This window comes from Ambystoma mexicanum, chromosome 11 (genome assembly GCF_040938575.1).
Source record: "Ambystoma mexicanum isolate Mex_15411 chromosome 11, UKY_AmexF1_1, whole genome shotgun sequence".
Classification (NCBI taxonomy): Eukaryota; Metazoa; Chordata; class Amphibia; order Caudata; family Ambystomatidae; genus Ambystoma; species Ambystoma mexicanum.
In genome coordinates, this window is record NC_090934.1 from 140,065,162 (window position 1) to 140,353,519 (window position 288,358).

General features: G+C 46.7%; 1 protein-coding gene across 1 annotated transcript; it reads left to right on the top strand.

The window, feature by feature from the left end:
- The first annotated feature begins 60,431 nt into the window (after positions 1 to 60,431).
- Positions 60,432 to 227,579, top strand: UTP11 (UTP11 small subunit processome component). Its single transcript, XM_069622670.1, has 8 exons — positions 60,432 to 60,578; positions 64,801 to 64,862; positions 67,744 to 67,846; positions 111,385 to 111,498; positions 136,086 to 136,179; positions 149,074 to 149,204; positions 190,008 to 190,118; positions 227,430 to 227,579. Exons 1-8 carry the CDS (start codon positions 60,516 to 60,518, stop codon positions 227,511 to 227,513), a joined length of 762 nt encoding a protein of 253 aa, XP_069478771.1. The 5' UTR covers positions 60,432 to 60,515; the 3' UTR covers positions 227,514 to 227,579.
- The last annotated feature ends 60,779 nt before the right edge of the window (positions 227,580 to 288,358 follow it).

Here is a 288,358-nt window from a genome sequence, read left to right on the forward strand (position 1 = left end):
ATGTTTTGAATGCACTGACATAAGTGGTTATATTCTGGCAATGGTACAACAGAATGGAAAATCTGTGTGTGATAAGACAGCACAAAGATTTAGTGGGTTGTGGGTTCTTTTGAAAGATCGCACATTGCATTGGAGTGAGTTTGTGAAGCCAAACTACAAGGTCACGAGGAACAAGAAAAATGTATGCCTTTAAATGGGACATCAGTTTAAACAGGCTAAAAGACATTTTGCAAAATTACATGAAGTTGAATCTGATGACAAGAAAATGTGCCTCTTTTGAACATGGGAGTCTTGCTGTGCGGAGCTTGTGCCTTGAAGATAACTTGCACTGTCTTGGGCGAGGTGCGCGAAAAAAAAAAAAAAAAAACTGTTGAAGGAAGGCAGAAAAGAAAAATGCTGCACTCCTGTTCGGTGAAATGGTGTTTACCGAAGCTGGCAGATATGGGAGCTTTTCTGAGTTGCTGGAACAGTGCAGGAAAGAGTTAATCTGGGTGAACTGTCTGAAACGAGTGCCTTCCATTGAAGCCGCCACAGTTTAAGAGTTATAGAGTAAAGAGATAAGCTTGCTGTGCGAAAGATAAACAATGACATTCCTGCATTCCATCCCCTGTGAGAGACACCGTCAGTGTGAGCAAAAACTGAGGAGGGGGGTGCAATTACAGAATGCTGAAACTGAACTGAAGGCAATAATTGCTGTGAGTGAGAAGATGAAAAAGAGCGCAATCTACCTTACACATGATGATGTACGCAAGCAAGGAATCTGCCCAGTATCAAATGGCAGACTGGGCGCATCGCGCATATGAACATTTGGGGAAAACTGTGCATCTGTGAATGGGCTAAGAAAAAACACAGCTGCCCATTTAAAGAGACATTGCCGTGCAAGCTGCATCCCAGTACCCCATGTGATGTGAACTGCAGTAAAGCGCTGTGCACTGGAGAAGAAACCTCTAGGCGCTTTGTGAGTGAAAATACACAGCTGTCACACAGCCCGCAAAATGCAAGCTACATTGCCAGGGCTGGAGTAACTGACAAAGACATTATGGTGTTCCAGATGAAAAATAAAACTGACAAAGGTAGCCGTTTTGCAAGAGACAACATGCAGAGCGAGGCTTTGGAGTATAACATGAACACTGCACATTAGCCATGAACCAGAAGCCTCACGGCTTAGTGCAAGAAACAATGATTTGTTGAAGCAAATAAAGGAACTGACTTAGACTATCGCGCTCAAAGGGGTGGTCCAAGAAATCAGCAAACACCCTTTGGGAAAATGACAAGTGGAAAAACAGAGGCTTTAAAGACACTGCCTGTATGGAGAACTGGAGAGAAGATAAACAAAGCTGCTTGTGCAACTGCAAGCGGTATTGGACTAAAGGACTTTACCTATGAAAAAATGGAGTGATGCCAGCAGGGCAATCTAAATCAAGATCATGAAACACTGGAAGCAAGTGGGCGCCTGGTGCCTGGCATTTATGATTGCTTTGGTGACAAAGAATAGCATTGATCCATTGAGAAGTGCGACCTGGGTACTTATTATATGGCTTTTGTAAAATCACAGATCAGTCTGAGGAACCATTGACCAACTATGATCGCATTGCACAAATGAGTTTGTGAGTAGGCGGTTACACCCCATATGGTTGAGTGCAAATAAGCCCCCAGTAACATGCAGAAGGGTGGTGTTAAGGGAAGGGGTGGACAACGCTAATATTGAAGTTTTGATAACATCCTAATGTGGATAACACTGATAGTGTACCTTTTGATGAAATGTTAACCTTTCTGTTTGTATTTTGCCTAGGTAAATAACCAAGAGAGTAGCGTGCCATGATTGGGGGGTAGACGTGTGCAATTTGCGGGTGACACCGATCAGTCAAGCAGACGCATTCTCAGAGAAAGCGAGTCACTGCGAGCTATGTCAACTTTGAACCTGTCCTGCACCGCACTCAATGCTGCTAACGTGTGTGAAGAGTGAAAACATTTGTTCGGCAACCTGTGAGAAGTGTCCAACAAAGTAATAACTTTTGCTGAACTGTCACGGTGCGGACTTGGTATATTGTCAAACATTTGATGCTGCACATTCAAATGTTTCAGTCGACGGTTGTAATGACCTTGTTGATATGTTTTGCCTTTCTTGTCTAAAGAACTGTGGACAATGAGTTGTGGACTGTGACATCATGCACCACAAACAGCTGCGTGACACAGCACTTGAATGCCAACATGTTGAAACCTGATTCTTAAATGCATTTTGAGATTAATGTGTGAAAAAAAAAAAAAGAAACGAAATGTTTTGCCCTTCCAAGTGAATTGCCTTAACCAGAGATGTTTTGCCTTTTCCAAAATTACTACATTGCATGTAGCCAAGAAAATGATTCATGAATTGTTTGGGCAGCAGGGTTGGGGGAGCAGGAGCATAATATTTTGTGATACAAGGAATGCGCACACCAGAGTTAGCTGTGCGTATGTTTAGGCCTTTGATTTGTAGTAATGCTGCTAAGTGTGTGAGTTCTAATTAGAGATGGTTGACTTTGAAACAGGATGGCTCTTTCCATGTGGTAACATGTGCTTTGATTCGATTAGAACTAATGATGTTTCCTTTACACTCAGGATAACTCGAGGTAAAAGGTCAACTTTTGAATCTATGGGATTATCTCCTGACTGTGATTCACCTGTACATTTGCTATCAGAAGCTGAGGTTTAAGCATTAACCCTTTCATTAGTAGGTGTTTGGGGTTTAGCTGCTGTGGGGCTACAAATCTTTGATGAAATTTGCGTGTTTAGTGGTTAAGAGTTTTAATGCAGAACAGAGCTGCTGTTCATTATCTATTGCTGAAGCATAATTTAGGTTATAACGCAGTTGAAGGTATGTGTTGTTTCAATCTAAGTGACCATTCATAATCCATTGAAAGTCATATTCGAGGGTTCTCATTTTCTCAAGTATCCCAAGATCATATAGAAGCTGGTGGGATTGGTTATTTTCATGGGTTCCTGATATTGGAGGTACACTGCTTATGCTTTTGCTTGCATTTGTATTATATTAGCTATCATAATAGCTTGTTGCTGTTGTATTCAATGTATTCCCAACTTGGTTTTAACATTTCGTCGGTTTCAAAGACCGCCTCCTTTGCCACTGGGCTATGGAAAGTAAATATCCAAGGGTGGATTGTGATGGCTGAGCTAAAACATGGCGCTGGTGCGCAGTGCATTCTGGGAGCACTCAGAGCCATAATGGATATTTATCCATGCCTCAGTGGAAAGCTACACTTGCTCTGCTAAACAACATGTTTTCAACGTTATTCGCTGATGGGCTTGGAATGCAGGCCTTCCCAGCCAAGGACACGGCACTGGGAAAGCTAAGATCCGCAGGTGCCGGCTGGTACCTGATAGCGAAGTTTGTTTTGGTTTGCTATGCCTGTGCCAAGGTTTTGAGATGAGTTATGGAATTGTTTCCCGGGGCGTTTAGGAGAGAGAAGTGCTTTGCTCCTTGAGGTTACTGTCGGTTGACCCAGCTGGCAACCAACGGTCACCCATCAATGCGCAAGCGCATTGCCAGAAGGTTCGAGAAGTTGCCACCCCTTGTTGAGGAGGGCATATATGCGGAAGCCCTCAACGGTCAGACGGGATAAGCACAAAGACCTCAGTCGGAGGGGGGACGCTTCGGTCCGACAATCCTGTGGGTTGTTGTGCTCTTGGCCTGGCTGTTATCGGGGTCTTTCAGCCGCTTCTGGCGAGATGAAGTTCCATTAAGCTACGCCCACGGTGATGTATTTCTTTCTTTGACTTCTTTCTATGTCCATGTGAGTTGTATGAGTTATTTCTATGTACCTGTAAGCTTTGAATAAATAGCCGTAAAGAGCTGATTATCTTCTAAAGTGTGCGTGGCTGTGAATTATTGTGTCTGTTTTTGGGTTGAAGTATTTGCTCTATAATTGCACTGGTGATTTATGGTAGTTCCGTGCACTTTTCAGGGGAGAGCAATACAGATGGCCAAACGAGTTGGTACAGAATGCAGCAGACTGGAAACTATTGGACACAGAAGTAAAGGCCTTGGTGCAGAAAGCGGCCATAAAACAGGTTTCAGATCAAACAGAAAGCTTTGTGAGCAATATGTTTTTAGTGAGAGGGAGGCACAAGCTGAGAACAGTTATACATTTAAGAGAACTGAACGGCTTTGTACTATACAGACACTTCGAGATGGAGGGTATTCACCTCCTGAGAGACATATTGCACCAAGACGATTGGCTAGTAAGGATAGATCGCAGAATGCATACCTGACAGTACCAATTGCTGCGGAACAGAGAAAATACCTAAGATTCCGATGGAGTTGGCAGATATAGAATTTCACATGTTTGGCCTTAGGGCTAGTGTCAACCCCATGGTGATTCATGAAATTGATGAAACCAGTAGTGACATATTTAAGAGAACAGGGGATATGAATGATTATCTATTTAGACAACATTTGTATAATGAGCCAAGGCAGACAGACGATCAAGAAACAGGTAACTACTCTGGAGCTACTGTTGGGAAGGAAATGAACGTTTCCCACTCCCTGAGGCGCTTTAGAGTGAGGCGAGTGCCATAGACAGATGTGCGATGTGCCAGAGGGGAGAGGGCCATGCTAAGGAACCCAGTACAAACACAGTATTGCATGAATTACAGACGTATTGACTTAGTGTGCGCATATAAAGAGACGCCATCTTGTAGCTATGGTATATACATTCAGTCCTGCATGAGCATGTGGTAAACGTAGGCCCGATGAAGAAACCAGCACAGTCTCAGGTGCTGATAGTAGAAGGACCCACATTGCTAATTCCTATAGAAACTTCCCTTTGTTCCTTGACTGTTGCTTGTTATCCCGTAAAGGAATGTGCCCTGCAAGGCCATGAGACAACACCAGGCTCCTCGCTGCGCACATTCATCACAGCCAGGCCACCAGCAGACAGTGCTGTTGGCAGCGCAAGGCAAGGCATACAGGACTATTAATACAGCCCGCTCACCGTTTTCAGCGGGGCACATACAGTTAGAAGGGTGAGCAGTGGTTTGCAGACTACTGAAAGGGGTCAGACTGATTAGACCTCCCAAACTGAAATATGACCAGTTGTGGGATTTAGATAGAGTATTAAAGTTATTCACAACATAGCCGGACAATGATGAGTTATCCAGGATGGAGTTATCGGCTAAGGTTAAAATGCTATTATGTTTACTGTCATGCAAACGAGTATCTGACGTAAGAGCATTAGAGGTCGATAGAAAAACATTTACGTGCAGGGGTGCCATTTTACATTTCTAGGAGAACTAAAATAAATCTGAGAATAGTAGATTATGCCTCAATCACGAGTCAACCAAAGTTATGTATGGTAGGATGTGTACAGGCGTATATATTGCAAAAGACAAATGGCCCACAGGAGTACCTCAGCTACTCACTGCTCTGAGGATACCCTTCAAGGCAGTAGCGTCATCCATGCTGGCAAGATGGATATGATGGGTGATGAGTCAGGCAGGCATTGACATTACGTGTTATGGCGCTCACTCAGCGAGAGGAGCGATGGCGTCCAAGGCATTTAGTGTGGGCATCCGACTGGAGGATATCTTAAAGGCAGCAGATTGTACAAATGAGTCCACATTCAAGACATTTTATTTCAAGGCAGTCGAAAAGGTAATAACGTTGGTGGTAAGTAAGCTTTAAACAAGCATAATCCAAGCCTGCGGGATCTTGACATAGAATTCAAATGTTCAACACATTTGTTATAGAAAGTCATAATTCTATTAAAGGATTATCCCACTTCTTAATCATGAAATGTGTACTATGTCATATTTGATGATGCAATTATGTAATGTATTTTGTTTGATGCGACCAGATTACCGACCCAAGGAGATCAGAGATATGAGATGTTCTTTATATTTCAGGGGCCATGGGAGATAACAGATGGGAACATAATCTTCGGTCTGGGATTCGATAAAGTTTAAGCGTTTACTGGTTGGGGCGCAAAAAGGATAACCAGCAAAAGAAAGATGAGGAATGAAGATGGTGGACAGATTTTATGATGGACTGATGGACTATTGGAGGAATTAGGTCATGGGCCTCATTACGAGGCTGGCGGTAGCCGTGCCTGTATTACAGGCACGGCTGCCGCCGATATTCATTTTTTTCCGGCCCCAGAAAAGGGCAATTACCGGGTCATTACGACCTTGCCGGACCCGGTAGTTGGCCTTTTCTGGGTGCCGGAAAAAATTCTTCCCCATTCCCAAGGTGGTAGCACCGGTACCGTTAATAATGGCACCGGTGCTACAGTCCTGTTCTGCTCGCGGGTGCCAGTACGGCCACCAGGTCAGACCTGGTGGCTGCAAGGGCACCCGCGAGCAGAACACGTAGTATGGCTGTACAGTAGTAACGGTCTCGGTAGCGCTACCGGCACCGTTGAGGCCTTACCGCCGTACTAATAATGATGCCCCATGTGTTTGTTTAAGGACCAATATCAAAGAACAACTAACGACTCAAATTTCTTGGAGCATGTTGTTTTTTCTCACTTCATTGTTCAAATGGTTTGTTATTGTTGTGCTGCTCCAGATAGCAAGGTATAAGAGAAGCACAATCCTTCGCCTCAGTGTCTTTAATATTACTTTCTTTAACAAATGTGTTGAAAATCTGAATTATGATCGCTATGGCTGAGCTCTGAAATATAGGCATAACAGACCACAATGACTAAGCCAACAGATAGTCTAGATTGATCAGTATATCAGAGTATTTTGTACTTATTTTTTTTCAGCTGCATTTGATGAATATTTAAGTTATTCGGTTTGTATTTTAGGGTTTTGCCTAATAAATAGGAGCAATTGGTATAGTTGAAACCTTTTCTGGGAGGTTTGTGGACTTTTTCTGCAGGGAACGATGTGTGTCTAGCAGAATTGTAATGTCATTATATTGGTACCAGGGTGTTGGTATGCCTTTGTATATCGTGCTGAAATAATGTTTTAAAAGTCCTATTTTCTTTACCTTTATATTTACAAGAAGGCTTGTGGAGTTGGCTATAGGAGGATAGATACAGTGGTGCCTTGCCCTGGATAGTTTTGTGAACCAGGAGAACAAATGTAAACATGTCCCTGGTTGGCACCGTCAGCCGTCCAGCCTGGTGACAGTACAAGAAAGTGGGTGTGAAGGGAGGGAATTCCAAGAGAGTCCTGGTAGCAAAGTTAATGATCTTGTCCAGGGGACAGAAAGCATAGTTGGGGCAACCAAAGAGGATGCTGGCACCGTAGCCCTGTTTAGAGAAGACAACATTGGCTAACAATGTTGAAAGGAAGGAGGTGCCTGGTTTTTCTAAAATTGAGGAGGTTGAGGTGAGCCGACATTGCATTTTTGGAGATTAAAGTAGAGAAGGCTTATAAATGAGACCAAGTTTTCTAGCTGAATAAGAATATGGGAGAGTGACAGGTGGGAACAGGATATGCAGGCGAAGAGATGAGAGAGAGTATTTGGCAGGGCAGAAGAGCACCTCTGTTTTGGTAGAGTTTAACATCAGAGAGTGCAAAGCAATCCAATATTTAATGGCAAAAAGACAGTTGGAAACTTGGGTAGAGATCAGTGGAGAGTTCAGGAAAAGATAAGACTTGTGAAGAGTTGGTACGAGAACCCAAAGGAGGACATTAGTGCCTCAAGTGCAGAGGTGTAGAGTGTAAAGAGAAGAGGACACAAGACAGAGGCTTGTGGAACAGCAACAGTAAGAGGTGTGAGTTGAGAGGTGGCGCTCTAGGACACAGAGAATTGACGAGATGCAAGGTAGGATTCAACCCAGGCAATGGCCCGATCATGAATCCCAAGAAGAAAGAGAGTATTAAGGAGATCAGAGTGATCGACAGTGTCAAAGGCAGCAGACAGGCCAAGAAGAATTACGATAGAGGATTGGTGGAGTGCTTAGCAGAGGTGATGAAGTTGGAGAGATTCATGAGAGCAGTTTTCACGGAGTGACAGGAGCGGAAACCTGCTCGTAGGTGGGTCTCAAAGGCTGTAGATGTCTAAACAATTGGTAAGACAGTTAAGCACAACACTTTCAAGCACTTTCGAGTAGTGCGAAAAGAAAGACACATAGTGAAAGTTAGCAGGTAGGTTTGGGTCAGCCCCTTGCTTTTTTAGGAGTGGGATGGCCATTTTGGAAATAGAGGGAAGCAAGCAGAGCAAAAAGACAGGCTGAAGAGTTCAGCAAGGTAAAAGGCCACTAAAAAGGCTGAGGAGCAAAATGTTCTGATGGAGCAAAAGAGGGGTTAGTGTTATGTTCTAAAGGTGTTCCAAAACTGCCAGTGGTTCTGAAAAACGGTTGTCAGTTGAGGTGAAGCTCGGCAGAGGGGCCTACTGCTCTCTGTGCTCCTACTTCAATAAACCTGTTCCTGCCAAACTTACTGTGTTCATTGGTACGGTATACAACCCTTCAGTGGCCATGAGGTGGCGAGGTCTGGTCCGCACAAGGGAGTGGAGGAAAGAGCAGAGAGGCCCCTCCACATGGCAGCAGGCTCTGAGAGAAGCCGAAAAGCACCCGCCTCAATTACAAGGTGAGAGGGGGAGAAATAACATTGACAGAGACGTGCAGAGGTGGAGGAACGAGCAACAAACCCTAAAACTAAAAAGGGGGGATGACTCAAGACGTTACTCTCGTGAGCACCGTCCCCTCGCCTGGTCAGCACTGCGAGCATGACGCTATGCTCGCAAGCACCTCCCTCTCCCGGCCAGCATTGTGACGCGTTGCCTGAACATGGCAACACATCTCTTCATTAGCTGGTGTTTTCAGGATACAAAAACACGCAAGAGTACGTGCAAAGAAAAGGAAGAGGGATTAGGCAGTGTGCCACAAGGAAGAGATGAAGCACAGGAAGAAAGGAAAGCCAATGGCAAATGAATAGCATTTTTAAAGTACAGTTCATAAAGAATACAAAGAAAGGCTGATAGCATTTCAGTATGGCAAATGAATACAGTTTTTAAAAACTCAGTTCATAAAGCATACAAAGAAAGACTGATAGCATTTCAGCAATTGCAACAAAAAAAATCAGCCATGGCTTCAGCAGTAATACCTCCCTCACCCCCATTTCTAGATGAACCTGGGACACCACCAATAAGATGGGGGAGGTGGAAGAAGATGCTTGAAACATATTTTGTGGCCATGGGTGAAGGCAAGTTAAACCCCTCTAGGAAACAAGCCCTATTACTGCACAATCTGGACCCGGACAGCGCAGTGTATTTGATGGTCTTCTAGAACCGCAAAGTGAAGGAACAGGGGAGCTGGATGAATTCACCTTGGCTGTGAAGAAGACGGAGGAAAGTTTTGAGCCAAAGAAAAATTTGACTTTCGAAAGACACACATTTTCCAAAGGACATAAGACCCGATGGAACCAGTGGAAGGTTATGTGGCTGTGCTGAGGACATTGAGCTGTACTTGTGAATTTAGTGCCTTACAAATGCGCTGATTCGAGATCAACTGGTGAGATGCACCAACAACCCCAGTGTGCATGAAAAGTTACTAGCAAGGGACATGATCCTGTAACAGGCCGTGGAACTGACCAGGGGCATCGAGCAGACGACACAGTACATGAAGGAGATGAAAATAGAAAAGAACAGCCAGGAAGTATGTGCAGCGAGCCAGGGAAGACCCTATATCAAGAAAGGAGTGTATGGAACACAAGTGTTTCAGAAGTGGCAACCCAAGACATACAGCAACCAGTGTGTTCTGTCCGGCGAGGAATGTATAGTGCATTAAGTGCAGACGCAAAGGTCACTTTGCGTGCATGTGCAAGGAGAGTACCATGAATGCTGTGGAGCACAAGCAAACTCATTGTGAACATGAGAGTGTGCCGTCTCCTCAAAGTGGGGAAAACAAGCCTCAACACATATTCAAAATATCAGCAGTGTCTGGGGGAATGGGAGGCCCCGTGGACATTTTTCCTATTGATGGCTCAAAGATACCAATGAAGGTAGACATTGCTTCTCCATTATATCGAAGGACACTCTCACAGGAATTTTATCAAGAGAATTACAAGAATTGGCACCACCTCACATCCAGCCATGTGGCTACGGTGAGACTGAAAGAGAACTGTTAGGGAAGTTTTGAGGACTTGTTGGCTATAAAGGTAGGGAATGTGTGGCGAACATTGTTGTGAAAAAGAAAGGCTCATCCTTGCTGGGGTGGGAGGAGCAAAGGAACCTAGGGGTTCACATTCAGGCAAATGCACCTATTCCGGTGACAATAGCGGAAGTGGATTATAAATGGGCTTTGGAATTTCCAAAGGTGTTCACAGAGAATTTGGGGAAGCAAAGGGACTTCGAACACTGTATCAAGATGAAGGCAAAGGCATAGCCTGCGATGCACAAGGTGCTGCCACTCCCCCACAACATGAAGAAACAACTACATGAGGAGCTTGATGGACTCTTACAGAGAGGAGTGATAGAACATGTGCATGGCATGTTTGTTTGTTTATTTATTTGTAGTGCGCGCTGGACCCAAAGGTATCAGGGGGCAGAAAAGATACAAGAATATATTCAGATTATGGTTACACATACACAGTTATTATACAGGCAATATCTATATACAGTGCAAAAATAAAGAGTAGTACAGTGGGACAGTAGCTGGAAGGCATTAGTGGTCATTTTCTTTGAGCCAATTTATGACGTTGTGTCTAAAGTTCAGATAGGTTTGGTCCGCTCTCAGGGAGGGGTTAGGGAGTTCCAAAGCTGTGCAGCTTTAACTGGGAAGCTGATCCCACCAACTTTAATCAGTTTGAACCTTGGTACAATCAAACAGTTTGAGTTTGCAGTTCTAATGGGTCGTTTGGAGGATTTTCTATTGAATCTCTCTGTGAGATAACGGGGTGCAGCGTTGTTTAGGCACTTATTTAGGCATGGAATAGCTATATCCAGTGGTCCTAGAAGTAAAGATCAATGGGAAGATCTGTTTATGTATTGACATGAGTGAACTTAATAAGAACATCTTAGTGGGGAGACACCCTTTGCCAGTCATATCACAGGTTTTGGCTTTGTCGGTAAATTCAAGTTGGTTCACAGTCATGGATCTGTCAGCAGCTTATTACCAATTACCCTTGTCACAAGAATGTGAAGATGTAAGGGTGTTCATTACACCAGAAGGAACTTTCAAAAACCTTAGGATGCCCTTTGGCTTGGCATTGGCTGCGGCTGTCTTTCAGCGTGTGATGGAAAAAGTGTTAGAGGGTGTCAGTAATGTGAATGTGTTCCAGGATGACATTCTCATTTTTACTAATTGTATGGAGCAACATGATAAGGTATTGAGGAGTGTGTTAGACAAATTATGTGAAGCTGGATTAACAGTACAGCGCAGTAAATGTAAGATTGGAGTACGTGAGGTAGAGTATCGGGGGCACAAAATTTCCCCTCAAGGAATTTCTCCTAAGCACAGTCTAGTAGAAAGTATAAGTAAGGCTCCAGCACCGCAGGATAAGGATCAATTGAGGTCATTCATGGGAATGGCAGAGTTCTATCACAAGTTTGTCAACAATTGTGCTGTTATTTCGACACCGTTGAGAGAGTTACTAAAGCATGGTTCACCTTCCCGTCGTCAGATGAGTGTATGGAAGCGTTTCAGTTAATAAAGAAAGGAATTTCTAATGCACCTTCTTTAGGGGGGTTGTGAGTGGACAGAGGAAACTGTTAATAGTAGATGCTAGTTTATTGGGTCTGGGGGGTCCTTGTCACAATTGGACTGTGGGAAGGTGGAACATGAGATAGCGTCTAGACCATTAAGGGGTGCAGAAAAAAATATTCAGTTGTAGAGAGGGAAGCCTTGGCAGTGTTTTGGGCTGTTATGCATTTCAAATTCTTATTATGGGGCCAACGATTCAAAGTAAAGACAGGCCCACAGACCATTGGTACAGATATTGGCTGGTGGGAACTGGTCAAGGGGTCACCCAGAATTTCGGAATGGGGATTAGGATTGCAAAATGTTGATTTCCCGGTGTGTTATGTACCTGGCAAGGAGAATGTGGTAGCAGATTGTTTCTCTCGCCTACCAGTCGATTATGATAATGAAGTTGCAGGGAAGGAAGAAGAAGATATTATTGTTGCCAGTATTGAGCAAGGTGCTTTGAATGAAGAGGTATGGAGGGTAGCAGAGAGAGATGACACAGTACTTAGCAAGGTGAAGGAGTGGACGGTGGAAGGTTGTCCTTGTAGGAATGAAGTCGACAGGAAGTTTGATCGCTTTATGAGGTGAGGGATGAGTTGTGCTTGTCCGGAGGAAGGCTCAGGATGTGGCCTAAAGTGGTTTCCCCTGATGGTGTTAGGGACAAACCGATAGATATTGCTCAAAGTTACTGGTGGTCAGCAATGGATAGCAGAGTGGATAGGAAAATAAGGGAGTGTGACATTTGTTTACCGAGTGACAAGAGCAAAGTGGTGCGTGAGACACCACTTCGGCTTGTGCGAGCACCTTGGGAGCCATGGAAAAAGGTGGCTGTGGACCTAATGGATCCTATTCAGGGCCTGGGTGAGGGTCTCAAGTTCATTATGGTTTTGGTGGATTATCCCTCAAAATGGATAGAGTGGAAGAGAATAAGGGTGTGCAGTTCTGCTCAAAGACAATGAGGACATTTCTGATGCAGTTTGGTAGCCAACAAACGCGCACAGTGTTATATCATTCCAGGGCAAATGGCCTGGTAGAATGGGTAAATAGATTCCTTAAGGGTATCATTCAGTTGGCTATGAGCTCGAGGTTATGGTGGAGTGATGTTCTGAGAGAAATGGTGTGGAGTTATTGTTTTACACCCCACTCGGTCACAAGGGTGTCTCCTTTTGTCTCATTGAAGGGACGCCAACAGGGTAAAAAACTATGTCTGGGTCTCAAAATGCTCGGAACTGGTCTCAGGAGTTGAGTCAGTGCTATACTCCGAGCCACTAAAGGAATCAATATCCCCTTCCTCCTCCTCCTCCTCCTCACCAGAGGTAACAGTGTTGTCCGGTCTTCGTCCTTCTTTCTTCTTCTTGCTCCTAGACCTTCGATCGAAGAGAAAGGGTCTCCCTCGGTCGGAAGCCACTCTGCTGCCTTTCTGTGATGGCAAGCAGGAGGGGCCCCCTTCCGACGAAGTCCAACAAGAGGAAAAAAGGCCAGCCGGCAAAACAAAACCTCTTGAAGATGGCAGGTAAGGAATTTGCCGTGGATTGGCAGTGAAGGACTACGACTCCCAGAATGCAGCAGCAGTAGAAGTAAGTATGAACCAGGAGAGAAGGCTGATCGTGGAAACTTGCAAATGTCCAGAGGTATGGCTAAACCAAATGGGGAGACCCAAGGTGGAAGCCAAAAGGGGAAAAGGCTCCGGACAGAAAGCAGCCAAAGTAACCGCAAGCAGGTAACAAGGGCCGTGTGAACAGTAGAAAGCCGGGAGAAAAAAGGAACCAGAGAAAAGGACGGGAAGCGGCGCCAGTGGGAGCCGGAGGGAGGAATAAAGGGAAACCACAGAAGGAGCGGAAGGCAAGGAAAATGGAATACAGTAATACAGCGTCTGACTCACGAGGAAAGCAGTGGGTTGCAACGCAGTGTCAGCCCGGAAAGGTGGGGCTTAAGAGCAGAAGTAAACAAAGAAAGACTAGACCCGTACCCGCACCTGGAAGAAAGGGAAAGTGTTAACGAGAATACACTCGTCTGTGTGGCCAAATGCGCCAGGTGAGGCGGCGCATGACAGTATGCCCCTCTACCGGAGAGATACCACCCGGCTTGCCAGGGTGGGATCGATGGAATTTTCAGACCAAAACAGGGGCATGGACATGTGATGCCGGTTCCCAGGAGTCCTCTGAAAGGGGGAAACCCTTCCAATGAATGAGATATTCCAACCTGCCCCTTCTATATCTGGAATCTTGCACGGAAGCCACTTCATATTCTTCAGGGTTGGTGTCTTTGGAAGGCGTGATGGTCAGAATAGATCGAGCGAAGGGATCCGCCCTACATTCCTTGAGTAAAGAAGAATGGAATACAGGGTGAATATGTTTCATGTGATCAGGTAAGTGTAATCTGTAAGCAACATGGTTTATCCGTTTGGAGATTGAAAAAGGACCCAGATATCGGGGAGATAGCTTAGATCTCTTCAGCCAGCGGGGTAAGTACCTTGTAGAGAGCCATACCTTGGTCCCTTCCTGCCATGAGGGAGACTGGAGTCGATGGGGGTTGGTTTGGTCGCAGTATAGGCGACGAGCGTCAACAAGACTTTGATAGGCTGTCTTGTGCGTGTCAGCGATTTTGACGAGTAAATCGTCCACAGAAGGAATGGCAGTGGCTTGTAAATTGTCAGGAATAATAGCTTTGGTGTGAATCCCATAAGAACAGAAAAAAGGGCTAAGAGAAGTGGCACTATGACTGCTGTTGTTGTATGAGAATTCTGCCAATGGTAGCAATGCCACCCATTGTCCTGCTGGGAATTGATGTAGCATCGGAGGTATTGTTCTAACGTGGCATTGGTTCTCTCAGTTTCGCCGTTAGTCTGGGGGTGGAAGCCTGAAGATAACGCTCTTTGTACTCCCAATTTGTTGCAAAGTGCCTTCCAGAAATGTGAGGTGTACTGACTTCCCCGGTCCGATATTATCTTGACCGGAAGTCCATGCAGACGGAAGATATCACGGATGAAGACGGTAGCCATCTCGGATGCAGTGGGTATACCGGGTAGTGGGGTGAAATGTGTCATTTTGGTGAAAGTATCGACTGTGACCATGATACATGTACACCCTTCTGAAGGTGGTAATTCGACTATAAAGTATGTTGCTATCATGTTCCAATGTCTTTCGGAAATGGAATCGTGTTGTAACAGACCTATCGGTCTCCTGGTATCGTATTTAGATCTGCTGCAGATGGGGAAAGACTGTACATAACTCTGGACCTCCTTAAGCATACCGGGCCACCAAAAATGTCGTTGGAGTAGATCGATGGTTCCAGCGACACCCCGGTGTCCAGCCACCGGATTATCATGGCACCATCTCAAAGCCTGCAGCCTGGTAGACGAGTCAGGCAAGTATAATCTTTGTTTCTGAAACACCAAATCATCTCTGCTGGTGACATTGGGAGGCAAAGAGGCACAGGCGGCGGTATTTTGCCTAACCTTTTGAAGAAACGATGAGACTACACAAACCACTTGTTTGGGGGAGAACATGTATTCTGGCATGTTATGTGGAAGATTACCTGCAATAGGCATTCGTGAGAGAGCATCTGCCATGATATTCCTGGTTCCAGGCAAGTACATAATGATGAAGTCAAATTGGGAAAAATAATGTGCCCACCTGGCTTGTCTGGAGTTGACACACTCCATCTGTTGCAGGACTTTTAAATTTTTGTGATCCGTTCTTATAGTGAATGGACAAATTGAGCCTTGGAGTAAGTGACGCCATTCTTCACATGCCATTTTGATGGCTAATAGTTCCTTTTCAAGAACAGAATAGTTCCTTTGGCTAGGTATCAGTGTCTTGGATAGATAGGCCACCGGGTGTTCCAAGCCCTTATGTTCTTGCAAAAAGAACAGCGCCTAAAGCTGCCGCTGACGCATCAGTCTCCACAATGAAAGGTAGGGTCTGGTCGGGCTGTTGAAGAATGGGAGCCGAGCAAAAGGCTGATTTTAACTGGACGAAGGCTTGATTGGCTTGTTCCGTCCAGATAAATGGATGAACATCTTTCTTGAGAAGAGAGGTAATGGGTAGAACCGTCCTTGAAAACCCTGAAATAAACTTTCGGTAGAAATTACTTAGACCCAAGAATCTCTGCACTTCTTTCACTGAGGTGGGAACTGGCCATTCCGGGATAGCGGTAACCTTTCTGGGATCCATTTGGACTCCCTCATGGGACAAGAGAAAGCCCAAGTAAGGAACTACAGAGGCTTGAAAGATGCATTTGTGTGGATTAACTAACAGATGATGTTCTTGCAATCTTTGTATCACTTGTCGGAGATGGGTCTTGTGTTCTGACTCGGTGGCGGAAAATACTAAAATGTCATCCAGATATACAATGGTATTGAGAAAAAGAAGGTCTGAAAATATGCGGTCCATGAATCTTTGGAATGCTGCAGGGGCGTTCACCAAACCAAAAGTCATGACCCGGTATTCAAAAAGTCTGTAAGGAGTACGGAACGCAGTCTTCCATTCGTCTCCAGCACGGACTCGCAAAAGATGATATGCTCTTCGGAGATCCAGTTTAGAAAATACAACGGCACCTTGTACCGCTTCTAGTACATCCTTTATCAGTGGCATAGGGTAGCGGTCCCGTATGGTCACACTGTTGAGACCGCGAAAGTCTATGCTGGGACGAAGTTCATGGGTATCTTTTTTAGGGACAAAAAATAGCGAGGCCCCAGCCGGAGAACGGTAAGGTTGTATCAGGCCGTTTTCAAGGTTTTCATCGAGGTATGACCGCAGGACTTCCTTTTCCTTAAGAGAGAGGGAGAACATTCTTCCAAAAGGAACTAGAGCGTCCGGGATAAGATCAATAGAACAATCTTCTGGCCGGTGAGGAGGAAGTGCTTGTGGACCTTCACTGTTGAAAACTTCTTTGAGATCTTCCAGGTATACAGGAATGGGGAGAATCTCGGAAGCCGTCCTGACCACAGGGTCCGCAGTAGTTGTGTCAACTTTGGTATAGTGCCTTTTCTGTAGACAGGTCTGGCTACAATAGTCAGAAGAAAATGCCATTTGGTTCTTCATCCAGTCTATTACCGGATTGTGTCTGCGTAACCACGTGATTCCCAGTATGACTGGAAAATGTGCAGCCTTGATGAAATCGAATTGGATGGTTTCTTCGTGATGGGTAACTGTCATAATGATCGGGATGGTGGAATGGGTGATGAGGCCAGAACATAACGGCTTTCCATCCACACGCTCCACCTTTTGGTTCTCTTCCTTTTCTTGTGTTTCTATACCCATCCGTTTGGCCCAGGATATGTCCATGAAACAACCAGCCGCTCCACAATCCACTAGAGCTAACACCTCTAGCCTTTCTTTGTTGGATAATAGCTGTATTCCCATAACCATTAGCCGGTTGTCATCGGACGGTAAGATGGAAGTAACTGATAATGTTACGTAGGGACTTGTTGGTACACCTCGGAGCCTCGCCCCTTCTAGTTCCGAGGTTTCTCGTTTCCCTGGCGCCGTGGAGGAACAAGAGGGCAATCTCGTAGTATGTGTTTGTCGGAACCACAATACATACAAAGGTTGTTGTCTTTTCTCTTCTTTCTTTCTTCTGCAGTCAAAGGACCTCTTATGGTTCCAATCTGCATTGCTTCGTCGGGTACTGTGGAAGGTGAGGAGGGAATGGGGGTAGGAGATTCTAGCCGAAAAGGCAGAACACGATTCTTGCGCCGTTCACCTCGTCGTTCACTTAGTCGAAAATCGATCTGGAGAACCGTGGAGATCAAATCGGAAAAAGTAGCTGGCCTTAGGGACCGGGCCAACTCATCCTTGAGTTCTTCCCTGAGGCCCCTGCGGAAAATAGTGTATAGCGTCGTTTCTGGCCATCCAGTCTCTGCAGCCGTTCGTTTAAACAACGAAATGTAGGACAGTAGATCTGCCGTACCCTGTCGGATATCCAGCAATTCCTCACCGGCCACCTGGGCTGTCTCCTGTCTTTCGAACGTGGTTTTGAATAGGCGTTGAAGGCACCATAATCCTGGAGTAATGGGCTACCACTGGTTACCAGTGCTGCTGCCCATGCCAAAGCGTTGCCCGTTAGATTCGATAATAGAAAACCTATACGAGCCTTGTCGGACACATAAGTTTGAGGGCGAAAGGTAAAGTGAATTACACAGGCTTCCATAAAGTCTTTGTATCTCCGGGGGGATCCATCAAATTTACCGGATGTGAGTGGTAATGGAGGTTATTCAGTACATTGTAATTCACGAGTAGCCATAGATTGTCGAAGATCAGCATTTTCTTTTTTCAGAGTCTGCACCTAATGGGTAAGGCTCTGTAGGGCAGCCACAACCTCCTGCATCTGTTCGGCAGTAGCCATGATGATGTTTTGTGGGCGTTGCAATCTCTCAAAATGCTCGGAACTGGTCTCAGGAGTTGAGTCAGTGCTATACTCTGAGCCACTACAGGAATCAATATCCCCTTCCTCCTCCTCCTCCTCACCTGAGGTAACGGTGTTGTCCGGTCTTCGTCCTTCTTTCTTCTTCTTGCTCCTAGACCTTCGATCGAAGAGAAAGGGTCTCCCTCGGTCGGAAGCCACTCTGCTGCCTTTCTGTGATGGCAAGCAGGAGGGGCCCCCTTCCGACGAAGTCCAACAAGAGGAAAAAGACCAGCCGGCAAAAAAAACCTCTTGAAGATGGTAGGTAAGGAATTCGCCGTGGATTGGCGGTGAAGGACTATGACTCCCAGAATGCAGCAGTTGTAGAAGTAATTATGAACCAGGAGAGAAGGCTGATCGTGGAAACTTGCAAATGTCCAGAGGTATGGCTAAACCAAATGGGGAGACCCAAGGTGGAAGCCAAAAGGGGAAAAGGCTCCGGACAGAAAGCAGCCAAAGTAACCGCAAGCAGGTAACAAGGGCCGTGTGAACGGTAGAAAACAGGGAGAAAAGAGGAACCAGATAAAACGACGGGAAGCGGCGCCAGCGGGAGCCAGAGGGAGGAATAAAGGGAAACCACAGAAGGAACGAAAGGCAAGGAAAACGGAAGGTAAGAGGAAAGTAACACAGCGTCTGACTCACGAGGAAAGCAGTGAGTTGCAACACAGTGTCAGCCCGGAAAGGCGGGGCTTAGGAGCAGAAGTAAACAAAGAAAGACTAGACCCGTACCCGCACCCGGAAGAAAGGGAAAGTGCTAACGAGAATACACTCGTCTGTGTGGCCAAATGCGCCAGGTGAGGCGGCGCATGACACTGGGATGGATAGGGTTGGCTTGCAGTGTGAATGTCAATCGAAAGGAAGTGATGAGATTGGTGGAGGAGGCTCAGTGCCAATACAAGAGAGCATTTGATGAAAACCTCAATGTAAAGGAACGTGAATGGGTGGTTGGAGATCGGGTCCTTATAAAAAAAAACAGGTATGGTCTACAATGCTTGGAAAGTACATTTTTGGGACCAAAAAGGATTGCGGCAGTGAGGAATAGTGTGGTGGTGGTTGATGGTGGAGAAGTATGGTCAAAAGGTAGGCTGACATTAAGCAGGGAGGGATCCGCTCCTTTTAAGGATGTTGATGAGGGATTTGAGGATGTTAAGGGAGTGGAGGAAAGAAGTACGGTGCTGGATGGGGGACGTGTAAGTGAAAGAGTTAAGAAATCTCCTGTTAAATTTAAGGATTTTCTATGTGCTTAGATTTCAACATCAACCGTGTATTTGTGTTTATGTTTATTAAATGTCGTTATGGATCCTTCATTGTTCATTGTATAGTTGTTGTTTTTGCTGGGGGTGTATGTTGTGGTTTATTCATTGTTAAGGGGGGGAATATGTGTTATGTTCTGAAGGTGTTCCAGAACCGCCAGTGGTTCTGGAACATGGTTGTCAGTTGAGGTGACAACCCTTCAGTTAGTCCTCATCAGTAGAGAAAGGCCTTCTTCAGTATTAGTGTGACTAAAGTGGGAGATAGAGTTAGAGGATGATGGTAGAGTAGACAAGGCAGAGTATAGAACGTAGGAGGAGGGAGCATGAGGAAGGTCAGGAAAGAGTTTCCAATTTTGAAAGTTTTTGAAGCAAAGTATTCAACTAGGTTATTAGCTGTGAGAGTGGAGTTGATAGTCATAGGTTTAGGAAGAGTGAGGGGTAAGGTTAGGGTGCCTTGTATGAGGTGGAGGTGGTCGGTGTAAGAGTCAATGAGGGTGAGGTAGAATTGCCTTTTTGATCTATCAAGAGAGGACTTTAGAGAATTCAGGGCAAAGTAGTAGATTTGCAGGTCCTCACGCGAGTGGATATGCCTCCATTTGCTCAACAGCCCATGCATGCTTGTGCGGAGAGAGCCTCTGAATGGGGTGACCTATGGTTGAGGATGCTGAGACTAAGGGGTGAAAGTTAGTGGTGGGAACTGAGAGGAGAATTAATCAAATAGTAGGGATTGGAAGGCGGAGAAGCCAGTGTTAGTGGAAGAGGCACCAGATAGAAAGGGAGACATGGCAGAAGGTTTACATTTCCTTTTAGTAGTAGGTGAGGCACGTGGTGAGGAGAGGTCAGAGGATGGAAAGGAGATGGTGGTGGAAAAAATTGAGTGATCAGATAGGGATGGTGTGACAGTAGCATTAGTGGCTGAGGGAGAGGTGGGGCTATATAAGAGATCCAAAGAGTTACCCTCTGTGTGGGTAGGTAGTTTATGAATAGATAGAATGTGGTCACTAAAAAAAATGAAGTTCAGATTTCTGAGAAGTGGTTGGAAAGGGAAGGTTAAAGTCACCTAAGAGAATGAGGTGATGTTTAGTAGAAAGAGAATCAAGAAGTTGCCTGAGTTCATCAAACAATGATCCAGTGGGACCAGGCGAGCGATAGATGGAGAGGATGTAAACCGAGTGAGGTGGAGCAATAATAGAGATGGTGAATTCAAAAGAGGAAGGAGAGGATGTCGACCATCTCTATTGCTGCTACAAGTGCTCCACTCCTGGCGGAGCCTTGGCAGAGCGAGCAGGACATTTGGAAAGTGTACCCTACTTACTTTTTTCATGAGAACAGACCGCAGTCTGTCTACCATCTCTATTGCTGCTACAAGTGCTCCACTCCTGGCAGAGCCTCGGCAGCGTGAGATTGAGTGTTCTTTGTGGGCCGAATATGCCGGGTGCCATGGGGAATGCAACTTGCCAAGCTGGATAAAAGTCTTCTTCATTCCCCTTGCTGACAAGAATACAATTTCAAAGATGCCAGTCTGCCTTGTCCCACTTGAAATTTCAAAACTACTGTTGAGAACAATGTGACAACGGCGATGCCGGTGAAAATTCTCAAGTAAGTGGGAAGGGCGTAAGGGAAGGCTTGTCCAATACGTATGTTAAAATGCCGCCCTCTCAACTTGAGCTTCAGCACCTTCAGTGTGAGTCATCCACACTCACGTCTAATAATATAAACCTTAATGACGTGTTCCAAAAAGAAACAGTCTGTTGACTCTTTCTACCGCAACAGACGGCCTGCGCTAAATCTACATAAACACTTACCTTCCGGAAATGCGAAGGTGAAGGTGTCCACAGTTATGAAGCTCGTGTCTGAGCAGAATGGCATCGCCACTTGAGATCCATCAACCTCTGCTGTGGAGAGGGAGGAACCGAGCCGCGTCTGAGAATATAAACGTTAAGGGAGCAATGCTCTGCTTAGTGAGAAACTTCTGCAGATGCGTGTCTTGGCATGGCGTGTGGTCGAGCATGTGGTTGAGCGGAATGAGCTGCATGATAAACTGGTCAATGATAGAGGTGCTTTGGTGCGTGACGATAATGCTGATAAAGCAAATACTTGAGGTGCCATTCCTCAAGAGCTTGGAGAGTCACTAATTAATGTGGAACAACAATCTGTCAACTCTCCCTATAAAACTAAAAGCGTGCTCATGCCCCTTGCTCAGGGAGGGGGTAGAATTCTAATACACACACCACTAGTGGGATGCAATTGTAACTGCAGCGGCAGTCATTCTGGCAACGGCAATAAGTCCTGTGCCCTTAACGTGGCCTGTAATTTATGGCAAGGTCAAGATCACCTGGTAATACAGGCGCCAGAGAGAATGATGGAAATCACAGAACCACTAGAGGCAAATTTAACAACACTCTCATTGGAAAAGGAATTCCGAGCGGACAAGATTTTTGAGCACAGCTGTAGAGACCTGGCAAGTCGTTGAAGACTGCAAGATCTGTTTGCAGTAGGAGTACAAGAAGTCTGGAGCCCAAAAAGACGGCGCTACTCTCTAGCTGTTGCTGATAAACTCCTTAAAGATCTGACCCAGATGAACGAAAAATTCAATATGTCCAATACCGCCAAGAGCAGACATGGTACCTTTGAGAGCAGATCTAACACCCTTCAAAGAGACTTGGAGGAAATGATATAGCCGTTGGATGTGTAGTTTAGAGATCTGTGTAGTTTAGAGATCTAACAAACTGGCACAAGTGTGTCAATGCATATACCAAAAATCCAGGAAAACACTGCTACAAACGTAGAAGAGTTGATTCCAGTTCATCGTCAGAGTTATTCTGTTCTCAAAGAAGAATCAGTAGGGCTCCGACAAAAGACGTAACAAAAAGTGTGAAAAATGGCAGATGGCTAAAGAGTAAAGTTCTAAATTTCGCGAGGGATGAAACTTCTTACAACTCATCGGATTCTTCGTTCATTGAAGGAGACTTTCCAAAAATAAGGAGATCAATGCCGACACGTGGACCAACAAATACGAAAAGTATAATAAAAGAGATGGCCGACAAATTTTACCAAGAGATTGATTCAAAAATAATGGCGGCAATGACAATTTCCGTAACTCCTTTTATTAAAATGTATAAGCAATTGCATGACAACTCCAAAGACCAAAACACCTTGATAGCCCTAATGAATTCCAAAATGGTTAACAAATCGAAACAGGGGTAAATGCAGTGAAAACACAGATTCTTACCGATAATTAAAAACTTGAAACCTCTGCCCTCCTGTTAATAGAACAATTAAAAAAACAACCCAGACGATAAAAGATTGCTTGCTGAAGTCGCCAGAGAAGCTATGACTATATTTAAGAGGGAGCAGAGTGATCAAAATTGTAGCTGTGCAAAATCTGTTGGTGGCACTTTAGGTACTTTGCTGATTCTCAAACAGGCCGATGTGGTGACCCAATATGAGCCCCCCACAAGCAGCCATGATAAAAGCAGCCTATCTCAAAAAATCAATGAAACCGCTGATGTCACAACGGCTCCCATTCAGACAGAGCCAGCAAATTTGCTTGGCATCATTCAGTCAAACACTTGTAGTTCTAAGAAACAAAACAAAAATTGAACAACACGGCAACGATTTCTGAATCAGAGGAAACAGAGGCAAGACCTGCAACATTTGCAAATGCAGCGTGGTGTATTGGCAATCCTGCTACAGACGACCATACCACAGCAATTATTACAGATAATCGCAATAAAACCTGTGCGATATTCTGTCCTAAAAATAAAGGAACCTCCAAAATAAGTGGGAAAAAAGTGATTCAAGACAAAGAAAAGGCGAAAAATCTACCCAGAGCCAAGTATCATAATGGCAATAGATCGCATAAATTCTTGAGACACATAAAATCTCTAAACGTCACGATTTAATCTTCCACTCTACAAAATTTATCGGCGCAAGTGACAGAAACTGCAACTCTCATGCCCGCCAAAGTAACGGAATTAAAAAAGGGCACTGTGGCGCTCCCCACAAGTGCTCATCAACAGGAAGAAGCTGAACTATTGGCCGAGAGGCTAAATCCCTCTACACATGACACTGAGTCGGATGAGGACTCTGAAGATGAGGATCTGAAACAAGATGAAAAACAAACCATATGCATTGAATCGGATGACGAGTTGGTTCAGATGGAAAATGAACGCTTGAAATGACGTCAGCCCATCAAACGAGAGTGTGTACTATCATTACGAGTCCCGGCTCAAACTCATCCAGTGTAAGAGAGGCTCCTGAGGGAGGCACAGCTCAATATAACCTCTGTACGATTGACGAAAGGAGAGTGATAAGTGAATCCAAGAAAACAAACTTAATGGAAGTTTCACTAACAAAACAAAAGCAGCGACCTGCACCTCAAGCTACTATGAATGATCTGGAAGCAAGACCAAACTTCATGCTCCAGAGGGGAAATAAAGCAAGCTGCTCAGACTAATGAGGGCATGGAGGAGGAATGGACAGTTGGCAAACGTAAGCCCCCCCCCATATCTTTGACTAGCCTTAGTAATAAACAAAAAACAGAGACAATGCATTGCTTGCTTCTGGAGCGCATGATATTAACGCACAATGGTCTCATCTTAAATAGGAAAAATGTGCTGCATCTTCTTCCATCATATTCCATATCTGAGATAGATTTCATCAAATGACATAAACACAGTGGAATTCAGTGACGACACTACGTTTGATCGTGTCCTACTGCACCTTAAATCAAAGGCAGTGAGCGACTCGATCCTTAATTCAATGGCAGATATTCATCCATTGGGATTCGATGCTTTCATGGTTAGTGTGAATAATAGAGAAGAAAATCAAAAGAAATCATCCTGGCAGGACAAAAAGGATTGCTCTAAAAGTACTCATGAGGAAAGAACTGCAAGCATCCAGACTGCTTCCTCGAACTGTTACACCAAAAAACAGGTGCTATATTAAACACAGACAGAAGTTCAGACTCCCCCCACCCCCGCAGGAAGTACCAGCTCATACACAAAAACAAATCAAAATCACTTTTGTTTGTTATAGCGAAGATGGAAAACTTAGTGGCGATTGACAAATAACCAACACCGAATGGGAGGAAAATGACAAGTTGGCATGGATTGCCTTGCATCGCAATCAGCGTAGCTAATGTGAAGTTAACCTTGAAGAATCACCATTACTGATGGGTTCATGGAATATCTGTTTCATAACATATCTCAATCATTAAAATCCCTGGATATTCTGTGTCTTCAAGAAACGTGGCTACATACCTTGCCTTGTGTTGAAGGCTATGAGACTACAATCAATCCCACCATTAAACAAAAAAAGGGTCTCCCAATGGCTGGTTTGCTAACGCTAATAAAGAAACGAAGCGGATGTCGGTTACTGTATTTGCAGAATCAATCGCCATATATACAAGTAACTGCAATTGAATTCCCGGCTAGCACAACCAATGCTGTTCTTTGCTGATAACATTTGTGGTATGATTGATAGCATAATGTCTTCAGAATTGCATCCTAACATCATCATATGTGGGGATCTGAATATGGAATGTGTTCAGTTGGAATCAGTCAGAAAAAATAAAGGATAAAAAAAGCTTTACATCAAACCAAGGTCATATTGATGCAAGAAATGGAATGGAGATCCATGCATGTACTTAATGGCACTGTGCTGGGAGACATTCCTTCACTTGCAATGTGGAGTCGCGGACCATACCAATCTATCCTTGACTACTTTTTTGCATCAGATGAAATGACACAGAAAGCAACTAACCTACGAATTGTTAACATGTCTCAGAGTGACCATAACCTCATAGAAATTGGCTTCTGTGGATCACCACATCTTGCTGAAGAATCTTGGAAACAAAGTGTCCGTGTTATGCCTGGTCGAAATAGACTGAAACTCAACTCAACTAAAATTAATAACATCATGAAAATCTTGGAGAATGGGACAAACACTGAAGCCTCCAATAAAACGGAGTATTGTGCATAGTTGGAAAAACACATAGAAACATCTCAGGGAATGAATAAGCCGAAATTTAAGCAAATGGTGTGCGAGTGGAGACGCAGTCTGTGCAGTCCCCGTTTCTTTCATTTTCTGTGGGAAAATCTCTCTACACTGCCTATGCACTTAGGAGGAGGAGAATTCAAAAGCTGCAAAAGTCTGTGGAGCGGAGCGGAGTGGTGTGCGAGTGGAGACGCAGTCCGTGCTGTCGGCTGGGGGCCTGGTCAGGATCCCTTTTTTTTTAGTCCACTCTCCAGGTAAAGCCTCCTCAACTCCTCAAATTTAGCAACTTGCTATTGCTACTCTGGCTGACTCTGGCTGACTGTCTGTCTGTCTAAGATCTTTGTGAGCACACGCCGACTCTCGGTGCAGGAGAAGTCCCCTAGTCCGTGCATTTAATTTTGTCTTTTTGACTCTAAACTGCACCCTCAGCACGAGGGCTTGCCGAACGGTGCGGTGACTACAGGTCCTTGACCTTTGAGCCGCACATTCCCATTGTTTATTGACTGCACTGCAGAGCATGAAAGAGAAGTGCTTCCATTACGCGGCAAAAGACTGTTGGAACCAATTTCCTTTGATCCCACCACGTCTTAAGTAGACGCCACTTTGGAGCCACAGATATCAAATAACGTCAAAAATATTAAAAGCCCATGACTTTACATGTGGGTGCCACCAAGGCAATACAAAAGCCGAAATAAGGGAAACATCTTACCCATTGGCCAGCTGACATTGAAAGACAGAAGAGGCTATGAAGCTAAGAGCAATTCCATTCAGGACGACCTAAGAGCTCCAGAATGGGAGGAGCCTAAAACTGCTAGCAGTCCTCTTGCCGGTAGCATAGAGGTGCCCCCAGAAGTTGTTGGGAGGGACTTGTTACTTGCAGCCGGGAAACATCAGGTGCAAGCTCAGGTCCATGTGGAACACTCTCTTTCTACACTTGCAAGAATTACTGGATTGCAGGAAGAAGAAAATACTTGGGCAGAAAATTGGAAAAGAGGACTAGTATTCACAATCACAAGAACAAAAATACAAACAAAAATAGAAGATCACTTTGGTGAAAAAAGACTCTTAAGTGAAGTCAAACCCACCAGGGGAAGGGACTGTATGTTACATTTAAAGAAAAGACCCAGAGGTAACAGCTGCAAGTGATACAAGTGAACAATCGCTTGGAAAGTTGCATCTTTCTGGCACAGATACAAATCAAGAGTTGCTAAATATTGGTCAGGAAGGAGGACTGGCAGAACTACAAACATCCCTGGATACAAGTGACCACCAAGCAGGACTAGTCGAAGCTAGGGCACATCCAAATGAAAACACCCTGAGTGCACTTAACTATGTGCTAAACCCGTTAGTCTCAGTCTTCGAATTACTAAAGGGAGAAGTTCATTCGCAAACTGGCTCCCTATTGGAAATGACGAAGGAGGTGGCCTCTCTGGACGGGGCTGTAGTTGGCTGCTGCAATGCCATTAACACAGATGTCATGCATAAACTGCAGGAGCTGAAGATGGAATCAGTCAAGCAAGGCTTAGACGTCTCAGTGATGCAAAGGTCCTTGGCAGCCAACAATAAATTTGAAGACGCACACATGGCTGTGAAACAAGACATATTGACACAACTACAAATCTTGAACCAAAAAAAACTGGACATGGCCAAAAGGAACTGGAAGAGGAGGAACACTCACAGATGGATGACACCCTCCTCTCTGAGTCAGTACTAGAGGAGTTCTGGAGACTGGCTAATGTTGGTGAAGGTTTTCAAGATGAAGACACAACTAAAAAAAACACTGGGGTACTCCCCAAGACAAACGGGAAACCACGTGAAGGGTGAAAAAGAAACCTTTTAGCAAAATGCCCCTTTGGGTGGATAAAAAGAGAGAAAGAGGGAAGCAAGGAGGCAGAAAAGACTAAAAGAGAAAGCAGTAAAAAAAAAACAGGAAAAAAATCAAAGAATCAAAAGAAAGTGAAAAACAAGAACTCGGACACTAACTCATTCTTGAAGAAAATAGCCAACATACAAACACCAACAAAAGAGGTGGAACAGGAGATTGTTGAGCTAGACTCAGTGGATAGCCCACACAAAAAAAGTGGAAACAAAAAGGAAGACAAAAGAACAAGAGAAAGCCACCAAGGAAGCCGAAGAAGGCGGAAGAAAAACTGGTTAAAAAAAGAGGTCAATACTACTATGAAATCGAGAGGCTCACAAACTGAAAAAGTGAAGAGTGATCAGGCTTTGGATACAGCGTCATCAAATTCAAAGGGTGGCCTTAAAATAGCCCCTATATTCCTCAAGGCCAGGTCAAAGACAGGGGCAACGATACAACCTGTCAAGGATTCAAATACGGAAGAAGCCAAAACAAATCAGAAGATCGCCCCTATTTTTCTGAAAAGGTCGCAAGTACAGAAAAAAATCCCACATCAGGTGGAAGAAATAAAACTGGGAGAAGGCAAATGCAGGAGTCTTGGAGAAATCAGGACTGGAGCGGGAACATTTAAAGATTCAGAAGAGATATTGAACCTAGACTCTGGCACTCCACTTACAGAGGAAAAATTGGAAGTGCAAGAGGGTAAAGAAACCAAAACTATATCTCCATTTGCAATGCCGATTATTTGGTTAACACTCAACACAAACAAAAATCATACAAAATTTTTAAATCGTAGGGCAAATCTTTCAGTGTTAAAAAAAAGTACCTAGTCTTTTTCTAATCAACAGCAAAGATATAGAATTTGCATGGTTTCCAGACCCAAACAATCCCCTGACGGCAGAAGTGGGATGTGCTTCAAGAGAGGTGTTTGTGGCGATTGATGAAGCAAAAATGGACTTGAAGAAATTCAATTTGCTAGTATCAAAAAATCACCCAGATCTACTGCGGATGACAGGTCCAGATGGTGGGAAGAATGCCCAAAAACAGGGGGGGGGGAATTTGTCATCAAACTCGGGCTATGACTCCCGCAGGTCCTGGCGATCTACCGACAGACATTAATAAGGATAGCACTTTGGCTTTACTACTGAGCATTCTTATTAAAGTTCTCCAGAAATTTGGTCTAGGCCAACAATATCTTTAAAAATGAAGGGTAGAAGGTTATCTGTTCGAACACACGGGAGCCCAATAACTGTACATCAAGGGCAATGAAATATTATCTCTTTGGGGAGGGAGATGTCTTTCTGCTGCAGGAGACCTGGTTAGCTAATCAAATAGCAGTAGAGGGTTATCATATAGAGGTACCAGGGGCCTCTCAGAAAGCAAGAGGGAGGCCCAGTGGTCGGCTGCTCACGGCCTTTAAAAGCTCAAAATTCAAGGATGTTACCATTACAGAATCGAATACATAAGGCTTGCAAATATGTAAAGCAACACTTAGAAATAGTGAATGTGATCGGGTGATGTTGTTCTATAATGTTATTGGAATCCTGCAAGTTCAGAACTTCGTGCGTTCCTGGATCAGTTAGCAAAATCCTTGGGGGAAATGAAAACAGCATACCCAGGGGCAGATATAATTCTGTGGGGCGATTTGAATGCAAAATGTATCCAACTGTCAAGAGACCCAACAAAATCAATTGGGAGGAGAATTACTAAAAATGGTCAGTTATGGGTGGATTTTTTTAAATGACTGGGATCTTAAAAATGTCAAATGGTAATTTGCCAGGAGACATCCCAGCCAAACCCTCCAGGATCCAGGGCACCTCGGTCTCGACATTGGATTACCTTTTTCTTTCAGGTCACCTTTTCAAACATAAAGTCACCCTGAATATCAAAGAAGGGGGAGGCAGTGACCATCTTAGGCTAGAGTTCTTCCTCCCAGAATGAACATCAGAAACCCAGCTAATAAACACTGAGAGGATTGAAGCCAGGAAGGGAAGAGTTTGCTTACTTAAATATAAGGCAGGGGGAGCAAGTCTCAATGAGAGGTTGTTAGCATTGCCTGATCACATTCAAAAGGAGGATTGCTCCACCTCAGGCTTTATAAAGTTTATTTGGCTAACCTGTCCACCCAACACCAATGGGGACGGCCCTAAACAAGTTCATCGACATGTTTATGATGAAGAAACCATGGCAAAGAAAAAATAATTTAATAAGAACTTGAGATTGACAAACAAAACAATTCCAATGAGGAAGCCCAAAAGGTGGAAATAAGAATCCTAAAAAACTCTCATAAACGGTGGTCCATGGCGAGGAATATAAAAAAGATATCAACTGGACGGGGAACATATTCTAGAATTACTTGGCAAGAGGGATTCAAAGGGGTTTTGGGCTGTAATGCATGAGATGGAAGGGGCCAAAACAACCCAATAATGTAACTTGGTACCAGATAAAGAATGGATTAAGTATCTAAGTTCAGTCTTGGGTAAGCCCGAAAAACAATTTGCCACTATAACCCACAGGCCAACTGGCATCTAAATTTCAACGACTCAGATATTGAAGAACTCATTCTGAAAGGTTCCACCTCGAAAGCTGCAGGACCGAATGGTCTGACCTATCAGGTACTGACGAATAGCTTGGGCCTGTGGGCAAAATTGCTCAATTGCCATTTTAGGGCGATCATGGCAAAGAAACAACTGCCACCCTCATGGCAAACCGCCACGGTCATCCCGTTGTTTAAGGGGGGGCGATAGGGAGCTGGCAACAAACTACCGCCCTATCGCCCTCCTGGACATCGACAGCAAGATTTTTATGAAAATCTTGTTGGGGGAACTGGAATCATGGGAAAGTAGAGTCGGGGTGCTGTCCAAGTGTCAAACAGGCTTTAGGAGGGGGCTTTCAACTACAATAAATGGTATGGTGTTGAACTTTTTGAGTGAAAAAACACAGGAAAGGGGTGAAGAACAACTTTATGGAGCCTGGGTGGACTTCTCCAGAGCCTTCGATCAGGTAGACAGGGGAAGGCTCTGGCAGAAGTTAGGAGCCAAAGGCATACCGAGAGGCTCCTGGGGATGCTCGTGGAATTCCATAAAGAGAATGACATCAGAGTGAGATTAGATGCAGAGGGTCATATGTTCAACCCAGTCAGAGTGAACTGGGGGGTCAGGCAGGGCTGCCTAGGGGCCCCCTTATTCTTCAATTTGTATACAGCTGACATGGGTGACTTTTTAGCGCTGTATGCGTTGGCTAGCCCAGTAGCAGACGACGTGGTGGTCGTTGACTGAACGGCCATCGGTCTGCAATGATTGCTTAATGGCATACATCAATATGCGGATGAAAATGGGCTTTCTTTAAACCAAAATAAATCCATGGTTTTGGTCTTCAGGCAAAAAAACAAAAACATTGTATTCCCAAGGTGGTCATTGGGGGGGGGGAAATAACAAGGGTGGAGGACCTGGTGTATCTGGGGTACAAAATCTATGCAAATCTGACAATCTGTAAGGCGGAGCTGGACATTGAAGCAAAAATAAAACCCTTGGCAGCACAGATGAAAAGAATTCTGTGGAAATTTGGGAAATTCTCAGTCATCCCGGTATTAAAGTTCTATCAGGCCAAGGTAATTCCTGTCCTGTTATATGGTCTCTAAGCCAAACCACAGTTATGGAACACGTCTTGGCAAAAATAGGAAGGCATGTTGTGGAAGCATGCTTTGGGTCTCCCAATGAGCCTGTCGATGGACAATCTCAGATTCGATTTGGGTCTTAGATCCCTAAAATGTCAAGCGGGGTGGAAATTGATACTATTGCAACATCCTATTACCACAGCCCAAGACTACTCATTGTATGCAGACATGAGAAAACACCTGGAGGCGGGCACATCAAAATATCTAGGAAAGTTAAACTCACTGGTGAAAGAGCAGCTATTGGGGGTGGATATAGAGAGTGAACTGCTTGAGGAAAACCCAAAAAATGGGAGAACATGGATTGGATCCAGACTATTGGAAAGTAAGAGCAGGGCCTAATCCTAATACACTCCAAACATCAGAAAGAAAGTTGGGCTTTCTTAGCAAATATTTAATTAAGTTTCCAGACTGGAGATTGAGGAACACATTTCTTAGACTGAGATTAAACATTTTACACACAAGGGAAATCCTTGCTAGAAGAGGAATGGTGGATCTGGCTTTAAATCTGTGCCAGATATGTTCTAAGCCAGAAAATCAATCCATCAAACATCTGATGATGGAGTGTGAAGGTACAAGAGGGTCAGACAACAGTTCTTCAGCAAATTTGTCTCTGATTCAATGCACTGGGTTCAAGACCACTTATGGGAAACACTGATTGATGGTCAATCCCAGCAGAAATCAATAGCGGTGATACAGATGCTTGAGAACTGTAAATTAGGACTGTAAGCCATTGGTAAGAAGGGTGAGCCTCCTTCCTGGGGTATGGTAACATCTACGAATCAGTATATGGAAGGCTTTGTTGGTCTACAGTGCGATTATTGCTTGGCTTTTGGAAGGACTTGGAATTGTCAACAACCAATTATTTGCAAAAGTCCTCTTCCTTCTTTTAATGTTTTTAAGGATTTGGAAATTATTTAATCGTTATCTGATTTAATTTTACGTAAACTGTGTTCTTTTTTTTTCTTTTTCTCATGTTTTGTGGAAATATGATTTTGTTGTTTGCGAAAGGTTATTTTATAACCATATACAATAAAAAATAAAAAAAATTAAGCAAAAGCATGTCTATGACGCGGAAATCGTTCAAAAGAAGCGAAAATGCCAAAAAACCATCAGAGTTCTCATGAAGACAAGAAGCACACATTGTTTTGTTGAGAAGAAAACGGCCAAAATGAAATATAAAAATGCGATAACCTAACACAAAGCATTAATGGAGCAACGAGATGCAGAGCAGATCCTTGACACTGTTGCACGGAAAAGTTCACAAGACCTTTGGCCCATCATCAACAGCACTGAGGCCTCTCAGCAATCTACCTTATGTAACATGGTATCAGAGGCTCATTGGACCTCTCACTATACCAACTTGTTTATGAAAAACGGCCCCACCAAAGAACCAGGGTTCCCCCAGTTACAAAAGTGGGACAATGTCATCAGTGAAGACGATATTTTGAATATCCAAGCTTCTCCTCCTCGGAGACTTCAATATTCACCTTGACTCCCCTTGTGCAGCCTCTGACTCTTTTGCAACCTCTGTGACTCTCTTTCCCTCTCCATTTTTCCCTCTGGTCCGAAGCATTCAGCTGGACACGGATGCTCCCATCTCAGCAGACAACCCCATCTCCGGTCCTCTCACTACTCCTCTCTCCAGGTCTGAACATGGTCTCCTGTCTTCTCACCTGGGTCTCCTGAGTCCCCCAGCTAAGCCCCCTTCCACACCGCCAGTCTCCTTCTCCATCATTCGACCTGTGAAGCGAGTGTCAGTTGCAGCTTTTGCTGCCAACTTCATTCCCCCTCCCACTCCTGCCTATGACTCTCACCCTGACACAGCAGCCCTTACTAACCTTCAACTCTCCATCTCCAACACTCTGGACATCCTTGCCCCTGTCATGAGGATCTGCATAAAGCTGTATCCAAGAGCAACACCTGGTATGGCTCTGACCTAGCCTAGCTGAAATGTAAGTGCAGAGCTTCTGAGCAGATGTGGCAGGCTTTGAGTACATCCTCTGACAAACTGGCCTGCTGCCTGCTCCAAAGGCAATACACGCTTTCCATCCGCTCAAAGAAAGGGCACATATCGAAGCCAGTGTTAAGGAGGAGCCAAGTAACTCTAGCAAAAGTCCCACCGCCATGCCTATTTGTTGGGAACCGGAAATTGCGACATGCGCAGTACCTGTGAGAATGTCTATATCGCAAAGAATCCTTGAGACAAGGTATCCATTGAGAAAACCCTATATGCATGCACAAAGAAATAACGGTCTTCTGGAAGAAGTGTGAAAAATAACAAGAAAGAAGACTGGTGACGTCATGCGAAGTAGAACTGACGCACACAGAAAAGATACTAATGAAGACAAATATTGACACTCTATAGAATCTGATGATGAAGTATCGAAGATAGCAACATTTCGGAGCCGAAATGATGATTGCATGTGTGAAGAAGCATTGAAGAAAATGCAGTCATTTTACAATTGTACAGATGCTGCAATGCAAGTAGACAAAGTAATCCTGAGGCTGGCTACGTAGTGAAATAGACTGCAGGCGATGAGCCAATGTATATTCATAGGAATGTATAGAATCTGGATGTTCCACAATGCACTTTAGCAAACTTGAAACCCTGTGATTGGAGAGGGCTTAAAGCGTGGCCAGTTGAATAAAACAGCTGCTGGCGAAAGAGAATATGAGAAAGGCTGGCTGGCTCAGTGTCAAGATTTGGGGCCGAAGTGAGCCTGGTTGTCTGATCAAGAAAGCTACATGAACGTTTAGAAAGAAGCAAGCTCCTGTGTGAGGTGTAATGGAAAAACACTGAAGGTTCCAAGAGTTCATCATTTAATAGTATTTTATGCAACGAAAGAGCTCAAAACGTGGTCTACAGTCACACGGTCAGATGAAAATAGACTTTGGGTCAAGCTACACCAAAACCAGTAGATAAGACCATGCCACACTCCCTTTTATTCTCAGGCACAGTGAGTCTTGGCAAGGCCAAGTTCAAAGCCTTAATTGAATGGCAGACCGCAGGAGTGATGATGGATGAGGGCTAATTGGGTGGGAAGGCATGATCAGGCCCCCCCCCGCCCCCCCAGCACCTGGGGTACCAGCTTGCGTGCTGCTAGCAAGTGGAATATTCCAGAAGGGTACAAGCGTGCCAAACAATTGTAGAGGGCCACATAGTACAGAGCCCTATAGTTTGAGAATCCAATAGGGTGTCGAGTATTAGTGTGACAAGGAAGGTGACTTGCACTTGGGATGGCCTTAGTTGTCCACCTGACCTTAGAGACCCAATCACAACCCTGGATGTATAACACGTACACCTAGGTGTTCCCTGAAAGCCAATCACTTTCCCCACATAGGATGACGTCACGTAGGATGAATCTTTAGTATACGAAGGCTATTTTTTACGAAATGTGTTAAGATCATGCTGTGCAACATCCATTGATGTCCGTTGTAACTCCCTGTTTTAGATAATTGTTATAAAATCAGATCCAAGTTTTGCCAACTTCCTGAGTCGGTCGGATTATTGATGTATGAGTAAGATCTGCATCCCCATCCATCTCTAAGTACTGCTACCTCGTCTTAAAGGGCCGCAGGTCACAGGGTTCATGTGCTAGCAGAGTTGGATGGTTAGAGATCCGTACAGACGGGAAACCATGCAGCTTGATTATGTTTGTTAGGAAGACTTGTGCTAGGGTCCCAGTGTTCGGTAGTCCTTTCTTTGCAATGAAATGCGCCACTTTAGTCATATGATCAACGACTCCCAGAATAGTAGTATAGCCATTACACGGATGAAAATCAGTAATGAAATCCAGTGATATTGCATGCCACGGGGCAGGTGGTACTGGTTGGTCAAAGCAAGCCTTGCAATTTAGGTTTTGGGGTCTGATTCCATGCACAGACATTTCAGATTTTGGCATACTCGATGAGTTCTTTCTGCCAAGTAGGCCATCAGAAATGCTGTCAAATTTTTGCCATTGTTTTCATGATACCAGGATGACCAGCTGTGAGCGTGTAATTTTAGGCTCGAGGGACCTTTTGGTGTACACTGGTACTGGGTAGATACAAGCGTTGTTGGAAGTAGGGCATCCCATTGTGTTCAGTCAGCTGTGGATACTCGGACATCCAAGTTTGTAGCCGGTCTGGTTTCATGGATTTCTTTACTTCATCTTGCCATGTGTCCATAATAGATAAGGTGCTTTCTGTGTTGGTAAGTCCTAGCAACTTTTCTTCTGGAATGATGGCTACAGGTGTTGGTGAGCCCCGCAAGTCATCTGAAGGTAAGCGTTACAGGTAAACAATGCAACCAATTTTTCTTGGTGCTTTGCTGTGTCTTGGCTATGCACTCCTTTAGGAGTCGATTCAGGCATTCACAGACTCCATTTGCTTGCGGGTGGTACACACAGGCAAATTTATTCTAGATGCCTAGCAGGGTTGTGATGTGCTGAAACAGTTCGTTGGTGAAGTGAGGGCCGTTGTCAGATCTCAGGACCTCCACACGCCCCATCACAGAAAAACCTCCCTGACCAATAACTTGGCCTCTCTAAGGTTGTCAGCATGAGAACAGGGGCTGGCCTCGATCCACCTAGCGAATGGGCATACAACCACTATCATGAGGCTGTATTCTTGGCAAACTTGGATCATATCCACGTAATCAACGTGGAGATGCAGAAATGGGCCTACATGTTTTGGTATGGCTTCTCTCTCAACTCTTACAGTATGCCCTGCTGTAAACTGCTGGCAGGTCAAGCAGTTACTCACAAACTCAGCTAAACGTTCATTTAAATTTTGACAGAACCACGTTTCTCTGATGCGTGTAGCAATGACCTCCTTCCCTGTGTGTGTTGGATAGTGCAATTGTGCTAATGCTGTCTTCAATAATGCTAGTGGCATAACCACTTTCCCTGTGTTGTTCCGTCACTATAAGGCATCTGTCTGAGACATTGAGCACCCTCTCTTGACCCATACCTCTTTCTCCTCCTTGGGCACAGCTCCCTGCTGCTCCATAATCTGTGTTTCTGGTAATAGATTGTAACCCTCCTTCATTACTATGTTCCTCACCTTCCGTTGGGCCTTTTGTCTCTCCCGCAGTTCCCACAATTGCCCAAAGTATGCTGCTTCATTTCCTATTGAGATAGGGTCTTCCCCTTTGGTGTGGACCTGACACTTCACTAGTGCTACATGTTTTGGATAAGCAATCAACTCAATCAGTCTGTCCAATAATAGTGCATGTTGCACTGGGGTCCCGTCTGCTCTCCTGAACCCTCTCCTAACTCATTGCGTTAGTACTGAGTATATTGTTGACGTCACATAGGCAGAGTCAGAATAAATAATCACTTCTTTCTCTATACTGCTTTCCAGTGCTAATATGGGAACTAGTTCTGCTGCTTGTGCTGAATAATGGGATGTTAGCCGTGCACTTCCAAACACCTCACTTGTCCACTCCTCCTTCAGTCTTACCACTGCAGTCCCAGTATGTCTATTCCCATCAGTTTGATCAATTGTCAAACAATCTTCAATGTAGAGCATGTCTCTCCAGTCAAGTGCGTCCTCCTCTACCTTGCGTGTCTCACTGAACATCTCTATGTTCTTTGTGCAGTCATGTGCATAGTATCCTACCTGGACAACATCTGCCAAGAATGTCGCTGGGTTTACAGTCTTGCATCTTACTATCTTCAATCCTATATTCGATAGTATCATCTCGTACCCTGATGCTCTTCGTGTGGTCAATTTGCTCTTTGGCTTATGCAGTATCGCGGAGAGGGTGTGCTCTACGTACAAGGCGGTGGTGCTCCCCATTGTTACTGCTGATGACTTCTCTACTGCGAAGGCTGCAGCTGCCAGAGCTTGTTCACACGGATGATGTCCTCTCATCACTGGGTCAAGTTGTCCACTGTAGTAAGCAATTGGCTTATGGCCCGTGCTCGTCCTCTGTGTCAGTACTACCTTCATCACTACACCGTTAGTGTGCGAAAATAGGAAGAATTCCTTTTTGTAGTCTGAGGTCCCTAACACTGGGGCAGTGCTTATGGCTTCCCCCAGTTCCTCAAAGGCATCAGTCCTCTCTGTGGTTCATGTCAGTGTCTTGGCGCCCCTCTGTGCCTCTTTCAGGGCACACAGTAGTGGCCCTGTGTATGTGCTGTAGTCAAAGAATCATGCTCTGCAGTAATTACACAACCCCAAGAACTGTTGCATCTCCCTCACTGCCGTGGGTTGGTTTGTTTTGCGTATTGCCTCTGCCCTCTGTGGGGCAGTCTGTCGGCCGCCCTTGGACATCATCTGACTAATGTATAGCATTTCCTTCTGACAGCACTGTAATTTAGCCTTCTCCACCTTATATCCTTTGTCAGCTAACACTGTCAGGATGTGCAGTGAATCCCTCCTCCACTGATCTTCTGTGTCACTGCAAATCAAAATGGCATCTATATACTGTAAAACTGTGCTTTCCATCTGTATGTTGCTCTGGTCCATTTGTATCACTCTGTTAAAGATAGATGGTGACTCGCAGTACCCTTGTGGTAAACTAGTATGCTTCCACTTCTGGTTTCTATACATGAAACTGGTCAAATCTTGTGAGTCTGGGTGTAGTGGCACTAAGAAGAATGCATTCTTCAAATCAATGACTGTGAAGCAGGCAGCTTTCTCCGTAAAGCTGCACAAAATAGTCGCTGGGTTTGCAACTAGAGGATACTCTGCTTGTACAATATGGTTAAGAGGTCCTAAATCCTGAATAAAATGCCATTAACCACCATTTGCCTTGCTCACAGGGTACACTGCTGTGTTTCATGGGTACTCTGATGGTAACAGAATGCCTTTCTCAATCAGAGCTGTGATTGTGTCATACATGCTTTCATCTGCTTCCTCGGCTAGGGGTACTGTTTCACTCTTGGCAAAATCTCTCCTGGCTTTGGCTTGATCTTCACTCCCCCTATGCTCTTTATGAAGCCCACGTCATACAGACTTGTAGTCCATAGGCTGCTAGGTACTTTGGCACCTGTCCTCCTCCCAGAATGAGGGTGGCGCCTCCATTCTCTGGGGAACCTCTCTGTAGAGTATCTGTAACCAATAAGTTACACACATTTCGAAAACACCATCTCCATTTCCTATCTCTATCCTCCCTGAATAGTTCACTGTGGTCAACCTGCACCCCTCTGCAACTGCAATTATAGTTCTCCATGCCCTCCCTGTGTCACCCAGACTCCCAATTCAGTCACTTCACCATCGACACCATCAAAATACCTGTCTCAGACTCAGTCAAAACTCTTGGAGTCTATGTGGATTCCAACCTATCCATGGATAGTGAACGAGGTTGGCAGGGCTGGGGGAGGTGTGTTCAGACGGCCGAAAGGACCTAGGTGAGAGGAGAGAGTGGTTTGACCAGGAGAGTGGGGTGATCAGGGGGGAGGAGAGTGAACAGTCAGTGTGGATTAAGGCATCAAGAGTGTGTCCAGCTGAGTGGGTAGGACCAGAAGGGAGAATGGAGAGGGAGAGCGAGGTGTAGAGATCACAGAAGAGAGTGGATGCTGTGTTTAGAGGTAGTTGTGAGGAGAGAGGAAGAGAAATCAGCCCATTCAGAGAGGAACAGGGGGGTAGTGCCAAGTGGCATGTAGATGGTGGCAATGGTCAAAGATGAGGTGGGAGAGATGACTAGCTTGCAAACCAGGCACTCAAAGGAAGAGTAAGGCTAGGTGAGTATGAGGGAAGAGGGGACCCATTCAGGTAAGATAAGAGCAACCCCACCGCCTGCAAGGTTACGGCGAGGCTTGGAGATGATCTTATAGCCATCAGGGAGAAGGGAGTCAAAACCAATGACTGAGCGGACATTGAACCACGTCTCAATAAGCAATCAATGTATTTGTATAGCGCTCTATCACGCAAGGCATCATGGCGCTATAACAACTGTCAGGATAGATGTAAACAAAACCCAGGTGTCAAAGGGGGTAAGTATCTCTGAGCTTTACCTAAAGAGAAACGTTTTGAGATGCTTTTTTAAGGATAAGAAATCCTCAATTTTTCTCAAATTTTCAAGCAAAGAATTCCAAAGCCTGGGGCTGCCACTGAAAAGGCCCGGCCACCCAAACGTTCTTTCCTGTACTTGGGTATCTGAAGGAGTGCTGCATTTGAGGATCTCAAAGAACGCACCGGGCTATATATAACCAGTTTCTCCTGGATGGCTAAGCATCCATTTCCACCTAGTGCACGGTGCATAATGCAAAGCGCCTTAAACTGTACCCGAGCTTCTACCGGGAGTCAATGGAAAGATTGTCTAGCCTTCATTACTCCTGCTCTGGCTGGCAAGTGGGTAATCAAACGCACTTCTACATTTTGTAGCACCTGTAGGCGCTGCATAAGAAAGGCAGGCTGTGCCAGGTAAACAGCATTACAATGATCCAGACTCCCATTAACACAAGCTGCCACTACTTGAGCTTGAAATATATCTGAAATAAACAGGAGGATTTTCTTTAGCTGTTGGAGCTTAACAAAGCCTGCACCATACACTAAGTTAACCTGCGCCTCCATAGACAGGGATTCCAAAAGCTTTACACCTAAATTACGAAATGTCTTGGAACGCTTAGGTAACAGGCCCAATAATGCAAGCCAAAAAGCATCAGACCATCCATCAGCAGCCCCTGGCGGGCCCAAGATCAGAGTCTCTGTGTTCCTGCCTTTCAACTTGAGCCAATTTGACTCCATCGAGACTCGGATAGCTTCCAAGCAATTTATTATATCTTACATCACCCTGCTTGGTGTCTAGTCTAAACAACATCTAGGCAAGAGTAAGAGCAAGGATATCGAGATCAAGATCTTCAAGAAGGAGGCAAATGTCATCAGAGTGTTTGATGGCAGAAGAAGCATTAAGCGTGGCTAGATGCAAGAGGTCTCCACCTTTGAAGGTTTTCCCAGGAGGGGTACAGGGACATGGTACAACAGTCGGATTGGGGGACACATAGAGAATGGAAGAAGGAGTAGCAGGAGTGGGCAGGAAGTTAATCAGGGACGGCAGGCTGGAGGTTGGTTTGAGGGCCCCGACCCAAGATAGTGCCAGTGGGGTAGAGATTAATGATAGACCTGGATGATGCGAAGCCCGACAAGAGGAATTCCCGTTTAGTGCCACCATTAATGGGTGAGGATGTGAAAGGAGAGAGAAGAGAGATGAGAGATGAGATGAGGAGTCCATAGATCTGGAGATGGAACAGAAAAGAGGACATCAGTAAAGATTGTCTGGAAGTTGCGCTGACATGGATGTCTGCGATAGGTAGGGCAGAGTTAGTGGTCAGGATATCTTTTTTAAGCTTTTTTCTTCCCGACTTCGTGAGAGAGGGAGGATAGGTGATAGTGTTGCACTTGGAGAAGATAGAGGAGATGGTGCGCGCCATAGGGGCAGCAGAGGATATTAGGAAGAAAGGAGGGGCTGCACAGCACAGTTTGAGCACAGACGCACCCGGCTACCTAGTAGCCAAGGCAAACAAGAGAGCAGATGCAATGGGAATACTTTAGTACCTCAGATGGGTGCAGAGATGTTAAAAGCACACACCAGGCTTTGGATTTGCAAAAAGAGACACAAAGTGCAACGCAGAATGGGGTGCAAAGATGTGCAAAACACATACACCAGATTTTGAATTTGCAAAAAGAGACAACATGCAATGCAGCATGGAGTGCAGAGATGTTAAAAGCACAGACCAGGTTTTGAATTTGCAAAAGGAGACACAAAATGTGATGAAAGAAGGAATAAGTGAGAATAAGTAAGGCATGGAGGCAGAATGGTGTAGGCACACTTGGTTCAACAGTTGTTAGGGTTAGTGGCAAGGCAATGACAATGACCAGTCATCACTCTCTGGTATTCAGCAGGGTGCATAGAGTGGCAATATATGCATGGATATAGGGGACTGACAGAGTCCCACCAATCAGCTTTTGAAAGGGGTTAAAAAATGTTTCAAACTGAGTGTATGCAAATGATGTCATTTGTGTATAAAGGTTTTGCACGCAATGGGGGTGACGTTGACACTCCCCTTCTCTCAGTTCTGTTCCACAAGGCTGTTTGAACCATGCTTTCCCAGCTGTGTTCTGGGCCTAAATAAATTGCGTTACTTCCTGCTTGGTGTATGCTCCTTTTTGGATTACTTTGGTGTTCCTGTCGTTACTTGGCTTGGAGGACCCCTGATACAAAAGCCCAAATAGCACAGGAGATAGATGGCCATTTACACCTCTTAAAGTGGTGGCACGCTTGCTCAAGCATGCTGCATGCAACTATCTAGCAACATCCTGTGTTGCTATTTTTATCTGCACAGTTACTAATTTCCAACAGCTCAGTGACAAGATAGCTCTTTCCTGAATCCTAAAATCCCAAGTTGATTTCTGTAATTATCCACATCATGCTTACTAAAATGGTTAAATAGCATCAAGCAATATATGACAGCTGGTGATGTTGCTTGCCCACAGAATTCTGCATCAGAGGACCCTTACAAATAACATTCTAAGAATATATTCCAGTTTTACTACTTGAGTATAAGTGAAAAAATAAGGCTGATAGCAAGACAAATTTAATTCTGAAGGGGAGTGTAGTAAGATCGAAATGTGATAGAGCAACGCTTTGAATTAAACATTATCACTATCATCACTCTGGGCAACCTTTCATGCCATTATTCTTTAGTATGTCTGTGCCATTACAGAAGGGGACAAGCCATTAGCAAATTAATCTTGGTTCTGCCACCAAGAAGGTGCAGTTCAATCTTAACAGCTTGGACATGTTCCCACTGCACTGGAACACAAGCAACGGCAGGAATGTGTAGGCCTTGTGGTCTAGTAATTTGGGCAGGACGGCTCACATTAGTGGCATGGCCAAGGCTGATTTGCAAACAATAGTATTGAAGGCTGACTAGAGTAATGCCAGTGATTATGATTGATTCAGAGCCTTACATCTGTCATGTCTTAGTTTTGGATAAGAGGCGCAAGCCAGATCTCTCGCACTGGAACAGAAAGTAAAGAGTTGGCTGTGGGGAGGGACAAACATCCTAAAGGTATGTTTGGTCATATACCCACCCAATGGCTACCCATGGCTATGTTAATCCCTATGGCATTCCCTCCAACTGCCTGCCCCTCACCGCCAAAACATCCCCTTTTGGGAACTCTTGGAGCTAGCTCCATCACAAAGCAACATCAAGCTCTATGCTGCATAGGACCGCAGGGTTATATCTAAGCTTTCTTTTGATAGCCATCTCTGTGAAAGAGCTCGTGCTGCAATACAAATCCGTTAATACTGTGTGTATTCAGCCAGTTGATTTATAAACAGGCTTTCAGTTGAACCCGATAAACCACTGGAAAAATACCACTGGTTGAAAAAGTGCCTCCTCAGTTTAAACAGGGATACACTGCCCCCCACTAGTGGTGCTTTAGTGTGAGCAAGGGTGGGAGGAAGTTGGGAGAGGTAGAGACATGTCTGGAGAGGCGGTTTGGTAGACAATAGGAGACCTATACAACACACACCCCCGCCCCCATATGCCTGCATGCTTTCTCAATTGCTTCCTCTACTGTCCCCTGACCTTATTAAAAAACACTGATCATCCTATGTTACATTGTTTTCTTTATACATACATATAAATATATATATTTGGACGTGGTCAGGTAAAGGAAATGAAGACAAATTTGAGCCATTTTTTTGGCTGCCGATTAATGTCTCAAAATTGCCCAACATTTCTCAAAATAGCCATCGACCACTGATAACTATTTAACACAGATTTTTAAGTGTCTCTATTTGTGCCCAACAACCCTCTTTTTTTCTACTCCCTCGAATGTAGGGTGTGAATAAGACATTTATAAAGACCAAAAAATGTAGGCGTCATCCTTTTTTGTAAAAGAAAGTACTTGTCAGGTGATGATGCTTTGAGCAATTGTAGCCAATTTTGAGCCTTTTCATGTCACCATGAATTCATGCACCCTCAAAAATGAACGTATCTCAATATTTGCAACACTTCCTCATAATAGCGCCGACTAGTAACAAATATTTTTTTTTACAACTGAACGAGGGTGTAACATAGATTTTGCAGCCTACGTAGGATGTATATGTTTGTCGGAGAGGTTTATTATGACTTGCGTATAGAGTATTATTGAAAGACAAAAGTACATCATTCTGCCAACTAAAGCCTAGATTTATGTGGTGAAAATACTATGTTTCGAACTGGGCTGAAATCCCTGCATTACCACATAACTGAAATGTGTGATTTTAGGTCAATCATTTTATCTTTCTGTTACATATCCATAAAAGGGGGACTGATACTTTCCACATTGTATCCTAGAAATCAAATGTCCCACTCATTCTATTGCTCCATAATTGATAAAAGTGACCATTCATAGAGCGCCTGGAGACTACAAATATGCCAGCAGTGCACAGTATAAATCAACATAATATATATTGCACATCACAAATTGTGTTTACTTTTTGGTTTAATCATGACCATTTGTTTATATGTTGCTTCCCATTATGCCATCAAGTATTAAAGCTTCATGTTACATATATCCTGTAATATAATTTTCTGTAATTTCACACTGATGTCAGTACATATGCAAAATAGGACCCTCTGCACGTCCTTTGCCACACAGGTCTTCACCCATCATAGTATCTGCCCTCGATATTGATAAAGGGCATTATTCTGTACACAAAATTGCCTGCATCCTTTCCAGGGCAAGCGTCTCACTGACATCTGTTGCCGGCTTTCTCAGCAGCAGCGTGTTGGCTACCTTTTTTGACATACTGTTCCCTAAATAGCCTGTCCATTCAGAACATTGCATATCCCATGATATTTCTACTCCAAAAATAATGTAAATAAACACGTTTTTTCATATACACTGGAAAAACACTGTTGCTCTCCATTATCTTCTGCAAAACATGTATAAACATTGATATAAACAGATTTTTTAATTTGTTGAAAACACCACTGAAACTGACAAAACATAAACACTGAAAACCAGAAACCCGATTCATAAATAATATGAGTGTCCTCACATCTGTTCCTTGCACCAATGTCCTGTCTAAAACATGCAATCTCAAAGTCAACAGTTCTGGCTTGTGTATAGTGTGAGGGTCACCCCCTAACTCTCCAGAAATGTGAGACGAACACAAAGATATAGTTTTCTCAATGTTTGCTATTTATTAAATAATACGGGGTGAGATAAAACGCCTATCTTTCCCTATCCTAACAAGGATGTCCCTGCCTACCCAACTAAGACTAAAGAAAAATTACCTAGTTTCCACCAAATCTCTGACACTCACACTAATATATACAACAAAAATATACAAGGAAAATGTGTGGAACTGGACAAACGCTGTACACCAGAAAATACACGATCAGCAGACATGACATCTCTTTACTTTATTCGTTCTGTATTCAAAATTGTTATTTATCATCAATTGTCCTGCTCAGAGCGCCCCGGCCACTTCAGGCCAACTCATCAGTCTTATTTGGCGTCTCTGCTTAGTTGGTTGGTGTTGCGGCAGACCTCCTGCATCTTGAGCGCTCTGTTGCAGCTCCCATGTACCTTCGGTGGACTGCACAGCTCTTCCTTTGAGCTCTGACTGCTCTGTTGATCCTCTGCGACTTCTCGCTCACCACCGAAGCGCCACACGCTGGGTTTGGAGCATGTCTCCCACTCAGCTGGACTTCTATTCTCAACACCATTTACTGCTGTGCACACTCTACAATGTTGCACGCTTCCACTTCTCGCGTCGGCATCAGCTGGCATTCTTCCTTCGTGGCATTCACAGCACCCCAGACTGCCTCTGCCTCTACTACTCCTCCTGCATCTCTTCTTGCCAACTGCAACTCATTCCTATGTTTAAATGTCCAGCTTAGGTGACTAGACCGCACATTCTGGTCACTAGCACTTTCCATCCTCACTAACTCTGAGCCCATCTTCCTCATCCCAGTACCACAGGAATGATGGATCCTGAAGTCTATAGTGTTTCTTGTCCTTTTATATTTAGTTCGTTAGGGGGTGTCCTTAAAAGTGTTTGTGACTTAACATTGGAGGAAGGACTTCTACATAAGGCAGAATCATAACAATTAGAGAATATCCTCTTTAATTGCTGAACTCCCAAGGTGCAAACCTTACTCTGTTTACAGGACTTTGGATGGTATGTTCTTTGGGTATTTTCATGGGAGGGACATGTGCAATGACAGCATGATATTAGATATTCGGGAATTATAGGACTTTCATCCCCATAAGATGATGAATACCACGTCTCTCCCAAAGGAGTCATCACTTACCCTTGACAGCCATCTCCTCCCATGTGATCCTACCTCATGTTACTATGCCCAGCGTTAGGATCAGGTAGCGACTGCCTCCCCCCAGCCACATGGGAGGAGATCAGAGGCTGGGGTCTAGTGAAGACTCTGCAGGATTCCTCACAATAGGTATAAAACGGCAATGCCATCATAAACCCAGGTACTCAAACCGTTTTCTAGTTGTTCCCATCCTCTGGCCAATTGAGACCCTTATGGCAGTGTTCCGGAAAATGCCTATCCTATTTCTATGCAAAAATGTTGCCAATATGTTTTGCTTTCAATTTGGCTTCCTAAGTGACAGCGCAGACGCCCAGACGTGGAGGCCTTGCTTGCTAGGCATACGGTATCAAGCTACAATTCACAGAGTTGGTTCAGGAAGGCCCAACATGAAAATGTCAAGGCTAGGATAGCAAATGGAACAACTTTACCATTTTCTTCTCCTGAGTACTTACCAGTGGAGTTCTGACCGAAATAGAATGCATATTTGGCTTTGTAGAAGCATAGCCTGCACTGCCACTACTTTTCATGATTCATACTAATTAGTATCGACTTGAAAACCTCATTTAGTTAGAGAAACTATTAACACAGTTTATATGCACACAAAACACATCATGCAGATTCTGGGCCTTGTTTGGGAACTACGATGTAACTCCTGGGTGTTTAGACAGTGCTGGAAGTGGAAATCTCTTACTGTGAGGTCGTACCAGTGACAGGGGAGGGAGGTAGGAGGAGTGTTCCCTCTACCAATAACAGAAGATTAATCATGAACACCTGCAAAATTACCCAAGGAAAGATCGTTTACTATAATGCTGCTGGCAAAGTATAAAGGGAGCACACCTTGTAAACATAAAAAGCAATATTAAAATATTTCTTGTAAAGTGCAATCCTAACACGTAATTTCACATGCATCATGATCAGATGTTCATGTATTATTGTGGGTAACTGTCTCACCCCTGGTCATAGCAACCTGGGTTTGAATCCAGGTTTCTGCACCTTTTACAGCCCTCCGCTAAACTAAACCAATTGAAGGGTGCAAATGCCTTTTTACAGATCTAGAAAAACATGTTTGCCAGATCATGGATCTGGGAAAATCCGGTCCAATGATAGCACTGTGTTTAGGCTACTTCTACACCCAATGGTAGCTCGTCCATAACGGGCAAGGAGCCATTAGCACGCTAGTACCCTTGCGCATTATGGAAGAGCCGAGCCAGGCTAATATAAACAATAAGTGCTCCCTCAGCTGTTTTCTACAGCTGATGGGGCGCTTCACGACTGTCTTAATCTGTCAAAGGGAAACTTGGATATCCACAAATGGATTTACTGTGACCGCCACTTGGCCTTGCTTGCGCTGGTTCCGGACGTCAATATGGCAGAGGCTCGCCTCTGCCTAGCAGTCCCACTGCCCCCCGTAGGAGTCACTACCTGCTTTACGATCCGTCCACTTCTTATACACATTACAGATACAATTTGAACTGTGTCCTTCTTTGTTGAGCAGGGCTTTAGGTTGTGTTCAGCATTACTTGCAGCCAAGAGAGGTAAAGAAGGAGCTTTCTAAAATACTGTGGTTGCAGGAGATATACAAGTCTTTTCCATATTCATATATGCAGACATGGTGGTTTGAAAGGTGAGTTCCATTCTGGAACGGGAGTCCTTGTGCCCAGGAGGGGAGTCATTCCCAATAAGGTCCCACTTGCCCAGACCCCTAGGGAGGGTCTTGCGTCACTGGCTTACCTCCCTAGCCTCAAAGGGGGTGTCTCCCCTCTGGGGAGAAGGGACTAATTGTCTGGATTTGTTAAAGGTTTTATTCATTCTATACGCTGAACCCCTCAACACACTCCTGACTGACTTCTTAATACACCATTACACGGACAGCACTCAGAAATATGGTTCCCAGGACATCATACACTTAGCCACAGGCCTTACTGCCTCGTACTTGAAATGTAACCAGTGGTCGCAGTGTATGAAAAGAAGTAGTGGAACTATGTTCCCTGCTGGCCTGCCTCCGCTGCCCACAAACCTCATCGGCACGCCCCTACCATGCGCAGCCCAAACCTCCAAACAAACAGACCTGCTGTTTAAGGGAATATATTTAGGGCAATGAAGTGCAAGTTTCAACTTCTTCCTACACTTTTATTTTAAAGCTAAACCATTGCTGAACAGTTTTTTTTTTAAATGAAAGTATAGGAACAGTACACCTTTTTTTTTCTTTTTAAATGTAAAGGAGCACCGCTCCCACCCACTTTGACCACTGAATGTAACCCTACTAAGACATAATTCGTAACCTAGGCTCTCGCTCAAATGTGGTTAGACAGCATGAACTTGGACAGATTTACACTGTAACTCACTAACTTAGCAAAAGGCGCTCAGAGCCGTTGTGGAAATGAAACTATCCTTTCAACAACACATAGCTAAAAAGACCCAAATGGGCTGGCATCACATTACCCTACTTTGCAAGATCAAACTCTTCCTGCCAATCCAGGACTTCGGAGCAGTAGTGTAGGCTCTGTTGATAAAGTGATCAATTAGATGAGGAAATGCCCTTCTAGCAGGGCTCAAAGCAGGATAGGTAGCCCCCTCCTTAAGGAGACACACCACACAGTGGGTTGCCTCAATACCGTGGCATGCAAATTCAGACCCCACATCTCCTCCACTCCAGTTTCTTGGTTATCCCTTTCAAACCAGCCTACAGCAGACCCTATTTTTAGGTTTCTTGGTCATTAAGCGACTTGCTATGATTTTCACACAACATTGTTTATACTGTTGAAATACATTGTTTGTTTGGCAAATTTGAAGTAATATTTCGCAAAACCTTGCACAGGAAAACCAATACTGCACTATTGTATAGGCTTGTTGGCAGCACACCTCATGAATTTTGCAAATGTACCTTTTGAACCTTCAGTGCATTTCCAAAGGACACTTTAGAATTTAGTTTTCTATTGATTTAAAAATGCTAGATTCAGTGCCCGCCTGTCACCAATGAACATGTAACTTTAATCAATGTGTACTGAACATTTGAATTATATGTCATTTATATAACACAACATGTATATTTGGTGATATGTTTTACTTTCTATTTTCAATTCTTACAGGTGTTTCCTAATTAAAATAAAGGACACCGTAGTTTTTCTCCAGTATTTGGATCATAACCTTCTTCCAATAATGCATACTTATTTGGTGTATTATCACTAATGTGGAGGTCTGTTTAAATTATCACTGCAACAACTCATTGTAGTGCAAACGTTTGAGGACAGGACCACCCCTTTGTACAAAGAAAGTGCCTCAATACCGTGGCATGCAAATTCAGACCCCACATCTCCTGCACTCTTTGTGATCTGGCTGGACACCCTTGCCAGCTAGGATCCTGTTAAAAGATGCCTGTATCCCCTGCAAGGCTACCTCAATAGGTACACCAGCTTGTCTGCCTGCTAAGTTAAACACCTTAGGCCGATTGGGACACACTAGCAATCCAAACTTTGCCTGACTCGAGATTAGATGTGCCTACAAGGAGAAAACTAAGAAACAGCGATTCTCCTGCTACGCTGCTATTTATTTTTATTTATTTTTTATAACGCGCTTAATACCTCAGTTGGGTGTCTAAGCGCGGATACGGGATTCAAACCTCTGTTGGTCTGTGTGGTCTTGCTTCCAAAACCAGCACGTTGCCCCTGTGCTATCCTCCCTTCACTATGGAATTCTAGGAATTCTATGGAATTCTTTCCCAGCAGCAATACTGACGTTCCCTCTCTCCTCCTGATCTGTAAAGAACTGAAACCCTTCCTATTTCAGTCACACCTTGACATTACCTAGGCTTCACAACTAATCACCTGCCACAGAATGACTATCTGTAGCTAAACAGATTGCCACTGTGTTAATTGTTTCATTGCCACCCAATACTGCATTAATCTTTGAGCCTCAACACTATTGCCTTTTAAAGTTACCCTAATTCTACTGTACAGCTGTCTACTGCTTCTGAGCTAGGTCTGCGCTATATAAATATGATAATACAAATTCAAATAACATAACAACGTCACACTTCTGATTCCTGTGAAAATCCCCATCCTAACCACTGTGCAATGCTGCACCTCAACACCTGCCAAAGCCCTATCCAGAGGCACAAAGACACATCCAGATACCCTTTGTTTACAGCCTGATCCAGACACATCTATACACAACTCCCGTCTAGACCCCACTCTGCACAAACCCAGTCCATATACCTGTTTTCCCTGCCCTATTGAACCCTTTGTCTATAATGCCATCCACGCATCCATCAACAAAATCACTGTACAAACACACTCTTAAAAAGGTACATGAGTGCACCACTACAAAAGAGGTGCGCCCATGCCACATATAAAACTACATCCAAAACATATCCAACATAGTTCCATCCTGAGGCTCCTCTACCAAGCCCCACACAAAAAACTCTGAAAAGGTCAAATCCTGGTGTCTTCTACAAAGCCCCACCCAGAACTCCAATACAAATGTTCAATCCTGCCCCCACTCTGCAAAGCCATCCAAAAGCACTATGAAATGGTTTGATACAGGTGCCCTCTCTACAAAGCACCATCTGAAAGCATTCTGCAAAGATCCAAAGGTGATGCCTTCTCTATAAGTTCCATCCAAATCACCTCTAACAAAGTACCATCTTGATACATTCTTTGCAAAGCAACATCGAAAAGCAATGACAAGATTTAATTTGCCCCCCTTGCATTGCATCGTCCATGACATCTATAACAAGGTGTCATGTAGACCCCTCTGCTACAAAGCTCTATCCAGCTTCCCATCTTCAAATCTTACCATTAAACCATGTCAACACCCCTACAAATCCACATGCCCCTTTGTTGGAGGTAGTAAGAATTCACCTCTACAAGGACCACCCTGACCCTCCTTTATAAACACCATGGGCCTCATTACGAGTCCGGCGGTAACCGAGGCGGTAAAACTGCCTGGTTACCACCGGACTCGTATTACCATTCAGCCTCCTTGACTCCCGGAAATACTAGGGCATTACGAACCTGGTGTCCCGGGAATTCCGGAGGCGGAATTCGGTAAGTCCCCATTCCCATTGAGTCCTATAGGACTCAATGGGAATGGAGAAGTGGAAACATCGGCACCATCTTGTGATGGTGCTAGTGTTTCCACGTCTGCCTGCAGGCGGGAGGTGTTCAACCCGCCAGGTCAGACCTGGCGGGAACATCACCTCCCGCCTGCAGGACTCAGGATCGGGCGGTCTGGAATTAACAGTGGCGGCGGGTTTACTGCCACTGTTCATTCCGGACCGCCCGACCTGTAATGAGGCCCCATGTGCCCCCTTTACAAAGCCCAACACAGATGCTACACTTTCACATTTCAACTTACAAACTTGTTCGCAGTCCCATTGGGACTGCTCTTCACAGAACTCAAACCTAAACTATAACATGGTTTACTGGTTTAAAGCAATTCGCCTCTCTACACAAAATCATAGGAAAACCGACCCTCCGCACAGGTAACATCCACCACTGCGCACAGGACCGGAAAAGCCGAAACATGTCCCTCTCTCTGCACAGAACAAATAGCATCCACAACAGTTCTGCTGCACATGACAAACCTCCAAATAACCCTCTTTGCAGGTACATTTCATCCCACTCCCTGCATAGAGCAATTCCCAACTCTGTACCTTTGTAAAGTATACTTGTCCCTTGGTCAAATACCAAAATACCCACGTACTGTGCAAGACACCAAATCCCATAATTCTCTGTGTACAGGACAAATACCTAGGCTCACCAATGCAACAAAAACAAATATATCTCCTTCTGCTACACATTACAAATGGCCAAATACACCATATGCACAGGACAAACTACTCCTTCATACTGGAGCACTAGTAGGCCGCCATTATTCACTACCCAAATGTGCAATAGCACCTTGAAGTGTTTATTATGCGCAGAATGGAATTACCATACTAAATGACCCCAGACTCAAATAACCGTACAGACCCAAAGAGTATGGCAAAGTACTACTTTATTGTCCGTTCAAAATAAAGTAGGGCAATCTGGCAAACAACAAGCAGTAGTTCGCACACGATTTTAATTACACAAAGGCTCCATCCGCCATCCTATGCAGCAAACCTAAAACCTATTGAAGGGAGGGCTTGGTTAAGGGAACATATGTACGTGTTAGTAACGTCATTGGGTGTCTGTTATCTAGTAGGCACGCCTCCAACTACCTCTAAATAGTTTTAATACTGATTATAACATATTACAGGCGGATTGACCTGCTCAACTTTGTATAGCAGGTTGCAACGTGGACCCATATGATTGGTTGGCATTCTCTCCCAACCTTGGACATTCGGCTCGTTAGCAGCACATAAGCAAAATGAAACACAGATGCAGAGAACGTCAGATTACTACCCACTTGCTTCAATTAGTCCATCATCTCTCATCGTTCCCTTTGTAGTTGACCTTGCAGCCTGTTCTTTGCTCTGGGATCTTTGAGGGAGTGTGGGTACACCCTTATCTTTATCCGTAGCTTAATGAGCTTGTTTTCACTCAACGAGTCACGAGTGAGGAGACCACACATTTGTGCATTTCAACCTCTTATTTACTGCTATTTGATTTATTTGTGCTAGGTGCCATTACTCCTCTTGGTCTCTGCAGACTTGATCACTCCATCTCACATATGCTTTCTGCATTTTTAATTATCCAATACTGTGGACGTATTCTTCTTAGCTTAAACTAAGAGAAATATGTGTCATGTCCATGGCTTATCCTCTTGACTCCATTTTTGCCTTGTAATTATTCCTTGATCGACATCCTTGATCCCACGCCAAAAGGCTCCTCTCCATCCTTCACACAAAGCTATTTTTCCAGCGTCTCCCATTGCTGCAGCCTTTGTCTGTTTCTGAGGTAGCTCGGTTAGATTTAATACGAGTCCGACGTCTTTCTTTTCCCCCATGGCCGCTTTAGTCACATTATAGGTTCTATCGCAGCAAGCTTCTATATGTCTCCTCTATCTTAAGTTTCCGTGTATATATATATTTACTTTGCCTCTTCTCACTTGTTTCTTTGATACTTGTGACTTCTTCAGACTTGATTACATGTTTCTCTTATTGCTTCAGTTACATCTTTCATTCTTTTGAATATTCATGGATCGTTTCAGTGCATCATATGTCTTAAGTGCAAGAGGTCACTCTGCAGCTGTTAGATTTTCTTTACAGTTCTTCAATGTTCATTGCAGTAAGTCGACATCCGTCTACTGTCTGAGTGCGAGGATCCCTGCAATACGGTTGTCTGAGTGCATAACGTCTCTTGTACACTCGTTGCAGCATCAGGACAATGCTTGGTGTCACACATTCGACTCTTTCACTGTTATTACAACATGACGGAGGTGAGAGGGCGGAGCTTAACAATGACATATTTGTCAGCTCCTCTACACAAATTGTCTCTCTGCACAGGATAAATGCTCAATGATGTCCGTATTCATCAGCACTCAACCACAATGCTGTTTCAAGACCCTGCCTTCCCTCTTGTGCAATGATGCCAGGGTGCTAAACTGAAGAGTGCTGCAATTCTCAAGTATGTCCCACTGCACAAAACACATTTCCCCCTCTGCTGCACATATGAGATGAACAAAAATAACCCCCTCCCCCAGGCAGGCCAAATCGTACCTCTGCTGGACCAGACGACCCGATTTTGCCAGGACTGTCCCAGAATTGGGACCTCTTTCCTCGGCTCAAGAGTTTTGTAAAATTAAAAACCCATCCCGGTTTTAGAGAAAGGGAAGGGGAACACTGACAGTTCCATCGCAAAATGACTGAATATTGATTTTGGGCAACACTTAAATCAAACAAGCATTGGAATACTTTACCTATTTTCCTGTGTCACGTTAACCAGATCTCTGATATCATGTTCGTATGTATTTACTTCCCATGCATTCACTACGACATACATTTACTGAGACACATTTACTTTTTTATACCTCATTACATGGGGCGGCCCACTGTACTCCCCCTTTTTCATCCCATATTATACCCCCTGCTACCTCTTGACCCCAACCATAACCTTTAGCTAAGCTTAACCACATGCATCACCTGTAAAGATGCAGACTAAGTAAAGGCACAGAGATATGAATGTATTACAAAGTAAATGTCTTACAAAGTGCAGGTAGACTCAGTAAGTGTAGGGGAAGTTTTCTAGACGATGTAAAGAGGGGGATTCAGACATCACAGGGTGGGCTCAAACCCCCACCCTTTCAGGTACCTAGGTATCCATCACACGAATTACCTGATTGTGCCACAAAACCTGGTTACAAAACAAATACATGGGAAGGCCTGTAATATTAATTGGAGCAATCACAGCAAAAGCACCTTTATTAAAGCCATTCTTACATTATAAAGCAAAACTGCACATTTTATTTGCAGGATAGCACTTCTGTCCTAGAAATACTGGGTGATGGGGTGTTTAGTGCCCACCTTGATAGTCCTTTTTTTATATTTGTGGCCGTCCCAGTTTTTTTTCTTAAAAATCTGGTCACCCTACCCTTTGAACGAGAAAACAATAAAAAAAATAACTATCTGTCTTACTGCAAACTGTTATGCTGGACATTCGTACCCAAATGTGTGCCTCTGAACAGGATAAATAGTCAAGTATGTCTCACTGCATAAAACACATCTGCCTCCCTTGTTCCACATAACAAATTCACAAAGTACCCCTCTCCAGTGGTCAGGACAAAAAAGCCTCTCCACGAGAAAACAAAAATAAATAACTGTCTGCATTACTGCAAACTGGTATACTGAAAATGTGCATGGGAACGGAGGAATGCCTGTGCTCATCCCCAATGCATAAAAAACACCCCCTTCAACATAACAAATCCACAGAATACACAGGCATGCCAAATCGACTGCTCCATGTAGTATGGCATCTACACTTACATTGTACTATGCCACAAGACTGCTGTGCCGGGAGAGCAGTGGGGAGTTTGAGAGCGGAGCGCGAGGGAGAGGCGGTTGGAGTCGAGTGAGAGAAGGGAGAAATCGGCAGGGCTTTATATTCATAGATATCTTACCTAATGTATTCATAAATAAATAAATTCACGCACCGTCTCTGCATTACCTTTGTCTGTGAACGCTTCACTAAAATAACAACCAAAATGTCACGTTTCAACGTGGCTCGTACTACCCTCCCACATCGTTATGTGCGTGGCCTCTGTTTTGGGCCATAGTAACAGACACGGGACCTTGGGCTAGGGCTGGGGAATAGGGTCACGTGGGATCATGGTTTTGACAGTTGAACTGTAACTTGTGAGAAATAAAAAAGCGTTACAACATCCTCTGTGCGTTTGCATTTATGGCCCAGTTGGGGCCCAGCCTGCTAACCCTGTTTGAAGAGCCCTGTGCTGTGTCCGCAAGAAGGCTCTTACACAAGTATGCGATACCTTTAAGACTTACTGAACACCAAAGTCGCTTGCAGGGCCAGCTGATGATGTGTGACACCCTATTTCAATATGATGGTTGGGCCCCCCATCTGCTTATAGTGAAAGCAGTCGGGACAGCAATTTTGATTTGATTTTTGATTTTATTTTATTTATAAAGTGCAAAAAAACAGGCCCAGGGGCAACCGGGCGCATACTCTTAAACATGTTACAAAAAGCAGTAGTTACAGAAGTTACAAAAATATACAGCATATATACATGTACCGAAGGGTACCATTAACAGCGTATAATACAGGGACAGAGCAGAGAGAAAATGTATATTCAGTTCTGTACCCCACATGGAGTCTGGACTGTGTCAAGGTCTCATGAGATTTGGGAGAGCAGCCATGTTTTAGCATTGTTCTTGAAGGAGTGGAATGATGGTTCAATTCTGATAGGTGTGGGCAAGGTGTTCCAGGGTTTGGAGGCCAGGACGGGGAAGCTCACCCCACCAGCTTTTTGGAGTTTGCATCGAGGCACGATGAGGCTGTGAGTTTGGGCTGCTCTGGTAGGTCGAGTGGAGGTGTGGCGTGAGAAGCGAGTGGACAGGTAAGGTGGGGCGTTGTTGTTCAGACATTTGTGAGTCAAAGCTAGGGTTTTCAGGTCAATCTCTGTTTTACCGGGAGCCAGCTTAAGTCCAATCTGACGGAGGAGATATGAGAGCGTCTCGGGATGTTTAAGGCTGCCCTTAAGGCATTATTTTGTACAGTTTGCAATTTATTAAGGTTAGACTGACTGGTCCCTAGGTAGAGAGCACTACAGTAGTCGATTTTGCCCATAACAAGAGTTCTGGCGAGTATGATACAGTTGGTGGAGTTTAGGAAGGGTCTACAGGCAGTGATAAGTTTGCAGGTATAGGCCGAAGCTGACCTAACTGCATTTATTTGTCTGTTCAGAGAAAGCGAGGAGTCAAGATAGACCCCTAGCGCCTTAGTATCTTTGGAGACTTTAATGTCATTGCCGTCAATAATGAAGGACTTGTAGGTTTGGTCTAGCTTGTTGAGCCGATGATTTGATCCTAAAAGTAAGAGCTCAGTCTTATCATCGTTAAGGCAAAGTTCGTGCTGTGCCATCCAGGCCTGGATGACCAAGTAAACATCGTTGAGGGCTTTGGTGTCAGCTGTGTAGTCTCCTGTGATAGGGATGAGTATCTGGGTGTCGTCTGCGTAGTTAGTGTAGGAGACACCCAGATAGTCAAGCACATCAAAGAGGGGCTTGGTGAATAAATATACAACGTAGGGGATACACACGAGCCTTGAGGAACGCCACAGTGAATGGGGGAGGGATCCGCTGATGCCAGCGGTGAGAAGACCCTCATGGATCTATTGCTCAGGAATGAGTGGATCCAGGCATTGGCAGAGTCGGAGAAGTGGGCTGCGGATTTGAGATGCTGGCAGAGTATTTGGTGGTTGACCAGATCAAAAGCCGCGGAGAGATCGAGGAGAAGGAGAAGAGATAGCTTCCCATTGTCCTTCAGTTACTCCATCTGAGTTTTCAAGTCGATCAGAGCTGACTCCGTGCCATGTTTAGGGCGGAACCCTGATTGTCTTAAGCCCAGGAGATTTTTTAGTTCGAGGTAATCCTGAATCTGCAGGTAGGCTGCGCGGTCCAGGATCTTGAGCAGGAATGGGACCGTAGTGATAGGTCTGAAGTTAGTTGGGATATTAGGGTCAAGGGAGGGTTTTTTGAGGAGTGGGATAACCCATGCATCCTTTAGGTTGTTGGGGACAATACCCGTCTTGAAAGAAGCATTTATGAATGCTGTAATGAACGGGGCTAGCTCATGAGATGCTTCTTTGATAATAGGTGCTGGGCAGGGGTCGCCTTGGCAATTGGAAGGTTTTAAATTGTTTATGATGTTTTCTACTTCGAGAGTAGTGAGTGGGGAGAAGGAGAAAGGTTTATGCGGATAGGCTAAATGTGTATTAAGTGTAGGTGTGGTCGGTGGTTGGTCAAGCTGTAGGGATTTCTTTTTGTCCCTGATTTTAGATTGGAGGGTAGCAATTTTATCCAGGAGTGCTGACTGAATATTGGTGCACTAAGTGTTGTCTTTTGAGCAAGAGTCAGGGGGGGCTGCAGGTGTCTCGAGTTCCTTAAGGATATTAAAGAGTTCCTTAGTATTGGACTGGGCTGACATAATGCGGTTATTATAAGAATCTTTTTTTGCCTGGAGTACAGCTTCTTTATAGTTAAGGGTGGCTATCAGAAGACTGTCCTTGTGGGCGTCGGAGTGGTGACTTCTCCAGCGTGACTCTGCTGAGCGTTTCTCTTTGCGTAACACTCTGAGCTGGGGAGTAAACCACGAGTTAAGGTGTGCTCGTTGTTTGGGTTTCCTCAGTTTGAGCGGGGCGATAGAGTTGATGGCTGCGAGCAGTGACTGGTTATACATGTCGGCTAGGTTGGTGGGGTCTGAGGAAGTGTCAGGAGCGTTATTTAGTGTGGGAAGGATAAGGGGGAGTATTTTTTCTGTTGTAATGTTCTTTTTATTTCTAGTGAGGGTGGCTGGGGAGACCAAAGGCCTGGGTGGTGGGGCTGCTTCAATGCTGAAAGTGATGACATGGTGGTCAGACCACAAGGGGCGTTGGAGATTACGCTAATATTGCAATTGGTGTCACTAAGCCAGTCAAGGGATCGCCCTTTAATGTGGGTGGGTTCCTGTATGTGGTGAGTGAAACCTAAATCTGTTAAGGTATTAGCTAGGTCGAGGGCCGCAGGATCATTAGGGTCTTGGTGTCCTAGATTGAGGTCGCCAAGAATGATGGTTTGGGAGTTGGATTTAGCATTGTTGAGTACTAACGTATAGATATCATCCACAAAGGATGTGGGTGGACCAGGGGGTCTGTATATTAGGTGGATGGTAGCCGTTTGGTTAGCTGAGAGTCCAAGCTTGACAGAGAGTAACTCTGCAGTTTCCACCTTAGTGCTTGGGATGTTTCTAAGTCCTAATGAGTTTCTAGTGATGAAAGCAATTCCTCCACCTCTCGAGGTGCGATCACATCTGATGATGGAGTAATCAGTGGGGATGGCCAATGAGAGTGCCGGGCCGGAAGCTGCGTGCAGCCAGGTCTCGGTGATGGCGATGAAGTCGAGTTCCTGAGTTTTGATAAGATCAGCAATTTCTAGAGCGTGAGCAGCTAGGGATCTTGCGTTAATCAGGGCAGCTTTAATTAAACCAACGTTGCTTGATGAAGCTGTGATGGTTTGAGTGTGATGGGGCGTGGGTGAGGTGGCCGTTTGTGGAGGCGGGCTGTGCGTATGAGTTTTGAGGTATCAACTCAGGTACATGGGGTGTCCCTTCTTACCCATAAGTCTAGACCCTAATCTTAGGTTTCTAAGAGTGATAGGACATGGTTGGTTAGGTGAGGGTTTTTTGGCGAAATGGTCGAGCCATAGGGCTGGATCGTTGAGGTAGATGTTGTGGTATTGAGGTGCAGTACTTTGGTAGGTATCAGGAGATCTGTGAGAGAAGGCCATGGATGAGGTGTGCAAGGAGCTAGGTGCAGCTAAATCGGGAGGTGGTAGGTGTGATGACCTGGTAATTGACCACACTGAGAGTAGTACTTGTAATGAGGAGAGCAGTGACCTTAGGGTGGACCAGCGTGGTAGTATGTTACCGAGGTTAGAGAGGAAGGGCTGCTGGGTCTGTGAGGCAGTTATAGGTAAGCGTTACAGGCACTATTTGGCTAGGCAGTGCGTGCTCTGTACGAGCAATGCAGGCTAATGAGTTTAAGACAGGTTAAGTCTACTTATTCAGAGTCAAGCAATGGGGGTGCATCAGATCAGGGTACACAGGCAAAGCAAATACCAAAGCTTGCATATACATTAGCATGTTAGGCAGGGAACAATGCAGAATGCAAGAGGCGTGATCTAATTGTAATGGTGCAACAATTCAGGCAGAGAAGACATTCTAGTGTTGGCAGCAAGCATTGGCAAATCAGGTAAATGTCAAGTTGAAAGGCACGGCAGAGTAAGGCAGGTACCCTGGAGTTAGCTTAGATCATGTGGACATGTCTTACGCGGAGCGGTGCAACATATGCAGGCATAGATCAAAGTGTGGCGCAGCAAAATTGGGAATACACAATGAGCGTATCAGGCAGGCAGAGTAGCATATATCATGGAGCTAACAAGTGGGTCCAAGTTGCGGTTCTGAGCAAGAGTTCAATTATTTCAAAAGCGAGCATGGGGTTGATAGCATAGTAGTTTCAAGGCAAGCACAGGCGAACATAGCCGCAAATGAAAGCAGTGCCGTGGTCATGCAATGCGAAGGTATGGGCTGGGCGGCAATGAGAACAGACATAGGCGATGGAAGCAAATAAGGCGCTGAAATGGTGCGATTACTTGGGGTGTATACATTACAATGGCTACAAAGATACGGTTAAAAGTCGCCACTGCCGATTATCACGAAACGGCCAGCCAGTAGGGAGCTGTAACACTAAATGCCCAATGAAGAGCTATAGAGAGCTCGAAAGAGCAATCCAGAACCAAGGTGCAGAATTCCTGAGAGACATATTACACCTACATCACCCAACAAGAACTCTCAGATCAAGCAACGACATTCGCCTGGAACCAAAACCCTATAACAAGAGAAACCTCAGAGGATCCTCTTTCTCTCACCTCGCACCAAAAACATGGAACGACTTACTGGAGAATACACGCAACACAATAAACCACTTACTATTCAGGAAACTGCTCACATCGTGGCTCTTCACTGCAGAACTAGATGAACGCCCACAAGGGCACACACACACCTTATAACAAATGAGTGAAAACACTGATCACGGACCTCAACAATCTATCAACTACACTCAGAATCTAAGGAAGACAATCTACGATGTATCAAACTACAAACTGAGAGTTAGCCATAACAGGACACCACTAATGACCGAATACATAGCTAAACCAAGATGGAAGACGAAAGACGATTATCAATAGTACCCTTGCCAATCAATCCCAAGGCCAGCACACCACAGTCAAAATAGACAGCAGCCAACCCAAAGCACCAACACCAGAAGGGGAAGACTAGACATAACCAGCCCACCAACCTAAGATCCATACAACACAACCAGGAACGCACTGTGACATCTAATCCAACGGTTAGATGGCCAAGCAACGTAACCAGCTACTACGCGTACCCACAGGTATGCCACCTAAATAGAACAAGACCAGCGAGAACCAGGACATATAACCCACTAAACCCACTGCAAATCTCTACTTACCTAATTCACCCGAAAACCCACACAACCTTCTCTCGAACAGCAAACCGCAGACTTCACCACACCGCAACAACAAACAACACATAAACTGCATCAACAGCACACAAGGTCTTGTTCCGATCCGTACACCAAAGCTCAGCGCATGGTGAAAACTGAACTGAAGCTGCCAAGAGCAGACCACTCTTCTCACTTTCCTACTCCCTCTTGACCCCACTAACCTACCCCCAACCCGCTTGTTACAGATCCGCCTGGAGACCAACTCCGTTGGTGAGGGTGCGCGATAAATACCTTTAACAATTAAACCCTTCTTTTTAGGCAAGTGGTTTATGTGGAGGAACCAAGTGTTAAAAGGCAATGAAGAGATAATACTTCTGGATATCAGTGGGAAGAGAAAACGCAGCTTGGAAAGCAAGTGCTGCAAAGCTCACATTTTAAGATCCAGCACGAAAATAGAGAACTACATATATTGCTGTGTCACTAGACTGATGATTGGCTACATGGTGGAAGTTGCTGGGGCCCGCCTAGAAGCTCTTTTCATTTGAAAGGCCCTGATGCCGTCCCTTGTCACTTGGACAAGGAGGAATCGAATGGTCGTGTTTCTCAGATGCCTGCCACGATGCGCCACAAGCGGGACTGCTTGCGTCTGATGAAGCACGTGACTTGGGAGACACGTCCGAGCGTGCAACCCACGTGATCTAGGGGAGACGGAGCCTTGCTAAGGTCCTTTTCTCAGATAGGAAGTGGACACTAACTACCACTCGCATACCGTTCCATCATGTCCGCTGCCTTCAAGAAAGCGCTGAAATCCAACCAAAAGGAACATCGGGAGCGCTCCCAGGTAAATGGGGGTCAGAAAGACCTTTGTGGGGATGGGGCCACGCGTGTGAGGGGGAAAGGGTCCAAAGAGTGGACGAGGCGGCCACAGTTAGACCTGGTTCTTGTAAGGGCAGGGTCACACGTGGAGAGAAAGAGTCCGTATCTTTGAGGCAGACATGGGGGTGTGGGGGTTTCGGCTCTAACTCCACACATGCCAGTATTTATTCAGAGACCTATGTAGTCCTGGTTTCAAATGTGCATTCTGGGGCATGTAGTCCTTGAGGTTCCCCGATTATAAACCCTGGACTACGAGTCCCAGAATGCAAAATTAACACCAGGATTGAATGATTGTCACTTGAATAGATAATGTTGGCATGTATGTAACTTTTGGGTCTCAAAGCAAGGTTAAGTCTGAGGCTCCTGAGGGGGGTGGTGCTTTATAAATTACTGGAGTTTAACTTTTTGACAGGGTGATCCCAACACAGCCTATTAGGACCACCTATCAAGTTGAGAGGATTGAGTCCAGAGCCTGGGTGCAACAAAAACAATGTCATAGATCCACCCCCCGCCCTCTTAAAAATGCATCCACGTTTACAAATTGCAGGTCAAGACTTTTCATTAAAAACAGTACTCTGGACCCCGTTGTTTGCGAAAATGTTTATGATGTTATGCATTTCACCGCATATTGTGCCTGTTCGATTGTGAATTCTAGGTCACAAGCCTGAAGGGGCATTGAGACTGGTAGTATTTGGAGTAGCGTGAACGCCTCCTGGCATTTCAGGAAGGAAATTGTCTGACCGATGCTCCAAGCTGAAGATTACTATTTTTTTCATCTGTTTTTGTATTTTCTGTTCACTTCTGAAAACCACAGACTCGTTTCAATGAAGTTATACTAAAGACATTTTAAAAAAGTGATTGGCATGGGTGGGGGATTATTAATGTTGATATGGCTTGAGCAAAGGCAGTAACCTCTCATTTAAAAAGTTGAATGCTCACAGTTCTCAAGAAAAAAGCCCTGCAAGGTTCAGGCTGCAGGCGAGACCTGTCCATTCCTTTGATCTGGTACAAGTGTCTTGGTAGTTAACATAATTTAATACTCTACGAGTTAATTTAAAATGAACTCCCTAAACTGGCGGCAGGAAGCAGTTACGTGTAGACAAACATGTAGGTGGCTCCCTGCTGCCACATTTCTGTCGTTTGCATGACGTAGTGCAAATATGTAGGGCAAAAGGTTGTTATGTGGCATTTGTATAGCCCTTTGGAAGACCATAGTTATAGATGCAAGATGTGAAGGAAGGCTTTCTAAAATGCGTGCCTGCGTTTTTAGCCAGCATGGAAGCTAGTGAGTGGCTGGGTCCCTAGTTGCAGCCCATAGATATGATATGAGATGAGAGGATGGATGCCGTGAAAGATTGTCAGGGGTGTAGGAGAGTTAGTTGACTGATTTAGATTATGTGAACAGCTGGACCAAATTATTTGGTGGGACTCTACGGTATTCTTTGGATGCGGTGATGTGTGTATGGGTGGGTGAAGTTGAGCAGTGTTTATTTCAGGTGTATGGAGGTGTTGTTTTTCTTGAGCGCTTGACGTTCCAGCAAAGAAAGGCTGACACCTAGTTAGGTGTAGTCTGGTGGAGCTGACCTGGCGGAGATGCATTCCGTGTGGAGGCTTTGTCCTGCCTTGTTGACCCCTCAGGACCCACCCGCCCCCGTATTCCTGTCAGGGGTGTGTGAAAGTTCATCCAGGAGATGGACTAAGTCTGTGAAGATGCTGAAGGGACGAGCCAGGTTTCGTGTCTCCCTGAACGCTAGTTGATTTTGTATGCAGCGATTGGTAAATAGGATCGAGGTCCAGATGGTGGGTTCTTGGACTGAGAAAGAGGAGCCAGCCCCCTATTTCGTTTGATTTTGCCACTGAAATGACTAGAAGTGCTGTGACTGATCTGAGGTTTCTGACAGGTCTGTAGTGTGTGTATGCTGCAGTTATTCTGGCCATATGTTGTGGAGACCTTGGTGAGTGATGCATATTGCTTTGAAGGTGGATCGTCGCTCGATTGGAAGCCAGTGTGGACAAAGAGGGCGAATGTGATGTGTTCTCTAGGGCTAGGAGAAACCTTGCAGCAGTGTTTTTTGTACCTGTTGGAGTTTTCTTAGTTATAATGATCTAGGGCATTAGCATAGTCTAAGCGTGAAAGGATGGTAACGGTGATGGCAGAGACTGTCAGAGAGTCAGGTAGGGAAAGATTCATCGGAGAAGGCGCAAGTGTAGCTAGAAGTTTTTTGTCACAGTTGATGTGTTGTGAAAGAGTTAAGCCTGCCTTCATAACGCATTCAAGGCTTATTTACTGTGTTGGAGTGGGGCGGGGGGGGTTAGAGTGAGTGGCCACGGGGTGTGTTGGTGGAAGAGGGCGGTCTTCCCGCAGAGCATGATTTTGGTTTTTCCTGGGTTGAGTAGGAGGTGATTGGTGGTCATCCAGTGTTCGATTTCTGAGAGACATGATGCGGGGGAGGTGGAGGAGGGTACTTTTTGGATTTTGAAGACGATTGAGTGTCGTCTGCGTAGTTGTAGCAAGAAAGGCTGTGGGATCTAATGAGTGCGGGGAAGGGGCTGAGGTAGAGGTTAAAGAGTAGAGGGGAGAGAGAGGCACCCTGCAGCAGTCTGAGTGCAACTGGGTGGGGAGTCGAGGAGAAAAGACTGCATGTGTATTATGCGGTATCTGTTGGAGAGGAAGGAGGGTATCCATTTCAGAGCAACGTCCGTGATGCCGAAAGAGTGGAGTCTGGCCGTGATCAAGTCAGGTGGTAATTGTAACAAAGGCTGCCAAGAGGTCAAGGAGAATTACGGTGGTGCAGCCTTTCCTTTCTGCGTGTCTTTTCATCTCAGATGGAAACTAGGCATGATTCAGTTCCTCGCAATTTGAATTCTTGCTCCCTTCACACTATATACAAGTTGTCTTTACTTTGGGCCTCTAAACGAGTTGGGTGGTATCCATTAAATGTGGCATTAACGCTATTACTGCCACACGTAGGGGTCTGCCCAATCATGAGTCTGACAGCATTTAACCCCTGCTCTAAGCTCAGGGTAAATGCGCAAACTTAACGCCCATTTTTGGGTGCTATTAGCATGCGCTAATTGCGCATATAATGCCTCATTGGGTCCAATGGGGGACACCCATTACCACCCAACCCTTGATCCGGTGCAGATAATTAGGCAGAAATGAAGTGTGGAACACCTTTCTCAAAATGTATTATCGAATGGTTAGAAATATTTTATGCAAGACTTGTAAAGAGCTCCTTTGCTATTGCACAACCTTGTGGCGTTGATGCCTCTCGTGTTAATTCTGAACTGAAGTGGTTCGATTAATTTCTATGTTTGGGGATGAGGGATAAGATGAGGGAATTGTCCTGGCAAAGCATCATAAACTGAATGAACCGGCTCCGCCTCACCTTCTAGTTCAGGTTTGGGAGTGGGTGGTCCTGAGAGGTGGTTGGAAGTTTTCGCAGTCTCCCATCTATTTAGTTTGTTTGTATCTGGTGGTGTCAGAAGGGGCTAGGGATCTTTTGCTGTATCGATGGTGGCAGGCAGTTTGAGGGTATTGTTGGCAGTTTTAATTGCTAATCTCCAAATTTCCCAAACCCTTGCCCGTCTTAAGTGGGCAGTGAGTTGAGTATTTCAAGCAGGTGTGATGTGTGCCTGAAAGTAGAGGGTGGGGTTTGGATTATTAGTATTGAGAGCATTCCAGGGAGTTTGTCTTGGGCGCTTATGTAGGTGCAGATCTTCTGAATTGGTATTTGTTCTTGGGCTCCACCTTGTCGTTCCTTCCTCTGCGCTGACCACCAAGGTGAAAAATCGTAATGTCTAAAGCATCAAAATATTGTATGCAATGAAATGGCAGTCCATTCCCATGAATTATGGGGTACAACCCACATTCTATTAAGCAGTTGCATGAATTGTGCTTCAGACCTTGTCCTATGGTAATCATTTCTTCTCAAAGCTTAATCTCCTATGATCGTTTCAGTATTTCCTTTCTTCCAAAGTATGAAACAATCTAGGCCAGGCCAGACCAGACCAGGTCACTCATAAAATGTATTCTTTCTATATTTAATGCACATTTGCTGCTACATGAAAGCCTGTTTTAACCCCATGGATCATGTTTTGATAATGTTATACATGCATGTGTCCTAATTTTTGTAATTCTTATTTTTTTAAATTTTTATTAACCTTGTCTACGTCTTCTTTTTCAGCCTGGCTTTCGGAAAAATGTGGGTCTTTTGGAGAAGAAAAAGGATTACAAGCTTCGCGCAGAGTAAGCTAACATTCTCTTTGGGGTATTAAACTGATATGCAAGGAATGGGGCCGAAAATGATGTTTACTGTGTCAAGAAGCTTCTTCTGATTTGCTTTGCAAAACCTCTGTGAAAGTATATATATTTTTTTTTTTTTGTATTTTTTTTTTTTTTTGGACAAACATTGCTTTTTAGGACTGTCCTTAAAAAGCCACACCCAGTAAGATGTTAAAATAATCCACACATATCTTCAGTGGAGATGTTTTGCATGTGTGCACTTCCATCATACATTTTCGTATAAGAAATCCTGAAGACCTTCCCATATTTTACTATTCATTGGGCTAACGAGCCTGACTTTTTTTTTTTACAGAGAAGTGTCCCCTGTCTTTTTCATGGAAATAAAGCCATTAAGAAATGATGTAATTGAAATAAAACTGGATGCACGTTAGCTGATGGTGCACACCGTATGCAGGAAAATAAATGAATGGGTATAGTGCAAGCTGTCTATCATTGCTTACTATCCAAGGAAATATACACAGACCATTTCAGAAGAAAAATTGGAATGCACTCACACCATACCAAAAAACACTTTCACATTTCGCACTGATATATGTATTGCGTTGTAGGCTGGTAGAAACCATCCGATGCAGTGCAAATCTGTCCATACTCCGATGAATGTTCTATTCTTTCTCCACCGTGATAAAACTCCACTGACTGCAGGTGATGTATTCATATTCTGTTTAAGGTACGGCGCCTGGTCAATAGAGCCCACCACGGCTTTGCACCTGGCTCCTCTACAAAATGTTGCCACAGTACCAGATGGCTAAAGCAAGGTTAGCCTCTAAAAGTCTTCTTTCCACTGTGACGAACCCAGGAGCTGTGTCCCTTTTTCTCCCTTTTCCGGACACACTACTCCAGTAACAAAATCACACTGAAGCCAAAAGCTTCTTACAGCTTTCCCTATTGTTAAAATACATATGCCAGAGCAACCATGATATCTCTGTAGAAAGGACTTGATTACCAAGCGTTTGATTTGAATTGTTATTTATTATACACCTATACACAATTGCTTCAAGGTGCAACAAGGCAAGGAAGGGGAACAAAGTGAAGACAAGACAAATGATCTTATTAGGCCTTGTGATATTCAGATCGTGCAAGTATGCAACACGACGTGCAGGAGGAAGTGCAACCAGGGCAGAGGGTTCTGAGTTAAGTGTGAGGGAGACTGGGACAACAGGGTGCAATTCCAGCCAGGAAGTTCAAGGTAGGCCAGTGCAAGGTGGGTCAGGCGCCAAGTGGGGTGGGGGGATGCCCTGTAAGACTCACGGGGCACCAAGCAGCCAGTCAGCAGAGTAGATTAGCAGGGGAGAGGGAGACGGAGAGAGAACAAGGAGGAGAAAATAAAGGTCTTGAGGAGCTTCTGGAACTTAAGGACGGAGAGAGGCAGGGAGGCGGTTCTCGAGGGAAGCCCCTGCAGAGGAGAGGGATCTTCCTCCCCCACCCCCCACCCTCCCACTCTCTGCTTGGAGAAGCGACTGACCCACAGAGAGTTAGATGAGCGGTGGGTTCTAGTCGGGAGGTATTTAGGAATAAAGAGTTGAAGCTAGTGAGGAACACGGCCCCAAAATGCCTTGACGATGCAGTGTGTCTTGAACTTGATCCTTGCAGCCACCGGGAGGTGCAGTCCCTGGGCTTGAGGCCAAGGATAAGTCTTGCAGCCCTGTTCTGGATAAGTTGCAGAGGACGAAGAGTACATTTAGGCAGATTGCGACAGAGGCTGTTGCAGTAGTCCAGCCTAGAGAGTACCAGGGCTCTGGAGACAGTGAGCTTATGGGGGAAGGTGAGGAAAGGGAGAATACCTCTGAGGTGCAGCTGGAAGTGGGCCTTCTTGGCAAGGTCCGTGATGTGGGGGGAGAAGGGAGAGCGTGGAGTCGAAGATGACCCCCAAGGTTTTTAGCTTCACATGAGGGGAGTGGGCCCAAGGAGGGCAGCCAGAGTTGGAGAGTTAAAGCGGGTGCAGGGGTCCCAATGAGGAGGATCTGTTTTACTGGCATTACGGCAAAGATCGTTGGAGGCGCACCATGCCTGAATAGCTGGTCCGGAATGAGCGAGGTGGGGGGAGGAGGCAGAGGGTAGCCTGAAAGAGAGCTGTGTGTCATCGGTATAACCCTGAAAGTTGGAGGAGATGGTAGAGATCAGGAGGGCCAGAGGGGCCAGATAGACATTGAAGAGCCAGGGTGAGAGGATGGAGCCCTGGGGCACACCACATGTAGAGGGGGAGGTGGTGGAGAGAAAGGACCCAAGCTGGACCTGGGAGCGTCGATCTAGAGGAAAGCCGTCAGCAATGCCAGGACTTGATCCGTGATGCCCAGGTTCTCGCAGAGTCGGTTAATCTGGATGGCGTGGTTGACCGTGTCAAAAGCGGAGGAAAAGTCAAGGAGGATGAAGATAGGGAGAGTGCTGGAGTCGCAATTGGAGAGCAGATCGTCGCAGGTGTTCAGGAGAGCAGTTTCCGTGCCTCTGGCTGCTCTGAAGCCAGACTGATGGTCATGGAGACAACCAACAGATTCAATGTGGAGGGTTACCTGGGAGATGGCCAACTTCTCTAGGAGTTTGCTAAGGAAAGGAGGGATAGAGATTGGGCGATAGTTAGCTGGACAGGAGGGGTCGGTAGAAGGCTTTTTTTATTAGCGGGTGCCCAAGCGAGTGAAGAAGAGAGGAGTACCACTTGGAGAGTTTGAGAGACCCACTGTTATCTCCTTAGAAAGACCAACCTAAATACCTTGATCACAGGGTTTAAGGAAAGTCTAAATCTTTGGAATGTGTTCATGGGGGTGGGGGAATCAATAAGTATGTTGCTTTGATCTTCTTTTAAACTGCCCTCATTTTTTTTCTTTCCCAGTGACTTTCATAAGAAAAGAAATACCCTCAATGCTCTCCGTAGAAAAGCACTCGAGAAAAATCCTGATGAATTCTATTTTAAGATGACCAGTACAAAGCTCCAGGTGACTACCAACGATTTTCTATACTTTTGGCTCTTAAAGCAGAATGTGTAGGTGTCGGATTTGGACAGGTGCGAAGGTGGAGCATTTGCATCGGCGTTGGCAGTGCTGACCGTAGCTTGCTGTCTGGTGGGTTCTCTGACTGCTGATGCGCCTTGCAGAGTGTTGAAGAAAGTGATTTGGTATCCTCTAGTACCTGGTGAAAACTCCCCCAAAAACATTTGATCGTTTTGGTGTAGTCCTCTAGAGAAGTATTTACGGGCATTATTTTTACTCCCTAAAATTCTGCAAATCTAAGCAACAAAAAAACAAAGTAGGATATGTCTTCTGTACGTCAACACTACTTTGTTGGCGTGTTTACACCAAAGACATCAACAGCACATGCTCTCTGTTAGACGAGGGCCTATGAGGAGGAGGAGATGATGATGATACAATAATTTATGGTAATTACTTGCCACAAAGTAGCTTGGAACAAAAATACTTTTCTATTTCTAATGTGTTGTTTTATGTCCCCTGCCGACAATGAGACCTTGGTTTTTTATTCTCTGAAAAATCCTATTACTCCATGCTGTTGCCAGTAAAATATTGTTTCCTCCCAACAATATTATCCAGAGTCCTAATTGTTTGGGGCAAGTACACACAAAAGAGAGGAAAAACCTGTTATTGCTGGGCATTCACAAAAGGTACCTGCTTTCACAAATCTCTGTTGTGCAGTCATATTCTTGGTATCTGCAGACATTATGCCATGGGGGTATGCTGAGAGGAGTAGCTGGCACATCCTGACACATGAGTAGTCATCTAGCTGTCTCATGAGCTGATTAAAGGCCAGGTGCAAGGCAAAGCGTCTTGATGTCCAGGGTCGCCACATGCCCACTGCCTCCTTACCCCCACCTGCTTTTCTCAGCACTGCTAGAAATGGTAATGCAAAGTGTTATGGCTACTGTTCACTAAAATGGGTGCCGCCAGTAGCTCAGCGGGTTGAGCGCTCGCTGCTGCGATCTGAGCGTGATCTGCAGGTCGCAGGTTCGAATCCCGGCAAGGCCAACTCAGCCTTTCATCCTTCCGAGGTCGAAAAATTGAGTACCAATTTCGGTTGGGTGATAAAATATGTGCTCTGTAAAGCGCTTTGTATTAAGGCGCTATATAAATAACACATGATCATATGTGGCGCCGGGCATGCTCCAGACGATCGATGGCTCCATCTGCCCGCATTCAGTTCCTCCAAATTCATGCAAGTCCCCTCTATCAATAAGCAGACTGATGTGCAGGGACAGGCGAGCACCTGCACTTCTTCTAAATTGGAATTGCCCATTAATGCATAATAGTGCATTGACATGGCTGAGCAAGTTATTAACTATTGATTGAACATTGAATGCATAAAGAAATTTAACAAAGGTTAGAAAATATGACACGTTGCGCATTTGGAATCCCAAAAGCAATGTCGATTTGTATTTTATGATGTGCATGACCCACTGAATATAAAGGTCAATCCAATACTTTTGTGTTCAGTGGGGCTGTATTATTTTCACAGCAACAAATAAGAGCAAAAACAGTTACAATCTATGAAACCCACACATCAATCATAGTCAAAGAATAGTAAACAAATCACCATAAACCAGCACTAAACATAATATACAAATAAATAAAGATGAAAGAAGAGAAGAAAAAAGAAAGGGGAAGACATGAAAGAGAAAGGGAAGCTATGAGTCAAGGACTGAACATTCCATTTGAAAAACGCCATGTAAAGGCACAAGAATATTACAAATCCATCACATGAACTATAGGCAACCTTACATAGCAGAAATATTCAACAGAAAAAATGAATTACCCAAAATCAAGTTCCGAATGTATCCATAGGCATCAAGAAAACCGCTCCAAATGTCCCAAAATGTATTTTTCAGTGTCACCAGTGTGTTTGTAGATGGCTCTTTCATACGCTGAAACAGTAAGAAGCTCCTCCACCCACTCATCTATATTGAAAGAATTACTTGATTTCCAGGACCTCAAAATGAGCTTTTTAGCAATCATGCATGCGCGCAGCAACCAAGTTTTCTTACCAAAGTCCATGTCATCTAGCAAGGAGACATCGCCTAGAATTAGTAATGAAGCACTCATGGGGATTGCAATGTTCAAAACCAGACCCAATCTTTCACAAACCTTTTCCCAGAACTGCATTGTTTTGGGACAGGACCATATCAAGTGACTGAGAGCTCCTCTTGAGCACTTACACTTCCAGCAGAGATTATTGTCCAAAAGGCGTCTCCTAAATAGCCTCTCTGGTGTCCAATAGGCCCTAAACAGTAATTTCGTTTGCGAAGCTCTGAGGCCCCAATCCAAAATCACTAATCGAGTATTCTCACAGCATGTCCGCCAACATCTGAAGTCCACATCTTCCCCTAATTCTTCTGCCCAAACTTCTGGTAATCTCGGTTCACCTTAGCGAGTTTCTTTTATGATGCCATACATAGTAGAAGCAGGGTGTGATGCACTCAGACATATCATTAGAGCAGTCCAGGCAGCACTCGAAACATTCAATTGCGACATCTCAACACAAGTCGAAATAATAAGTCTCAATTTTCTATACTCAGCAAACGAACATCCCGTCATGTCATGAATCTGACCAAGCTGAGTGTACGTTAACCAACTGCCTCCTTCAAACAAATCTTTAATGTATTTCATGCCACCCACAACCATTCTGTTCAAAACAGGGTCTTACCTTGGTATTTCAAGGCTGCATTTTTCCATATGGAGGCGTCCGGGTGCAAGTAGGGACTAGCACTCACACGGCTCGAGAGCTCACACCAACAATCCTGCAAAAACGAGGTGAGCGCGCTGACATTTTCGATTTACTCCTTCGGGTAGTTAATAGTGCTTTAGGGTCCAATTGGGATACTGCACTTCACTCCCAAGGTAATATGTCAGAATATTCAGATTGTACATTGTCAGAGTCGGCAAGTCTGCACAAGTGTCGGGTAGAGAATGACAAATGGTTGTCTAAAAAATTAGGCAAGTTCATTCGCCCCAATTTCAATGGGAGTTGAAGTTTCCATATTGCGAGCCTCGGAGGGCAATATGAGGGCAATTACTCCAGATAAAGTTCTGCATAACCCCATTGATCTCCTTAAAGACACTCCCTGGAACCTTAATAGGGAGCATGCTCAGGATGTAATTTATCCAAGGTGCCAGGTTCATCTTAATGCAGTTCTGCCCCAGGTCAGTAACTTCAGAAGACTCCACCTTAACAAATCCGACTTAAGAATCGGAAGGATCCATGCAAAATTTATGGTTGGTAACTTCACCACGTCCGCTCCAATCCATATGCCAAGATATTTCAATTTTTCAGCACTCCACCTGAATTGAATTTGAGCACACGTATGCCGTTGACATAAAACATTGACTGGTAGAATCTCAGATTTGCTCCAGTTGATCTTTATATCCTGAAATCAAAGAAAATGAATGGATATTTTGCATCAAATAAGGAATACCAACAGCAGGGTCTTGAAGGGCAATCCAATAAGTCGTCAGCATATAACCAAATCAAGTTATTTCGACCATCTCCAATTATAGGGTGAAGGTTCACATCCGCCCGCAAACTTACTGCAAGTGGTTCCATAGACAGAATAAACGGGAGAGGCGAGAGCGGGCAGCCCTGCCTCGTACCACAATGAAGTTGAAAAGTACCTGACATAAGACCATTCGTCAGCACACTTGCAGAGGGGTTGTTATACAACAGCTTAACCCAGCGTTGGAAATCTTGCCCAAAGTTCATTTTCCCCATGCATGTGAACAAAAAGTCCCACTCAACACGATCAAACGCTTTTTCAGCATCTAGTGAAACGACCTCATTGGCAATGGGCTGATTGCGTCCCTTCTCAATGGTCAACAGCAGGCGTCTCATGTTGTCCGCCACCGCCCTGCCAGAGACTAAACCTACTTGGTTTTCATGTATTAGTTTCGAAATGACCCATCCCAGTCCAGTAGCCAGGATTTTTTCCAAAATTTAGCAGTCACAATTTATCAGACTGATTGGTCGATAACTTTCACATCTGGTAGCTTACTTATCCTTTTTTTCTCAAAACCGTAATCACTGCATGTCTCATTGAATCTGGTAGTGAATCAGACTCAAAGGCACCATTAAAAACATCACACAAAAGCTGTCGAGCAGATTCGGCGAGGGCTCTATAAAACTCAGTAGGCAGCCCATCAATGCCAGGTGACTTTCCCACAGACAGCTTCGAAATCGCATGTCTTAACATCATCCAATTCCACCTTACCCTCCAGGCTAGCTGCTTCATCAGCTGGCAGGCGAGAGAGAACATGCGTATCAAGGAAGTTCTCAATTTCCATCTATTCACAGGACAGTTCAGAGCTATAGAATCTTTCATAGAAACTACGGAACAAACTGTTGATATTCCTTTGCTGCATCTCCAATGTGTTATTTTAAACCTCTTACTACGGTAATAAAACGATCGCTTTCAGCCACCCCCAGCCTATGAGCAAGTAATTTCCCTGCCTTCTCACCATTCTCAAAATAATTAATCTTTTGCCTGAATAGTGCATATTCGACCTGGCTAGAGATGAGCTTGTTTAGTTCGTATTTAGCTCTTCTCAACTCAGTTTTCGTTCTCATCTTTGCTCGCTGCAAATAGTATATCTATGAATTTCCTTTGATCGCAATTTTCTGTCTTTGCCAGTTCTTGAGATCAACACTCCCCAAACAAAGCATTTCAGCGCTTCCCACACTGTAGATATTTGAACATCAGCAATCTTATTAATTCGAATGAAGTTATCAATCTCATCGGCCACCTCCTGCCTGATTTGGTCATTTTTCAGTATATAAGAATTCATTCTCCACCTTGACGACTTAATCAAAGAGTGCTGCAAGGACAATCGCAATGAAACAGGTGCGTGATCTGACACAGCAATGAGTCCAATAGTTGTATCATAGCAGTTTGAAGTCACCCGCCCAGATGTCAAGAAGCGATCAATCCGAGAATAGGTACCATGACACTGAGAATGAAAGCTATAGTCCCTGTCTGACGGGTGCTCCAGCCTCCAAATGGCGGCCAAATTGTATTTTATCAGGAGTGCATGACCCACTGAACATAAAGGTCAATCCAATACTGTTGTGTTCAGTGGGGCTGTATTTTGTATTGAGAATAGAAGTTGTAAGTACCCTCAACACCTTTGTCTTCTCAAAACGTAATTAATCCTGAGCATTATGGATCAATTGAAATTAATAACCATGCAACTTTATAAAAACGTTAATCATGTCTTTTTTTTAATTAAGTTAATGTCCTTTTTTATAACTTACTTTTCATATTTGGGAAGATAATGTATTATATGAATAAATGAAACCTTGGTGAGCAAGATTTGCTGATCAGCAAAACACAAAACCAACCTCAAATGTAATATCCGCAGTAAATCGGGCATATGATGGATATTTAATTATCCTGTCCAGGAGAAAAGCAAGTTGAATTGATCATGCGAGTTAACTCCACTTCAGATATTTCCTTACACCCCCATGCAACTCCTTTGGAGTTCAAGCTTGAGGTGAGTCCAAGCTTGAGGTGAGTCCTATCTGTGTGAAGTGTTTCAGTTGAAAGGACTTGATCGCTCTGCCTGGAAATATATTGCAGAATTCGCTCAGCGTAGTCTACTCTTTTTTTTTTTTTTTTTTTTTTTTTTTTTTATCTGGAAAGTCGCTCCTGCAGGGTAGCAGTTATCTTTACAGCAGAGGCGATTTTCCATAGCTTGCACCACCACATATGAATTTGTGGCCCAGCGGTATCCTCCAACATCTGGCCAGTATAATTCTAGCAGGGGCCAGGAGGCGGGTATTCAATTTTGAGGTTAGCCCCTTCACAGGATATACCACTTCCACCACCTTAACCAATATCCCCTTTGTCAGGTCCAGTTGCAGCTGCTTCCCTGTGATCTCTTTGATTAGGGCCAAGACATCCCCTTCTGCAGGTCCTTCAAAGGTGCAACAAGTCATCTTGCAGTCCTCCAGCACTGGGGAGAAACAGCCGAATCAATTTTTGTTTGCGACAAGTTTAGAGGATGTAACGGTCCCTCCTAAATCCTTTTCCAGGTTTCATATGTTATGCCTCTTTTCCGGTCCCTCCTCCATTGAATCATATAGGTAAGTTTCCTGAGGGTTCGTGGCTGTCTAACAGTTGGTAAAGTTTGGAGATTTTCCTTTCGTGAATACCTACCCACAAAGTGAGTTCCCATGCAATGGCTTGTTGTGTACCTGCCTTGCCTGTTAAAGGGTTTGTGATCCAATGCCTGAGATGGGAATATATGAAGCGTTCCATTTTGCAATAAAAAAATGTAACCGGGGTTCCTTCATGATGGAACCGAGATAAAAGCTAAGAGCCTTCTCTTTGCTATATGGCATATTCTTACGCATGGAGGTGAGAGTAAATCTAGGGTTGCCCATGATCAGGTATAGGGGTTCTAGACCGGTTTGGACTTTCTGAAAGTCATGTGGCCTTGTCCCTGTAGAACAGTGAAACCAGAGTTGAAGAAAGGAGGCGGCCCTGATATCGTCTGGAGGGATTGCAGAGGAAAGGGAGTGTGTAGGGACAGTTCAGTGGCATATTGTTCTATTCCTACCCAATGTGCATTGCAGGAATCCTGGCTTCCAGTCAAGGATGTGTGACACGTTCGCTGTGATTACATAGTTTTAGAGTATGGGAAAGGTCAGACTGCCATTGTATAGGAATCGTACAAAAATGTCGACCTGGGAATTGCAACGGCCGAAAATGCCGACTTTTTATTTATTTATTTTTGAATCCCCCCTTTACACCACATATATATGTGGGGGAGGGGGGGGTTTAGAGTATAATATTAATATGGGCGGGGGCGCTGCGCGGGGTCCCCTCCGCATATATATGTGGTGCAAAGGGTCATAAAAAAAAATCTGCATTTTCGGCTGTCGCAATAATCACATAGATCCCATTGTATATGTTACGTTATTTGTTATGTTATTTGGCATTTATTTAGTGCTCTATATATTATTGGAATGACCTCAAAGCGCTGGTAGGTGTAACGCCCTTCGGGACCGTAGTCCAGGTCAGTTTAGAGAGTAGGGTGCTTGGGTGCACCAGTTATGTGTGCAGCTGATGTAATTGCCTGATGGTAGCTGGATCCTAGCATTAGGTGTGGTGGTATTGATATTGGTTGAATGTGTGCAGTCTGGCGCGTGTACATCAAAATTGGGTTCTGGCTGCGTTGGGCCTGTAGGACGCTTCTGTGTGCAGCTAGGCTGGTTTGTCATGGGATGTATCTGGGCTGTATCTGCGTTTTATTAGAATGATGAGGTGTTCGTGGGGTAATGTTTGTGTGTGAGCAGCTAAACCGACTTGATCGAGGGGTGTAGCTGCACTCTAATTGTGTGATGGTGTGGAGTAGAGATTAAGTATAGTGATATTGGAGGAGAGTGTTTACATGGAGATATGATCTAAGGAGATAGCTATTTGGCATTTCAGGTATGCGGTTGTTAGCGAATTAATAAGCGTATTCAGTGATGACATAGTTCGGGATCTCATTGAGCATTAGTCATCCGGTTGTTAGGTTTAATCTCTTCAGGAGGTCCTGATTGGTGTTGTGGAAAGAGACCAGTTTTTAGAGCTTTGCGGAACGTCATATAGTCTTGAGTGTGTCGAATATGAGGGGGAAGCGAGTTCCACAGAGCCAAGGTTGAGAAGGCGGATCCTCTGATCCTGACGGAGTTAGAGGTTGGAATCACTCGAAGGAGGGCAGTGCTTGATCTTAGGGTGCAGGGTGGGAGGTATGGTTTTATCTTTTCTTGTAGGTATATTGGGCCGGTCTTGTGCACTGCTCGGTGAGTGATGCATAGGGTCTTGAAGGTGACCCATCGTCCGACTGGGAGCAAGTGGAGGGTTCGGAGAGCTGGTGAGATGCGTCTCTTTGACCCAGGGCAAGGAGCAGTTTTGCAACAGCGTTTTGGGCTCTTTGGAGTTTGTTGAGTTGGTATGCCGTGGCACCTAGGTATAGGGAGTTGGCATAGTCCGGTCTCGACATCTCAATAGACATGACTGCGGCAAGTCTGTTCGGGTAGGAGAGGTAGTGAAAAATGCGTCTGAGAAGTTTGAGGTGGTAGTTACCGCATTTAGACATGTTGTTGATCTGACGGGAGAGGGTCGTGCCCGAGTCCATAGTGCAGCCTAGGTTTTTCACTGCATCTGAGGGGGTCGGGTGGGACGAGGGATGGGGGCCATGGGAGTGGAAGTGGTAGAAGGTCAGTATTGCCGCACACCATGATTTCAGTTTTAGCAGTGTTCAAAAGAGTTTTATTGTCCTCCATCGATCAATATCGTGGAGACGGGCTTCAAGGTCGGGAAGGGGGTTGGTGCCTGACTTGGGAATTCTTAGGATAATTTGGGTATCGTCAGCGTAGTTGTATCAGGAGATGTTGTGTATGCGGATGATTCCTGTTAGAGTGATCATATGGAAGTTGAACAGGAGGGCAGGCAGGCATGCGCCTTGGGGTACTCCAGTGTTCACTGAACGGGCAGTTGAGACATAAGGGGATAGGAGGGTTATATGCCAGCTTGGAGGGCTTGTCACCTTACCCTGGGTTTCCTCGCTTCCAAGGTTAATTTTATTTGCTTTCTGGACGGGGGTGGGGTGAATACGGGGGGGGAGCTTTTAACTAGCAGGGCTCACCCACTGTAGAGCAGGCGTGTGATGACATTCATTTTTATGGCAGTTATCTGGCCTAGCCAGGATATCGCCGTGCTTTCCCTTCTCATTGGGACCTCGCCCCTGCATAGTGTCTTAAATTGGGGGGGATTAGCTTGAAACAGTAAGCCGCATGTTATCATTAATTTAATTCCTAGGTAGACCAACTCCTTTTCATTCCATCTGAACAGAACATTATTAGTATTCCGATGCATTTTTATATGTTCAGGCCTTCTGACTTGCCAACATTGAATGCGAGTCTGGGAGCAGCCTTGAAGGCTTGTTACCAAATAGGGGCTGGGAGTGTGGACTGGCTGTTCGACATTGTCAGCAAGACATTGTCTGCGTATATGTCTACCTTCTGGACTGTTTGGTTTCTTTGAATTCCTTGGATATCCATGTTGGTGTTTAGCCAGTGATTTCATAATTAAGGCAAAGACCAAGGGGGGCGGGGGGTACCCCTGCTTGTTACCCCCCCCCACCCCTCCATACTGCTAGGGATATAGGTGGAGAGGTGAGCATTAATCCTGACTCTGGACCTGGGAGTTTTATAGCAAGCAATGATCAGTTTGATAAAGTTCGGACCACATCCAATAGCATGGAGTGTTAAATGTGTGAACCCCCAATTTACCTTATCAAAGGCCTTGTTGGCGTCCAGAGCCAACAAAGTCATGGGAATTTTATTTCTTTGTCCAATTTCAATTTCGATTGATGTCAATGGCTCGCTGGTTTGACCTGGGTCGATTAGGGAAGGGAGAATTCCAGTCAGTCTGGACGCAGGGATTGTCGAATACTTTTTGATGTCTGTATTAAGTAGGGTGATTGGTTGATACAAGTCGCAAAGGTGGGGGTGGGGCCCTTCCTTCCCGGACTTCAGGATAAAGATTGTTAAAGACTCCCCATTCCCCCTCCCCTCGACCCACCCCACCCCCCTTTTAATGGATCCTGTCACCGACCACGACTTTAAAAGGAGTTGCAGAGATAAATGGAGTTGTACATTGAGATTTGAATGTTTTTTAAAATGGGACCGTGAGCACATACGGACCTGGAGCAGTGAGCCTGTCTGGACCTGGGGCCTTTGGGTTCAGAAGAGACTAGACCATCGTTCTACCTCCTTTTCAGATCGGGTGTTCTAGTTGGTTGCATGTTAATTGGGGAAGAGAGTCCAAGTCGAGATACTCCAGTTGTGTATCGCAGGATAAGTCTTCCCTAGTCAAGAGCGTATGATCAGCCTCTGAGTATTGTCTTTGACACCGGTGATATAATTTCTGGTTTTCAGTAAGCATAATTTGTATGTCGGCAACCTGTTAGCCGTGCCTTAGGTGGCTGTGTCTGCTGCTAATAGTGCTTCCAGGTCAGATGTGACTGTTCTTGGTTCCCTATAGGGTTTTCAAGAACCAGTTTGAGAATGCCAGTTCCTTCTTGCGTACTAGAGTTTCCAGGCATACTTTGGACTTTTTCTCTGTCCTAAAGTAAGCAGCCGATGAACTCTCCTCTAATGTCCGCCTCCATGGCTTCCAAAATAACCCCTTCAGAAGTCTCGTAGCTGTTGTTGTCAGCAAAGTAATTATCAATAGCACTGGCAATCTCGCCATGAATTGCGAGGTCCTGGAGGAGAAGATCGGACAATTTCCATTCACAGGGGGGCACGGGTGACGTTCTTTTAATTCTCACTGAGGCTGTCACCCCGGTGTGGTCTGAGAATAATTTGGGGCCAGTCATGGCACCAGCCACAAATGGGATCAGTTAGGTTGAAATCGGGAGAATGTCAATTTGAAAAAATCCCCTGTGGATGTGGCAAAAAAATGTATTCATTGGTTCTCCCTGCTGTGGAGGAAATGCAAAACCTCTATCGGACCTAGCTCTCGCAGGACTCCAAAAAATATTGGGGAAGAGACTAATGATGGGTCTCGAGCTAAATTAAAGTCATCACCTATGATTTCCCCCTCAAAGGAAACCATGGATGAGAAAGGGGTCATCTGCAAGTCCTATTGTTTCTTGTCTGAGAGGTAAACTGACACCAGTTTCAATGGATGGTCAAAGAGGGACCCTTTCACTAGAAGGTATCGTCTATTGGGGTGTCACTTGAGATTAGGATTGCTGTGCCTCTTTTCCTAGACGAATTTGCGGACTGTATGGGGTAATTTCTGCATCAAAGCCTCTGCTCATTCTGAGGGATCAAATGGATCCCTTGGAGCATAACTAAATTGACTTCTTGCGTCTGAAATCGTTTAAATATTGACCTTTTAACCTGAGATTTCAAGCCCTGGACGTTTAAGTTTACAACCTTTGCATGTCTCCACTGGGGTTGCTGTTACCAAGCTATTATTAAAGAAAATGCAAATGACAATATTACACATGGTCTAAATAAGCGGACCAATACAAGAAAACCCACCAAATTGTAACGCTAGCATAATGCATCCCAGATGTTATTTGAGCTTGCAAACTCATGTTAACAAATCGAACCTAAAGAATAGGAACAAGCCTAAGGAGGTACAGAGGTGAAGTGCAAGCCCAATATGTGGCCGCCCAGACTAGACCCACCTTTAACGTAATGAGCTGCATAATCGAGAGTCGGGTCCCACCTTTGATCCTTAATACAGGGAACAGTTGAGGTCAGCCCATAAAGTAACCCACTTTTCAGCTGTTGCGCCAGTTAGAAACATCAGACGAGTTAACTGAATCTGTATATCCAATAGCTAAAATCTGCTGGCAGGATAACTCAGAAGAGCATTTCATGTCACCTATCCGCTGCTGGATATGATAATGATGTTCCTCTCTCGCTTCCGATCCTCCTTCTCCCCTTGGACCTGTTCTGGCCCAGGTCCCCGATTGAGACTGTCTAGGATTGGAGAGCTCGATGGGCTTGGGTGAATGAGATGGTGTTGGGACTCGGGGTTCATGATGGGATTTGCTTCATGCATCAATGTGATCATCTTTAGTTTCTCTTACAATGTGCAGATCACTGAGCATGGAAGCCCCATTTGTATTTTATTTATTGAATATTTATAATGTGCCTAAACACAATGTATTTCAAGGTGCAACAAGACAAAGGGGAGGGGGGTGAACGGGATGATGAAAACAAAACCACTCCTACTAGGCCATGTGATAATCGGATCGTGCAAGTGCAGTAACAAGAAGTGCAGGAGAGGTGTGCTGGGCGAGTGCAGGTGGGTTAAGCGAGTGCCAGGGGAGGGCAGGTGGACAGAGCCAGGGGAAAGCCGAGAGTAAAGGGGAAGATGTTCCGCATGCTAAGTGCAAAGGAACGGGGCTGGAACGGGTCACTGGGTGCAGGCCCAGCCAAGCTAGTGCAGGGGGAGGGAGCCCGAAGGGCAAGTGCAAGTCAGGGGCGACCAAGTACAGGGGTAGACTGGTCGACACGGCCCTGGTGCCCTGTTAGAATCTGAAGGAACCGGGCAGCCAGTTAAGAGGCAGAGGGGGGACCTTGGGGGAGGGGGAAGGAGGAAGTGAAAAGGAGTGTCTGGGAGAAGCTTTTGGAGATGCAGTTTAAGCCTGAGAGGGGCAGGGAGGCCATTCCAGAGGGAGGCACCTGCGGAGGAGGGAGATCGACCCCCCCCCCCCCCCCCCCCCCCCCCCACACTCTCTGCTTGGTAAAGCATCTGATCTGCAGAAAGTTGGAGCTAGTAGACCGAAGGGCTCTAGCACAAGGTATTTAGGTAGAGAGTTGGATGTAGCGGGGTCCCAACCCCTAGAAAGCCTTGTGGATGATGCAGAGGGTCTTGAACTTGATCCTCGTAGCATCCGGGTGCCAGTGGAGAAATTTTAGGGCTGGCGAGAAACGGTCCTTGGGCTTGAGGCCTAGGATAAGTTTTGCAGTCCTATTCTGGATTAGTTGACGGTGCGAAGGAAGGAGTTGGCCGGATTGAGGTAGAGGCTATTGCAGTAATACAGCATGGAGAGGACCAGAGCTCTGGAGCCATGAAGGTGAGGAAAGGGAGAATACCTCTGAGGATGTGAAGCTTGAAGTGGGCCTTCTTGGCGAGGTCCGTGATGTGTGGAGAGAGAGAGCAGTCAAAGCTTGTTTTTTTTTTTTTTTTCCCCTCAGAGGGGGCCCATGCAAGGCAGCCATAGTGAGGAGGGAGGGATGGAGCTGGGGTCCCAATGAGAAGGATCTCACTCTTACTGGCATTAAGGCAGAGATTGTTAGCAGTGCACCATGCCTGAATAGCAGACAGTCCGGAATGAGAGAGGAGGACGCAGAGAAGGGAACCTTGAAGGAGGGCTGCATGTCGTCCGCTTAACACTTGAAGTTGGGAGCGAAGGCAGAGATTAAATGGGCTAGAGGGGCAAGTTAGACTTTAAAAAGCCAAGGATAGAGCTTTGAGGGACACCACAGGTGGACAGTGAGATGGAGGAGAGAAGGGCCCAGTTGAACCTGGGAAGGTTGGCCAGAGAGGAAGGAGGTCAGGCAGTCCAGAGCCAGGTTTGTGATGCCAAGGGTATCCCAGAGCCGATTTATAAGGGTGACATGATTGTCTTTTAGTAATGAAGTGGGGTGCAGAGGGCCAGGGAAGGCAGAGGAGAAATGGAGACTGCAGTAGGATTGGCAGGATTCTTGCAAAAGATTAATCTGTGTTGGTGGTGGCCCCAGAGATGTGGGCTTGGATAATAGGCCCTCTTCTTCGAGCAGATGGAAAGTCTGTATTGCCTTTGGAGTAGGCTGCAGGCCCGTTTTAGAGGGTGTGCTCGAAGCCTGCCACTTCCGCTCAGCTGCTTTGCACTTGCGTTTCAGACGGGCCAGGTTGGAGTTCTACCATGTATTGCGCTTGGGGGCAAGCTTTATGCGTATAGTCATGACGGGGGCAAGGATGTGGAGATGGAGGGTTGAAGATTGGTAAGGGCTGTGTTTTAGTGAGATTCAGTGGCAGGAGAAGGAAGGGGAATGAATGGAGGGAGTAAAGAGTCAAAGGTTGCGGACGGGTGCAGAGGCTGCATCCCTGGAGTCCATGTGAATATTGAAGTCTATGAGGAGTATAAGTTTGGAGGTGGAGGCCAGGAGAGAAGAGGTGAGACCAGACCACTCTGAGAGGAAGAGGTAGACCAGGCCAGGTGGCCGGTAGATGGTGGACAGAGTCCGGGTAGGATAGGAGAGACACCAAGCCTGCAAATGAGGCATTCGAAGGAGGAGTATGCCTGAGTGGATATGATAGTAGCAGGGGCCCATTCAGGGAAGGTCAGGCCCACTCCGCCCCTGGACTGGTTAGGCCTGGGCTTAGAGAGGTAGATTGTAGCCCTTCTGGAGGTAAGGGTCAAAACATGTGACGCAGCTGGCCTCTCGTTTAGAGCGAGGACATCGCGGTTGAGGTCTGCAAGGAGGTGGCAGATGTCAGAGGAGTGTTTGACAGCAGAGCAAGTGTAAGGGTAGTGAAGTGGAGCAGGTTGCCAATTTTGAAGTTCTTCCGAGGAGGAGAGCAGGAGTGTGGTACACCCATTGGAGGTGGCAGGAGATGATGGGAAGTTGATGAGAGACGGAAGGCGCCTATCAAGAAGGTTGGGCTGAGAGCCCTGGACCATGATTGTGCCATTTAGGTAGATGTTAATGATGGCCCTAGAGGAAAGGAAGGATGCCAAGAGTAATTCATAATGGATACCACCATTAATGGCAAAAGAAGCGAAAGAGAGCAGCACTGAAACCATATGGGGAATCCAAAGGTCCGGGGAGGGAAAGACGAGGAGAATGTTGGTGCAAGTCTTCCTGGAAGATGCGTTGACGTAGGTGTCAGCGATGGGCGGGCTTGGATTGGAGACCCTTCTAGAACATTTTCCTGCCAGACTTCGACAGAGGGTTAGGATATGTGATAGAGTAGCTGTTAGAGAACATGGGGGAGATTGAAGCATCATTGAGGGAGAGCGCGGGGAGAAGGAAGGGAGAGACTGGGAGTACTGCTGTGTACGACGAACTACACCACAGAGCAGTGCAACAATCTAGCATCAAGTGTCCAGGAAAAGGGGTGAAAAAGCATAGGTTCCATCATACAGCAGAAAAGCAAGACGCCTAGAAGCGATTTCTGGACAAGGGGAAAATCCTAGATAAGAGGAATAGAGGGAAAATCCTAATTTTTAAACACAACAACAAATGCAGAACACAGATTCGACTTTCCCAGTCCTTTCCTATTTGACGCCCTTACTGCATAGCTATGTTGTGAGTCTCCTGGAGCCTTTGTTTTGCTCAAGGTTGATGGGGCTAGGTCCCGAAGAAGCATCAATTCGGAACCTTTCAGGACAATGCTCGCTTTTGACCTTGCTGTTTGCATGATGTTTTCTTTTTTTCTGAAATGGTGATCTCGTGTCAGGAAATCTGGGGTTATTTTTTTGCATTTCGACCAAAGAATAATTAGTTTGGTCTAACTCAATTTCTCCATTGTTCAGGTTATCCGACCCGCATAAGAGTCCTGAGTAGGTCTAGCACATCATTTCTATTTGTTTTATTAAGCGCCAAAGCCCATAGGTATCGGGCGCTACACAAAACAGAGAGATGAAACAAGACAGAACAGAGAAGAGGAGGCCAGAAACAGACCCCAGACCCTGCTTAGGCAAATCAGTGATTTCAAGCCTCTCTAAACACAAGGTGATTTATTTCAATTCGCAAGCTTCTGGGAAGCTTATTCCATGCCGGACCATCAAGACTGGGAAAGGGCGTCCAATCACTCTAGTGCTCTTGAACCGAGGAATACTAAGGCTAAGGGTTGGTTTATATTCTCCCAATTTCTCCTTCCAATAGGAGGGTGCATTTCCGAACAAACACTTATGTCCCAGCGTGAGCATTCTAAACTGGACCCTCTAAAGCAGGAAGCCAGTGAAGCTCTTTCCTGGTCCCAGACACCGGTTCTATCCGCTCAATATTACAACCTGCTCGAACCGTGTCATTCTAAATCCTTTGTAACCTACCCGAGCATTCCTTGATTGCCCTACCTAACCAGGAGTTGCAGTACGTCAAGCCTGGGTAAAACTATGGCTCGAACCGGCTTCTCACAATTTTTTTGGGTGACTAAGGGCCAGATCTGTTTCAAGACTCTTGGGTAATAGGTAGAATTCTTCACCACATAATTCACATGGGCATCCGCATTAAGCAATGTTTCCATGCAAATACAGAGGGTTTTTACTTTGTCCACAACAATGCAACCTCCATCTACCTCAAAACTTTCATAGGCTGGACTTGGCACTTCTCTGGCATGTTTCGACTCATTCTTCAGCTCGGTCTGATCTGTGTGGGGATGCTGCATATTCAGATGTTTTCTTCTTGATCTATTTTCCACGTCGTCCTGACGTGCTTGCACCGACGCATTGTGCACTTTCAGAGATTCAACTCTGTTGCTGAGAATCCAAAGTTTCCAATTCCTCCTGCAAGTCGTATTTTCAATATCCTCAGTATAGGATTCAATGTTTTCTATCCGTTTTGTCAATTGCTGCCACCTTTTGGTTTATTTCTGACTAGTGTACAGGCCTGTCTACACAGGCCGAAGTGCAGGTTTTCATTGACACAGTAGGACCACTATAAATCCTAAGCCTACAGCTCCCTCTAGCAGTGACCAGACAAAGCTATTTGAATTAGACCTACTGCGCATGACTGCTTTGGGCAACCCTACACCTGGCCTTTTATTATATAGTATATTCTGGAGCCCTGGATAATTTGTTTTTTTGTTTTATCTAGCATCTGAAGCGGGGCTGTTGATTCCAACCGCTTCCGATGTATTTGTGCTTCAATCATTATCTCGGTTTGCCAGTTTTCTCGTGATTGTACATTGGTCTATCACTTCCCTGGTCTTGCTGGATTTCACTAACTTCGTTGCCAGTTTCTTCCCTTGGGACCCATGTATTTTTCTTTTATTTATTTTTTAACCTTTTATTATATTGCCAATTTGGTACAACAGATTGCTTATGTAATCAGACAAATGTAATTTATACATAGATAATCACAGATCCTTGTGGATGTTCAACATGCTCCTTGTATTCAGCACCAGCAATAGCAATGTGTCCATTGTTCGTTGTGGCCTCTACTCCACAGTTGCAGTCGTAGCCTCAGCCAAGTAAGCACAGAACTCAGCCCAAATGTCCCTGGGTCTGGACGATGTGGGCAGTGTGCTCACGTACAGTTCCTCGTTTTCTTGAGCTCAGGTCAGAGCCACTCGCCACTCACGCTCCCCAGGATGCTTTTTCTCTTTCCACTTCAGCAGAATGCATCTTTTGGCCATCATGCAGCCCATATTTAAAAATGCTCGATACCTCTTGCTCAGCAGATCTGCCCATATGTCAAATGGACCTCCGAGCGGGGCTCGCTCCTATGGGGAACTTGCCACCCTGGACAAGGTATCTAAGATTTTGTCCCAAAAATCTCTTAAGTGGTGACACTCCCAGAACATATGTAGGTGATACAGTGCAGACCCGCATCTAGGGTAGACATGTCTCTCCGTTGGACCATTTTGTTTAGTCTGGTGGATGTGTAACTTGAGCCTGAAACTCGGGGATACCATCCTGGTGTGAGTGCACATGTGTTTTTGCTGGGCGTCCCTAAGTTCCATACCCATTTCCTCCGACCAGCGAGTGCGTTCATGTGGGGCTGAGGGGACCATTTTGTTTACCATTTTATAAAGGGTGCAGAGGATGTGTCTGCAGGTGCCAGAGTTGGCTATGTCCGCCAGCTCTGGCGTTTCAGGGGGTTAATTGGGGTATACTGGCCATCTGGTTGTCCTTGCTGGTCGGATCCTGTAGTATTGAAGCAATTCCCCTCCAGTACCTATATGCCCAGGCTTTCATGTATGCGTGTGATGAATTTCCCATCAGTGTATAGATCTGCCAGTGCTCTATAGCCCAGACCCTCCCACTTTGACTGTACCACTGCATCCCACATGGGTCTTAGTTCAGGGAACTTTCACAATTGAAGCCATCGATAATGAGGTCGGTCAGCCCAAGGCAAATATTGCTCTAATACTGGAGGCAACTGAGTTGTATGGCCAGTTGTCTTTACATTGTTGGTCCAGCAGCAATGTCCTAAAATCTGAGCGACCTGCTGCCAGTCTCTCTAATTTATGGGGTTGGGGAGTGTTCGTTCAAATACCAGAATGTGGCAAACTGGGCCTGGGCGGCCAACCAATCTAATTCCATACATAATTCCATATGGGGGCTAGAAACCCTCCCTTCTCATATGGAAAGGCCATCTCCGCCTATTTTTTCCAGACCGCGCCGGAATGCCACCAGAATTGTGCAAATAGTTCCTGCATCTTGGCAAAGTAAGACTTCCCCGGCCAGAGTGGGATATTAATGAACATGTGCAACATCTTGGGTAGTAATATCATTTTGATCACGGAGACTTTGGCGAGAGCGGGAGAGATTTCCATCTATTGAGCCTGTTTTCTACATGTTATAGCTGCCTCGCTATTGCACCTCCTTGCCACCACCCTCCGATATTTAATGTGGTGGGTGAACCACCGAAGAGGCAAGGCACCGCGGGTTTCGCACGTATTATCTGCGAGCGGGAAGATCTCTGATTTGGGAAAATAAATGGTGAAGGATTGGGGTCCAGGTTAGTATGAGAGTCTCTAACCTACAACATTACATTATCAGCACACAGGGAGATTATCTCAGGGGGGGCGGACAAGCGTACGCCACGCCGCCCGTGGTGCGCTCTGATAAAATCCGCCATGGGCTCGATGGCAAGGGCAAAAAGGATTGGGGAGAGGGGGCAACCATGACGGGTGCCTCTTTCCAGGTGGAACTGCTCAGATTCACATGAGTTGATTAGTACCCTGGCCAGTGGCTGTGTATATAGTAATTTCATTTCTGATGCTTGTGTAATCTGCTTAGATCACATGCTATGCATAGGCCGACATCTAGTGGAAGCTGCAGAATATTACAGTTGTTGTTTTCGAAATTCAAAAAGAGACGTCAACAGGGTGTGGCAGTAATACTATCCCTAGTGTACAGTCTGCTGTACCCATGATCCCTCGCGCGTCGAGGTCACTCGGATTGTTTTTTTTCTACCATCGTGAGCGGTTGCATATAAGCGGAGTGCATTTTCGGCTTACGCCATTGACTTAAAAAAAGTTAAATATTAGTTTTGTTTATCTTTCTGCCCTTTATCGATGCCGTGCCTCGACGCGACGCAGGCTCAAACGACAGAACTGACCGTCGAACGTAGATCTCGACAGAACTATCTGCCCTCGGAAGGCACACCGGGCCTAGGCCTTACAGTAGGGAGAGTGGGGGGTGGTCATAAAAATGTATTTTCCAACCCCTTCCCTGGGTCGCCCTGCTGCCTACCCCCAATATGGAATGTACACTAAGTTTGAGGACAACCGTCAACAACTCTTCAGCAACAAGACCACCAACCAATTCTTAGCTCACCAACTCCTATCAAAGATAATTTAGCCTTCTCCTTCAAAAAAGTAACTATCTTAGAAGTCCAAAAAATCATCACCTCCCTAAAACCATCTAACTGCAAAGGGGACAGCTGTCCTGCCCAGATAATAAAAGACGCAGCCAGAGACCTCTGCCCTTTTATCACCAAGCTAATTAACCTCTCATTCACTAATAACTTTGTCCCCAGCAAGCTAAAACAATCCTGGGTCCTCCCTCTATTAAAAAAACAATCACTAGACCCAGCCATACCGACTAATTATAGACCCATCACCACTGTCCCTTTCCTACTGAAAATTATGGACAGTCGCCTACATCCAGATTCAGAAGTAACTAGAATCGAACCAACTGCTAGGCATACGTCAATCTGGCTTCAGACCTCAACATAGAACAGAAACCGCTCTGGTTGACCTCAAAAGCCAGATTGATGAAATCAAAGACAAAGGTAATGCCGCAATCCTTCTCCTCTTAGACCTCTCAGCGGCTTTCGATTTAGTCGACCACGAAATCCTCTGCAGCCACCTGTCTAGCGCAGCCCACTTCTCCTCCTCTGCCTCCTCATGGATACAATCCTTCCTGTCGAACAGAACCATGCGTGTCTTCTCAACAACAACAACAACAGCAGCAGTGGACCCTATCCCCATCACATGCGGAGTTCCACAAGGCTCCTGTGTCTCCCCCACTTTGTGTAATATATTTACAAAGCCGCTATTCGACAAATTGGACCGTCTGGGTGTCACCTACACGAATTATGCAGATGACACCCAGATCCTCCTCACCATCTCGGGCAACTACAATGCGGACGTCACCTGGATTAACAAAATCTTCTCCATCATTCAGGCTTGCATGGCCACCCACAGCCTGTGCCAGAGCGATGAGAATACAGAGCAGCTTCTAGTCGGCTCCCCCAACAACCTGTCAAAACTCAGTCCTTGCTACAATAACATTATCATAGATGGTAATACGATCCCCATTGTTAAGAGTGTGAAAACCCTAGGCTTCCACCTAGACGCCAATACCAACCTCTCTAAACAAATCAACGCAGCCGCCTCAGCCACTGCCTACACGGGTAAGCTTATCGGGGCTAGCAGACCCTTCCTATCCCCCAACAGTTGCCTCACTCTTGCCAGAGCCCTCATGCAGTCCAAACTGGACTACTGCAATAGCCTGTACCTAGGAGCCAACCACTCCATAATCAACAAACTCCAGGTTCTCCAAAACCATGCCCTACGCTCAGACTTTAACATCCCTAAGCGAGAGCACATCTCCACAACCAGGAAAGCGTGTAAATGGCTGTCCATACAGTAAAAAATTGACCTCAAAACTATCTGCCTCACTTAAAAGTCCCTTAACCACTTAGCCCCACCATACCTCACCAGTAAATTTACCTTAAAAACCGCCGCCAGAACCACCAGATCCTCCAACTCCCTATGCCTGTCAGTGCCTAGATTTGCCCTAAAAAGTGCAGGTGGCGCTAGTTTCACAGTGCTTGCCTCCCAACTTTGGAACACCATTCCATTCAACATTAAAACTATTGAGTCCTTTCCAATATTTAGGATACAGGTTATTGGCTGGTTACTGAACAAAGAATAGCATTTACCCTTGCCTCGAAGACCTTCACCTCCCTAAGGCCGCCACCTTGCCTAAATTTTATGTAACTGCTGCCTATACCTTGTAATCTATGTAAATTGCTGTACCATGTAAATGTTTATCTCATGCCTGTAACCGCTTCCTTAAGCGCCCTTCTACCTACGGGTCTGGAGCGCTATACAAATGAATCAAAAAAACAAACAAACAAATAGGGAAAAACATGAATCTAGGGATTCCTCTCATAAAGACAGGAAAACTAACAGGCAGGATAAAGAGGACAAGCCTATGGTGGACCCTCCCCCTGCCAAAGCCACCCACAGGAACCTGATAGTATTCCTACACAGGACATCCCACATCAGCCCATAGAAGAAGAGGAAGAGGAGGAGGAAAAAGAAGGTAGCCTACCTACCTCTACCCCTGTCCCTACTTAATCAGGGATTATTCACAGTTCAGCAACCAGGTCTGCCCAGGATATAGATAGGGTTATGGGGCGTATGTCCTTTTTTGCAAATCTTTTTCAATGAACATCCCCAGGCTCTAGAAAGCCTAGTAAACATGCCGCCCACTACCCAGGCGTCAAGCTCTAAGTCTACACCTGTGGCCTCTCAGTCCTGTTTGGGTACACACCAGTCAGGAAAGAGATCTCAACCTCCAGTGGAACTGTATGACGAACCAGTCCAGAAGGTACCACGCCTCTCCACTGGCCTTTACGACCTAGAAGAGGGAGCTGATGAGTATCCAGACAATGATCATTATTATGATGAAGACTTTGGGGTTAACGACGTCGGTGAAGGGAACGACCAGGGTGACACCGAGGTCAGTTGTCTTTGCCATGGACTCTCCAGTCCCGCAAGACCTTCCCATACCCGATTCCCTGGTGGACAAGACCCTCCCATACCAGATTCCCCAGTGGACAACCAGCCCCTGTTTAATGACATACTTCTCAGGGCTGCTGAGCATTTTGGTATCGAGACACCGGAAATCCAGCAAGATAAGGATTTCGCAGAAGACATTTTAGGGGACAAAAAACCGGCAACTCACTTTATTCCCTTACTCAAGTCTGTACAAGGATGGATTCAACCTTCTCTAGTAATGCCTAATCAATAAAACTAGGGCAGTAAACCCTAGAATCGAAAAGCATTTCCGCCCAGCACCTTCAGACCCTTTGTATATAAGGGGCCAATTTAGACCAGACTCTTTAGTGGTTACAACTACCCAGAAAAGAGCGGTTACCCCTTTAGCCTCCTCCGAAGCTCCTCAGGACAAGGAGATTAAAAAACGATATACAATGGGGAGAAAGATTGCGTGTTTGGCGGCTTACCAAGCACAAATTGCTAATGACTCCAACTTGCTAGCAAGCTATGACTCTACTGAGTGGGATGAAGTTACAGCGCTTGCAGAATCAGCTCCAGAACCACTCAAATCTAAACTCTCCCTCGTGGCTGCTGAAGGTAGAGCTACGGCAAGCCTCCTACTCGAAAACAATGTTGACGGAGCAGACAACTCTGGAAGCTTTATTGCTGGGGCCACCATCCTGAAACGACATGCCTGGCTTAGGCAGTCTGGATTCAAAATAGAAACACAGGCTACCCTGCTCAACATGCCTGTTGAGCCTGATGTTTTGTTTGGCAAGGCAGTTGAGTACGCGCTGAAGTCCGCCAAGGATGAATATGAAACACTCAAGTCCCTTGGCCAACTAACCAACAGACAAACAAACCAAAGAAGAGGCAATCATTTTCGTCGTTTTCAAAGAGGCACTGGCTATAGTCAAAACCAGGGTTCCTCATATAACGGCAAACAGGCCTCCCAAGGTTATCCCGGAGGCCAGCGCCGAGGTCGCGGAAAGGGGAGAGGTTCCCCCACCAGAGGTGGAGGAACATCCTCCAAGCAGTGATGCCCCGCTACTAGTCCCCTACCATGCCTCCCCAGTCGGTTGACGAATCTCTCACTTCACCCACGCATGGGAGGGGATAACGACAGACAAGTGGGTGTTATCTATGGTAGCGGGAGGTTCCTGCATAGAACTCCAGGGAATCCCATCAAACCCCCCCCCGCCCCCCACGATGGAAAAGACAGTCAAGAGAGGAACAACTCATCTTGGTGGAGGAAGTCGAAGCTCGGCTCCTCAAGGACGCCATAAAAATGGTGCCATACAACCAGGTAAACGGGGGTATTTATTCAACATACTTCCTTGTTCCGAAGAAAGATCTAACCATGCGCCCGGTATTAGACCTGCGCCCTGCGAACAATTTTGTCAAGCCTCAAAAATTCTTCATGGCAACGCTACAAGAAGTAATCCCTCTGCTAAACGGGGGGATTACATGGCAACATTGGATATGAAAGATGCTTATTTTCATATTTCAGTGTTCCCAGCGCACAGAAGATTCTTGCGATTCAAATTAGCAGACCAGCAATACCAGTTCAAAGTGCTGCCCTTCGGGATAGCCTCGGCTCCAAGGGTTTTCACCAAGGTACTGGGAGTGGTGGCGGCACACCTTCGCAGGGAAGCAATCCCAGTGTACCCCTTCCTGGATGACTGGCTGATCATGGGAGAATCCTACCATCTTTGCAAAATAAACACGTAAAGAACCATAGACCTTCTTTTCCAATTGGGCTTCTCAATAAACGAGAAAAAGTCTAGTACCAAACATATCAAAACAGTTCCTAGGTGCTGTGTTAGATACAAAGACAGGCTTAGCCTTCCCATCCATGGAAAGAGTACAAAACATGCTTCGGAAAATACCCCAGTATCAAGCCGGTCTCCAGATAAGCGTACGCAAAGCTATGCGTCTGCTAGGCATGATGGCATTGTGCATTTACCTGGTCCCACACGCGCGCATGCGACCAATGCAGGAATGGTTGGCGAAACAATGGTCTCCGGCAAGTGGTTAGTGGGGCGATCTAGTGGTTGTTTCACCTACACTGGTTCAAAACCTATGCTGGTGGTCGAGGGAGAATCTGCTCAAGGAGATACCTTTCCACAAACTGGAAGCGCTAGCGGTCATCACAACAGTCGCGTCACTTTCTGAGTGGGCGGGACCACTACCTTCACCACACAGCACACAGCCTGTGGTCACAAGTTACTGCACAGAACCACATGAACCTACTAGAGTTATTGCCGATCTTCAAAGCACTACAAGCTTTCGAGACCCACCTAACAAACCAGTCGGTACAAGTCCTGACAGACAGCACCACCGCAATGTTCTATGTCAACAAACAGGGAGGTGCACACTATCCAAATCTGTCCAAACTGGCTCAGAGAATATGGAGGTGGGCACTCACACGAGGGATGTCCCTGTCCTCTCAGCATGTTCCAGGAGTACTCAACACTCTAGCAGACTCTCTCATCAGAGATCCTCTGCCAGAAGAACATGAATGGAGACTACTACACGGATGTGGAAGACCATATCTTCTCACTATGGGGCTACCCCTCTCTATACTTGTTCGCAACAAAAGAAAACGAGCAATGCCCAGACTTCGCGCCCAGGTTCCCCCAACCAGACTCCAAGGGGAACTCCCTATGGATGAGCTGGTCAGGGAAATTTGCTTATGCTACAAACCCATGCCCCCCCTGCCCCCCGTTCCCCTCGACTCCATTAATCAGCAGAATATTGAACAAGTTACACAGGGATCAGATGACGCTCATCCTAGTTGCTCCTATGTGGGCGAGACAACCGTGGTATCCACATCTGCGCAAGCTGGTGATGTGCGATCCCATCAAGCTCCCGTACCAGGTCAACCTGTTGATTCAACACAGGGGGACAACGATTCACCCAAAACCTCACTCTTAGAACTTGGCAGCATGGCCCCTGAAGTCATAGAGTTCTTTTGGATGGCTGTATTAAGTAGGGTGATTGGTTGATTCAAGTCGCAAAGGTGGGGGTGGGGCCCTTCCTTCCCGGACTTCAGGATAAAGATTGTTAAAGACTCCCCTCCCCCCCCCTTAATGGATCCTGTCATCGACCGCGACTTTAAAAGGAGTTACAGAGATAAGTGGAGTTGTACATTGAGATTTGAATGTTTTTTAAAATGGGACAGTGAGCACATCCGGACCTGGAGCAGTGAGCCTATCTGGACCCGGGGCCTTTGGGTTCAGAAGAGACTAGACCATCGTTCTACCTCCTTTTCAGATCGGGTGTTCTAGTTGGTTGCATGTTAATTGGGGAAGAGAGTCCAAGTCGAGATACTCCAGTTGTGTATCGCAGGATAAATCTTCCCTATTCAAGAGCTTATGATCTGTCTGAGAAAAGCTCCTCTGAGTATTATCTTTGACACTGGTGATATCATTTCTGGCTTTCAGTAAGCATAATTTCTATGTCGGCAACCTGTTAGCCGTGCCTTAGGTGGCTGTGTCTGCTGCTAATGGCGCTTCCAGGTCAGATGTGACTGTTCTTGGTTCCCTATAGGGTTTTCAAGAAACAGTTTGAGAATGCCAGTTCCTTCTTGCGTACTAGTTTCCAGGTATACTTTGGACTTTTTCTCTGCCCTAAAGTAAGCAGCTGAGCGGCTGATGAACTCTTCTAATGACCGCCTCCATGGCTTCCAAAACAACCCCTTCGGAAGTCTCGTTGTTGTCAGCAAAGTAATTATCAATAGCACTGGCAATCTCGCCATGAATTTCGAGGTCCTAGAGGACAGGATCGTACAATTTCCATTCACAGGAGGGCACGGGGGACGTTCTTTTAATTCTCACTGTGGCTGTCGCCGCGGTGTGGTCTGAGAATAATTTGGAGCCAGTCATGGCACCAGCCACAAATGGGATCAGTTAGGTTGAAATCGGGAGAATGTCAATTTGAAAAAATCCCCTATGGATGTGGCAAAAAATGTATTCATTGGTTCTCCCTGCTGTGGAGGAAATGCAAAACCTCTATCGGACCTAGCTCTCGCAGGACTCCAAAAAATATTGGGGAGGAGACTAATGATGGGTCTCAAGCTAAATTAAAGTCATCACCTATGATAACTTCCCCCTCAATGAAGGAAACCATGGATGAGAAAGGGGACATCTGCAAGTCCTATTGTTTCTTGTCTGAGAGATAAACTGACACCAGGTTCAATGGATGGTCAAAGAGGGACCCTTTCACTAGAAGGTATCGTCTATTGGGGTGTCACTTGAGATTAGGATTGCTGTGCCTCTTTTCTTAGATGAATTTGCGGACTGTATGGGGTAATTTCTGCATCAAAGCCTCTGCTCATTCTGAGGGATCAAATGGATCCCTTGGAGCATAACTACATTGACTTCTTGCGTCTGAAATCGTTTAAATATTGACCTTTTAACCCGAGATTTCAAGCCCTGGACGTTTAGGTTTAGGTTTACAACCTTTGCATGTCTCCACTTGGGTTTCTGTTACCAAGCTATTATTAAAGAAAATGCAAATGACAATATTACACATGGTCTATATAAGCAGACCAATACAAGAAAACCCATCAAATTGTAATGCTAGCATAATGCATGCCAGATGTTATTTGAGCTTACAAACCCATGTTAATAAATCGAACCTAAAGAATAGGAACAAGCCTAAGGAGGTACAGAGGTGAAGTGCAAGCCCAATATGTGGCCGCCCAGACTAGACCCACCTTTAACGTAATGAGCTGCATAATCGAGAGTCGGGTCCCACCTTTGATCCTTAATACAGGGAACAGTTGAGGTCAGCCCATAAAGTAACCCACTTTTCAGCTGTTGCGCCAGTTAGAAACATCAGACGAGTTAACTGAATCTGTATATCCAATAGCTAAAATCTGCTGGCAGGATAACTCAGAAGAGCATTTCATGTCACCTATCCGCTGCTGGATATGATAATGATGTTCCTCTCTCGCTTCCGATCCTCCTTCTCCCCTTGGACCTGTTCTGGCCCAGGTCCCCGATTGAGACTGTCTAGGATTGGAGAGCTCGATGGGCTTGGGTGAATGAGATGGTGTTGGGACTCGGGGTTCATGATGGGATTTGCTTCATGCATCAATGTGATCATCTTTAGTTTCTCTTACAATGTGCAGATCACTGAGCATGGAAGCCCCATTTGTATTTTATTTATTGGATATTTATAATGTGCCTAAACACAGTGTATTTCAAGGTGCAACAAGACAAAGGGGAGGGGGGTGAACGGGATGATGAAAACAAAACCACTCCTACTAGGCCATGTGATAATCAGATTGTGCAAGTGCAGTAACAAGAAGTGCAGGGGAGGTGTGCTGGGCGAGTGCAGGTGGGTTAAGCGAGTGCCAGGGGAGGGCAGGTGGACAGAGCCCGGGGAAAGCCGAGAGTAAAGAAGATGTTCTGCATGTTAAGTGCAAAGGAACGGGGCTGGAAAGGGTCAAGGGGTGCAGGCCCAGCCAGGCTAGTGCAGGGGGAGGGAGCCCAAAGGGCAAGTGCAAGTCAGGGGCGACCAAGTACAGGGGTAGACTGGTCGACGCGGCCCTGGTGCCCTGTAAGAATCTGAAGGAACCGGGCAGCCAGTCAAGAGGCAGACGGGGGAAATTGGGGGATGGGGTGAAGGAGGAAGTGAAAAGGAGGGTCTTGAGAAGCTTCTGGAGATGCAGCTTAAGCCTGAGAGGGGCAGGGAGGCCGTTCCAGAGGGAGGCACCTGCGGAGGAGGGAGATCTACCCCCCACGCTCTGCTTGGTAAAGCATCTGATCTGCAGAAAGTTGGAGCTAGAAGACCAAAGGGCTCTAGCACAAGGTATTTAGGTAGAGAGTTGGATGTAGCAGGGTCCTAACCCCTAGAAAGCCTTGTGGATGATGCAGAGGGTCTTGAACTTGATCCTCGTAGCATCCGGGCGCCAGTGGAGACATTTTAGGGCTGGCGAGAAACGGTCCTTGGGCTTGAGGCCTAGGATAAGTCTTGCAGTCCTATTCTGGATTAGTTGATGGTGCGAAGGGAGGAGTTGGGTGGATTGAGGTAGAGGCTATTGCAGTAATGCAGCCTGGGGAGGACCAGAGCTCTGGAGACATGAAGGTGAGGAAAGGGAGAATACCTCTGAGGATGTGAAGCTTGAAGTGGGCCTTCTTGGCGAGGTCTGTGATGTGTGGAGAGAAAGTGCAGTCAAAGTTTTGTTTTTTTTCCTCGGAGGGGGCCCATGAAGGGCGGCCATAGTGAGGAGGGAAGGATGGAGCTGGGGTCCCAATGAGAAGAATCTCACTCTTGCTGGCATTAAGGCAGAGTTTGTTAGCAGTGCACCATGCCTGAATAGCAGACAGTCCGGAATGAGAGGGGAGGACGCAGAGAAGGGAGCCTTGAAGGAGGGCTGCATGTCGTCCGCATAACACGAAGTTAGGAGCGAAGGCAGAGATCAAATGGGCTAGAGGGGCAAGTTAGACTTTAAAAAGCCAAGGATAGAGCTTTGAGGGACACCACAGCTGGACAGTGAGATGGAGGAGAGAAGGGCCCAGTTGAACCTGGGAAGGTTGGCCAGAGAGGAAGGAGGTCAGCCAGTCCAGAGCCAGGTTTGTGATGCCAAGGGTATTCCAGAGCCGATTTAGAAGGGTGACATGATTGTCCATATCAAATGCAGAGGAAAGGTCATGAAGGATGAGAATGGAAGTAGAGTTGGAATCGAGAATGGAAGTAGAGTTGGAATCGAAATTAGAGAAAAAGTCTTCACCATGTTCACAAGCAGTTTCCGTGCCTCTGGCAGTTTTGAAGCCAGACTGGTGGTCGTGGAGCCAACCAACAGATTCAGTGTGGTGGATAAGTTTGAAGTTGGCCAGCTTCTAAAAGGGGCTAATGGAGATGGGACGGCAGCTAGCTGGACAGGCAGGGTCGACAGATGGCTTTTTGAGGATAGGGTGCCAAGAGAGGCCTGCGAGCAGGTGAGTGTGAAGGGTGTGGTGTAATGTAGCGGAGAGTGAGGACAGGATGTCCTGAGTTTTAGTAATGAAGTGAGGTGCAGAAGCCCAGGGAAGGCAGAGGAGAAATGGAGACTGCAGTAGGATTGGCAAGATTCTTGCAAAAGATTTATCTGTGTTGTTGGTGGCCCCAGAGATGTGGGCTTGGATAATAGGCCCTCTTCTTCGAGCAGATGGAAAGTCTGTATTGCCCTTGGAGCCAGGCTGCAGGCCAGTTTTAGAGGGTGTGCTCGAAGCCTGCCACTTCCGCTCAGCTGCTCTCCACTTGCGTTTCAAACAGGCCAGGTTGGAGTTCTACCATGTGTTTCGCTTGGGGGCAAGCTTCATGCGTATAGTCATGATGGGGGCAAGGATGTGGAGATGGAGGGTTGAAGATTGGTAAGGGCTGTGTCTTAGTGAGATTCAGTGGCAGGAGTGGGAAGGGGAATGAATGGAGGTGGAAAGAGTCAGAGGTTGCGGACGGGTGCAATGGCCGCATCCCGGGAGTCCATGTGAATATTGAAGTTTAGGAGGAGTATAAGCTTGGAGGTGGAGGCCAGGAGAGAAGAGGTGAGACCAGACCACTCTGAGAGGAAGAGGTAGACCAGGCCAGGTGGCCAGTAGATGGTGGACAGAGTCAGGGTAGGATAGGAGAGACACCAAGCCTGCAAATGAGGCATTCGAAGGAGGATTATGCCTGAGTGGATATGATAGTAGCAGGGGCCCAACATGTGACGCAGCTCGCCTCTCGTTGAGAGCGAGGACATCCGAGGTTGACGTCTGCAAGGAGGTGGTAGATATCAGAGGAGTGTTTGACAGCAGAGCAAGTGTTAAGGGTAGTGAAGTGGAGCAGGTTGACAATTTTGAAGTTCTTCCGAGGAGGAGAGCAGGAGTGTGGTACACCCATTGGAGGTGGCAGGAGACGATAGGAAGTTGATGAGAGACGGAAGGCGCCTATCAAGAAGGTTGGGCTGAGAGCCCTGGACCATGATTGTGCCATTTAGGTAGATGTTAATGATCGCCCTAGAGGAAAGGAAGGATGCCAAGAGTACTTCATAATGGATTCCACCATTAATGGCAAAAGAAGCGAAAGAGAGCAGCACTGAAACCATATGGGGAATCCAAAGGTCTGGGGAGGGAAAGACCAGCAGTCTGTTGGTGAAAGTCTTCCTGGAAGAAGCGTTGACGTAGGTGTCAGCGATGGGCGGGCCTGGATTGGAGACCCGGAGATCGTTCTTGAACATTTTCCTGCCAGACTTCGACAGAGGGTTTGAAGCATCATTGAGGGAGAGCGCGGGGAGAACTGCAGTGCACGACGAATTACACCACAGAGCAGTTCAACACTCTAGGATGAAGTGTCCAGGAAAAGGGGTGAAAAAGCATAGGTTCCATCATACAGCAGAAAAGCAAGATGCCTAGAAGCGATTTCTGGACAAGGGGAAGATCCTAGATAAGAGGAATAGAGGGAAAATCCAAATTTTTAAACACAACAAATAATGCAGAACACAGATTCGACTTTCCCAGTCCTTTCCTATTTGACGCCCTTACTGCATAGCTATGTTGTGAGTCTCCTGGAGCCTTCGTTTTGCTCAAGGTTGATGGGGCTAGGTCCCGAAGAAGCATCAATTCGGAACCTTTCAGATCAATGTTCGCTTTTGACCTTGCTGTTTGCATGATGGTTTTCTTTTTTTTCTGAAATGGTGATCTCGTGCCAGGAAATCTGGGGTTATTTTTTTTGCATTTCGACCAAAGAATAATTCGTTTGGTCTAACTCAATTTCTCTATTGTTCAGGTTATCCGACCCGCATAAGAGTCCTGAGTAGGTCTAGCACATCATTTCTATTTGTTTTATTAAGCGCCAAAGCCCATAGGTATCGGGCGCTACACAAAACAGAGAGATGAAACAAGACAGAACAGAGAAGAGCAGGCCAGAAACAGACCCTAGACCCTGCTTAGGCAAATCCGTGATTTCAAGCCTCTCTAAACACAAGGTGATTTATTTCAATTCGCAAGCTTCTGGGAAGCTCATTCCATGCCGGCCCATCAAGACTGGGAAAGAGCGTCCAATCAATCTAGTGCTCTTGAACCGAGGAATACTAAGGCTAAGGGTTGGTTTATATTCTTCCAATAGGAGGGTGCATTTCCGAACAAACACTTATGTCCCAGCGTGAGCATTCTAAACTGGACCCTCTAAAGCAGGGAGCCAGCAAAGCTCTTTCCTGGTCCCAGACACCGGTTCTATCCGCTCAATATTACAACCTGCTCGAACCGTGTCATTCTAAATCCTTTGTAACCTACACGGGCATTCCTTGCTTGCCTCACCTAACCAGGAGTTGCAGTACGTCAAGCCTGGGTAAAACTATGGCTCGAACCGGCTTCTCACAATTTATTTGGGTGACCAAGGGCCAGGTCTGTTTCAAGACTCTTGGGTAATAGGTAGAATTCTTCACCACATAATTCACATGGGCATCAGCATTAAGCAATGTTTCCATGCAAATACAGAGGGTTTTTACTTTGTCCACAACAATACGACCTCCATCTACCTCAAAACTTTCATAGGCTGGACTTGGCACTTCTCTGGCATGTTTCGACTCATTCCTCAGCTCGGTCTGCTCTGTGTGGGATGCTGCATATTCAGATGTTTTCTTCTTGATCTATTTCCCACGGCGTCCTGACGTGCTTGCAGCGGCGCATTGTGCACTTTCAGAGATTCAACTCTGTTGGTGAGAATCCAAAGTTTCCAATTCCTCCTACAAGTCGTATTTTCAATATTCTCAGTATAGGATTCAATGTTTTCTATCCGTTTTGTCAATTGCTGCCACCTTTTTTGGTTTATTTCTGACTAGTGTTCAGGCCCGTCTACACAGGCCAAAGTGCAGGCTTTCATTGACACAGTAGGACCACTATAAATCCTAAGCCTACAGCTCCCTCTAGCAGTGACCAGACAAAGCTATACGAATTAGACCTACTGCGCATGACTGCTTTGGGCAACCCTACACCTGGCCTTTTATTATATAGTATATTCTGGAGCCCTGGATAATTTGTTTTTTTGTTTTATCTAGCATCTGAAGCGGGGCTGTTGATTCCAACCGCCTCCGATGTATTTGTGCTTCAATCATTATCTCGGTTGGCCAGTTTTTTCGTGATTGTACATTGGTCTATCACTTCCCTGGTCTTGCTGGATTTCACTAACTTCGTTGCCAGTTTCTTCCCTTGGGACCCATGTATTTTTCTTTTATTTATTTTTTAACCTTTTATTATATTGCCAATTTGGTACAACAGATTGCTTATGTAATCAGACAAATGTAATTTATACATAGATAATCACAGATCCTTGTGGATGTTCAACATGCTCCTTGTATTCAGCACCAGCAATAGCAATGTGTCCATTGTTCGTTGTGGCCGACTCCCCCCCTCTTCTCCACAGTTGCAGTCGTAGCCTCAGCCAAGTAAGCACAGAACTCAGCCCAAATGTCCCTGGGTCTGGAAGATGGGGCTCACATACAGTTCCTCGTTTTCTTGAGCTCAGGTCAGAGCCACTACCCACTCACGCTCCCCAGGATGCTTTTTATCTTTCCACTTCAGCAGAATGCATCTTTTGGCCATCATGCAGCCCATATTTAAAAATGCTCGATACCTCTTGCTCAGCAGATCTGCCCATATGTCAAACGGAGCTCCGAGCGGGGCTCGCTCCTATGGGGAACTTGCCACCCTGGACAAGGTATCTAAGATTTTGTCCCAAAAATCTCTTGTGGTGACACTCCCAGAACATATGTAGGTGATTCACCAGGGCAGACCCGCATCTAGTGTAGACATGTCCCTCAGGTTGGACCATTTTGTTTAGTCTGGTGGATGTGTAACTTGAGCCTGAAACTCGGGGATACCATCCTGGTGTGAGTGCACATGTGTGTTTGCTGGGCGTCCCTAAGTTCCATACCCAGTTCCTCCGACCAGCGAGTGCGTTCATGTGGGGCTGAGGGGACGATTTTGTTTACCATTCTATAACGGGTGCAGAGGATGTGTCTGCAGGTGCCAGAGTTGGCTATGTACGCAGCTCTGGCGTTTCAGGGGGTTAATTGGGGTATACTGGCCATCTGGTTGTCATTGCTGGTCGTATCCTGTAGTATTGAAGCAATTCCCCTCCAGTACCTATATGCCCAGGCTTTCATGTATGCATGTGATGAATTTCCCTTCAGTGTATAGATCTGCCAGTGCTCTATAGCCCAAACCCTCCCACTTTGACTGTACCACTGCATCCCACATGGGTCTTAGTTCAGGGAACTTTCATAATGGAAGCCATCGATAATAAGGTCGGTCAGCCCAAGGCAAATATTGCCCGCCAAGCTCTAATACTGGAGGCAACTGGGTCGTATGGCCAGTTGTCTTTACATTGTTGGTCCAGCAGCAATTTCCTAAGATCTGAGCGACCTGCTGCCACTCTCTCTAACTTATGGGGTGGGGGGAGTGATCGTTCAAATACCAGAATGTGGCAGCCTGGGCGGCCACCCAATCTAATTCCATATCGGGGCTAGAAATCCTCCCTTCTCATATGGAAAGGCCATCTCCGCCCATTCTTTCCAGACCGCACCGGAATGCCACCAGAATTGTGCAAATAGTTCCTGCATCTTGGCAAAGTAAGACTTCCCCGGCCAGAGTGGGATATTAATGAACATGTGCAACATCTTGGGTAGTAATATTTTGATCACAGAGAATTTGGCGACAGCTGAGAGCGGGAGAGATTTCCATCTATTGAGCCTGTTTTCCACATGTTATAGCTGCCCCGCTATTGCACCTCCTTGTCACCACCCTCCGATATTTAATATGGTGGGTGAACCACCGAAGAGGCAAGGCACCGCGGGTTTCGCACGTATTATCTGTGAGCGGGAAGATCTCGGATTTGGAAAAATAAATGGTGAAGGATTGGGTCCAGGTTAGTATGAGGGTCTCTAACCTACCCTACAACATTACATTATCAGCATACAGGGAGATTATCTCAGGAGGGCCGGACAAGCGGACGCCGCCCGTGGTGCTCTCTGATAAAATCTGCCATGGGCTCGATGGCAAGGGCAAAAAGGATTGGGTAGAGGGGGCAACCATGACGGGTGCCTCTTTCCAGGTGGAATTGCTCAGATTCACATGAGTTGACTAGTACCCTGGCCAGTGGCTGTGTATAGTAATTTCATTTCTGATGCTTGTGTAATCTGCTTAGATCACACGCTATGCATAGGCCGACATCTAGTGGAAACTGCAGAATATTAGTTGTTGTTTTTGAAATTCGAAAAAAGGGACGTCAACAGGGCATGGCAGTAATACTATCCCTAGTGTAAAGTCTGCTGTACCCATGATCCCTCACGCGTCGAGGTCCCTCAGATTGTTTTTTTTTCCACCATTGTGAGCGGTCGCATATAAGCAGAGTGCATTTTCGGCTTAGGTCATTGACTTAAAAAAAGTGTAATATTAGTTTTATCTTTCTGTCCTTTATCGGCACCGTGCCTCGACGCGACGAAGACTCAAACGACAGAACTGACCGCCGAACAGAGATCTCGACAGAACCATCTGGCCTCGGAAGGCCCGCCGGGCCTAGGCCTTACAGTAGGGAGAGAGGGGGGTGGTCATAACAATGTATTTTCCAACCCCTTCTTTGGGTAGCCCTGCTGCTTTAAATTCTGCCTGTCCTGCAATAAAAAATACACATGGGTCGACCAGCACAAGGTGTGTAACCTTTCCTTGAATCGGGACCACGATGAGGCTCATTTTCGGGCCTGTAAACTGCCCCCACCCAAGACCCTCAAGGATAGAAGGACGAAAGGTTGGGCCCATCACGCCATGCAGGCCGAGGCCGCAATGGATGTCGAAGGAGCATCAAGTGACGGCAGCGATGTCGTCCTCTCGGACGACAAGCGTGACGGGGAACCATAGGGAAGACACCCGGCAGCAAAGGCACCACACCTTCCCCCCACCCCCCCCACATCAAGCACGTACCCCACGGCGATGTGAGTGTCACATGCCGAGAGCCGACGTCTAAGGGCAGATCTTCGGATTCACAGTCCTCTGGGCACCCCGAGCGGCTTCCTCATGACAAGCCCACTAAGAGAAAAGCCGCCGACCTAAAACTCCCTGTACCGGCCTAGCGATGTGGAAAGACGCCACGCATGCCGTTCCCGTAGTCGAAACTCGACCCACACCCAAGGAAAAGTCCAGGGAGTCAGGACTGTCCCGTTCTGTGGAGAAACAGGTCCCCAAAGCCCCTATTACGGCCTGTCTCTAAAAAGCCAGCTTCTAAGAGCTCAGATCATAGGGAAAAACATAAATCTAGGGATTCCTCTCATAAAGACAGGAAAACTGACGGGCAGGATAAAGGGGACAAGCCTAGGGTGGACCCTCCTCCTGCCAAAGCCACCCCACAGGAACCTGATAGTATTCCTACACAGGGCATCCCACGTCAGCCCATAGAAGAAGAGGAGGAGGAGCAGCAGCAGCAGGAGCAGCAGCAGGAGGAGCAGCAGGAAAAAGAAGGTAACCTACCTACCTACCTCTACCCCTGTCCCTACTTACTCAGGGATTATTCACAGTTCAGCAACCAGGTCTGGCCAGTATATAGATAGGGTTATGGGGCGTATATGTCCTTTTTTGCAAATCTTTTTCAATGAACATCCCCAGGCTCTAGAAAGCCTAGTAAACATGCCTCCCACTACCCAGGCGTCAAGCTCTAAGACTACACCTGTGGCCCTCTCAGTCCTGTTTGGGTACACACCAGTCAGGCAAGAGATCTCAACCTCCAGAGGAACTGTATGACGAACCAGTCCAGAAGGTACCACGCCTCTCCACTGGCCTTTACGACCTAGAAGAGGGAGCCGATGAGTATCCAGACAATGATAACTATTATGATGAAGACGTTGGGGTTAACACCGTCAGTGAAGGGAACGACCAGGGTGACACCGAGTCAGTTGTCTTTGCCATGGACTCTCCAGTCCCGCAAAACCCTCCCATACCCGATTCCCTGGTGGACAAGACCCTCCCATACCCGATTCCCCAGTGTACAACCAGCCCCTGTGTACAACCAGCCCCTGTTTAATGACCTACTTCTCAGGGCTGGTGAACATTTTGATATCGAGACACAGGAAATCCAGCAAGATAAGGATTTCGCAGAAGACATCTTCGGTGACAAAAAACCGACAACTCAGTTTATTCCCTTACTCAAGTCGGTACAAAGAAGGATTCAACCTTCTCTAGTAATGCCTAATCAATCAAACTAGGGCGGTAAACCCTAGAATCGAAAAGGTTTTCCTCCCAGCACCTTCAGACCCTTTTTGTATATAAGAGGCCAATTTAGACCAGACTCTTTAGTGGGTACAACTACCCGGAAAAGAGCGGTACCCCTTTAGCCTCCTCCGAAGCTCCTCAGGACAAGGAGAGTAAAAAACAATATACAATGGGGAGAAAGATTGCGTCTTCGGCGGCTTACCAAGCACGAATTGCTAATGACTACACCTTGCTAGCAAGCTATGACTCTGAGTGGGATGAAGTTACAGTGCTTGCAGAATCGGCACCGGAACCACTCAAATCTAAACTCTCCCTCGTGGCTGCTGAAGGTAGAGCTACGGCAAGCCTCCTACTCAAAAACAATTTTGAGGCAGCAGACAACTTTGTAAGCATTATTGCTGAGGCCACCATCCTGAAACGACATGCCTGGCTTAGGCAGTCTGGATTCAAAATAGAAACACAGGCTACCCTACTCAACATGCCTGTTGAGCCTGATGTTTTGTTTGGCAAGGCAGTTGAGTACGCGCTGAAGTCCGCCAAGGATGAATATGAAACACTCAAGTCCCTTGGCCAACTAACCAGCAGACAAACAAACCAAAGAGGAGGCAATCATTTTCATCGTTTTCAAGGCACCGGCTATAGTCAAAACCAGGGTTCCTCATATAACGGCAAACTGGCCTCCCAAGGTTATCCGAGAGGCCAGCGCCGAGGTCGCGGAAAGGGGAAGAGGTTCCCCCACCAGAGGTGGAGGAGCATCCTCCAAGCAATGATGCCCCGCTACTAGTCCCCTCCCATGCCTCCCCAGTCGGGGGACGAATCTCACTTCACCCACGCATGGGAGGGGATAACATCAGACAAGTGGGTGTTATCTACGGTAGCGGGAGGTTCCTGCATAGAACTCCAGGGAATCCCATCAAAATCTCCCCCCCCCCCCCCCGACAGAAAAGACAGTCCAGGGAGGAACAATTCATCTTGGTGGATGAAGTCGAAGCTCTGCTCCTCAAGGACGCCATCAAAATTGTGCCATACAACCAGGTAAAATTGGGTATTTATTCAACATACTTCCTTGTTCCAAAGAAAGATCTAACCATGCGCCCGGTATTAGACCTGCGCCCTGCAAACAATTTTGTCAAGCCTCAAAAATTCTGCATGACAACGCTACAAGAAGTAATCCCTCTGCTAAAACGGGGGGATTGCATGGCAACATTGGATATGAAAGATGCTTATTTTCATATTTCAGTGTTCCCAGCGCACAGAAGATTCTTGCGATTCAAATTAGCAGACCAGCAATACCAGTTCAAAGTGCTGCCCTTCGGGATAGCCTCGGCTCCAAGGGTATTCACCAAGGTACTGGCAGTGGTGGCGGCACACCTTTGCAGGGAAGCAATCCCAGTGTACCCCTTCCTGGATGACTGGCTGATCACGGGAGAATCCTACCATCTTTGCAAAATAAACACGCAAAGAACCATAGACCTTCTTTTTTTAATTGGGCTTCTCAATAAACGAGAAAAAGTCTAGTACCAAACATATCAAAACAGTTCCTAGGGGCTGTGTTGGATACAAAGACGGGCTTAGCCTTCCCATCCATGGAAAGAGTACAAAACATGCTTCGGCAAATACCCCAGTATCAAGCCGGTCTCCAGATAAGCGTACGCCAAGCTATGCGTCTGCTAGGCATGATGGCATCGTGCATTTACCTGGTCCCACACTCGCGCATGCGACCAATGCAGGAATGGTTGGCGAAACAATGGTCTCAGGCAAGTGGTTAGTGGGACGATCTAGTGGTTGTTTCACCTACACTGGTTCAAAACCTATGCTGCTGGTCGAGGGAGAATCTGCTCAAAGGGATACCTTTCCACAAACCGGAAGCGCTAGCGGTCATCACAACAGTCGCGTTACTTTCTGGGTGGCGGGCCCACTACCTTCACCACACAGCACACAGCCTGTGGTCACAAGTTACTGCACAGAACCACATGAACCTACTAGAGTTATTGGCCATCTTCAAAGCACTACAAGCTTTCGAGACCCACCTAACAAACCAGTCGGTACAAGTCCTGACAGACAGCACCACCGCAATGTTCTATGTCAACAAACAGGGAGGTACACACTATCCAAATCTGTTCAAACTGGCTCAGACAATATGGAGGTGGGCACTCACACGAGGGATGTCCCTGTCCTCTCAGCATGTTCCAGGAGTACTCAACACTCTAGCAGACTCTCATCAGAGATCCTCTGCCAGAAGAACATGAATGGAGACTACACACGGATGTGGAAGACCACATCTTCTCACTATGGGGCTACCCCTCTCTAGACTTGTTCGCAACAAAAGAAAACGAGCAATGCCCAGACTTCGCGCCCAGGTTCCCCCAACCAGACTCCAAGGGGAACGCCCTATGGATGAGCTGGCCAGGGAAATTTGCTTATGCTACAAAATACATGCCCCCCCCACCCCCCCCCCGCTCCCCCCAAATCCATTAATCAGTATAATAGTGAACAAGTTACACAGGGATCAGATGACACTCATCCTAGTTGCTCCTATGTGGGCGAGACAACCGTGGTATCTACATCTGCGCAAGCTGGCGATGTGCGATCCCATCAATCTCCCGTACCAGGTCAACCTGTTGACTCAACACAGGGGGACAACGAGTCACCCAAAAACCTCACTCTTTGAACTTGGCAGCATGGCTCCTGAAGTCAACGAGTTCGGACACCTCAATCTTCCACAACGGTGTATGGATATCCTAAAGGAAGCATGGAAACCAAACACCAGACACTGTTATTCCATCATGTGGAAGAGATTCGTCATTTGGTGCCAATCTAGACAAATCAACCCAATAGAATGTACTCCATCACACATTCTACTCCATCACCCATTCTAACATACATGCTCCACTTTTTGGATTCAGGGTTGGTCTTTACTTCTTTGAGTCCAACTAGCAGCTTTATCAGCCTACACCACCTCTCAAGGTAAAGTTTCATGGTGGAAAGTGCCGGTCATTAAAGCGTTCATGGAGGGAGTGAAAAGACTACACCATCCAATCTCTAATCCCCTGCCAGGCTGGGATCTCAATGTAGTGTTAGCAAAACTCATGGGCCCTCCCTTCGAGCCTTTGCATCAAGCTACATTTAAACACATTACCTATAAAGCTGCCTTCTTAGTGGCTATTACTTCCATAAGAAGAGTCGGCGAACTCCAAGCCTTGTCAGTGCAGGACCCTTTCTTTATCATCCATAAAGACAAATTGGTTTTACGGACTCACCCTAGGTTCTCCCCTAAATTAATTTCCAAGTTCCATGTAAACCAATCAATCGAGATTCCGGCTTTCTTTCAGAAGCCAACTAGCTCAGCTGAGGTCAGACTCCACACACTAGATGTGAGGAGGGCGGTTCTCTACTAAGTAGAAAAAACTAAACCGATTAGGAAGACTGATCAACTGTCCATCTCCATGGCTACAGGCAGACAAGGAGAGCACGTTTCCAAGAGAGCGATCTCATCCATTTGCTGCTACTCATTCTCTCAACCCACCACCTTCTCATAACACTGCTTGCTAATCTATGCATAGCATGTGATCTAAGCAGATTACACAAGCATCAGAAGGAATACATTAATGACCGTAATCTGGTGCTTGTATCTGCTTAGGTTCACATGCGCCCACACTTCCTCCCATGAGAGAAGGTGCATAGATGTTATATGAGCTTCTTCATATATCTGCCTGGATACAACTGTACTCACGTGACACTCATGCTACCTCATGTCAGAAGAAAAACAATGTGAGTGACCTCGACACATGAGGGATCATGGGTACAGCGGACGTCACACTAGGGATAGTATCACTGGCACGCTCTGTTGACGTCCCTTTTTGGATTTCGAAAACAACAACTTCAATACTCTACAGCTTCCACTAGATGTCGGCCTATGCATAGCATGTGAATCCAAGCAGATACAAGCACCAGAAATACGATTACGGTGAGTAATGTATTCCATATTGTACCATGGCAGGACCTATCCCCGTCTTCCCCAGCACCACTATTGGATATTCCAACAATACCACATCGAAGGCTTTTTGGGCATTGATAGTCACCGCACCTGCGTTGGCCTCAGGATCTATTATAGCCATGATATCGAATTATTGCCTATTGAGAGCCGTAGATCTTCCAGGAACAAACCCGGCCTGATCACAGTGGACAAGATGTGGCATCAGAGGGAGAAGGCGGTTGGCTAGGACCTTAGCATAGATCTTGGTGTCGCAGTTCATGAATGAAAGGAGCCTATAAGATCCACTTCATTGCTAGGCTTATCTGGTTTTAGAAATACTGTGATCGTGGCCTCTCGGAGCGACTGAGGCAGAAGAGCATTGCAAAGCCACTCTTCAGAAAAACTGGAGGAGGTTGGGTGCCACCATTGTCGCATATTTAGATAGAACTCTGCAGTGAGACCATCTGGGCCTGGAGCCTTTCTCCTGGGCAAGTTGACAATTACCGCCATGGTTTCTTCTAGCGTAATGGGGGCCCTTGAGTCTTTCCCTAATCTGGGCGTTAAGGCGTGCTAATGGGATCTCTTCTAATAATTAATGAATGGCCTGTCCCCACGTAGCGGCTCCGCAGTGTATAGGGATTTATAGAATTCACTGTACATCTCAACCACTTCTGTATCAGTCCATCTAGGATTGCCTTGCTCATCCAGAATACAGTCTACCTGAGCACGCCTCATCTCGGTCTGAACCAGCCTTGCCAATTTTCTACCTGGTCTGTCCACTTCCCTGTATCTCCTGGCTGCCTGTGGGCGGGAGAAGTAACAGATTTCCCTCTGAGCATGTACCCCGAATTTCTCCAATTCGTCCGTATTTGTGCCAGCACCAGTGGATCTGAGGATCGAGAATATTCAATCTCAAGCGTTTTCAGTGCGGTTTCAGATCTCTCCAGGTCCCCCCTAATAATTTGAAGAGCTCCAGCTTCCCTAAATATTGCCATACCCCTGATGTAGACCTTAAAGGCCTGCCATCTAATACCCGTGGAGAGGAGTGGATCGTCAATCCAAGCACCGGCCTCAGTCGCCAGCTTGTCCAGGCCTCTGTGTGTTAAGGTCGAGCCCCATTGCATCTCGGTCGATGATGGATCTTCATGGTAACGCTGTTGCCGGTGCCCAAGGCTAGGCTTAGACCTGGGGTAACCAATATTGTAGTAGGCTCATCCGTGTGGGCCACGGATTGGCCACGACTCTTGGCTACACAGAGCCTCTGTTAGGAACGATTTTGCCTTTGCTGCTTTCCTCCTTTCGACTTCTATGGGACACCCTTTTTTTTTTTTTTTTTTTGCTTTGAACGTTGTCCTAACGTTTTGGGGGTAAGTTCAGCCTTCTGCTTTGCTTCCCTTATGTGCTTGCTCATTCCTATGGGGAAACTGACTAGTACTGAGAGACTGTCACTTTGTGAATTCTTGTATTGTTAGAACTGTACACATCACCTTCCAGTGAAGTGCAGTTAGGATACCCGTTATCCTTTTTTATATCTTTTTACTTTTACAATTTTCCCTAGGCAAGCTGGTAGCAGCTGTGATCTTTGTACCATTTTTGTGACATTTTACTTGTGCACTTTTGCATTTACTGCAAATGGCATCCTTCTTCTGGTCTTGTCAGGTCAGGAAATGCCTTGGATGGAAATCCCTTTCCCAGGGAAATCTGAGGCTTTCGAGGGATAAGTGGCGATTACTGTATTGGGAAGAGGCTGGGGCTGTCTAGTTCCAATCCACATCCCTGGTGCCTGAATGCCTGTTGCTGGGCAGATGTTGTGGCCAGTATCCATTATTGATTAGCCACTGCCTGTTTGAATAGTGCAGATTCTTACCATTGGTGGGCTCAAGCATGCTCCCAGCCTGAATCTTGGATAAAAGGAGGGCTCCTTTAACTGCTCATCAGATCATTGGGCCAAGGCCCCCACATAGAGTAGCCTGCTGATGACCCAAGAACGACCTCTGTAGCTGACCAGCATCAATTCCAGTGCTGTCCCGGACGGTGAAGCACTGCTTATTTGCTTGATCTCTCTCTCTCTCTCTGTCCTGAGCTACCTTGCTGCAGTCGTCCTGGGAAGAGCCTTGGAACTTAGTTCGTCTTCAGCTTGTGCCGTTAGTCACCTGCTACTGGATTTTTAGTATTCTTGCATGAAGGGGGAAGCTGTGCTGAGCCCGCTTTTTGTTTTGTGCTGGAAGATTGCCTGCCTCCACCTGACTGTGGTGACTCCTGTTGAAACTCCTCTTCTTTGTGTCCTAGAGGTGTCCCGTGGCTGTCGTGCTGAAGTTGCAGAGATATGGTTGTCTCTACAGCTGTCATGGGCAACTGTGACCTCTGAACTGTGACACTGGTAGAGCAGGTGCTGCAAATCTGGATGCTTATGCAGCAGGAAACGGATATACACTATGCTATTGGCATGGAGCTTATGAAAGGGGAATCTGATCAACAAATTTCCCATTCAGAGATGGAATTACCTGCATCATTTTTTTTTTTTTTTAATAAGCAAGGGCTTTCACAACATTGCCAGATAATCACACTTGGATGACCGAAACTAAATCCACCGAGTAACTCCTGTAGACGACATGACCCTTGTTAAAGGAGAAAGACAGAAGGTGGTCTACACCAGATTCCAGAACCCTGACAAGTAGTCTCTGGAAAACTGAGTCTTGGGGCTAAGTCGACATATCAGTTGTTGTGCCCGCCTCTCCACCCCCACCCCACCAGTCTCCCATGGTCACATGGGTGTATAGTTGTGCGCCTAACTCTGTTGCGGATGACGTTTGGTGGTGGAACAGGGGTAAGCGATCCCTCTCTAGGACTTACCTAGTGGGTTGGGATTGAGTTGAATACTCAGCTGAACTTTATCCAACTTTTTGACTCTTAATAATCATAAGCACTGGGAGTACAAATCTCTTTATAAACCTGCCTGAATAGTGTGTACTTTGGAGCTGGTGACTTTTGGGCGCAAGGCCACAACCCATCTCGGGGGCGGACTTTATAAGAGCTAAGAAGCTGTGCTCTTCTATTTCTAAAGCATATGAGTACTTGTGTTTCACTGGTCCTTGAACCAAATGCTATTTCTCCTGAGTGTACATCTGTTTTGTAAGGGTTTTGTGTCATATTTGTCTAGATTACATACTAAGCAGATGGCAACTTCTAATGGCCTAATAGATAATTATATTTTTGTACTCTACTATCTAACTGGTGTTACTCTGTGTGGACTCATTGTAGCCCTAGACCACTTTCACACCTTTCCTGAGACTAGGCCTTGCCGCTCTGCTACCTTACCTTGATTGGGTTTGTCTAACCTCTGTGTCTTCAGTGTTCACCATAATAGGGTGGCTTCCATAAATCCTCCCCCAGGTCTGATTTTGGAAATCCGTCTGGACTGCTTCCACGAACACGTCCTGCTTGGTGCACAGCTAAGCCACGGCCAACCCCTAATTAACGTCCTTGCACAAAATAATTAAAACAATGGGTTAGTTATCTTGTTGATTACATTACAAGATCTAAGTGTGTCAGCATTGCAATAATCTGTGAACGCTGAGTCCATGTAATATTTATAGATGTACCATGTACTATACTTGTACAACTGAGAACAATGTGCTTGGATAATTGTTTTTTATTTTTGTATTCTTGGGGTGTGGTTGGGGATTGGGAAATGGCTAATTGTGGGCTCTTGGTGCTCCTTGTGTGCGTAAAATTGGACCCCTCTTCAGTAACTGATGGCTGTTGATCGTTTAAGGCAGCAATATGTAACTATCGCCTGTTCTTTAGGATGGGGTTCATCTCACTAAACAACCACAAGAAGAAACCACAGAGGAGCAGTTGAAGCTGATGAGGACTCAGGATATCAAGTATGTGGAAATGAAGAGAGTGGCTGAGGCAAAGGTAAGGGCATCCAGCTTATGGTCCCTATCTCGTTCTGTATGTATTGCAAGGAGAAGGAACAGTCCCCATGTGTTTATTGCCATATTTAGGCTTTCTGCTGCCCTACGCCCAACTAAGTGCATGCACCCCCCAACTTTACTCCACCTCCTTGCCAGACTCTGCCCTCCTCGGTCCGACTACCCCACTGTCTTGTTCCAGTTGGCTCCATATCCGGACGTTTTTAAGGCAGAGAGGATTAAAAAAGTTATCACTTTTACTCTGTTAATTTAAGCCTGTTACCGTCTGGTATGTTAGTTGAAAGAGCTTTTTCTGATCTCTGCTACCCAGGCTTTGCAGAATGCGGGTGTTCTACTGTTGAGTGCACTAGAGCTTCTTGTTTAGGCCAATTGTCTAATTTTGCTTAGGTAAGCTAACCATCTTTTTTAATTATTTAAAAGGCAGACCTAGCTCGAAAGCAGTAGAGCGCTGTACAGAGTGGGTAGCCGGCATTTGGACTGGCATCTTTTAGCAGTAGCGCAGTACTGGGAGGTCTGTGCGTCCATTGGAATTAGAGGAAGCAATCGGAACCTCAGCTGTCTGCCAACTGGACACAGGAGAGCGAGGGTTAGAATCTGACATTTTTGATTTCCATGCTACCTCAATGCAACCAATGCTGGTTTCTCACGAGTTGCCTTCTGTCTCCTTATGAGGGGATCATAGATGGTCTGTAATATGAATATTTCAGGCAACAGCAAACCATTTTTACATGTGTTCTTTTCAGATGGGAAAGTGTACATATGAAATCTATGCAGGTTGTGCAGGCACCTTTAGGCAAATGTTGATTAAAGAACTAAATCTCCTCATGGTTCTAATGAGATGCTACCTGCTCTTGACTTAGAAGGGGAGAATAATGGGGATAAGGCAAGTTACTACCTGCTGCAGCCAGTGTACCTCCACACCCTTGGGCTGGAACGCCTTTAAAAGATGGTAACAATCACAAGTTCATTTTGGACACTCTGCTTGGGCATAAACGCTTCAGTGGAGTAAAGATGTTGGAGAAGGGGCTTGGAAGCTTTGGCTGAGCATTCCCAGGATGGAGTAATGGATAAGGGTGACCATGTAAATTCATGTGTGGGAAGCAACAGCAATCCTCATATCTGAGCAGAGCAGGCTGCTTTTATAAAAAAAGAAATTACTGCATACTTTTTATTTACATCATAGCTGTTTGTGCTATAATCCAAAATTCCCAACACCCCAAGAGTGAGTAGGTCTTACCACTCATTATTACCTTTTGTGGATGTGGTTTAGGCTATGGGGCTTGCCATTTTCAGAAAACGGTATGGTTCTTCCCTTTTGGCCCACAATTCAAGAGGGGGGATGGGTTCTACTCTTCATTAGTATTCACTTGCTTCTCTATCCAGGTAATCATATGTTGTGCCACCGACGCGTCTTCAGATGTTAAATATCCCAGCTCCCTTGTGTGAGTTTTTGCTCTTTGCGCATGTCGCGCGGCATACCCTCTGAAGCGCCCTGGTATGCCATCTCCTTCTCTGGGCTTACTGGTCTTTTCTGGCAGCTTTGGTGTCTGACTGTTTCCTCAGCTGTCAGTCTGCTGCCTGGGAGCATGTCTCGTCAGCTTCTCTGTTCCCGCCTGACCTTCTCCTTTGCTCGGCAGCTCCTGTTGTTGTGGATGGCAGTGCAGCAAAAACACTCTTCCGCCTGACTTCCTTAGACGTACTCCTCGCTAGCTTCTTCGCTCCCGTCTGGAGCTCTCTTTCCTCCTGTGTCCCAACCAGTGCTGGGGGGGGCTGATTCTATCGTCATGTTCAGGCGTTCCATATTTTAATGTCCTGGCACTTGTTAACATCTTTCAATGACTAGAACTTGGTGTTGGCTTGCTTCTCCTAGTGATCTTCATCACTCCATCCCCATCTCAGTGTTACATCATGTACGTACGTCTGGGTACTTGTTGTTTCAGTGTTATTAAAGGGACAGGGATGTACATATGGTTGGTGTTCAATAAATAGTGGAGACTCTTTATCCACACTGCGATATGCCATACAATAATGGGGGAAAAGTAAATGGGTGTTGCCAAGGAGTGCAGGTTAAGACCTGTTCTGACCCAGCGGGCTCACTTCGCCTCACCGAGGGTTGTCCCCCATGCAGTGCTCCCACAAATAGCCACCCCCCAGGGTGAGAGTCGGGTAGCTCCTCCCTTTCCCTGGCCACATGAGGGGAGCTTTCCCCCCCGGGGAAGTAGTGACATGCTTGCTAGATTTGTCACATGGCACTTCAGTGGCAGTCTGTGGCCATAGACGTGCATCACTGCTTGTGTTTGGACATTCTATTTGGAGAAAACACTTGGGTAGCTGTTGCGTTACTTTCTAGTGTCAACAGTGGGCTGGATTAATAGTTGGTCAGTACCTCGCACTGTGGTAGACCATGGAGTAATCCTGATATGCGCACAGTGACTTATTACAAATGGCAAATACTATGCTGCTGTTAAGAAAGCACCAAAACTCTGGCTTACATGAACCCTATACAGCTGCTCTCAAACTAGGTCTGTGCTTAAAACAATTAAATACAAATAAATGTTTGAATGTAGCTATGGTGACGGGGCGGGGTCTGCAGATGAAAGGCATGCTTGCCCTCTCACTTGGTCTGTGTGGGAACACGATTCTGCACATCTTGAATGTTGCTGCTCAAGGAAGGGGACTGAATCTCTGCAACAGCATCTCAGGTGCTCTTAGCAATCCAGCGGGGAAGCTACCTCTCCAGGGACTAAGAAGATACAGACAGTGCTCCATCCAACTAGCTGATCTGGCAGGGACTGCTGGTTCACCTCCTCTGTCCAATGGCCACATCTCCCTGAGGCTCCTGTTCCTGCTTGATCCACCTGATCTAAAAATGGAACCCCCTTTGCTGCACATGATCTGGTGCTAGTCTGCTGGACCAGTCTTCTTTGCTTGAGGACATCTGGCAAGTGCCGTGGTTCTATTGTCTCCACACCATACACCCTCTGAGTATCTCCAGGGACTTGTGCTACCTTTTGTTGGCTGACCGCATCACTGAGGCTTTCAGGGGGGTTGGGAGGGGCTTCTGAGGTGACATGCTCACCTTTGGTGTGGGCCTGAGGACAAAACCCAAGTAAGTCTATTTTGGAGTCTCCTGACATAGACCCCTTTGTTTGATTCCTGCACCAGAGTCTGAGGTCATTGCGGGAAACGTGCATCTGTGGTGAGTGCAAATGGCTTCACTGCCTTTTCCACTCCACAGGCTTGGCCCCTCGCCTCAGGAGTTTGGGGAAAACCACCAATCACCATTCATGGGGCAGCTGGTCATCCCCATCGGTGGAATAGTCACGGTGGGTAGTCTCTGGACTGCACCTGATACTGCACGCTGCTTCTGCAGTAGGATTTCCTCCTAAACTCTGGGATCCAGCTTGCCACACTACGGCACTGCTGGTGGGCTTCCTCTTTACCTGGAACATCTGAATGGGGGGTGCCTTTCTGCTGCAAGTGTCTGCCTTCTTCGGGGTCCGACCAGAAACCTTGGGCTGCAACTTGTAGTGCTTTTCCCCCACATAAAGCCTTACTTCGTGTCCATTGCCTAGCTCCCCTTGAAGTAAACACCCCTGCCACCCCTTTCCTGGAAAGTGAGGAAAATCTTTTATGTACCTGTAAAATTTCTACCAATCCCTGTACAGACTGTAGAGAATTACTTTCAAGAACTTTCAGAGATTTAACTACGGTTTCCTATTTTACACCACTGCCCTGTGTAGTTTATTTCTCGTCAGTAACTAGTAACATTTTCCTTTTTTATCAAAAAAATATATATTTCACTAAAGGTGTGTATTGTGTGTCCGGTTTGCAGTACCGTTTTAATACTGTGAACTCGAAGTACTGAATGCATAGGCCGATCCTAGATCTGTGCTTGTCGCAGTCTGCGACTCACCCAGTTCCTGGTTGGAGGCTTGGTTTATTGTACAGTTCAACATTTGAATTGGCCGAGTGTTTGGTTCATCTAGTACTTGATTAGAGATAGTAGGTCCATAGCACACTGATTAATGTGTAGTCCCTTTTAGCTTTTAGACAGAGTTGGTGTAGTATTGCTGTGCTTCTGCCCGATTTACTATTACCATTCGGTTGTTGTGTGCTTCACGCAGCGCAGGGAGGGCTTGTTGGCACTTGTGCTCTGCTGTGTATGGTTAGCTGTGGCTCGCTCTTATTATATGGATTACCTGTCCTCAGTGTGTGTTTTGCCAAACATGTCTTGTCCATTTCTGGTTATGGGTTTACTTGGACTATGGCAGGCTATGCCTTAATAGGTGATGTTGCTAGCGAAGATTTGCCAGTTCCTCCATATGTGCCCGTTTTACTTTGCCCAGTTGCCTATATTCTCTTCACCCAGTATTTGGCTAATCCAGTTCTCCATGAGCTCTTTGCTCTGTGCCATTCCTTCATAAATGTTCTGCAAAGTGTATACATCGCCAGTCCTCCATATGTGCCAGGCTATGGGCCTCATCAGGAGTTGGAGGGTGGGCGGGGGGTTGTAGAAATGCAGCGGTAACCCTACTACTGCCACATTACTGCTCCAATCAATTCCGAGTTTAGGCGGAAAGTGGGAGATTTACCTTCAGCTTTGAGCTGGATGTAAATCTTGCCACTTTGCAACCAATTAAGGCACTATTAGCGCCGGTGGTAATATCGCCCAAAATTCCCCATTGGGTCCAACGGACTCAATGGGAATGGGGACTAAACTCCCCCACTGCAACTCGGGAACTGGTGCAAATAGGGCCAGACCGAGTTGCAGTAACGCTATTTGCGTTGGGCGGTAGCCCGGTGGATTTACCGCCGGGCTACTGCCCAACTTGTGATGAGGCTCTATGTCGGTGGATTGACGAGCCACTTTATAGATCATCAATGCAGGAGTAATCTGCTTAGTGTATGATTAGCCATGTCCTTGATATTTGATGGGCTTGACTTACTCTATTGACTGGGGGCTGGTGGGAAGGAGTGTTTTTTTTTTTCTGCCTTTTCTTGAATTCGAGAAAATCTGTTCTCATTTATAGGTGCTCCGAGTTCCACACTTTGAGGCACCTTGCATCAAAGTGTTTGTGCATTTCTTGGTTCGAAGACACGGTTGTCGGAAGAAGCTGCGCAAAGGCTTATGCTTGACAACTTGGTAGGAAATGACTGCGTTCCTGCTCCTTATGGCAAAGGTGGAAAAGGGCTCTCGTTGTAAGCCAGTAATCTTTCCGAAGATGGTGCCCTACGCTATTTTGTTTTTATAGCTTCAAGGACGGCACGCAGCTTGCCAGTGCAGGCCTTTTACGACGGAGTCCTGACCACCATAAGAGGGGACAAAACCACACTCCTCCTTTTTCATAACAAAGAAAACCAACCACTGTACTGATGTTACGTTCACTAATCTGAACTAACATTACAGCCTTGGATGTATTCCAGTCCGGGCACCCATTATATTATAGGAGGCAAACCGTCTTCTTGTCACCTGGTGATCCTAGATCCTTGGATGAAACTCCTCACTCTGTGGAATCTTACTCCAGTCCCCCGTCTCCTGCCCCACCCCAACCCCCCTTTCCTGTTGACGCCCCTGATCATCTTCCTGGGCACAAAATAGGAAGAACACAATGGTGAACTCTCCCGCTCCCTGCACACTTCAATGCTGTAAACAGCTGATATCTTAATAAAAAATTTAAAAATGGATTTCAAGCCAGTCAAAGTATAATTGAACCAAAATAGTTTAATACAAATTCAATAAATATATAACAAATCTTCACAGAGGTGATTCATATGGAGGCCAAAATCTTTCCAGTCAAGCTCGATGCGTTTCGGGGCCACAGCTTATTCTTCAAGACCAATACATACGAGAACCAAACAAACTGATTATAAATAAGCTAAAATAGATGAAAAATATTACATAGTGGTCATGGAAAGTCAACTGGTATATCAGGAAAAATCACAGGCAATTATACTTACACAGTGGTATATACGAGAACCAACCACCAGTGACGATACAGTGATCCCACAAAAAGGACATGCTGAAAGACTTGGAGATATATGTAAAGTGTGCAATGGTCCCCATGCCAGGAGTGCAGAAACTGATTGGAAAAGGCCCAAAAGCCTACCTAGCCTTCATCTACTGTGGCGCACAGTGTCAACAAACACTAACTCTGTAAAGCTTATAGTAAACAAACGTCTCATTTCTATTGGCTAAACTCGATGTAAGGCAAAATGGAGATAAATCCACTTACCTTGTCCTTAGGAGCGTGTCAATTACCAAAAGTGATCACCAATAGCGACACTGGTGGTTGGTTCCCGTATATACCACTGTGTGAGCAGAATTGCCTGTGATTTTTCTTGATATACCAGTTGACTGTCCATGAAACCATGTAATATTTGTCATCTATTTCAGCTGATTTATAATCAGTTTGTTTGGTTCTCAATTTACAGTACATATTGGTCTTGAAGAAGAGGCTGTAGCTCCAAAACGCGTGAAGCTTGATTGGAACGATCTTGGCCTCCAAATGAATCGCCTTTGTGAAGATTGTTATATTTAAACCATTTTGGTTGATTGGTTTGAATTCCATTTTTCAATTTTGTATTACGATTTCAGCTGTTTACAGCATTGAAGTGTGCAGGGGACGGGAGAGTTAATATGTTGGACTTCTTTTCTCTCACTTTTGTATTATGACCTCGTGTCAAGGTCATGATTCCTCCCCTGCACCTAAACGGCTTTAAATCAGTTTACTTTCACGGTATCTGTAGGTGTGCACCAACAGGGTATTCTATGTGTGGCACCTAAGCCCACCTTGGCTTTTTACCCACCAACTCTTTCATGCTGCACCCGTGGGCACGGATGAAACGTGGTTTACATCCTGCATAACAATCTCAGAATCCAACTTGTTGGTAAAAAAATAAAAATCCTGTCTGGATGACGGTGCCACTCTTGCTTGCTTGCTTGGCTGCAATAGTCACTGGTAAAGATCTGCGTCTGCTAAATGTAATCCCATTTAAGAGTCTGGCAACTTGGTAAAAGCTGGTCCTAGTTTGAATCAAAGAGTGTTGCTTGGGTGTTTTCATCCTACAAGATTGACAACATGAGTACCGTCAAGTTGGATTCGTCATGGCCATTCACACCTTACCGATGTCATTAAGTCATCTTTATCCAGTCCTGTCTTTTGAATGTACAGCACTTTTCATGCTGGGAATCTGAAGTTAGGCTTTTCAAAGCCGGTAAAACGATTAGCTGGTAAAATAGCTCAGCGGGTTGTGTGTATAATTCCGGCAAGCCTAACTCAGACTTTCATCCTCCCGAGTTTGACTTTCATCGTTCTGAGTTTGATAAATGAGTACCAACTCTGGGTGATATTGTATGTATATATGTTCTATGTGAAGCGCTTGGGGGCAAGCACTTTTTTCGGTTTACTCCAGACAGCTGCTGTTAAAAAAAATTAAAAAAATGTGTGTGGATAAATATGACTGGAGCGTTGCAGGATGACAGGTCCCACTGGGAGCAGGTGTTCCCTCAGTGTTGGTGTTGGAGATGTTCAGAGCCAGTCGCTTTTCCCTGACTAAGCTTTGACAGAGAGGGAACACTAGTCCTGTAAACCCAGTCACAAGTTCTAGCTCCCTGCAGCTGAGCACCCCTAATCTCCTGATTAACCTCAACACTGCCCCTGGCCACCCTAGGCTTCCCCCTGACCATTGCCCTATGCACCAGCCTCCAGCCCATCCCAATCACCACCTTCAAACATTGTCTAAAAATTCACCCCCACCAGACACAGCTCTTTGTTGCCATGTGCACACTCGCCCCTCCTTTCTCGCTTTCTGACCCATTTAAAGGGATACTCAACACTACAGTGATCCTTATGCAGCCATTCCATCCACTACCTGCCCCTCGTCGCACAAAACGCATCTTCTGAGGATCTCTTTGAACTAGCTCTGCCAAGCAGTAACGGCAAACCTAGTGCTGCAAGTGCCTGCCATTCAGAGTTAATTGCTTAACTGTAGGAATAAATGCGCTGCTTGTGTAATACATTTGTCCTAAAGAAGTGTGCCTTCAACCACTTTTATAACCATTTTTTTTTTTTTTTACAGCCTTTTATTTTATAATCTTTTATATTTAGCTTTAACATGAGAGCCTGAAATGGGGGCTTTGGCTGCAGGTTTGTTGTAATGATTTTCAATTCAGGTTTGCATACGAGGATGGATATGTGGTGTCCCACCCATTTACGCCCATCTGGAAGTTAAATCCATATTATTTTCCTCCCATGTCCACCCATCTGTGGGAAAAACGCACCCCTTTTTGTATTCTTTGGCTTATTTTCTACTATGTGGTGAAGTTGTCAGCCATGTTTACTTCCAACATGGCGGCTGCCATGTGTTAATGTTATTAAAAAGTTATTTGACTAGATTGATGCTATAAAAAATATTTACCACAGATTTCAACTTATGTTACACATTTTAGAGTTACTGTAATTAGGTTTTGTTCGAAAATGTCCACTACTTGCTTGTGGGTGTCTAGTGTTTTCTGCTGCTAGTACCTGATTGGATATGCTGTATGTTAGTAGGCTGTGATTGGTTCTGCAGTATGTGATTTTTTTAAATTTTTTTTTTTTATTTCCCTTCATGCTCTGGGATTCTCCCGGGCTGTGGCGCGTGACTGGGCGCCCCTTACCTGCACACTCCATTATATTTTAAATTATTTTTTATAATTATTTGTTTTATCTCTGCCTCTTCTGGATCTTATTTTCCTTGTACAGCGTTCCTGCTGTTGGAGGGTGCCTGGCCTCCAGGCAACCAAGGCTCGGCTCTGTTATTGCCGCCCCGTTGGTTCTGTTCAGACACACACTCCCTGCAGATCTGTAGTCTTTCCTCCAGTTCCATTACTGCTGACTAGGGATTGGTCATGGTAATTCAGTCGCCGAGTTAACCTTGCCCATCACAGACAGCACAGCGGGTGTGCTCTGAGCACACAGAAGTCGCGCCAAAGTTAAGCCTGTCTGGTTCCCGGACGGGCCCTCTGGCTCTCCCTGCTCCACTCGACTGCAATATTTGTGCGAGAGTCCGCTGACACTAGCACCCTCAGGTACTGCATTTCCTCTGCTGTTACTAGTCCTGCCCCTCTGTTTGAAGGTAAACATGTTAATACCACCCTGAAAGTTCTGCTGCTTAACTGTCGCTATTTAGTAGCACATTCTGCAAGTGTCTTTCACCAACTTCAGGACAATGGCCCTGATCTGCTTTGTATTTCTGACACATGGCTGTCCGATACTTCAGCGCCCATTTTCCCCAAATTCCTTCCTGATGGCTACAAAATGTTACATCTAGATCGAGCTGCTGCCCATCCGGGTGGGAGGATAGCCTTTTATATTCAGGACTGCTCTCCTGATAACCTCTCTTCCTTTAACTCATGAGTTAGGGATGGAAGATATGCTAGTTTGCCTAGCCTTGTCCGTCTCTGAATCCTTTCACTTTTTGTTAGTCTACCGTCCTCCTGGTTCTTATGCGCAATTTCTCCTTTCCTGGAGCTCAATGCCTCATTGCAGCTGACTCACCCTAACCTGGTTGTTCTGGTTGATTTTAATACGAGGCTTAACTTGCCTTGGCCTCCGACTTTAGGCCAATTCTGTGAGACAGCTCATGACATTTTCTTAATTCAACACGTTGTTTATCCTACCCACCTCCGTGGAGGTATTTTAGATGTGGTCTTCTCATCAATTCCTGAATTGGTAATGTTACCCCTGATCCCCATTCCTTGGTCTGATCATCTTCTGCTCCAAGTTTTGGTACCCTTCAAATCCCCTCTTCCTATACCAACTGCACGGTCGAAAAACTGGTACAATGTGAATATATTTCTCACCTGGCGTCTGTGGTTAGGACTAAGTGTCCTGGCGATGGGCCCACGGACTTGGTTGTCCTGTCTCGGGCATTTTTGACGGCTGCTGATCAACTGGTGCCACTTAAGTTGGTGCAGTTACGCAATCGCCCCTCCCAACCCTGGTATTCGGCCGAACTCAGACTGGCCAAACTAGCGCTGCTTCATGCCGAACGCAAATGGTGCTCTTCTTTTTGCACAGAGGCTAAATAGATTTTTGTCTCCTTGTCCAAAAGCTTTCATGTGGCTATTAAAATGGCCAAGCAGCGGTTTTTCACCTCACCGATAGAAACAGCTCTCCATTAACCTAAAGAGCTATTTTCGGTTGTTAAATCGTTTTCATCTACTGCACGCTGTGCCTGCTTCCCAGTCGCAGTTTGATGCTTTAGCTAGTTTATTTATTTATTTATTTATTTATTTATTTATTTTCATTCGAAACATTCGTCACTGCATACAGCTTCCTCAGGTTGGCGTAGACCCTGTGCCTGTTAACCCCGGGCTGGTCTGCCTTCCCGGTGTTTACTGAGTAGGATGTTTTGGCTGCCATCACCTCTTTTATCTGCTTTTCTTGAGAATTCCTCTTTACTTGACCCCTTGCAGTCGAGGTTCCGTCCCGGGAGGGGCACCGAGAGTGTGCTAGTTTCAGTCATGGACGATATGGCAGGCTGGTTGATAGCAGGGGTGTAGGGGCCCTGATTCTGCCATCTGTATGCAGCCTTTGACACCATGGACCACTCCCTGCTTCTCCCCACCTGGTCTCCATCGGCCTCTCCCTGTTTCTTTCCTTTCTTGTGGGGTCCCCCAGGTCTCCGCCTTGTCCCCGATGTTGTTTAACATCTATATCTAGCCACTAATTGGACTCATCTGATCCTTCAGTTTCAGGTGCTACTCGTATGCTGACGACACCCAGATCCTGGTCCGATTAGATTTAGACAGGGGAGGGGTGTCGTCCCGTCTGCAAGACTGCCTGTTAGCCGTGGGGTGCTGGAGGAGTGCCAACTGGCTTTATTTGAACGGGGACAAAACTGAGTTTCTTGGTGGTTGGTACGGCCCCTAAATCTAGTCTTTGGTTCTCTGACTTCTGCCTTCTTCACTGGGTGAGTTTCCTGTTCCAATTACGGTGATGAGAACTGGGGGTCTATTCTCAGCATTGTCTATGGGCCTGCAGGTTAATGCTGTTTGCCAAACAGGGCACTTTTTACTGAGGGTTCTTCGGAAGGTCCTGGCCTTCCTCCTTCCTCTTCTTCGTCCTGTGGTCGCTGCCTCCCTTATTTTCTAGTGGGCTTGATTACTCTCTGTATCGGGCTCAACCAGCAGTCCTAATTCATCGTCTTCAGCTGCTTCATAATCTGGCTGCCCGGGTAGCCACAGGTACATCGTACGGCTCTCGCATCAGCCCTATACTGCACCGCCTCCATTGGCTCCCGGTGAAACGGAGAATAGCCTTCAAGTCCCTCTGCCTCGTTCATCTGGCGGGAGCTGATTTTTCTCTGTGATAAATTTCAACCCTATGCTCCTCGATGATCGCTACGATCTGGTAGTGATCGCCTGATTCAGGTCCACAAATTTCGTATTCGGCGAATGGGTGGTCGGGCCTTTTCAGTGACTGCAAGTAAACTATGGAACAGTCTCCCCCTTCAAATCGGGGTGACTGAGAATCATCAGCTTTTCGGCTGCTTGCTAAAAACAGAGCTGTTCGTCCAGTCTTGAGGGCTGCCTCGACTATTATGTGCACATCCTCGCGCCAAGGTGCCCCCAGGTGATCGTGCGCGCTACAAGTATTAATAACATAACATTACATGAATCCTGTTTGCTTTCAGCCACTTGATTTATAAGCACACTGCGGGTCGTCGCTGAAGTCCTGTTAAAACGAGCATCTGCAAAGGCAACAGTTCTGGTTATAGGTAATGGGCAGTTTCCAGGCATTACTATTAAATGGCCCGGTACTCGCACCATGTTGCACTGCTCCCATCACTAGGCAGTTAATACCGATGTGGCAGTGCCTGGCAAGTGCCTTTCCCATGCCTACACAAAAGCCCAAACTGTTTGCCTAGCCAATGCTTGTAAGCTGTTTGAAGTCTTTCAATGTGGTAGGCAGGGAGGTTGGCATCTACGGCATTGGCATAATCGATGTATGAGTTTATTAGGGATCAAACTGTGGTGTGGTTGAAGGGCACAATTTCCACGAGGGCTCCGAGATGGAGAAAGCCCGGTTTACCACATTACCAATTGGAGAGTTCATGTTTCCTCTGATTTCTCACAGTCAGATAATTGTCTTCAGGCTGTTCAGTCTGGTGCTAGCTGAGGGGCCCCAGTGCCTCCAAACCTGGTATTGGGTTTTATTTATTGATTTAACAATGGGCCATGGGAGATTGGCACCTGTGGTTGCAATCGACATTTCAATCCAGGCATGAGGGACTTCGGTCTCACTGCTGTTACCATTGCTACTTCAGTTCTCCAGCATGGGGTCTGGCATGGATTCACATGCTCATGAATATTCCCCGTTGTCAGGCTGGGAATCCTCGGTAAAGAAAAAACCAGTATCAGTTTTGTTTCTGATCTGTCTTTCGTAGCAATAACCAATCACTGGTCTCTGCGTCATACTGACCACAGCCAATGACTGCCCTCTACCTAAGCCCCGCCTCTGGCAGCCATCTTCCGATTTTTACCGCACGTTCATGTGTTGGGATCCTCGTGCTATTACTCTCGAGCGTTAGTGCTATTTTTTCACGTTTTTTCTCAAAAACGTCGATTTTTTTCGGTCAAAAGAGCCTCAAGCTCCACCGACTCTCCATCCGATCAACGGGGACCCGTGTCGGATCCGTCTGCGCCCCTCAAGGGTGAAGATTTCGTCGAGCTACGCTTTTGGAGGACTCCAGAAGTTTCTCAGGCCCGGACATGGCCCAGGAGAAGGGAAGCTCGACGCCCGGAAAGCTGTTCAGGGTCTGCCCTGGATGCCAGCTGCAGAACGTCTTTAAGGAGGGCGAACACTCCTTTTGTCTCTACTGCTTACATGAGGACAAGACGCACGTGGAGAAGGACTGTGCGTTTTGCGGCAACATGTCGGAGCGGACCATGAAGGACCGCCATCAACGTCTCGCCAACTGGCTGGAAGGGAAGAGCCCGTCAGGCGAGAAGAAGAGGAAGAAATCCGAGCGGTCTTCTAAGACCTTTGAGGACGCCCCGGCGACGGGGGTCCAACACAAGGCCAAGCACCGCGAGTCCGCTGGCACCGGGAGCGCCGAACGGTCGGGCTCTACGGGCGCCAGGCAGGGCGCACCCTCCCCGGCACCATCAACCACGAGCCAACGCTCTGGGTCGGGTAAGAGGAAGGCCGAGCACCCGGCGAAGCTCCTGGAGAGGCCCCGGTCGAGCTCGAAGGCCCCATCGTAGGGGGAGCGAGGCAGTGTCCCCCCCCCTCAAGGATAAGGCGGTGAGCGCACCTAAGGTGGTGAAGACCTTAATCCATCCGGCCAAGCCCTCTATGTCACGGTGGCCCTGGCTCAGCCTGTGGAGGCTACACCAGTGGTGGCGACCTCGGGGCTCAGAGTCTCCCTGCCACCTCGGAGGGAGTCCTCCTTTGTGCCCATCGATAGGACCCCCGTGAAATCCCCAGCGGGGAAGAAAAAGGGGGGGCAGGGTGTTGTCGTAGATTCGGCTTCAACCTCGGAGGAAGAGCTGATCGAGGTCTTAAGCCACGGCCTCGGCGTGGAAGAAGACCGGCCCGTCGGGATGGATCCCGACGCAGGTGACGACGACATCGTCGAGGGTGCCGACGGGGCCCCTGATCGCCCGTCGGATTCCCCTCTGCCAGCGCCGCAAGACAACTCGGCGGCCATTTTGTTGGCTATACAGTCCTTCTGCTCGGAGATAAGGACGAGACTACCGTTGCCGACGGAGGAACCTCTCCCGTCGGGGGACCCAGAACCGGGACCTTCTGGCGTTCCCCCGCCCAAGAAAAGGATTCATCCTCCACCTCCTTTTCAGCCGTCGCGCCCCGTCCAGCCCTCCTCCCTGTCCACCCGAGGGGATGATACGGGGACTGACACGGCAGCGACGGGTACGGACGACGAGGTATACGACGAGGATCTACCGTAGTCACCTCCCACCAGGGCTTCTCCGCCCGACGAGATTGGATCGTTCCACTCCATGATCGCCAGGGCGTCCGAGCTTTTCCAACTCTGCCCTGAGGAGAAGAAAAAGGAAGGATTCCTTTATCAACGGCGCGAGGCCAAGAGGAAGACTGTCCTCGCTGTGCCTCTACTGGACGACATCTGGGATGAGGGCCTCGCCCTCCTCAAGAACCCTTCCACGACGCTAGGAGAGACCGGTACAAAAAGAAGTAACGGGTCCCGGACGCGGCCCCCCTGTGCCTCTGGGTGCAGCCTACCCCGGACTCCGTCGTCTCCGCGGCGGCCAGGAAGAAAGCAGGGGGGGGGTGCGGCCTCCACATCGACTTCCCCGCCGGACGGCGAGGGAAAGAAATTGGACACTATGGGACGCAGGGTCATCTCGTCGGCAGCGACGACGATTAAGGCGGCCAACGCCTTGGCTATCGTGGCCCGCTACGACAGGGAGCTATGGTACAAACTGGCTCCCCTGCTGGACTTCCTACCGGACGACAAGAGGGCGGAGGCCCTAGAGATCCTACAGGAAGGTGAAGTGGCGTCGGACCACGCCATCACTATTGCGACGGACATCGCCGACACTGGATTCCGCCAGTTGGGCAACGGCGTGTGCCTTAGGCAGCGTGGATGGCTCAAGGCTACGGACTTCCGTCAAGACGTACAGACCAGAGTCCTGGACATGCCGTTCGATGGGAACAACCTGTTTGGGAAAACAGTGGACGATTCCCTCCAGGCCATTAAAGCGGACACGGAGACGGCCCGAGCCCTTGGGGTTCTACAACAACGACGGCCGCCCTTTCGGAGCAGCGGAGGCAAGGGCGCCTCCAAAGGTCCCGGCGGCGGTTTCTCCACCTACCGTCAAGCGGCCCGCTCGTCGTCTCAGGAGGCCTACAGGGGACGAGGCAAGTCCGGCGGACCCCGCCGTCGTCGCCAAGGAGGCCAAGGCGGCAAAGCCTCATCGAAACAGGATTGAACCGGCCGTGGGGTCGGGCCCCCACCGATGCACCCCGGTGGGAGGCCGGCTGGCGAGCTTCGTCGGCGTGTGGGAGTCCATCTCCACCGACCGTTGGGTGCTGGACGCCTTAGCCCGGGGCCACCTGCTTGAGTTTCAAAGAAGGTGCCCGCGCGTCCCCCCCGTGGGCAGGAAAGAGCTTCACGTCCCTCAGCTTCTCCTGGAGGTAAAGGCGATGCTCAGGAAGGGCGCCATCGAACTCGTCCCAAAGAGGCTTCGGGGCTCCGGAGTTTACTCGAGATACTTCCTCGTGAGGAAGAAGACGGGAGGATGGCGCCCCATCCTAGACCTGCGACGTCTGAACAAGTTCATCAAGGCGCAGAAGTTCCGGATGGTCACCCTTCAGCACGTCCTGGGTCAGCTGGAGGAAGGAGACTTCCTGTCGTCGTTGGATTTGGAGGATGCCTACTTCCATTTTCCCATCCTAAAGGGGCACCGAAAATTCCTCAGGTTTGTGGTCCAAGGGTGTCACTACCAGTTCAAAGCCCTCCACTTCGGACTGCGGTCGGCACCCAGGGTATTCACCAAGTGACTTGCACCGGTGGCGGCGCGGCTGCGCCGCGAGGGGATCCACGTCTACCCCTACCTGGACGACTGGCTCATCCGAGCCAAGACGAGAGAACTCGCCGTGGAGCACACGGCAAGGACCGTCCAACTTCTCACGGACCTGGGATTCTCCGTGAACTACGCCAAATCCCACCTGGTACCCGCGCAAGACGCACTGTTTCTGGGAGCGAGGCTCGACACAGTGTCGCTTCTGGCCTCCCCGTCGGAGGAGAGGACCAGGACCATCCTGGGCAAGGTACAGCGGATGTTGGTGGCCGACGCGGCCAAGGTGCGGTCCATCAAGTCCCTCCTCGGAATGATGTCTTCCTGCATCTACCTCATTCCCATGTGCAGGCTCCGGATGCGCCCGTTGCAGGAGTTCCTGGAAGCGCGCTGGATCCAAACGACGGGCAGCTACGAGGAAAGGATCACACTCGACGAGAGTTTCCGACGAGCGATCCGGTGGAGGGGCACCCGCGCGCATCTGACGGCGGGCATGGACTTCCAGACCCCAGCCCACCAGGAGACAGTGACCACGGATGCCTCCCTGGAAGGGTGGGGAGCGCACACCGAAAATCTGCACGCAAGAGGCCTTTGGCTCCCGACTGAGAAATCCCTGCATATCAACGTCCTGGAGCTCCGTGCAGTGTTTTGGGCCCTCAGGTCTTTCCTTCCGTCCCTCAAGGGCAAGGTGGTGAGGATCTTCACCGACAAAACCACCACCATGTTTTACATCAGGAAGCAGGGCGGAACCAGGTCCCCAGCCCTGTCCAAGGAAGCGCAGGACCTGTGGCATTGGGCCATCGCCCAGGGGATATTTCTGGTGCCGTTTCATCTGGCAGGGAAAAAAAAAAAAAAAAAAACACACCATCGCCGACTCACTCAGCAGGGAGCTGCGCTCGTGCCACGAGTGGGAACTACGGCAGGATCTAGTGGATCGCCTCTTCCGACGGCGGGGCACACCCCAGATCGACCTGTTCGCGACGGCGACGAACTCCAAGTGCCGGAGGTTCGCCAGCAGGTTTCCCCAGGCGAGGAGCATGGGCGATGCTTTCTCGTTCCCCTGGGAGGGCCTGTTCTTCTACGCGTTTCCTCCATTGCCACTGCTAATCCGGCTCGTCAACCAGCTCAAGAGGTCACGGTGCAGGATGATTCTCGTCGCACCTGCGTGGCCGAGGCAGATATGGTTCCCGGACCTTCTGGACTTGTCAGCGTCCCCGTCAATCAAGCTGCCGGTGGACGCGGATCTACTCTCCAGGGAAGGAGGTGCCATCCTCCACCACGACCCGAAGTCGCTGAACTTGCAGGCCTGGCTCCTGCAGCGCTAGAGTTTGGAGCATACGACATACCGGCCGACTGCAGAGAGGTTCTTGCAAAGGCCAGGGCGTCCTCGACTCTTAAATGCTACGGACACAAATGGAAGAGGTTCTCTGTCTGGTGCCACGCACAGAAGATTAACCCTCTACGGATTACGGCTCCCCAAGTACTGCCGTACCTGCTGACGCTGGCCAAAGCTGGACTGGCACACGCGTCCATCAAGATTCATCTTGCTGCGATCTCCCGATACACCAGAACCACGGGGCGGACGTCCTTGTGGTCTCATCGTCTGGTGAAAGAGTTCATGAAGGGACTGTTCAGATCGTTCCTGCCGGTGAAGGCTCCGGCCCCGGCGTGGGAGCTCAACGTGGTGCTGACCAAGCTCATGGGACCTCCGTTCGAGCCTCTGCACTCGGCCCCGTTGAAGTTTCTGTCGTGGAAAACAGCGTTTCTTGTGGCCATCACCTCCGCACGACGAGTGGGTGAGATCCAGGCCCTTTCCTGCAAGGCCCCGTACTTGACTTTTCACGACACGAGGGTAGTGCTCAGGACGCACCCCTCCTTCATGCCCAAGGTGCCGTCGGACTTCCACCTCAACTAACCCTTGGTGTTGCCTGTGTTCTTCCCGTCGCCTTCGTCGCCGGCTGAGAGGACTTTGCACTCGCTGGATGTGGCTAGAGCGCTGAAGTTCTACGTGGACCGCACAAAGTGTTTTCGGAAGACGTCACAACTCTTTGTGAATTTTGGACCTGTCAATCAGGGGAAGGCTCTCTCGAAGGCTTCCATTTCCAGATGGCTCTCCGGCTGTATCATGTACTGTCATCGGTTGGCAAACCGACCGCTGCCTGGCCGTCCGAGAGCCCATTCCACCAGAGCGATCGCAGCTACCACGGCGTTCCTTTCTGGTGTGCCCCTGCTGGACATATGCAGGGCTGCTACGTGGAGGTCGACGCACACCTTCACGAAATTCTACTGCGTCGATCGGGATTCCAGGGAGGAGTCCAGGGTCGGCCAAGCAGTGCTGCGCAACCTGTTCGCCTGAGGTGAGCCTGGTGAGGAGGTAAGATGCTTAATGTTGAGTTTGATGTAATGCTTAATGTTGAGCCTTTGCCACCTCCCGTGGTTGTGCATGTGTGTACTGCTATGTATTCTTTATTCATGAGCATGTGAATCCATGCCAGACCCCATGCTGGAGAAGGAACAAGTTACTTACCTGTAACTGTTGTTCTCCAGCATGGGTCTGGCATGGATTCACATGCAAACCCTCCCTCCTACCCCTCTGCGGCTCTTCACTTGGTCATACTGCCACTTCACGTGCTTCCAAATCTGAAGATGGCTGCCAGAGGCGGGGCTTAGGTAGAGGGCAGTCATTGGCTGTGGTCAGTATGACACAGAGACCAGGGATTGGTTATTGCTACGAAAGACAGATCAGAAACGAAACTGATACTGGTTTTTTCTTTACCGAGGATTCCCAGCCTGACGACGGGGAATATTCATGAGCATGTGAATCCATGCCAGACCCATGCCGGAGAACAACAGTTACAGGTAAGTAACTTGTTCCTTTATAGATAGCCTTTTTAGGTCTTTCCTATAACACATGCTGAAAATATGTAGTGAGCATATTTTTGCTGCTAATTTTTCAACATTGAGATATTAGGAAAGTCCTTTAATAAAATCGTAAATCCGCTACAATGCCTCTGTAAAGCACCAAAGACGGTGATGGAAAAAATAAAATTCTCTTTTTCTTTGTGTATTTGAACCTAGCTCGCTCATCATTAGCCATTTACTGAATGGCTAGCTGCCACATCATTGACTGTTGGCAAACCCATGTTAATTCCCATTTCCTCCTCCCCAACTTCTCAAGCTTCAGTAGGCCCACTTGGACGATTTTGCCATTTTCCCTTCTGCCCGGTTGGTACTTGATGGCCGATTTCTAGCACAGCCACTTGGTTCATCATTGGTGATTTGCATAGATAATTTCCATTATCGAGCAGCCACCACTTCACGGCAGGTTTAGAAAATGTTCACCAAGTGCTTGAACAATCATTGGCAAGTCTTAACTTCTTCCTCCCAGCAGATGTGAACTTCTGTAGCCGGTAAGAGCTGAGTCCACAAAGACCCTTCCCTGCTGCCCTGGCAGGAAGTGACTGCTGTTGTCTTGCAGGCTGCTCTGGGGAGCTCAACTGCCAAGCCAACCTGAAAGCAGGCAGGTTATAGTGGCTTCTCCGCCGCACAACGCGTAATGCCAGTGATGCGACCCCCATTGGTTTTTGCAATGGGAGGATTTTCATAGCGGAAGCACAAGCACACTGACGTTTTGCTGCTGCTAATAACTGGTTGGTCATTGTCAAGCCAATAGTACCCACAAAATTGGCGGGGCAACACTAAGACTACACAAACTTGGTCTCTGCATCAGCATTCTTAATTGTGGCCTCTGCAGTGAACAAATATTTATTTTGGGGCCCGGCACAATGACCTGTGCTTTAGCATGCACACTGAAAGTAACTCGAGTGCATATTTAGTTTAGATACTCAAGTCTATGCAATCCGTGAGGTTGCCTCATATGACTTTACAGTATTTCCCTCAGTAGGAGGACCAGATGGAAGTGGTGATTTTGTGTGCAAGGATGTATGATTTGGACATGGCAGAATTCTTTGCGGCCAAATTGACTCTGGTCAATTTTGCTACAGCCAAATCCAGCTAAACCTAAACCCCCCACGGCCCCCAGGACACCCCCCCACATCCCCTACTTACCTTTGTGGTGTCCGCATATGTTCTGACCCTGCAGCATCAGTTCTGTCCCTCCTACGCAGGTCAGATCCGATGATTCAGGGTCCGCTTTTCTCCCCTGCTGCCCCCCAAAGGCCATCACTACCAAACATGGGGAGCAGGAGACAACCCCGCAACTCCCACTCCCCATGTTTGGTAGTGATTACCCAATCTGATCGTTTCCAATCGATCGAATGGTACTGGCCGAATTTGGCCAAATGTACCATACGATCAATTGGAAATGATCAGATTGGGGTAATTCCGTGTGGCAAGCCTGTACCGATTATTTTGAATTGACCTTACCTGCGGCATCCACACATTTTCAGTACAGCAAAATCCTTGCTGTGCCAGTGCTGCAACCAGGGTAAATCTGGTGGTTGCTCTGGTTCTACTGAGAGCAGTGCATGCTTGCCATTAAACTAGTGCCAAATGGAAACTTCTTCCAACCCTGGTGTACTCTGCCATGGCTGGAGGATGAATCGATGACAATTCCGCTTCTAGGTTGCCTCACTAGTATCTTTATTTTCATTACAAAGGGCAGGCAAGAAAGAAAGCATGGGATTTTGCTCTGCTTTTGGAGACCAATTAAGCAAAGGGATCTCTTAAACCAACTCCCTAGGTCAGGGTTTTTCTGGTTCCTTTTAGGACTATTGTCCAAAACGCTTCCGTAATCTCGGTTCAGGTTTTGTGATCCTGCAAGAACCAAGTGGTCTTAGTTTCTGAGATCATGATATGATATGGCATTTATAACGCGCACATACTCAAGTGTTTCAGGGCGCAACGAGGCAAGGGAGGGGGGAACAAAAGGAAGACAGACAGCGATCCTACTAGGCCAGATGATCTTCAGACCGCGCAACTGAGTGGGATGGGGGAAGGGGGAAAGTGCGAGGGAGAGGGGTAGGTGGGAAGTGCAGTACATGGGATAAGGAATAATAACAATAAGTAAAGTACGGCCAGCTGGTGGCAAGTGCAAGGGTAAGTGCAGACATCCGGTGTCAAGTGCTGGTAGTGGGACTGTAGGGATAGAGAGACCGTCGCGAGTGTGGGGGTTGCCAGGAAGGTAGTGCAGGTGTCGGACTGGTGGTGGAAGGGACCTGGGCCCGAGAACAGAGGGTGGCCAGGTAACCAGTGCAGGTTTAGCCAGGGATTCAGCAAGGGAGAGGAGGAGAAAAAGCAGAAGCAAAGAGCATGTTTTGAGGTGCTTTTGGAGCCGGAGATTGTTCTCCTCAAGTTTCAGTGAGACAGGGAGGCTGTTCCAGAGGGAGGCCCCAGCCGAAGCTAGAGATCTACCAACAACTCATTGCTTGGAGTAGCGACTGACCCTGAGGGAGTTGGAGCCGGATGTGCGAAGAGCTTGAGAAGGAAGATATTTAGGAAGAGATAGTTGAAGGTATTGAGGCCCCAGAAGGCCTTGTGGACAATGCAGAGGGTTTTAAACTGAATCCTCGCAGCCACTGGGAGCCAGTGCACAGATTTCGGTCCTGGAGAGATACGGTCCCTGGCTTAAGGCCAAGGACAAGTCTTGCAGTCCTGTTCTGGATAAGTTGCAGAGGGTGGAGAGTAGAGGCAGGCAGATTCAGAAAGAGACTGTTGTAATAGTCCAGCCGAGAGAGAACCAGAGCTCTGGAGACAGTGAGCTTCTGGGGGAAGGAGAGGAAAGGAAGAATACCTCTCAGGAGGTGCAGCTGGTAGTGTGACTTCTTAGAGACGTCAGAGATGTGAGGAGAGAAGGAGAGTGTGGAGTCGAAGATGACCCCGAAGTTTTTAGCCTCGCAGGTGGGAGCAGGAAGAGGGCCAAGGGAAGCCGGCCAGAACATGACAGGAAAGGAGGGAGTGGGTGTGCCGAGAATCTTAATCTTACTGGCATTACGGCAGAGATCATTGGCAGCACACCACTCCTGGATGGCGGTCAGACAGTCAGAGATTAGAGAGCTAGAAGAGGTGGCTGAGGGTTGCCTGAAAATGAGCTGAGTGTCATCCGCATACCACTGAAAGTTGGGGCAGAGCGCAGCAATGCGGTGGGCAAGAAGTGCCAGGTATTGGTTCAACAACCAGGGAGAGCGGGTCAACCCCTGGGGAACACCACAGGTAGAGATCGATATCGAGGAGAGAAAGGACCCAAGTTGAACCTGGGAGGGTCGATCAGAGAGGAAAGAAGTCAGCCACACCAGGGCCTGACCAGTGATCCCCAGGTTATCGCAGACGATTGAGCAGGATGGCATGTTTGACTCTATCAAAGGCGGAGGAGAGATCGAGTAAGATGAGAACACGGGGTGTTAGCGTCAAGGTTGGAGAGCAGGTCTTCACGGATGTTCAGGAGAGCAGTTTCCGTGCTTCTGGCAGCTCTGAAGCCAGACTGATGGTCATGGAGGCAGCCAACAGATTCAGTGTGGAGATTAAGGTGGGAGATGGCCAGCTTTTCCAGGAGTTTGTCAAGGAAAGGAGTGATAGAGATTGGGCGATAGTTGAACGGGTCGGCAGAGGGTTTCTTAAGAAGAGGGTGCACAAGGGAGTGCTTCAGGGGGGAGAGGGAAGACTCCTGTGGAGAAGGAATGGTTGCAGAAGTCGGCCAGGGAGTCAATGTGGTCCTTAATGGTTTTGGAAGAGCGTGGGTGAACCTGTTTTGACAAGACTTTCATAGATCAGACTTAGTGTTGCACGCTTATTTCTTGTGTTTCGACCGGTGTCACTGTGTCGCATTGGTATTCAGGTCTCGCATCTCCATCCCCATCCCCACAGCACCCTGTGGCTTGGCTCATTTTGAGACGCATCGGATTCTCAGAAGCATCCAAAAAAGTAATCGAGGATATCCTAATCCAGTATGACCGGACCCTGTTTGTGGCATATCTCCTCGGTGCGAGTCCACGAAATTTGGTGGACATGGAGCATGTGCTCGCTACCAGAAATCCTACCGTTCAGTGTTAACACTTTCAATAAATGTAAAGTGCGAATTACAAAAAAAGAAAAATTCAATTCAGGGTCACTGCCACGTTTAACCTCCTGCTCTTTGGCTCTCCGGGCCCAGATGCACTTGCATAACCAGGTGCAGGTCCTTGGCATGTCCGACGAGCATGTCCTCCTGAACGTACTAACATGTTGAGCCATGATTTGTCTGATTCTTGAGGTCCTCCGTCTGCTGGATCCAAGATGGGCTTTCCTTCCTTAGCCCTTGAAGTAACCTTGTGGCCAACACATCTTCGGCGCTTCCCTCCCTGCTCCTTTTTTAGTCTTTTCCCCCCTCTTGTGCCGGGTCTCTATGCCTTGTGTTGAACTTCCTCTGCTCTTTGCGTCCAATTTGGTTTAGACCCACTTCTGTCTCAGGGTGCTCTGCCTTTTTCTTTTCTGTATCATCTCTTTTTCCTCCTCTTAACTGTACACTTAAATTATTCCTGACCCTCCTCCCTCTGTCCCCCTACTTTCCCCTTGGTATTCCCTCTTCCTCCTTGCCGCTCTTCCTCTAACCTTCTCTCGTATCCTTCAGTCTCTTTCTTTCCCTCATTGCTCTGTGCGTGCTTACCCGTTTGCCCGCCTTCTCCACCCAATCTCTTCTTGCCCTCTCTCTGTTCCCTCGCTCCTTCTCGGTCCCTCTTTCCCTGCCCAACCTTTGCCTTTCCTTTCTTTCCGCTGTTCCTTTTCTTAGGCTCCCTCCATGGACAACGACATAAGCATACGCGATTTGAGTGTTTGTTCTGCCGGTTCCATGTGTTAAAATTGTGGCAAAAATGGCCGTGGACACACAATATTTCAGCAAAAAGGCAGTGGTTTTGCTGCCGCAATCCATGTAAAGGATGCAGGGGGACACCCCCGGACCCATTATACCTTTTTAAGGGGAGCCGAGGACACCCCTGCAACCCCCTGCTCCCCTTAAATGGTGTAATGGGGTACACCTTTAACGGGTTAAACCACAGCATTGTTGCCGCAATTTTTTTGTACAGGCAACATTTTTGCCGCGATTTTATCACTGCATACCGTTCTGCCCATCTACCAACTACTTCAGCTCACCTTCATGAGAGGACTAAGACGCCTTTTGGTATGTCGCGGTAGGCTATGGCCTGTTGTCATGTCACTTTAGATGTTTTTTTAATGTAACTTGGCATGTTTTAAATTGCTAAAATAAATGTCGCAATGTGTCGAGCTGTGCCGTATCCGGCCACGACATAACCTGACAACATACCACACCACACACATGAAGTTCCCAGTCTGAAAAACCGAATATTTTGCCTGCTTGTACAGCTCAAACTGAAGAGGCACAACACAACTCCTCTCCTTCCTGTGCCCCATAGAACATAATGGCAATTCGTGTGAGGCGCGAGCCTGGTGCTTATCTGCATGCGGTCTCCCTGCCTTCTCCAATGACAGTCACGTATAAAATGCGGTCACAGACCACTCGCCTATCTGGCTACCGATATGTAGCCTTTTATCCCCAGGTCGCCATTTTGATTTTTGTAACATTTCTTGCCGGTGTCATGGATTGACACGATCGCTTTCCAGATTGGACTTCATGCATATTTGTGAGCACACTTAAAGTATTGTTTGAAAAGTTCACACAGGGAATTTCATGGCGACTTATGCCTGGGGCTTCACAACAACCAAGTGAATATCGAGGACTGGAGTTAAAATAATACCTTACCCCCGCCCCCAGTAGAACAAATACAAATAAATACAAATACAAACATCTAGGGGTAAGAACTTGCATGTTGGTGACATGCTTGTACTTTTACTATTTATAACGCTCTTGATATCGAAGAGGTTTCTAAGCTTCCAAGACGAGCGCTTTGCCACTGAGCTATATTACCCGTGGACAGTTTTTGACCCCTGTTGAAACTCGATTGGGTGGGTTTGCCTTTGTATGTTTTTGCCTTTGGTCAAGGTTTTAAAATTGCAGGAAGCTTATCATCTTGACCATTTATTTACATTTTCTTTTTCCCTGCTGATAGAAAATAGAAAGATTGAAGTCGGAGCTCCACCTGCTGGATGCTGAAGGCAAGCAACAGAACAAGCACATCTTTTTCCTGGATACAAAGAAAGAAGGTATGCTGTACATCTCTATAAAATATAGATGAATGCAGCGGTGGGGGCTCTACTGTTAACCAGTCATGTTCTTGAATGTAACAAGCCGAGTTCCAGAATTGCATTACTTCCAGAGGCGACTCCCTCTCCATTTTACGCCAGTTGAGGCCTGTTTTTAATTTGCATTTCTTCCTCTTGCAGTTTTCATTAATCTAAAAAGGCATTCCCTGGTGAAGGCTGTTTACCAAATGGACCCAGGCTTTATTTTCTAGATTTTTGCTTGGGGGATGAGTAGAACCATTTTACTGCTTCTGCTCACACCCCTTTACCCCCCCCCCCCCCCCCCCGGTTGCCCAGCCCACTGCTACCCACATTCCTAGAAACGTTACTTTACAAAACCAATTGCAGATAAGGTGGATGGGAAACTGCTTTAAAAGATAATCTAAATGAACATTCTATAATTTTAGTTGCTCCGGGTGGGCCACTTTATTCCTTTCCTTACTAATAATGGGTTTGGCTGATCTACACTTCTGCATACTCCATGGAGCGTTTAAATTCCTTCATCCCGCCCTTTAAGTGAAGGCAATAGTGGCAGCGTGCAGAGACAAACTCCCACAATATAATCTAAGCACCTCCTTTCATTTCGTCATTTGTATAGCGCCTTTCACCATGGGTATGGACATAATGCGCGCTGTAGGTTGAACGCCCTCTGGGGGACCGACGTCTCGGAAAGTTAGTAAGTGCTAGAACGCTTGTGTGCATAATGGCCATTTAAGATTATGAGGGCTTGGCCGAGTCCCTGCTAGCCACCCATGTCTAATTGATGTGTGTATTGATGGAGAGAGATACACTAGGGAAATAAGGTGTGTGTGTGTGTGTAAGAGGCTAGTCGATTTCGATTGTGTGCAGCTACAGTTCGACTTTGTGTCGCGAAAGGTAGATACATACTTACGGCAGCAGTGTTGTGCAGAGTGTTAGAGTTCAATCTGAAAGCAGATGCATGCAGAGTGAGGCCACACTTTTGGCTAATTCCAACAGTGCTGATTGCGAGTGGGAGAAAACAAACATTGGTTATAATGAAGTGAAAGCCTAGAATTGCTAAATTCGGATCACCTGGGTAGAAAATCTATGGTGGGTGTATTCTGCATGCCTCCAGCTATCGTTGGGTGGTTACCTTCAAGACCCTACTTAACCGTAAAGGCGGCGTTCTGCCTACGCCTCCATTACATGAAGTGGAGCACATTCTACAATCGCCTAGAAATCATAACATGGGCACCCTCATGTAATTGACTAAGTGCAGCACCCTGGTTACCTGTGCAACCCTTCCAAGTGCTATACAAAGGCTATCACTGGCGACTCCGTCTAAGTGGGAAAGTTGTCCACTCTCGGTATCACTCTAGTGCAATATATTGCCCAGCCTTAGTCTTCATGTAAGTGTGAATATGATGCCCACTCTTAGGTCCATTCAACTGCAATATATTGCCCCCATCGAATAGTTTGGGTGGAGAGAGACGAGCCCACCCTCATGATGCATTAAAGAGTAATCCATTGCCCACCCCTAAACAGCCTAAATGCAGCACATAGTCCTCCCCCCAAATCCATCAAGGAGCAACACATTTCTCGCCTTCAAGAATCTAAGTGCGTTGTTTGACCCCCGCCGTTCTTAGTGCGATACACTGACCGCCCTCAATCCATCCAAATTCAATATGTTACCCCCATCAATGCAGTTCAAGTGCAGAGAAATGCCCACCCACAGAAAGCATTAAAGAGTAATACATTGCCCGCCCTCAGGCAAACCTTCTAGTGCAACACATTGGCCACCCTCAAATCCATGCTGGTGCAATACCAAGCCTGTTTTCGGAGGTCTTCCTAGTTGGGGGTATCGGGACATCCCGAAGACCCCACCGGGCGCCATGCCCTGTCTCTTCTGGTGGGGAGGTGGGGCAGTGGCACTTAGCAGAGAAAGTGAGAGGGTTGGGACGGTCCAGAAGCGGGATGGAAGAGTGAAGCGAAGTGATTGAGTGCGGTGGGGGAGCAGTGGCAGAGGGGAGAGTGAGAGGGTTGGAGTAGGGCCCTATCTCAAGATGGAGGGGTGAAGCGAAGTAACTGAATGGAGAGACAGTAGCATGCATGGTATGGCAGTTTCTGGCCTCTGTGTGAGGGCTGACGGCAGGATTTCAGGTTGTGGAGGGAGCAAGGTATTAAGGGCCTGCCTGAGAGTGAGGTGGTCTTCTATGATACTGAGGGTGGGGGGGAAGGGAATTCCAGAGGGTGGGAGCTAGGAAGGCGAAGGAGCCTCCTAGTCTGAATTGAACAGCGGGACCACCAGGAGGTGTGCAGAGCCTGATCTTAAGATTGGTTTGTGGCGGTAGCATGTACGTTTTGTTTTGGAGGAACTCTGCGCGTTTCTTGTGTAGGGCACAATGGGTAATGCACATGGCTTTGAAAGGGGTCCTGTGGCAGATGGGCAGCCAGTGGAACACCCTGAGAGCAGGGGAGATGTGCTCTCTGACGGAAGAGTGCAAGGAGGAGACTTGCTGCACAGTTTTGGATCCTTTGGAGCTTTGAGTTGAACAGGGAGGCTTCTGTGCTTCTATACAGTGCCCCAAGCTATCTCGGCACGTTTGTCCGCAAATAATATTTTTTTTATTATTATAAATATTAATATAAATATGAGGGGGAAAATAGTGGACTGATTAAATGTTGTTCTTTATTTCACTAACCCTGAATTTAATGGGCTATTTCCTACATGGTTTTAAAACATAAAACTATTCTGATTACTTAATAGTTTGCCAGATGTTGTTACATTTAAAACCTGCCCTAATGTGTTTTTTTTGTGTTTAATTTATAAATAGTTTTTCTTCCAAAAAAGTCTATTGTATCACACAAATTCCACAGCCCCCTCTGTCCAGTTTACCACTGAACCCCCATGGGATAGTTACTGGATGGATGGATGGAGGGAGGGAGAAGGACCGACTGATGCTTGCTCACCTGTGAACCTTTATGGCTGTTGTCATAATGTGCTAATGGTGACCATGGAATCCATGTCTTTTTTTGTCTCAATAGAAAAGATGGGTGTCACCTACTATGCCGACAGGGGGGGAGAAAATAGGCAATATTTATAATACAGTCATCCTGTCTGGCGGGAAAAAAAACCTTAATTTAACACATTATAGCTAGACTGGCCTCCAAGATACACAAGGAGGAGAGACTCTTAGACCCAAATCTCATGAAGCATTTGAAAAAAAATACATTTTTATAAATTGATAACACATATTAAATCTTTATGACCCTTAATGCATATTGGGTCTTACTCAATAAAGTACTATGCATACAAATCACTGTATTAACTCTGTGATAACTCATAGTGCAAATTTCAAAATGTCTACTGCACTAGAAGGAATATAAATTCAGATGAAATCTGCGTTTATGACGACCTATGCAACCCACTCGGTCTTATCAATATTTGACAGGAAGATCAATTTTTGTCAGACAGGCTCGGAATACTATGAGAACCTTAAACAACACCCAACTGTAGGGTCCACATTCCACAAAGACAGTTGGGAAGACGGGGCTCCAAACTCGGGCAAAGGGGATCACGTGAGCTGAGGGGACAGGTGTTCACAAGTGTGTTTGTGGTCACCTAATTCATTTATATAAAAATGTCAGAATTGTGACATTAATAAAAATTGTAAAGAACCTGGGTTAGAGAGTGGGGGTGCTAAAGAGCAGAATAATACCGACTATACAAATAAGCCGTTCAGACTATTCTTACATTAGTACAACTTAGGCCGACGGGCATAATACAGTGGCAAGGGAGTGCTGTATGTCAACTACGCTAGCCTAGGGACCATTAATAGTGTTATAATGTGAAGGGTCATCCTAGCAATATTTGTTACATAGCAACTGTAGTTTCGACGTGAAAAGTTCTCCTAATTGGCCTCCAGTTGATTCCCGTCTTCATCAGGACAATGCTATCCCTTGTGTGTTCACCACGTCGTACAGAGTGAATTAAAAATACATCAAATCATTGCAGTCAATGTAGGGTAAGCAAAATTGATCAACCCTATAAAAGAAAAAAAGAGAAGACCACCACATTAAGATTGGGTCCAATTAAGAACTGCTACACAGTCAAGGTTGCTTCAGTCACAATAGTGTCCTGAAGCATTGGTGTGGAAGGGGAGAATAATCATAATTATTACCATATTCTCAACCGGAAGGCTGAAGGGAATGTTATACAATTGCTTCCAATAGCGTGTAAGCACAACACTGTGCAGACCACAATGTAGTTGGTCTGTGGAAACACAAAACAAGGACCTTTATTCAAATGGGAACCACGTCCCCTAATTGCCAGAAGTGAAGTGAACTGACTAAATGCATTTGGTTGGCCTGTGCCTATGGCCCAATTGGCCATAGATTAAGAATGTTCGAGAACTCGGCAAAATTGGGTGCTCGAAATCACCCTCCCGTGGATGGATCGCTGCCAGCCACGTGGAGTGGATGCTTCTTCTTAGTGGAAAATGGTATCCTGCTGGGATAAGAAACCGATAGACACCGTCACTCCGCGTTGGATTTTCGGACCTGTGTATCAAAGGACAAGTCGAAAGACCAGTCAAACTGTGCTCATTCTGAGCTTAAGAGCATATAGTGCAATAAAGGCGCTCGCCTTGCGAATTCAGCATAATAGCACACGCCAAACTGGACAAATACTTTAATTAGCTGATTGAAGAGACCCCAGCCTAATTCTAATGCGGCGGATATGCTGTGCATTCAGTTCATTTGCATTTGTCTCTAAAGAAGAACATATTGTAGATTTGTACGTTTTGTCAGCGCCGGAAGTCTACATTTTTTAGGGATAGGTTAGCATGTTCCCTCGGTACCAAAGCTGACAAACATTGTGAACAATGAAGGATATTGCACACCTTGCTCCGTCTCCGGTCTCTAATGTAAACTGATATTTAAACTGTCTCATGGCTAATCCTGACATGCCAAACCTATCTAGACTCTATACTTCCTTATCGCTTACCGGTGGCCGCCTCCTCCTTAAAACGCGTGTAGGGCTTTCAACAACGCCTTGCCTGATCTCGGGCAGGGGTTTTTATGCAGCTGAGTACAAGCGAAGCCAAGGCCACGTAACTCCTCACGTGTAGTGCTACTAGTGCATTAGGCCGTTAAACGAGGTAGAAAAGAGGTATCGGACATTCTATTCAGAGTCCGCCCGGCAGTAGAAATAGAAATAGGACTATGCGATATATCGCATACTTTACCTACAGTGACTCAACCCATTTGAAAAATACTGACAAGAAGCCCAGAGTCCGATCAATAAGTCTGCCTAGCCTCAATTGCCTGTATAGGTCTAGGAGCAACAGATAGTTGGTTTGTTAAACCAGAAACCGCAAGTTCACAATTGCGCCAGCATTTATATAAAGTGGCTCTGCCTAATCGACCTGGCATAATTCACAGATGAATAATAAGAAGAAAGTGCATACCGAAGGGGCACTGGGCAACAAATCGATACAAACAAGATTGTTGTTACTGTGGAGTCTCGCAGGTTCGAAATGACAGCCATGTGTGATTCATGGAGACATTGCACATAAGGCATAGTAGCAAAAACGGTCTATACTGATTCCATTGTGATCATATGGTCAGTTTTTGAGGGCAAGGCGTAACTGCACTGATAAACACGATTTTTCTTTACAAGCAGATATAATAGAAGATCGTTTGCAGACCAGGGTTACCCGACTCATGTACAGAGACAAGTCACGAAAAAAGAGCACGCCATCAACATTGGGATATTCTGTTATCTAAAAATTCCTGAGAAAATCCACCTAATACACGGCTGGTGTGTGCAATGACATTTAGCACCTACCATCCGGCCTTCAAAAAGGCTATAAGCAAACACTGGCCTCTGTTACAGCTAAATTATTCCAATTTGGATCCTCCATGTATGCCCTTAAAAAAAGGCAAGAACCTCAAAAATTGGTTATCCAAAGCGGATAGATTCCAAGTGAAACAAAAACCGAAGACCATTTCAGAAATTTGGGGTATGAATAAAATCTGTGGCCATTTTCCATGTGGCTACTGTTGCCAATGTGCATCTACTCTGACAGGCAAGACGGTGATGATTAATAACAAATTATGGCACCTTAAAGACCATACGACTTGTAATTCTAAGAATGTCATATATTTTGTAACCTGCCCCTGCAATAAGACATATGTAGGTAAGACATCTAGGCCGGTGAAACTTAGAATTACGGAACATAAATCACTTTTAGTTCTCATATTAGACTTATCTCCCCTAGTGCCCCTCTTTCTCGAACAACCACAGATGTGATGAATTTACTTGGTGTGTTCTGGAACTAGTCAAAGGATATTTAATAAACAGTAGCAAGCGCTCCTCTCCAGAAAGAACAAGGCATGATAACCTGTTCTGAAATGAGAGTTTACAGCACACGCTTTTTGCTCGCTGTACCTTTCACAGATGGAAAACATCCATTTGCAGTTGTTAAGTGACTTCAATTCAGCAATCCCACGAAGTCAGTGCCTCGTCTGGGACGCCCAAGGGAAGCCCTTATTTATATATTTTTATGACAAGTTATACTCTGGATGATAAACCCTTATATAACGCCACTCTCTTTGAATCCCCCTGACCTCACTGAGCCAAGAAGTAAGTTTGTTTTGCAATTTTAAGATTTATTGGAAAAATTAATATAATATCACACTTTTATAATAAATTAATATTTGATAGCACACTTGGGCATATGACAGTGATCAACAATGGATGATGTTACACTAGCACACTGATTTAATTACTTAAGAGTTAGTATAGGAAGGAAAAGGTAACTGAGAATGCTTTCATGGCCTCAAGGAAAAACAATGATGGAAAGAAAATGCAGTGCAGAAATAAACTGATAGGATTTCACAAGAGATAATATGTTCACTTTTCCCCTTGTGGCAATTCACTCCCCCACCTATGCAATATAAGAATTGGAAGGAGAGCATACAATTTTCAGGAATACAAACAAAATCCAATACAAAGTTCCAGTTCCCCCCAGCGAGTTTAGAGGAAAACAGGTATGCTTTTAAAGCCGTCAAATCCTTTTAAATGTGGTGGCAATGAAGTAAAATATGCTAAAAATGCTATTAATTCCCTATAGGAGGTTCAGGGTAGGTGATGGCTATTTAAGATTAGTTCAAGTCACACTTGCGATGCTCAATGAAGGATTAGCTGGTTGAAAACTAATTTTAGCAGTTTAAGCAAAATCGGCTATTTTGACAGGAGCTAATTTTCCAATTCGCGTCAATTTTTTCGAATGCGTCGAGCGCGATTACGGAAAAACTATAAGGAGTAGAAAGTCCGTTTAGGGCTTGTTGGAAAACTTAGAATCTTAGGTTTCAAATAAAACGAAATCTCGTTCCTAGCACACGCGGTCCCAGAGATACGAATGATTTTGTGAAGGTAGATTTTCAGAATTGAAATTAAAGTTTCAGAATGACAGATGCGCTGTGGAAGGTTTTGGATCAACAGGATAGACACACAATTCTATGATGCAGTTCTAGATAGGTGGAAATGGTTTGAATTGGATTATTTTAAGCTAAGAGATTGGTTTTGCACAGTTCTAGATGAGTACTCACTATAAATTTGAAATAGGCCGTCAAGGTGTGATCAGGTTTGGACTGGACTCCTGGCGGGTGGTTCTGAAGTCACAGCCTTCTGGGTCAGCTCTGCTCTGCACTTCACAGCGGTCTGGTCTCTGGTTCTGGCAAAAGTTCTTGGCACTGCCGAGCGGTCTGATCTCTGGTTCTGCTGGTCTTAATCAAGTGGATTCTGGATACAGCACTGCTTTCTGGGTACCGGCACATTGTTCTAGGTAGAATCAAACAGCTCAGCCCGGCTGTTTGAATAATTTGCAAAAGATTTTGAGGCCTGCTGAAAAAGGATTCAGCTGGTGGTTCAGGCCTCAATGCTACAAATTCTGAAGTCTGGATTCTAAGTTCTGGAGTTGAGTTCTGGATCTTGAAGTCATCCGGCAGAGTGCTTCGCAAGAAATGGAAGGTGAGTGTCCTGCCTGTCCAAAGCAGTCTCTTTTTATGTGTTTTGAAAATGTGTGTGTGTGTGTGTGTGTGTGTGTGTGTGTGTGGGCATAACTAAGCCTGCCCCTCACAACTTATCATTGGCCAAGCTCTCCCCTCTCCCTTGATTGGGGGAAGGAATGGAGTGTCATCAGGCATTAATTTTATGGCATACAGCAAGAACACTCCCCTTGTCAATTTGCCCCCAAATCTATTGTTGATCCAAATACATATTTATCTATGTACCATTTTTCTAATGTTATATGTCCAGTTAACATATTTTCTGTAGCACCAAACCATCCGATCCCTGTCTTTGTAAGATGTCGTGTCCACTTATGACAGAATTCTGCCCTTTTCATCAAGAACACAACCTCTAAACTTTTCCAGAATTTACACAAACATGCACAAGGAATATGGACATCAGATGATAAAGTGTCAGATTTTTAACATACAGACATTCGGAGTAATCTGTTTCCGCTACTACCCCCCCAGAACATACCACAGAGTCCTAACACCTCTTAAAATGTGCACAGAAAAATCACAAGAATAATGATATTAATTATATAATTTTGACAAGTCCGTACTATGAATTATCCATCTTTTTAAAATTATGCTCTGGCCCAGAGGGGTGTGGTTTCCCAAAGCACATGGTGGAATTTCTGGTTTGTCCACTTCCTCCAACTCAAGTTGCTCACAGAGGCACTGTCCATCCCAGTTTCTCTCAAGAGTTAGCCATTTACGACCCTCCCCCCCGCCCCCCCCTTAATTTAACATTTGCCTGAGCCAAGGAAGGCTCATTGTTCTGTTTCCCTGCTCCCAGGTGCTCCTCCCCTGATTCAATCAGGGAGGTGTCATCTCCTTTTGGTGGGAACAGCTGAAGGCAGCCAGGCCTGGAATGCAGTTGCGGGGCAAGTTTCAACTCCTGTCGGGGTTAGTTGCCAGGCAGAATTCAATCTCTTCACTTTTGTTCCAGTTTTCTTCATTCAAATCAAACTTACAATTTTTACACAAGCAGCTAGAACGCTGATTCTAAGTTCAAAACTATGACCTTTAAACAGTTGCAACCTATGTGACACTCAAAAGTAGGTCACTCATTTATTTTAAACATATCAATTTTAGTGGTTTTAAATCCAATTTCAGTTAAGCTGCTGACATCCACAGCTCAGCCAGTTTTGTTATAAACATTGTTTTGGGCTCTTTTGTATGCACGCAAGACTACATTCTGCCAAATGTCTGCTGGTGTTCAGTGGGATTTTTGAATATCTTGCAATGTTTAAAATGGGAATTTTTAGCTTGAATTTCAGAGAAACAAAGGTGATTTCAAAGCGCTTTTTGAGCTAACCGGCACTGCTGTTTTTCCTTTGGCACCACGTTTCACTCATGGCGCTTCTGGCCCACCCCGCTCGCACTGGTGGGTGGCAGGTCAGGGTACCATTTTTGTGTGCGCAAAACGCGCGGTTCTCCTGGATTCTGGCGCAAATGTGGGTTTTTCCGCCATCTTGGATTTCCTAAACCCACAGCACCAAATGTTGCAGCATAATAACCTGAACGTGGGTCAAGACACCCAACAGTCTTTGTCCCGCCCACATGGGCAGTCGAGCACCAAAATGCTATGGCAATTCCTCTCTGAACAAGAGTGCCAACAGCAACCCCATACACGTGTTTCAGCCTTGTTGGGCCTCATCAGTGAGGTGAAGCTGCGCCTCTCTGAGCACAGTGAGCAGGGAGTCCACGTCTGGTTGCCCCCAGGTAACCTAGGGTGATCAACCCCAAGTTCCTTGCAAATATTTAAAAAAAGGTAGCAGGCGCTCCTCTCCAGAAAGAACAAAGCATGATAACCTGTTCTGAGATGAGTTTGCAGCACACACTTTTTGCTCACTGTACCATTCACAGATGGGAAAGATCCATTTGCACATCAGTCTTTGTCCCGCCCACATGGGCGTGGATATGTATGCTATGTATGCTACTGCCACTAGACTTTCCACCATTGAACAATGGTGGATCTGTAACACTCAGTTTTTCAGCTCAATCTCCAAGAAGAGTGGATCCTGGGCTCCTGATTCATCAAATGCCTGTATGTATATCTTCTATACATGATATGGATCCTTGCCTTATTGGTTGGCCATCCACATTTAGTTATTTGTCTATTTTTCTGCGTTGGCTATAGGTGAATACTAAATAATTTTGATGGCAACGGAATCAGTTTAGACAGTTTTTGCCAGTATGCCTTATGTGCAATATCTCCATGGATCACACACGGCTGTCATTTCGAACCTGCGAGACTCCACAGTAACAACAATCTTGTTTGTATCGATTTGTGGCCCAGTGTGCCTTCGGTATGCACTTTCTTCTTATTATTCATCTGTGAACTATGCCAGCTAGATTAGCCGCTTTATATAAATGCTGGCACAATTGTGAACTTGTGGTTTTTGGTTTAACAAACCAACTATCTGTTGCTCCTAGACCTATACAGGCAATTGAGGCTAGGCAGACTTATTGATCGGACTCGGGGCTTCTTGTCAGTATTTTTCTAATTGGTTGAGTCACTGTAGGTAAAGTATGCGATATATCGCATGGTCCTATTTCTCGTGCCCGGCAGACACTGAATAGAACGTCTGATACCTCTTTTCTACCTCGTTTAACGGCCTAGTGTACTAGCAGCAATGCATGTGAGGCGTTATGTCGCCTTGGCTTCGCTTGTACTCGGCTGCATAAAAAAACCTGCCTGAGATCCGGCAAGGCGTTGTTCAAAGCCCTACACGCGTTTTAAGGAGGTGGCGGACCCCGCCGTCACCACGGTAAGCGATAAGAAAGTATAGAGTCTAGATAGGATTGGCATGTCGGGATTAGCCATGAGACAGTTTAAATATCAGTTTACATTAGAGACCGGAGATGGGGCAAGTTGTGGAATATCCTTCATTGTTCACAATGTTTAATTGTCCGCTTTGGTACCGAGGGAGCATGCAAACCTATCCCTAAAAATGTAGATTTCCGGCGCTGACAAAACGTACGAATCAAGAATATGTTTATCTTTAGAGACAAATACAAATGAACTGAATGCAAAGCATATCCGCCGCATTAGAATTAGGCGCCGTTCTTTTCAATTGGCTAATTAAAGAATTTGTCCAGTTTGGCGGGTACTATTATGCTGAATTCGAGCGCCTTTATTGCACTATATGCTCTTAAGCTCAGAATTAGCACAGTTTGACTGGTCTTTTGACTTGTCCTTTTGATACACATGTCTGAAAATCCAACGCGGAGTGACGGTTTCTATCGGTTTCTAATCCCAGCAGTATACAATTTTCCACTAGAGGAAGCATCCACTCCACGTGGCTGACATCGATCCATTCACGGGGGGGTGATTTCGAGCACCCAATTTTGGTGAGTTCTCAAACATTAATCTATGGCCCATTGGGCCATAGGCACAGGCCAACCAAATGCATTTGGTCAGTTCACTTCACTTTTGGCAATTAGGGGACGTGGTTCCCATTTTGAATCAATGTCCTTATTTTGTGTCTCCACAGACCAACTACGTTGTGGTCTGCACAGTGTCGGGCTGACACGCTATTTGAAGCAATTGTATAACGTTCCCTTCAGCCTTCTGTTTAAGAATATGGTAATAATTATGATTATTCTCCCCTTCCACACCAATGCTTCCGGACACTATTGTGACTGAAGAAACCTTGAATGTGTAGCAGTTCTTAATTGGACCCAATCTTAATGTGGTTATTTGTCTTTTCTCTTTTTTTTTTTATTATAGGGTTGATCAATTGTGCTTACCCTACACTGACTGTAATGATTTTGATGTATTTTTAATTCACTCTGTATGACGTGGTGATAGCATTGTCCTGATGAAGACTGGAATCAACTGGAGCCCAGTAAGAAGAACCTTTCCCGTCGAAACTACAGTTGCTATGTAACGAATATTGCTAGGATGACCCTTCACATTATAACCCTATCTGTATTATGCCTGTCTGTCTAAGTTGTACTAATGTAAGATCAGTCTGAACGGCTTATTTGTATAGTCTGTATTATTCTGCTGTTTAGCACATCCACTCTCTAATCAAGGTTCTTTACAATTTTTATTAATGTCACAATTCTTCTGACATTTATATATAAATGGAATTAGTTGACCACAAACGCACTTGTGAACACCGGTCCCCTCAGCTCACGTGATCCCCCTTTGCCTGGGTTTGGAGCCCCGTCTTCCCAACTGTCTTTGTGGAATGTGGACCCTACAGTTGGGCGTTGTTTAAGGTTATTATAGTATTCTGAGCCTGTACAACAGAAATTGATCTTCCTGTCAAATATTGATAACAGAGTGGGTTGCATAGGTCTTCATAAACGCAGATTTAATCTGAATTTATATTCCTTCTAGTGCGCTAGATGTTTTGAAATTTGCACTATGAGTTATCACAGAGTTAATACAGTGATTTGTATGGAGAGTATTTTATTGAGTAAGACCCAATATGCATTAAGGGTCATAAAGATTTAATATGTGTTTTATCAATTTGTTCAAGAAATAAAAATGTATATTTTTTCAAATGCTTCATGAGATTTGGGTCCAATTCAGTCTCTTCTCCTTGTGTATCTTGGAGGCCAGTCTAGCTATAATGTGTTAATTTAAGGTTTTTTCCTGCCAGGCAGGACCAATGTATTATAAATAAATATATGCATGTCTTTTTTTCCATTAGGGACCGCCTCTCTATTGTCTTCCTGAACCCCCCTTCTCTTACTGCGTCCAGCTCTTTGAAGCCACTTTGTTCTGTGGCGCTCAGTTGTGGTCTGTATTTCTTACAATGTAATTGAGGACATGAACTCAGTGTATTTTCTGTTTTTTAGTTCAGCAGTTTGACCTCGCTACTCACCTGAAGACGGCACCGGAATTAGTGGACCGAGTGTTTAACAGACCTACCATTGAAACGCTGCAGAAGGAATCGATCAAAGGCGTTACCGAGCCACGCCTAATCAAGGTACAGCACATTCTTGCAAAACCAAGCTCAGTCTCTCGATATTTCCATCACTCGCTGCCTTAAATCTGCTTCGAGTGGAGGTTCTCGTTTGGAAATGAGCATCAAGTGTTTTTTTTATGCCACGGCCTTGCTGCAGCAATCAGTATTGTGTTGTTTTCCCCCTTATCTTTTATTGTGCAATGCACACCCTAGTGGATAAGAAACAAGGCAGTTAATTAACACAGTTCACCAAATTGGTCCAGTTGGAAAGATGGTGCTAATCACTTTCTCGCTTTTGCTCATGTTTCCATTCCTAAGAAAATTGGGAGCAAATGTCCATAGCACATTGTGCACAAAAAGAAAGGAAAACCTGAGCTGACAACTTCCAGCACACACTATATAGTCAAGGGGTCTAAAACATGTGGCTGTCCAGTTGTTTTGTACTACAACTTCCATGAACCGTCACCATTGACTTGTGGCAAGGGTTGATGAGATTTGTAGTCCAGGAAGCAAGCATTTCCACACCTGTCCATCTGACTTCAATTTTAGTGACTGGTTGTGGTGTTGAGTCTTGTTAGAAATTTCACCTGGAGAAAGTCCACATTGCATCTGTGTGTTAGCCCCTATGGCCTTTCTGCTGGTGATCTTGCATATTCTGTCCTTGCTGGAAGTCTTATTACCATCCCTGCAGTTCTTTCCTCCTGGCAGCCTTTTGTGCTCCTTGCCCCATCTATTCAGGGTGGCCTGCCAGCGCTTGCTTACAGTTAAAATCTTAAGCGCATAAGGTCAAGGGAGACTCCAGCTAAAACAATATATAGGAGGAGGAGCAGTGGGGTGGTTGATACTGAGGTGGGAGGTCCCTGCCCCCTCAAGGGAAGGGGATGGAGCGCGGGAAGAGAGGAGTGGACACGTGCTGGAGGAGGGCAGGGGGGTGGGGGGAGTGCCAAGGGGAGCCAAGGAGGAGAACTCCAGGCTAAGTACTGGTACAGGCGACTCACAAAGGTGGGATGTGGCACCACCAGGAAATGGCCCTCAGGGCAGTGCCATCGGGGTCAGGGGGGTGTGCTGGTATTGGCTGGAGGAAGGGCCTGGGATCCTGTGAGATTCATGAGGATCGGGCCACAGTCAAAGAGGCAGTGGTGTGATTAGTAGGAAAGGGAAAGCAGTAGAGAAGAGAGTTTTGAGCAGTTTCTTGATGTTAAGGAGGTCCAGCTCAAGTCTGAGAGGTGCAGGTAGGCTGTCCCAAGGAGGCACAAGCCGAGGAGAGAGACCTGCCCCCCACTTTCTGCTTGGAGAAGCATTTGACAATCAGAGAGTTGGGATTTGAGGAGCCGTAGGGCTCTAGCAGGGACATTTCTAGGCAGGGAAAGTTGGAGATGGCATGGTTCCAGGCCCCAGAAGGCCTTGTGGATGATCCAGAGGAGAGATTATAGGGCTGGAGAGATGCAGTCACTGGTCTTGAGGCTAAGTATAAGACTTGAAGCCCTGTTCTGGATTAGCTGGCGGGGGCGAAGGTAGGAAAGAGGGAGATTGAGAAAGAGGGTGTTGCAGTAGGCTAGCCTGGAGAGGACCAGAGTGCTGGAGACATTAGTTTCTGGGGGAAGGTGAGGAAAGGAAGAATGCCTCTGAGGTGTAGGAGCTGGAGGTGGGACTTCTTGTTCAGGTCCATGATGTGTGGGGTGAAGGAGTGAGCAGAGTCAATTATGACCCCAAGGATTTTGGCCTCACAAGATGGTGGATGTAGAGGGCCTAACAAGGGTGGCCAGAGGGTTGCAGGAAAATGGGGCACATGTGTCCAAATGAGTAGGATCTCTGTTTTACTGGCATTGAGACAGATCATTCATTGCAAACCAGGCCTGAATGGCATGGACAGTCTGGGATGAGAGAGGAGGAAGAGGGGCAAGATTGAAGGCTAGCTGGTTGTCACACCCTTGAAGGGTTCAATCCATTTGGCATGTAAGGCCCTCTGCCTTTTAGGTACCATAACTAGAATAAGCTGGTCTGGAACTCCACCATGTTGACCAGAGCCTGACCCGCTTTCAAGTTATCAGAGGTTTCTGTCCTCATGAGTGCCATTCTCCTCCGGAGACCTAGCACATAGTCAGTGAGTCTCACTGGCTTGAGGGAAGGAGCACTCTCCAACCCTACCTTGATCGTGGCCAAAGGGCCTCTAACTGGATGACCATAGAGCAGTTCAAAGGGGCTGAACCCAACCCCTGCTTGACGGACTTCTCTATAAGCAACAAGAAGGCATGGCAGTAGAAGGTCACATTTTCTTTGAAGGGGTTCCTCTAAAGCACTGATCATACTCTTCGTAGTTCTATCAAACCTCTCCACCAATGCATTGGTTTGGGGATGGTAGGCTGTTGAGAACTTGTAGGTCACTCTACAGTTTTTCCATATGGTCTATATGTAGTGGGACATATTGACCACCTGTCTGAGATTACCTCCTTAGGAAAACCTACCCTGGTTAAGATACCAAGGAGGGCCTTAGCCATTGCCTGAGCAGTAACAGTTCTCATAGGTATTGCTTCAGGATACCTGGTAGAATGGACTATCACAACCAGTATAAACAGGTTGCCTGAAGAAGTTGGGGGTGTAGGGGACCAACAATGTCAATCCCCACCCTCTCAAAAGGGACTCCCACCACTGGGTGGGGCACTAAAGGTGCCACATTCTTGGCTCTGCTCTTGCCAGAAGTCTGACAAATGTGGCAGCTCCAACAGACCTTTTCTACATCAGCCCTCATCTTGGGCCAGTAGACATATAGAGATAGCCTCTCTTTGGTCCTCTTGAAACCTATGTGGCCAGCCAGAGGAATCGTATGGGCTAACTGTGCTATGATCTCACCACCTGGGGAACTACAAGTCTTCTGTAGTCTCATGGGGTAGACTCAGTAGGCTCACTGTGGAGGAGGACCTCCCAGTATAGCCTATGCTTCCCTGGCTCTTGCCCTTCCAGCTAGGAGCTGTCTGTTGGCGAAGACCTTCTACAGAGGGACACTCTTTCACCTCTGCTGAAGTCTGCCCCAGAGAGTCCACCTTCTGCAAGTAAAGTCTGCAGGTCAGGATGGTCTTTAGGATCCAGATCTCCAACATAGGAAAGGTTTTCTTCCAGCCCTGTTTCACCAGTAGCTGACACTTCGAATCGATTGTGTCCTCCAACGTATTCCTCATCTATGACATGATGTCCACAGCTGTGCTGCGGACATCATGTCATGGATAGGAATACCTTGGAGGAACATCCAGTCGAAAGAACGTTACCGGTTTGATAAGTAACTTGTTCCTCTGAGTTTGGTTGGTCCTCCCACTTAGCCTCAGCTCGGGAAGGGGTCACTGGGATGACCCGCGACTTTCCTCTCTGGGATGCCCTTGTCCTGTGAACAGGTTTAGGTTTCAAACCTTTCCTTTTCCCTGAGACTTTGGGTTCCTTTTCCCTGAGACTTTGGGTTTCCCCTTTGTCTCTTTCATCTTCCTGGGAATAGAAGGGTGCCCTTCCTGTGGACTAGGGGTAAGAGGAATCTCCTCAAACTCCCAATGAGAGTCAACTAAAATTCCCTCTCTTGCCAATCTTGTTCTGGTTTCCTTTTACTGGGAGACCTGGGGGTACTAGATACAACTCCCAAGAGTTTTCAAATCATTCCCCAATAGGACTCTACCAGGCATCTCATTTTGTATACTGACAGGTATTCTAACAGTCCTATTATTGCACTGGATGAGAGCTGGCAGAATTGGAACCATTTGGATTGGGCCTCCTGCTAGTTTAGTGGGACCTATGGGTGCCTTAGCCACATCCTCATGTTTGAAAAAACTTCCCACCACTGTAATGCTTGCCACAGTGTCTCTAATGGCAGGGGTCTCCTGACCATTTACAAGTACACTGTCCTTATAATATTCTTTTGTGTTATCTTGTATGGAGTTGTACATATCCACATGCTGTTGTTGCCACAAACCAAGAAACACTGAAACACTGGCTTGAACTCCAATGGGGTCTTCAGCCAGTAATTGAAAGTTACTACTTGTCATATGAACTTCTCCCTCAGGAATGAAGTCTGAGGCAGTGTGGACCTCTGAAGGTGTACCCTTACATCTGGGATCCCCTTTCACACAAGCAGTAGACCCACAAAGAAAACATTTCACAAATGCTCTCTGGAATGGGAGTTTCTGCTGACCAACCTCTGGTTTGGCACCAGAGGTTTCACTAGACTTACCAGGTTTCCCATGGAATTTATTTACCATTACTATGTTTGTGGCCCTCTTTTGGATGGTTGTAGTTAGAATTCTCTTTTCCCTCGTTCTTGTGCTGTTTTTCACCTTCCTTTTTGTGAGTTGCCCCAGAGTCCTTGAGTGGGTTCCATGTAATAATGTCGCCACAAAAATCTCGCCGAAAAATGGCCGTTTTTTGTGGCAACATTATTGCATGGAACATGCGGGGGACACCCCCGCAACCCACAAATGTATTTTTTTTTCCATTTTTTTTCTCATTTTTTTTTCTCGCCCCGGTCCCCATATATATGGTCACCTAAATAATATCGGCACAACATTTTCCCGGCGATATTATTTACGGCGACCATATTTCTGATGTTTGTTAATCTGCTTAGAATCACATGCTGTGCATAGTCCAACATCCAGTGGTCACTGCGGAGTATTGCATTTTGTTTTTCGTACTTGAAAAGGGGACGTCGACAAGGCGTGTCTGTAACACTATCCCTATAGTGACGTGCGGTGTACCCACAATCCCTCACGCGTCGAGGTCCCTCAGATTGTTTTTTTCCGCCAAGATATTGGTCGCCTTTACGTGGAGCTCCTCGAGAGACATTGCAAATTCATTTACTCGACCTTTGGTCATTATTTATTAATATATATTTTCATAAGATCCCTCCCTCGACGTAGCTGCGAAGCCTTTTCTCCGCCGAGTAAGAACTTCGATGGTGGGGACGAGACGGAGGAGATCCTTCGGCGCTGCCGAACACGTGGCCTGGCCTCGCCGGCCATAAGACAGTAGGGTGAGTTGGGTCGTGGGACATTTCTTGTTTCTCTCTGAGAATGCCTTTCCTTTTCCCCTCCCTTTCCCTCGGGGTTGTTATCACAGTGAAATATTTCCTCAGCTATGGAGAGGACACCCTTTAGGTTTTGCCCGCGTTGCAAGGGCAGGTTTACCTGGAAAGACGAGCATAAACGGTGTAACCGTTGCTTGCCCCTCGACCACAAGGAAGACTGCTGCGCGGCGTGTCAGCTTCTTAAGCCTAAGACTTTAAAGGACCGCAGGGTCAAAAGGTGGGCGGCCTACGCCATGTCGAGGTCCATTCCTCACCCGCCGCCGCTGAAAGTGACGAGGTATGTGATAACCCGACATCCGTTACGGAAGTCGTAGACCTCTCTAAGGAGCACTCGCGCTCCTCGTCTGTCCCCGGCTCAGACAAGTTCGGCTCACGCCCTGCTTATGGGGATGAACACCCCGGCGACCATGACGCACACAAAAAACACTCCCATAAACACATAACCCACGGCTCTTCTTCGTTGAAGACGAAGAAACCATCAGCGCCAACGGAGACGCAGGTTCCACCGGCGTCCTCCTCAGACCGTAAGAGTCTTAAGCCCCCCTCGCAACCGCAGACGCGACCAGCGACTGGGCTTCCCCCCAGATAAGGGCGCTACCCCCAAACCGTCAGACGAAGCGCTCCGTCAGAGGGCGCCCGTCGCTGTAGAACGCGCGACGCCCGTAACGTCAATACCAGAGCCCTCCACAGACAGATTAGTTGTCGAGAGCCTAGCGAGGATCGTTTCTGCCGATAGCCAGAAGCGGACGGCGAAAGATACGCTGAATACCTCTCCGAAGGCTAGAGAAACGCCGAAAAGGCCTGAAGGAAGGCAGGAACTGCCCCCTTCATCTAAAGGGACTCCTAGCCTACCAGAAGGCTTTTCAGACGGCAATGGAAACCTTTCTTCGATGTTATGGGAGAGGTCAAAGCCTTTTCAGGCCAAAGACCATTCCCCCCCCCAGACCGCTAAGGGGTACCAGAGAGACTCCAGTTCTGTATGGAGAAGGAGAGGTTTATGGAGACTCAAAACCTACCACCACCCAAGAGGGCAAGAGAGGGACCTCAGATTGACCCCAGGGCTAATTCCCTAGGCTGTTTAATCCCTCCCAAGTGGATGTAAATTTATATGACCGCACTGAAGAGGACCCCCACTTTCAGGAGGAGGACGAATTTTTAGGCGACGAAGAGGAACAAAACCTAGAGGAAGAGGGTTTTGAAGAAAATCTAGATATAGGTGGGGGGGGGGCTTCGGAGAAGACCCAGAGGAAGGTGCTTCACAGCGCTGGCAGTCCCCATCAGCGTTTTCGGACCCTGATGTACTAAACCTGTCCCCTCCCGAGGACTCACCTAATAAGAACACGTCACCCATAGACGATCAACCTACATTTAATGCACTACTACGCAAGGCAGCAGCGCATTTCGAAATAGACACTGGGGAGATTTCTCCTGACATTGACTTTGTGGAGAAGGTAATCAAGGAGAAACCCCCTGTCCGCCAAACCATTCCCCTCCTTGCCTCAGTAAGGAGACGAATTATCCCTTCACTATCTACACCCGCGTTGGTCAGAGGGGTCAACACGAGGATAGAAAAACTATTCAGTCCCTCCCCTTCAGACCCGTTGTACGTCAGGGGCCACTCTGTACCAGACTCCCCTAGTGGTGACAAATACAAGGAAAAGAGCAGGGGTCCCGCTGTCTACCAGCGAAGCACCACCAGATAAGGAGGGCAAAAAATTGTATGCCCTGGGGAAGAGGATCACAGCCTCTGCTGCTTTTTCCGCAAGGATTGCAAACCACAATTCCTTGCTAGCAAGTTACCCAGACGCACAATGGAGCAAGCTACGTAAGGACGCCGAGGAGGCACCAGAACCCCTATGTACACGCCTTCTGGCCACGATTACTGAAGGGGCCCTAGTCAACGAAAGCATCGTGAAAAACACTCTGGATGCTGCAGAAATGGCTGGCCGTTCCCTAGTCCAAGGAATACTCCTCAAACGCCATGTCTGGCTGCGTAATTCGGGGTTTAAACCTGAAACACAAGCGTCTCTAATCGAAGATGCCAACCTCTTTGGAAAGGCGGTTGATGAGGCACTAGAAACGGCAAAGAAAGAGTTTTACACCATCAAAACCCTAGACCAGATTTCTAGGCCTCCTAACAAACGTGGCTATGGCAATAGGCGCTTTTCTTGAGGCCAACGCCAGCAGCAAAATCAGCAGCAGCAAAACTCTGCAAACAACTGGTCCTCTAACCAAGGCACCAGTGGCCAATACAACCAGAGAGGAAAACGCCGTGGCAAAGGGAGAGGTCGGGGTTCTACCCCTAGAGGTTCCCAAGCCACCAACACCAAATGACTCGGAAGATTCAGGTCCCCTCCCATGCATCGCCGGTCGGGGGCCGGTTAACATCCTTTCTTCCAGCATGGGAGGGAATAACTTCAGACCGCTGGGTACTATCAACCATAGCCCGCGGCTACTGTATAGAATTCAACAGTTCCCCAACGTACAGACCCCCAAGGTGACGACACATGACACCAGAACACCTTGCCATCCTTCTACAAGAAGTGGACCAGCTACTGGAAAAAGGAGCTATAGAGGTCGTGCCTCTATCTCAGGTAACGGAAGGTATTTATTCAGTGTACTTCCTTGTAGCCAAAAAGGACTTAACCATGCGCCCTGTATTAGATCTGCGCCCAGCGAACAAATTTGTCAAACCTCAGAAGGTTTGTATGGTGACCTTACAGGAAGTGATCCCCCTGCTATCGCAAGGACATTAGATGACAAAACTGGACATGAAAGATGCATACTTTCATATTTTAATGTTGCCAGCGCACAGAAAATACCTCAGGTTCATGATAGAGGGCAAACACTACCAGTTCAGAGTGCTACCCTTCGGGATAGCATCAGCACCGAGGTGAGAAAGTACTGGCAGTGGCAGCGGCCCACCTGCGCAGGTTGTCCATCCCAGTATACCCTTACCTCGACGATTGGCTCATAACAGGGGATTCTTACCAAACATGCTTCTCAAATACCCAAAAGACTGTAGACCTTTTGTTCCAACTGGGCTTCTCCATCAACGAGAAGAAGTCCAGCCTAGACCCCAGCCAAGTCAAACAATTCCTAGGGGCTCTAATTCGAACAAAGGACGGCCTCGTCTTCCCCTCCAACGGGAGGGTCCAAAACATGCTGTTTCAGATCCCTCAATATGTAGCAGGTCGAGAAGTGACGGTACGCAAAGCAATGAGATTGCTAGGAATGATGGCCTCATGTATTTATTTGGTACCCCACGCGCGCCTGCGCATGCACCCAATGCAAGAGTGGCTCAACAGCCAGTGGTGTCGGGCCAGCGGACAATGGGACGATCTAGTGGTGGTCTCGCAGGCCGTGGTCCTCTCGCTAAGGTGGTGGTCGAAGGAAAACCTGGTAATGGGGAAACCATTCGCCACCACCGCAGTGGAAGCCACTCTAACCACAGACGCATCCCTCACAGGATGGGGGGCTCACCTATCCCATCAGACTGCTCATGGAGTTTGGACTCAGAGCATAGCTTCCAAGCACATAAACTTACTGGCGCTACTTGCTGTGTTCAAGGCACTAAAAGCCTTCCAGGCACACCTACAAGGGAAAACAGTGATGGTCCTCACGGACAGCACCACAGCCATGTACTACCTCAACAAACAAGGGGGCACTTACTCTCCAGGACTGTCCCAGAACTTCTGGAAGTGGGCTCTCAAACGCAACATGTTCCTACTGTCACAACATGTACCAGGGGAACTCAATCTGCTAGCAGACGAACTAAGCAGAGACTTCCCTTTGCCCTCAGAGTACGAATGGCGTTTACACAAAGACATTGTCTTCGATGTTTTCACACAATGGGGATTCCCAGAAATAGACCTGTTCGCAACCCTGGAGAACTCAAAATCCTTAGATTACGCCTCCAGGTACCCCCAGAACCAATCCAAGGGGAACGGTCTATCGATTCCATGGTCGGGGAAATTTGTTTATGCTTCCAGCCCCCCCTCCCCACCCCCCCTCACTCCCCTTCTCAACAAGATTGTGCACAAGATGCACCAGGAACAAGTTACCATGATACTAGTGGCCCCTATGTGGGCCCGGCAGCCATGGCTCGCTCACCTGATGGAGATGTCTCTATCTCCCCCAGTGAAACTTCCCTGACCGTACAACATGCTGTCACAGGACAAGGGCAGGACACTGCACCCATGCCCTCAGACCATGAATTTAGCATCCTGGCTCCTGAGATCATAGAATTTGGACATTTACAACTCCCGCAGAGATGCATGGACATCCTCAGGGAGGCTAGAAAGCCTAACACTCGTCACTGTTATTCTAGCAAATGGAAGAGATTTGTCATCTGGTGTAGAGGAAGAAACATCAACCCTGTTGACTGCTCTCCCACACAAATTGTTCTGTACCTGACCCATTTACTGGACTCGGGTCTAGTATTCAATTCTATTAAAGTCCACCTAGCGGCACTTTCTGCATAACCACTTCCCAACTTAGTGTCATGGTGGAAAGTCCCTGTTATTAAAGCCTTTATGGAGGGGGTAAAGAGAATACCCCCTCCAATAGCAAACCCAGCTCCTGGCTGGGACCTAAATGTGGTACTTACCAGGCTCATGGGCTCACCATTTGAACCCATGCACAAGGCAATCAAAAGACCTCACTCTTAAGACCGCCTTCCTAATAGCTATCACCTCCATTAGGAGAGTAAGTGAACTACAGGCTCTTTCTGTTCTAGACCCCTTTGTAACGGTTCACAAAGATAAGGTGGTTCTGCGCACACACCCAAGGTTTGCACCAAAATTCATCTCGAAATTCCATGTCAACCAGTCTATAGAACTACCAACGTTCTTTCAAAACCCTTCAAATTTGGGAGAAAAAAGCCTGCATACACTTGATGTGCGCAGAGCTGTCATGTTTTATATGGAAAGAACTAGACCACTGAGAAAGACTAATCAGTTCTTTGTTTCGGTGGCAGCAGGAAGAGAAGGAGATGCAGTCTCAAAGTCCACTATATCTAGATGGATTGTTCAATGCATCACTCTCTGTTTCTCTCTTGCTAAGAGAGAACTATCCTTCAAGCCAAGAGCACATTCTACTCGAGGCACTGGGGCATCCATAGCATTCATTGCAAATGTTCCCCATGAGTCCATTTGCAAAGCGGCAACCTGGCGTTCTGTACACACCTTTACAAAACACTACTGTCTAGATGCCCACTCTAGATCTGATTCCCAGGTGGGACAAGCAGTATTAAGACATCTTTTCTCTACTGTTCCTTCTCGCAACCCACCTCCAACTCCGGGTACTGCTCGCTAGTCTATGCACAGCATGTGATTCTAAGCAGATTAACAAACATCAGAAGACAATGCATTACTTACCGTAAAAGCATTTCTGATGGTTGTATCTGCTTAGATTCACATGTGCCCACCTTTCCTCCCCGCTCGGATGGAAGGAACATAGACATCTTTTTATATCTCTCTTTTCTGTACTCCCTCGCGTCTAGAAGGCTCCCTCAGGGCAGAATAAATACAAACGGAGGGACCTCGACGCGTGAGGGATTGTGGGTACACCGCACGTCACTATAGGGATAGTGTTACAGACACGCCTTGTCGACGTCCCCTTTTCGACTACGAAAAACAAAATGCAATACTCCGCAGTGACCACTGGATGTCGGACTATGCACAGCATGTGAATCTAAGCAGATACAACCATCAGAAATGCTTTTACGGTAAGTAATGCATTGTCATATGGCGATATTATTACCTGATACCCTTGAGTGGCCCTGTTTGCTACCCACAAGTCAGCAGCCTGTGCTAACATTTTGGGATCAATCTCTTTTGAGTCAGCCAAATTCTGTCTCGGCTCAGGAGAGCAGGCATCAAAAATAGATTCTAACAAAAACAGATTTCTCATTCCTTCAAAGTTGTTCACTCTGTAACCCTTAACCCAACCATCTATGTTCTTTAAACACTCACATACCCAGGTAGCCCAAGGGGTACCATCAGTCTTTTTGAGGGTCCTAAACCTCTTAAGTTACTGGGAAGGAGGTTTCCCGAATCTGGCTATTAATGCCAACTTCACTGATTCAAAATCCTTTCTCTCAATGGCACCAAACTTCATTAGAGCATCACGGCCATTCAGGGGGAGTCTAGACATGAGCCAAAGGATTAAATCATTCCCACTGATTCCTTGACACAATAGGTGTATTCAAACTTACCCAGCCAATCCAGTATATCACGTTTTGAATCATACATACTCGCTGCTTCTTTGGGCAGGCGAGGCCTCTTGGGACTTGCAGACCTAGAGGACCCTGAGAGGTCAGCAGATTCAAGAGACAGTCTTTTCATATCTATTTCATGTTGCATTTCCAACTCCCTGAGTTTGATGTCTTGATGTTTAGCTTCAGCTTGAGCATTCAACATTTTGAACTCCAACTCTAATCTCATTGTCTCAAGAGAAACCTATGGTAGGCGTAAGGTTGGACCTTGTGGGGTCCCAATGGAAATGGGCTGAGGCAGAAGGGCAGGTTGTTTCAAAGATAGGCTCTCTTCCTGAGACTCTCCTACCTCCTCTGACTCCTCTTGAAGGTTGGAGTTAGACTCTAAACTGTCATCCACATCATTTTCCACATTTCTTGGGATAGTAGGGGCTACCGGTCTACTACCCAAACTTTGGTGATTCATGAACCTTGCAATTCAAATGTATTTCCTTTTACAGGCAGACCCCTGACTTTGCACACATCTTTCAGTTGATCTACTGTCGGAACAATCAGGGCTTCCCCATTGAAGTTATCCATATTTGGCATGTTACAATTGCTTTACTTTTTGATGGAGCTTAGCCTTGTGGCTGGTTTAGCTGGGCACAAGTACAGCAAATACTCAATGTAACTGCTCTACACTAAATCCTCACCGCCTGCCACCAGTGTTGTGCAAGACTGTATGCAGTCTCCCTATGGGAGACTACACCAGTCATGCCCTCTAGGTAATGGGGAACCCACCTTTTGGTATAGGTCTGTACTACATAAATTGGTAGAGTGACTGCGTAGCAAGACTTATCTCAAGGGGTAAATGTGAGCTGTAGAGCTGTAGCATTGAAATCCACAAATGCAAGTATCGAAGCACTTACACTCAAGGTTTTCTAGTAAAATAATTATGTAACGATCCGTTTTAAATGAGCCTTCTTTGAAAAGGGCAATGTGCAACAATAAAAATACACTCCAAAATACTTTCTCAGAATCAAGTCAAGCAAGTAGATATTCTTTAGATGCTTCATACACACTTACTACACCCTTGGGTGACTTCACGAACTAGGACACTATTGGCATTTATATATCACTTTTTTACTTGGTTGGTTCTGAGGTTGGTAAAACAGGAAAGGTTCTAGGAAGAAAAAAGGTTACAGGTTCTCAGATCATATGAATACTTTTAAAAACCCCAAATGAAGTCTAGGTTAAACCTTTCCCAGCAATACTAGTGAAAAAGCAATGTACCACCTATGAGGGACAGTTAGAACCAAAGTAAATGGGTTAGAAGAGTCTGCAGGGTGCCAGGACAGCCAAAGTCAATTTGAAAAATGTCTATGGAGCTGAGAAACTTCTTAGATGGCACAACGATCTTGCTCAAAGTAGAGTTTGAAGAAAATCACTTTTGGGCCACATGCTAGGAGGCTTGTAAAAGACAGAGCTGAGATCAACTCTTCAAAAAGCAGCTACTGCAAGTCTCAAGTGAGATAATGCAAGCTACAGACATGAGGTAAGTGCCCCTTAGTCAGCACTGTACCTTGGGTTTGAAGAAGAGGATCCAGCTGGCTTCTGTTCTGGTTGCACGGATGCAGATCCTGGGTTCTTGGGCCTCAGTCGTGGGGACAAGAAGGTGGACGTCTGGAGGACTCCTGCACTGCGGTTCGAAGATCGGCAGCAGCTACGGGCTCTTTTAAAATCAGCAGCACTTCGCGGTTTCAGCCACTGGCAAATAGCACCACCACGGATTTTGGACACTTGATGGGCTTCCTTTTCTCCTTGAGTCCTCCACTCTGGTGAGGTGACTCGCGCTTGGGTCGTCCTGCTTCCGGTAAAGTCATCTGGATCTTCCTGGAGCTTCGTTCCAGCTTAAATACTACAGATTTCTCGACCCCTGGCACTCTGTTCCAACAGCAGCAAAGGAGTACAGCCGGTTGAGGAAGGTATTTCAGCAAAGTTCGTCTTGGGGTTAGTTGGTACCACCAACCTAAGGGAAGAGGTCGACCGTTCCGGGGCTTCTCTAGTCGATTCGGAATTGAGCTTCAGCACAGCAGCAGGACTTCACAGGGCAGTTCAACGGTCCGGGAGGATGCAGCAAGCTTCTCTTCGCGATTACTTCATCAGATGTTTCACCCAGTCGTCGACTCTGCCTTCAGTCCTAGAAGCCTCGCCTTTTATGTAGGTTTCTCCCATTCATGCACATCCTAGCTGTCAGCCACACAGCAGGGTGGCTGTCCAGGAAGGACAGCCAGCTAGTCAATCAGCACTGGGTGCATTCAGGTAACTAAGGAGACCAAGGACGGGGAGTTTCGGGCACCTCCCTCACTTCCTGCCCTGCCAGACACATTGGAGCCAGAGGCGGGTTTCAGTACTGAAGCCCACCAACGGCAAAACGAACAAAAGGGTCAAACCTAGTTTGGCGCGCAGAATACAACCTAAGAAAGACCTCACAAGCAAGAAATGACGAAACACCCCTTGGTGCTATACTGCAGCCGAGGGTTCAGCCTGCAGTAAGAACGCCCAATGGTATGAAAATTAAACCACTGCCACCAGCCATTTAAAGTAGTGAGGGTAACATAATAAATGTTACATGAGTAAGTTGGAACAGGGGCTACTAAGTAATCCCCCAGCACTTCCACATAAGATGGGGCGTGCTGGACCTACATAGGAAAAAGATAAGTAAAGTCAATTTCACTTTACTACTCCTGGGAACAATAGTTCACCCAAGAGAAGGTATTTAAACCTTAAGAGAAATCTAAAGGATTTCTCTGACACTGCACTGAAGGTGCTGTGTGTCACCATATACAAAGTAGATGCCTATGAAGTTTGTCAGACTCCAAAAACTAAGGAAACCTAGAGTCCAGATCAGATCAAAAATACATGAGCGAGTGAGAAAAAGGTCTCACTCACTCCAGGTTAGAAATTAAAAGTCCTAAAGTCCAGCAACAGAGCTGGGGGGTGTCTAAGGTTATAGGGAATTGGCACAGAAATGAGAATCTCCCTAATACTGTCCCATTCTTAATATTGCCACATATTCTCGCCATTGAAATGGATGAGGCTAATTTTATAGCTGGTACATGTAGACCAATGAAAGCTGATTTCATAACAATGTGGAACTTCAAAGATTTTTCCAACCATCAATATCTCAGGAAAAACAAATTGGATACAGGACATGAAGAATCAAGTCATATTCTTAAGAATGGATCCACTCTAAGAACTGATATCTGAAAACTACCAACAAAATAATGCTAAAAAGAATCCGTATTATGTGGTTCTTTTGTGATTGTCATTCTTTTTCCTGCTTTACCCCCAGTGTTGCCATGGAGACATCGCATTGCGTTCCTGATTGGCTGTGAGGCTGAACATTGGGCCTACCAGGAGTCGGCAGGCATGAGTCTGCCCCCAGCACCAAGGCCCCTGTCTGGCCTGTCCATATGTGGATGCCGGGACCCTAGGTTTTGCCCTGCCTGACCTCTCTTCACCTCGCCTCCAGGCCCTCTGGGAGCGTGCATCCTTGCTCCTGCAACGTTCTAAGGAGTAAACGCCTCTTTGTTCTTTCCATCCTGCGCCCCCTTTCCAGAAATATCTCCCTCTCCGAGCACTTGCCCAGTTCCTCCACCTCCCGGGTACTGTCCTCCTGAGCTCCTCTGAGTCCTCACTGCCCTCATCGTGCTGACGCAGTCTCCGGGCCCTAGCCCTCTTTGTTCTCACCTGGCACATTTTACGCTGCCCAAATACTCTTGATCCTCACTGTGACGCTGTTTGTACTGTCTTCTTGCTCCTTCTCCGCACCAGAAATCTAAAAACGGACTCTTAGAACCCATGCGTGTGACTTGATCTCCCAGCCCCCTCCATATGCACACTGCCAGCACTGACTCTTCTTCGTAGAACAGGAATTCTTAGTGCTTCTCCGGTGCGTTATATGACTACATGCTGTACGCTTTACTTCCTGACAACTTTTCTGTTCTGAACCTGCCTTTGTTTGCCTATGCTGTTGATCTCTCGGGCATTGTCTCGTTTTCCTCCTCGGGTGATCAAACTCTGCTGCCTCTGTTGGGAATTTTTAATGCTTGCATTTTCATATGGATGTGAAATCCAACTCTATTTGCCGGATATCTGCTGAATTGCCCACAGCACTACATTTGGGTACTTCTCAATTCTAGGTGCTTTAATATATGCAGCCCTGCTGAATTTGCCTGCATTGTCATACATGCTCTACTTTCAGGTGCCTTCACCAATCCTTCTGCTTGGGTGAGCAATCTTTTGTCTAACTTTATTGGTCACTTCCTGCTGTATTACTTGAATCTCTAATCTGTGCTGCATTGTTAATCTCACATTTGTGCCTTCTGTAATCCCTGTGACCTGACTTTACTGTACTTCCATTTCTTCCCTCCTTTATTGGCTGCTGGGCAGCCTGGTGAAATTCCTTGTGCACAGTGCAGTCTCTCTTCCTGAACCTCACACCTCACCCACTCTCCCCCCATACTCCTGGTGCTTTCTGTCTTCCCCCATCTACACTAACAGTTACTCTGTCACCTACCCTACCCTACCTCTCTCTCGATGTCTAGAAGGGAAATGTTTAAGAAAGCACTCCTGGCTTCCAACCCAGGCCTCCCATTGCAGACACTTATGTCAATGCTTCTGCTAGACAGACTTTCGCTGATATCCTCTTCACTGTCCTTTAATGTCTTTCAAAATGGCACTATCATGGCCCAGGCCTCTCAGCCCAATCTCCTCCTTCTGGATAGGGCTCTCCCGTCTCTCATTAACTTTTCCTGCTACCCCGCCGTCTGCCTTCCCTCTGACCTGTTTCTCCCCACCCCCAACGGGTGTGCAATGTCCCTGTACCCCTCCTCGGAGGAACTTTAAAGGTGGCAACCAGCTTCACTTCGCTACCGTTAAATCTCGCTCTGCTGTTAAACACTCCTCTGACATCTGTCACCTCCGTGAAGTGTTTGACCTTGATGTCCTCACACTCACTGAGACGTGGTTCAATGACAGCTCTGTAACTGATTTTTACACACTTCTTCCTGATAGCCTCTCCAAGCTACAAGATCCTCTCCACTGTAAGCCACTGTATTTTTCTGCAACCTCTGTGACTCTTTCCCTCACAATTCTTCCCTCCGGCCCAACCCACTCTGCTGGTCACACCCTGAATGCTCTCATCTCAGCAGACAAGACATCACTCTCTCCAGCCCTCTTAACTACTCCTCTCCTGGTCTGATCACTCTCTCTCCTCTCCTCCCATTTGGAGCTCCCCAGCATTGCCTCTGCCTGCACTGCCCGTATCATCCGCCATTCGACCGATGAAGCATGGGTCAGTTGCTGCATTTGCTGCCACCTTCATTCCTCCTCCCACCCCGCTTTTGACTGTCATACCGACTGAACACTTGCGAACCTCCATCTTTCCATATACAACACTCAAGACATCCTTGCCCCTGTCATGCTGATCTGCATGAAGCCTGCCTCCAAGTGCAACTCTTGGTATGACTTTGACTTGGCCGCTCTGAAATGCAATTGCAGAGTTGCTGAGCGGAAGTGGCAGGCCTCGAGCACATCCTCTGACCAACTGGCCTGCCGCCTGCTCCAAAGGCAATATCGACTTCATCTGCTCTAAGAGGGCCCATGTCCAAGCCTGCAATTTTGAGGCCACCAACAACATAGTTGGATTTTCAAAATCTGCACGGAACTCGCCAATCCTACTGCAGTTTCCTCTTCCCTCTCAAGCCCTCTCCACTGCACGGGCCTCCCACTTCTCAACCAAAACTCGGGACATCCTGTCCTCTCTCTCCTTGGCTCCCCGCCGCTCCTGCCTCCCTTGGCCCCCCTCTCGGCCTCCCCCATACTCTTTCCCATTGCATCAGAGGAGGTCTCTAGAGTAGTCCACTGTATGAACGTCTTCTCCAAACAGGTGCTCCCCTGGTCTTCCAGAACTATAAAGGACAACCTCTCTCTTGCCCCTGCCTTGGCGGACTTCTGTAACCATTCCTTTGCCACTGTTCTTTCCCACAACTCCTCAAACACTATCTTGTGCTCCCTCTCCTAAAAAAGCAGTCGGCGGACCATTCCTGCCCTGCTAACTATTGCCCTATCTCAATCACCCCTTTCTTGGGCAAACTCCTGCAGAAGTTGGTCATACTCCAACTGACCCTCGACACCAAATCTGCTGGCTGTTTCCATGACCACCAGTCTGGTTCAGAGCAGCCAGAGGCATAGAATGTGCTCTCCTCAACACCCGTGAAGACCTGTTCTCAAATGATTCCAATTCTCCCTCTGTTCTGATCCTCCTTGATCTTACCACCTACTTTGACACGGTCAATCATGCCATCCTCATAAATGGTCTCTGTGTTACCCTTGGCAGCACGTACCGGGCACTGGCCTGGCTGATCACCTTCCTTTCTAACTGACATTCACAAGTGAAACTGGGCCCTTGCCTTTCCTCCACCTCGCTAACTGCGCCGTTCTTCAGGGATCTTTCCTATCGCTGTGACTTTTCAACATTTACCTTGTCCCTCTGGCCCACCTGATCTTCACCTTCTCTCCTCCCTTCCAGTGCTATGCTGATGACACACAGCTCTCCCTTTTAAGCTTCCCTCCTCTACCTTCTCTTCTTCCTCTCTCATACCTGACTGCTAGGTGTGGTGTTCTGCTAATGATCTCTGCCTTAATGCCAGAAAGACTGAGATCCTTCTCTTTGGTATGCCTGTTGCCAGTTTCCCTCCCACTCTCTGGCTGCCCTCCTTGGTCCCCTCCCCTCCCCTCATCCACTTGTGATGCAAAAAGCCTTGGGGTCATGTTGGACTCCTCTCTTGCTCCTTCTCCCCTCACACCAGGGACCTTGCCAAGAAGTCCAACTTTCTGCTTCACCTCATCAGAGGCATTCTCCCTTTCCTCACCTTTCCTTTAGAAGCTCAATGGATAACCTCTCTGCACTTAACCCAGGGCCCTGCTGGACTGGGCTCACTTGTTTCCCACTCCATCCCCCTCCCTTGCACTTGCATCTGTACACTTGCATGAACTGAATTTACTAGGCCTAGTAAGTTCTTTCTTGTGTCCCATTTGTCTCCCCTCCCCCCTCCCCAATCTGGTTGCTCCTGAAACACTTCATGCACTTGCATTAGGAGAAATGCTGTCGGGCCTAGTGCGCAAGTTACTTTTTTGTTAGATCATTTGGAAACCTCAGGGCCCAAGAATGACTACTGTATTCGCTTGCTCCCTTCCCGCTTTGAACCACTTAACTAGTGTATAAGCACTGTACAAATTTAACAATTACAATGTCTCTAGAGCCCTAGTTCTCTCTAGGCTGGACTACTACAACAGCCTCTTCCTCAATCTGCCTCCTTCTTCCCTTTGCCCTCTTCAACTAATCCAGAATAGGGCTGCAAGACTTATCCTTGGCCTCAAGCCCAGGGACCACATCTCTCCAGCCCTAAAATCTCTCCACTGGCTCCCGTTAGCTGCAAGAATCAAACGCAAGACCCTCTGAATCGTCCACAAGGCTTACTCAGGCCTGGGTCCCGCTACATCTAACGGTCTCTCTCCCTAAATGCCTCCTTGCTTCGGTCTTCTAGCTCCAACTCTCTGCAGGTCAGATGTTTCTCCAAGCAGAGAGTAGGGGGTATATCTCTTTCTACAGCAGGAGTCTCCCTCTGGAATGGCCTTCCTGCCCCTCTCAGACTTGAGCCAGATCTCCTTATGTTTCGGAAATGTATCAAGACTTTCCTCTTCACTTCCTCCTTCCCTTGCTAAATTGTCCCCTGCCGCTGTGACTGGTGCCTGGACACTTATGTGCCTTATTGGAGCCTTGCCCTCCTCACCCAGTCTATCCCAGTACCCCTTACACGCACTTGTCCATGGGCGCCCTTCCCTGACCAGCCTGAATTTGGACTACTCCTTTCTGCACTATCTCCCCCCTGCCACTTGCCCTCCTGGGCCCCCAACAGCACTTGCCCAGCCCTGCGTCCCCTACCTTCCTGCACTTCTCCCTCTCCATCCCCCCTTCCCTTCTGCCCTGACCTGCCCCCTTCCAACTTTAATTTTTGTTACTGCACCTGCACGATCCGAATGTCGCATGGCCTAGTAAGACTGTTCCTTACGGTTAGTTTTCTCCTCTGTTCGAACCCCACCTCCCCCAAAGTTCCCATTGTCTTGTGGCGCCATACAAATGTCCAATAAATGAATGTGATGAACTTCATAACTTCTTCCTCCAGAAAATCTTTTAAATCAAAAAGAAAACGCTCAGCATTCACACTTGATTTCTCTAAAAAGCCATTAAGTTTCTGTTGGAAATGCCTTGGAAGCTTCTGATGAACTAAGCTGCAGTCAAAGATCCCTTGTCTCGGTGATCTTATCCAATCTGCTATCTTCATAGTGCGTACTAAGATATGCTCTCAGCATGTTGAAAACACTCCATGACACCACTTTCTTAAAAAAAAAAATTAAAAAAAAAAAATTAAAAAAAAAAAATAAAAATCAATCTGTCACTTGGTGCCCTATTAAGTAGGTGGCTGGCAAATGTTACTGCCTTCTCCATTCACCCTCTGCGCCCATTTTACAGACTAAGCTTCCATCAACGCTGTCTCCACCCCACTTTCCTTTCACCCACTCTAAACCAAGTGGTGGTAACAAACCTGCTATTTGAAAACTGGAAGCAATGCTGCCATTGCCACCATCATGGGGTTGTCAGTATTTTTAACAGAAGGATAATATGGTTTTCACTTCCACACCTACAACCCCCACCACTCTGTTTTCAGTGGTGGGTCAAGGGAGCCATGATGGGTTGCCTGCAGAGTGGTAACGTGGGGGGGCCTCCCCCGTCGACTAGTGCTAGTGAGCGTTTTCTTATGCCATGCAGATTCAACTTTCTATGTGTCTCAAAGCAATATGACCTTTAAATGAGGCAACTTCTTCTCTTCCTGCTTGCTGATTGGGATCTGGGGCAGACGCAGGATGAAGGCACTGCTTCGGCCATGCAATAGAAATGGAGGTATATCTGGCCTAACTTGTGTAACATTTTTGGTACACAAATCTAATCCTTCATTGTATCCCAAAACTGAAGATCATGGACCTGGATTTGGACCCTACGTGGCTCTAAAATGACGCAAACTGCGTGAAGATTGATAGACCCTTCATCCAGCTTGTTCAATAGTCTAAAGAATGACTTTTGCATTGCGGAGTGCCTTGGAACTGCCTAGCTTTCATATCCAACCAGAAGTGTGTCTGATCCACCATGGAGGTTCAGTGTGGGATCCTGCAGGTACTCGCGAAATTGCCCAGTTCTTTCTTTTGAACTTGTTTGAGAATTCAACGTTCTACGGATCTGACCTTGGTTTTCCTTCCTGGATTGGTTTTTGGGTTGCAGACACTACACAAGACTTTGGACTTGAGTCCTACGGATCTGGCCTTCATTTTCCTTCCTGGATGGGTTTTGGTTGCGGATTTGCACAAAGCACAATTTTGGCTTTTGACTGAAGCCCACCTATTCTGGTGACCCAAGCTTCTGGCATTTCAAGAAGATAACCTCTACCCCAGGTGTACCCACTGAGACGAATTGGATTCTGCCCCAAAGGACTACAAGGATGAGTAGGGTTAAAATGGTCCACTCGGCCCTCACACTTCTACAAATCAAAATCCAATGCAATCATAAAGGTAAAACGGGGTCAGTTAAGAGATGCCTCATTTGACTTTTGTGCTAACATTGGCCGAGGGAAGGGTATGCTCTAAGGTGAACCAGTAGTAACCTAAACAAAACAGTTACGCAATCCAAAATAAAAGGAATGTCCAATCAAGGTTCTTTCCAAATATTTGTGATGCTTGTGGATCTGCTTAGACTCGCATGCCTTGTGTAGGCCGCCATCTAGTGGTACATGCAGAGTATTGCATGACTTGTTTTCGAAAGTCAAAGGGACATCGACTTGGCATGTCTGTAATACTATCCCTAGTGTGACGTCTGTAGCACCCATGATCCTTCATGCATGGATAGTTTTTTTTTTACCGTCGTAGTGGACGATTGCGGAGCTCGTGGCTTGTAGCTTTTATTTACTTATTTTACTTAAAATGGAATATTGCGCTACTGTTATTTCTTCTCGATGACACTCCTCGACTGACGAAGATAGTCAACGAGAGTCTTTACATCGACAACCATCGTGGGTTTGGCCTACCCTGTGCCTTGGCCTACACAGTAGGGAGAGAGGTGGGTTGTTATATTCCACATATCCTTTAGAGAATACCTACTTTTTCTGTCCCCCCAACCCCCCTGCTTTTCTTCTTACAGTTTCATGAATTTCTTTTATCATGGAGAACACCCCTTTTTAAATTCTGTCCCCCCCCGCCATAAAAAGTATCCCTGGAAGGACTCGTAAGATGTGTAATCAGTGCCTTCCTCGAGATCGCTGTGAAAAACGTATTCGACCTAAGACTGTTAAAGAGAGTACGAAAAGTTGGGCTGCCCACGCCCTGCAGGCCGAGGCTTCCATAGAGGTGCCGAAGAGTCGGGGGAGGAATTCAGCGCACAAAGTGACACTAAAGAAGAAACCAAAGCAGCAGCTTCCCAAGTGCCAGTACCCCATCCCCTCTGAAAAGCATGCCAGCGGTATCGCTATGGATACCACACTCGTCGACAGTGGCACACACGAACGTAGAAAACATGGGGAATGTCACCACTCACTCTAGAGATAAGCATACAACCCCAAGTCTTTCGACAAAACATTTGTCAAAGAATGGCTACACAGAACAAACACTGCTCTAGCGACCTGCCTCGAAGCAGTCCTCTGCATCCATATCTCGTGCACATCTTGACATCCCAACAAAACTTAACGCTAAGTCAAAAACCATATCTGCATATAAAACATGGGCCACAAGTTTTGTCCGAGCACACATTTAACTGTATGCCGGAACAGACTCCCATTTCCAGTACTGCTCACACCACCGAACGTACTTCAAAAGACAAACAACCATCGGAACACACGCATTCCCAAGCTCATCTTTTGGCGCAAGTCCATACATTGCCGAACATTTCTCATTCTCCAGCATGGTTTCACATGCTCATGAATATTCCCTGTTGTTGGGCCAGGAATCCTCTGTAAAAGAGAAAACAGTTTCACTTTCACTTACAAACTGTATTTCTCCTCTAAACCAATCACTGTCCTCTGCATCATACCACCCCCATCCAATGATGGCCCTTTCCCTAAGCCCTTCCTCTGGCCGCCATCTTCAGATTTTTACCGTACGCTTCAGTGTTGGGAGTCCTCGAGTTTTGCTCTGAGCTACTTCTACATGTTTTCGTTTTCGGCAGAAAAACGTTCTATTTTTGTTCTGAAAAGAGCCTGTGTGCCCTTATCTCCAATTGTCGACAGCGGGGATACGTTGTTGGCGAATTTCAGCGCCTCTCAAGGGCGAAGATCGTCAAAGCTTCTTTGAAGTTTACAGAAGGACATGGGGCCTACTTGGCACCTTCCGGCCATGACGGAGGAAAAGGAAGGAAGATTCCTCTTCAGGCCTGTTAGGGAGAATTCTCAGAAATGTGCTAATTCCACTCTAACTTAGAGACCCCCAGCACCTTTGCTGGATTTTGAGGACTTACATTTTTTACCTGAGAAGAGTGAGACCCTTCTTTTCCCACTCTCTCATGTATTTTTCTGTGATTTGAACTCTGTGTTTCTTTTGGTTGTGGAGTCTGACGAACTCCATAGGCATCATCTTTTACATTGTGGCATACAGCACCTTCAGTGCAGTGGCACAGGGAAGTCTTTCAGATTTCCCAAAAGGTTTAAATACCTTTCTCTTGGATAACTACTGTTTCCAAGAGCAGTGTAGTGAAATTGACTTTACTTGCATTTGTAACTTTCTAGACCCAGCACATATCTTACATTAGGGTGCTGGAGCGGTTACTTAGTATCTCCTTTGTCTAGTTTCTCATGTAATATTTTTGTTACCCTTTCTATGACGAATGGCTGGTTGTTTTAACTACTGTGGTATGCTTTTACCGCAGGCTGCGTTTGCAGCTGCAGTAAAGCACTCACGGGTGCCATTTTTGTCAAAATGGCCCGGTCTTCTTTTTTCACTATTTGGTCCTTCTTGAGATTTACTCTGCGCGCCACACCAGGTTTGGTCCCTTTGTTCATTTTGTCTTTGGTGGGATTCACGAGTGAAGCCCGCCCCTGGCTCCAGTATGTCTGGCGAGGGCAGGACGTGAGGGAGGTGCCCGGACCTACCTGTGCTTAATCCCCTTTGTTACAAGAATGCAACCAAAGGTGATTGGCCGGCTGGGTGTACGGCAAGGACTGCCACCCTGCTGTTTGACTGGCAGTTAGGCTGGAATGAATGGGAGAAACCTGCATAAAAGGCGAGGCATTTTGGCTTGGAAGGCAGAGTCGACCACTGGATGAAGGAATCTGAAGAAGAATTGGAAGAGACGCCTGCTGCAACTCCTGGACCGTTGGTGTGCCCGGTGAAGCCCTGCTGCTGTGCTGAAGCTCCGAATCCTCCTTGATTAGAGAAGCCCTGCAAGGACGACTTCTCCCCTTGAGTTGGTTGGACCAATCAACTCCAAAGTGAACTCGTCTGGATATCCCCTTGGAGCTGGCTGTACTTCCTTGCTGCTGCAGAAACTGATGTGCCAGGGAGGGGAACACCAGTTTTGGGGTGCATCACTTTTAAGTTGGCCAAGAGCCCCAGGAAGATCCTCCGGACTCCCAGGAAGCAGGACTGACCGAGCCTGAGCAACCTCAACAGAGTGCTGGACACCAGAGGCAAGGAAAGCCCATCTCAACAGCCAAGAACCGCAATGGTGCTATTTTGCTATCGACGCAAGGAGCTGAAATCGCGGATTGCCACTGATTTGAAGATTGCCGGTTGCTGTCACTGACCGTCCCATTGCAGTGCAGGTGTGCCCAGAAGTCCTACCTCTTGTCCCCATGACTGAGGCACAGGAAAAGAGGATCTGCAGAGCTGCACAGGAACAGAAGCAAGCTGGAAACACTTCTTACCAAAGATACTGTACAGTCTAAGAGAACCCACCTCTTGTTGTGTATTCGTGCTTGTGCTCAGTTGACACTTGACTTGGTTGCTTCTGTAGAGTTGCTAACTACTTCTTTACCTCCCAAGCCTAAACAGCTTGTGGCCCTACTTTGATTTCTTCTTTTCTACAAAGACTTCTAAAACATTGTGCAAGACTTTTACCTACCTCCTAAGAAGTGCTTCAGCTCGCATAGACTTTGCTCAATTGATATTGGCTTGGCCTGGCTCCGTGAAAGACTCTTGTATTGTGTTTTTGTCTTCCTTCCAGGAAGGGGTTAACTTACTTTCCATTGAGGGTTTCAAAAGTACTTACCTGCTTCAGAATATTTGTGTGATCTCTTGTTTTATTCTGATAACCCTTTTCTTTGCCACTCATCTCAGTATTGCTCTAAATGCACCAATAAAATATTAACGGCCACAGTGTCCTAGCTATGTAAGTCACCTGAGTGTGTGGGAACTGTCTGTGTGCCATCCCAAATGGGGATTTTCTGATTTAGAGAAACTAAGGGTTTGTATTTTGGAGGTATTTGTGTGTTACTTATATACGGCCCCTACTGAAGAAGGCTTATTCAACTGACTGTTTGATTAATAATTGTTTAATCAAGAAACCTTAAGTGTAAGAGTTTATTTGAATACTTGTCACCGTGAATCCCTATGTAAAAACCCTACTGCTCACATTGACTGCCCAGCCACACTACCAACCTGTGTAGTACAAACCTATACCAAAGGGTGGGTCCTATTGCCAGGAGGTTAAGGATGCTGTAGTCTCCCACAGGGTACTACACGCAATCTTGCCTAACAATGAAGGCAGACTTGTTGCAGAGGGAACTTTACTGAAACGCATTGCCTGTCTTCGTCAGAGTTTAAATTGGAAACGCAAGCAAATTCTTCAGAACTCAGCCGCTCGGCTGGCTTTGGGAGCACCTAGACTTTCACATGCTCAAAGACCTGCTCCGGCAGCTGCACTGACTCCCGATTAGGAGCCGGGTTAAGTATTAAACTTTGTGTATTGTACACTGAGCCATTCACAACTCTTGCTCTGTGTTCCTTAGGTCCTAGTTGACTCCCTACAAACCTGTGAGAGCTCTCCGCTCCTGCAGTCAAGCTTTGCTATGCATCCCTAGGGTTCATAAAGCTTTGGCAGGAGGAAGATCTTTCTTAGCGCTTGCTCCTGTGCTTTGGAACTCCCTGCCGATGTACCTCCATAACATCACTGAATACCACCTGTTCCGAAAGTCTTTGAAGACTCACCCGTTCGGAATCTGCTCTGCATCAGCTTTTCTTATCTCTTTCCTATATGCCGTCTGGCCTTAGTACGCACTTTTACAAATCTCTATTCAATACAATACCACACTGTTAAATATGCCCATTGAAAACAATGTGCTTTTTCGGTAAGGCAGTAGATGATGCCCTTGAAACAGCCAAGAAAGAACATGGAACATTAAAATCCCTAGGACAAATTTCTAACAAATCATACTTTCAAAGGGGTGTTTTTAATACACGTGGGTTTTTTGGAGGCAAAGCTACCCAAGAACCTTTCAATCTACATTTGGCCAAAATGAATCTTCCCAGTGGTATCCAAACACAGTGCAATCCACCCCCATTTCAGTCTACCTGTGAAGGAGGCTTTAGACTGGATAGAGTTGGATCCTGGGCAGCAGTCTCCAGGCACCACTGCCCAAAAAAAGATCCCCTCCCATGATACCCAGGTAGGGTGTCGAATTTTATTTTACGCCCAGGCATGGGAGGGCCTCACATCGGAGAAGTGGGGGCTTTCCACCATAAAAAAGGATCCTCCATAGAGTTCCTAACAAAACCACATTAGCATCCTCCAAAACAGTGCAAGATGTCACAAGAACAACCTAAGAGTCTTCAAGAACAAATCCAAGCCCTTCTTCCGAAAGGAACGGTATAACTTCTCTCCTCATGAGGTAAACCCGGGTATTTATTCAATTTATTTCCTTGTTCCCAAAAAGTATTTAACTATGCGCCCTGTGTTAGACCTTCATTCAGCAAGCTGCAAAAGATTGGAATTACTACTCTTCACGAGGTAATCCTGCTCTTAAAACAAGGATTACATGGCGACACTCAATATGAAAGATGCATACTTTCATATTTCAATGTTGCCGGCTCACAGAAAATATCCCAGGTACAAGTCCAGCGCAACTCATTACCAGTTCAAGTGCTTCCCTTTGGCATATCCTCAGCACCAAGGGTATTTTTTATTATTATTCATTTATTATTTTTTTATTATTATTGTTCACCAAAGTCCTTGCAGTGGCAGCTCCCCACCTCGGCAGTCAGTACATTCCAAAGTACCCGTGTCTGGACAGTAGGCTAATAACAGGAGAGGCAACTCAACAGTGTCAACAAAACACCCAAGAAACCATCAACCTGCTTTTCAATCTAGACTTGTCAATCAACGACAAAAAATCAAGTCTTGTCCCAAGTCAAACAAAACAGTTTCTGGGGGCCCAAATTCAAACAAAAGATGCTCTAGGCTTCCCCTCCGACAGGGTACAACGTTTCCTGTTTCAGATTCCGCATTATGTCTCCGGTCATCAGATAACTGTACGGATGATCATGCACCTCCTAGGGATGATGGCCTCCTGCATTTACATAGTACCTCTTGCCCGGCTGCACATGCGTCCAATGCAAGAGTGGCTAGAGAAACAGTGGTCGCAGGCAATCGGTCAATGGGATGGTCTAATGGTAATTTTGCAAAACCTTGTTCACTCCCTGCCGTGGTGGACAAAGGAGAACCTTCTGCAAGGAAAATCATTCACCACCCCCGCAGTAGAGACCACTCTTACCACAGACACATTGCTTTGAGGGTGGGGAGCACATCTCCTCAATCGCACTGCTTTCGGCAAATGGTCACAATTATTAACAAAGAAGGAGATCGACCTTCTAGAATTGTTAGCATTTCTCAAAGTGCTTCAAGCTTTTCGACACTTTCTTCAGGAGAAAACAGTGTTCATCCTAACCGACCACACAACAGCCATGTTTTACATGAACAAGCAGGGGGGGGGGGGAACACTCCAAATCTGTCCAGACTAGCACAGTACATAGGGAAAACACAAGTTCCTTTTTGTCCCAACATGTTCCAGGGGAACACAACTGCCTAGCGATGTCCTAAGCAGAGTATTTCAACTTCCATCGGAACACTAATGGCCGTTATGCAGAAACATTATAGAACGCATCTTCTCAGACTGGGGACAACCAGACATAAATCGATTTGCAATGCAGGACAACACACAATGCCCAGACTACGTGTCCGGGTACCCCCAAATGATGTCCAAGGGGAACGCTTTGTGGATTAATTAATCAGGGAGATTTGTTTATGCTTTTCTTCCCATCTCCTCTACTCAAGTTCCACAAGATGCACCAGGAACCAAAACAAATTTTGATAGCTCCAATGTGGGCATGTCAGCCATGGTTCTCACACCTGCATACAATGTCCCTTTGCTCACCAGTGAAACTTCCATACCCATACAGCATACGGTCCTAACACCAGGGAACAGTTTATCACCCGTGCCCTCAAACACTGAACTTGACACCATGGCTCCTGAAGTCCTAGTTTGGTCATCTCAATTAACCACAAACGAGTATTGACATCCTTAAAGAGGCACGGAAACCTAATAACGGACATTGCTATGACAATAAACTGTCATCTGGTACAAAACTCTCCTTCACACATTGTTTTATACCTTTTTGGATTTGGGGTTGGTTTTCAACTCCCTTAAAGTTCATTTAGCTGCACTGTCTGCATATTCTGCCTCTCAAAAAAGGTTGTGGTTAAAAGTGCCAATAGTTAAAACAGTCGTGGATAGGGTTAAAGATTACACCCCCTCGCCCCCCCCCCACCCCCCCTCCTCCTCCTTTTCAAACCCTACTCCCGGATGGGATTTAAATGTTGTACCTACGCTTGTGGGTCCCCCTTTTGAGCCAAGGCACAAAACCAGTCTTAAACACCTCACTTTCGAGACTGCTCCTCTCGTTGCCATTACATCCATCAGAAAGGTCGATGAAATTCACACACTCAGTTCAAGATCCCTTTGCTACCATCCATAAAGACAAAGTGGTGTAGGAACACACCCTTGTTTTTCACCTACATTTATTTCAAAGTTCCATGTTAACCAGTGCATAGAACTTCCAGCTTTCATCCAAAAGCCTACCACTTCAGCAGAATAAAGTCTCCATACATTAGATGTTAGGATGACTGTTCTGTATTACTGTAACAAAACCAAGCCAATCATAAAGGCTGATCAATTCTTTGTGTCCAGAGATACTGAAAGGGCTGGGAATCCTGTTTCTAAGTTGGCTATCTGAAAGTGGATGGTCAAATGCATTCTAATGTGCTACTCCCTTTCTAACAAAACTCTGCCTTTGATACCCAGAGCACGCACTAACCATGGCACAGGGGCTACGTTGGCGTCTATTGCAACTGTCACTTTAGATGCCATTTGCAAAGCGGCTACTTGGAGATCCATAGATACATTTACTCTGCATTACTGTCTGGATACACTCTCAAAACAAGATTCACAGGTGGGACAAGCAGTATCAAAACATCTATTTGCCGCTGTACCTTGTAATATCCCATTGCCTTCTCCAGGTACTGTTCGCTAGTCTATGCAAAGCATGTGATTCTAAACAGGTCCACAAGCCTCACAAGGCATACATGACTCGACGTAATCGTAGTTTTGATGCTGGTATCTGCTTAGATTATGCAGCCACCCCCCCCCCCCCCCCCCCGCTTTGGAGTTGAAGGTACTTTTACACACATACTTCATGCTCCCTCACGTCAGAAGCAAAACAATCTGAGGCACTTCAATGCTTGCAGGACCATAGGTACTAACGGACGTCACACTAGCGTACCTTTTTGACTTCTGAAAACAAGTAATGCAATACTCTGCACCACTAAATGGCAGCCTATGCAAAGCATGTCAATCTAAGCAGATACAAGCATCAGAAATACCATTACGGTGAGTGACATATACACTTTAATTAAACCCACCATCTGCCATAGAACCAATGGAAAATACTGGACAAAAACACACCCCGAAGGAAGAACAGAGAAAATATGAAGACTGAGGAAGATGGCACGCTGATGCAAGTTCCAGAGGTGATGGGGACTAGCCACAAAAAGGATGCGTCGTTGAAAACGGGGGATATTGTGACCTAACCAGTCTATAGGGATGAAGTGAACAGAGCGGGCAGTTCAGGGTCAACAGTACCCGGATTCAGTTCTTGGCAGGTTGACTGAATCAGACCAGGTGTTTAACATTGCTGCAAGTGGATCAATCTCAGTTCGGGCATGTTGGATTCGGCCAAGCAGCAAGCAGGCATTGCGTAGGGGCGAATGAGGTCGTTCTGTGCGGTCGATTTTGGGGGGGGGGGGGCTCTCAAAGATGCATATCAGGGCAGTCCCAGGATCGAATCTCAGTTGGGCCGGACAAAGTATTAGTTTAGCTGCTGGGAGGGGTCAATAACGAATGTTCTGGCAGTCGTCTTAAGTGCTGATATTGGGTGCGTTTGTGTGCTGGTTGATGAGGCGGCCGTGTAAGGGTTAGCTGGGTCAAGCTGTGGTTGTAACTCAATGTCAGAGTTGCGTGTGTCCCAGCACCATGTAGGAACTTGGTGACTTGCAGTATCCAGGACGTGCTCATTTCTATTATGGGACCATGTGTTGGATATGTTGTTACTATTAGTAGGCGCTTGTTGGGTTTTTTCATGGACACATCGCACCTCTATCCAATTTGCTCTGATTTTCTCAAGAGCCATGTTAGGACAGATTTTCTGAAGTCCAAATAAGGGCTTAGTAAAACCATTCAATTGAGGCAGTACACGACTCCACTCTTAGTATAAGGCTGTATCACCTGAGTTCATGGTAGCATAGACAGAGCAGCCAGGCTTATCTTAGGGAGAGGGCTGTAGAATCCGTACAAATTAAATTGTAATACAAATGGTCCAAAGAAACACTATGGGCCTCATCACGAGTTGGGCGGTATCCCAGTGGTATTACTGCCGGGATACCGCTAGGGCTAATAGCGTTACCGCCAAACCCCTGGCGCAATTAGCGCCGGATCACGGGTTCGGCGGAACAGTAATTCCGCATTCCCCATTTGGGAATTCCCCATTGCCCCCAATAGGGAATTTTTGGTGCGACTACCGTGGTAATTGCGCCAGAAATCGGCAAATTTGTGACAGATTTACCACCATCGTAGAGCCGGGGGTAAATACTGCCAAACCTGTGATTTGGCGGACCCTTCAATGCAGCAGTAATAGCGTTCCTGCCTCATTTAAGGGTTACCGCCAAACTCGTGATGACCCCGTATGTATGTAAAAATAAAGGATTTGGATCCACCAGGGGGCGCAGAGATGGACTGACGCATCTCCGCTCGCCTCCTCGACAGGGCACAGATAGCGGGACTTGAGCACCCCCCGACGCCCCAGGAGTGAGGAGCTGACACCACCCAAGCCTGTAGGAAGGTGTCGGGCACCCCTAGCCCAAATTTGAGCTCCAGAGGTGGAACCGATCCAGAGTTCTGAGCACTTACATCCCCGCGGGACGGAAGCCCCTCCTCCCCGCGGCTCCGCGGAAATCTACGGCGAGCCCGGGCGTGAGCGTGGCCTGAAGAGGGCCTAGGCGTCCCCGGCCGGCGGATTCCTCCCCCCGCCTGGTTCTTTCTGGTGGGGGTGACTCGCGGTTCGCTCCTGGGGGCAGACGCGGAAGGCCTGGCCGTTGGAGAGGAAGATGGACGCACAGTGAAACGGGAGGCCGGGACAAGGCCCGCACTAGGAGGAGCGGGGATTCACCCACAGGAGCAAGCGGACCCCCGGTGAGCCCCATCGGGGCACAGGAGGTGGGCCCCCCACAGACCCGAACGCATAACAAGCAGACCCCCTCAAGTCAAGCGGCACCGAGCCCAGGAGGGAGGGAGTACCAGGTCTGGGCTGGGCAACAACCGAAAGGCCTAACGTGGTTGGAAGCAGGCGGGCCTCCGCTATACTCCTGGCGCGGTAGTTGCGCGGCCCGGGGAGCGCGAGGCGCGGGAGGCTATCATCCACAACTTATACTTTATACTGGCCTGGCCTGAACAGTTTCCTCATCTCCTGGTATAAACCGGCATAGGAGGAATCCTCACCTACAGAAGGAAGCTGGTTGAACACCCGGCCCTCCCAGAGCAGTGTCGCCGCTCTTTGCCCCGAGGCTGACGCTGGCCCCCACCCCCGGCGCCGTTGTCGGCAGCCTGGGTATGCTGGGGTAGGGCCCTATGAACTGGAGAGAATCCTTGCATAAGTTTCATCGCACGCCCCCCCGCAATGGCGGCCCAGACGCAACAGGAACCGGCGGATGCAAACACAGTCACCAGGGGTATGGCGGCCCTATTGGAAGAAATTAAGGGCTTCAGGGCGGACATTACCTTACGACTGGACACCTTAGACAAAAAAGTGGACAATATGGACAATATAGACAATGGGGTCCAGGCACTGGAAAACAACACAGCCTCGACCGACGTCTTCGAAACTCAATTCGACATGCGCCTGTCGGAGCTCGAGAGAAGAGAAGAGAAATGCGCCCTAAAAATGGATGACTTGGAGAATAGGGAACGTCGCTGCAACTTACGTTTTCTAGGTTTCCCGGAACACGACGGTGAAACGCAAGCAGACATCATCAGGGCCGTCAACGCGGTAATAGGAGTGCTATTTGAGGGGGCTAACGCCAACGAACCCACCATCGACAGGGCCCACAGAGCAGGGGCGTCCTCCAGAGGCCCCAGATCGGTGTTAGTCCGCTTTCACTACTTCTCAGAAAAAGACAGGATCCTCGAACTGGCTCGCAAGAGGGGGCCGGTGGAGTGGGAAGGAGCCCGGATCTCGATATACCAAGACTTGTCGGCCTTCACCCTCGCAAGACGCCGCCTCTGCTCTCCGCTGACGAAGATGCTCCACTCCAAGGGAGTCAGGTATAGGTGGGGGTATCCTTTTTCACTCTCCTTTGAGTTCGAGGGTTACAAGTACGCTCTGATCACTGAGGACGACATCCAGAGAGTGTCGGGTGAACTATTAGACAATCCAAGCATGGAAACAGGGGACCAGGACTGTGTGCGATCCCCGACGGGTGCGAAAGGGAATAAAGCCCCGAAGGAAAGGCGCAGAGTCCGAGGCCAAAGAAAGTTCAGGAGAGTGGCTCCAGCATCGCCGGCCCCCTCGAATGGTTGAAACGAGCCTCTGGTGCCTCACGAAGTAGGGGACACTCGACTAGGTGAACGGAGGGGGATGTTAGTAGTTTGTGAATTGCATTGAATCCGGGGATAGGGGGGGGGGGGGGCTCGAGTTATGATTCAAGAGAGTTAATAAGCCCAGAGGGGGGAGACATCGGTGGCCTGGTTCGGATTTTTCTGACAATGTCCCGAATCAACCAGGCGATCAAGGGGGAGGAGGGAGGGGGGTGAGAAGAGGGGGGGTTAGGGTGTTGGGGTTACTGTTATAGCGCGCCAAGTTTTTGGGTTACTCGTGCGCCCCGGGGGCTTTCTCGAGCCAACTGTGGGTTGCAAATGCAATGTGGGAGCTACAACGCTTGCGTTTCTGGGAGTGGAGTTATGAGCCTTGACAACTCCTTTAATGGATGATTCACTCCAATCCTTGACAGTGGGGTCATTAAATGTCCGTGGGCTCAACTCGCCTACAAAAAGGTCGCTGATCATAAGGGAGTTTGCAAAGTTACGCCTACATTTCCTCTTTGTACAAGAGACCCATTGGGTTCGAGGTAAAGAGCCTAAACTCAAGGCCAAAACCATAGACCATTTGTTCACGGCCTCTTCACAAACAAAGAAGCGGGGAGTTGCCCTGTTGGTGTCCCCTGGGGCCCACTTTAGGTTCAAAGCATCAAAGGCAGACCCGGAGGGTCGGTATCTCATGGTGAAAGGGGAGGTGCGGGGCGCTTGTTCACACTGGTTTGCATATACGCCCCGAATGAAGCGCAGGACACCTTCTGGGAGGGTATGAAAGGGACAATAATGGCATTCTCCGAGGGCACCCTTCAGGTGGGGGGGGATTTTAATATGGTACTTTGCCCCGAGCGGGACAGGAAGTCAGCAAATCCTTGACCCAACATCCGTCTCCATAGGAAGTTGGCGATGGCTTTTCAGGAAGTGAATGGGGTATTGGGGTTGTGCGATACACATGTGCCTGTGCAGGGCCGGAACCCCGATTATACTTTCTACTCTAAGCCACATGATGTTTTCTCGCGCATAGACTACATTCTGGTAGACTCCTCATTGCAGGGAGAGGTCACAAGCTCAGGAGTAGAGACCGTCCCCTGGACAGACCACGATATGGTAAAGATAAAGATATGCCCCCCCCCCCGCCCCGGCAGCTGAATCCCGATGGAGGTGTAATGACCTCCTCTTGCAAGACAGGGAGATACGTCAATCCCTCCTGGTAGCCATAGAAGACTACTTCACCCTGAATGATAATGGGGAGGTCGGTACCATGGGAGTATGGGAGGCATTTAAGGCAACTATCAGAGGCACACTTATTGGTATTGGGTCCAGGAGAAAGAGGGAGAGGGAGCGCGAAGAGAAACAGCTGAAAGACAAGATAGTGGCTATCCAACCAGGGGGGAAAGCTGAAAACGCAGATGTTCCCTGGGCAGTGGGAGGAATTGCAGGGGTTGCGGGCTAAGCTAGCTGACCTTCAAGTGGGACAAACGGAAAGGAAGCTTTCTTTTTTTAAACAAAAATATATGGAAAAGGCGGACAGGATATTGGCCTGGAGACTTCGGGAATTTAGGAATAGCAGGAGGGTCAATTCGATTCGTCCCCCGGAAGGGGACTTTACCGCGAGGGACACCAAGATCGCAGAGCAATTTAGGCTATATTACGAAAAATTGTATTGCTCAGAATATTCGGGGAATGGGAAAGACATCGACAGATTCCTGGACTCTCTCCCCATCCCGGGCCTTCTCCCTGAGAACGCCGAGGCACTAGAACACTCCATCTCCCCAGAGGAAATAGTTGATACTATATCCTCGTTAAAGAGTGGCACCACCCCGGGAGACGATGGCTTCACAGTCAAGTTTTATAAGACCTATAGGACTGCACTTGCCCCATTCATGGCCCAAGATGTTCAATGCCACGCTAGACCAAGGCACTCTCCCATCCACAATGATGTCAGCTTTGATTGTAGTTCTGCCTAAAGAGGGCAAGGATCCCACGCATTGCCAATCCTACCTCCCCATATCTCTCCTTAATACGGACGTTAAAATACTGGCCAAGCTCCTAGCGAATAGGCTGGCAAAGTTCCTCCCTACCCTAGTGCACGGGGTTCAGGTGGGCTTCATCCCGGGGCGCCAGGGTTCCGATAACATAAGAAAAACCCTCAATCTTATGCACGAGACATCCAGGCAGGGAGTGGAAGGGTACCTCCTCTCACTCGACTCAGAAAAGGCTTTTGACCGTGTCGAGTGGCCTTACATGGGCAGGGTTCTCCGAAAGATGGGCCTGGGGGACAATTTTTGTGGGTGGGTAGCGGCACTCTATAACGGTCCCTCAGCGACAGTGTTGGTTAACGGAGGCACTTCGGAGCCCTTTTCCCTCACTAGGGGCACCCGGCAAGGATGCCCACTGTCACCCCTATTGTATGACTTGGCAATGGAACCCCTAGCTATAGCGGTCAGGAACGACCCGGAAATCACGGGAATACGATGCAGAGAGTGCGACTTCAAACTCTCCCTATTTGCAGACGACATCCTGGGTATCCCTACCCCGACTGTTCGACCTCATACACAGCTTTGGCTCTTTCTCTGGGTTGAGGATAAACACTTCCAAATCAAGCATCATGCCCATGGGCCAGAGCGATCGAGACGTCGGGAGCAATTCCGATATTCTGGGGGTCAGAATTGAAGGAGAATCCACTAGGTACCTGGGCACTACCATCCCCAGAGACCTGTCACAGCTATACCAGTGCAACTTCCCGGGGATCCTTGCTCAGATCAGCAGCGACCTCAAAAGATGGGCTCCCCTCACGCTTTCCTGGCTGGGTCGCATGGTCACAGTCAAGATGAATGTCTTGCCTCGCCTTCTCTCCCTCTTCGCAGCACTTCCTGCTGTGATGCCCGAGACTTTCTTCGAGGTACTGCAGTCCCGTATCCTCCATTTTATTTGGAGTGGTAAGAGACCTAGAATCAAAACCTCCTCCCGAAGACACATGGTGGTTTTGGCCTCCCCGACTTTCGACTCTATTATAAAGCAGCCCAGCTCAGGGTGATGTTGGAGCATATGCGAGACGACATGGGCACATACTGGACGTATGTAGAAGACATCCATGCCCACCCGAAAAAGGTTAGAGATTATTTTTGGGCCTCTCCTAAGGTTCTCCCACCCCAGCTAAAAACGCATCCTACCTTGGCAGCCCTGTGGGCGCTATGGAAACCTAGCAAAGCCAACAAACACCTATCCACCTGGCCTTCCCCGCTATCCTCATCGACCTGGACACAAGGGGTTTCCGCGACACGCAAGCCTGGTCTGACATGGGCTTGGAAAGAGTCTCCCAGCTGTCACGAGAAGAGGGCTTCATAGAGTATGGTAACCTGCTTGAGGCCCTGGTAGATAGGCCCCCCACGATTTTTGAATACTTACGATTGAAGGGGATATTGTCCCAACCCCGGTGGTCCGAACAGCTGAGTTGCCCCCTCACCCCATTTGAATCCATCCTGGCCAAAAGTACATCACGAAAGGGTGCGTTGTCCAAGTTTTATAGTGTTTTGATAACATCCGACCTAGAGGGCAGACAGCCCTTCAAACGCATATGGGAGGAAAGACTGGGAATGCCATTGGATGACCATACCTGGAGGGCCGTTTTTAAATGTATTGTCACTGGTTCTCTGTACAAGGCTGCCATGGAACACAGCTTCAAAATTCTTCACTCTTGGCATCACCCCCCGTCCCTGCTGTCTAAAATGTTCCGAGACGTGTCCCCTTTCTGCCCCAGGGGCTGCCACCAGAGGGAAACCTGGTTTCACATGTGGTGGGGTTGTCCAGCTATACAGGTTTACTGGTCGGAACTACTCAGCTGGATCAAAGATATTGAGGGGTTCGGTCCATCCTTGCACCCGTTAGAAGTCTTGCTGGGTATCCCCTTGCCGGAGACGGAAACAAATGTATACCCCAAGGTCATTGGTGCCATGCTGCGAGCAGGAAGGTTGGCGCTTGCTCAAAAATGGAAGAGCGGCCTGGCCCCCTCCAAGGAAGAATGGCTTCGCAAGCTCAGGGTGATATTCTCGTACGAAAAGCTTACAGCAATAGCAAATGATACCATGACGGACTTTGTACAAGAATGGGCTGCAGTTCTTTTGCACGATGACTGTGTCTCCATGCGCTTATAGGAGGGACATCGTACTGGCCCAGACAGAGTGGTCCTGACCTGTTGACTCTTAGTATCATTCACCCCACCACACCCTGCAGAGTTAACTACTGAGGCCAATGTCGCTTGTCTTTCACGACTATGCTGTGTATGTTTGGTGGTTGATTGGTTAAGTCGTACGCATTGGACCCACTCTGTGTCCACCTGCAGCTGAAGAAAGAGGGAGAAGTGTTGTATCACTGCTCTATAGTTGGTCATGCAGACCCAGTGTAACTGTGCAGATTTGGCGGACCTCCACACACCCCTCTTAGACCCGGCCTAGCCTCCACTCACCTGTCTCTCATATGGACCCCACTGTCTCGAGTGCTAATCTTAATAACCAAATGGCTTGCAAGTGTTCTTCCCGGAATTTTATAAGTTTGTAACACCTCTAAACTTGGCTTGTTAATTGTTTGGGGGGGTGGGGTGGGAGGGGGTAAATGGGAAAGGGTGTTAAGATAAAAGTAATAGAAAATGTTACTGACAATGTGATTCATTCTGATGCTTTTGCTGATCGGGTCGGATGTCCGGCCCGACCTCATTTCTGTTTGTCAATAAAAACAAAATTGAAAAAAAAAATAAAGGATTTATTTAAATACCGGTAGGCCCAGATAAATTTAGAGGTAAATAAGTACTATCACACATTAAATGTAATCACAATTATCAAAACACAACACTATGTTTGAACGTGCACCGACCAAAGCATATTCCTTATTTGGGACACCCAACAGTAGTTCTAGGGACGTCAAAACCTTTTAATATACTTTTAGTATAGGTCCCACCTATTCTTGGAGTAACAAACAATGGTTACTTCCACATTACTATCAGTAATGCAAGGGCAGTAGACCCTACCAGTTGTACAGTGACTCTCGGTACAAATAACATAACCAGTCAACTGGACAATCTACTTTTTTTGAATAGTGGCACACTTACAGGCACAGTAAACACCTATAACTACTTTTGTGATAACACACAGCTATCCTAGGTGAGTGAAACCTAAGGACGTAATATCCAATTACAGGTGCTTTTGAAATCAGTGAAACAGATTGAGATGAGCAGTAACTCTTGTAACTTATTATTGGATGACACACAGCTAACGTAAGGTAAATAAAGCCCATATACTTTTTTTATCCTCGCAATGAAATCTAGGTTAGATCTTTCTCAGCTATACAAGTCCCTTATGTATGACTTATGAGGGACAGTTAGAACCAGGGTCAATGGGTTGGATAACACAGGGAAAGTAAAACCCATTGTTACACTTACTGAATGAATAAAAGTTATTCTAGGTAGGCAACAACCTAATAAAGGCTTATTCTGGACAGACTAGCAGCAAGTCAGGGGAAGCACTCTGTTGAGGGGACTTTTGGGCTCGATTTGTGTCTGTGGAGATCCACCGGGATCCCCACAAAGATTCAGCGAGATTCGGAATTCAGAAGATTGTGCACCGCACAATGGCCCAAGTTCCCAGGGTATTGGGGTATTGCAGCAATGCAAGGTCGCAGCAACATGTGGGATGGCTCAAAATGCAGATCTCCCTGAGTCTAGTGGGTCTCACCAGGCTCTGGGTCAGGGTCGTCGTTTTCAGAGTCCACAGGTCGATTGGAAGGAAGGGCTACAGCAGGCTCTGGTTACGCAGCATGCTCTCCGGTCGCTGGAAATAGTCTCAGCCGCTTCGGTTTTGGTTCCAGTGGTCGACTTGGCTTCAGCTTCCAGGTTTGCAGTTTTTAACAGGAACTACAGCACAACGCCTGCATTCTCTCCTTCTGCATTTTACAACAATGGGCCGTCTGGTTGTCCAATCGGGACAGCCAGCCCCCCATTGGAATTTGTCCCCATTCCGGCAAGGAGGAAGACAAAGGGCTGTGCAGTTGTGGACTACTCCCTTGCTTCCTGCCTTCACAGACAGACTGGAGCCTGGGTGGGGAGTCAAGGGGACTCCCGCTGAAGATAAAAATCACATAAAGGAATTTCCCACCCTGGATGTTGGGGGAAGGAACAAGAAAGGACAGGCAACACTAAAAGTGCGAAAAAAGAAGACCGGGGCATTTTGGTTAAAGGAGCACCAGTGGGTGCCTTTACTGCAGCTGTGAACACAGCCCGTGTTAAAGTTGCACCAAATTAATGCAAAGGATCACTGCCAACAGCCATTGTAGGTAAGCTTGCCCCTTAACAGTAATGTTATAGTTTTAGTGTGAAAGGGGATACATTGTATCTCCCCAGCACTCCACTTAAGGTGGGGTGTTCTGGTTTCACAAAATAAAATGTAAAGGGCGTCCAAAGATCCTTTCTATCCTTGGGAACTGTAGTTCACTGAAGGTTAGCCAGAGAATGTTACAAGGGGAGTCCCTAGGGCAACCCAGCTACAACAGGCACGTATTGCCAAAAAGCTGTTAAAAAGGATAACTTCATAGTGTCTTTTTTAAAGTTGAGTAAAAAAATGACACCCATAAAGAGTAGGATTCTGTGAGTGTGGAAAAAGGTTCCTACTCAGAGGTATTAAGGAAAAATATCCCACTAGTAAACCAAAAAGGAAGTTTTTCCATTTCTATGAAAACCTTGCTTAACAATCCAATTGAATTTTATCCAGGTGTGACCACCTCTTTACGTTCTGCTTTGTACTCTTAATTAACGCGTTGGACTATATTGTGCTATACTAACAATTTCACTTCTGTTTGCGCAGGAAGGCTTAAAATACAAAGGCGTCTCCAAATTCATGTGTGAGAATGTTGTACTGAAACCTGTTTTTAATCAGTTAAGCTTTTTCAATTACCCAATGTAACCTTTGCTCTACTTTGTCAAGAAGTCCTGGGGTAAAGAGCTGACCTCTGCACACACAGTGATTTGTCCTGAAAAACTTCCCTTTGGAAAGGGCGGACATTAGGCAAGACAAAGAACGTCACTCGATAAGGATGACTGATAAGTTTATCAGCATGCTGGTCAATAAAGCTAATTTGACATGATTAAGCAATGACACCTGGGGGGGAGGGGTGTGGTGTTTTTGTGAGCCATCGCCGCGCCTTTTGGTTTCGCCTTGCACCGTAAATCATGCTAGGTGTGGTGTTAGCAAGTGTTACCACACCTGTAAGTGTCTTATTTCAATTAAACATTGTTTACAAGAGGACTACAAATGTCTGTGCAGTGCAAGTAAAGAGAAATCGGGGGATTTTCACGATTTACTGGCACCAGCTCATTACAAATTTTGGGACTATTCGCTACACTCAGGTGGGGGAGGGGGGCAGCGTAACAGTTCTGTAGTGTGAATACACATACATGCTGGCGAGTAGGCACTTAACTACAAATCGCAGTAGTGTGGTTTGTGTCTCAGCTAAGAAACAAATAACCTTGCTCAGCAGATCAGCATATTAAAACGGGGTTCTTGGAATTGTGATACACATCAATGAATGAATAAGACAAGTTTTTTCGCTGAGGCCTTGTGTGTGTGTGGCAGGTTCCTTGCGGTAAGGAAATGGGCATGTTTTGGGATTGCTCAGGTGACGGGTTGGACCATTGAGAGTTTTCAGATACTGGCAATCTTAAGAAAGCTGAAAATGCTGTCCTTCTCGTTGTTTATCTGCACTACAAAATGGTCCCTGCCAACATGCTATTAAGACTCGCTCACAAACTGTCTGTTGCTTTGAGTATAATCTGGGCATACACTGGGTAGTGGGAAAGTGCTTTGCCTCTAAATATGAGTGTATTCTTCCAATACAGGAGTTGGTTATGAATGCTGTGCTTTTCCAACAGTGAAAGTTATTCCGGTATTACATGGTGTAGTGTTGGTTCTGTTCCCTCCCCCAACACTCTTTAACCATCTAATGCAGGGGCCTCCACATGTTTTGGACTAGGACTTCCATAATCCCTCACCAATGACTATGCTGGCTAGGGCTAATGGAAATTGCATTCCAAAATCTCTGTAGAGCCAAAGGTTCCAGACTTCTGATTTAATTGTATGCTTGCAACCCCTACCAATGTGCAGTGCTAGGTTCATACTCCGTAAGAAACCAAAATGTAGGTGGAGTTACTGCAGTCAAGTTACAAACCACTTGTCCAATTAACTTGCACAATTATTTTAATGTTTTTCTCAAATGGTTCCTATCAACAGATGTTGGCCAAACAAAGAAAACACCAGTACACAATTCTGAAGCAGCGCATTGAGAGGGAGAAGAAGATGTTTGTTATTAGCCAGAAAATTCAGACTAGAAAAGATCTATTGGTAAGATCTAGTGCTTCAAAACTTTTTTTCTGCCCCGAATACTCTGGTTTCGTTTTATTCCCATGAAATCTAGGTTTATATATGTTCAATGAATTGTCTTAAAGTAACGGTGCCTTGAGGCCTGCGGGCGAGTGGCGCTATACAAGAAAAAATATAGATAGATAAATACCATGTATATGTGAGCCCAAACAAATGCTCTAAATGTGTAGACATGCAAGCTGGCATAACGGTAGCAGATTTTGATTCTGTTTGACTGCACTGACACTTTACAGGCATTTTAAGCGACTGCATTTGTCTTTTAAACTGCAGTATATTTTTTAGGTTCTGGCAGTGCCATGCACTCTTGCCAGATATAATGCAGATGATGCTTTCCATGGAGGCCACCTCCCCAGTCTTCCAGCCGAAGGCCTGGAAGCAGACTTGCACAACCAATCTGTTAACTTTAGAAGATGCTAAATGATTGACTCTACCGATGCTTGTTTGTAGAAAGATTAATGTGACTATAAAGACTGCTGAATCATGTTGACATTGGTGGGCGTCGGTTGACAATGGTTCCCTAACCTCAGCACAAAGACACTGCTCAGTGAGAAGCCCTGCCACCCTGAATGTATAATTTTGCCATTTTGTTTTTCACGTGTGTGCTAAAGGTGACTAACTTGGGCACCCTGCTGGGTGCAAAGGGTGCATCACGAGTGGTTTGTTCTTCGCACTGTCATGTAGTTGGCTACCATGATTGTCTACAATGAAGGCCACCAGTGGTAATGTGATCAGACTTAGTGTGCAAAGAAGCACTTTAAGAACTTTATGAACAATGTCGTTTTTTTTTTTTAAATTACACAAGTTGGAAGTGCTTGGTTAGTGTCTTAAATACAATTTTATTTGCCCTCTCTCCACCAACGCCCTCAACATGTTTGACATGCATACCTGTTCTGTACTTTGTAAGAAGTAACAGATTGTGCTAGTTAGTTGTGCTCGCCCCAACAAATGATTGCAAATGAAATAATCAAGTATTCTTTTTCGATGTTCTTACTTTATTGTGGACAAAGTGGGGTCATTCCATGCCATGGTTGCTTGGGCATCGGATTTCTTCTAGCTGATGCCAGAGACCAAGAAGGAAGGTTTCTTTCACCAACGACTTGAGGTCAAAAGGAAAACCATTATGGTGGTACCTCTCCTGGACGATGTTTGGGATGAGGGCCTGGCACTGATGAGAAACCCAGCCTCAGCTGCGGCGAAGAGGGATAGGCTGGAGAAGTAGTACCGGGTGCTGTAGTCCGCACCCAAGTGCCTACAGTCGCAGCCCTTCCCGGACTCGGTGGTCTTGGGGGCAGCAAGGAAGAAGTCTTCTAATCCCTCATCTTCAGCCTCAGTTCCCCCGGACAGCGAGGGGAAGAAGTTGGACGCTGCGCGTAGGAAAGTGATCTACTCGGTGGCGATGACAGTCAAGGCAGCAAATTTACTTGCGATCCCGGCCCGATATGACAGGGAGCTGTGGTATAAAATGGCCCAGCTGCTGGAATTTCTACCTGACAAGTGGGTTGAGGCGCTTGAGACCCTCCAGGAGGGCAAGGTGGCATCGGACCATGCCATCACTGTGGCCTTGGACATCGCAAACGGAGTTCTGGCAGATGGGGGAACAGTGTCTACCTCCGTCGTGGTGGCTGGTTGAAGGCCACCAACTTCCGTAAAGAGGTCCAGACGAGGGTGGTGGACATGCCCTTCGGGGACAACCTCTTTGGGAAAGCTGTCAACGAATCGTTGCAGGCCTTTGAGACAGACATGGAGAAGGCCTTGGGTACTCTTCAGCAGCATCGTCCATCCTTTCCTGCCGCTGGCGTAAAATAATCAGGCAATTCGTCGAAGGGTTTCGGTGGAGGGTCCTCCTCGTACCGCCAACCCTCCCGGTCCACGACCCAAGAGGTCTTACAGGGGCCGCTCCAAGGCTTTCGGTGGAGGTGGCCGCCGACGTAGCTCCCAAGGCTGCACACAGGCCCTGAAGCAAGATTGAACCAGCCAGGACGTTGGGCCCCCACCCATGCACCCCGGTGGGAGGACGGCTGGCGGGCTTCGTCAGCGAGTGGGAAAAGATCTCCGACCGATGGGTGCTGGACGCTCTTGCCCATAGACACACTCTAGAGTTCCAGCAAAAGTGTCCATGTATACCTCCAGTGGCCCGGCAGAAGCGGCACATCCCTCAGCTCCTGCAGGAATTATGGGCCATGCTAAAAAAGGGGGTGATAGAGCTGGTTCCAAAGCTACTCTGGGGCTCCGGATTCTACTCCAGATATTTCTCATAAATAAGATTGGGGGCTGGAGGCCCATTCTAGACTTGCGGCGCCTCAACAAATATCCGAGTCCCAACAATTCAGGATGATCACATTGAAGCACGTGCTCGGCAAAGTGGAGGAAGGAGACTTCTTGTCGTAACTGGATCTGGAGGACGCATACTTTCACGTCCCCATTCACGAGAAGCATCTGACGTTACTGCGCTTCGTGATACAGGGAAGGCACTACCAGATGAAAGGCCTTCCCTTCAGATTGAAGTAGGCGCCCAGGGTGTTCACGAAGTGCCTGGCGCCAGTGGCGGCCCATCCGTGTCTTCAAGGGATATATGTGTACCCCTATCTTAGGGAGAATTCTCAGAGGTGCTAATTCCCTTCTACCTTAGAGACCCCCAGCACTTTTAATTTTTAGCCTGGAGAGTGTGAGACCTTTTTCCCACTCTCATGTATTTTTCTTTGATCTTAAGTGTGTTTCTTTTGGTTATGGAGTCTGACAAACTCCATAGGCATCATCTTTTTACATTGTGTCGCACAGCACCTTCAGTGCAGTGGCACATGGAAGTCTTTTACATTTCCCAAAGGTTTAAATAACCTTCTCTTGGATAAACTACTGTATCCAAGAGCAGCAAAGTGAAATTAACTTTACTTACATTTGTAACTTTTTAGACCCAGCACAGACTATCTTACCATGGGGTGCTGTAGGGGTTACTAACCCTTTGTCTAGTTTCTCAGGTAACATTTTTATGTTACCCTTTCTACAATTAATGGCTGGTGGTAGTGGTTTACTTTTTCCTACCATTGTGTGTTTTTACTGCGGGCTGCAATTGCAGCCCTAGTAAAGCACCCATGGGTGCCCATTTAATCAAAATGACCCGGTCTTCTTTTTTCGCCATTTCTTGTTGGAAAGGTGCTTCTTGAGATTTACTCTGCATGCCAAATCAGGGTTGATCCCTTTGTTCGTTTTGTCTTTGGTGGGGTTCACTGCTGAAGCCCATGTCTGGCTCCAGCGTGTCTGGCAGGGCAGGAAGTGAGGGAGGTTCCCGAAACTCCCTGTGCTTTAATCTCCTAGGTGACAGGAATACACCCAAAGGTGATTGGCTGGCTGAGGACAGCCACCCTGCTGTGAGTGACAGCTAGGCTGCAAATGAATTGGAGAAACCTGCATAAAAGGCGAGGTCTTTTGCTTGGAAGGCAGAGTCGACCACTGGACAAAGAAATCCGAGGAAGAACTTGGAAGAGCTGCCTGATGAAGCTCCAAATTCGCCTCGACTAGAGAAGCCCTGCAAGGACGACTTCTCCCCTTGGGTTGGTGGCACCAATCAACCCCGAAACGAACTCGTCTGGTCATCCTCTCGGAGCTGGTTGTACTTCCATTGCTGCTGCAGGAACCGATTGCAGGGAGAGGAACACCAGAATCGAGAGTCTCGTTTTTAAGTCGGACGCAAGCTCCAGGAAGATCTTTCGGACTCCCATGAAGCAGGACTGACCGTTCCTGAGCCACCTCAACAGAGTGCTGGACCCAAGATGTGAGAAAAGTCCATAAGGTAGCCGAGGACCGCAGTGGTGCTATTCGCGGGAAGCTGAAACCGCAAAGTGCCGCTAATCTGAAGTTTGCCCATTGCTGCTGCCGACCTTCAAACTGTAATGCAGGAGTCACCAGGCGTCCTCCCTCTTGTTCCCACACTGAGGCCCAGGAACAGGATCTGCCACTACTACTGGAACAGAACAAGCAGTAACCCATTTCTTCAGACCTAAGGAACTGTAAACTAAGGGGTACTTACCTTTTTGTTGTGTAGCCTTGCTAGCTCTCAGTTGAGATTTGTCTTGCTTGCCCTTTTGCAGAGTTTCTTGCAGCTTTGCCTCTCACAAGCCTTCCTGCTTGTGGCCCGACAGTGATTTCATTTTCTACAGAGATTTCTAAAACATTGTGCAAGACTTAGGAGAACTTCAGCTCCCCTAGACTTTTCTCAAGTAACATTGGCTGTCTTGGTTTCCTCATAGACTCTTCTAACCTCCGACTTTGTTTTGATCTGTCCCTCTAAATGTCACACATTCCATAACTTGTGTAGCTGGGAAAGGGTTCATTTACTTTGCATTGGGGGGGGGGGGTGTTCAAAAGTACTTATCTGCTTAAGAATATTTGTTAATCTTTGTTTTATTCCCTAACCCTTTCCTTTTGACACCAAACTCATTATTGCTCTAAATATGCCAGTGATATATCAATGTCCAAAGTGTCCCAGTTATTTAAGTCAGGGTGTAGGAAGTGTCTGTGTGCCATCCCCAATGGGTATCTAATGATTTAGTAAAACTGAGTGTGTTTATTAAAGCATATTTTTGTGTTGCATGATTGCTCCCTTCTTAAGAAGGCTTATTCAAAAATAAATTAATACTTGTTTAATCAAGAAACCTTGAGTGTAGGTGTTTATTTGAATACCTGTCACTGTGAATCTCTGTTATAACTCTACAGCTCACATTGACCCCTTTTGATCTAAGCCTGGCTGCTCAGTCACTCTACCAACTTGTGTAGTACATGCTTCTACCAAAGGTTGGGGTTAACTATTGCCAAGAGGACAAGGCTGGTGCAGTCTCCCACTGGGTACTGCATACAATCTTGCCTAACGCCCTACCTCGACGACTGGCTCATCCACGCAAAGCCCAGGGAAGTAGCCGTCGAACACACAGAGGACCGTCTGGCGGCTCATGGATCTGGGGTTCTCCGTCAACTTTCCAAAATCCTGCTTGATACCATCACACAACGCTCTATTCCTGGGGGCCAGTCTCAACATAGTCTCCTGCCTGGCGCCCCCTTCGGAAGAGAGGATAGCGGCCATGCTGGGCAAGGTGCAACGGTTGTTGGCACTGAAGACCGCCACAGTGCAGTCCATCAATTCGCTGCTCGGCAGGATGACATTGTGCATTTACCTCATATGATATGATATGGCATTTATAACGCGCCTATACACAAGTGTTTCAAGGCGTGACGAGGCAGGAGAGGGAAAACAGTGGAAAGACAGACAAGCGATCCTCCTAGGCCAGGTGTCATTCAGATCGCGCAAGGGTAGGGAGAAAGGAAAAAGTGCCAGGGGAAAGGGAGAGGGGGAAGTGCAGTACATGGGATAGAAGAATAAATACGATAGGTAAAAGCGGCCTGATGGTGGCAAGTGCAAGGTAGAGCAGACAAGTGCTGGTGGGGGGGGGGGGGGGAGGACTCTAGAGATACAGAAAATCAGTCCTTAAGTGCAGGGGTTTCCAGGGAGGCTAGGCAGGAGTGCAAAAGGCGGGACCTGGCCCCAAGGTCAAAAAGGGTGGCCAGGTAACCAGTGCAGATTTGGCAGGGATTTCAGCAGGGGAGAGGCGCAGAGAAAGCGGAAGCAAAGAGGAAAGTCTTGAGGTGTTTACGGAACCGGAGATGGTTCTCCTCAAGTTTCAGCGAGGCAGGAAGGCTGTTCCAGAGGGAGGCCCCTGCCAAAGAGAGCGATCGACCACCAATTCGTTGCTTGGAGAAGCGGTTGACCCTGAGGGAGTTGGAGGCAGATGAGCGAAGAGCCCGAGAAGGAAGGTATTTAGGACGAGAGAGTTGATGGTAATGCGGCCCCAGTAGGCCTTGTGGATAATGCAGAGGGTTTTGAACTTAATCCTTGCAGCCACTGGGAGCCAGTGCAGAGATTTCAGTCCTGCAGAGATACGATCCCTGGGTTTGAGGCCAAGGACAAGTCTCACAGTCCTGTTTTGGATAAGTTGCAGAGGGCGGAGAGTAGAGTCAGGCAGGTTTAGATGGAGGCTGTTGCAATAGTCCACACTAGAGGGAACCAGGGCTCTGGAGATGGTGAGCTTCTGGAGGAGGGAGAGGAGAGGAAGAATACCTCTGAGGAGGTGCAGCTGGTAGTGTGACTTAGAGACGTTGGCGATGTGAGGAGAGAAGGAGTGTGGAGTCAAAGATGACCCCAAGGTTTTTAGCCTTGCAGGTGGGAGCAGGAAGAGGGCCAAGATCCGACTCTGCAGGTTGCAGATGTGATGCCTTCAGGAATTCATGGACGCTCAGTGGATCCATGTGTCCGGAAGCTTTGTAGACAACATTGTTCGCAACGAGGAGTTCCGTTGAGCGATAAGGTGGTGGGGCGTGCGCTCCAACATCCCTGGGGGCATGGATTTCCAGAGCCCCCCATACTAGGAGACACTCTTCCCTGGAGGGCTGGGGAGCCCACAATGGACATCTGCACGCCAAAGGCCTCTGGCTACCGAGGAGAGGGATCTCCACATCCATGTCCTGGAGCTGGGGGCAGTGTTCTGGGCCCTCAAGTCATTCCTTCCATCCCTCAAGGGCAAGGGGATGAGGGTCTTCTCGGACAATAGTACCACAATGTTCTACATCAGGAAGCAAGGGGGTACCAGATCCCCGGTGCTCTGCAGAGAGGCGCAGGACTTGTGGCACTGGTCTTGTGGCACAGGGGCCTTCGCCCAAGAGATGTTCCGCATTCCTTTTCACCTGCCGGGAGTCGAGAACACTATCGCGACTCCATCGGCAGGGAGCTGCGCTCTTGCCACGAGTGGGAATTTCGACAGGATCAAGTGGACAGCATCTTCCTCAAATGGGGCAGAACCCAGATCGATCTGTTTGCAACGGCGACAAGTTCCAAAACCCAGAAATTCCCCATCAGGTTCCACCAGCCGAGGAGCATGGGGGACACTTTTTCCTGCCCGAAGCAGATTTGGTAACCGGACCTTCTCAGCCTGTCAATGTCGCCCTCGGTCAAGCTGCCGGTGGTTGCGGATCTGCTCGCCAGTGGGCGCAATCCTACATCCCGACCCAGGATCGCTGAACCTGAAGGCTTGGCTCCTGCAGCCTTAGAGTTCGGAGGGCACGAGCTACCAGCGGATGCAGGGAGGCCCTTGCCAGGGCCAGAGCGTCGTTGACTCTTCAGTGCTACGGGCACAAGTGGTAATATTTCGCAATGTGGTGCCGGATGCAGAAGATCAACCCTCTGAAGGTCTTGGCTCCGCAGATTCTTCTGTACTTGTTGTCCTTGGCCAAGGCTGGGCTGGCGCACGCCTCTTATCAAGGTGCACCTGGCGGCTATCTCCCGCTACACCAGGTCTCCAGGACGGTCTTCACTTTGGTCCCACCATCTAGTCAAGAGTTCCTCAAAGGACTGTTTCGACTGCCAGTGATAGCACCTGCCCCGGTGTGGGAACTCAACGTGGTGCTGACAAGGCTCATGGGGGGCTCCCTTTTGTGCCTGTTCATCAGGCCCCTCCCATGTTCCTTTCGTGGAAGACGGTTTTTCTTGTGGTCCTCACCTCTGCCAGGAGGGTAGGTGAGATCAGGCCCTTTCCTGCAAACCGCCTTATCTCGCTTTTCATGACACGAGGGTGGTGCTGCGGATGCACCCCTCCTTCATGCCAAAGGTTCCATCGGAATTCCACCTCAATGACCCTTTGGTGTTGCCTGTGTTTTTTCCATAACCTTCGTCGCCGGCTGAAAGGACTTTGCACTCGCTGGATGTGGCTTGCGCACTGAAGTTCTATGTGGCACGCACTAAGAGTTTCCTGAAGACATCTCAACTATTTGTGAACTTTGGTCCTGTCAACCATGGGAAGGCCTTGTCCAAGGCTTCCATTTCCAGGTGTTTCTCCGGCTGCATCACGCACTGTCACCGGTTGCAAACCGACAATGCCCGGCCGTCCGAGAGCCCATTCTACCAGAGCGATCGCTGGGACGACGGCGTTCCTATCTTGGGTGCCCCTGCTGGACATCTGCAAGGCTGCTACGTGGAGGTCCAATCACACCTTCACAAGTTCTACTGCTCCGACAGGGATTCCAGAGAGGAGTCCAGGGTTGTCCAAGCAGTGGTACGCAATCTGTTCGCTTGGCGGTGAGCCTGTTCCAAAGGTAAGCACATTTGCTTCTGTTGAGCCTTGCCACCTCCCATGGTTGTGTAATGTTGTACTGCTATGTATTCTTTATTCATGAGCATGTGAATCCATGCCAGACCCCGTGCTGGAGAAGGAACAAGTTACTTACCTGTAACTGTTGTTCTCCAGCATGGGTCTGACGTGGATTCACATGCAAACCCTCCCTCCTGCCCCTCTGCAGCTCTTCTTGGTCATACTGCCACTTTACGTGCTATCAAATCTGAAGATGGCTGCCAGAGGTGGGGCTTAGGGAAAGGGCAGTCGTTGGGTGGGGGCAGTATGACCCAGAGCTCAGTGATTGGTTTATAGGAGAAACACAGTTTGGAAGTGAAAGTGAAACTGTTTTAATCTTTTACCAAGGTTTCCCGGCCTGACTGGGAATATTCATGAGCATGTGAATCCATGCCAGACCCATGCTGGAGAAAAATAGTTACAGGTAAGTAACTTGTTCCTTCCTGGTGTCAAATCATCTGAAATTCAAAATGATTTTGACATGACACAAAGGCAGCAATTCTTAAATTGGAGAAACGCCTGAAGAGTAATGTTAAATTGTGTATCGCATCCCTATGGGGCAACTGCAAAATTCGTATTGCTAAATAGCGCATGACCTGGCCCACATGGTTTTATGGCAGAATCCATAAGGCTGTAGACCTTTTTTATAACCTTTCCTGATATTCAATGCAATATCTCTGTCACAAGAATGTTTTAAATTGGTTCTGGCTAAAACTCTTGCAAGTCTTCACTGGCTACCGCTTGCTGCACGGATTAAATTCAAATCCCTCTGCATCATCCACAAGGAGGTCTGGGATGGACCTCACGATCTTCAACTTTCTTTGTAAATACTCTCCCTCTAGACCACTATGCTCCTGTGGTCCAACTCTGTGTGTAAAGCATTTTGCTAAACAGAGGGCAGGTGGTCGTTAGTTTTCCTCAGATGGCTCCCTCCTATGGAACAGCCTCCCCCTCCCCCTCCCTCTGCTTCTTGAGCAGGTTTTTCTTAAATTCCGGAAGCTTCTTAATACTGTCCTCTTTATCTCCTCTTTCCCTTCTTCTCTCCCCTGCAAATCCCACAGTTTATTTTTATTTATTTGCATTTGTTAAGCGCACTTGCAGCCCATAAGGCATCGAGGCGCTGTTGAGGATACACAGATTTAAGATTACAGAAAGGTGCCAGGAGGGCTCTTAGTTACAGATTGGCAGGCATATATGCAGTGGATGATACACCTTCAAGTTAGACAAAAAGTCTAGTTTTGATAGCCTTACCAAAGGTTAAGTGGGACTCAATGAGTCTTAGGTGAGGTGGCAGAGTGTTCCAGTGCGTGGCTGCTTGGGTGGGGAAGCTGGAGCCCCCAGCGCGCACTTTACGTGTACTACGCGTAACAATTGAGTTAGCATAAAGGGATCGTGGCGGTGTGCCTGGTAATTCTGTTAGTCAGGTAAGGAGGGGCAAGTTCGTGAAGGCATTTGTGGGTGAGAGCAAGAGTTTTAAAGATAATTCTCTCTTTGACAGGGAGCCAGTGTACTTGCCTTCTGATATCGGAGATATGGTTTCTTCTTGCGGTGCCGGTGGCTGCCCTTAGTGCATTGTTTTGGGCTAGCTGGAGTTTGGCCAGGTTTTTGTTGGATGTCCCCACGAGAAGGGCATTAGAGTAGTCTAGTCTTGACCCAATGATTGCCCTGGCAATTGTGAGGCAACTTTGACGGGCCAAGAAGGGCCTGGCTGCGTTGAGGACTTTGGAATAGTAGGCTGAGGATGCAGCGATAGCATTGACCTGTCTATCCATTGACAGGTCGGAGTCAAGGTAGACTCCGAGTGTCTTAACATGGTTCGAGACCTTAATTGCAATGTTATCAATAGTGAAAGAGGTGTACTGATCTCCGAGGTTACCGAGAGTGAAGGGTGACCCAATGAGGAGGCGTTCAGTCTTTTCGCTATTGAGGCAAAGCCAATTCTCCGCCATCCAGGATTGGATGGTAGAGTAGATAGAGGTGAGGCTGTTGGTGTCTGCTAGGTAGTCGCCCGTGAGTGGGATGAGTACCTGCGTATCGTCCGCATAGTTTGTATATGAAATACCAAGGGAGTCCAGGATGCTAAACAGGGGCCTAGTAAAGAGGTTGTAGAGTGTGGGTGCGATACAGGATCCCTGATGGACACCGCAGGTGAGGAGGCTAGGGGTGGCAGCGGCAACGTCAGAAAATACTTTCATGGCCCTTTCTTGGAGAAAGGAAGTGATCCACTGGCAGGCTTTAGGGGAGAAGTTGGCTTGGGTGGCTAGGTGGTGACACAAGGTATTGTGGTCAACCAGATCGAGCACTACGGATAGGTCAAGGAGCAGTAGGAGGGCAGGTTTGCCTGCATCTCTGAGATCATCCATCCATTTGGTTCTTTAGGTCTAGGAGGGCCGTTTCAGTGCCATGTCGGGGGTGGAACCCAGATTGCCGCAGGCCGAGGAGACTGTTGTCCTCTAGGAACCTTTGGACTTGCAGGTAGGCTGCTTTGTCCAAAATTTTGAGCAGGAATGGTACAGTCGTGATGGGCCTGTAATTCCCCGGGACGGTTGGGTCGAGTGAAGGTTTCTTGAGGAGTGGACGTACCCACGCTTCCTTAATTCCTGATGGGACATGGCCTGATTGGAAGGAGGAGTTGATAAAGGCTGTAAGGAAGGGGGCTAGGGTAGGTGCAGAGTCTTTGATGAGGCTGGCTGGGCAGGCATCACCTTTGCAATTGAAAGGTTTGATAGAGTTGAGGAGGGTGATGACCTCTTGCTCAGTGATGTCTTTGAATTCGAACAACGGGGATGACGTGGTCTTGGTGGGTGGCTTGGCGTGCATGTTCGCTATAATGTGGGAGAGGGCTTTTTGGTGGCCACGCATTTTTGTTTGGAGGGTGTTGAGCTTCTCTAGCATGGCAGATTGAATGCTGTTACACCACTTGTCATCTTTGATGACTGAAGAGGGTGCGGGGGGGGCAGATGGTTTTTCAAGTTCCCTAAAGATGGTGAATAGTTCCTTAGATCCAGACTTCGCGTCAGCAATCCTGGCGTTAAAGGAAGCAGCCTTTGCCAGAGTGGTGATAGTCTTGTATGATTTGGAAATGGCTTTGAACTTGGTTTCAGAGGGGTTTGCTTTCCAGGTGGATAGTGCAATCCTCTTTTGCGCACGTTGGTCAGAGTTCTTTGGAGAACCATGAACTTGCATGTTTGGCTTTCTTAGCTTTTTTGAGATTCAGGGGAGCAATGGCGTCCACGGCTGACGTGATGACATCCTTGAAGGTGTCAGCTAAGGTATCAGGGTTATTCGATGAGGGGGCCTGAAGGGCTGGGTTAAGGAGGTAAGGTGCTAGGTTCTCGACTGTGAGAAGGCGTGAGCTCCTGGCGTAGGTGGCGAGGCATGGTGGTGGCGGAGAGAGAGACACTTTTTTGGTTCCGAGATTGAATTGGATGTAGTGATGGTCGGACCAGGGGATAGGGGTGTTGGCCGTGATGAGAAGGGAGCAGTTGTGATGGCTGATCCAGTCAAGGGTGCGTCCTTTGATGTGCGTGGGGTGAGAAATGGAGTGCGCAAAGCCGAGGTTGGAGAGTGCCTTCTTGAGGTGTTTCGCAGGGGAGTCTTTGGGGTCGTTCAGCCCTAGGTTGAGGTCACCGAGGAGTAGAACCTGTGAGGTCTTTTTGATGTTGTGAGACAGTGCAGGGATAATGGTGTCATGGAAGTCGGTACACGGGCCTGGGGGTCTGTAGACAATGTGCATGGATATGTTGCAGTTGGGTGAGACATTGATTTTTAGAGGGAGGTAGTCACTGTTGCTGTCAAGGATGCCTTCAACTTCTCTGATGGTAAGGGTGTCCCTGGCGATGAGGGCAACGCCTCCACCTCTCTGAGAGGTGCGGTATTTCCTAAAGATGGAATATCCAGGTGGGATGGCCAGTGATAGGCCGGGCCTGAGCTTTCATTCAGCCAGGTTTCAGTAAGGATGAGGAGGTCGAGTTCGTCGTTTATGAGCAGGTCGTTGATGTCGAGGGCGTGAGCTGGTACGGAGCGGGCATTGAGCAGGGTGCAGCTTAGCGTGTAGGTAGAGGGAGGCATGGGGACGGGTGGGCTAGTGGGTGATGATGGAGGGTAGGAAGTACTAGGTGGTGTGGTCAAGGGTGCGCAACAGTGGGAAAAATCATTGAGCTGCACAATATCAATGGGGGTGCCAGCAATAGGATCAGTAGTCACAGAAACATCATTGAGCTGCACAAAATCAAGTGTGCTCATGGGGGCGCCAACAATAGGATCAATAGGCGCAGAAACCTCATTGAGCTGCACAAAATCAAGTGTGGCCATGGGGGCGCCAGCGGTATGCGCTACGTGCATGGGTGCAGTAGGACAGAGGGGCGAGGGTTGAGGGGCAAAATTAATGTTATTGGTAGTGTTGTTGATCGTGAGGTAATGTTTGTTGGTACGACCCTTGATGATCTGTCGTATTGTCGTAGCAGAGGAGTGCGGGGCAACCCTGGGACTCGGTGCGCGTTTGGTGGCAGCGCACATGTGTGCTGGCGGCTGGCTTCTTATGCCTAACCTCGCATTTCGGTAACCCAGGGTAGGGGTAAGGCTGATGGGGTTGGTGGGTTGGTGGGCTGGGTGCGAGACCGTAGTCGCGCATTCCTGCTGTTGTACAGCGGAGGGCGTGCGATTGCTAGCAGGGTAGGCGCACATGAGAGGCATAGCATGGGGGAATTGATGCTGTTGGCCTTACCTTGTGCAGGTTTAGCAGAGCCTAGAGGCGCCATCTGCGCCCTCGAGCAGCGGAGAGCTGCAGAGAGCTTGTGTGGCCTTGTCCTCTGGCCTTCGCCGGTGTGCGGCTTCGCCTGGCGGCCGTCCTCCTCTCCCTTTTAAAGCGGGAGAGGAGGGGCTGCAGGCTCCGGAGCGCGGGTCACGTGACTCCGCTCTGGTGTGGATGTTGGCCATTGCCATGGTGCCCAGACACAACTGCTGGGCAGTGTGTATTTAAGAGGGGGCCGGGTGGGGAACAATGGTGGCAGGGGCTGCGGAGGCTTGTCCTTCTTCATGGATGCAGCATGGGGTCCTCGAGTGTCTCTCTCGCAGCGGAGCTGCAGAGAGCTTGTGTGGCCTTGCTGCGATTGATGTCTTGGGCCCTTATGCATCCTCGGGGTCCTGACCTCCCGCACCCAATTGGCCAAGCTCATGTCTATCCTCTGCATTTACACTTACCCCCTGAGCCCCGGAGGCTGGCACTTGCAACCCTCGCAGTTCCAGGACATGTAGCACTCAAAATTCCTAGCATTTCATCTGTGGCTCACCCATGAGCTCAGACTCCCCAGCACTTACCACCCTTCCCTCTTCCTTGCTGCGCTTGCACGTTCTGAATACTCCCAAAGCATAGTAGGTTTGCCCTCTTACCCCCCCCCCCCCACTGCACTTAAATATTGATGTATTTCTCACTCATGCTCCCTTTCTTGCTCTTTGAAACAATAGTTAATTATTGTATTAGCGCCTAACAAGCAAACCATAAAATAAATAAATCTCGCCTTGCTGGTACCCTTGGAGTGAATCGACGGTGAAGCATCAAAACTCAACACTCTCATTGCTTAATTATCATAGTCCGGGCATCTAGTTTCAATATACACAAGACTTGGAGAGTTTATTGTTTACGTATGGCTGTAAGAGTGATGTACCCCTACTCTAAAGGAATTATTTGAGCTGTTGGTCTATTTGTCCAGGAGAGTTCATTTGGAATTGTACAATTCCTTTATTAGTTCATATCTGGTGGGCATGGATTAGATTTACAAGAAGAGAAACTCGCATGCTAATATAAAGAGGTATGGCAACGCCAGAGCTGCTGCGCTGTAATGGAATCCTTTCGCTGAAGTCCTGGCTATTTAGTCATGTTACCACTTCGCCTCTCAGCTGGGGTGTGATCTTTGCCACTTATGACCATTTTGTGGTGGTTACAGGATTATTTGTACAACAATAACTACATTGTTGATTTGAGCAGACCCTCGCCTTTACCATGCAAATATTTATTTCTAGACCTTCAATTTGCTTTGCTTGCCCCAAGATGTCGTGGACAATTTTGAATGAGTATGCTAGTTTCTGATGCCTGTGAATCTGCTTAGAATGGCATGCTGTGCATATAGTCTGATATCTAGTGGTAATCGCAGAGTATTGCATCTTTCTTTCGAAGATCGAAAGGAGATGTCGACATGGGCATGACTATAACACTATTGCTACCGTGACGCACAGTGTCACCAAACTCCCTCACACATCGAGGTCCCTCTGATTGCTTTTATTCGCCCAACAAGTTGGTTGCCTTATGCAGAGCTCGCAAGAGTTAATATTGTTTAAAACTTTGTCCACGACCTACGGTCGTCTAGTCTCCTGACTACTTTTTTCGACGACTACCTCGTCGACTTCCTGCCACCAAAGACATCCAAAACTGCTTGGCGACTGTCAATTGCGTGGCTTCTGCTCTCCGACCAAGCCCTTGCAGTAAGGAGAGTGGGGCCCTTGGTTTATTCTTTTTCAAGAATGTATTTCCCTTTCCTTTCTCTTTTGCCAATTTCCTGGCTGCCGTCACCCTCCGCTATGGAGAGGACGCCCTTTAAATTTTACCCGTCGTGTAACGGCAAATTTCCGTGGAAGGACAGTATCGCCGTTGCAATCGGTGTATACCTTGAGACCACGACTAGCGTTCATGCAAGTCCTGCAAGCTCTTTCGACCCAAAACGTTAAGGACAGGCAGACTAAACGGTGGGTGGCCTAGGCAATGCAGGCCGAAAGCCATTCCCCCCCCCCGTTGGCACCATCGCTTTGGACGACGAGGAATCCATCGGCAGCCATTGCTCTGAATTGAAGCCATAGACCTTTCGCCGGAACATTCAGGCTCCCAGATGCCCATGATCGGCCGCCAGCTCTGTTATGGGGAGTTCACACCCCGGCGACAAGGGCACACACACGCACCACAAATTCCTAAACGTACAAACCCTAAGGCCTCCTTGACTGATGCTTTGAAGAAGCGCGTGATGGCAACAGGGCCGCTGAAGACTTTGCCTGTCGAACCCCGCGGTTCGGCACCTTCCATACAACAGTCTTTGCGGCATGCGACAGGGCATTCCCTCTAGTACAGACGTTTACCACAAAAATCATAGTCAGCGACACACCATCCAAAGGCGCGCAAGCACCTAAGGCCTCAGTGAAATTGTCGACCACGACCACATCATCAGGCTTGTCGAAGCCTTCTATTCAGCCGCCGAAAATACCAGAAAGCCTTGCGGCTATTATTTTGGCAGCTACAGAATATAAGGGCACCCCCTCTCATCGAGAGGAGTACTCTGAAGCCCCCCAGCCTCTCTCAAAGGTCTTATTGGGAAATCTCCCCCTTCAGGGCAACCTTGTCCACTTTCAGACCCTTCCTCATCTTCCTTACGGACTAGGGAGAGATTTGAAAATATGGATAAAATGGCCCAATTTATTGACTACTTGGATAAATATATCGCTCCCAAAAGACCTAGGGAAGAGGACCCCTGCCCCATTCCACAAAAATTGCAAAGTGCTCCCTTTTCGGCACAAGGCCACCAAGAAGATATCTTGGATGTATCAAAGCAGGAGGAGACCTATGAGGACATTGACCTATTTGCTGAGGACACAGCTGACCAAGACCAGGCCTGGGATCAGGATAAGTCGGAGGATCAGGGCCCTTGGCTGTCACCAACACACACCCCTGACACAGACATCATTTGTCTAGATCCCCCTTCTTCGCCTCCACAAAGAGTCATAAACTGTGGAGGCAGCCCCTGACTCTGACTTTGTTGAGGATAACCTTAAGGAAAAGCCTCCAACTAGTCAGGCCATACCCTTACTTAATTTCATAAAGAAGCGCTTCGCTCCTTCTTTGTTGTCTCCATCCCTCACCCGAGGGTTGAAAAATGAATCCGCCCATCTCCTTCTGACCCACTATACATATGGGGTCATGCCACACCAGACTCCCTGGTGGTTTCAACCACTAGGAAGAGGGCGAGGGTTCCACTGTTTACGGCGGAATCTCCTCTGGATAAGGACTGTAAAAAACATTATGCCCTCGGGAAACAAATCACTGACTCTGCTGCCTATTCAACTAGGATTGCTAATAACACAACTCTCCTAGGAAGCTACAGCGATGTCCAATGCCCACAATATATTAAAAAATACTATGGACTCTGCTGGGTGCACCCTAGCCGAGGGGACTTTACTTAAGAGAGACGCATGGTTGAAGAACTCTGGCTTTAAACAAGAAACTCAGGCCATTCTTATTAATAAGCCAGTTGAGGACTCCAACCTTCCACCAACGTGGAGGTTCTAGCTCTCGCCATTTCTTTCGTGGACAATCTTTATCCCGGTGTCCACATGGACAATATGACTCAGGAAGTACCCCCTGGTCCTCCGGCCAAAGGCTCTTCCGGTAACCGCAATTGCCAACAGAGAGGTACTCATATAGGCAAGGGTAGAGGCAGGAAATCTACTCCTAGAGGCTCCCCGGCCTCCACCTCAAAGTGACTCGCTGATTCGGGTCCCCTCCCAAGCCTCCCTGGTCAAGGTCACTTGTCATAAATTCACGCCTGGGAGGGGATCACATCAGACCAGTGGGTGTTAAAGACAGTCACCCACGGTTACTGCATAGAGTTTCATTGGATATGAAAGATGCATACTTTCATATTTCAATGTTGCCAGCGCATAGAAAGTACCTCAGGTTCATGATGAACACCCACTATCAGTTCAAGGTTCTCCCTTTCTGGAGTGCCACGGCTTCACTGTGTTCATGAAAATACTGGCAGTAGTAGCTGCTTACCTGCGCAGACAGTCCATCCTAGTCTATCCTTACCTTGACGACTGGCTCATAACAGGGGATTCATACGGAACATGCCAAACAAATACCCAGAAAACGGTAGATCTACTCTTCAACCTATGGTTCTCGATCAACGAGAAAAAGTCCAGGCTAAACCCCAGCCATATCCAACAGTTTCTGGGGGCTCTAATTCGGACCAAAGACTGCCTCGTTTTTCCCTCCAACAAGAGGGTTCAAAACATGCTGTTCCAGATCCCTCACTATGTAGCGTCACAAGTTGACCGTACGCAAAGCCATGCGACTGTTGGGGATGATGGCCTCCTGCATCTACCTAGTTCCACATGCTCGCTTGTGCATGCGCCCCATGAAAGAGTGGCTCTTGAGCCAATGGTGTCAGGCCAGCGGCCAGTCGGACGATCTAGTGGTTGTCTTGGCAGCCCTCGTTCAGTCTCTGTAGTGGTGGTCAGGGGAAAACCTTCACCACCCCGCAGTAGAAGCCGCTCTCACCACAGACTCCTCTCTGACTGAGTGAGGGGGGGGTCTCAACTCCTTCATCAGACGGCGCACAGCGTGTGGTCCCCAGCGGTGGCATCCAATCACATAAACTTGTTGGAAATGCTAGCAGTGTTCAAGGCCCTGAAAGCCTTCCAAACACATCTTCAGGTTAAGGCCGTTCTAGTCCTCACGGACAGTACTACGGCCATGTGTTAATTAAACAAACAAGGGGGCACTCCCTCTCTAGGACTGTCCAAACTGTCCCAGAACATATGGAAGTGGGCTCTCAAACACAGGATGGTCCCCCTGTCACAACATGTTCCAGGGGGCCTCAATCTTCTGGTGGACATACTCTGCAGAGACTTCCCTCTACACGTAGAGCACACGTGGTGGCTACAGGAGGACATTGTACTCAACGTCTTCGCAGACTGGAGCTTCCCAGAGATCGACTTGTTCGCCACTCTGGAGAACGCCCAATGCCCAGATTACGCCTCCAGGTACCCGCAGAACCGGGAAATTTGTCTACCAACCCCCCCCCCCCCCCCCCACCCTCCCAACAACAGAATAGTGCACAAGATGCACCAAGAGCCAGTCAGGATGATTCTGGTGGCCCTGATGTGGGACCGCCAGCCTTGGTTCTCCCATCTCATGGCAATGCCAGTCTCCCCTCCCAGGAAGCTGCCGTGCCCATACAACATGTCTCAAGACCAGGGTGGGAAACACTACATCCATGCCCTCAAGCTCTCAACTTAGCAGCCTGGCTCCTGAGATCAGAGTTCAGGCACCTCCAACTCCCTCAAAGATGTATGGACATACACGTAAATCTAACACCAGGCATTGCTACTCCAGCAAATGGAAGCGCTTCTTCATCTGTTGTAATGGCAAAGGCATCAATCCTATTGAATGCACACATAAACCTATTGTCCTTTTACCTAACCCACCTGTTAGATTCAGGTCTGGTTTTCAATTCTCTAAAGGTCCTCTTAGCCTCGCTTTCGGTGTACACCACGCCCCAAAGCAAGGTTTTATGGTGGAAAATTCCAGTAATTCATGGAAGGGGTAAAGAGGCTTCATCCCCCTATTTCCAACCCGGCTCCCGGGTAGGACCTGATGTTGTTCTTACCAGACTAATGGGGCCACCCTTTGAACCAATGCACAAGGCTAGCCTTAAAGCACTCCCCTACAAGACTGCCTTCCTAGTGGTGATCACCTCTAGAAGGAGAGTTGGTGAACTGCAGGCCCTTTCAGTTCAGGACCCATTTGTTACAATTCACAAAGATAAGGTGGTTTTGCGCACACACACACACGGTTTGCGCCTAAATTTATCTCAAAATTCCATGTAAACCAATCCATAGAACTACCCACCTTTTTCCAAAATCCCACTAACGTGGCGGAAAGTAGCCTCCACACACTGGATGTGAGGAGAGCGGTTATCTATTATCTGGAAAAAACAAAGCCACTAAGGAAACCAAACCAGTTCTTCGTTTCAGTGGCAGCTGGTAGAGAAGGGGACACTGTCTAGAAATCAGCTATCTCATAGTGGATCGTAAACTGCATCGCACTGTGTTACACGCTTGCCAAGAGAGATCTACCCTTCACGCCTAGAGCACTTTCTACTCGGGGCACAGGAGCAACCATAGCATTAATTGGAAATGTTCCCATTTGCAAAGCAGCAACCTGGAGTTCTGTACACATCTTTACACAACACTACTGCCTAGACGCACATTCTAGGTCTGATTCTCGGGTGGGACAAGTGGTGCTAAGGCATCTCTTTGCTACTGTTCTTCACACATCCCACCACCATCTCTGGGTACTGCTTGCTAGTCTATGCACAGCATGTGATTCTAAGCACGCTCACAAGCATCAGAAGACATGCATTACTTACCGTAATAGCATTTCTGATGATTATATCTGATTAGATTCACATGCACCCATCCTTCCTCCCCTCGTGGACTAGAAGGAACCTAGACATCTTACACCTTCTCTCTTCTGTACTCGCTCACGCTGACTATAAGGTTCCCTCACGGCAGAAAAAACACAAGAGGGACCTAAACGCATGTTGTATTTGGGGTACACTGCATGTCACGGTAGGGATAGTGTTACAGTCACGCCCATGCCGACGTCCCCATTCGATCTTCGAAGGAAAGATGCAATACTCCGCGATTACCACTAGATGTCGGACTATATGTACAGTATGTGAATCTAAGCAGATACAATCATCAGAAATGCTATCATGGTGAGTAATGCATGTCATATATGTTGGTTTGACATTGTTTTCTCAATAATTCCTTCTATCCCCTCCTCTGCCTTTCCTCCACCTAGTTATTTAGCACCTAGTCTGGTGTGACGAATCGCGGGATCTCGTCATTTCTCCCCAGTGGGAACCCTTCCTTGGGAGGCTAGGGAGTTGAGCCCACTATGCAGTAGTCCCCCTTGGGGTGGCGGTAAGCGGGACCTCACAGGGAGACACTCCCCTCTTGGGGGACAAGGACTCCCCTTCCATCAAACTCCCTAACCCCCTGCCTTACGTGTCCCTCGTACCATCAGGGCTTCAGGAAAACCCTCTTGAACCTTGTAACATATCTGAAGAAAGGTAAGGCATGACTGACACTGGGATGAGGAAAACTGTGAAGATAACCACTTGCCCAACACTAGGAAAGGAGTCCTAAAGAATGAGTCTGACATAAAGAAAGGACTAGAGCTTCTTCTGGTGATGCCTCAAAGTTTCATCATAAAATGAGGCATTGTTGAATCTTGGGGAGAGACCCAGGAAGTTCATACCTGGGACGTGCCAGATGCAAGCACAAAACTGGAGATCCTCTGTCGGGATGATCCGCATTGGAGAGAGAAGACGCAGAGGACTGTCATGCTGGGGAAACCAGACTCGAGAAAACCAGCAGCTGAAGAGCAGTTTCACGACCTGGGGAAGGATGGACCGTGCAGCCGGGAGTGGCGCAGAGACTGCTCCAACAGTGACAATACTGAGCCATAGCGGAGAGGAATAGTGGACTGGAAGGAACATAGAAACCCTTCTGAAGCAGACTGATAATCCGGAACACAGAACCCCAGATGAAGCAGATGGATAAACCGGTTCTGAGCAACCAAACGGCGACACTAACCCGTACCGAAAAAGGGAACTGGAGAGAACCGGGGCAGAACACTAGAGGAAGGGACACGCTGCCCCTTTAAGTGAAGTAGTAAATATTCCAAAGTATGTAAATGAGTACGGGACACAGCCTACTCATCCCAGTGAAGCAGTAATTATTCAGCAATGTGTGAATCAGTGCGGGACACATCCTACTCGTCCAAGTGAAGCTGTAACTATTCAGAAGTGTGTAACCCAGCGTGTGACTTATCATTTAAGTAAAGCATTACATTTTGGAAATGTCACCTCTTGGTCTGTCTTTCTCTTGACCTACCAAACTGCCGTAAGTTCTGTAACTGCTTAGAACACACCCTTATGTCTGCCCCACCCCCACATATTTCCTAGCTGTTTTCTCTGTCTACTTTCTTGTGAAATAGATTATCTAGGATACTATTCGGACACTGTGAATTATCGACTTAAGCAGTTTTAGCCGGTGTGGTCTTAATTGGATAAACTCTGAACTTTAAAAAAAAAAAAAGGAGAAAGAAGTAACGCAATCCCTGTTGTCCATCTCCCAAATGCAATAATTGTCAATACATTTCGAGTAAATCAACTTGACGAAGGGGACCATGGCAGGAAAACAAACGGATGAGTTGAACACTTCCATTCCTTTTTGGGTCTTGTCAAGCGAGGTGCAGTTTTATTCTGTAGACCCGGTGAGCAAGGGGCTCTCATCTGGTCTACCCAGTCCTTGTTGGCCTGGAAGTAATCCTACCCTCTGGCGCCTCCTCTGGACAGCCTCCATTCTAGTGTTATGAGGCCTGTCTGCCCTGTCACGGATGTCGTCCAACCACATGCAATTAAGGTTGGGTCCTGTCACCAATTGGAGTAGTCCATCCTGAACTACTAAGCCACGGCCCTCTGCTTGGGAGCACACGCGCAGTGCCAGACGTGTGTTGGTCAAGCCTCAACTGTAAGGTGCAGTAACCAAAATTCTATGGGTGGAAAGCTTTGAAATAAAAGGTGCCTCATCGGAAGACAGTAATGTGATAGATTTCACAAACTCAACATGCCAATATCTACTCCATTAATTTTATTCTGGTTTGTTCTCCCAGCCTGGGGATTACATGATGCTTACATCGGTGCTAAAATTGTCCCAAAAGTTATTAGCACCAGCTTTGCTTCATTCCCTATTGCAGAAAGCTGTTTGCATGATGGCAAAAGTGAAGCCATGGGTTTTGGCCTTCTTTTTTACTTCGGTCTTTAAAATTCTCCAGATCGTATTACGTAGGGTTTTAAACAAGGGCAAAAATATTGAGCGAACAAACAGATTTTATTTTCACGTCTGTAATGTGGAACAAAACCAACAAACGGCAAACTGCGCCAAATTAGTCTGCTTCTCGTTTTGCCATAGTACTGTAACTTATAACAAATCTCTGCCATTTAGATTGCTTCTTTTATCGTGTTTCTGCAAGAAAAGAACTGAGAGAGTTGAGGTGTCGGAGAAAGCGGCAAGTGCAAATTCTGAGATGTTGATGGTTGCGGGTCAGAAGCACCTGAGTCCGAGTGCCAGTATGATTTGAAGTGTTTGTAGTACAGACACTTCAGGGGTACTTTTTCCAAAGGGGAGAGCCGAAGATCAATGCATTGGCAGCCAGCGCTGTGAAACCAGGTTAGCTGGGTGCAGGGAGGTGTTCTAGAGCTAAAGATGTGGCCAGTAGTATTCTCAGTCAAGGTTAATGTATTGGGCAGATCACTGCCATGTGCACAGGGGGGCGGGGGGGGGTCTGCGTTTAGAAGGGAGTCTGTTGGTTGGGGAAGGAATTGGGATCAGTGAGAACCCAGTTATAGTAGTTGGGTGCTAAACTAAACTGGGCTGGCAATGTCTTGTGCTGTTGTTAATCAGGGTGCAGAGTACATACTGCACCACATTCTGTGAAATGTCAAGGATGAGGGAGAACGATACAGCTTATTCAGATCTCCTACATTCCTAAGCAGGTCACAAATCTCTGTCAATTGAATCCGAGCAATGCTTGCTGGATCTGTTCTGCATTAAAGTAAGCTGCAAATTTGGCGCCAGTGAGTTTGCTTCACTCTACTGCGCCAGATGGTAGTTTGTTTTTGTCTTGTACTTCAGCTTTCCATAGAAATATTGCACCTTTTTATATTGGTCTTGTTGCCATTGCCTTGTCCCTCCTACTCCTATTGTTTCCCTACCAGTTCTGACGATGCACATGGCTGGTAATGGTTCAGAACATAATGGAACAGTGTTCCAGAGATGGAATGGCATCCCTGACCCTGTTATCCTCTCAAGTAGAGTGCACTGGGTATTACTGAGGCCTGCTTATGCAAGTGTCTCGGAACATTCGCATCAATCACTGGAATCTGCTGTGTGCACTTTATTCTATTCTTCAAGGCACTGTTCTCTGTAGTTGTGCATTGAAATGGGATATGTTTTAAGTGCATGCAAGTGGGGTAACAGGAGCTGGGGGTGGGGGAATCTGGTGTCTGCAGGTGGCGTTGAATGTGTTGATGAGTGTTAACTCTCCGGAGACTGGCCAATGTGACCTGCGTTTCCCTCTTTCGTCCACTATCTACTCCACTATCATTTCTTAGTGTTATACTGAGAAGCGCACTATGATGCAAAGCGGCAATGGATCTAGAAATCAATTTGGTATATGGGCTTGAATGCAGAGAGTACCTATCTGTCTCTCCCGGACTCCCTTGATGTTCATATGCTACGTGGAGAAGTTCAAAACGGATCACCAGATTTATGTTGTGTGTAATCGGGAGCTGGAAGGTGCAAGAAACTGAAGAGGCTTCCCTCCTAGTATAGGCATGAAAGGTACTCGCGTGTATGCTTTGGACATCACAGAACAGGTTAAAAAAGGAAACCTTATTGTTGCACCCATTTCCGCAGTCGTCCAAACACAACATGGCACAAGTGTATGCTTTTCTCATAGAACAGATGCAATCTAAGGGCCAAGAGCACACTTTGTTTAGACACAGTACAGGGGGGAAGCTTTGCAAGCATATATTAGCCCAAAACCTGGTCCAGAATTGGCAGAAACCATGCAGACTGGCAGTAGCGCAATCTCTCCTTATCCTAAGCAAGTATTGCCCCTGCAGTAGTGATGCAAACTTGTCCTAGTAAAAGCGCCCATCAATCTCTCCATACACACTCCACCTAGACCCCCTTCTGTATATCCTTCTCCCACACACCCACTCACGCTCGTAGTTTCCCAGTAACCTGACTTTTGAAAAAAATACATTCATGAATGTTTTGGTTAAAGGTTGTGTGATCTTGCAAAGTTTGTTTATGAGAAGGATCCACACTGATTAGATTACTTGGATCATACTACATCATATTCTACATCATATGTTTGCAAAGTTGCCCTAGTAGGTGATGTGGTCCAGTTACTACATTTTGGAGCTGGTATTTGTTGGGACAGTTTTTCTGAAGTCCAACTAACGGCTTAGTAAAACCATTCAACTGAGGCAGTATAAGGCTCAACCCCCGAGTATATGGTAGCGTAGACAGACCAACCAGGCTTATCTTGGGAGGGAGATTGGGCTGTAGGAAAGTATATAGAACCTGTAGTATACCAAGGATTCAATAGAAACACTTACAACCAGAAGTATTAAAAAAAAAATGACGATTTATTATGAATATAAGTATGCCAAGTTGAGTCTTGGGGTAAGTACTGGTCATAGCGCTCTTTTGCGCTCTAAAACACTTGTGTACGAGGGCGATATGAATAAAATGTAATTCTATAGTCATAAACGCATTTCTAAAGGTGAGTATAACCCATATACTTTTAAAAGGAGCTATCGGCAATCTAAAGGTAGATATAAACCTAAGACTGTTTTACCGTCTGTATAAGACAGACCAGGGAAAGCAAAACCCAATGTTACACTTTATGAATGACTCCATGTTATTCTAGGTTGGTAAAACCTAAGGTAAACTTAAACAGGCTATACAGCAAGTTGGGGGAAGCCAGACCCATTTAGGAAACGTATACACCTATTCTCTGTAAAGAAATAGTGAAGCCAACAGCATTACTTTTGGGAAAGGGGCATAACAAATTCCCAGGTGAGTAAAATAACCTTACATCTACTTTTCAGAATGGCACAACACACATTCAAGGTAAGTAAGAACATTGCTAACTGTTCACTCTCAGAATTAAAGTTACCAACTTCAGTAGTAAGTACTTTTCAAACACTTGTTATTCTTTTCAAGACAGAATACTTACTTATCCAGTCCTTTGCTAGTCTATTGCATGAATTCGCTCAAAGACAGAAGAGGGACCCTAGTGGTCAAGGTGCCAGCTGTAGGAAAGGTAAGATGGGGTTCTGTGGCAGGCAAAAGTCTGAATTCTTGTGGAAGATTGTTCAACAAGTAAGTAGTACACTTCAAAGTTAGTTAGGGTCCAGGGACTTCTGAGAAGACACCCTAGGAGGATTCAACCAATGGGCCTGGATGAACTGGATGAGTGGCCTCCCAATCACAGAAAACACCCCAAAAGCTTTACAGAAATCACAAAGGCCTACGGTAAGTGAATACCCTAGCCAACACATTACCTCAGCATAGTTGAGTTGCAGCACAAAGACTTCAGGATCTGCAGCCAGAAACATGGCTAATGGATTCCTTTGTCATGAAGATGGAAGACAGGACTTTAAAAGGGATTTTGCAGCAGGGATCAACAGAGAAGGCTCCAGGCAAGAGTTTCCTCGCGGCTGGATGCGGCTCTGTAGTTTTGGCACCCTTTTCAGGTGCCAGAAGAAGACTGAATATCGCCGATTGGATTCTCGTTGTTTGTAAGGTCCAGCACTCTGGTGAGGGGACTTTTCGGACTCGATTCACGTCTCTGGAGGTCCAGCAGGATGCTATTAAAGTTTCAGCTCGATTCGGAAGACCATGCACCGCATGATGACTCGAGGTCCCACGGTTTTGCAGCCATGCAAGGTCGCAGCACGGATGGAAGGAAGGAAGGGTAAAAGCAGGCTCCGGTTACACAGCAGGCTCTCCAGTCGCTGGAAATCATCAATATGGTTGTCGCTCATTCATCTTTCTGTTCGGTTTCAGATTCAGTGGTCGAATTGTCAGCAGCATCCAGGTTATGAGTTTTTATTAGGAACTACAGCACAACCTCTGCATTCTCGTCGCATTTTACAGCAAGTGGTGGTCTGGCTGTCTAATCAGGACAGCCAGCCCCTCACTGGGAGTTTTTCCCTTTCAGGCAAGGTGGAAGATACAAGGCTGCAGAGTTTTGGACTCCTCCCTCACTTCCCGCCTTTCCAGATACTCTGGAGCCTGGGCGGGGAATTCACAGGATTCCCGCTGACGACAAAACAACAACTGAGGTAATTCCCACGTAGAATGGCAGGGGAAGACCTCAAACAGCAAGTGCACAAGAAATGGTGAAAAAAGGAGCCCACCATTTTAGCAACATGTTGGCCCTACTGTGCGTTACCGGGGCTGAACTAAGAACCTGCGAATAATGAAGACTAAAAAGTAATAAAAGTAGTTACACTGCCACCAGGCATTCAAGGAAACTTGAAATTGTAAAAAAATGTACCAGGTAAGTAAAAAGGGGATACATTGTATCCTCCCAGCACTCCACATAAGGTGGTGTGTACTGGCTGTTAAGGATAATTCTCAGAAATGTGCTAATTTCCTTCCACCTTCGAGACCCCCAGCAAGTTTGTTGGATTTTGAGGACTTGATTTTCTAACCTGGAGAGAGTGAGACCCTTTTTCCGACTCTCTCATGTATTTTAATGTGATTTCTGAACTTTGTTTCTCTTTTGGTTATGGAGCCTGACAAACTCCATAGGCATCATCTTTTACATTGCGTCACACAGCACCTTCAATGCAGTGACACAGGGAAGTCTTCCAGATTTCCCAAAGGTTTAAATAACTTCTCTGGGATAAACTATTGATCCCCAAAGCAGTAAAGTGAAATTGACTTTACTTGCATTTGTAACTTTCTAGACCCAGCACAGGCTATCTTACAATAGGGTGCTGGAGGGGTTACCTAGTATCCCCTTTGTCTAGCTTCTCAAGTACAATTTTTATGTTACCCTATCCTCACTGAATGGCTGGTGGTAGTGGTTTACCTTTAACTATCGTAGTGTGTATTTACTGCGGGCTGCGTTCGCAGCTGCAGTAAAGCACCCAAGAGTGCCATTTTTGTCAAAATGGCCCCGGTGTTCTTTTTTCGCCATTTCTTTGTGGAAAGGTCCTTCTTGAGATTTTTTGTGTGCACCAAACCAAGTTTGGTCCCCTTGTCTGCTTTGCCTTTGGCGGGATTCACGAGTGAAGCCCGCCTCTGGCTCCAGGGTGTCTGGCAGGGTGTCGGGGTGTCTGGAAGTGAGGGAGGTGCCCGAAACTACCTGTGATTAGTCTCCTAGGAGACCCAAATGCACTCTGTGGTGATTGACCGACTGACTGTCCGGCAAGGACAGCCATCCTGCTGGGTGATTGACAGCTAGGCTGCAATGAATGGGAGAAACTTGAATAAAAGGCGAGGCTTTTGGCTTGGAAGGAGGAGTCGACCACTGGACGAAGGAACTGAAGAAGACTCCTGCTGCAACTCCTGGACGTTGGCTTGCCTGGTGAAGCCCTGCTGCTGTGCTGAAACTCCAAATTCGTATCGACGGAAAAGCCCCAGAAAGGACGACTTCTCCCCTTGAGTTGGTGGGACCAATGAACTCCAAAGTAAGCCACCCGGACATCTTCTCTGAGCTGGTTGAATTTCCACAGAGTTGCTGCTGGAAACCGACTAGCCAGGTGTGGAACACCAGATTGTGTGCGTTGCTTTTAAGTTGGACAAGAGCTCCAGGACGATCCTCCGGACTCCCAGCAAGCAGGACTGCCCGAGCCTGTGCCCCCTCAACAGAGTGCACGACCCCAGAAGCAGGAAAAGTCCATCTCGAAACCCAGGAACCACGGTGTTGCTATTTGCGGTAGTCGCGAGGAGCTGAAACACCGAAGTGCCACTTGTTTGAAGATTGCCAGTTGCGAGCAGTGACTGTCCCATTGCAGTGCAGAAGTCCCCAGAAGCCCTCCCTCTTGTCCCCACAACAGAGGCCCAAGAACAGTGAGATCAGCAGAGGTGCACAGGAACAGAAGTCATCTGCTGCACTTTTTCTTCATTCTAAAGGTACTGTAAAGTCTGAGAGAACTGACTTCTATTTGTATAGTTGCTTGCATCTTCTACTCCTCAGTCTAAACCGCTTGTGGCACTACATTGATTTTTCTTTTTTTCAAAGACTTCTCAAACATTGTGCAAAGACCTTTTCTTACTTACCTACCAGAAGTGGTTCAGCTCATATAAGCTTTTGCCCATTGACTTTGGCTTAACCTATTACACTGAATGACTCTGCTTAGGGAATCTGAAAGAATTTGCCTGCTTAAGAATATTTGCGATCGCTTGTGTGTTATAATAACTTTTTCCTTTGACCAATTCCTAAGAATGGTCTCAATGCTACAGTAGGATATTAATGTCCCCAGCACCCTAGCTATTGAAGTCACCTCTGGGTGTAGGTTGTGACTGTGGGCCATCCCAAAAGGGTCTTTACTGATTTAGTAACTACAGAGTGTGTTTTGAAGTGTATTTGAGTGTTACTGTTATATTGCTCCCTTCTGAAGAAGGCTTATTCTAGTTGACTGATAATAAATTAATAATTGTTTATTCAAGAAACCTTGTATGTAAGTGTTCATTTGAATACTTGTCACTGTGAATCTCTGTAACTCCCCTACAGCTCACATTGACCCCTCTTGAGATGAGCGTGGCTGCTCAACACGCTACCAACCTGTGAAGTACAGATTTATACCAAAGGTTGGCGTCCTATTGACAGGAGGTCAGGGTTGTTGTAGTGCACCCAAAGGGTACTGCATACAATCTTGCCTAACACTGGCTTCCTGTATAAAATGTAAAGGGGGATGAAAATCAGTCTTTGCTACTTGAGAACTGTAGTTCACCCAAGTAGAAGAAAGAGAAATTAACAGGGGAGCCCGTAGGGGCGACCCAGCCTAAGCCCAAAAGTTGTAGGAAACTAGAACTTCAACCATACACTATGGAGAGACATAAAAAGGTCACTCGTAAAAAGAGTAAGATGGGAAATAGATTTCCCTTGACCCATGAACAAGGTAAAGTTACCTAGTCAAAGCATAAAGTTCTGGGGTTGAGACAGGTCTGGAAGATTTATCAATATGAAAATCTTACCTAACAGTAGTATAGCTCAGTGGCAACGCGCTCGTCTTGGAACCAGAGCAACACAGGTTTGAACCCTGGGTCCGTGCTTAGAAACCTCTTGGGTATTAAGGGCGTTATAAAAAACTAATTCTCCAGCATGGGGTCTGGCATGGATTTGCGTCTGGCCGGGAATCCTCGGTAAAAGAAAAAACTGTTTCACTTTCATTTACAAACTGTCTTTCTCCTATAAACCAATCACTGAGCTCTAGGTCATACTGTCCGCAGCCAATGACTGCCCTCTCTCTAAGCCCCTCCTCTGGCACCCACCTTCACCTTTTAACGCACCTTCGAGTGTTGGGAGTCCTCGTGTTTTGCTCCGAGACCTTTTCTAAATTTTTGTGCTTTTTTTTTTTTGTTAAAAAGCTCCTATTTTTGTCAAATGGAGCATGTGTGCTCTTTAGCTCCTTTGACTGGCAAGCAGGAATCCATTTGTCGGCGTCTTTCAACAGCCCTCCACGGCAGGAATCGTCGCGTGTTTTCATCGAAGATTCCAGGAGGCCATCAGGCCAACACCGCACACCGGACCATGTCGGAGGAGAAGGACGGAGGATCCCTCTTGAAGCTCTGCTCCAGCTGCGGATTGAGGAACGTGTTTGTGGAGGGCAAACGCTCCCAGTGCTTCTGTCTCCATCTGGACCTCAGGGAAGCGGATTGTGAAATTGCGCTTGGTTTCTCCAAGCGCACAGTCAAGGATTGGCACTGTAGCTTGGCGGCGTGGCTCAATGCCAAGGCCTCTACCCAGTGTGTATATTTAAAGAACAGATACACAACTGGGTACCCAACTTCTCTGCACACAAGTAGTGGAGTGCATACTTCTATGAGTGACATTTAATTACACTCAGTTGTATTGAGGACAGTCGCATCGGTATCAAATAAACATCACATATGTCACAGACACCTGGTTGTGACAACTGTCATTTTAGTTTGACCATTGAAGTGTCTAGTTTACGCATGGTCCTTTTTTAATTATGTGTATGCAAATTAAAATGTGTTTTTTGATACCGATGCGACTGTCCTCAATACAGCTGAGTGTAATTAAATATCACTCATAGGAGTATCCACTCCACTACCCGTGTGCAGGGAAGTTGGGTAGCCAGTGGTGTATCTGTTCTTTAAATCTACATCTCTACTCGCACACCCTGGTCCCCGAAAAAAAGAGGAACAACACTTGCTCAAAGCGATTCACTCACTCTACCCAGTGTGGCAAGCAGCGGCATGCCTCACCCAGGATCGGGCAGTGCAAGGAGCGGGCTTCTAAGTCCTTTTGAGGGCGCCCCATCCGTGGGGGTCAAAGACAAGGTCAAGCACCGTGAGTCTGTTTCCGTCAGGGCCGCCGTGCAAGCGTGGTCCAGCGACGAGCAGGGCGCCCTCATCTTCACCATCTGCCTCCATCTCAAGTCTCGAAGAGGAAATTGACTCACCCAGGGAAACTGTGGGAGAAGCCGGAGAAGACCAAGGCGCAGGGTAAGGTGTCCAACCTATCCCTGAAGTCCCAGGTAGTCCAGGCAAAGTCATCCTCTATGATCGAGCTGGGGGCAGCTGCCCACTCGAAGGCGAAAGGGGCTGACCCGGTCCAGGGGACCCAGACCGCACCCAGAGTAGCCCTTCCTCCCAAGCAGGAACCTTCAGCCAAGCCGGTGGAGAAAACACCAGAGAAGAGGATGAGTTCGAGACCGACCATTCAGGACGCAACAAAGGGGAGTGGGTTGTGGAGACATCTACCGTGCTGCAGGGCACGGATATTTCTTCAAACGACGAAGACATGGTGTCCGTTCACATGGTCCCGGAGGATGTGGGAAACACAGAGGAGGACGACCACGCTGAGGGGGGACGACGACGTGGGTGCTAGCGCCAGCAAGCCCTACCCCCGACACCTCCCAGGGTCATATAGCTGGACATCATTTCCACTCTCCACACACTGGTGTCGGAGATACAGAACAGGATGCCAATGGCACCCACGGTGGCACCAGGTCTCCCGCTGGCAAAGAAGAGGAAACGGCACCTTATGCTGCCTCATCAACCACCGCACATGCCCTCCTCTCCTAGGGACACGGGAATGGACACGGCAACGACAGACACAGTAGACCGCAGCGTTTCCCCGCCGCCAAGAGCTTCTCCCCCAAGACAAAGTGGGATTGTTCCACTCCATGGTCGCCGGCACACCTGTGCTCCTCCAGCTGATGCCAGAAAAGGCCAAAAAGGAAGGTTTCCTTTACCAGCAAAGAGAGGCTAAGAGGTTGACCATTCTGGCGGTTCCTCCCCTGGACGATGTTTGGGATGAGGGCCTGGCGCTGATGAAAAATCCTGCCTCAGCCCCTGTGAAAAGAGACAGGCTGGAGAAGAAGCAGCGGGTGCCGAAGTCTGCACCCAAGTGCCTGCGGTCACATCCCTCCCCGGAATCTGTGGTCTCGGCTGCTGCGAGGAAGAAGTCCTGAAATCCATAGTCTTCAGCCTCCGTTGCCTCGGCCAGCAAGGGGAAGAAGTTGGACGCCATGTGTAGGAATGTCATATACACGGTTGCAACAACGGTCAAGGCAGCGAATGCTCTTGCGATCCTGGCCAGATACGACCGGGAGCTGTGTTGCATGATGGCGCTGTTGTTGCAATTTCTCCCCGATGCTAAGCTGATCGAAGGTGCTGGAGAGCCTCCAGGAGGGCGAGGTGGCATCGGACCATGCCATCACAGTGGCCCTGGACATTGCAGATACAGGGTTCCGACAGATGAGGAACAGTGTCTGCCTCCGTCGTCGTAGCTGGTTGAAAACCACAAACTTTTGGCAGGAAGTTCAGACGATGGTCCTGGACATGCCTTTCAATGGGGACAATCTCTTTGGGAAGGCCTACGACTAATTGTTGCAAGTCATGAAAACTGACATGGAGACGGCCCGTGCCCTTCAGCAACATTGTCCTTCCTTTCGTGCCTCAGGAGGAAAATCGGGCAGTTCGTCCAAGGGTTTCAGCAGGGGATCTTCCTCATACCATCAGCCCTTCTCCAAGGGTTTCAGCAGGGGATCTTCCTCATACCATCAGCCCTCCTGTTCCACAAACCAGGAGGCCTACAGGGGTTGTTCGAAGGCTTTCAGAGGAGGCCGACGTCATCGCTCCCAAGGTGGCACGCAGGCCCCGAATCAGGATTGAACCGGCCAGGATGTCGGGCCCCCACCTATGCACCCCGATGGGAGGCTGGCTTGCGGGCTTCGTCAGCGAGTGGAAGATCTCCACCGACTGATTGGCTGCTGGATGCACTTGCCCACAGACACACACTAGAATTCTAGGAGAAGTGTCCGCGGATGCCACTGGTTGCCCGGCAGTAGCAGCACATCCCTCAGCTCCTGCAGGAAGTACAGTCCATGCTAAGAAAAGGGGCGATAGAGCTGCTTCCAAAGCGACTCTGGGTCTCTGGAGTCTACTCCAGATACTTCTTGGTAAAGATAATCGGGTGCTCGAGCCCCATTCTCGACCTGCGGCGGCTAAACGTGTACCTCAAGTTCCAAACATTCAGGATGGGCACGTTGCAACATGTGCTAGGCCAACTGGAGGAAGGGGACTTCCTAACGTTGCTGGATCTAGAGGACGCTTACTTCCACGTCCCCATTCACGAGAAGCATCGGAAGTTCCTGCATTCGCTGTACAGGGAAAGCACTGCGATTCAAGGCCCTTCCCTTTGGACTGAAGTCGGTGCCCAAGGTGTTTAAGAAGTGCCTGGCACCAGTGGTGGCCCATCTACGCCTGCAAGGGATGCATGTGTACCCGTACCTAGACTACTGGCTCATCCATGGCAAGTCAAGAGAAGTCGCTGTCGAACACACGGACAGGCCCATTCGGCTCCTGACGAATCTGGGATTCTCTGTGAACTATCCAAGGTCCTGCTTGATTCCATCGCACAACGGACTGTTCCTGGGGTCCAGGCTCAATACGGTCTCCTGCCTTGCGGCCCCCTCAAAAGATAGAATAGCGTCCATTTTGGGCAAGGTGCAATGGCTGTTGACACAGAAGATGGCCACGGTGCAGACCATCAAGTCACTGCTCTGCATAATATTGTTGCGTATTTACCTGATCAGACGCTGCAGGTTGCGGATGGAGCACCTTCAGAAATTTCTGGACGCTCGGTGGGTCCAGGTGGCCGGAAGCTTCGCAGGCAGGATTTTTCTCGACAAGGATTTCCATTGAGCGATAAGGTGTTGGGGCGTGTAGTCCAACAACTCCGGAGACCTGGATTTCCAAGCCCCCCATACCCGGAGACGGTCAACACGGATGCTTCTCTGGAGGGCTGGGGAGCCCACACCCGATGTCTCCACACCAAGGGCCTGTGGCTATTGGAGGAGAGGGATCTCCACATCAATGTCCTGGAACTGTGAGCAGTGTTCTGGGTCCTCAAGTAATTCCTTCTGTCCCTCAAGCGCAAGGTGGTGAGGGTCTTCATGGACAATACCACCACCATGTTCTACATCAGGAAGCAGGGGGCACCAGACCCCCAGCCTCTCTCCAGAAAGGCGCAGGACTTGTGGCAGTGGGCCGTCGTCCAGGGGATGTTTTTCATTCCTTTTCACCTGGCGGGAGTTAAGAACACCATCGCTGACTCTCTCACCAGGGAGCTGCGCTCTTGCCACAAGTGGGAGTTTCGGCAGGATCAAGTGGACAGCCGCTTCCTCTGGTGCGTCAGACCCCAGATCGATCTGTTTTCTACGGCGACAAACTCCAAAGCCAGCAGGTTCCACAAGCCAAGGAGCATGGGGGATGCGTTTTCCTTCCCGTTGGAAGGCCTGTTCCTGTATGCGTCTCTCCCCCCCCCCTCATCCCCCTTGCCTCTCCTACTGCTAGTCATCAGTCAACTCAAACGGTGCTGATGCTGGATGATCCTTGTCGCCCCGTCGTGGCCAAGGCAGATTTGGTACACAGATCTTCTCAGCATGTCAGCGTCACCCAAGATCAAGCTACTGGTGGTTGCGGATCTGCTTGCAAGAGGAGGCGGCACAATCCTACACCACGAACCAGGACCGCTGAACCTGAAGCCTTGGCTCCTGTAGCCTTGGTGTTCGGAGGGTACAAACTGCCGGTGGACTGCAAGGTGGTCCTTGCCAAGGCTTGATCGTCATCGACTCTGAAATGCTACTGGCACAAGTGAAAACGTTTTGCGACGTGGTGCCAGACGCAGAAGATCAACCTTCTGAGGGTCACGGCCCCGCATATTCTTCCGTACTTCTTGTCCATGGCCAAGGCGGGGCTTGCGCACGCCACCATCAAGGTGCATCTGGCAGCTATCTCCCGCTACACCCGGTCTCTAGAACTGTCTTCTTCCGTCCCACTGTCTCATCAAAGAGTTCCTCAAAGGACTATTTTGACCGTTGCTGCCGGTGAAGGCTCCTGCCCCAGCCCCGTGGTACTGACGAGGCTCATGGGTGGTGGGGCCCATCAAGCCTATTCATCAGGCCCCTCTCAAGTTCCTCTCGTGGAAAACTGCTTTCCTAGGTGAGATCAGGCCCTATCCTGCAAACAGCGGTATCTGAATTTCCACGACACATGGGTGGTGCTGCGGACGCACCCCTACTTCATACCAATGATTCAGTTGGAATTCTACCTCAATGAGCCTTTGGTGTTGCCCGTGTTCTTTCTGAAACCTTTGTCGCCGGCTGAAAGGACTTTGAACTCGCTGGATGTGGCTCGTGCTATGAAGTTCTATGTGGCACGCATGTACATTTTCCAGAAGACATCTCAACTTTTCGTGAACTTTGGTCCTGTGAACCATGGGAAGGCCTTGCCCGAGGCTTCCATCTCCAGGTGGCTCTCTTGCTGTATCTCCCACTGTCACCGGTTGGCAAACTGACCGCTGTCCGGCTGTCTGAGAGCCCATTCTACAAGAGCGATCGCTGCGAAAATGGCGTTCCTGTCTGGTGTGCCCCTGCTGACATCTGCAGGGCTGCTACGTGGAGGTCCATGCACACCGCGACAAGATTCTACTGCGTCGACAGGATTTCAGAGAGGAGTTACAGGGTCAGCTAAGCAGTGCTATGAAACCTGTTTGCTTGAAGGTGAGCCTGTTCCGGAGGTAAGAGTATTTGCTACTGTTGTGTAATGTTGTACTGCTATGTATTCTTTATTCATGAGCATGTGAATCCATGCCAGACCACATGCTGGAGAAGGAAAAAGTTACTTACCTGTAACTATTGATTCACATGCAAACCCTCCCTCCTGCCCCTCTGCACCTCTTCTTGGCCATCCTGCCACTTACGTACTAGCAAATCTGAAGATGGCTGCCAGAGGAGGGGCTTTGGGAGAGGGCAGTCATTGGCTGGGGGCAGTATGACCCAGAGCTCAGTGATTGGTTTATAGGAGAAAGACGGTTTGTAAGTGAAAGTTAGAGCAAGGAGAAATTTACAAAGGCCTGCATTGCGGTGGGCTCCCTAGGGTGATTTGATGTAAAGGTTGGTGTTTTTTTTTCCCCTTGTTACCACTTACTGTGCTGGGTACAGCATATCTGGTGCTGGGTACGGCATGCTCACAAAAGGTAGAGGGGAAACCTGTGGCGCTTGGTTTTGTTTGTAAATTCCATCCTGAACCAGGCAATTGGAGCTGGACTTGGATAACCTCATAGCAAACTTTACTAACACTGGGAATCAGGTTTGTCCCGTTGAAAAGTTTGATGGCCTTCATCTCTGCTGCATGGTTTTTTGGGCAACAATGTGGGTCTTTTTACATTTGTTAAAGAGAATGATGCATTTATGGTCAGCATTGGTATGAAACCAGATTGGATGGCCCATACTTTTGTTTAGTAATGGAATCGACGGTGAAGGCAGAGGTTGGCTGGCTGTGGAATTTAAAGTACCTTGAGTCCCAGCCATTATCCACAGAATACGTTTGAGTTGCTTCTGTTGATGACATACCACAGCAAAATGTGTCCGTTTCTGAGTGGTCCAAAGAGCCAACAATGTATTTATTACGCTTTGTTTCAATAGACTGGCCACTATTGAAGTTTTGGGGTGGGGGTGCAACGTTGAAAGAACAAAGCAAATATCGAGGCTTAGTACCACCAAAAATGAAATACGCCAGTCACGAGTTCAGAGGTACATGTACAATTTTAATATGCAGATACAGATAGCTATCTGGCTCCCAACACCTTGCAGTGTGTACCAGCAGACACCATGAGGGGAGAGAGTGCTGGACATTACAAAGCATGCATTTCTTATACACAATCCTGGTTACAACGTCCAGCCCATCTCCAAGTTAACAATTTACTAGGGTTCATACCCAGTTCACATTGCTAATACAGAATCAAATAGTTGTACATGGTTTGATGTTTTCTTTAAACAGTTGACATGTTTTTCTGCACACAGAATACAATGGTAACATCTGTTTTTCGAGCTTAAAGTAAGTCCATTTTCAAGAACAACCACAATGGATTTCTGCAAAGGCACATAGTTTTAGCTATTCACCATTCTGTTCCAGTGTTTGAACAAGGATGATGCTATTGTTACAGACCACATCTAAATTGAGGTTCAGTTCAGCTTTCTTAGTTCAGGACAAACATTCTGCTTCAGCAGCCTTAACATGTTGACACAGTGCAAAGTTCATTTTTCTCTGCTGGAGCCGAAAATGCAGTTTAACATGAGACAGAAAACAGGAGTTTAATCAAAATGGCGGATGATTCCAAAATGGTGGTGAAGTCGGCTTCATTCAGATTTATTCGGACGCGGTTTTCAGTGTGATGCGAATGTGCTTAGGCCAATGTTCATAATCAGGCGGTATTATGTGAAATATGGTTTTACAATGTGGTCTCCCTAGGTACTAGGAATTTCAAAAACCTCACATGATCGTGTCCAGTTCTGACTAACCTATCAGAGTTAAGCAATTCTGGTGCTTGATTTTGAATGAGACCAGTCTCGTTGAACTTAACAATTCATTATTTTAGGGATACAATTTTAAGGTTTTTGAACACTGGAAGCAAGTTGGTTAATGTGATCAGAAGGTTAATAAGTGGGTACTATTTTATTTTCCTAATAGTTTGATTTTGTTGAGTGTGAAATGTTTCTTTTTAAACCATAGAGCATTGGAATTTTTAAATATGTTGTGATTCTGGGCAAATCACTTAATCTCCTGTGGCTCGAATTGTAAACGTGTAGGGTCCATTTTTAGAGGCACAATTGCACATTACTGGTTGACTTTTTACACCAGTAAAATCCTGGTTTACTTGACTGCACACCCGTACTGTTCCATCTACAAGTCTCCTCCTCACGCGCCACGAAGCTTGCTCTCATTGCCAATGAAAGTAGTGTTGTATAGTAGAGTATTCCTAATTCTGGGTGTATGTCAGCTGTTGCTGATTCTAGAACTATAGAGGCACAGAATGCAATTTGCCAATGTAGGGATGACAGCCTTTCGTGTGTTAGTGTCTCCTCCATTGTATTGCACGATCCCCATCTGGAAATAAACCACTGCCTCTGTTGCTTTTTTTTAGGACAAAACCCAGAAAGTGAAGATAAAGAAGGAAACTGTGGACTCGCCGGCCATCTATAAGTTTAAATACCAGCGAAAACGCTAAAGAAGGCCTAGGACCCTCTGTTATCTGCATTTATTCTCATTATTAAAGTGTTGGTGTTTAAATGTTGGTGCTGATTCAGTTGTCTATTTTGGTAAAGCCACTAAAAGGAGCGGTTAATTTTAATTTTGCCAGTTAGTCAGTCTTGTTTGGAACACGTCTGTATGTCCAGTTTCTCTGCCATTATCATGTTCCTGTATCAAATGTTTACAGGTAAAGTTTATTTTTTAATAAAAGTATTGCTAATTCATAACCGGAACGCCTAGGGCATCGCTCTGCTGATTTGGGTGTGTAAAGTGGGGGCAAGGCAAATAAGCCTCGATTGCTCCAGGTTTGCCCGCTTCGCCTCCTATGAATGATGCTTTTAATTATTTTGCAGCCTTTTGTTTCTTGCTTTGCAAAGCCAAATTCCTGCATCATGCTAGGTTTCTGAAGTGCCTGGTAGGACTTCTACGAGCTGATAGAAGCTGGAAGCACTTTATAAATTACATACTTATAATGCTACAGAGTGGAAACATTACATATTTATAATACTACAGAATGGAAACTGATCAGGCAGCTGCACGCGGACATTCATGTTAGACCCTGGTTAATTTATCTGCATAGCAGGGTTGATTGACAAATCGTTTTCCAGGCATACATTTGACTTGCTCCCGGAAAAGGTAGTCCACTATGATTAATGTATGCTGAATTGATGAAAGGATTGCCAATCTTTCGATTGGCATGCATTTGGATTAAGTTATGCATGCCCTTCGTCTGTTCCATGATAATGATATGGAATTGTGCCAAGTAGATGTCTGGATGGGGAAAAGGTACAATGCTCACAATGTAACTTTGCAATTTGTCACAAAATTCCAGAGTGGTGTTTTTGAATCTTTCGTTAAACACACACAAATTACACCTGAACGTTTTGAATGCAAGCAGTGGATGTAAGGTGTGAAAGTGCACAGAGATATGCCTAATGTGTAGACTAAGAAGTGATATACAGTCAAAGGGACCTTCATGGAAGTTTCTTTTAGAATTTTAGTTTTATTCCGGAGGAAGTTAATCCATTTCAGACTAGTAGAAGGGCCCCGTTCTGTGATCTGAACTGATTTTTCAAAAGTAGTTGGTTGTAATATTATTTCTTTGGAACTTCAGTTTTCAAGTAGAACTTCCAGTAGGAGTAATTTACTGCACCTGGGAGTATCTGCCTTTTCTGTGTCCAGTATCTAATGGCGCACACCATAAGCTCATTTGAAGTGCTGCCATATATAGAGCTCAACGCTCACAATGAAACGGAGTGCTGTACAGCGGAGAGTCGTGCAGACCAAGGGTGGGGGTCTCTATCGTGAGATAATGACATGCTCCCAGGTTTATTTATTTGTCGGTTTGTATCGCGCCAGAGCCCACAGGCATCAGGGTGCAGAAGAAAAGAAGAAACTAAGACAGAAGCTAGGGTCAAATAGCCAGAACAGTTTACTTAAAAAGAAGAGTCTTAAAACGTTTTCTAAAATGTAACAGATTTGTTTCTGTACGTATAGCCTACGGTAGTTTATTCTATGCCATTGAAGCCTGCACAGGGAAGGATCTTCCAGCTCCTCTGACAGGTTTACTATGTGGCACAATCGTTCATACCTCCTCACTAAGTCTAGTGGCTCTTTTAGCAGTATGCACTTTCATGCGATTTTTCAAATACCTAGTGCTTGTCCAAAACAGCACCTGTGTACAATAGTTGGGGGCCTTAAACTGAATCCTAGCCTTCACCGGGAGCCAATGGAGACTTCTCCTATGCTCCGAAATAGGCTTCTGCCAATTCACTTTTCTTATCAAACCGACTGCATCAATTTGCAGAGCTTAAAGGGTGACTAGACTATCTTGATTTGCACCAAGATGGAGGGCGCTACAGTAGTCTATTCTGGGCATGATCATAGCTCTGACAAGGGTGTCCTAGTTAGATTCTGAAACCTAGGCTTTTATCAAGCGTAACAGTCTCAGATGATACTGTGTTTTAAACACTGTATGTTGAATGTGAACCTCTAAACTGAGAGCAGCTTAAAAAAAAAACTCAGTGTTTTCACCTTGGGGTGCCCAGAATATGATTATTAATAGAAACACTGGCATACAAAGTCTCAAGCTTCCCTCTAGCTTGGGATGATCCGAAGATCAAAAGCTGTTTCTGCTGCCTTTAAGCACATATCATCCAATTTTGGATTTCACCATAAATGTGTCACTCTCTTCAGGTCAGTTTTTATAAATGCCACATAGTTCTATGACCAACTGAGTATCATCAGCGTAATTTGAAAAATAGACACCAAGTCTTTCAAGAAGGGCACACAGAGGTTGGCAAAAACTCCCAGGTTCTGTGAACTAGGAACGATTGTCAGACCATATGGCTGCGCCGGTCAAGGAAAATATATTTCCCCAGCATGGGGTCTGGCATGGATTCACATGCTCATGAATATTCCCTGTCGTCAGGCTGGGAATCCTCGGTAAAGAAAGAATCGGTTTCAGTTTCGTTTCTGAACGGTACTTCTCCTAACAACCAATCACTGGTCTCTGGGTCATACTGCCCCAGCCAATGACTGCCCTCTACCTAAGCCCCTCCTCTGGCAGCCATCTTCAGATTTTTACCGCACGTTCAAGTGTTTGGAGTCCTCGTGCTATAGCTCTCGAGCTTTTACTGTTTTGCGATTTTATTTATTTATTTTTTTCCCTAAGAGTTTTGTTCCATTTTTCGGTTAATCGAACCTCAAGATCCATCGATCCATCAGCCGGCTAATGGGGACCCGTTTTCGGACCTTTCTACGCCCCTCAAGAGCGAATTTTCTTCAAGTTCACTTCTTGGAGGAATCCAGAAGATTCTTGGAGGCCAACACTGCGTGGACATGGCCGAGGAGATAGACTCGACACCTCGGTTCAATATCTGCCCAGGATGCGGGCTGCAGAACATCTTCCTGGACGATGTGCACTACCTGTGCCTTTATTGCCTACATTCAGACCACTCGCACGTGGAGGAGGCCTGGGCGTTCTGCAAGGACATGTTGCCACGTACCATGAAGGACCATTGCAAGCGGCTACAGACGAAGACCCCATCAGCAGGTGAGCCCCGGCAGCATGCCTCTCCCAAGAGGAAATCTGAGTGGTCTTCTAAGACCTTTGAGGGTGCTCTGGCGACAGGGGCCCAACATAAGGCAAAGAACCGTGAGTCCGCGGCACCGGGAGCGCCATTGGTAAGGGCTCTGCGGCAGCCAGGCCAGGCGCAGCATCGCCGTCAACCACGAGCCAACGCTCCGGCTTGGCGAAGAAAAGGAAGTCGGACCACCCGGGTAAGCTTCTGTAAAAGTCCCGGTCGACTCGCACGGAGAAAGCTAAGGGGGAGCATGGCATTGACCCTCCCCCCACGGTGAAGGCCTCAGACGCGCCCAAGGTCGTGAAGGCCCAGGGTCACCAGGCGAAGGCGTCTATTGAGGGGGTGGTGGCGTCCCTGGCGAAGGCCACAGATGGGGTCCCAGTGGAGACGACCCCCAAGATGAGTTTCCCTGCCTGCTCAGAGGGAATCATCTTAACTGCCCATTGAGAAGACTCCCATGAAGATGATGCCGATCATCTCCCCGAGGCCGTCACCCCTGGCCGAGAAGGAGGGGGGCACGGTAGTCCATCCGATATCTCTTCCGAGGAGGAGCTCTATGGCCTGAAGACAGTGCTTGACAAGAAGTTTGTCGAGGCCAGGTCCTACAGGAAGGACCCCAACAAGGCGGACGTGGAAAGCGACGAGGGAACCGACGAGGCGCGGCAGGTCGGTGAGGAACCAGAGGACACCACGCCACTGCCGACGCTCCTGCCGCCACCACCGACCGAGATGTCGGCAGACATCCTACAAGCTCTGCACACCCTGTGCTCAGATCAGGACAAGGATGCCCGTGCCTCCAATTGGCGATCCAGCGGCGCCTGGACCATCAGGGGACCTGCCGACTAAGATACCACCTCGCCTTCTTGTAGGATTTCAAGGGCCTCTGCCCTCTTGTCCTCTGGAAGGAAGTCCAGGAGAGCGGTGATCTTAAACCAAAGCTCCCTGTCGTAGCGGGCTACAATGGCGAGAGACTTGACCGCCTTAATGGTTGTTGCCGCCGACGAGATGACCCATCGTCCCATGGCGTCTAGCTTCTTTCCCTCGCTGTCCGATGGGGAAGTGGAAGTCGATGCCGCCTACCCTGCAGAATTCTTTACGGCCGCTGCCGAGTCCAGGGAAGGCTGGGATCTGAGACACTTCGGTGCAGAGTCTGGCACCCTGTATTTCTTCTCGTACAGGTCTCTTTTTGCCAAGGCTGAGGACGGGTTCTTCAGGAGGGACAGTCCTTCGTCCCAAATGTCGTCCAACAGTGGGATGGAGAGCACTGTCTTCCTCTTGGCCTCTCAGCGCTGATAAAGGAATCCCTCCTTCTTTTCCTCGGGGTTCAGTTGAAATAACTCCGAGGCCCTAGAGATCATGGCGTAGAATGAACCGATCTCGTCGGGTGGAGAAGCCCTGGGTACCGGCGACGGGAGGTCCGTTCCGTCATCGTCGCCCGTACCCATCGTCGCAGTCTCCGTCTTGTCCCTCGGTGGAGGGGATGGAGGTGAAGGCTGGTAGGGTGGAGGAGGACAGGGTAAAGGCCATCCTGGGCAAGGTGCAACGGCTGTTGACCATGGAAATTGCCAGGGTGAGGTCCATCAAGTCCCTGCTTGGCATGATGTTGTCATGCATCTACCTCGTTCGGCTGTGCAGGGTGCGGATGCTGCCGCTGCAAGAGTTCCTCGACGCCCGTTGGATTCAGGTATCTGGAAGCTTCGAGGTCAAGATCGCCCTCAATGAGACATTCCGTCGAGCGATCCAGTGGTGGGGCATCCACGTGCATCTAGCGGCGGGCACAGACTTCCAGACCCCAGCACATCAGTAGACCGTGCCGACGGACGCCTCCCTAGAGGGATGGGGGCCGCACACCGGAAATCTCCATGCAAGAGGCCTTTGGCTTTGGGTGCACCGACAACACCACCACAATGTTCTACATCCGGACGCAGGGGGGCACCAGATCTCCTGCCTTCTCCAAGGAAGCGCAGGATCTATGGTACTGGGCCATCGGCCGGAGGATGTTCCTGGTACCCTTTCATCTGGCAGGAGTGAAGAACACTGTCGCCGACTCACTCAGCAGGGAGCTGCGCTCTTGCCACGAGTGGGAACTTCGGCAGGATCAGGTGGACCTACTGTTTCGACAATGGGGCAATCCCCATATCGATCTGTTGGTGACAGCGACGAACACCAAGTGTCGGAGGTTCGCCAGCAGGTTTCCTCAGCCGGGGAGCATGGGGGATGCATTCTCCTTCCCCTGGGAGGGCCTGTTCCATTATGCGTTTCCCCCATTGCCGTTGCTTCTGCGACTCATCCGTCAACGCAGACGGTCCCAGTGCAGGATGATCCTCTTCACACCAGCGTGGCTGAGGCAGATAAGGTACCCGGACCTTGTGGACATGTCAGCGTCCCCTACAGTCAAGCTTCGTGCGGACGCAGATCTTCTCACCAGGGAAGGAGGCGTGATTCTGCACCACGAACCAGGGTCACCTAACTTGCAGGCCTGGCTCCTGCAGCGCTAGAGTTTGGTGGATACGATCTCCCGGCGGACTGCAAGGAGGTGCTTGCCAAAGCCAGGGCTTCGTCTACACTGAAATGCTACAGCCATAAGTGGAAGAGGTTCGGTGTCTGGTGCCGTGCACAGAAACTCAACCCTCTACGGATTACGGCCCGCAGGTGCTGCCGTATTTGCTGTCGCTGGCCAAGGCAGGGTTGGCCCATGCTTCCATCTAGGTTCATCTGGCGGCTATCTCCCGCTACACCAGAACTCTGGGGCGGTCGTCATTGTTGTCACACCGCCTAGTCAAGGAATTCATTAAAGGACTTTTCCGTTCGTTCGTTCCCGCCGATAAAGGCTCCGGCCCTGGCGTGGGAGCTCATTGTGGTGTGGTGCTGACTAGGCTCATGGGTCCTCCGTTCGAGCCTATGCATTCATCACCGCTGAAGTTCTTGTTGTGGAAGACAGCGTTTCTTGTGGCCATTACCTCTGCACGACGAGTGGGAGAGATCCAGGCCCTCTCCTGTAAGCCTCCATACTTAACATTCCACAAAACGATGGTCGTGCTGCGGACACACCCCTCCTTCATGCCCAAGGTGCCGTCATACTTCCATCTCAACGAGCCCTTGGTGTTACCTGTTTCCTTCCCATCGTCTTCGTCGCTGGCTGAGAGGACTTTGCACTCGCTGGATGTGGCTAGAGTCCTGAAGTTCTACGTGGACCGCACAAAGAGTTTTCGGAAGACATCACAGCTGTTTGTGAACTTTGGTACTGTGAACCAAGGGAAGGCCCTCTCCAAGGCTTCAATTTCCAGGTGGCTCTCCGGCTGCATCACCCATTGTCACCGGTTTGCAAACCGACCGTTGCCTGGCCGTCCGAGAGCCCATTCGGCCAGAGCGATTGCTGCAACTACAGCGTTCCTGTCTGGTGTGCCCCTGCTGGACATCTGCAGGGCTGCTACGTGGAGGTCGATGCACACCTTCACAAGATTCTACTGCGTCGACCGGGATTCCAGGGAGGAGTCCAGAGTTGGTCAAGCAGTGCTGCGCAACCTGTTTGCTTGAAGGTGAGCCTGGTGAGGAGGTAAGAGATGCTTAATGTTGAGATGTTGAAATGCTTAATGTTGTGCCTTGCCACCTCCCTTGGTTATGCATGTGTGTACTGCTATGTATTCTTTATTCATGAGCATGTGAATCCATGCCAGACCCATGCTGTAGAACCACAGTTACAGGTAAGTAACTTGTTCCTTGTGGTGGGGCAGCTACCTGACATCTAGATTCAAATGTGAAATAATTCACCCCAGGGTGGGCGCTTCAAATCCAAGAAGTTCTATTATGTTTAGTAGCTCTCGTTCATCGTACTGCATCCACTTATATACCCTGTCCTTGTTCCTGGGGACTTTCCCGGACTCCCTTCTTGCCTCCAGGCTGGAAGTGAATTATCTAGCTAATAGATACGAGGTTCAGTACTTTTTACACAGCATATTTCCCCAGAATCTTTACACAGAATTGACCAAAACAACAACAGGATACAATTAGAAAACAATGCATTTTCACTATTTCACCAAACCTGATTTATGTTCTTTCTTTTTACAGAAATAGAGGAGAGGGAGCGAGAGAGCAGAAAAAGGTGGTTAGCATGGGAGGGGGAGAGAGAAGGAGGAGGTGAAGAGGAAAGTCTTGAGGAGTTTCCAGAACTTAAGGAGATCCGGTTCAAGATGGAGAGAAGCAGGGAGGCTGTTCCACAGGATGGCACCTGCAGTGGATAAAGCTCTCCTCCCAAGTCTTTGCTTTGAGAAGTGGATCACCCGCAGAGAGTTGGAGGAAGATGAGCGGAGGGCTCGGGAAGGTATTTAGGAAAAAAGCATTGAAGATCGTGGGCCCAGGCTCCAGAAAGCCTGGGGTATCATTATTCCACTGGGCAGTCGAGAGTTCACTTTTCACACATGTTTTTGAACTGGTGACCACAGCAACTTGGATGTCCCCCAGCAGGGTTTCTGTTCCTCTGAAATCCCTCTGCAGGGCTCATGTTTTAGCCAGCTGGTCAGCCAGGTCATTCCCCATTTTATCTGACCCCTCTATTTTAGAATGACCTCTTTATCATCTTCCAATAGATGGTCATCTCATTGGTAGTCACCAGATCATGAATTGACTGGATCAATTTGGCATGCTTTTTTTGTTGGCACAAAGCATGCTTCGATTCTTCCGGTTAATCTGTTGCTCCACGATCCCTTTCCTGACATAATCTGAGTCAGTGATTATGACCAGTTCATTGAGTTAGTAGTGAACTGCAGTGAGGATGGCTTGCTGCACGACCATCAACTCTGCAACCCAACTACGTTGGGGTCCTATTTTGTAACCGGCAGAGGGTTCTGGGTATCATTAATCCATGCATTCCCAACACCAGTCACTAGTTTTGTTTCCCAGTTATCAACATGGTAGGAGCACCCATCCACATAAACTGTGGGTATCCCCTGACATGTCTCCTTCATAGACCTTGTGTGGGGGAAGTTAAGTACGCCTTCATGTTGTTGTTGGTCATTAGACTTTCATCCTTGAGACAGTTTTCTTGGACACAATCATGCAAGTCCGCCAACCATTGCGCAAGTTAACTCTTCTTGTTTTGGCCATATCTGACCTCCACAGGAAAACCTTGCATGGACAGAATCCAGGAAGTTATTCTGGAATTACTAATGTTCCCCACCCGGATTCTGTCACTTTGGAGATGGGGACTCTCTACAATGATGTGCTCACCCTGGAAGAATGAGCAGTAGTTTTTCAATGCCTACACCACCTCCTCAGAGGACACAATCTTACTTGTCTACGAGATTACTTTTTTGACCTTGTCATGCTTTTGATACAACACCACTATTAGACAGGTATCTGAAAACCTAGTCTCCAAGAAGAACTTCTTGTTCTTTATGGGGAAAGCCAAACAAGGAGCCTGGGAAAGGCTTCATTTCAGTTGTTAAACTGCCTCAGCTTGTCCCAGACCCCACTCCCACTTGACTGCAACCTTTATTAAATGGACTAAGAGTTGAGGGACCTCTAAATAGTCTTCAATTAACTTCCGACTAGAATAAGCGAGTCCAAGAAGGCTTCTTTATTCTCTGAGAGTAGTAGTGTCTTTTAATTTCATGAAGGCTTCCACCTCCTTCGCTTGGGGATTAAGACCCGCACGGGTGATCTTGTGTCCTAACAAGTTCACTCTGGTCTTGCACCACTTTGCCTTCTGAAAGGAAAGTTTTGCTCTGGCTTTCTGCAACTGGGTTAGAACATAGTGGAGTTCTGCTATATGTTCCTGCACAGTTGCGCTCTTGATCAGAACATCATCCACATAGGCCAGGATTCCCCTTTCACCCGATTCAGGCAAGTCCTTATCCAGGAAGACGTTGAACTCGCTAGAGTTTATGTGCCCAAAGAGGGTTCAGCTCCATGTGTACTGCTGCCCCCACAAATATAAAGGCAAGCTTTTACTGGTATTCCCTACTCACAGGTACTGTCAGTAGCCGTTGGTCAGGTCAATGGCAGTGTAACCCTTTGATCCTTGGATCTGTGCCAGCCCTTGATCGGTGTAGGGAAGTGGCTACCTTGACATGTGGACCTGTTTAACTCTTGCAGGTCTGTAACATATATTCTCCATTGGCCATTTGGTTTGAGTATACCTAGTACTGGGTTGTTGAAGGTACTATGGATCGGACGAATTATCCCACAGGATTCTAGGTTCTTCATCTCTGTGAGTGATACCATGGTCGAGAGAGGTAACCAGTATTGTTTAACAAATACAGGGGGTCATCTCAGGGTCTGTGGCTATAGTAGTTAAATTAATAGAGGTGCGTCCAGTCATATGATTCCAGTGAAAATATATCTTGTCATTCCAGGAAGTCCTGTTTCAGCTTTTGTCTTTGCTCCTCTATCTCGCATGCATCAGCAAGTTTGATCCTTTCCTCTACCATTTGCGTGAAACCTGGAAAGACCTTGGGCTTTGCAATTTCAGTGGTATCCTCCATTTGGGTGGACAGATCTCTTTTGATGGTGTTGACCTGGACGGTAGGTTCCAGGGTTTCAAGCTTTTGGTCCTTGACTCTGAACACTGCCTCATCTCTCTTGATGTCACAGGTCACCTCTTCCACCCCGTAGGGGCAGGAAGAGTACACCATGAAATTCACCCCATGCCTAGTAAAAATCTTTTCTGGAGGAATACCGTTGCTGATGTCGAAACAGTTGTTTGGTATTGGCCCCATGATTTAATTACCTAAATCGATAGAATGTTGGGCATCAATTGTCATTCCAATAAAGGTGTCTGCACCCAAAGTGATACTTCAAGGATCCTTGTTGTCAAACAATATTTGAATGGTGTTGTGTTCCTAGGTTTACTAGAGGTGTCAGATTGTAAATACAAACCTTGTTGGAGATGGGAATGTAAATTTGTATAGACGTCCTGTTTGAGGTTCTGTCCTCGCTTAATTTTGTGGGCAAGAGTTACTTGTCGCACTTGTCCTGGGATGGTAACCTCTTCTCGTTCTTGAACTTCAACCGCATAAGGCAGCAATTGAGCTGACCGGAATACATTTTCGGTGTTGTCGAAGCCCATGGGGTTACACCCCAGTCAGGACCAGGCTTTATTATTGTTGGGGAGAATTCTCTTACAAGGTTAATTTCCCAAACCTAGTGAGTCTCCCAGCAGCTTTGCTGGATTTTTTTTTTTTCTTTCTCCTGCTAAGAGTGAGACTCTTTTCCTCCCGCTCTTAGGCATGATTTGAGGTATGTCTTTAACTTGGTATGTGCTTATGGGCTATGGGGTAGCCTTTCTACTCCATAGGCTATCATCTGTTTTTCCTATGTGTGTTACACAGCACCCTCCGTCCAGTAACACAGGGGTGTCATAGTGACCCCCAAACATAGACTCCATATCCTGGGACTGACTACTGTCTCCCAGGGCATGTAAAATCACCATTGGCTTTACTAGTCCTAAATTGCGAACAGAACCAGTACAAACCATGATATTGTGGAAGTACTGGAAGGGGTTAATATAATTGCCCCTGGGTCTGTTGTTTTCAAGGGGGCTATATCCAGTCCCCCCTTGTCGAGTTTCTGGCTGGTGGCAGTGGTTACCACGTGAAATATTCCACAGGAATATTCTCTATGGGATTTTCCCACTGATTTTAAACGCACCACTTTTTGGTGCAATGTTAAAGATATCGCCGGTTTATTTATTTAATATTTATTCCCCAGTTGGGTGTTTTTGCCAGAACTCGGTTCCAAAATGGGGTTTGTGTCCGTCTCTGTAACTCTGACCAAGGTCGAGCCCTTTGTTCCACTATTTTGGCGGGCTTCTCCACAGAAGCCCTCCAAGTGGTTCCACTCTGTCTGGGTTTCACAGGGGGGGTGGAGGGGGGAATAGGCACCCTGGACGGTGTTGCCTCGGCAACCCAAGTCGCACTCTTACATAACATATTGCTTCAAGCATGCACTAAATAAGTTACTGAGGCTCATTTGAGAAATCATATAAATTCTAAGCTTACACCTACATCATTATTTACTGGGGTCTTTGGGGGTTTATCACAACTCGGGAGGGCTCGATCCAGGTGGGATCGTTGATCATGGGGTGGGTCTAGGCGCATCAAACAGACTAGGGGGCATGTTGACATTTGTTAGTTCTGAGGTGCAATATACAGTGACAGGGGTTGACTTTTATTAGTCGTGGCACACTGAGCTAGGTATCGCACTGGGGTAACATATCTGGCACATCAAAAGAATACCTATTGCGGCCATGGGGTTTTATTGGCAGTAATTTTCCAGTACCGGGGGTGAGGGAGGCATAGGCAGGTTTTGTGGAGATGGATGTGTTTGCAGGGCATGGTTCAAGCCGGTTCATGCACAGGACAGTGATCTCAGAGGAAGGGTGATGCGTTACATTTATATTGTTGCAATGACCTCCGGCTCAGGTGTGAGAATGGAGCTGCAGGGCTTTCAGAGACGGGGAAAAAGGGTGGGGGCTTTTGCGAGCATTGTGCGCGGCGCTGCAGAGGGGAGAGAAGCATTCTCGTAGTATCGCGGTGAGGCCTAATCCAAAGATGGAGTCGGAGGTGTCCAAGATGGATGCCAAGTGTCTCTCCAACATCCCCACCTGTGTCGTCATCAGCACTGGGGCTGGTTATGTACACAGGGGCAAAAATAGGGAGCGTCCTCCGCTGTTGGTCGAGCGAGTGATGCATCTTAAACTGAATGGATGAGGGGGGCCCGAATGGCCCTGACACTCCCACACATTCCCCCCTTTCATTACATCTAAAGTAACAAATTACTTTTTGTTTTTACTCTCATTGCGATAATACTCTGCTTCAGCCAGCGCTTCGTCCCATGCAGGTGTGCCTTTTATGGGTATCCACGCTCTACATACACTTGCAAAACTATGCCCCTTCCTGGCATACTCATCAGGTGTGCAGGTCATGTAAATTCCTCCATCCCCATCCAGGTCCACCCACACCAACACTTCCCCATACCACTGCAGCTCTGTTGGCTCTTTGATTGTGGTATGATATAAGTTGTCGACCCTGTCCCCATTTTGTCTGTAGGCAGCAGTCATGCGGTATTTTGGGGGGTTTGGCTCTCCGGTTTGCATTTGTGCATCTATCATTGTTGCTACTGTTGCCTGTCAGCCCATTGTTACCATCAACATTGCTGAATTAGGCATAGACTTTGCGCAACATCGGATCCCTAGTTGGCACACACAGAAAAATAGTAAAATAAAAACGATGACTGGAACAAAAATGTTCATCATGATACTGAACCAAGATGGTATCCAATTGAACATATTGTCAAACCAGTTGCTGGGTTCTACTCCTCCTTCTTCCCGCATGCATTCCCCCAAACTGTGTACTGCTGAGATGACATGGGTGAGGGTCCCATTGTCTGTGTCCTCGGCAGGTACGTATGTACAGCACGCGCTCCCGATTTTTCGGCAAACACCACCGTCCATCGCTGTGAGGTGGTATAGGACGTACCGGTTCTGCATTGTCATTAGCCGCAAGGCACGCACCACCTTGATGACATTGAACCCCTCTTCAGTGTCGTTGGACAGTTGGATCAGCTCCCAGCGGACGATCTGTAACCACTTGGCGTTGGTACGTGCCTGGAGCCCTGGCGTTAGGAGGGACTCAAAGAATGTTTCTGCTGTGTTGAAAAGCTTGTATTTTGAAGGAATTTCAGCTAGGAGTTTGGAAGATTCCGTGGAAATATAATTTGACCTTTTTCTGCGGAACAGTCTCTTTTAGGTCATTCACGGATATGATATTGTATGTGTACGATTCTCAGTGTTGGTTGGGGCACTGCCGGTGTGCTAGCCGATTGCCCTGCTGTCGACTTGCCAGCCGATTCCCCTTTTATTTGGATGTTGCTTTCTGGAATCACCATTAGTGCGGAGTGCAAAGTGGCCAGGGCGCAAGTACCTCTCCATGATGCTGGTAAATGCAGGTACGCTTGTTTGCCACACACCCAATACATGTCCGTCAGTGCAGCTGTACCTTTTTTCATATCGGGGATGATGATGGTTTTGTTGCATAGTTTGTTGGGGCCCATTTGCACCTTCCCCTTCCATGGAAGCATAGTTCATGTGAAATTCCCTTTTGTGTTTTTCGAGAGCGGTAACCCATGTCGGTTTTCCAATGTGCTGGGACCAGATGGAAGCACATATGTCTTTGACCCATTGGAAGTTTTCTTCAGTTAGCCCTCTTAGTGCTTCAGCTTTGCATTCTCTTTTCTCGTAATGCCACTTATTGTCTGTGAATCTGGTCCCCTTTATGACAAAAAATGGTTCTTTGATGCAAATCACTCCCAGGCGCTTGCTTGTACACGTTTTTTCATTCTCCAGCATTTCTATTGTAACTCTGCGCCTGGGAGGTACTCCGAATTCTACATAATATTAGATGAATCAAACATTGGGAGTCTTGCAAGGGTACTTCCTGGGGTACTAGTATTTTAGGAGTTCCTGATGCGTGCGGTATGAGTGAACAGACATAGCAGCTCTCATTAGTAGCTTGTTTTTCAGATGCGCTCATGTCTGAATACCATTTGTTGGACTGATCTGGGTGGCGGGGTCTTCTATATCATGTAAGAGGATTCAATTCAGCACTACAGCCAAGTTAACGCCTAGTCTATGATACTGAATGAAAACCCTTATTGATATATCTTTAGGTCCAGTTCATGCGTTCTGGATGACTACCCTTGTATAACACCCCTCTCTTGGAATCCCCCTGACCCCACTGAGCCAAGAAACAATTCTGTTTTGCAAGTTTAAAAGGTTTATTTGATAATTTCAAATATATATATATAGATCACACTTATAATAAATTAATAATTGAATATCACCCTTAATCTGATATGGGAAATATTAATAACGGAGAATCTGGCACTAGCACACAGCATGTGGTAGAGGATGCTTTATGTAAACTCAGGCGGATGCAATATTCAATGAATGCAGTACAGAAAATACGCAATATGATTTCAACCAAACAATGTAATCACTTTTCTCTGGCTATTCACTCCCCCCCTCTTTACGCAATGCAAGGGATTGGGAGGAAAGCACACAGTTCTCAGAAATGCAATTAATGTAATCAGTTCAATCCAGCAAGCTTAAACAGAAGTTTGAAAACACAGGCAAATGCTTTGATAGGTGCTAGCAATGAATGAGAAATATGCTGGAAACGCTCTTAATTCCCTTTTAGAGGTTCAGGATGAGTGGTATCTAGTTAATGTTAGTCCAGGCTCACACTAGCAATGATGCAGGGATAGTTAACAGGTTAAACGAATTTCTGGCAAATGAAATCAGGCAGCAGCAGTTTTTTTACATGTGAAGAAATTGCAAATCGCGGCAAAATTCGCGGATGCGCCGAGCGCTATTACAGAGGAACCGCGAGGGCTATCTCTACCGTTTTGGGGTCCTAAGAAAGCCTGGGATCTCAGCTTCCAAATAAAAGTTATTGCAAGTCTCTAGCTCAAACGGTTGCGGAGATATGAGCAATTTAGTGAAGGTCGTTTTTGGTTTTGTAAATTTTAAACGCACACTTTTTCAAAATGACAAATTTTACTTTTTGCAGCTAGAATGACAGGTGACAGATAGGAGGCAGTTCTGCTTAGGTTAAATAGGTTGAATTATATGAATTTAAACTAAGAGATGTGTTCTGAGTTTTGCTAAGTACTCACAAGAGATTTTGAACAGGAAAGCGACTTGGTCACGATCTGGTCAACAGTCTGGTCAGGTCTTTCCGGGTTCTGCTCACAGCGCCTGGTCTGGTCTCTGCTAGGCACAGCACTGCTTTGGATAGATTGAAGTCTCTAGTTTGGCTTTCTGGAGTTTGATGGAGGTAAGTATGGATTTTTCCGGCAGGGCTTCCAGCGGCAGATGAAATTGAATGTCCCTATGTGTCCTGACTCTCTCCTTTTATCTGTTTCTTGAGAATGGGTGTGTATGTTGCATCACTAGCCTTGCCCCTCTCCCTGTCATTGGTCAAATTTTCATTCCTTACTTGATTGGGGGAATGAAATGAAGTGTCATCATGATGAGGTCTGTTTATGATACAGAGAACCCACCCCTGTCAACTTTACACACAATCTATATCTGACCTAAAAACATATTTGCACAGGTACACATTTGTTTAAAATTACATATACATGGTGTGGCTGAATTTAGCCATGTCTATGTCCAAATCTGCTCATTCTAGGAGCTCGCATTCAAAGAGTGTACATAATTGACTTTTTAACTGCTTTTTCAATTTCCGACATGGACCCAACTTTACATACATGTGTGCAGGGGGTAGGGACATTAACTGATGAAGTTTCAGATTTTTAACATGCACACATTTAGAGTAATATCCACTTTTCCGCTAAAACCCCCCTGAACATACCACCGGTTCCTACCACGTCTTAAACTGTGGGCAGAAAAATCACAAGAATTATGGTATCATTTATAAAATTTTCACATGTCCGCACTATGAATTATCCCCCTTTTTATAAAACCATATCCTTGCTGCAGGGGTGTGTCTTTTCAGGTCACATGGTACAGAAACCAGTCTTTCCAGTTTCTGCCAAGCCAGCTTGCTTCTCCCAGGCAGTGCTCCTCCCAGCTTCTCCAGGAGGAAGCCACTTTTTACGACGTCTGTAATAAAAACCTTTGCCTGAGTGGAGAGGCTTTGTTCACTCTCTGGCAGAGCACAGGAAATTCAATTATCAGATAGGTGGCATATCCTTAGTGTGGGCAGCAAAAGGAACATTGGCCTGGGAACATGGTTGTGACTCAAATTTCACTCCTGATGGGGGTTAGTTGCTAGGCAAAATCAAGTTCCTTAAGCCAGACCTTCAGCTAACTTTTTGTTGCTTTTAAAATAACTTGTAATTTTGCACATGCGGCTAGAATGCTGATTCTAAGTTTAAAACTATGACATTTAAACAATTACAAAGGCATGTGACACCAAACATAGGTCACTCATTTAATCTAACATTTTCGATTTTGGTGGTTTTAAATCCAGTTGCAGTTAAACTTAAGCTGCTGACTCCATAGCATTTTTGTTATAAGCATTGTTTTTGGGCTCTTCATTTCCCGGATTTTGTAGCACACAAAACTCCATTCTGCCAAATGTCTGCTGGTGTTCAGTGAATATTTTGCACATGTTGCAAGGTTTGAAATAGGCATTTTGGCTTGCCTTCAGAAAAACACACACAGAGTGGTTTTAAAACGCCGGCTTTTGGATAGTGGTGAGTACTGGTACTGCACCCATTTTTGGGATTTTCTTGGATTAATGCATTCTAAACACATTTTGGTGTGCGCACAACTGCGCAGCTTTCCTGGATTTCGGCGCACATGTGGGTTTTCCGCCATCTTGAATTTCCTAAGCCCACAGCACCAAATGTTGTAGCAGGGTAGCTTAAACGTGGGTCAGGACACCCTACAAGCCCCCCCACGTGACTGCACTTTGAGTTTGGGTCGATGGGGAGTCGCGTGCCCAAGGGTTTTGACCCACGCACCGGTCTGTCCGCATAATCTTCTTCCTCTTCTGTGGATGGCACCGTTCAGCATCTTCCTCTCTATCCGGTCAGATCGATCAGTTCTCCTCGCCGGTCCTGATGGGAAGATTGGGCGGTACCCCGGGCCCGTTGCGTCTTCGTTCCCGGTCTCCGGATCGTCCTTCTTGGTCATCCTTCATGGTTTCATCTCTCCTAGGATGATAAAGCAAAAGCGGCAATATCTACTCATAGACGATTTTTTTTTTCCACCACTGTTGAGATAGTGGGGCAGCATATGCATTTTATCATAACGAAACATTACACTCTTATTTTAATAAAAACAGTATCACTAGAGACAGTTTCATGTAAATCACAATATTTTAGAGACTAGATGTGGTATGTTTTATGATTGGAACTGAATTAGTCTGATACAGTACCCGCTAGGATTCCAGAGGATTCCTCCAGTTGTTGCAGAGTGTGCCTGGGATGGCAACATTTCAACTGGTTTATGTGGACCCACTTGTCTTCCCCCTCTGCCGAACCGCCTTTGGGGATGCGGATCTTGTAGGCCACAGGGGAGATCTTATCGACGATCTCAAAGGGTCCCTTCCATGTAGGCAAAAATTTGCGTTGCTTGGCCTGGTTCCTTTGGAAGTTGTATAGATAGACCCGGTCTCCCACCTGATATTCCTTCCTGGAAGTTTTCAGGTCATAATGGGTCTTCATACTATCAGCCGATCTTTCTAGATTCCGCTGAGCATAAGCAAAAGCATGTTGGAGGTGTTTCCTTAAATTCTCTACATACTCATGAGTAGTGGAGGCATTTATCAGTGTCTGCTCTTGGGTCCTATAGAGCAAATGCTGAGGAAGCACCATCTTGCGCCCAGTCATCAACTCAAATGGTGACATTTTGGTTGCAGATGAAGGGGTAGATCTGATAGCCATTAGCACCAGAGGTAATCGGATATCCCAACTTGGCCCAGAATCTGCCACAAACTTCTTTAATATGCTCACGATTGTCCGGTTATATCTCTCTACTGCCCCAGAAGAAGCTGGTCTATAAGCAATATGCAGCTTCCTCTTGACCCCCAGTATCTCCCACATCTTTGTCATTACTTCACTGGTGAAGTGGCTACCTCTGTCTGACTCAATCCTTTGAGGTAGACCAAAACGGGAAAAGATGTGGTTAATCATCAAGGCAGCTGCAGTTTCTGCCTTGCAATTTGGGGCTGGGAGACATTCCACCCACTTGGTAAACAAGCATGTCACGGTCAACATGTACTTATTCCCCCTAGCCGAGCGAATCACAGGGCCTACAAAGTCGATTTGTAAATCTGACCATGGCAGTGTCATTCCCCTCTTTTGTAAAGGCGCGCGGTGTGTGAGGGATGATGGCTGAAATTGTGCACACACAAGGCAACCCTTCAGGTACTGGTCGAGGTCCTGCCCCATGTGTGGCCAGTATGCAACCTCTCTTAAGATTTCCAATGTTGTGTGAAACCCCCTATGACCGGCGGTGGCCGCATCATGGGCGTGACTTAACATCAGGCTTCGGAATGAGGTAGGAACCACCCACTGATCATGGCCAGCTTTGGATTTCCTTACCAACAAACCGTCTTGGATCCGGAACATTTTTGGACATTTCATCAACACTCTTAGGTCCTCTTTCCCATTGTAATCGGTATCCGTCAGGGGAAAGCTCTCAGGGTCCTCAAGGTGCTGGTAAAATTTACCAATTATTGGATCCCCCTTCTGAGCAGTAATCAAATCAGCATCAGGGGTCTCCTTACTCCATTGTGCCATTGAGAGGTCGTTGTGAGCATTTGTCTGGGACCTAGTGATAGCAGTGACCTGGATTTCGCCCAAAAGGGACTCAATCTCAATTAGATCCCCTTGGATGGCCCCGGTTTTGGCCAGCTGATCAGCTAAGTCATTTCCAGTTTTGTCTGGTCCCTCTACTTTGGAATGACCCTTGATCTTTTTCCAGTAGATGGTCATCCCATTCGAGGTGACCAGATCATCAATGTTTTGGATCAACTTCCCATGTTTCAAGGGTTTGTTGTTAGCACATAACATGCCTCTGGTTTTCCAATTAACCAGGTGCTCCACGAACCCGTTCCGTACATAATCCGAATCTGTGATTATGACCAGTTCGTGGAGTTGATGCTGGACAGCAGTGAGGATGGCCTGATGCACAGCCATCAATTCTGCCACCTGACTACTTCGGGGACCAATTTTGTATCCAGCGGAGGGTTCTGGGGACTCATTCACCCATGCATTCCCTACGCCGGCCACCAGTTCTTTCTCCCCGTTGTTGTCGACATGGTAAGAGCATCCATCCACATACACAGTGGGCATTCCCACACACTTGTCTTCTTCAAAGACTTTGTGGGGGGAATTAAGGTATGCCTCCATGTTGTCCTTTATTTTTAGACTTTCGTCCTCGAGACAGTTTTCTCTGGCACAATCATGCAAGTCAGCCAGACCTTGCGCGAGGGGACTCTTCTTGTTTTGGCCATATCGGACCTCCACAGGAAAGCCTTGCATTGACAGAATCCAGGAAGTAATTCGGGAATTACTCACATTTCCGGCCCGGATTCTGTCACTTTGGAGATACTGCAGAGGCTGGTGTGGAGTCTCCACTATGATGTGTTCCCCCTGGATAAACGGGCGGTAATTCTTTAATGCCCACACCGTTGCCAGGAGTGCCTTCTCACAATCGTTGAATTTTTCCTCCACAGAGGATAAAGTTTTGCTCGCATAGGAGATTACTTTATTGACCTTGTCATGCTTTTGATATAATACTGCCGTCAAGCACGTATTAGAGAACCCCGTCTCCAGGAAGAACTCCTTGTTTCTGACAGGGTAAGCTAGGCAAGGCGCTTGTGAGAGGCTTCTTTTGAGTTGTCTTACTGCCTCGGCTTGTTCTGGACCCCATTCCCACTTGACCCCCCCCTTCAGGAGATGAATCAGGGGTCTGGTGATCTCTGCGTAGCCCTCAATGAACTTTCTGCTGTAATTAGTCAGTCCAAGGAGGCTCCTTAGTTCTCGCAGAGTTGTGGGGTCTTTCAGTTTTTGGAGTGCTTCCACTTTCTTTTCCTGGGGACAGAGACCCTGAGGAGTAATCTCATGCCCCAAGAAATTAACACGGGTTCTACACCACTGTGCTTTCTGAAAGGAAAGTTTTGCTCCGGCGGCCCTCAACTGTGTCAGAACATAACGGATCTCCGCTATGTGTTCCTCAACAGTTGAGCTTTTGATGAGTACATCATCTACATAAGCCAGGTTACCCCTCGAACCCAGGTCGGGCATGGCCTTATGTAGAAAAATGTTGAATTCATTGCCGGAGTTAAGGTATCCGAAGGGAGTCCGGGTCCATGTGTACTGCTGGCCCCCAAAGGTAAAAGCCAGCTTGTATTGGTCCTCCCTACTGACAGGCACGGTCCAGTATCCATTGGTCAGGTCTATTGCAGTGAATACCTGTGACCCCTGGATCTGGGCTAGCCCTTGGTCAATGTAGGGCAGAGGCCATCGGGAAGTATGGACCCGTTTGTTGAGCTCCCTAAGGTCGGCGCAGAGTCTCCACTGGCCGTTTGGCTTCAATATTCCCAGCACCGGATTATTGAAGGTGCTGTGGACTGGACGGATTATTCCCCGGGACTCAAGGTTCTTAATTATTTCCGTAAGGGACTCCATTGATGCGAGAGGCAAGCGATATTGCTTCACAAACACTGGAGTCATGCCAGGGTCCGTGGGGATTGTTGTGGTGTGGATATCGGTGCGACCACAGTCATATGAGTCTACCGCAAAGAGATCTTGGAAATCCAAGAAAACTTGTTTCAACTTTTGCTTTTGTTCCAGAGTCACACAGGCGTCTGCTAGGTTGACTCTCTCTTCCACCATCTGCCTGAAGCCTGGAAAGACTTCTGGTTTGGCTATCTCCGCGGCCTCCTCCAGCTGGGTGGAGAAGTCCCTGGTCACGGTGCTGATTTGGACCGGAAGCTTCAGGTGGGAAAGGCAGCCCTCATGGACTTGAAAAATCACCTCATCCCTCCTGAAGTCACAAGTCACATCTTCCTTACCGTAGGGGCAGGAAGTGTACACCAGGAAGTTCCCCCCATGCCGGGTGAAGATCCTGTCTGGTGTTGTCTTGTCCTCACTGTCACTGTCAAAACAGTCCTTGGGGATTGGTCCTAACAGTTCGTTACCTAAATCAATGGAAAAATGTCGGTCATCAACCGCCATTCCAATAATGGTGCCTGCGGCTAGAGTAATGCTCTTTAAGTCGCTGTTATCCACCTCTATTAGAATGGTGTCATGTTCTAGGTTGACTAATGGAGTTGGGTTTACCCCCAACCCTTGCTGTTGGAGAGAAGCATTTAGATGTATGTAAGCATCAGGGTTTTTCAACTCTTGTCCCCTTTTAACTTTCACTTCCAGGGAGAATTGTCGGGTCCTTTCTGGGATGGTGACTTCCTCTTTAACCTGAATTTCAACTGCATAAGGTAGCAATTGAGCTGACCTAAATGCTTTTTCTGGATCATCAAAGCCCATGGGATTATCCGCTAATCGGGACCAAGCTTTGAAGTTTATTAGGTCCAAACTAATGGCAAAGCGATTGAGAATGTCACTGCCTAAGTAAAAGGCGGCAGTGACGTCTCGCACGACCCAACAATTATGGACTATGCTCTTGTTGCCAATGGAGATTTTGAGCATACACCTGCTTGGCAGGAGATGTTTGGAGTCAGGTGCTCCCAGGTCCATTTCCCATTTGTCTATCAGTTTGAAGGTGGGAATGGCTGGATCTTTTGGGAGTTGGCGGAACACGGCTTCGCTGATGAAGCTCTTACCGTTGTTCACACACACTCGAGCGAGAACAGAGTCCTTCCCATCATTTAACTGAACAGGAATGAACAACTGCTCTCCAATTTGCTGAATATCAGCCAGGCTTTGAGCTGATTTCACATCTTCCTGGACTATAGGAGTGGGAGTTTCTGATTGTGGATTGGTATAGAATTTCAGAGTGTTTCCTTCCAGCATGGAATACCACTTTAGACTGGAAGGAAGGTTGATTTTCAGAAATAGAGAGGACCCCCCATCACCAGTCTGTTGTCCTACTGCTATTACTGTCACGTCTGGAATTTGGTTGTTCTGGAAGTGAAATTCTACTTGGTCAGATTTTTGTTCAACCATGTGGCATGTGCCGTTTAAACTAACATGGTTGACACTCTGTTTTAATTTTATGGGTCGGCTAGTCTGGGTCCAGAGGGCCTTGTTTACGCAATCTATTAGGGGTGACAACCTTCTCAGGAGGTCATTCCCTAGTAAACAAGGGGTGCCCTCTGGGGTCACAACTATGACCGGGTGTTTCAACTTATGTCGCCCGATCTTAATGTCCAAGTCTGCCGTCCCCTCGATGGGAATTTCCTTCCCGTCAAAGTTCTGCAGTTGTCCAGGAAGAGAGGTGAGAGGAATTTGGTAATTCTCTCCCCTTCCTGCGTTCAGTTCGTCAAAGGCCCTTCTGGACAGAAGGGTAGCTTGAGATCCAGTGTCCACCAGTGCTGAGATTGTACCCTGCCCCTGTACTTGTACCGGGGCATAATATCTTCCCTCCTTCTCCTCAAGGGGGCACAGATAATGTACATTTTTGGACAACTGGTGGGCTAACTTTCTGGTTTTGGACATCGCTAGCGAGGAGATTTGGGCAGAATTCTGTGGAGAGTCTTGGGAATCTGAAAGAAAAATTTTGCAACTGGAGATCAGAGCCATTGTGGGTTCCCCTGGCTCCGTTTCTGGGCCGCCCCCCCCTTTTTGGAGGCAGTCACCAGGATGGGTTTGAACCAGGGGATTTTCTGGCTGTTGGTTCTGGGATGAGATGGTGGGCGGCGGTAGCTCAGTCTCCACATCTCCCCAGTCTGGATTTGCATCCCTAGGGACCCATTTTTCTTTGGGAGGAGTTCCCCCCTCTCTGAAGGAGAAGATCCTTTTCCCAGGATCCTCTGAGGATCCCTCTCCCTCAAATTGGAAGATCTGTACCTCCTCCTCAAACTGAGTCTGTTTGGGTCTTTTGTTTCTCCTACCCCCCCTCTGCTCCTTAGGAGGCAGACTTTCAGGGGCAAGAGATTTTGTTTCCGGTTCCTGGGTTTCCAGGGGCTGTTTACAAGTGAGGAAGGAAGCTTCCTCCAAGGCTTTACACCCCCCTTCCCTTTGTGCCTCCTCCCTGGGAACCGGTGATTTATCGGGGTGCTGCCCCCGTCATTGTTCTGGAGCACCAGGTCCAGAGTTGGGTGCGTTCTGCGCTGGCACGCCGATCTGAGGGTTCTGCTGTGCCCTCAGTATATGACCCATATCCCGCGCCATGTTTTGAACCTGGCGCTCTAACTGGGAAACCCGCTCAGGCTGATACGGGGCCCTGTTTTCTCCCCTGGGCTGATCCCGGGAAGGGTAGCTGTCCCTCCTCTGGTAGTACCCCGGGTTGGGAAGATTTGGGTACCCCTCCACCCTTGGCCTCCCCTCTCCCGGATTCAGTGGTCTGGGCTCAGGGAATTGAGGAAAGAAGGATGGATGATTTTGGGGTTGGAAGTCGGGTGGATATCTGGGGAAAAAGTTCTGCCCAGGGTTTGGTAAATTTCTGCCCTCCGGTGGGAAGTTTGGAGGGAAGTTCCCTGGGTTAGGTGCTTGGCTGGATCCCCCCCCTTGGGCTGGAGGAGTCCACACATAACCCAGGATGGGTCTGTTACCTTTGTAGCGAGGACTTACATAGTCAGGAGAGCGAGGGACCCCATTTGTGGGGCTGCCTCCCTGGCTCCCTGTCTGTGACTGGCCCGAGGACCTTCTGGGCCTAGCATTATTAGGTGCAGGTAGGTTTTTAGGCCCCCCCATCTCCAAATCCAAAACGGGGGTGACCTTTACCTCTGCCACCTTGGCAGCAGCAGGGGTGCTGTTGGCTTTGGGGTTTTTCTGGGCATTGCTTTTATTTTCTATGGGCTTCTGCACCTCATAGATCCGGGTAGCCTGTTCAATGACCCAGTCTAAAGATCTTTTCTCGTGAAAATCCCTCACGAGCTGGGTCATGATATATTTGGGCAAGGCATGGAAAAACGTGTTGATAAATTCACGGCTATCCGTGCGCACCCTTCTTGTGGTCTGTGCAAAAGCCCGCTTTAACTCCTGCACAAATTCTTGTGGGGCCTGATCCTCCCCACATTGCAAATTGTAGGCTGCCTTGCGAGCCTCTTGAGGATTTCTGTGAACAGAAAAATGTTTCAGGATGGCCGCCTTATAGGTGGACCATCTTAAATGATTTTGGTCCTCCAGCCCCGCAAAGAAACTGGAGTATTCCGGGGAGAAGGTCCACTTTACATATTGAATGCAGCTTTGGCTGTCCTTCAAATGGAAAGTCTCCATCATTTGCTCAAACAACTCTAAGTGCTCCCAAACAGAATACTTAGCGTTCTTATGGTAAGGCGTGATGACGCTCCTGATCGCCTTAATCTGCTTTAAGGGGTCCTTAAGCAAGGCCCTTTTTGCCTTATTGGCCTTTTTGGTTCGGGTAACCCTTGTCCACTCTTCGTCGGATTCAGAGGCACTGCTCCCAGAGGTTCCCGTCTGTTCTTCCAGGTTTTCCCGGATTCTGCGAGCCTGGGAATGGCTGGCAGAATGTGGGGACCTGGTCTCCTGTGTCCTGCGCAGTTCAGAGGAGTCTTCAGATTCCTCCTTGCTGCCAGGATTTGATGGGTACCCCCTCCACTGACCTAACTGGGCAGAGGTTTTCAGGATGCCCTTAATGGGCCTACTCTCCTGGGGTTCCCCATTGAACTGTACTGTACTTGGGTGCCCATACCCGGATGCCCACCCCTCCATTCCTGGGTGGTACTGGCCTATGAGCCCCATGCTTCTGGCTGGATAGTAATCTGCCATCCCTGTGGCCCTGTGCTCATGTGCGCCAGGGGACATGGGGGTGGCAGAGTCCAGGGACTGAGAGGTATGGGGGCCTCTGGTACTAGGGCTCCTGGGGTTATGCTCCGGAGTTTCCATTTCCCAGCGAACCTCATCTCTATCCGCCCCTGCTCCCTGTTGCAATGCAAGAGCCTGCATTTGTGCTTTCAGTTCCTCTGTTAAGGCCTTACTCGACTCTATCAGTCTCTCCTGCATCGCTACCTGCTGTTGGAGCCTATCATTGTGCTGGCAGAGAGCTTCATTTTCCCTCTGTGCTTCCTGGTTGGTCCTGGAGAACTGGGCCAGTCTTTGCTGCAGGAGGGCTACCTCCTGAGCTGTGTCCCTATTGGCCTGCTCCTTTCTTGCTAGAGCATCCTCCACCCTCCTGGTGTGCTCTAGCAAGTTCTGGTTTTCTTTTTGGAGGTCACCCAGTCCCTGGTGGGCCAGGTGATTTTCTTCCATTTTTCTTTTTAAATGGCAGACTTCCTGGCCTATGGCGTCTCTTTCCTGACTAAGAGCCTGCATTTGTGCCGCCAGGTCGTCCCTTTGCCGTTGAAAGGCACCAGCTTTCTGGCGCTCCTCATCAAACTCCGCCTGGGTATCCAGGTCTTTCAGAATTAGTTTGTTGCTCTCTGCCTTCACTCTATCTAGGTGGCCTTGCAGGGTGACTACCTGCTCAGCACATACCCTGTTGAAGTCCAGCTGTTGCTCCAGCTTTTTCTGGCTTTGCAGTAGGGAGTCCAAACCTTCTTGGTGTTCCTTCTGCAAGGCCAGAAATCTGGTATCCTGTTCTGACTTTTCCTGTTGTAGGATGCCCATATCCTCTTTAATGATGTATTGCCTACTATCATTTTCTGCCTCCTGGCTCCTCTGCAGCCTCTGCTCAGAAGAGACCAGGTCAGATTGGACCTTCTCTAACGCCATCTGTTGCCTATTTGCCAGATTTTGGGTTTCAGCACATTTATCCTGCATGTCTCCCATATATAGGTACAGGTATGCTGCTATCCTGGCAATCTTATTGTGTTCCTCTTTGGCTTTAGGAGCCATATATAGTTCACTCAGGGCCACATGTAATGGACCCTGATCTCTCCATAAGTCTGACCCTGTTTCCGTGACCTGTTGCATGATGGCCTGCAACCAGACTGTTTGGTCCTGGTGAGTCCACTCACCTCTCACAAATAACTTATGCAAGAGATGCTCTCTGGCTATTTTCATATCTACTAAGGTCGTCATTCTAGAGATTGGTCTCTGTCCTGACTTACAGAAGTTTGTATTTTATTTTTGCAGAACAGAACTTTTCTTGGAGTGTCCCTTTTGAGGAATGCTTCACAGCGTAATGTAGCATGGTGATCCGACTGGATGTATGTATCCCGTCAGTTGGCACACTGTATTAAGCTGCACAAATGGTAAATCTAACCCAACGTCTCGGCTCGAGCCCCCACTTTGTAAGAGGATTCAATTCAGCACTACAGCCAAGTTAACGCCTAGTCTATGATACTGAATGAAAACCCTTATTGATATATCTTTAGGTCCAGTTCATGCGTTCTGGATGACTACCCTTGTATAACACCCCTCTCTTGGAATCCCCCTGACCCCACTGAGCCAAGAAACAATTCTGTTTTGCAAGTTTAAAAGGTTTATTTGATAATTTCAAATATATATATATAGATCACACTTATAATAAATTAATAATTGAATATCACCCTTAATCTGATATGGGAAATATTAATAACGGAGAATCTGGCACTAGCACACTTCTTTATAATGACTAATGAGTTAACATGAAATGGATAAGGTAGCACACTGGTAAATATGAACAAAATATAATGTGGTAGAGGATGCTTTATGTAAACTCAGGCGGATGCAATATTCAATGAATGCAGTACAGAAAATACGCAATATGATTTCAACCAAACAATGTAATCACTTTTCTCTGGCTATTCACTCCCCCCCTCTTTACGCAATGCAAGGGATTGGGAGGAAAGCACACAGTTCTCAGAAATGCAATTAATGTAATCAGTTCAATCCAGCAAGCTTAAACAGAAGTTTGAAAACACAGGCAAATGCTTGGATAGGTGCTAGCAATGAATGAGAAATATGCTGGAAACGCTCTTAATTCCCTTTTAGAGGTTCAGGATGAGTGGTATCTAGTTAATGTTAGTCCAGGCTCACACTAGCAATGATGCAGGGATAGTTAACAGGTTAAACGAATTTCTGGCAAATGAAATCAGGCAGCAGCAGTTTTTTTACATGTGAAGAAATTGCAAATCGCGGCAAAATTCGCGGATGCGCCGAGCGCTATTACAGAGGAACCGCGAGGGCTATCTCTACCGTTTTGGGGTCCTAAGAAAGCCTGGGATCTCAGCTTCCAAATAAAAGTTATTGCAAGTCTCTAGCTCAAACGGTTGCGGAGATATGAGCAATTTAGTGAAGGTCGTTTTTGGTTTTGTAAATTTTAAACGCACACTTTTTCAAAATGACAAATTTTACTTTTTGCAGCTAGAATGACAGGTGACAGATAGGAGGCAGTTCTGCTTAGGTTAAATAGGTTGAATTATATGAATTTAAACTAAGAGATGTGTTCTGAGTTTTGCTAAGTACTCACAAGAGATTTTGAACAGGAAAGCGACTTGGTCACGATCTGGTCAACAGTCTGGTCAGGTCTTTCCGGGTTCTGCTCACAGCGCCTGGTCTGGTCTCTGCTAGGCACAGCACTGCTTTGGATAGATTGAAGTCTCTAGTTTGGCTTTCTGGAGTTTGATGGAGGTAAGTATGGATTTTTCCGGCAGGGCTTCCAGCGGCAGATGAAATTGAATGTCCCTATGTGTCCTGACTCTCTCCTTTTATCTGTTTCTTGAGAATGGGTGTGTATGTTGCATCACTAGCCTTGCCCCTCTCCCTGTCATTGGTCAAATTTTCATTCCTTACTTGATTGGGGGAATGAAATGAAGTGTCATCATGATGAGGTCTGTTTATGATACAGAGAACCCACCCCTGTCAACTTTACACACAATCTATATCTGACCTAAAAACATATTTGCACAGGTACACATTTGTTTAAAATTACATATACATGGTGTGGCTGAATTTAGCCATGTCTATGTCCAAATCTGCTCATTCTAGGAGCTCGCATTCAAAGAGTGTACATAATTGACTTTTTAACTGCTTTTTCAATTTCCGACATGGACCCAACTTTACATACATGTGTGCAGGGGGTAGGGACATTAACTGATGAAGTTTCAGATTTTTAACATGCACACATTTAGAGTAATATCCACTTTTCCGCTAAAACCCCCCTGAACATACCACCGGTTCCTACCACGTCTTAAACTGTGGGCAGAAAAATCACAAGAATTATGGTATCATTTATAAAATTTTCACATGTCCGCACTATGAATTATCCCCCTTTTTATAAAACCATATCCTTGCTGCAGGGGTGTGTCTTTTCAGGTCACATGGTACAGAAACCAGTCTTTCCAGTTTCTGCCAAGCCAGCTTGCTTCTCCCAGGCAGTGCTCCTCCCAGCTTCTCCAGGAGGAAGCCACTTTTTACGACGTCTGTAATAAAAACCTTTGCCTGAGTGGAGAGGCTTTGTTCACTCTCTGGCAGAGCACAGGAAATTCAATTATCAGATAGGTGGCATATCCTTAGTGTGGGCAGCAAAAGGAACATTGGCCTGGGAACATGGTTGTGACTCAAATTTCACTCCTGATGGGGGTTAGTTGCTAGGCAAAATCAAGTTCCTTAAGCCAGACCTTCAGCTAACTTTTTGTTGCTTTTAAAATAACTTGTAATTTTGCACATGCGGCTAGAATGCTGATTCTAAGTTTAAAACTATGACATTTAAACAATTACAAAGGCATGTGACACCAAACATAGGTCACTCATTTAATCTAACATTTTCGATTTTGGTGGTTTTAAATCCAGTTGCAGTTAAACTTAAGCTGCTGACTCCATAGCATTTTTGTTATAAGCATTGTTTTTGGGCTCTTCATTTCCCGGATTTTGTAGCACACAAAACTCCATTCTGCCAAATGTCTGCTGGTGTTCAGTGAATATTTTGCACATGTTGCAAGGTTTGAAATAGGCATTTTGGCTTGCCTTCAGAAAAACACACACAGAGTGGTTTTAAAACGCCGGCTTTTGGATAGTGGTGAGTACTGGTACTGCACCCATTTTTGGGATTTTCTTGGATTAATGCATTCTAAACACATTTTGGTGTGCGCACAACTGCGCAGCTTTCCTGGATTTCGGCGCACATGTGGGTTTTCCGCCATCTTGAATTTCCTAAGCCCACAGCACCAAATGTTGTAGCAGGGTAGCTTAAACGTGGGTCAGGACACCCTACAATCATCTAATCCCAACCCATGCTAAATGTCAGATCTCTTCCCTCCCGCCCCCCTTTTCCATCTCCTCCTCTTCCATTTTTGATTCTGGTACATTTTCACTTTTCGATAGTGTAACGGAAATACCCCTGCCCATGCCGTAGTAGTGCATTTGTTAGCAGCTTCCCAATCCTGTGTGTCTGGTGTTTCTGGTTTACTAGTAGCAGCAATATTAAAGTGCATTACCGTGCTTTGCGAGGTAGGTTCTATGGTTGTCTGTGCATTAATATACATCAAATTATGGTTGGTCTCATTTACAGTACTTGGAAGTGGTAAAAAGGCATTGGTGCAGTTCGATTCTTGTGCAACGTGGTGAGATTTACATTGTTAGAGGGACTGTGTTTCTACATTGTTTTAACCCTGGCCCATATCAGTGCTGAGCCTTCTCGTAATTAGGTTTACCCCACTCCCCCTTCTTTTATATCTTCTACAATAAAAGAAATTGTGTAATTCCATGGCATAAAAAATAACATTACGGAAAACAATATCATAATGTATTTCACCCCACATTCATAATTGTACCACTTATTTCTATTTACTACCCTATCTCTAACTAAGATTGTGTCGTCATCCGTGAGCGCAGTCCTTTCTGCCATTGTGTTAACTGAAGGGGTGATATAAAGTTGTTAAGTAACATGCATATATATACATTATAATTTTTACAAATTTTATTTTTTTCCTACTCTATTTTTCTACCACTCCTTTTTCTATTCTATGATGTGCACATCTTACTATTTTATATTACCCTTTCAACTCTGGCATACTTTTTCATATCATTTCACACACTGCGTTTATTTTATATTTTACTCTTGTACCATATCACAATTATATGTCAGTTGATATATGCATCTTTTCAATTCATCTGTTGGTTAGTTTATCCTTTTTTCATACTCATAGTGTTATACCATGTATTTTCCATCATCCAATCGCAACTTCGTTGCTCGTTCCATGTTCATTTTCGGGGATTGTACTATCATATGCCTTTCTCACATCTGACAAATGCACCCAATATTTCAATCCCTTAACTTTAACAGCTGTGGGTGTGCAATAAATAACTTTATATGGGCCATAAAACCTTGGAGAATTCCATCTCTGCACAAAGCTCCGAACGTAAACATTCTCCCCAGGCATTAGTTGACCCTTTGGGATATCATTCGCTGGCATGGCAGTATCAGTCGCAGCATTCTCTGTAAATGGTGGTGCTATTTGTCTGGCTATGCTACGTACTGCATGAGTCAATTTGGTGAGATATTCCTTAAACTCGTCCCCGAGTACTGTGGCAGCTCTGTGAGCATCCGAAGCCGCTCTTGTGGGGGATAGTGGTGTATGAATGTGCCTGCATTACGATTTTGTGCGGGCTTAAGTGATGGTCCTTGCTTGGTTGCGCTCTGAGCTGAAACAGTGCTAGGGGAGGAAGAGAACCCAGTTTTCCTTCAATGTGTTGCACAGTTTTGATAATTTGCTTGTCAGTAGACCGTTTATCTTTTCCACCAGTCCGTTGGCCATCGGATGATAAATCGAACACAGTTTGTGCTTGACCCCCAGCAGTGCAGTCACTTCCTTGAAGAGGTCATTCACAAAGTGTGTGCCGTTATCCGACCGTATCACATCACAAATGCCCTACCTTGAAAAGACCTCCCGCACTAAATGTTTCTCAGCGCATTTGGCATCGGGGGTGAGGGCATGGTCCAGCCTCAACCCACCTTGAAAATGGGCACACAATCACAATTAAGAACCTCGCTCCATTGCACCTTTCTCCCATATCTGCATAATCAATATGCAGTTCCCTGAATGGACTTATTGGTCTTGGCAGTGTTCCTCTTAATGTTCTTAGTGTCATACCTGAGCTGTATGTTTGGCATGTTGTACATTGTATTGTGAACTTTGACAATTGCTCTTTCAAATTGGGAATGAACCAATGTTCCTGTATTCCGCTGCAATGTGTTGATTGGTTACATGTGTTGGGAAATGCAGCTGCTGGAATGCAATTTCTAGTAGCGCTAATGGCATTACTACTTTTCTGGTTAACTCTTGCCTCCATATCAAATCAGTCGCTGATTGTTTGCACCCTCTTTTGGCCCACAACTCTTCTCTTCCGTTGGTGCCTGCCTTTGAAGCTCTATTACTTGGGAGGTTGGCGTATTGTTATACCCTTCTCCTAGTTTCTCTGTAGGTTGTGTTTTAATGATGCACTCTATTGCCTGTGGCATATTGAAATACGCGGCATCTTTCGCTGCTACGTCTGCTGCCGTACGCCCTCTCCTTAAGAAACCCTCCCTCGACCCAACGGTCCTGGGGAATTAGAGACCCATCACCACTGTCCCTTTTTTACAAAAAATAATCCTGGACAAAGCCTACATGCAAGTCCAGAAATTCCTCGAAGACAACCATCTCCTTGGCCTTTGGCAGTCTGGCTTCTGTCTATGACATGGCACTGAAACAGCTCTATTAGACTTGAAAAATGAAATGGACGATCTCAGAGAGGCAGGCAAACATGCAGTCCTTCTGCTCCTTGATTTATTCGTTGCATTTGACTTGGTGGACTACTACACCACCACCTCTCCACTGTGGCTAACTTCTCCCCCAAGGCTCATGCTTGGAACACCTTGTTTTTACAGGAAAGGGCTTTGAAAGTCTTCTCTGCCTCCGCCACCCCAAGTCACCTCAAATGCAGAGTCCCACTGGACTCGTGCATTGCGCCAACCTTATATAACCTATTCACGAGGCCTCTGTTTAACCTTCTAGATGCACTGGGCATCTCATACACCAATTATGCAGATGATACACAGGTGCTTATCCCCCTCTCAGGGGACTACTAGGACCGATTTGAACAACCGCAATTCCATCTACTCAACCATCCAATCCTGGATGGCAGAAAACTGGCTATGCCTCAACACTGAGAAAGTTGAAGTTCTGTTAATTGGATCTCCAGTCATCCTGGGTAAACTTGACAAACATTACAAAACCTTCACCATCAACAATATATCTATCGCAGTGTCTCAAACTGTCAAAGACTCTTGACCTCTATCTTGACTCTAACCTTGCCTTGAACAGACAGGTGAATGATATTGCTTCAACCTCAGCGTACTACTGCAAACTGCTTAATGGAGCCAGACCCTTCCTATCTCAACAAAATTGCCTCAGCATTGCGAGGGCTATAATTGGTTCAAGATTGGATTACTGCAACACCCTCTTAATAGGGACCTCTGGCAGCAATATCGCCAAACTGCAACTGGTACAAAACAATGCCCTTAGGGCTGCCACTGGGATCTCTAAAAAGGACCACATCTCTAAGGTTCGGAGGCAGGTTCATTGGCTCCCAGTTAAGGAAAGAATTGTCTTTAAAACCCTTGCCCTTAGGCATGAATGCATCCATGACCTGGCACCCCCTTACTTGGTCCAAAGAATAGCGTAAGCCTACCTTATCTAGGCCTACTAGTAAGGCCTATGCCAATAGCAGCTCTGTGCCCAAGACCCGCAGAATTCGCGTAGGAAGCACCAGTTTCCCATACATGGCTGCCTATCACTGGAATGCCCTTCCATCCCACATTAGGAAGATTGACTCGCACATAGCCTTCCGAAAGCAATCAAAACCAGGTTATTTATATGATATACGAGCCTTTACTAGCCACCTACTTTAGCTTGCTTTCTGCCAGTTGGTGACATCTTATATTGAACTTACCTGATATTGCTCTGCTTACTAATGTTGTAACTATCTACTGTAATGTGTACCTAAGACAACTACTGTTGGGCTGCTCTCAATCTAACCCTGAACCAAACCTACTTCCAATCACCTGTAACAGCGCCTCGATGCCTCTGTGCTGCAGAGCGCTCTACAAATACAAAGAAATAAATACATATTGGGTGCCGATCTTCTTCATTGATTTCGTCAATTAATTCAGTGACTTGATTGTTGAATAGAGACGTGCCTGCAGCCCTTTTTTGCCAATATAAATTGATGATGCGGAGAGTGCTTTTTTCCATTAGGCGTTTAACTTTTAGGTCAATCTCTGTAATTTGAATGTAAGTAGATGTTTTTGGTGCTGATAATTCGGTAAGCAGAACTTTTCTTGACTAGTATCAAGAGACCTGCGGTTGGACGGGCTTTTAGTTTATTTTGTTGCCGGAATCATGGCAATCTCAAACTCATCAGAGATCGGACAATCTTTGAGCCACGTCTCTTGTAGGCATGCTATACCCAAACCGTCCAGCCAATTAGATCGGAAGAGATGGATAAAGCCTCTGGTGTTCCAAGAACCAATCGAATTTATGGTCACATTTCTAAACTCCTGACATTAACTCTGATTTGAACCTCCTAATGCTACTGCCAACCAATTCCAAGTTTTCACGTTGCCAGTTAAGTCTTGACTTGCTTTATTGCAAAGGTTCCCACCAGTCGTACTAGTGACACAATCAAAAGTGATTTTAATTTGTTCGCCAGCTAGATCCTGTTCTAGGCAGTTATCGCCTCCATTTGAGTTAGAAACTGTAATGTCTATTTTCGGAACTTGTCTTTTACATCAAACTCAAGTATCAATCACACAATTTGTTACCCACCTCAAGACTTGCTTGGTAGCTGGATCCGGAAATGTTGAAGAGAAGACAATGAGGTTCCTCCTAGGGACCCCTATACCTCCGACTCCGAGAGTCAGGACGCACAGAAACCCCCAGGGAAAACCCCCAATGGGGGAAAAAACCCTGTGTCGGGCTGCTAGGGTTCGTAGAGTCCTGAAACCAGCCGGAATAAACTTCCTCTGTTCAGGCAAGGAGATGATCGTCAAGGGACCCGTAGAAATGATAACTGTGTAGAATAATACACAAAATGACAGGCTGGTGAATCCAAGGAGAGAAAGTAAGAGAAATAAAAGTAAACAGAAAACACGGATTACCTGAGTCTTATCCGGTCTATCTTAAGGTAAGAACAAGACGAAGCAGGAATTCTGTCCTGATTCTATAGGGCTAAAGAAAGATAAGTTGGTTAACCTTCCAATAGTATGTTACAACTATCTTACTACCTAAAAGTGCCTCCCTTACCGTCTTTGTGATTGCAACAAAGAGAAATCCCTGTCCTGTACTTCTGGGTAGAATATCCTACTGATTCCGTGGCTATGGCTGGGTTCGGAACTGCTATTGTAAAGATAACAAAAATAGCAAAGAATAACTAATAAAAGTATCCATCGGAGATAATGAGTAAGTGGAGAGAAAACGACCACTGAGCGTAGTGTACCTGTGGAAATCACACAAGGAACGAGGAAGATTCGTAATGAAGAAAGAACCTTTGCCTGCAAGCCCGGCGGGATTCTCTAGCGTAAAATAAGAAAACACAAATAATTAAGAGAAAGCGTTAAGAGGGTGGTAGTAAAGAGTAGGAAATAGTGGTTAAGGCAGATGTAGATCTACGCGAAACTTACGGAGCGTACAGCTTGTCGTAAAGAGAGAAGCAACGCGTCTTGCAACGGGTTGGGTGTCTGGATATACTGTGCGGAAGTCAGGGGGCGTGGTCAACCTTCGGTTGAGATCTGGAGAGAACGCTAGAGCGTTACAGCCCGTTCCGTAGAAACCCGGAAGTGTTTGAGCCGTGTTCGAGAGTCGGCAAAACACTGCGGAGACCAAATTAGGTGTAACAGAAACTGAATTTTTATGGCAATGTGATGGGGATTCCATATGCCAAGCCTTATGGAATTGCAGACTTTTGTTTATCCTGATGTTGTTGACCCTAACTCGTGGATTTTTAGGGCTGTTGATTTTGTCTTCAAGCCCCTTGATGTTTTCATTTTTTACTTCTGTAATATCAAAACCCAACAAGAGTAGGACTGGGACCGCTTCTAGCAGGATATTGCAGATTAGTCTAGATTGAATGTGTAATCTAACTCTGTCATTCTGTGGTTCGTCAATCACAGTTTTTATATCGTTTGATTCAATCATTCTGAGAGACGGAACAGGAAGTAAAAGACGTAGTATGTTATTCCAGTTCAGGGTCAAACCATCCTTGATCGAAAGGATTCTTTCTAGAACCAAACAATACGATGCATGAGTTTTCTTCATTGATGGATGATGAACATTTTTGACAGAGTTGTTCCTTTGCAATGATTTTACTTCTTTTACAGTGGCACATTGTTCGTAGTGTTGATTGGGTGCTTGGCTCATATATCCACCTTTCGATGTGGAGCCACCGGACTTCGTCTCCAGTTCTTGCATGCCATAGTCAATCTTTGTCGGCCAATGATGCATTGACTTTTTACTGGCGCCTTGAGTCTGTTTCTTCAAGTTTTTTCCATTTCTTTCCTAAGGTGATGAAACTTGGATTTGGTGTTTTTGATGCGTTTACTTGATGTAATTCAATCGGTAGGAGCAAAGTACAAACTCTCCCCGTCCTAATAATAATATTTCTTCCAAAAGCACTTGAATGTCATTTGTTTAGATTTTCCGTTCAGACTGCAAAACTTGTCTGTGTTTAAGGTAACGTTTACAGTTGTGATGTTGCGTAAGAATTTTCTTGAGTTCTAGCAGGTGCGAGTCTTCCTTTTATTTTGATTTTTAGACTTTTTTATTTGAGGTGGTTTATTTACAATCTTATTGTTGGTATTCTTTACATTGAAGATGTCAAAGATCATGTCTTTGCCTCCATTAATGTTGGGCCCATCCAACAATACTATGTCCGGGGTTGCCAATTATACCTTCTGCGGCAGCCGAGGTTTATGATTTTTGCAGGTCAACTTTCAAGAGGCTTTCACTCTGACAAGTAGCAATGGAAGATGCCACTTGAGATGCTGTAGTGCCTTGGCAGGCTCTTGTCATGTAATTAGTTTGTTGGAGTCATTCAATTCAGTGCTAACTGAGATGATGCACGCTGAGTTGCCGGCTATGGGGGTTCCCACACCAACAGATATTTCTTCAAGAATACCGTTAATGCTCATGTCTTTGGTGACTTCCTTTCAAGTTTTCTGATGTGTTTACAAGCAGGAGTCTGGTTTACCATCTTTAAGTGAGGGTATCCCCTCCCATGAAGGGCTGCAGCATTTGTATTTCAACAGCCCCAAGGCTTCTTTGGCAACCTCGGTGAGTAGTTTTTTGTCTTCGCTGTTATTACGCTTCTGCTCTACCAAAGCATTAAGTGAGCAGTCGATTCTTTTTATATCATCATCGGTTTTGTGTAAGATGATGGTGTTGTCACGTTCCATGTTAATTACCTTGGAGTTCATAAGGGTGATCAAGGTAGTTAGATCCTTAACATTCTCATTTAAGTGTTCGTAAATTTAAAAAAAAGGGGAAATGGTCATGGTCCACGCCGATATGAAACTTGGTTGTAGTTCTTGGATTACGGTCTTGACAATGTCTCCTACTTTGGGTTCAATCACCTCCAATCTTTTGTCTGTTTTTGCGAATGAGCGCCTTATTTTTGGAAAGTCATGCTCCACAAAAGAAGAGTCAGAAGATGAGTCTTCGGAGGAAGACGCATCATTAACATGTTCCACCCCATATTCACTATTTTTGATGTATCAGCCTTTTGGCCTAACAAGGCGGCAGTCCTTAGTTCCCCAGATTTATTGAGATTGCTTCTAGTTCTCTGTTGAAAGCAGTGGACCTTGGGCGAGGAGCTCTCCTCAATCCTTCTTCACTTTAAGGCCCCACTTGTCCATTTATTCGTCGGTGTGGTTAGAGGTACCACTGGTATGGAAGAGTTATTCAGATATTCAGGATTTTTATTTTCATTTTCCAAAGCCTCTTCTCGATTTTTGGTGTTTCTGGCCATGTTTATTTGCATTAGGTCACGTAGAAGTTTGACTACTTCTATGGAGTTTCTTCTTTCACTCAATCTTCCAATCACATGATCTGCTTCATTGCGCCATAATGGCTGAAGTTTACTCACAAAGATTTCAGCCTCCGATACTTGAGCTTCTTCAACCAAGTCCATAACAAAAGGCAGCAGGATCCTTTGGGAAACCGGGATAGTTATCATCGAGCCGTCGGCCAAGTACATGTTTAAAATGCTGTTTGGGACTTCACTCTGGCCACCATGGTATTTAAACACGTCATCATAGGGGCCGGCATTGGGATAGTTTGGTCTGTCATAAATATCTGTCACACAGCAGGGATCTACCGTATGACCAAGCGGGATTCTGACGGGGGCCAAGGTGCAAATATTTTGAGGCACTACTTTTGTCAGTTTTCCCCAGGTTAAGAGGCTCTCCCATACTCATTCCGACCGGGTCAAATTCTGATGGTGGCTGAGTGCACTCTATCAAGGATGATGGAAGCTACTTCCATTAAGCTGCTAGCAACTACATTGACTGACCCCACATCTTTACTAAGTGCGAGGCGAGCAACATTGTTCACATTATTCACACGCAGTGCTCCCACGACCTCCCAAAACTCAGAAGACTCAGCTAGACTCTGCGGTGAGTCTGAATATTTGAGTCAGCTCCTCCTCGCACAATAGATACTCAAGCACAATCTCCACAACTCCACAGCTCCTAAGACTTTGGATGATAGGTAATAGAAAATCGCACCAAAATGGAACACACCACTTTGTCCATGGCACAACCCAAAACTCAAATCACAATATCTTACTTCGTACAAATAAAAAAAAACATGATCATCAACACTAGTCCCTGAATAAAAACCAGTAAATTAACATGGTGATTTAGCAGTGGGCTTTTAAGACCGCCCACCCCCTACTTTGGTCTCTATTGGGGAAGTCAGACAGAACAATTGGGATGATTTAAGAATTTGGGATGTCAGACACCGCCTCCACTTAAAGGCCTGTGTTGGGGAAGCTGGCAGTAAGTATTTAAAAGGCAAAATAGGATTACCCAATTAGATAAGTCTATAGTTTTCAGCGCACGCAGGTAATTAATTTCCAATTCCCCCACCCCCACTGTCCACTATAAAAAGAAATGATTTAAGGCCAGCAGATTCACCCACCTTCGGATTACAAAGGGTTCAGGTCTACTTGCATTGAAAATCTCTGTTTAAAGTTCAGGATAACATGCAAGCCACTGTAGGTCCTGAGAGATCCTGACATTAACCACGCTAAGAAGGCATGTGGGGGAAATTATTCAGACCCCATAATAAGAGGCATCACTAAGCCCCACGAGATTTTGGCCTGGCAGACACTGCAATTGGGATGCAGTGACCGTCTCTAGCCAAGCCTTCTCTTCTATTTTTGTCAGTGCCCAAATTGGTACAGAGGCCTTGAAGAAAGTGGTACATTGCATAGAAGCCACTGAAACCGGTAGGCCTGTTATTTTGTCCCAAGGGCTATGTATCATCACCCGGAGGAAAATAAGTGGATAAGCACCATTTATAAAAGAGACTGCTAAGAGTTAGTGTACCTAATGTTCTACTTTGTACATTCTCCATGTGTTACATGGTGTAAAAAATATGTAGCTTTTTAAACCTATTTTGGGGTTGCTAAACAGGGAAAATATAAAAGGAATTACCCCCCTGTATGGCCTCCAGCTCACCGGAGGGCTTATTTTTCATTGCCTGTGGTAAGTGTGCATTTTAAACATTGGTATTTACCAGACCAGTCTTTTGCCTGGATACGACAGGGCAAGCTTCTCTCATCCGTCCCCTAACCCTAGATAAGGGTAACACCAGCACTCTCTAGGGCTGAGACACCACAGGAGGGCCTAGATAGAACGGTTGGAGGGCAGGTTAGTTTGCATATAACAGCAACATTAAACTGTAAATGAACTCCATCATAGACCTGTGTGTTACATGTGTGAAAAACATTAGAGTATACCGCCAGGTTAGTTACACACCAGTAGTCCTCAAGTGTGTTTTTTAAAGTTCAGGAAAGCTAGCTGCATTTCAGGACCCTCTGGAAGGACAGGGCAAGGGTCTGGTCACTCCACTCTTGAGGATGGGCCCCAGCTCTCCACCATAGGACCCGTCAGCTTTTAGGATTTCCCAGCAATGTACAGCTCCACCCAGATGCACCTTTTGGTGTTTCTGGGTGGCTATCAGATGGTAAGTTTTAGCAGCTCTCTCTGATGGTAGTTTTAGAAACTCTTTCCTCATAGTGCATCCACTTTATATACCAGTGATGAGACCGTCAAGATTTCAATACTGGGCGATGCCCTGCAAGAATTCTTGCAACCAGAATTGGACAGTTACTCTTCTCTCTAACCTCCAATTCCAGTTTCTGTCTAAGGATTGGTTTACTAGTCTGGTTATTTGTCAACAACTTTGTGATTTACTAGTAACTGCTATAATCTATATGTGTTATATGTAGCTTTATTCGGTGATAAACCATAAAAGCATTTAAAAGTCACATTATTTACATCATACATAAAATCAGAAGTTAATTATTTACAATACATGTACACATTTTGAATAAAAAGGACGTGAACTGGCGCACATAAATGACACTCATACACTGAAATTTTAAAATAAAAGAAAAATTAATACAGCGCACAAATGTTTCAATCCCATTTCACCCTGCATAACAAGGCTCTGTGTATGAATTTTGCAATCAAATACACCAAATTTGCATCTAATGTGTTCCTGCAAAAATTCACAGCCAGATCTGTTCTATCTTTCAGTCGGAATGCTGGCAATACTTAACACTTCTTCAGCCTTGAATAACTAGGTCAAAACATAAAACATCTGAGTTGCCACATACCCTACAGCTCTTTTTCAGTGTATTTGACCAGCTAGCCGTATATTTAATCACTTTGAGAGTATTAGTGCGCAATTGAATCTATACACTTCGGGCATATGCTGGGGCTACACAATCCAAATACAATTTGAATCCCTGTACCTGTTTCAACATTATATCGGAGGCACTCGTCTTCGGCTCAATCACTTTTCATCTTATACGTTTGTGGCACTTAATTTTAAACTGGGCCTTTGAGTTCAGGGTTAGTGCCTGTAATTGTAACACTGTATAAGAAATGTGATAATATGCCTGCAATTTTGCCGTGATACCTTTTGGGTCTGGACGAGTAATAAATGTAATAAAATAAAAAAAGAAAAAATCCTCTGGTTTTTCCCAACAAGTCCCCAGATTCTCAAAACCTCTACAGACAAATTGAAGCCAAGCCAGAGAACTAGAACCCAGTGTATTTTTGAGGCAATCATTGATTCTCTTATTTAATCAATTAAGGTGTGCCTCAGAGCCTAATCCAATACAGCAACGGTTTGGTGTCAATAACTTCATTTATAGGCTTAAGGCAGCATTTCCAGCGTAAACTTGCAATTGGGACTCCATTGGGTTGCACTAGCAGGTTCCTCAAGAAGCTATTGTCTCCAACACCTAGCTCAGGTGAGGGGCAATGACCTTACAATTCTGCACTATACAATGCCACAGCCCTGCCTTGTTCTTGACACAGTTTGATGGCAGGTGAAATTGCGCCCCTTCTGAGCTTATTGTATGGGCAACGGATTCCACCACTGTATTTTTACAGGGTCAATGTGGGTTTGACAAGATGCGCTGACCATGTTAACTCTTCTGAGAATCTAATCCCCAGATAATCGAGAGTAGCGCGCTTGTCAAACACATAATCACCTACGGACACATTCAGTTTAATATTCTTCTGGCTCTTTCTATTAAAAGCTAGTACCTTTTTGTTTGCTCTAGGTTCAATGTCATTGACACTTCTTGACATTTCCCCATAAAAATGTTTAAGTTGTGTTTCAGCCCCATCGGGGTTGTGGATAATACAGCATCATCGGCATAGAACAGTGCTGGGAATTTGTCCCAACCAAGCCTAGGTGGGTCGACACAGGCCACCAGCAATTGCTCTATGATGACATGTGTATACAAACAAAATAAGAGGGGGGGCAAAATGCACCCCTGGCGGACCCCCCCTCTCTATAGCAAATTAATCAGTCACTTCCCCAATCAGTCCCCACCTCATGGCAACCCTGTTATTACAATAAAGGGATTGGATGTTTACCAAGATGGACTCTGGGATGTCCTTTCCTCTCAATATCAACCATAATTTGCTGCAGGATACACTGTTGAATGCTGTGCGGAGGTCCACGAAACCCTATTGTGAGTATTGGTCCTTTCTGTGAGACCGCACACTCGGCCACATTTCAAAGTGGCATTTCACTCGGATAGTTTGGAAACCATGGGCTACACCTATGCCAATTTTGCCATCATTATTTCAATTTTCCTTCGTCTCACCATTGATTTGTCACACCGACTTGTATACAGTTTAGTATTACCTTCAGCTTCTACATCTCCTTATTTTGTTAATTTAGAATACTAATCATTGTTTGCTCCTCAACAACTTCCAAATTCCATCTACGAGAGCAGAATGTAGAAAGTACATAACAAAAGATTTTTGCCACTGACAGCAGTTGCATACACTATCATTACCAATATTCAGGTTATTCATCTTAAATGTTTACATATTTGCAAAAGAAATTTCACATTTGCAAACATTTTCTATTTCCATCTCTACTACCATTTCTTTTTTGAAGTGCAACCTGCCAATGTGAGTTTTGCAGTATAAATTTTGCAATTGAGTTACAGTGGCATAAACTATCACGCCTTGTTGTGCGTGATGATGAAACACATATTTCTCAATCCAAATACGGGCATAATTGCGTCATTGCGCTAGTTCACAACACAATGACGTCACACGCCTGGACATAGAATAGCGGGCACCATTTTTTTTTAGAATGCTGCCCGCGGCCAAACAAACAGGGATAATTTCATCCTTCTGCCTAATGGAAGCACCAGAGTTAAGGTAAGCTGGCGCACAAGACATGATGGCAACATCATTCGGCTACAGACCCTTTTTGAGTAAACTGTCACGTCACTTTTCATCAGCTCCTTTACTTTTTTCATCACAGATGGATGATGAAACTGATACACATCTTTTCTTTTTCTTTCCAAATTTGTTTTGCTTCAGAAATTGAAGATCATACATGGATATTGAATTGTAATTGAGAATAATCCAGGCTATTTGTTGAATCACCTGCATAAAACATGGCAGTGTAAATTTTACCTGTGCTTGAAAAGCTAATGAAGCACCACGCATTTTTTGCAGGGGAAACTCTTCCTAAGTCCAACATGTTACAAAACCCAATGAGACCAGATTGAGTAGGACCATTCTTTACCAAATTAAATTAATTTAAATGTTTTCCTCCGATCTGATTCTGCATCTGCAAATGTATAGATCATCAAATATTATTAGTAATTACATCTGAAGAAATTGTTCCTCCTGAGGAGCCACATTCAAGTGGTGGAACACGTGCAGAGGATTTAAAGAGGATAAAAGGGACCAAAAGAGGACAAAAGAGACAAAAAAAAAAGGACAAATAAACACGGTGAACAGAGGATTAAGACAGATCATAGATGAGTACAAAGACCTAAGGATGTACCAAGAGGTCACCAAGTCACATTAAAAAGGACAATCAAGAAGTAAGTCTTCAATTGATCAACCACAAAATCTATAATGTTTTGTTATTTTTTTGTATTCATAAATAACCAATTATGTTAACTCATTGGGTCTCACTAAATACTAGAGATTGTAATTTCAGAATAAACCCTGGTCTGCTGAACATTGACATATTTTGACAAAATGACATTCAGCTGGAGACATTGATCCAGGGTACTAATACCTGGAAATGATCCAGTTTGCTGTTCTGAGTTGCCCATTTTTGTAGCCGAGTTGTTAACAGTCTCGCATAAACCTTTCCCGGGCATCCAATAGTGAAATCGGTCTATAATTGCATGGCTTCTTGTGGTCCCCCTTTTTAAAAATAGGCACAATTATTGTGCTTCTCTAGGATTGTGGCACGTTCCCTATTTTAGTGATGCAATTAAACGCCCATTTGAACAGAGGAGCCCAGGCAGAAAGCTTTTCCCTAAACAGATCAATTGATAATCCATCCAGCCCAGTGACTCCCCCCCCCAGCCCCCCACCCAAAGATATTAATGGCCTCTTTCACTTCATATACAGAAAAGGTGATATGCGTGCCTCTTTCTCCCCTGATTTCACTACACTCACTGGAAACTAGGGGGTTTTATGACCGTTTTCATGAAAGGTGCTAAAATACTGATACCAACCAGTCAGGGGAATATGACTTAACAATTGATTACCCATTTTGTGGTCTAGCCTTGCAACGCACCTCCAAAAGTTGACCTGCTCACTTTTCTTACAATAATTTAGGTCGCCCTATTTTTCCCAACTAAACTGGCCCTTTTTTTTTATCTACCATCGACTTAACCCTTAATTTTCTTAACTGTGATAAATCAATCTGGGTTGCATTCTTAAGGTAGGTTAGTAGGTAATTCTTGGCATTATGACATTTTCTGTCAAACCAGACTTTGTTGCCCAATGCCAGATTCCTTAGTTTCCCAACCGGTTTAATCCTTAGTCATATCCATGTAAAGATCTTCAATAACGGTAAACCTTTTCACATTTTAAACGGATTCCATCAATATATTGTTTAATACTGGCATATTTTCTTGGTTGGATTAGACACATATCAAGGAACAACCATTTTATAAACCTTTTGGAGTGCCCCGAGACCGTGATAGAACTCCCGTCCCTCAATCCTCTTGGGCAACTGTCAACATGTTCGGCCATAGACACATTACAAGTCAGGGGGTAATGGTCACTATCACTACATGCAATCACTTCCACGCTTACGACACTAGCCCAGTCTGACATATATATTTCTATAAAATCAATCTAGCAGATACCCTGGTGGCTTCCAAAGGTGACATTCCCAGCCTTATGGGGGAGCACTCTCCCATTAGATGTTCTTAAACCCAACTCATGCATTAGTCTGGCCACTTATACAGCTATAGGGTGACATATGTCCGGTTTAACTGTCACTAATGTTGGGATCCCCAAAGTCGCATCTTGGTTGCCCTAAAGGCCTTCTAATTCTTCCAAAGGTTCAGATTGAACATTAAACTCCCTCATTACCAACATAGTTGGGTAGATTGTTAGAAGATGACTATCTTTTTGACCAGCAGGCTCGTGGCTTTCAAACTTTCTAGAACATCCTTTCTGCCAACTCTTAATTAAGGCACATTAGATCATCTGAGCCTGATCTGCCTATCAGACCTTTAGTTGAATTGCTGTTGTAGGTACTAAACCCCAGTACCTCCAAAGGAATCCATTGCCCATGTTTCCAATAGGAAGACAAGATTATAGCGATGTAAAAAGTGGACCGATTCAGAGTCTGGCAGTAATCTATTAACCCCAGCCACATTCTAGGAAAGTACTTTTATGTTTGGATTCCCATCATCTCCATCAGGTTGTTGGCCAACATAGGGCATTGGGGCTGGAAATTCTCTGTCCGTCCTAGCGAGTAATTCAACACCATCCATCCCATCCGCAGTTACTATTTCTGGGGCATGTGCTACACAGTGCCTATTAGTCAGACTTTCTGCTGTGATGGGGCTCCTGGGCGGATAGAGACAAAACTGTTAATGGGCGGGTAGGTTCTCAACTCAATAGATAAAAGGCCCTCCACAAGGGCTAAATCTTTCAGTGTAATTTAAATAAAGTCCCTAACCTCCGTGGGCATCCTATCCTGTTCACAGAAATGCATCCCCTCACATAGCGCAACCAATGTATACATTTATCAACCAACGCGGCTTGCACTTCAAAACGATCTTCCCTTAACTTCGGTGCATTATATATAGATAGGTGTCCCAACCTTTTGTTCCTGGAGACAGCTCCCGGATGCTACAGGGCACCCCGTCCTATCCTGTGCAGAACGCTGGTGTTTATGTAGGCCCATAGAGCTGTTCAGGGTGCGCACTGGGCTTTTATGCCTGTAGATCAGGTCACTGGGGATTGCTGACACAGGTAATAAGGGCCCACCAATTTGTACTCCTTTAGTGGTATCCACACTTTTACTCTTTTCTAAACAGGGACTCCCAAGGGGACCGCTTATCTACCCGTCCCTTCGGAGTGGTTCTCTGGGGATATTCCCATTGGCGCAGGGATTATGCAGGTTCATCTTTCCCATCTCTCTGCACAAGGGGACGGGTAGATGAGGTTTACTACTTCTTGCCACCGGTGTGGCCCTTTGTGCCACCGCCACCTTGATAATAGAAGACAATCTTTCAACCACACTTTTCAAATGATTTACTTCTTGGATCAAGTTGGACATGGCAGCCAGTAAATCATGTTGGCAGTTAGAAGTACTTACAGCAGGCTCATCACTAGTTGCTATACACCCAGATTCTGCCTCCTTAATGATGTGCCCCCCGCTTGCTGCTGGAATAATATACCTTATTTTTTTGTTTTGGGTACCGCCACACCCCTCTGACACACACACACTTTTTCCCCTCCTTTGGTCCAGGTAGACGGATTAGCCAGAGAGTCTGCTTCACCAATGCGACCATCAACATGATTAGATTGGGGAACATTAATCACCAAAAGGTTATCATATGTTACTCCAGGCTGCAGCAAGTTACCCGGTTGGATTAGGCCAATCGCCTGTGCATCGGCTGCCACATTTAAGCTGCATGCAGGGGTTACATGGGGCCTTGTCACTGAATGAAGGGCATCCTTCTCCACCCCGCCTACTGTCACCTTCTGGTCTTTTAGAGGGTCAGTGATATCCGTTGTTACCACACCATTCAACGTCCCATTAATTACAAATGTTGGAGATACTACTGGTGTAAGTGACATTCAATGGGCCCTGCCCCCTGCCGTCTCATTAAACACTGGGCAGGGATTGTGTATGTTCTACCATCAAATTGTGAGGGGGAGTTCAGGACTTTAAATACTTTAAGCAGGTCCCTACTTCTCTCCACCCGCCTTGTTGGCCCTCATGAAAACGACCTAGGGGCAAGTAAAGCACCAGTTCCTGTATCCATGGAATCAGCCTGTATTATTAGCAATTGCATATCATTAGAACGAACACTGCAGCTAGTACACAAGGGTAACTCCATCGAAGGCCAGCTAAATTAGTGTTACCGCCCATTCTTACATCTTTTTTTCTCACTGTTTGAATCAATAATTGGGTCAATGACTACTAGATCTCCCAAAAAGTCTTTTGTCTCTGTATAAGAACATTCACTTCATCTATCGGCTGAAATGATTTCAACAATTTTCTTTGGCCCTCTGCTGGGGACAAAGTTTTCGCTGCTTTCCTTTCCCCCCATATTTAGTACAGAGTTTTCAGGACGAAAATTAGGAGAATATTTAGTTAACACAATAGCCAACAACACTTAACAAGGGAAGCTGTTATATTAGTAAGCTATTCTATATAAGACTGGGCACGGTCCATACAACCAGGACCAGCCTATACAGTCTGTGCCAAGTTCCACAATCTCTATTCCCAATATAATGGGACCATGCAAAATCAAGCAATAATCAGTGCAAGTTAAGTCAACTACGTGCAAATTTGCTCAGTTATGTACAAACATGCGGTTATGTGTCCAAAACAATAAATTAAAAAAAAAAAAAAAAATCTGTGCAAAGTTCTGCAATGCATCCCCCCAAGTAGGGCAAGACTGTGCAAAATCTAGCAATTATCTGTGCAAATTAAGAATAGTATGCAATTGTCGCAACTACTTTCAAGAACAAACAAAAATAAACCAAATGAAGGAGCATCCATGCAAAGCTATATAACACAATTAGCACAGGAGTGTCAGAACAGTCATAAGAGGTTAACACTGCGCGAGACTTACAAAACAAATTGAGCAAATCCATAGTAGTCCATAGAAAACCATAAAAAATCAATTAAGTTGTTAGAAATCAGGACAATATAAAAGGAATTAATCCATCCAGTCCTCCTTCCAGTGCAGCCACAAGCTTAAAACCAGCTAGCATGAACATCTGTGCAGAACGTTACCAAATCATTGGAAAATGGGAAATTCCTACCATGTAGACAACACAGACCGCAGCGGGGGGCATGCTCAACTGGCTAGAGAAGTAACCAGAATCCGACACTCCTCCCCCATGCCCTGCGTGGATGAGTAGCAGAATGCATAGGAGGCTGTTGGAGCACTTGTCTGCAAGAGTGTAGCAGCCTAGAGAGTCAGTGCCAAACGTTGAATCAATGGAAAACCAGAATAACGCTGTCAAGCACCAACACCTGAGGCTGGTGAGTACAACAGATAGTGCAGTCTTGTTGGGGTGAGCACAGTAACCAGTCAAACATGCCACCGACTTGCACCTTTAAAGAATTTCACGTAGACGCTATAACTTGCAGGATTCTGGCTGCACTTGAGCATTCCTGCATAATCCTCCCACCTAGCATGGTGTACAGCACTCCAACAACAAACAGATGCCAGGAATTTGCTGTGTGGGCTTCACCACGAGGGTCGGTGTTGCACTTTTTAGAGACTGCTGGTGCCGCCTCTGCCTTAAAGGAATATCCCCAGGATCAGGCGAGCCAGTAGAAAAGAACACCGGACACAGCAACAAACTGCTCCCAGGAGTTTGCTGTGATATATATTCCGCTTCAGCTAATCATGGGGAATTTAATAAAACAGCCAGGTCTGCACCATGTTGCACGGCTGTGTGGCAATTTTCTGCTGTTTTTACAAAAAACATAATTATGAACATGTAACTTACTGTCCAAATACCTAACTTTACCTTCCACCAGTTTGCCAACTCTCAAATTCGGAACACGTTCAGAGCAGCCAGGCACATCTTTTAGCTGGTGATTACAATTCCCTACGTCATGGTTAGATGAATTTTATTTCACCAAAATCGCCTAGAAGTTATCTTAAAAAATGACACAAAAATGAATGCAGTATGATTTATGGTTGCTGTGAAATATGCCTAAATGATGATAGTCCTTTTAAATTAATAGCAAATCTTCATGCAATGCAAATAGTAGCTCTCCTGTCATCCAAGCCATTTGCCATTCTGGGCCAGCCTGTTACCAGAGATTTTTTGTTTTTGTTTGTATTAGTCTCTTTGTTGTTTTAAGTGTAGGCTGCAGATGATAAATACCTGGGTTGCACCGGCCAATACGGAGATCCCCACTGCAGACATCTGGCATCCTGTCCTCTTTTTATTGTAAGGGGACAACCTTTTGATCTGAAAAGCCTATATTTTCCTGTATTTGTTTAGAGATCAGCCTTGATTTCAGCCGTGTTTTCTCCCCTTCCTCTACATTCTGGTCATGCACCAGCTAGGCCATCTGCCCTGCTCAGAAATGAGCTTTCAGAGACTCCAAGTCTGGGGGACACTTGGTTTTCAACACCTTTCGGGCAGGCCACAGTTTATTGCAGTTGTAAACAGTTGGGATGCACAAACTAGGTGTTCAGTGGGGGTGGGGGGAGTCCTTTGTGAAGTTTGCCCCACAACAAGCAAACGGGTCTGCCTCGGACTTGCAGGAACTTTTCATGTGACCCATGGAAACAAAGTGGGCTTTTCTTTTCAAATGTTGCTGGTATTTTGCATGTGAAACATAATATACCTTACTTTTTGTCAACAAGCCATGTCTTCTCCCTCACATCTTCATGTTAGCAGGGTGTACATTTTCTCATGTCTAAACTGTAAACGTCCATGGAAAGTCATTTTGGTCTCACTGTTTGAAAATCTTGCTTTCCACGTGAAAGTGGCCTTTGCATTTCTTATGCTATTGTGAATTCAAATGCTGCTTTTCCTTTTGAAATGACAGGCCTTTCTATCATGGCACTTCCTTGTGTTACTTGCAGAAACACCACAGTTCGCCTTAATAGCCCCATTTTCAGTGAGAAGGATCTGTTATTTTTTTATGAAGGCTGGTGGTCATTGTTCCCATGGGCCTTTCAGTTTGGTTGGTTTGGGTCCTGTAAGAGGATTCAATTCAGCACTACAGCCAAGTTAGCGCCTAGTCTAAAATACTGAAGGAAAACCCTTATTGATATATCTTTAGGTCCAGTTCATGCGTTCTGGATGACTACCCTTGTATAACACCCCTCTCTTGGAATCCCCCTGACCCCACTGAGCCAAGAAGTAGTTCTGTTTTGTAAGTTAAAAGATTTATTTGATAAATTAGACAATAGATATATATATCACGCTTTATAATAATTTAATAATTGAATCTCACACTTAATCTGATATGATAAATATTAACAACGGAGAATCTGGCACTAGCACACTTCTTATAATCACTAATGAGCTGACATGAAATGGATAAGGTAGCACACTGATAAATAGGAACGAAAGTATAATGTGGAAGAGGATGCTTTATGTAATTCAAATGGATGTAATGTTGAATAAAAATGCAATACAGAAAATACTCAATATGATTTCAACAGACAATGTAATCACTTTTCTCTGGCAATCCCTCCCCCCCCGTTTATGCAATGCAAGGGATTGGGAGGAAAGCACACAGTTCTCAGAAATGCAATTAATGTAATCAGTTCAATCCAGCAAGCTTAAACAGAAGTTTGAAAACACAGGCAAATGCTTTGATAGGTGCTAGCAATGAATGAGAAATATGCTGGAAACGCTTTTAATTCACTTTTAGAGGTTCAGGATAAGTGGTATCGAGTTAATATTAGTCCAGGCTCACACTAGCAATGATGCAGGGATAGTTAGCAGGTCAAACGAATTTCTAGCAAATGAAATCAGGCAGCAGCAGTTTTTTTTACATGTGAAGAAATTGCAAATCGCGGTAAAATTCGCGGATGCGCCGAGCGCTATTACAGAGGAACCGCGAGGACTATCTCTACCGTTTTGGGGTCCTAAGAAAGCCTGGGATCTCAGCTTCCAAATAAAAGTTATTGCAAGTCTCTAACCCAAACGGTTGCGGAGATATGAGCAATTTAATAGAGGTCGTTTTTCAGATTTTAAATTTTAAAGTTCCAAAAGACAAGTGCAGCTTGCGACTAGAAATGACACGTGACAGCTTTACAAATAACAGGTGACAGTTAGGAGGCAGTTCTACTTAGATTAAATAGGTTGAATTATATTATTTTAACTAAGAGATTGGTTCTGCACAGTTTTCTAGGTACTCACACTATATTCTTGAGTGAAATGGGCCTCGCCATGGATCTGGTCAGGGTTTTAAACTGGACTCTGGTCTGGTCTGGTCTGGCCTCTGCACTTCACAGTGATCTGGGTCAGCTCTCTCTGGTTCTCTGGTCTGGGTCTCTAGTTCTGGATAGATTGAAGTCTCTAGTTGGGCTCTCTGGAGGTTTGATGGAGGTAAAGTATGGATTTTTCCAGCAGGGCTTCCAGCGGCAGATGAAAATTGAATGTCTCCATGTGTCCTGACTCTCTCCTTTTATCTGTTTCTTGAGAATGGGTGTGTATGTTGCATCACTAGACCTGCCCCTCTTACTCGTCATTGGTCAAATTTTCATTCCTTACTTGATTGGGGGAATGAAATGAAGTGTCATCATGATGAGGTCTGTTTATGATACAGAGAACCCACCCCTTTCAACTTTATACACAATCTATATCTGACCTAAAAACATATTTGCACAGGTACACATTTGATTAAAATCACATATACATGGTGTGGCTGAATTTAGCCATGTCTCTGTCCAAATGTGTTCATCCTAGGAGCTCGCATTCAAAAAGTGTACATAATTGACTTTTTAACTGCTTTTTCAATTTCCGACATGGACCCAACTTTACATACATGTGTGCAGGGGGTAGGGACATTAACTGATGAAGTTTCAGATTTTTAACATGCACACATTTATAGTAATATCCACTTTTCCGCTAAAACCCCCCTGAACATACCACCGGTTCCGACCACGTCTTAAACTGTGGGCAGAAAAATCACAAGAATTATGGTATCATTTATAAAATTTTCACATGTCCGCACTATGAGTTATCCACCTTTTTATAAAACCATATCCTTGCTGCAGGGGTGTGTCTTTTCAGGTCACATGGTACAGAAACCAGTCTTTCCAGTTTCTGCCAAGCCAGCTTGCTTCTCCCAGGCAGTGCTCCTCCCAGCTTTTCCAGAAGGAAGCCACTTTTTACGACGTCTGTAATAAAAACCTTTGCCTAAGTGAGGAGGGCTTTGTTCACTCTCTGGCAGAGCACAGGAAATTCAATTATCAGATAGGTGGCATATCCTTATTGTGGGCAGCAAAAGGAACATTGGCCTGGGAACATGGTTGTGACTCAAATTTCACTCCTGATGGGGGTTAGTTGCTAGGCAAAATCAAGTTCCTTAAGCCAGACCTTCAGCTAACTTTTTGTTGCTTTTAAAATCACTTGTAAATTTGCACATGCAGCTAGAATGCTGATTCTAAGTTTAAAACTATGACATTTAAACAATTGCAAAGGCATGTGACACCAAACATAGGTCACTCATTTAATCTAAACATTTTCGATTTTGGTGGTTTTAAATCCAGTTGCAGTTAAACTTAAGCTGCTGACTCCATAGCATTTTTGTTATAAGCATTGTTTTTGGGCTCTTCATTTCCCGGATTTTGTAGCACACAAAACTCCATTCTGCCAAATGTCTGCTGGTGTTCAGTGAATATTTTGCACATGTTGCAAGGTTTGAAATAGGCATTTTGGCTTGTCTTCAGAAAAACACACACAGAGTGGTTTTAAAACGCCGGCTTTTGGATAGTGGTGAGTACTGGTACTGCACCCATTTTTGGGATCTAAGAAATGAATTCCCCACACTTCTAGGTTGCATTTGGCAATCAGCATTGCCATTCCCAATGGTTTCAGACTACTGTGCGGGTAGTCCAATGGTGGTTTTAAAGCGCTTTGAAGCTAACCGGCGCTACTGTTTTTCCTTTGGCAACCCATTTCCCTCATGGCAACCCGGCCTTTCATTCTCGCACTGGTGGGTGGCAAGTTAGGTAACCATTTTGGTGTGCGCACAACTGCGCAGCTCTCCTGGATTTCGGCGCACATGTGGGTTTTCCGTCATCTTGAATTTCCTAAGCCCACAGCACCAAATGTTGTAGCAGGATAGCTTAAACGTGGGTCAGGACACCCAACAGGTCCCCCCCACGCGACTGTCCCTTGATTTTGAGACGATGGGGAGTCGCGTGCACAAGGGTTTTGACCCATGCACCGGTCTGTCCGCATAATCTTCTTCCTCTTCTGTAGATGGCACAGTTCAGCATCTTCTTCTCCATCCGGTACTGATCGATCGGTTCTCCTCGCCGGTCCTGATGGGAATATTGGGCGGTCCACTGGGCCCATTGCGTCTCTGCTCCCGCTCTCCGGATCGTCCTTCTTGGTCATCCTTCATGGTTTCATCTCTCCTAGGATGATAAAGCAAAAGCGGCAATATCTACTCATAGACGATTTTTTTTCCACCACTGTTGAGATAGTGGGGAGGCATATGCATTTCATCATAACGAAATATTACATTCTTATTTTGAAAAAAACAGTATAACTAAGAGACAGTTTCATACAAATCACAATATTTTAGAGACTAAATGTGGTATGTTTTATGATTGGAACTGAATTAGTCTGATACAGTACCCGCTAGGATTCCAGAGGATTCCTCCAGTTGTTGCAGAGTGTGCCTGGGATGGCAACATTTCAACTGGTTTATGTGGACCCACTTGTCTTCCCCCTCTGCCGAACCGCCTTTGGGGATGCGGATCTTGTAGGCCACAGGGGAGATCTTATCGACGATCTCAAAGGGTCCCTTCCATGTAGGCAAAAATTTGCGCTGCTTGGCCTGGTTCCTTTGGAAGTTGTATAGATAGACCCGGTCTCCCCCCTGATATTCCTTCCTGGAAGTTTTCAGGTCATAATGGGTCTTCATGCTATCAGCCGATCTTTCTAGATTCCGCTGAGCATAAGCAAAAGCATGTTGGAGGTGTTTCCTTAAATTCTCTACATACTCATGAGTAGTGGAGGCATTTATCAGTGTCTGCTCTTGGGTCCTATAGAGCAAATGCTGCGGAAGCACCATCTTGCGCCCAGTCATCAACTCAAAGGGTGACATTTTGGTTGCAGATGAAGGGGTAGATCTGATGGCCATTAGGACCAGAGGTAATCGGATATCCCAACTTGGCCCAGAATCTGCCACAAACTTCTTTAATATGCTCACAATTGTCCGGTTATATCTCTCTACTGCCCCAGAAGAAGCTGGTCTATAAGCAATATGCAGCTTTCTCTTGACCCCCAGTATCTCCCACATCTTTGTCATTACTTCACTGGTGAAGTGGCTACCTCTGTCTGACTCAATCCTTTGAGGTAGGCCAAAACGGGAAAAGATGTGGTTAATCATCAAGGCAGCTGCAGTTTCTGCCTTGCAGTTTGGGGCTGGGAGACATTCCACCCACTTGGTAAACAAGCATGTCACAGTCAACATGTACTTATTTCCCCTAGCCGAGCGAATCACAGGGCCTACAAAGTCGATTTGTAAATCTGACCATGGCAGTGTCATTCCCCTCTTTTGTAAAGGCGCCCGGTGTGTGAGGGATGATGGCTGAAATTGTGCACACACGAGGCAACCCTTCAGGTACTGGTCGAGGTCCTGCCCCATGTGTGGCCAGTATGCAACCTCTCTTAAGATTTCCAATGTTGTGTGAAACCCCCTATGACCGGCGGTGGCCGCATCATGGGCGTGACTTAACATCAGGCTCCGGAATGAGGTAGGAACCACCCACTGATCGTGGCCAGCTTTGGATTTCCTTACCAACAAACCGTCCTGGATCCGGAACATTTTTGGACATTTCATCAACACTCTTAGGTCCTCTTTCCCAATGTAATCGGTATCCGTCAGGGGAAAGTTCTCAGGGTCCTCAAGGTGCTGGTAAAATTTACCAATTATTGGATCCCCCTTCTGAGCGGTAATCAGATCAGCATCAGGGGTCTCCTTACTCCATTGTGCCATTGAGAGGTCGTTGTGAGCATTTGTCTGGGACCTAGTGATGGCAGTGACCTGGATTTCCCCCAACAGGGACTCAATCTCAATTAGATCCCCTTGGATGGCTCCGGTTTTGGCCAGCTGATCAGCTAAGTCATTTCCAGTTTTGTCTGGTCCCTCTACTTTGGAATGACCCTTGATCTTTTTCCAGTAGATGGTCATCTCATTCGAGGTGACCAGATCATCAATGTTTTGGATCAACTTCCCATGTTTCAAGGGTTTGTTGTTAGCACATAACATGCCTCTGGTTTTCCAATTAACCAGGTGCTCCACGAACCCGTTCCGTACATAATCCGAATCTGTGATTATGACCAGTTCGTGGAGTTGATGCTGGACAGCAGTGAGGATGGCCTGATGCACAGCCATCAATTCTGCCACCTGACTACTTCGGGGACCAATTTTGTATCCCGCGGAGGGTTCTGGGGACTCATTCACCCATGCATTCCCTACGCCGGCCACCAGTTCTTTCTCCCCGTTGTTGTCGACATGGTAAGAGCATCCATCCACGTACACAGTGGGCATTCCCACACACTTGTCTTCTTCAAAGACTTTGTGGGGGGAATTAAGGTATGCCTCCATGTTGTCCTTTATGTTTAGACTTTCGTCCTCGAGACAGTTTTCTCTGGCACAATCATGCAAGTCAGCCAGACCTTGCGCGAGGGGACTCTTCTTGTTTTGGCCATATCGGACCTCCACAGGAAAGCCTTGCATTGACAGAATCCAGGAAGTAATTCGGGAATTACTCACATTTCCGGCCCGGATTCTGTCACTTTGGAGATACTGCAGAGGCTGGTGTGGAGTCTCCACTATGATGTGTTCCCCCTGGATAAACGGGCGGTAATTCTTCAATGCCCACACCGTTGCCAGGAGTGCCTTCTCACAATCGTTGAATTTTTCCTCCACAGAGGATAAAGTATTGCTCGCATAGGAGATTACTTGATTGACCTTGTCATGCTTTTGATATAATACTGCCGTCAAGCACGTATTAGAGAACCCCGTCTCCAGGAAGAACTCCTTGTTTCTGACAGGGTAAGCTAGGCAAGGCGCTTGTGAGAGGCTTCTTTTGAGTTGTTTTACTGCCTCGGCTTGTTCTGGACCCCATTCCCACTTGACCCCCCCCTTCAGGAGATGAATCAGGGGTCTGGTGATCTCTGCGTAGCCCTCAATGAACTTTCTGCTGTAATTAGTCAGTCCAAGGAGGCTCCTTAGTTCCCGCAGAGTTGTGGGGTCTTTCAGTTTCTGAAGTGCTTCCACTTTCTTTTCCTGGGGACAGAGACCCTGAGGAGTAATCTCATGCCCCAAGAAATTAACACGGGTTCTACACCACTGTGCTTTCTGAAAGGAAAGTTTTGCTCCGGCGGCCCTCAACTGTGTCAGAACATAACGGATCTCTGCTACGTGTTCCTCCACAGATGAACTTTTGATGAGGACATCATCTACATAAGCCAGGTTACCCCTCGTACCCAGGTCGGGCATGGCCTTATGTAGGAAAATATTGAACTCATTACCGGAGTTAAGGTATCCGAAGGGAGTCCGGGTCCATGTGTACTGCTGGCCCCCAAAGGTAAAAGCCAGCTTGTATTGGTCCTCCCTGCTGACAGGCACGGTCCAGTATCCATTGGTCAGGTCTATTGCAGTGAATACCTGTGACCCCTGAACCTGGGCCAGCCCTTGGTCAATGTAGGGAAGAGGCCATCGGGAAGTGTGGACCCGTTTGTTGAGCTCCCTGAGGTCAGCGCAGAGTCTCCACTGGCCGTTTGGCTTCAATATTCCCAGCACCGGATTATTGAAGGTGCTGTGGACTGGACGGATTATTCCCCGGGACTCAAGGTTCTTAATTATTTCAGTAAGGGACTCCATTGATGCGAGAGGCAAGCGATATTGCTTCACAAACACAGGAGTCATGCCAGGGTCCGTGGGGATTGTTGTGGTGTGGATGTCAGTGCGACCACAGTCATATGAGTCTACCGCAAAGAGATCTTGGAAGTCCAAGAAAACTTGTTTCAACTTTTGCTTTTGTTCCAGAGTCACACAGGCATCAGCTAGGTTGACTCTCTCTTCCACCATCTGCCTGAAGCCTGGAAAGACTTCTGGTTTGGCTATCTCCACGGCCTCCTCCAGCTGGGTGGAGAAGTCCCTGGTCAGAGTGCTGATTTGGACCGGAGGCTTCAGGTGGGAAAGGCAGCCCTCATGGACCTGGAAAATCACCTCATCCCTCCTGAAGTCACAGGTCACATCTTCCTTACCATAGGGGCAGGAAGTGTACACCAGGAAGTTCCCCCCATGCCGGGTAAAAATCCTGTCTGGTGTTGCGTTGTCATCACTGTCACTGTCAAAACAGTCCTTGGGGATGGGTCCTACCAGTTCATTTACAAGATCAATGGAGAAATGTCGGTCATCAACCGCCATTCCAATAATGGTGCCTGCGGCTAGAGTAATACTCTTTAAGTCGCTGTTATCCACCTCTATTAGAATGGTGTCATGTTCTATGTTGACTAATGGAGTCGGGTTTACCCCCAACCCTTGCTGTTGGAGAGAAGCATTTAGATGTATGTAAGCATCAGGGTTTTTCAACTCTTGTCCCCTTTTAACTTTCACTTCCAGGGAGAATTGTCGGGTCCTTTCTGGGATGGTGACTTCCTCTTTAACCTGAATTTCAACTGCATAAGGTAGCAATTGAGCTGACCTAAATGCTTTTTCTGGATCATCAAAGCCCATGGGATTATCCGCTAATCGGGACCAAGCTTTGAAGTTTATTAGGTCCAAACTAATGGCAAAGCGATTGAGAATGTCACTGCCTAAGTAAAAGGCGGCAGGGACGTCTCGCACGACCCAACAATTATGGACTATGCTCTTGTTGCCAATGGAGATTTTGAGCATACACCTGCTTGGCAGGAGATGTTTTGAATTGGGTGCTTCCAGGTCCATTTCCCATTTGTCTATCAGTTTGAAGGTGGGAATGGCTGGATCTTTTGGGAGTTGGCGGAACATGGCTTCGCTGATGAAGCTCTTACCGTTGTTCACACACACTCGAGCGAGAACAGAGTCCTTCCCATCATTTAACTGAACAGGGATGAACAACTGCTCTCCAATTTGCTGAATCTCAGCCAGGCTTTGAGCTGATTTCACATCTTTCTGGACTATAGGAGTGGGAGTTTCAGATTGTGGATTTGTAAAGAATTTCAGAGTGTTTCCTTCCAGCGTGGAATACCACCTTAAACTGGAAGGAAGGTTGATTTTCAGAAATAGAGAGGACCCCCCATCACCAGTCTGTTGTCCTACTGCTATTACTGTCACGTCTGGAATTTGGTTGTTCTGGAAGTGAAATTCTACTTGGTCAGATTTTTGTTCAACCATGTGGCATGTGCCGTTTAAACTAACATGGTTGACACTCTGTTTTAATTTTATTGGTCGGCTAGTCTGGGTCCAGAGGACCTTGTTTACGCAATCTATTAGGGGTGACAACCTTCTCAGGAGGTCATTCCCTAGTAAACAAGGGGTGCCCTCTGGGGTCACAACTATGACCGGGTGTTTCAACTTATGTCGCCCGATCTTAATGTCCAAGTCTGCAGTCCCCTCAACGGGAATTTCCTTCCCGTCAAAGTTCTGCAGTTGTCCAGGAAGAGAGGTGAGAGGAATTTGGTAATTCTCTCCCCTTCCTGCATTCAGTTTGTCAAAGGCCCTTCTGGACAGAAGGGTAGCTTGAGATCCAGTGTCCACCAGTGCCGAGATTGTACCCTGCCCCTGTACTTGTACCGGGGCATAATATCTTCCCTCCTTCTCCTCAAGGGGGCACAGATAATGTACATTTTTGGACAACTGGTGGGCTAATTTTCTGGTTTTGGACATCGCTAGCGAGGAGATTTGGGCAGAATTCTGTGGAGAGTCTTGGGAATCTGAAAGAAAAAGTTGGCAACTGGAGATCAGAGCCATTGTGGGTTCCCCTGGTTCCGGTTCTGGGCCGCCCCCCCCTTTTTGGAGGCAGTCACCAGGATGGGTTTGAACCAGGGGATTTTCTTGCTGTTGGTTCTGGGATGCGATGGTGGGCGGCGGTAGCTCAGTCTCCACATCTCCCCAGTCTGGATTTGCATCCCTAGGGACCCATTTTTCTTTGGGAGGAGTTCCCCCCTCTCTGAAGGAGAAGATCCTTTTCCCAGGATCCTCTGAGGATCCCTCTCCCTCAAATTGGAAGATCTGTACATCCTCCTCAAACTGAGTCTGTTTGGGTCTTTTGTTTCTCCTACCCCCCCTCTGCTCCTTTGGGGGCAGACTTTCAGGGGCAAGAGATTTTGTTTCCGGTTCCTGGGTTTCCAGGGGCTGTTTACAAGTGAGGAAGGAAGCTTCCTCCAAGGCTTTACACCCCCCTTCCCCTTGTGCCTCCTCCCTGGGAACCGGTGAGTTATCGGGGTGCTGCCCCCGTCATTGTTCTGGAGCACCAGGTCCAGAGTTGGGTGCGTTCTGCGCCGGCATGCTGATCTGAGGGTTCTGCTGCGCCCTCAGTGTGTGACCCAGATCCCGCGCCATGTTTTGAACCTGGCGCTCTATTTGGGAGACCCGCTCAGGCTGATACGGGGCCCTGTTTTCTCCCCTGGGCTGATCCCGGGAAGGGTAGCTGTCCCTCCTCTGGTAGTACCCCTGGTTGGGAAGATTTTGGTACCCCTCTACCCTTGGCCTCCCCTCTCCCGGATTCAGTGGTCTGGGCTCAGGGAATTGAGGAAAGAAGGATGGATGATTTTGGGGTTGGAAGTCGGGTGGATATCTGGGGAAAAAGTTCTGCCCAGGGTTTGGTAAATTTCTGCCCTCCTGTGGGAAGTTTGGAGGGAAGTTCCCTGGGTTAGGTGCTTGGCTGGATCCCCCCCCTTGGGCTGGAGGAGTCCACACATAACCCAGGATGGGTCTGTTACCTTTGTAGCGAGGACTTACATAGTCAGGAGAGCGAGGGACCCCATTTGTGGGGCTGCCTCCCTGGCTCCCTGTCTGTGACTGGCCCGAGGACCTTCTGGGCCTAGCATTATTAGGTGCAGGTAGGTTTTTAGGCCCCCCCATCTCCAAATCCAAAACGGGGGTGACCTTTACCTCTGCTACCTTGGCAGCAGCAGGGGTGCTGTTGGCTTTGGGGTTTTTCTGGGCATTGCTTTTATTTTCTATGGGCTTCTGCACCTCATAGATGCGGGTAGCCTGTTCAATGACCCAGTCTAAAGATCTTTTCTCGTGAAAATCCCTCACGAGCTGGGTCATGATATATTTGGGCAAGGCATGGAAAAACGTGTTTATAAATTCACGGCTATCCGTGCGCACCCTTCTTGTGGTCTGTGCAAAAGCCCGCTTTAACTCCTGTACAAATTCTTGTGGGGCCTGATCCTCCCCACATTGCAAATTGTAGGCTGCCTTGCGAGCCTCTTGAGGATTTCTGTGAACAGAAAAATGTTTCAAGATGGCCGCCTTATAGGTGGACCATCTTAAATGATTTTGGTCCTCCAGCCCCGCAAAGAAACTGGAGTATTCCGGGGAGAAGGTCCACTTTACATATTGAATGCAGCTTTGGCTGTCCTTCAAATGGAAAGTCTCCATCATTTGTTCAAACAACTCTAAGTGCTCCCAAACAGAATACTTAGCGTTCTTATGGTAAGGCGTGATGACGCTCCTGATCGCCTTAATCTGCTTTAAGGGGTCCTTAAGCAAGGCCCTTTTTGCCTTATTGGCCTTTTTGGTTCGGGTAACCCTTGTCCACTCTTCGTCGGACTCAGAGGCACTGCTCCCAGAGGTTCCCGTCTGTTCTTCCAGGTTTTCTCGGATTCTGCGAGCCTGGGAATGGCTGGCAGAATGTGGGGACCTGGTCTCCTGTGTCCTGCGCAGTTCAGAGGAGTCTTCAGATTCCTCCTTGCTGCCAGGATTTGATGGGTACCCCCTCCACTGACCTAACTGGGCAGAGGTTTTCAGGATGCCCTTAATGGGCCTACTCTCCTGGGGTTCCCCATTGAACTGTACTGTACTTGGGTGCCCATACCCGGATGCCCACCCCTCCATTCCTGAGTGGTACTGGCCTATGAGCCCCATACTCTTAGCTGGATAGTAATCTGCCACCCCTGTGGCCCTGTGCTCATGTGCGCCAGGGGACATGGGGGTGGCAGAGTTCAGGGACTGAGAGGTATGAGGGCCTCTGGTACTAGGGCTCCTGAGGTTATGCTCCGGAGTTTCCATTTCCCAGCGAACCTCATCTCTATCCGCCCCTGCTCCCTGTTGCAATGCAAGAGCCTGCATTTGTGCCTTCAGTTCCTCAGTTAAGGCCTTACTCGACTCTATCAGTCTCTCCTGCATCGCTACCTGCTGTTGGAGCCTATCATTGTGCTGGCAGAGAGCCTCATTTTCCCTCTGTGCTTCCTGGTTGGTCCTGGAGAACTGGGCCAGTCTTTGCTGCAGGAGGGTTACCTCCTGAGCTGTGTCCCTATTGGCCTGCTCCTTTCTTGCTAGAGCATCCTCCACCCTTCTGGTGTGCTCTACCAAGTTCTGGTTTTCTTTTTGGAGGTCACCCAGCCCCTGGTGGGCCAGGTGATTTTCTTCCATTTTCCTTTTTAAATGGCAGACTTCCTGGCCTAAGGCGTCTCTTTCCTGACTAAGAGCCTGCATTTGTGCCGCCAGGTCGTCCCTTTGCCTTTGGAAGGCACCAGCATTCTGGCGCTCCTGATCAAATTCTGCCTGGGTGTCCAGGTCTTTCAGAATTAGTTTGTTGCTCTCTGCCTTCACTCTATCTAGGTGGCCTTGCAGGGTGACTACCTGCTCAGCACATACCCTGTTGAAGTCTAGCTGTTGCTCCAGCTTTTTCTGGCTTTGCAGTAGGGAGTCCAAACCTTCTTGGTGTTCCTTCTGCAAGGCCAGAAATCTGGTATCCTGGTCTGTCTTTTCCTGTTGTAGGATGCCCATATCCTCTTTTATTTTAATGATATATTGCCTACTATCATTTTCTGCCTCCTGGCTCCTCTGCAGCCTCTGCTCAGAAGAGTCCAGATCAGATTGGACCTTCTGTAATTCCATCTGTTGCCTATTTGCCAGATTTTGGCTTTCAGCACATCTATCCTGCATGTCTCCCATATATAGGTACAGGTATGCTGCTATCCTGGCAATCTTATTGTGTTCCTCTTTGGCTTTAGGAGCCATATATAGTTCACTCAGGGCCACATGTAATGGACCCTGATCTC

What these genes read in the sequence shown, in the direction of transcription:
- UTP11 (XM_069622670.1), top strand. Translation starts at nt 60,516, where the DNA reads ATGTCCGCTGCCTTCAAGAAAGCGCTGAAATCCAACCAAAAGGAACAT. An exon ending in AACATCGGGAGCGCTCCCAG is followed by an intron (nt 60,579 to 64,800) that starts GTAAATGGGGGT and finishes CTTCTTTTTCAG; the next exon opens with CCTGGCTTTCGGAAAAATGT. An exon ending in AGAGAGTGGCTGAGGCAAAG is followed by an intron (nt 111,499 to 136,085) that starts GTAAGGGCATCC and finishes CCCTGCTGATAG; the next exon opens with AAAATAGAAAGATTGAAGTC.